The sequence below is a fragment of the Lipophrys pholis genome (genome assembly GCF_963383615.2).
Source record: "Lipophrys pholis genome assembly, chromosome: 10".
Taxonomy (NCBI): Eukaryota; Metazoa; Chordata; class Actinopteri; order Blenniiformes; family Blenniidae; genus Lipophrys; species Lipophrys pholis.
The window spans coordinates 13,595,209-13,856,745 of record NC_137640.1 but is presented as its reverse complement, the minus strand read 5'-3'; the positions used below and the strand labels follow the sequence as shown (position 1 = coordinate 13,856,745).

The following is a 261,537-nucleotide window of genomic DNA, read 5'->3' as shown; positions in this document are numbered from 1 at the left end:
CTAAGTTATAGAGCTCCGTAATGTTAAGTGAATATACAATACAAACCACACCTTTTGCAAATGTGTCTCTAACATATTATCATGAAGATGATTTTTGGTTTTGAAGTTTTATGATGTAACTCAGAGGTTTTAATTTCCATATGAATTATCATGATGAGATGAAGTACTGACAATACATCAGAAAAAAATGTGAATAAATGAGAGTTCAGTGTACATATGGTCCCTCCAACAAGCCTGGATACAAACATGTTTCCTGCTAGTGGGACAGAAACAAATTGAGTATATAAACCTTCAAACATTCAAACTCATTGCGCTTTAAAAACATAAAGGACCTGCTGGTAATTATTCTGTGTATATTTCCTTGATAAAGATGTTGAACAAGTGTCACGTATCAGAAATGTCCATAGCGTTTCATTGCTCCTCACAGCAGAATGATAGGCTCACTTCAAGTTTGTGATTGATATAAATGCTAGCCCAGCATTGCAGGCAGAATATGTGTTTTTTGCAATAAGCAATATAATGACCGAGACAGATATGTTATCTTTGTTCAAGTCTCATTTCTTATCAAGTCTCATGATAAATCATTATATTGACAGAGGATAAATGACATATTCGTCAGTTTTATTTCATTGACATGTATTTGCATTTATGTAAAGTCAAATTCAGAGATGTTTATCCCAAATAACACATATTAAGAATTATTACAACGCGAGGCCATTTGCCTCCCAAAACACTAGCGGAGTAAAGCGTCCTGTTCAAGGGTAAAACCCACAGATGTTATGACGGCAGTGTAGATCAACACAGTAAACTTATTGTGATCCTTCAAATCAGCCAACACATTGAAGAATCTAAATTTAGCAAAACCCAAAGCACCTCTATGGTAACAAAGAATAACTTCTCCCGCCAAAAAACCCCAACCTTCTATGTTGGTGTTTAAGAGGCCAATTTACAGGCCAATATTCCACCGCATTTATTTTCTAAAATCATTGAAAAGATGCTGGTTGTCAGCTATGCCACAAACTCTGCCAAAATTCTTTATTAGATTCTTTTTCAGTCAGTTTGTAGAGCTCATCGTAGCACAGAGGCAGCTCTGGCCAAAGTTACTAATAATCTTCTCGTGGCCTCAGACAAAGGACTGGTCTCTGTTCTTGTCCTGTTAGATCTCAGTGTTGCACTTGATACTATTGATTATAACTTCCTTACTTAAATATATTCCTTTACATCAAGCAAGTGACCATATAGTAAAACATTTTTTTAATGTTTTAAAATATGTACAGTGTTATATTATTTAAGTAAATTTTGACAGTTTACTTGACCACCATTGTCATATATATATATATATATTTTTTTTTTAACCGTGTCAGGATTAAATTACATAGATTACAAATAAATGGCTTTGTTGTGTGACAATGTAATCCCCAAAAAGTTGCCCTGTGCAACTACTACAAAAAAGTTCCCATTGGCAAGTGGTCACTGAGCTTAAAGTGTTAGAGTGTTATCAACAGAGATACAGAGAGACTGGAAGAGTCACAGAAAGGCATGCAAGGGGACGTTCTTTGGCCACATCCAACACTGATGACCGCTTCATTGTGAACAGTGCCCTCTGGTACCCCTAGGTAAATGCCACTCAAGTCCAAGGATAACATATAACGTATAACAGAAGCAAGAGGCACCAGCGTGTAACGTCAGACCATTCGCAGCCACTTACAACAGCATGGTCTGCATGTGAGATGACCTGCAAAGGTACCTGACCACACCACCAGGCACAGTATAGTCTTGCATGGGCCAGGGAGCATTTACACTGGATAGGGATCCTCATGGATGACAATGCCCCAGCTCATCGATGTTGTATCACCAGGGAAAAGCTGCTGGATGCTGGGATGCCTCAAAGGGAGAGGCATGCATATTCTTTCCGGACATTAATACTGTAGGAATTCTCTGGGATCAGCTGAGCAGTCCTGATGAGGGTCATAACTCTGCATCACAGAACCTCAGGAACAGTTGTTCAAGAAGACTGAGAATAAGCATAACATTTGATTCTTAAAGACCAATGAAAAGTTACTGTGCAATTAACATTTTTGGTTGTGGTATACCCACCACTGTTGTTAGCTTTGTTTCAATACATTTTTTTAATGAAATAATTGGAATTGCATTCTTTTTGCATTAACTTTTTACATTTTCCATGAGTTTCATCTGATTGTTGAATATCCCTAACTTGTTTTAGTAGTGTATATAAAACTGAGTGAGGAACAATGACTTGCTGATAATACCAGGGGGGAATGAAAGGGTAGCTACAGGTACTAGATCTTGTTTCTAACAAAGTGCTCAAAAACTTGAAATTTATGATATTAAATGCTAGTTTTGGCTTGATTTATCTTTAGCAGTCTAAATCACATTTTGTTTAGAATGAAGTTGGTGAAAGGCATAGTTCTGCATTTAAATGAATGAACAGTTGAAACTATTTAATAGCAATATATAATTAGTTTTTGTTTTTGACTAGTTGATAGCAGTTGATGAGAGCATCGTGCTAGTTTGTGGTTCAGCAAAGCTGTTTTCCAGCTTTGTTTATCGTTCATGCTGCCGGTTTTCCCACCAGAATACTTTGCGAGACTCTAGATTATAAATGTTGTGTGTTTTCGATGAGCTGCTGTGATTAGGATGGGAAGTCTATGTGACCAAAGCACACGTCTGCACTCAACCAGTTTCTTCTCCGAGTGCATGAATGCATAAGTTTTCTATTGGTATCCACCCACCACCCAGACACCGGATGGATGGATGGATGGATGGATGGATGGATGGATGGATGGATGGATGGATGGATGGATGGATGGAACATTCCAGTAATTAAGTCATTGGGTATTGTCCTTTTATGTGTGTTTTAAAAGCATGGTAGGCGACTTGGGTAAAATTTACAAAATATTTTGATTAACAGATAATACCTTTTAGTTTATTTCATTCACCTCCTGCTGTAGTTATTTTTATATTATTACAGTATTTGTTTACTTTAATATTTCTACTTTGATATAGTTTGTTTAGTGTTGCAGTGACAAGCTCTCATTCCTTAGATCAAGAATATTCCCGTTTGTTCCTTGCATGTGTGAGTTGGATCCAGACAGTCCAGCTCATCCTCCATGTCTATCAGGTGAATTGGTGTCTCAGTTGACTGCAGGAGTGAGGGTGTAGAATTGTTTGTCTCTGTGACTGTGAACATACCATACAGTACCCTGCCTGCCGGCTGCCACCCATACACAGATAGACTCCAGTCTGCTGCAATCCCAAATTGGATAAAATTATGTAGAAGTTGAATTGATCGTGAGGCTGTGAGATATTTTCCACTTGGAAATTAAAATAAATGTATCCTCTTGAAGACACAATTGAACATAGCCAGTTAAAAAGTAAGTGTTACTAGAATAGGCTTTTCACACGAATACATTGTACTTTCACATTTCTATAATAACAGTACTTTCACTTGTTAATAAAGTACAATTTACCAAAACCACATCTGCCCTGGATGCAGAAAAATGTCCCCCAAAAAAATCCTCACATTTCATATTCTCAATGTAATAACCTAAAATAAAACATGAAGAGATGTTATTCCAGCTGCAGCGCTACCTCCCAAAGACACTTCCAAAAGGAGTAACCCATTTCTGTGGCATGTTCTCTTTTTTTCCATATGACTGCACTGAAGCACAATCTCTGCCCTACATATAAAGCAAAAGAAGAACAGCAGAAGTCCTATTGCTTTCTGTGGCAGTAGCTATTCATCTCTTACACTTACTGAATGAATGGTGCCATGTTAGTGAATAGTTGAAAAGTGTAATTCAGTTTCTTCAATATTTTCCACAGCTCAAGTATGTTTTCTTTTACTGCTGCTCAGCCACAGAAAGGCTGCAGAGCAGCCCAGACGACCCATGAAGAATTTATCCAAGGATGGAAGTTATTACTTTCTTCCTTCGAGCAGCAGGGCATAATAAAGAGGATTGAGGAGAAACTTCAACTTAGTGTTATAGATGTAAAGCTTAAAATATATAATCATTAGTTCTTCACAGGATTCAAGACTTCAGTAGAACAAGACGTCCTCATTGTGAGTGAATTCCTGGGCCCTCAGGGTGAAAACATACCTCATGACTCACCTACACAGGACACCACTTGGTCGGTGGTGACACACACACACACACACACACACACACACACACACACACACACACACACACACACACACACACACACACACACACACACACACACACACACACACACACACACACACACACACACCTCTCCTTTGTAACTTTTTGTCTGCACAAGCCTAACGAGCATGTTTCCTGTGTGTCGTTGAGCTCCTGCGCTGCTGCAATGACATCATGACCCACCTTCCTTCATTGCCTTCTTTTCCTGGGCAGTTCACACATGTTTGGATCATTGCCAAGCAATTTGAGTGACTGTGTGTCAAAACATCACTGTTGTTTGCAAGTTAAAAACACCAATATTGATGAGGTAAAATCATGTTCAAATGCACAAAGTAGTCTAGTTTCACTTGAGAGTGCACACCTTTCACTGTTTGGCCATCTGTTAAGTTTAACATCATCAAATCATTTGTGAGCATGCCTGTGTATGTGCACTCTCCCACAGCCTTGATGAATGTCTTGTGATTGGCTTGAATTTGTTAAACTTAAATCAACATGACAAGCTCATCTGGTTTTTGATTCATCCCAATTGTTTCCACCACCTTCACAAATATACTCAACAATAAGCTCATCATGTCAGTGTGCTGGCAAAGAATAGTCTTCTGGCTGCCTGGAGACTAGAAATGAAGCTCAGTTTCAGTTTGTGACATTTAGATATGTGCACAGATTCAGGAATTTAATTACTTACATATGAAGTGGTAAGATCATGGGATATATGTTGCTGCATGCCGCATGTCAAAAGGCCAAAGTTAGATTATCAAAACATTCAGTAATCTGACCTTTTATTTAATACTTCAACCAGACAATAAACTCAAGTTTTTGAATACTTAGACATAAACCTGCTCACTCCGAGCTGAGTATGATATTTGAAAATACCAATCATTAAATGAATTCATGATCAATAACATTGTTGTGCTTTATATCTAAAAGAGATTTTAAATATAACATTTAAATATGTTACCAATAACCCTGAGCTGAACTTATTTTTTTCCTTAAATTGAAAACAGCAGACAAAATAAGCCTGGCTGGCTACAGTGAGTGATGGTGATGACCTAATCCTGACGTGGTGATGACACACCAGCTGCTTTAACGCTGACCCACAGTTCATCTGTTCAGCTCAGTGTTCTGCAAAGACCTTATTAGGACAATCACACTCATGACTCTTTCACTATCTTAATAACTGACAGACAAATGGACATTTCAAGCGGAAGATGTTGGGAGATGAGGCTTCCAATGATCTTTGTATGATCTGCAGGACGGTGAACGCCATCATCACCAATTCACACTTCCTCCTAGTTCCTAATGCCACTCCCTTATTTCCTGTCTCCTCCCATGCTTTAATTCCTGATGCTCTTTTCCAACTTCACCGTCTTCCCTGCTGCCTTCACATTGTGTCTTTCCCATTACTTTGTTTTCCTGCATTGCATGACCGTGTTTTCACCTCCTGTTGAGCACAGAGGTCAGCGAGAATCTCAGTGTAACACATCTGGCCATTGAGTCCAAAAAGAAAAGTGTGTGTGCATGTGTGTGTGTGTGTGTGTGTGTGTGTGTGTGTGTGTGGGTGTGTGTGTGTGTGTGTGTGTGTGTGGGTGTGTGTAAATGGGCGTGACTGACTGAAACAGACTGTGAGAGAGGACGAGGACAACCCAGCCTCTGGCTCCAGACTCAGAGATTGGAAAACCCTCCCACAGGAAGCCAGTGCTACACTCCACATGGCCTTTTAAGGTAAAAAACTCCCCAAAACTGGTCTCACTTGGGAATGAGGCTAAGATACAGACTCATTTAAAGCTGCAAACTCAGAGGAAGAAGGCTGTGCGTGTTCAGAAGGTCTTCATAAAAACTCAACACAAACAAATTCTTAACTTAGTGAAACAGAATTTTTGAAAAATAGAACAATCTTTTTATATTGTCTCTTATTTCAAGACAAGTCAATTAAGCATTAAGGATGGCAGTTTTTATGCAGGATGTTGTGCATAATCAGAGCATCATGACTCGTATCCCTCATTTGCTCTGTATCAGACTGAGCCTTTGACCTGCTGCACATAGCGATGAGAAACATTCCCGCTGGTCGTCTGCTGCTTGAGTCATAATAAACGGGTTGTGGGAAATGAACCCCATACATTTCTGCCACATGGGAAAATGATCCACAAAGAGATTGTCAACAAAAGATGCATAAACTTTGACCATCATGGGAAGTACTCATCTATTGTCAAGAGAATTAAACAAATCCCTATTCACTGTGAGTTAATGTCACCACTTAAGATCCTTCATTGTCCTAAAGATAAAAGATTGGAGAAAAAGCATTCAAGATTTTAGTCTATGCCAAATTTTCAAGAATGAGTGTATCAAATACCAATCTTTGAGCTTAATTGTTAGCTAATTTCAAATGTAATGTAACAGTAAAGGCACTTCCTTTATCTAGCACATTTGAATTTTTTCAGTGGTCACAAAGTCACTTTCCATGGTCACTTTGAGCCACGGATGGTCATTTCTGCCATGCAAAGCCCTCACCAAATACACTCCAAGTACATAATAAGATACGCTTGTGTTGTGTATCTTAGTGAGCCAATAAAAGCTTCATTCAATCAGTGGCAACATAAATGAAAGAGATTTATTTCTATTCACACAGATTCATTTAGAGAGAAAGATCATGTTTCCATGATGTGAAACAGTTAAAAAAAAAAAAAAAAAAAAGGACAGATGACTTTAATGTCACAGTTTAAGAGCTCGCTGACTAATGGTTGCAAATCTGCAGGAAATTTATCTCATCTAGTCTCCGGACCATTCTATTGAAGTGAAGGAGGCATTACTGTGTGTGTGTGTGTGTGCGTGCGTGCGTGCGTGCGTGCGTGCGTGCGTGCGTGCGTGCGTGCGTGCGTGCGTGCGTGCGTGCGTGCGTGCGTGTGTTTGTGTGTGTGTGGCTGCTGCCACATCTTTCTGTTCATTATCTGGCCCAACGTTTTCCCTATTTAACAGTGCATTCAGAGGATATGTAAATAAAGATCTGTGTTTGTTTGTTTTTTAACCACATGTTCACGTTTTATCTCCTCATCACAGTCATTTCTGAGACGAGAGGCTGATAGGGTAAATAAAAGAGAGAGGAATGGAGTGCACAGAAAGCCAATAAGAAAGGGAAGATTACACCTGTTATAATACATCAGTCGTAATGAATTACTGCATAAGTTAAAGCAGGAAGCATTATGAATTTCTCTAACTCCACCTTGTCACTACATGTTAACCAGAATACATTTAATCTCTTAAACAGCTGCATCCTTCTTAAAAAAAAATCAAAAACAAAAAAAGACAGCATTCAGTCTCCTTTCAATACTCTTTGGTCTTACTCTCATTTCTGAGGGCTGTGTGTCTTCCACGTCTAAACACCCCACAATGTTCACCAACCAGCTGCCAACTTTGACTGCTGTTTGGTGCTGGATCGCCGAAAATAGCTGTGTGCTGCTGCTGGAAATGATGTGGATGAGAGTGGTGTGAAGTGGTTGTAAAACCAAAACAATTAGCTATAATGGGCAATAAAACTCTGTCAGAGCTGAGAGCAGCTGCACGGCTGGTTTAAAACAAAATGCTGTGGGTTCTTCACCTAAATGTTACCAATATTAATTTAAAACTACGAATGAATGAATGAATGAATGAATGAATGAATGAATGAATGAATGAATGAATGAATGAATGAATGAATGAATGAATGAATGAATGAAGTTTTATTTTGGTTGTTTACGTTCAACAATTACATGTTCCCTTCAAGAACACAATTCTCACAACCAAAAAAGGGTTTTGGCAGAAGCAATGCTTTTTTTTTTCTCAGGCCTCCCTGTACACCACATAGACTCAACAACAATAAACAAACAAACATTTGCCACTATGCTCACATTCCTCTATAACCATTTTCAAATGCTTTTTTAATGAAGGAAATGTACAGCACTAACTATTCACATCACATCAAATCAAATTCGAGCAGTGTAAATAAACCAATAGGATTCTCAAACTGTTGTATGTGTACCACCACGCAAGCTTCCTCTGGTTGAACTTAAAGGAAAGTCATGAATATATATTTTTTAAATAAAATGTATTTGAAAAATACACAAAAATATAAAAATAGTCCATAACATAACTAAAATGTATATTCAAGAAAAAAAAGTCCTGTATTGATTATAACTCAAATGTAAAGAGAAGAAACTGAAATTATGAAGTGCAACAGGTGTAACAGCTGCAGGCCAGTAGGTCAGGTATTTTCATTTTTAAAAACTTTGCAATAGAAGGCCTGCCACAATGTTTTTGATTGAGTATGGATCCCAACATTCATCTCCAACATATCTATGGATGTGAAATTTCTTAGCAAGCCTGACATCAACTAAAAATAAGGTCGGACAATAGTAAACAACATGAATTTCACTGTCCATGCTTGACAGCTGAAAATGGCTTACATATTTTATTGATTCATGCAATCAAAACAATCAAAACGATTTTTATTGCATTTCACCAGTGATTGGCATAAAAACTGAAAGGAAATACATAGAATATACAACATACATATACATATTACACAAATACAATTATAAGAAGGCTCCATTTATCATACATAAATACAACATTAGAAAATATCTGCCATTTAAATATTAACCCAAATATGCACAGGCAAAGTTGGTCACATTTAAACGTTAAAGATTATCAAGGTGTTGCAGTCAAGAGTCCAGACAGGAAGAATGTATGACATTATTCCAAAGCCATTCTGCTGATAAGCCACTGATAGCTGCTCGCACTGCCCTGTTAGGGAAAGTATTTAGCCACCAGTGCCAAGTCCTCACTGTAACTGCTTGGTTGAGCTCCTGACAAGACAGAGTCCTGGTAGAGTCTGCCACCTCCTGGCTGGTGGGGAGAACTGCACTTATAACCTGCTCGTCACCTGCTGCGTCGCTGATGTTGTCTTTGGGTGACCATTGCTTTTGTTTCCTATAGAGCTGCAGTTTGACTCTGAAACTTCAGTGTCTTTCATGACACTGATGTGGAGAGGAGGAACAAGTTCTTGAGCAGGAACGATCCCAATGTCGACATCGTGCTCCACCTTTTCTTGCTGTCTGTTCTTGATCCCCTGGAGATGTGTTTGTCTAAGCTGTTTGATGAAGAATACATAAAATCTGATGCTGCTGCCTCTGCTCTTCCTCGTCCTCAGGGAACGCACAGTCGATGTCCACATAGCCATAGCAGCATAGACCAGTGAAGATGGTCCTGTAGTGTTAGTTAGGAGAAGCTGGCCTGATGCTGAAGGCTCGGTCATTAGGCAAGGCCAGGAATTCCTCTCTCTCACTGTGCTGGTGTTTCTCTCCCTGCAATGTTTGTGTCTTGTCAGCACTGAGCACAGCGGCCCTTACCACTTTATTGTTTCACGTGACATAGAGATGTGACCAAGCTGGACAAAGGATTTAATATATGTGTGTTGTTTCAATGTGGCAAACTGCAGAATAATGTAGTGTGACGGTGTGGAAGCTGCAAAGCTCAAGTTCAGTAATGTCCTCCGTGATGTCGTTTTTCTTGCAAGCTCTGTAACCCAACACATGTTCATGGTGCTTGATAAATTTGGTTTTGGCCTCTCTGAAATCAATCCCCAAAGTCAAAAACACTCTACAACAATTTGGACAAATATCTGGCTACACTTTTAATCTTTCCAAAAGCTCACTTTCCCCCATTTATTAACTTGCAAAGTCAACTGATTATAGCAACCTTCCTTTCAAATTAGAACAAAAGTCTTACACATACTTGGCATAAATGTTACACATTTATATAAGAACTTCTATGATTGTAACTTTAAAGCACTTTTAGTACGGACTAAACAGGATCCCTTAAAATGGTCAGCCCTCCCCATCTCACTTGTGGCTAGAGTCAACAAAGTCAAGGTTTCTGTTCTTATATCAGATGGCCCCCGTCTTACTAACCAAGTCATGTTCAGACAATTAAACACAAGGAAAGTTTTCAGATTTTGTCACCTCCCTTCTCAGTTATGCAGTCTGACTTCCACTTCCAAATCTTTCTGCAATCAGCGATGTATTTCTCAGTGTTGTACAAGAGCTGACATACTGTCGATGTTTGGCGGTTAAATAAACAGAACATTTCCTCAAGAACAGCTTTGGATATATGAGGGAGAATTTGCACTGGGGGAGATTTGTACACCATGTCCTTCTGTGGTTTCCACACATGGCGTTATATCATATATACTGCTCTTACTACAACTGAGCAACCCACAATGGACAAACTAAAAACAGCTACTTTTATTGAACAATTACATTTATTGTCTGTAATGTTTGGACTATATAGGGTTCTCCTGCAGGCTGGAGTGGACTGGACCCTCTGGTGTGTGTGTGTGTGTGTGTGTGTGTGTGTGTGTGTGTGTGTGTGTGTGTGTGTGTGTGTGTGTGTGTGTGTGTGTGTGTGTGTGTGTGTAGCTGAGAACTTTTGCCTCGCCCACATTATACAACTGGCCTCATTTAAAGACTAATGGAATAGGTCATTTGTCGTCAGCACTTTGAATTAACTATAAATTAACAACTACATTATTTTATTAGGTGTAGATTTTTTAAATGGATCGTGGAGTATCTCCGAATGATTTCTCATCAGTCTGTTAATTGATTTTTCAGCATTATTATGCTGTGATTGCACCAAATAAAAGAGAAACGAGCACCAAAAGATTGAGTGAGTTCAGTTTTGCTGAGGCACACCCTTCCTCCCCCAGTCCTTGGTTGGAAGCATTTCTCCTTCCTATTGTGTCACTTGGTGACCAAGTCAAGTCAGGCTTTTTAAAAAGTGTGAGAGCAGCCCCATCTCCTGAGTGTAAGAAGTATCACAATCTTGAGTCACAAAGAGGCCCTGAACGGTCTCATGACCGTTTCTGATGTAACCTATTTACTATCACAGTGTACATGTATCACAGCGCTGTCAGTCTTCAATCTAAAGGTGTTTTAAGATTCGCAGCAAGCCCTATCTATATGTCCAAAATGTATATATAGCTTTTGATTGTCTCAACATTAGGATGCCTTGATAGGCTGCACTTTTGGTGTTGTTATGACATCAGTTTCTGAGCTGTCAGACTGATTCACTCATTACATCCAGCTGAAGTTAGTTGGAAATCAGACAGTGTTCCCATCATGTCTGTTTTAGGTCAGAGATCATTATATTCTGATATTTGAAATGTAAGTGCTCCACTGCACAATTTTTGGGAGTTATGTATTCACTTAAAAACCATTCACTGAAAAATGCTTTTGAAAGAAACAGATGTAAAGCAAACCTCCAGTCAGTTTCCATTTTAATAATATAATGTTTAAAGTTGATAGATAGCACATTTTATTTACAAATAAGAATTAAAGATGTTTTTTTAATTCTATATATTCATACAATATTAAATCGATGCAATGTGATCTGGGTGACGGTGCTCAGACTGCCACCCCCGTGACCTGGAAACGGATAAGCGGGAGAAAATGGATGGATGGATGGATGGATGGATGGATATTCATACAAATATGAATATATGTTGCAATCAAAATTTGGGATATATTTATTTGTATATGCTCATGTGTGGATATCTATATTCATAAGTGTAAATTAAGTGAATGATTACGTCTATTTCAATATAAAAGTACATTTATTAATATATATTCTGAAGTGTATTAAGTAAATAATTACATATATTTCAATATATATGTCAATATATTAATCTATATATTTCACAAAGTGTATCTTATTACATATATGTAATCAATATAAACGTAAATATATTTTCATATATTTTTCAATATATAAAAAACGACAATTCCTGATGAATCTTTCAATATATTGTAATATATTATTACAATACATAATTCAATATATTTACAACAGATTTTTTTAGATTCATGCTTGTTGTTTTTTTTAGTTAATTATGATTCAGAATCAGGTTCCAATGCCAAGACAGACTCCCTGCTTCAGCATACCTGAATCTAATGATGATGTCATCACCAAGGTTGTGAAAAAAGCCCAATAACGAGCTTCTCATTGCAATCAGGTGTGTTGCAACTGGGAGAGAGCTAAAACATGGAGGACAGGGGCCCTCTGGGACCGAGGTTGGACACCCCTGAATTATAACATGATGCAGGTCCTGTGCAGAACCACCTCATTCATCCAGAACAATTCCAACCCACTCGTGTATGTCAACCGCAAATTGAACCATGATGGTTCCACTGTAGGTGATATAAATTGTTTGCAGTGAAATGATGGTGAAAATCATTGTGAGTTTAAGAAGGGCCGAACTCACTGCACACATACCACAAATACCATCATAACAATTGCACATAGCACAAGGGTAACTGGTTTGATCTTGAGATGTGGTATTATGTAACACCGAGTTCTTAAAAATTACTCTCTCAGGTGCACTTTTTTCATTTTGTGAAAAAAGTGCATCACGTTTATCATGTCAATGATTCTTTAATGAGGAATGTGGTGATGAAACGTCATTGAATACTTGAGTTGAGTTGAATAAGCGCAGGGTAGCTTGTGTGCTTCAGACTGCAACAGTAAATCAAACATTCTGAGTGACACTGACTACTTCATTACCACACATGTCAAGGTTATTGGATGTGGTTTAGTATCATATTGTTCTTACCTCAGAGCCATATCAAATAGCCAATATTTTATCATTGTGTAAATGTAATGAGAATAAAATGTTCCTGTTTGCTGATAAAAGTCCAACTGCTGAAGACCTTGTCTGCCTCTTTGTTTAGGTGAACTTCTGACGCTACGACCTCGGACCTCCAGATGGCAGGCAAAAATATGAATGACAGTCCTGATATTCAGTTTGAAATCTGCACAGATTTTGTATTTTTGGTGGAGTACTGTTTTGAAATTGTACATTGTTTATGCACTGATATTCAATAAACTGATTTCTTTTACTAAGAGGGATCAGGATTTTTATAAAAATTTTATTTTATCATATATATATATATATATATATATTTTTTTACATTGTTGTATGGCTCCCCATAGAATGGTTGGGTCCACCTGGCACAGTAATGCGCTTAGAAGACAAATCATTTGTATAACCTTAAGCATCATGCAGGTCAAATGTCCATAAATGAAAATGATGTAAAATGTATAATAAAAGGACAAGAAAAGGAGGCTCAGTTCACAGATCGACCGTTTGACTGGTGTAAAAGTGTGAACCAGTGACCAGTTGGCTGAAAGTGAGCCACATACTGAAGCAGAATAACAAGGCTTCCCCTATACAGAAATGAGCTGTAAAAAGGTTCTTCAACATGTTATTTTTACTTGCACAATAGGTTGTGAACAGTTAAGGCAGGAGCCTAAATGTATAGTTTGGGTTCAGATGCAGAGTGCATGAGCAGCAATTCATTTCCATAATTGATTGACAGTCTGATAGTCTACACCGCACATGTGTCTATTGCATTTTGTTAGAAGGATTAATAATGGATATTTGTGCTGTGAAGAACCTTTTTTGGGAATTTTGAAGTAAAGAGTCAAAACTTTAGAGAATTCTTTTGTGGATTTCTTTTGATTCTGAGTAAATGATTGTGGATTTAACAAAGAGAGAGAGAGACTGGAGCATCAAGCTGTGGCTTTACACTTTCATTTGGAAACGCACAATTAAACTATAAACCATTCACCTGAACGCCGCCTGAACACAAATTTTAAAATGTCGTGTCTCTTTGTGGAGCAATCTAAAGAATTTTATGGACCGGAATCCACAAGAAGAGATATTTAAACATGCTCCAGTAAGCTGTAGCAGAAAGTGGATATGAAACAAGAGTCCATCTTCTTGTTTTTTGTTGAGAGCTTTCTGCAGGGGGAGGCATTGCATCACAAGTGGACACACGGCTGCAGTAAAGTAGTTTAGTCAGGATGCTGCCCTGTTTGGCAAGTAATAAATTATACAATTAAGTTTTCGAAGCAATTTATTAACTCCCCACCAACCTAATTCTTTCAAGTTGGCATGAATGAAGCTATGCAAAACAAAGAAACAAAGAAACAAAAAGGCCCATTTAAAGCTGAAATGTTCTGACTCTTTCTTCACAGTAGTAACAAAGAAAAAAAAAAATGCTGTTGACTTTCTTGTTCTTGTTGCAGATGAAGATCAAGGAACAAAGAGTAACCAGTATGTGTTGTCAGTATTTGATGATCGACTATGTCTTTGTCGTGTGCTACGACTGATATACTTTTGTTTCAGGTACCACATTTGTTTGCTCAAGTTGTAATTGGTGTACCAGAGGCAGCTGCATCATGTTTTGTGTTGAGAACAAACTACAAACACTGTTTCTCTTCAAAAGGCACAGCAGGATGATTCTCAGCTGTCACGGTACTGGCCCATACATCATATAATGCACAGACATAGATGGATGGAAGCATGCCCATCCGCTCAACACTGATTTATGTCAACGTCTAGGACACAATACACGCATTATGGACTATGACACAGACTGGATATTGTGCGATGCCGAGGAATAAAGACGGGGAAAGCTGTGGCCCTTTGTGAATTGGGTCAAGTTTGTAAAGGGGTTAACACATGGCTATGTCAGCAGAATGGTGTGATTGGATAATTCCCATAGCCTATGAACCCTCACAAAACCAAGGAAACCTGCTAAGACTTGTGGTCGCACTAATTATCCCATGATCTTTTGTCTGGTGCTAAATACCAGACATTTGTAGGGTCAGATTGGATGTCATGAGTAATGTTGGTCTGAATTAGCCTCAAAGGCAACCAGAAACCCCCAAGAAAACATTTCATTCAAGCATAGTTTGAAATCTCATGAGAACCTCACATCCTGCAGCCCAAACGGAGAAGCTAACATGAAAGTAAAGACTCTATGTGAAGGTGTTCCCCAAAGTGAGAGGGTCAAAGCCTGTAGTGTGGAATGAAGAAACATTTATTCTTCAATTTATTTTGCAGACGTACATGACGAAGTCATTCACAAAGTAAGAACTCAGATCCAAGCATGTAGAAAGATCTTTGAAATGACTCATTCTCATTTATATACTTATTGTTAATCAAGTCTTGTGTTTTAGCTCTTTAAATGCACATGATAAAGGTTTGTGATCTGTGAGATGTAAATATGCTGAATTAAAAAAGAAAATCTGAGTGTCAGCGTTAATACAGTTGCCTTTCTTTCTCAAGTCACTGCCTTAGACCGAGAGTATCCTCTCCACCCTTGAGAAGAAAAAAAAACAGTAAAGTGGTGGAACCACAAGGTCTCTTCAGAAGAATAACAAATAAGTTCTTTGTAATTTTACATAATTCAAAATCACAAAATGATGGAAACATTGTTGACTATGAGGCCTATGAGGACACACTCATTGTGACAACCTGAAGGACACAGGATGGTGTCAAACTGTCCTACCTCCAACTGAACTGTAGCAGCTAGTAACTTGCAAGTGTGTGTGTGTGTGTGTGTGTGTGTGTGTGTGTGTGTGTGTGTGTGTGTGTGTGTGTGTGTGTGTGTGTGTGTGTGTGTGTGTGTGTGTGTGTGTGTGTGTGTGTACTTGTGGGTGTGTCTTGGTGTGTGATGTCACGTCATGGATCCGGGTGATTCTTTCCCAGCCAATCAGTGCGAAGCAGGAGATTTTTTTTGGGGGGGGGGCTGTCAGTGAATGATTAAGGGATGGGGGAGGTTAAGCTCTCAACCAGGCTGTAAAACATTGACCTACTGGTGTAAGTTAGTGGTGTAGTATGTTGCATGTCAGTAGTGGCGTCTCAGGCCAAGAACCTGTCTGCAGCCAGTCCAAAATGAAAGAGACTGCTGGATTTAACGCAGAAGAGACATGAGTCTCAGTTAATCACTGTACAGATAGCCAGAAAAGAGGATGATGTTGTGTCACAGTCTTTATGGTGTTTCGGTCATAGAGAGCAGGGGTCAGTGCCCAAATCCTGTAAGTTCTCCTCAGAAGATGCAAGCTGACAAGTTGGAAAACCCAAGAGAAGAATTGAAATGGAATCCTTTTCAAATGTTGCATAATCTAGATGACAAGGTCTGTTGGGTTTATACACCATTTGTAAGTTATAGATAAGAGATCGACTGATTTTGGAAAATGTCTTTTCCTGACAGTAAACTGTTTATTTAGAAGAGAGTTCTAAAATTACAGTACCCAATAGGTCACCAATGTAACTGCAGCGCTTGGATCTGAGCTCCTCTGAGGCATTCCGGTATGTCAAACATTCCCAGAAAATTTAGGTCCAATAGATTCACAAACTTCCGAATGTGTTATCTCTTCACTGGTTCTGTTTTTTGGTAGCAGATCTTCTCAAGGTAACCCCCTTCAGCAGATGCACTGCTGGACATGCTCAAAGCACATGTCAAGTCAGATGTGGATCACATGCACTTAAAGCTATGCACCACAGAAGGTAATTAATTGCATTGTGAACTACCTCAATCTGAGGTTGAAGAAATTAACTGATTACATGAATTTAAAAAAAACAACATCTATGCTCTATTTATCTTGCTTGGAGAGACTTCAGGATGTTTTCTCAAAAATCCATTACATCAAACATTTCTGTGTGGAAAAATATTAACAAACTCTCTGGAGGTCTTCTGCTAAAGTCCTTAATTAAAAGTGGAAAAGACCAGTTCTAACCATCCTGGGAACAAGAAAATAGCAGTTGCAAATCCACTTGTCTGTGTAGTGGACATGCCGAAATATCCTCTCAACCAGTAAACAGTCAGTGAACTAACCAGACTTTGATTATCTGGCTATTTCTGATTTAGTTCCTGGTCAAAACAGTTTTTTGCATGAAAACACAGCATCACTGTTCACCTGAAGTCTCCTGGATTTACTTACTGGAAAAGGAAAACTATTTCAAGGAAATTCTTTTCATGTTTGGTTTGACTCAACATCAGTTCTGGTACCAAGAAGCTATAGTGATTTAGTGCTGTCCAGTAATATGCTCATGTGGAAGCAGCAGTGTGTGTGAAGTTGCTGGGCCCTAATCAGAGTTTGTTTGTGCCATATCTCTGGCTGTATATCTGTAAAATCTGCTGAGGAGTCAGCCGAGAGCAGCAGCATTTGATCGTGGAAGTAGTTTACTTCTTTCATCCGTCTATTTGTCATGAAGCACAGCAGAACCCGCTGATCTCTGAAATATGTACGTCATTGGGACCAAATTTATATCTACTATTTCACACATGAGTAAAAGAGGTAGCTGGGGGTTTTTTTTGTTTGTTTTTTCAGGTTAAAGTTTATGCTTTATATATTTATATAAATCCAGGTCACAGTTCTACTTCATGTGTAATTGTTCCTCTATTATATAAAAGCTTGGTAAACTTTGTTGAGAATTAAACCATAAATACCTTTCACACAGAGTGAGTCACAACAACTCTCAGTTCCTCTTTATTTTTAGAATCACCTCCACACTCTGCACCATGCGGACTTCTGCATCCTGTCATTAACTGCTGTCACTAATCATGTTACTTCTTTTTCTTCTTCCATATGCGGCCTCTGCAGTGGGTCATCTTCTTCCAGTATCCTCTGTCCTTACAGCAGCAATCCTTTACTGCATCCATGAAACTTTTCACTGAGAGCCAAAATATTCAAAACCTGTTATTAGACCGCATGGTGGTTTAGTGGGTAGCACTTGGCTTGGAGGGCTTGTTTTGTGTGAGGTTTGCATGTTCTCCCTGTGTGTGCGTGGCTGCTCCAATTTCTTCTATTATTTACGATTAATTGGTCACTGTAAATTGACCTTAAGTACAAATGTGAGTATGTGTGTGATTGTCTGTCTCTCTGTGTTTGCACCGTGGTTGACCAACATCGATGGAGTATTGATTCTGAAATAATAGTCAGGTACTGCACTTGTTTGCTGACTCCAGGGGGCTCCGTGTTCTCTGAACCAGCTGCTCAGGCTTTTAGCAAGACACCAAAATCGCCCCTGTGTCACTTCTTAAAATAGTTAGGAAACATAATAAAGATCCTGACCTGTACCTGGTTCTGTCATCTCTCAGTGAGTACCTAATTTGTACCCCGTGGAGGGAAACTGCAGCTGTATGTGAAAACCAGATATTGCACTGGTTCACAACCCAAAGACTTCTGGAAGCAACACACTTTAAATTCCTTAAAGGTTTTAATATCCGTTATATGGATTGAAATGGAACATTTTTTATGATTACAATAATGAAGTATGGTGGGACACCACATCATTGGAGCACACTGGGAACACTTACAATGATACAGACACATTTCTTGAATATCCATATACCTTCCTGAAATGTTGTCCATGCAACTAAACTACATCAGTGGAAAACCATTTTGGTACCTGGTCGCATTTTATTATTGTGTGTCCACCACCACCAACAAGATCAATTCTGTAATTTTGAATTAAATGTCTTGAGAAACCTGTCATAGACTGGTGACCTGTCCACCCTGTACCCTGCCCTTGCCCATAGTTAGCTTCTAGCTGCTCCTGTTCCCTGCGACCCTCAACAGGATATAAGTGTTATAGAAGAGATAAAACCTTTTGGCTGCTTAGTCTCTTCTTCTGGGTGAGCAACATCATGTTACTCTGATGTTAATTTCTGCAAATCAAAGTTTGAACATGTAAAATTGGCTGATATTACACTCTCAGATTATGTTCTTATCAATGGACAAATCTCTGACTCTCAGAGCAATTAATTTAACTCCATCCTCAACTCCATGGCTTCCTGCATCTCCTTACATTCTACCAAACAAGTCTGAATATGCCTCCCTGCTGTTTCAGTTTTGAGTTGTGGCTTGAACTGTCTAACTAGTCACATTCCTGTGTAGGAGGCTGGTGAGTAGAGGAGCAACAAGAAAAGGCATGAAAAAGCGAAAAAGGACTGGAACAAAAGAGGCTAAACAAGAAGAACTGTGAGGAGAAAAGAGAAACAATGGAGGTTCAACTCTGCTCTCTGCTACTGGTTCTGATGACTGTTAACTGGATTACAGGTAGGGTGTGTGTGTGTGTGTGTGTGTGTGTGTGTGTGTGTGTGTGTGTGTGTGTGTGTGTGTGTGTGTGTGTGTGTGTGTGTGTGTGTGTGTGTGTGTGTGTGTGTGTGTGTGTCCACACTGTACCCTCTTTAAGTGGTTGTTGTACTGGTGTATGTGTGTCACCTCTCTGGCGGGAGGACTGGTCTCCCCTGGTGTTTCTGGACACGCCTCGGCCTGTTTATTGAGGAATGCCGAACAACAAAAAGAAGCCCTCATAGCACAATACTTGTAGACAACACATTTAAGAATTTATTTGCGATTAATGGAGTGCGTCACTCACTACCAGCATGCACTGGAATGTGGTCGGCTGTCTGAGACTTCCCAAATGTGAGCTAAAGTAAAAGTCAGATTTTACTTGGTGGTGCCAGAAAGACAACACTTTTAAAGCTAGCCTGACTTAAGTTTGGACAAAGATAAAGGGTTTCCTCTCACAAAGAAGCAAAACAAAAAAACAACCCTAGTTTAATTATTTCACTTTTCTGTGAGGCGTTTCATTATTTTCCCATGCGTGTGTGGGTCTCTCCAAGTCTTCTGGCTGTCTCCTCCAATTCAAAGACATACTAATGAGGTAGATTAGCAAACCCTAATGGGTGTCATTTTGTGCTTAGCCGTGTGATTGGTTCCAGCTTCCCATAATTTTAAGTTGGATAAAGAAGGTATAGCACATGAACAGACTGATGAACAGAGAGTTTGGTATGCACCCTTAATTATGTCTTTTAGATTGACTTAAATGACATAATAGGAACCACTGAATGACTCTATTTGCAGTCGTTCTTAACCTGTTTTCTTTGTAGTTCCACAGATAATGACAAGGTAAGTCTGTGGACCATTTCTTAGATCTGATTCACTAAGATATTACAGTGAAGTCAAAAACTTGCCCTTGCCTAGTAGGTGCCTTCAGAGTCAAACCAATGGGCAGTTTCTCAAGACCAGGCCAGATTCTGAAAAGTATATGGTTTTCTTTCACAAGTGCAATGAAGATTAAGAAAGAGCACATAAGTTCACTAATAATATATCCAAACATTTTGATTTCATTTGTAATTTTAAATGGCCATTCTTCAACTTAGCATGTAAGTTTCTTTCACTGGTGATATACACGGACACTAAAAAATTAAAGCTTCTATCCCAACAATAAAAACGTTTATGGGTTAAGTTTCTCAACTGCAGTTATTTATGTATTTGAAAAATGGACTTGAACACAAATGAACAATTCTGCAGGCTCACCACACACACAAAACAATCTAATGAGTAATCACAATATCAGAACGCATATTTTAGACATGATGGACGCACTATCAGAGAATTGAAACTCTTTAAAACTGCTGCCTTCTTCTTTTAACTTTTATGTCTTTCTTTCCATCAGGTGGTGTCAATAGCATCAGTCCACACATTCAATATTATGAGGGTTTATCATACAACAGAGAGGATCTTCACAGGAAGCACTTAAGAGCCAAGAGAGCTACACAACCTCAGGAATATACTCTTCATTTGGATTTTACTGCTTTTCACAGGTGAGTTTATATTCCTCCAAGTCCAAATACAAACTTCCAACCATCCAGTTGGCTAAACAATTTATAAATGTTTGAGCAAACTCTTTATATTGGATTGTAAACTAATACCGCATGCCGTCTCTTATATGACGATAACCCTGATTTGCAAGCTGCTCCCAAAACACTAAAAGTTTGACCACATCTTTAAACTTTGCCTCTGTTTCCTTTAGGAATTTCCACCTGCTTTTGAGACAAAGCACAGAAGCCTTTTCGGAAAAGTTCACAGTGGTCAGTGAAGAGGGGCCCAGATCAGCTGACCTCTCACACATCTACTCAGGAACGCTACAGGGTGGGTATGATTGGAATAGGTGCGCTCACTGTAGAATAGGAAATAAGTCCTGTATACTTGAAACAGATACATGTATGTTTTAAAATATTTTGCAGCAATTGAAGATAAGTGAAAAGAAACGCTTTTCCCTTTTCCATTATTTTCTTTCCTGAAAACATTCCTAAATGATATCAATCATAACAGCAAAAGTGTGAGTTACACTCAACAACAGTAACCCATGTGATGACAGGCACATGGGAGACATTAACAGCACGTTTTTTTGTGTGTGGGGGGGTCTGAGTTAATAATACACAGATTTTCTTCTTACTGAGCTTTGAAGTACATTCACTGAAATCCATAAATTCACAGGGAAATTTATTGCTTTTTCTGTTTCCTTACTACCCATCTTTTCTGCTCCTGATGCATAAATATTACCTCTAATCTTCACATTTATCTCACTCTCTGTGTACCTACTCTAATTCTGTCTCTGCTTATCAGTTATCTCCGTTAGCTCTTTTTTCCCTCTCTCAAACCTTGACATGTTATCTGTCTTGACCCGGTCTTATAGGTGAGAAAGGTTCCGCATGCCATGGGTCTGTGCTGAATGGCCAATTTGAAGGAACCATCTATACAGACAATGGGACTTACCACATAGAGCCATCTTATAGATATTCCAGCAGCCCATCACAATACCACTCTATCATCTACCACGAGGACGACTTGGGTAAGGATACTTTCGCACTATCATAACTCAAAGTTTGGCTGAACATATATTCAGCCTAAAAGTTTTAGAAAAAAAATGAAGACAAATGACACAATAACTCCAGCTGGTGTCTCTGGCCTTTTGCAAATGATGGGAAAGAGCACAAAACATAAATCCTTTCTACATTAGCTCTCCACAGTTTGATCCACAGCCCGCTTGGCAGGCTCAGAGAAGGACAAACAACTGCAGCAAAACACGTTTTCTACTCCACTGTTATTCATCTTGTTTCATACAGTATCTGCAACCTCCAGCTCCGGTTCAGACTAAGTTTACTATAGGGCAAGGAGCATTGTAGTGAGAGTAGAGTTGTAATGTAACCACACTCACGTACTTACTCTGTGGGGCTTGCTGGGGCCCTTTTTTAGCTGGGAACCAGCCAAAAAAAAGATAAACTGTGGGTCGTGTGATCTTTGTAAGAGGAGGGGGTGGTGGGGGTGAGGGTCGTAATGATAAAAAAGCGAATGGAGGGATTCACTCGTACAGTACGGCAGCAAAAAGCGTAAATGGTAAATGAAAAGGGAGATAATTAATGTAGAAGAGGAGCATGGAGAGGCTGTTTTAGGCTCTTAGGGCCTTAGAGACGGTCTCTACAATAACAGATTAAATTGAGTTCTTGGTTGCCTTAAAATTAGGCTTATGATTTTGCCAGATGGTAGTCATCAATGAGCTGTCAAAATGTGCATGTGTACTTTTCTGTGTGTATGATTCCCATGGTTGACTGCACATAATTGAAGTAGTATTTGAATATTTCCAAGAAAGCCCATTCCTGGAAACACATCGAGTGGTGCCAGAACCTCCCTGTGTTTGTCCTTAAGTCTTCTCAGATTGTGTGGCTGCCTTCCTTGCAACTCCTCCCGCCATTTTCTTTCGCCTTTCAAGGTTGAAGCAAAACTGTAGCTCCATTAGATATCACAGCAGCTGATAACATCCTGTTCTTTCATTCATCGGCCAGCATATCAGCAGGAAACTGTGAAAGATTTAGCAGATGATAAGTCAATAAACAATCAATGCTCCCAAGCAAAATGACAAAATGGGACATGAGGGGTGACATAATGCCCCTGTTGTGCATTTTCACTTCCTGCGCTTGTCGTCTGGAGGCAACAAGGGTTATGTGAGGTAGTTTCTGTCCCATGGGATGTTTGATGTCATGACGCCAATTAGACACAGAACACAAGACACAGTGAAGGAAGTCCAATTTGTACAAATACATAGAAATGACCTCAACACACCTGGTCACAATCAAATACTTTTATTTTTTAGATTAAGAGCTTCAGTCCCAATGCTGAATGCCAACACACACCATGATAGCAGAATAAAATGCATATTTCATTAATTAAATCAGACAAGTATGATTGGAAGTCAACATTTTACTCCCTGAAAAATTCCTTCTAACAAATGAGATTTTAGATTTAAAAATGATCACATTAGTGACTTTAAAAAGATTAATGGACCCAAAATAAAAGTGGGTAACCTGTCGCTGCTACATTTCCTATAAGATGCTTTTTGTATCACAGCCTTGTTTTTCCTATTAGTTGGTTTATTATATGTCAGGGACACCGAAACAAATTTGTTCAGCAATTTTCTTTTTACCTTTATATTGCTGACATGTTTGCAAGTTCAACCTGGCCACATGTTGGTGTTCTTCAAGCATATTGTTTCCTTCCACAGTCCAAAGACAGCGCATGTTTCATGTTAGAGGTTATAATTGACTTTAGGAGTGGACGTGTCACTTTCTGTTTGCCCTGGGATGGACTGATTGTCTTCGTTGAGACTTTCATTCATTCATCATAAACCCACTAAGTTGGGCAAAACTGTACAGTAGGTTGGATGGACATTCTCATTGCGATTCATTCTCAATATCTTACCCAGTCTTTCTCTCGTTATTACGGAGTATTTAGTACGTATCTATGCAGTAAACATTAACAGGCTCAATTAATTGAAACTGAACTTGGCTTCGAAAGGTTTTTCAAACTTTTCATTTCTTCTAACCATGATGTGTTTTAGAGTGGGCCACATTGGGTTGTAGTGTTTAGTGCTGTTGCCTTGTGGGTTCGTGTTTGGGCATTATTGCACGGGAGCACGTGTGTGTGTGCGTGCGTGTGTGCATCACATGTTCTCTGCTCGAAGTTCTCATCTTTATGAATGAAGGGTAAATATTAACCTCCTATTTTTGCAAGGTAAATCTGTTGTAATAAATGCTCACACTTTGATGGTAACTTTCAATGTTTAAATACCATGACTTCTTCATTATCAGTATTTGTGTAGTGTGTCACCTTCCCATGGGCTCACCACCTGCAGGAAGGTTCTTAATTGGTGCATTGTGATCTGGGTAACAGTGTTCAGACTGTCACCCCCGTGACCCGGAAACGGATAAGCGGAAGAAAATGAATGAATGAATGAATGTCTACCTTGGATTCATTCGATTTAATACTATAATTTGTCATTTATACTTTCATTTATTCACATTGCTTGGAAGATTTAAGAAATACGACACTGGCTGAACCTTTGGTATTATAGCAATAAAAGTCTAACATTTGATTGTGCTAATGCTCAAGACACATTTTGTTAAATGTCTGGATTCCTGATTGTTTGATCTCTGTTTCTAACCTTACTTTTGGGAAAACCACTGCCCTGCATGCTTTAGTTGTCTGCTCCGGCACATTTGATTCAAATGACTGAGCTGTCGTCAAGCTCTGCAGAGGTCTGGAATAAACTTGCTCATATAAAAAGTGTGTTGAAAAAGACATTTGTATCTAAACTGGTTTTGGGCTGATAGAGGAAAAACAATCAACTATAGATAAATGTGCATTAAAACATTGAAGATCATTTCACAATCTTTATGTTTCCGAAAACTAAGCCAGCCAAAGTATGACACTTTTTGGTAGATACGGTACATTCCTTACTCTCCACAAACACACAAAAACCCGTACCATACCATGCCAGCACATACTGCGCAGTGAAAATGAGGCTTTTGTTCATGTTTCGGATTTTGGAGCTGCTGATAACAGCTGTGTCTTGCTGAGTGGGCAAAAGCGCTTTGAAACGTGAACCTGTCATTGGTGAGAAGATCCCTGAGGCCTCGCCTCCAAAGCTAACAAACTGCTGCACTTAATACAGATACCGTTATCACTAAAGGAGTCCAAAGAGTGAGAAAACATCAAGCACACTGAGCAAGAGACAGAGGCAGGAGTAGAAGGAGAGGACAGAGAAGCCATCACTGATGCTAATGCTAGGCTAAGCTGGCGAATCAATTCAAACAGTGAAAAGAGGCTTCGGTGCAGTCAGGTGAAGCTGATACTTGTGCTCAACAAATTACAGATAACCTGTGAATTACATTGCTCTTTTAGCTGTAAAAATTTGGATAGATAAGGTAGTAGTCCGAAGAGTTTCTGCGCAGCTATCTGTGGCTACCAGGTGAAACAGGAAGTGATGCAGTTACTGCGACGCAATAGTATGTGAGTTTATTAGGAGTAATCTGAAATACGTGAGTCAGAGCAAAGATATTAACTATAGAAATGATATCATTTTATGGAACTGTGTTCCCTTTTGTTAAAAAAAAAAATTAACCACTGGTAGGTCGAAGGTTTAATCTGAGTGCTGAGCATGTGCTCCTGAGTTTACTATTTTAATTGAAAATGAGGTTAAAGTACCATGTTTGTCACGGATGTTATTTTTGGTATGTTTGCTCTTGAAAGAAGCAGCCTTCAGCAGGAAGGAACAGCAGGAAACGTTAGATGACTGAGTCATGAAACACAAAGGTCATGACCTCAGAACAGGAGTGCAATAATCCAATAAGAGTACAAAAATGCCCCGTTTGTTAAATGTCTAAATTAATGTTCACTTACGGTGCAGGATTTTACAATCACTTTGGAAGTGGCTGCAATCACACCAATAAGCTGTCTTTGCCAACAAAAGAACAAAACAACAACCTGTGTTTGATTGCTGTTCCCCACCCTGATGTCTTTCACGTTTGCCTGAGTATGTGATTGTCATCACCTGGTGGTTTTGGTATATGATTGGCTTTCTTTTGTGTTCTGGTTGTTGGTCCGTCTGTGTTTCCGTGTCTCTGCCTGGCTGTTCTCCTGTCCGTCAGTGTCTTTTTCTCTGTGTCTCGGTTTCCTTTTGGATAACATTCCGTTACTCTATTGAACTGCAGAACCTTTGGACTTTTGGATATTTGGTTTCAAAATGTTTGGCAATAAAATTAGTTTCTTCATCAACAATGGCAGTGTGGCACCTCTCCTGAGCCAACCATAGCATTACCAGAGCGGGAGAGAAAGAGAGAGAGAACGGGAAACCGGAGAGGTCTGGATATAATTTTGTTAGTGGGTTGACAGCAGCCTTTTAGGTCTCTACTTCCACCCCAACCCCCACTCATGCCATGTATGGACTAAATTGGGGGTTTGTGATTGGGTGAAGGACTTGGGTAGAATGGTATGATCCAATCATGTGTCCCTGTTCCATTGTAGGCTCATCTCTGACCTGTAGAGCCCGAAATGGTGACAGTGTTTCACACAGACAGACTTTGTATTTTCTCATTGAAGTTATCATGGGTCACCTGTTAGCTGGCAAAACTTTGCCTGATACTGCCGCTCACATGTGAAAGTGATTATTATTTCACATGACTCTACTGTAAGCATAGAACAAAGATATTGTGTCTACATTAATGCAGTTTGGATATTTTGTTTCTGTGTTGTGGTCTTTCTTTTGACCACACTGCTGGTTCTATTGCATAATACACAGAAAATATTTGCTTTTAATGTTTATGTCCTCACATGTTAGATTTACCCCATAGCCATCATATTCATATGGAGATACACCATGTACTTGATAATGAACCTATTATTCTCTGTTTCAAAATGCCATTTTCTTGACCTTGCCGACTTTGCACATATTTTTGAGAAACTTCATTTTTGTAAGTGCAAGGCGATGAGCCAATTAATACAAATGTAATGTTTCCGTCGACTGAAATCCCATCATTGCTGCATCAATCCGAACGCAATCAGTGGAGACCCAGGGGAGTTGCAAATCATAGACAAAGGTTTTTCTTTCTGTTTTTAGTGATTTCAAGCCAGCTGCATTCACAGACTGGCTCAGGACTCCAGACCACAGTACAAGATTTCCAAATGGAGGACCTCTATTTATAAAGTGCTTCAGAACATGAGGGTGTCTCAAAGTAGCCAGTCAATAACTAAAGCACTCATTGTTTTAGATTCAAAAGAAGTATTTTTAAATGTAAATCATGTTTTAAAGATGAGGGGACACCCTTTCCCAAACGTGATAATTGTCATCCAGCCAGATGTTTGTGATCTTCTACACAAATTACCAGTTTCATTCAAGCTTTAAATTGTTGTCCCAGACAATGTTGTATGTACTGTGACTGCATGGCCTTCTCAAGCCAAAAATAACCGTTTGAAATGCCCCACTGACGTTTCTGTGTGAAGGTTGCATATTCTTCCTGTGGCTACTTGGACCATCTGTGATTACATTAGCTGTAACGCACACTCTCCAAACTTGCATGTCACATTAATTGGTGATTCTTGTGTGCACACTGGCCTAAACACGGGCCATAACAGCTATAAAACAAAGCTTTAAGAAAGGAGGAACATAATGTTTTATTAAATGTAACTAAATTAAAAAAAAAATGACCAGTATACATTTTGGTATTGGTCAAAGAGAAAGTAAATGCCACAACTATCACCGATTGCTGGTGTTTTCAAGGAGAAATGCTGGCATTAAGCAACAATGTGTGTGGGACAGACAAGATATATCTGCAGAAAGAAAGGAAACATTGAATTGACTTACTGAAGCAAGGCTCAGACCCCTATTGAGTCTCCAAGTTTGCGACGTCAAAAGGCTTTTCGTTACAAATATTTCCACTTGGTATATTGACCTTATCAACTTCAGATCGTAATGATTCAGTATTTCTGCTTGGGTCATTGCCCCCGGGTTCAGCACATTCATTGCAACATATTTAAATGATCTAATCAGAAATAAAGAATACCGTGGCCCTGGGTCTCATTGCATGTGTGTTTGTGTTTATTTGTCAGCTTTGCTTTCACTATTTCTGGTTTGCGCCCAAAACTTATTCTGACGAGGCTGAACCTGCCTCATTATTGATCTCTGTTCCATTTTTTATTATGACTAGAGAACATGAGCTAAAGGAACACATTCAAGGTCAAAATTGCTCATGACAGTGTTTGCTTGGCCATCTATGCCTGTAAGTGTTTGGCTAAAGGTGAGTCACAAAACAAAGTGGATTCAACATGCTCAATGTCCGCATGTGAACTTAAATGTGTATTTGTTTTTCCTGCAGTTCTGCCACACAGGACTTCTGCCCCCGATGCTTTCTGTGGTGCAGAAATTCTGAATAATCTCACCAAAGGCCTCAACCCCCATCAGGTGGGACAGTCCACACATAACTGAGACACACTCATACCAACTTTGTTGTGCCTCTTCGCCCTCAAATGTTCCTTTAGTGCAAAAAACAAATTTTTGTCAAGTAAGTTCAAACATATTAGTGTCTCTTGGATGATATGTGATCATTTAAATTTACTAAATTTAACCAACATTTCTCCAGAGTAATGTTATGACACTTTCCAACACAGAATCCTGCTGAATGAAGGAGAATAAAGATAATAAAAATAATAAATGTAATAAATATCGATACATATTCATTAAGTATTTAATGATAACGAACAAACGATCCAAGTGTAAATAAACAAAAACTAATATTTCTGGATTTTAAATTCAATTTTGCATGTCTCCATTTATTCATGAATGTCCACATTTGTTTTTGCATTTAATGTTCACATTGCCTACATTTGTCATTACCACAGTTCATTCATTCATTCATTCATTCATTCATTCATTCATTCATTCAATCATTTTCTCCTTCATACTGCTCAGAGTGTACTGCACCTGTCAAAGAAAAACTTCACTCTGCTGTGAACTGTAAACAGCACTGATAAACATCTGCGACCAGTATTCTGCTAATACCCCCCTTGGGCTCGCTGCTAATGACTAACCTTTGACCAAGTGGGTGGTGATCTCAATGTCCATTGTCAACAATGGATGACGAGACATAGGTTTGGATCTATTTTAACAACATACCTGCCGGTGGAGATCATTTCCAACTATTTGAATCTCAAATGATCTGAACAGATGTTTTTCCCAATGGAGAGTTCACATTGTGTTCCCATTGCAATACATCCACCAGTCTTGCTGGCACTCTCATATCAGTACTGCATCAACATTTAGTTACAGACAAGCTGTATTCCCTGTTGAAATGTTCTGATGAAAGACAAAGTCACCTAAGCCCTGGGGAAAAATTTAAGCACATTTGAGCAATCAAAAAGGCCTTATGATTTAGCGCTGCTTTTGTCCTCCCGTCTCATGTTCTGACGTTTCACCCCACAGGAGGCGCCACTGAGCCGGTCCAGGCGAACACTGGATGAGTCAAAGACCAGTTGCCTCGTCCACTTCCATGCTGACCACCTCTACTATAAAAGGTTCAAGTCTGTAGAAGCTGTTGTGGCTCAGGTGAGGACTGTGAAGACAATCTGTCGTTTATATATCATAAGTGTTTACAGTAGGAGTTATAAAGGTAAAAAAAAAGAAAAATTGACACTAAAATAAACATTCTGCTACGTTTTAAACCTCAAGTGCATCTGTTAGTTTTTTGGGTTTTTTGTTTCTTTTGTGGGTGTGGCGTGGGGGGTGGGAGTTTAGAAACAGAAAAATGGGTTCACTTCAGAGACTTGTGATTCATAGAGTGCATTGTTTACCAGACTGTCTCCTTCTGAGATGGAAAATCCAGCTGATTCACCAATTCGTTGCAGAGGTTTCACTGAGTGCATCGTGCTTTGTTTACAAACTTGTTTCAGATTTTGACTGCACGCTGCTACACTATTGCTCACTTTGATGCTCGAGTCAAAGTCTGATAGTAAGCGATAGCAAATGAATTGTGGTGAAGTAAATTAGTCAGATGTTCAACCAGGGGTAACCAGAGTTATTGACCTCTTATAAAATGTCACTGTTATGATAGTTTGAAACGGGTGTAAAATATAACGAGTGTGTGAAAATATCAACAAGTATATTTACAAAATGATCAGAAATGTCTTTGTGGACTGAGTCTGGACAAACTGAGCAGAAAAAAATAATGCTGCATGTGTACATACATCTGTCTCCTTTCATGACAAATCACTGTTGATTACTGTTTGAACCATGTTACATTCATGGATATTCATTGGCATCGGCAGCTAACTGTGCACCTGTAATTATTCCCAAATGCAGTCCTTCATATTTTTCAGGTCCCTCCATATAGCCCTTAATTTTAAAAAGGTTGGTGACCCCTGGATTGAACACTGGAGCTTTATTTTCTGACAAAATTGAAAACTTTCCCAATCTACTGACCACCAGTTGGTACCAGACACATGATTTTGACATTTTTGTTTTTGCCAAGCCCTCTATAGGCTTCAAAACCACGCTATATAACAACTAAATACATTTGTATGAATTATTCGAAACTAGGCGATTTTTTTTGGTTTGATATGTTTATTGGTTTGATGGTTAAGTTTATTGTCAAATATCTTTGTGAGCAATTTCAAGATTTTTGCAGTAAAGTTCATTCTTATTGTGTCAAGGAAAGACTTTGGTCATGTTTGCAGCTCTGTCCTCATAGAGGCCAAAGTCTGACTGAGGGAAATGTGTTTTGCCATATTGCACTTTTATTTCATTCAAATATTGAACAATACTGAAAAGTAAAGAAAAGCCCAATCTGTTGGTGCTATGGAGCTTTATAAAGGGCCAAATATCAGGACTTGTAGAGACACACAAAGCAGTCAAGACACAGGAAAACCACTGCAGACTTCAGTACATAATCACCAACTACAACCAGATTTGGATATTTAGTGAACCCCCGTTGTGCTGTTATTAATGCGCACTGCGAAGTGTGAGGGGGATTATTGTATTAAAGTTATTGAACTTGTGTGACCCTCTTTATTGCGCTCACCTCTGATCCTCGTTGAGGTGAGGCTGAGGAGTTGGATTCAAGGTGATCTGATGCGGGTGCATCTGTTTTGTCTCAAAGTGTCTTTTGACATGCTTTGATTGTTGACTCAGTAAAGACTATTTCCACTGGGGTCAACGGCAGGGTTGGAAGTAATACATTACAAATATATTGACATTTCTGGAATCAAGTGGTTCTGGGTACACATATTTGAAGTACAATTCACACCATATTATCGACTTCAAGATGTGACCTTTAAAAGCTGTGATGATCAAGATATATGATTGTGCACTTCATTACGATATAATTATTTTTCCAATTTCTCCCCTCAATATCCAGAAATCTGTGATTTTTTTTTGGGTGTTCCAAGTTTGATACATACTGAAGAAAGACAGACATCAGGCTCCATCTCAGATATGTTTCTTTTTAGAGTGTTTCCATTTGTGTTTTCCATGTCTGTTTTTTTAAAATTGAATCTATTTCGAGCAGAAGCAAGGTCACTTGAAAATTCGGGCAGTTTGTCCTCATAGCTGTTTCTTTCGTGGCTACTCTGTTATTCTGTCCGGCCCTCCTCGTGCTGTTCGTCCTCTCATCACCTCCTCAGATTCTTTCCACCACAAACATGAACACTTGTTGATGTGATTGGGTGAGTGCCAGAGCTTTGTGCACCGGGTGAGAAAAGTTGTGCTGAGAGAGTCCATGACGCGATCGCTGAATGTCAATACACAGAATGTTGTTGTCAGTCACCGCTGACCTGGTTTTGGTGTCTCCTCTGGTCAAGGTGTCAATATTTACATGGGTGAAAGTTTCTTAGCGGGCTCAACTTTATGCCCGGCTCTGCAGAGTTGGATCTCTGCATGTGACTGCTCTGCACGTGCCCAGCTGAATGGGTGACCAACTGTGTCACCCATACAGAAAAGGCCCTGAGGCTGGCCCCATTTTACAGATTACCAGACGTGGTTCTTTTATACATTTTGTTTGTAATTTAGCCAAAAATGCTTCTATTGTTTTATTCTGTTCAGGGCACCACAGGAGGGACATTTCAAAGAAATATCTAATGCATTGTCAGAAGGATCAGAAACTAAACCAGCTGTGAAATGTTTTCAATTTGTTTTAAAAAAAAAAGTCTATAGCATTCCTATTGTGTATCAGTCAGTTGATGACACTGATGTTTTCTGACATAAACTTGTATTTTTCTCAGATTGCATCCTACGTCCGAGCAGTGAATGACATATACGACAAAGTGGACTTTGATGGAGTCAAGCTGATTAACTTCAAAGTGAAATCTCTGCATGTAAGCAACTGGTGCACTGAAACATAACCCCTATAGGGATAAACCTGAAATATAGATCACCAGTAGCACAGAGCAATATATTATCCTACACTCCAAACATTTATCTGTTATAAAGCAGTACACCATGACCTTCTTAGGTAATTTAATTCAGTGTTTTTCATCATAAGGATTTATGGAGATAAGTTGATAAGTGCATCAGTCACAGTCTAGCCATTAAGAATCAAACAAAGTGGACGAAATGGTCACCATGTGTACGTCAAGTGAGCTTAGTGTGTCTGTCCATCTTTCCCTTCAGGTGGTAACTGAAGAGGATAAAAGCGATCCTCTGCAACCTCTGTACATCGGACCTGAGAAGCTTCTGAGTCTCTACTCTGAGAACAACTGGGGGAACTTCTGCCTGTCCTACCTGCTCACTAACAGGGACTACAGTGGAGTGCTGGGACTGGCCTGGGAGGGCAAGAGTGGTGAGTTAGAATCACTGCATCAGAAATCTCAACGTCATGCAATCACATGTAAAATATCTATAGGCCAGTGGCTCTTACGTCACTATGCCAGAAAGTCAATTACTCAATTATATTTACATCACAGTCACTACGGATAAATGTGTCATTAAGTCAAATAAGAAATGGTTTCAAACAGCAGTGATTCAAGAGGGTCCCTAAAAGCTTAGGAACAGCGGTTGTGTTAATTAGTCCATTAAAGCCAGATAAATAGTTACAATTACAAAAACAGTTTCTACTCACTTGCATATGAAGGCTGAGGTGATTACAACTGATACGCACGCAATGCATCACATGGGGGTATCTTATTTTATTGTTGTTCACTTTCACAGCACAGCATAGCAGCAGTTTGCATGAAGAGAAACAGTCACATACAATCAGCATTCTGACTGTTTCACTTTGACTTCATTTTTTTGTTGCTTGTGCCATCTGAGTTAAATTTTGTGGATTTGAATGGGGTGGAAATGATCTCAACCATGAAGTTTTGAAATATTAAATAAAATGTTGAGACTGTTTCAATATACACTGCATCTCAAAACATGTGAACAAAAAAAACAACTTAATTTCGCCCCCTTAATGAAATTCAGATACTGATGGAGAAACGTAAAGACAGAGCTGTTATTCAGCTGAAGGCACAGAAAGTCTCCGAAGAGCTCAACGTCTCTGACACTGAGTTTGAGTCCTGAGAAGACTAATGTAGTGTAACGGGCTGTCTTTACAGAGAAGAAAAAGTGTGGTCCAGCCTGAACTCAGACTACACACTATCATCTAACTGGGAATCGTCTATCTGAGATGACACCACTCAGAAGCCGCTGTCTTTTCAGCTTTATGTCATCCGTCTGAGATCCCTCCTGAATCAGACAGAAAACAATGATGAAATACCATTTTTTAATTTTACATGCCATCAACCATCCATGCAAACAAAAAGGACAAATCAATGATAGTGAGGTCCAGTGGGAATGAAAAGAGTTGGTCACTGTCATCCTGCATGTCTCAGTGACAGAACTAGACTTCCTAAATATGCTGTCTCCGAAAGATGCTGGCAGGCGTCATCAAACATCCTTATTGATATTCTGAAATGTTAAAATTTAAATTTTTTTGAAATGTTCATTTCACCGTGTTTCAGTCATCTATTTATTTTTTTTTATTTTTTTTACAAATACGAACTTTGTAAATGACGTGGTCATCTTAAAATCGGGGGTTTTCTTATATTCGGACCAATACAGTATTGCATTAAATCTAGCTGAGGTTAGTGTATGTGTTGCACCAGCATATATATTTCCAGAAAATGGCTCTTTAAGTTCTACATGTTTGCACAAGATTAATCAGATTATTTTAAATGTGGTAATTAGAGCTAAAGAGGAAAAAGTAACGCAAGAAAGGTGTGATTAGGCATAGTTGTTTCCCACTGCTTCTCACCCTAATGATATGCTAAGCTAATTACATGCTTCCTAGAGCATGATTGAATGGAGTGACAAGCTTGTTGTTTTTACTGAAAAGAGAATGTCTCTGTGTTTATTCTAATTTTAAATGGAATATAAATGTACAAGCTGTTCCAATGATTAAAAACAATATGACTGTATCGGTGTATTGCTCATTTCTCAGAAGTGAATGGGCCTCATGTGTAACTGATTGAAGATAACATTCTGACTTTAGGCCCGAGGCAAGTGTAAATTAATCCATACTGTTTTGACAGCAGACAAGAATTTGAAGTATTGAATCAAGGGCTGTCTCCAGGATAAACAAAAATATGAAATAGATATAAGTCAGTCTGTGTATGAGCACTGGATGGGGAAATGTTTTCCCGCTCTGCCTCTCTGTGTGAAACTCTGTGTGAGTCTCGGCTTATCTGTTGAAGCGCTGCTCGTCCTCCGGCTCCCAGGACCCCATGGCTGCACATGAAAAAAGAAAATCCCATCAAGGGTCACATTCAACACTCCCTTGCTCACACTTACAGTTTCCAAAGCAGTGTGAAGTATTTGACCCATGACTTGGGTGAAGTGAGAGTCAACCACTGTGTAGAATCAGCTTGAATTGAACTGCATCAAAAATATTATTGAAAACACGACTGATAAAACACACGTGCATTAAGTGAAGTTATTGTCAAAACTGCTGTTGTAGATTGGTAAAATGCATGTCAGATTTATGTGATTTTTTAAAATCATTTTATAGAGCACGGTTACAGGAATTACACAACTCCTGTTTCAAGTATTATTTATGTAAGCCAAGTTAAGCTAAGCTAAGTAAACTCTGCATAAATCCTCAGCGCTGCATAAACTGGTAGGTGGATATGCGTCTTATTTCTTGACCATATTTTAAATTCTGATAACTTTATTTAAATGGAATATCAAAATTTTCAAATGGCAGTTTAAAGGTAAAACATGCAAGTAAACATCCCTCTGCTCTCCTTCTTGGCATCATTGAATGGTTTTGTAGATATTCATAGACTACACAGCCATGAATCTTTTTTATAGCTTCTGCCCAAAATGTTTGCTTCCAAACTATCAGCTTGAATAGCATTAAACAGCAGAACTGCAGCCCAGTCTGCCTATGGATTAATTACTGGAGGAAGTTGGAAACGTATGTGGGAATTGCTGTGGTAGGAGGTTCTCTCCGCTTGTATCTATGACATTGTCTCTCACTCGGTGTTTGATTGGCTAAAGTGAGGGGCGTGAGAGCAGACCACCATAATGACATGTGATCCACACACACACGCGCGCACGCGTGCGCACGCACAAATGTGTTTACATGCCATTTGCAGACACTTCAGTGACTTAGAGTAATTTCATGCAAACTTAATCTAAACTCAACCATAAAAAAATACTTACTTAAACTTAAACAGTATAGCCTCTGAAGGCTTCACCTAAAGATTTTTCACAAAGATGTTGTGTGTGCGTGCATGTGTGCTTGTGTCTCCATGGGACTTTGCATTGATTTACATTCATTTCCTGTACACTTAATGAAATCTTCGGAACCACCGATGTCTAACCCTGACTTTACTCCAAACTTCATTTAACCTCAGTTCTCTTAAAAGAATAATGTCAAGGACAAGGAGTCCCCATTATGTGAGTGTGTAAACAGACATAGTCCTCACAGCAGTTATAAATATAGGTAAACACACACACGCGCGCGTCTTAGCAAGGATCGCATTCCACAGCACAGTTACCATGGTGACATCTCACGTGAGGAACACACACACACTCACATTGTGGATTCATGATGGCAATGACATTGTTGTGACTTCTCAGCATCATGTGACCGCCTCCAGTGAATGAGCAGCTTGGATAATGTTTGACCTCCAGGGGCCGATACACTCTGTATCTTCACAACCTACTTCCAGTAGTTTACAAGCGATCTTGGGTAATGGACGGCCTTTAAGTACACAATCATAAACTCCTACATCCTTATACTTCACTGCAGCTACAAGAGTGCACACACATGTAGGAGCACGCAACCCCCCACTACACTCGCATGTGTCAGTGCAGGATGGGGGTTGGGGCCCGAACATCCTGCTGCACTGAGGCTTTCAAACCAAAAAATTCCCCCTGCTTCTTGTGAGACTGAGTGAGACAGACACTAATGTTATACACAGTATGTCCGGAGTCTTTTGCACTGAGCTTGAGTTTAACACTTGAATAAAACACATGGAAAATGCCAACATTTGAATAACATTAAAAAAACATTTGAAAGGCGAATTTAGAGGAGAGACAGCAAGTGAAAAACACAAATAAAATACAGAAACACAGTAGGAATAGTAGTGCATGGCTGTGGGAAAATGTTGCTTTTGACAGTTACATTTTGCTGTGTAAAAAAAAAAAGCTTGTATTAGGCCATGAAGTAGTTTGCTTCGTTTATTCAAGGAAAGTTATTACTTATAAAACTTCAAATAATTTCTAGTCACCCCTTAAGGCCTTAAGAAAATTGTGCATCTATCCCTTGAGGTAAATGAGAACTTTGTCACCCTCTTCCATGTTTTCTGTGGATGGACTTGCATCTTTTAATTTGTTTTTTAAAGAAAAAGAAAAAGAAATACACACAAGACACATCTTCTAAAGTAACCAATTTCTTGTGATTGTGTACTTGTTTTTCTAATTACATAATGGTTGTGAATGTAAGGTTTTTAAAGAATATGATAAATAACAAAGTTAGAACTCACCAGGTAAAATAAAATCTTTTTAATTTGGGATTAGTAACTTTCCCATATAAACCAAAAAATAAATACAGACATGACAAACTTTTTTTTACATGTTTGATTACTGTATCTTTATTGTTCATGAGAAGTTCCCACCTCACCAAAATCAAACATTAATATTATTATTAATAGTATTAGTAGTAGTAGCAGTTGATGTTGTTGTTATTGTTGTATCACATAATACAGATCCAAAACAAAAAAGAAAGAATTGCTTGAAAAACCATCCCAGACGATTGAGTGTCTTTAGTTTTCAAGAATAAATATATTGTTCAGGTAAAATGGCCATTGAACAGTGAGGACAATGAGAGCAATGAGGGAAAGTTCCCGGATGAGGATACATTACTTTACAGTACTTTTGGTTGACGTCCAGAGTCATGCAGCTGATGTTTTCTGAGAAGTGCGGATGTTGTTATGAGTGATCAGAGTCTGGCCAAGTCTGCTGTTGTTGTTACAAGTGTTGTATGGACACTGAAACTTCGTCCCGTTAGCTGAGGAAAGTTTAGCCTTTTACTATTGTTCAGTCTCAAGGAAACGTGTGAAGCTGTGTTTGCTCATGTGTGCATGCTCCCGTGTAGGTGTGTGTGTGCCATGTAACGTCTGCCTTATTACGCATCAATATATTTGTCTATGACTGTAACTAAGATTAATTAATCAAACATATTGTGAATGCTGACAAAGCTGGTATCCGTCTATTGATGAGTCCATTTGCAGAGGTGTTAGTGATAGCTACAGGTTTGTTTGTTCTCTTTTGGACTTGTGTTTATCCAGTGAGTTAATAGTAAGAGCCTTTCATTGGGGATCCTTTCTGTGGTAAAGACAAGAAGGAGGAGGAGACTGAACCACAGCCTCTCTATGCTCACGCTGCCAGAAACCACAGTGCTGGCCCCCAAAGCAGCACTCTTTCTAGGAAATCTAGCTCCTTGAAAAGCCCACAAGGGGGCCATTTTAGGTCAAAAGCAGGGAATGCTGCAAAAATGCATTCACAGTTTGTGATCTGTATGGATGAGGGAGCGCCGCCTGTCCTGCTGCGTGGCTTTTATCTGCAAAGTAGACAATTAAAGAGGAGAATATATATCCCTGTTTCTTCTTCTTCTTTTTTTTTAGTAAGTGAAAGTTTAAATATCTCAGTGGGTATTTCCATTTGTAGCCACCTAATGGTGTCAAATGCCAGGAGATAGGATAGTCCCAGGTGACTGCATTGTTCCTGCCACTTCCTTCACACGATGGTGCGATGGCCCTGTCTCTGCGCCTCACAGCAGCTTCTTTGTTTCTGCCACAGCAGAGGAAGACTGTTTTTCAGCCTCGAACTGTCCCTCACTGTGGCCGGAGGTCAAATGCACATCTACAATGCAACAAAAACGCTCTGATGGGAAATGCAGAGACTGGCGGCCGGTTCCCACAGACCTCAATCACACCTGTTTCACAAAAACACGCTCAATTTCTGCAACATGACGGGTGGTGTACTAGCTTCACCCACCCCTCCAAACGATCCTTGATATTGTGTAACGGGCGTTACATAAAACTCACGTTTGAGTCCTGAGGCCTCCAACATGAAAAAGCACATGGGCCCAGAAAAAGGCAGGAACCAATCAAGCAACACGATGGAAATACTGAAATGTCCCAGTAATAGAGAGACAAGGCAGAGGTGGCTTCAATACACACAGTAGAAGATGCCCGTTATGGTAAAACATAAATATAAACATATAAATAAATAAAACAGTAAATATCTGAGGAAAAATGTTTTCACAAAAACCTTTCATAAGCTTCCTGAAAATGTGTGTGGTTGTGAGGTGCATTTGTTGAGATAACATTGGATATGATTTTTCAATTTACTTTGAATATTTTGAGTATCACTTACATCCAGTTTTGGACATAATTTCACATGTCTCTGCGCAAAGTTTTGTTAATCACAGTCACAAAATTGTTCAGTTTTTGAAACCCATTGTTCCACCAAGCCCAATGGTAACCCTTCACCAAAAAAAAAGAAAAAAAAGAATCCTTTTTAAAGTTGTGGCTGCAAACCAGGTCAAACTAGCTTGAGTGCTGTTCATGTCGCTGACCAACAGAACTAACTATGTTGGTGGAGAAGGGGGCAAAACCTACTTGAAAGGTAAATATTCACTGACTTTTCAATAGTTTGAAATTAGTTGCCTAGAACAAAAATCTTACAAAAAAAAACCTGGTGTTGTTTAATCTATTTAGGTCAAACTCAGTCATTCGGTTTTGATGACATGTGATTAAAACGACTAAATTACACAACGATTCTGTTAAATGGTCCAACTCACCCATGTGATTTTGTTAAAACTCTAGAAGTTATCTCTTATTTACCCCAGTCTTGCAGGACGGCCATGTCATAGGTGCACAGGTGGACCAATAGGACAGCTTTATGTGCAGCAAGTCATCTGGCTGGTCTGCAGAAAAATGATGTCACACCCGAGCTGTCCATCCATGTGAATGTGCCAGCTGTTTGTAATTGTGGGACTGCCCTTCGGGGACATTATGTAAACCTAAAGAGAAACAACCAGAGGCAAATGGCTCCCAGCCTTTGATGTGAAGCTGTGGGAGTTCAGCAGGTCTGCTGGACTGACCTCTGCTGCACCTCAGAGGGCCTCAGTGGCTGATAACACTTTGGTGACAAAACATTGTTGGGTTAAACTATTTCAAGTACGACAAGGTCACTTATGCAACGTAAACTGGCGAGTCGCTTCGTTTTCATTTGTTCTCTGGCTCTTTTCTAGCCTAAGAAAAATAACGCAATATTTACAATGTCTGTGCTCAACTCAACATGATCTTGATAAGGATGCGACTCCATACGTAACTATCTGTGGTCTATTTTTTAGGAAACTGGGGAGGAATATGTTCAAAGCACACTCCCATCCCTAAAGGCCGTCCCTCCACCCTGAACACAGGCATGATCACAGTTCAGAACTACGGACAGCTTCTGCCTCCTCGACATGTCCAGCTGACCCTGGCACATGAGCTCGGTCACAGCCTCGGATCTCCGGTTGGTCGTCACCCCAGATACTCATGAATCCACTCAGTACGCGCAACATATATCCTCATCATTGGAAATTTAAAACAAATTATATTAGCAACAAAAAGATGACAACACTTCATCCATGCACATATGAAAACATTATATAAAAAATGTTTTATTAGTAGCAGGCTGTTTAGTCATCGGGAGTACAGAGTGATTTAATTTAGTGGATGTTCCAGAATTCTGCTTTGGCCTTTTTTATCATTGGTGATAGTTTGATGTTGCCGGGCAAGAAAGTGTTTGTTGGTGCATTAAGAATTACTTCTGTAAAGTATAACTGAAGAAAGAGGGACAAGTTAGAAGATAATTCTAGGGAAAAAGTTCCAGGTTCTCTCCTCAGCAATGCATTTGTTCATTGACTAACTGCAAAGGTGTTTGAAGATTATGATATTATTTTGGCTTTGGTAAATGGACTGTGTTTATGGAAATCAAATCAGTTCACTTCCTTAAATAATTTATGAAAGAAGTCATTTCAGGAAGCTTTCAAACACTTCTGATAGAAATCAAGATTGAAGTTATGATTAAACCCAGTGGGCTCATTAAAATCATGGTGGGGCAAAACACCAACAAACAGCAGCATTAGCCATTGGGCTGTTTCGTGCCTTTGAACAGGACTTCCCAATCAGGCCATATGATTTGTATTTGATATACCTAAAACCTTAAATTGAGAATGTGTGGTTCAACAAACATTCAGACAAAGTGTTAAAGGTTTTCACAGATAAACCAGCTGGTAGTACTTCAGCCCTCCGTGGTGTCCGCCCTCCACACACCTGAACGTGACTCCTGACTTCAGACTTGTCTGTGCTGGAAAGGTGCAGATATTTCACATTTTTATTGCATTACAGTGTCCAAGCAGACTGATTCTGAAACTCTGTGTTCTGTTATTGTATGACTAATTAAGGCGTGACTGCTCACCGCTGCATACTCAGCACGGAGATTGACCACAGATTATTATCATTATCATTATTAATACCTGTGGCTTGTTTTGTTTTTTTGTTTTTTTTCTTCTTCATGACTAAACGTCAGCTGTGTTTTTCAGGCTGGTGCCTTTCAGATTTAGATTTCACACATTAACAGTAGACATTCACTACTGTTTGCATTGCAGACAGACAAACAGTCCATAAATGATTCACCTATGTGGGCATTAAAGACTTTGGGCTTTATTGACTGCACGTCATATTAGGACTTGGTGCTCAGTCTAACTGGAAAATCTGAAAAGATAAACAGGAACTGGTCTGATGTCACTAACGATGTGTCCTATTTCCAGGTTATTGTCATATGCAGGCCCGTATGGCCTCTTCCACGAACTCAACAGCAGCACACAGCTTGTATTTACAGACACAAACATTTGCTCCTCCTGCAACGTGTGACGACTGCTAACATGTTCAACCTTTCTCCCACCGCACAAAATGCCAGCAATGCTTCTTACTCTTTTCTTCTGCCCTCTGTTATTCACATGTCCACACACCAAAGAGTTCTCTGAGGCATTCATGAACTAATTAGTTCTCCTAAATCAGTCCCTGTAGGCTTTTTTTTATAAATGAAACTACAGTAAAGCTGCCTCCTTTAGTCCAGTGTCCTTGCTCCTAGAAAGTTTATTAACATAGTTTTCAGGTTGGAAGGACTGGCAGAAGCATGTTACGGGTTTTGCTTTCAAGCTTGAAATAAGTTTTGATGTATGATGGAAGAAAGAGGGATGAGTCAGAAGGGAATTCTAGGAATAAGTTGGCTGTGGCTTTTGGGCTGGGTATTTTCCTCAGCAATGCATTTTCACATTGACTTTGATTTGCTGATCAGGTATGAGATAAACTGAACACAATTGATTTTTCATTTGCTCCATGAAGCTAGAACAATGAGTGAACGCTACACTCTAAATAATCATCATCATCATCATCATCATCATCATCATCATCATCATCATCATCATCATCATATTAATCAGTATTTACATACATGATATTTTAATAATATTTAAGGTTTTTGCGTACAATAATAATTTTTCAATTCTCATTTATTTTATATGGATGGTACATGATTTTTTTTTACAATGTTGACCAGTAAGATTACAAATACGTTTGACATTTCACACTGAGTTAAATAGGAAAAAGGGGGGGTTGTTTTATTATTGCACAACGTATATCCCCTGCTTAAAGCTAGTAATAATGATGATGATAATAAGTTTAGTGGTCGAGGGGTTTTTCTGTATGACGTTTACACACAATTTCTCCCAAATTGGCCACGCATTGATGAAGTGGTAGGCACCCTGGCCTCACAGCGAGAAGACCCTGGTTCAAATCCAGCTGGGGCCTTTCTGTGTGGAGTTTGCATGTTCTCTGTGTGTTCATGTTGGTGTCATTTCTTGCGTGTGACAATGAATTATAGCCTGACACCAGTAAACTATAACAGAAATGAGTAACAACTCTTTATCACTGCCAATCCCAGAGCTGCAGACACTGACAGATACGATAAAGACTATTGCATAAAATTAGCACTTATTCTAAAGTGATCACCAGCAGATGGATGAAAACCCACATCAAACGGTGTTCTCTCTGCATGTGTCCATGTTCATTTCAAGTTTCAGTATTTGTCCCTCGGGCCATCAGTGAGTTTGACATCTGAGAAGAATATTTTCCATAAAATTGAGTACGAATATAGCAGCAGGAACCCTCTGTTATGGCTTTGGTTTCTGCACATGTCGAACATGACATTTGCCTTCAGATCAGCAATAAAGGGAGTTTATTCCCTCAGCTGTGATTACACTTGAAGCAAATGGATTCAGCTCGCTTGGATCATTTATTTCCCCCCGCTGGTTCTGTCTGGAGCTCAGGGCGGGTCCATGACTTGATGAAGTGTGTGTGTTTCAGCACGATGAGGGTTCAAACTGCGGAAACCTCGGCTCCAGAGGGGGTAAAGGCAGGTACCTGATGTTTCCTCACGCCACAGACGAGGTGCGCGAAAACAACGACAAATTCTCCCCCTGCAGCATCAAACACATAAGCAAGATCCTGAAGCTGAAGAAGGATGATTGCTTTGTGGGTGAGGGACCAACATCAATGAAGAGTTCCTACAACTCACATCATTCACTGTAAATGAGTGTGTGTGTGTGTGTGTGTGTGTGTGTGTGTGTGTGTGTGTGTGTGTGTGTGTGTGTGTGTGTGTGTGTGTGTGTGTGTGTGTGTGTGTGTGTGTGCAGTCAGTGACGAGCCCATCTGTGGAAACCAGATCGTTGAAGACGGTGAAGAGTGTGACGTCGGTCAGAAGGACACAGACCCGTGCTGCTACAGCGCTCAAGAGCCTGTAGGAGTCCAGTGTCGCCTCAAGTCTGGTAAAGTCTGCAGGTATTGCACACACAAAAATAGATTCACAATCAAAGTCTGCGGAAAAGTAATGCTAAGTTAAAAAGGTATCTTTTAGTTTTGCCGTTCTGTTTATTACTCAAAATTTCAAAACTAATTGAATTATTATAATTGAGTCAACACTTCTTTCATCCTCCTGAATGTATGTGCATGATTTCTTTTCATGTGTCCATCCATCAGTCCAAGCCAGGGCCTGTGCTGTGGTCAGGACTGCGAGTTTAAGCCTGCTGGACAGACATGTGACGAGGAGACAGACTGTCAGAAAAAGAGCATGTGTTCAGGCCAATCCCCCTTCTGTCCCAACCCGGATATGAAGGAAAACCTCACTGTCTGCAGTCAGGGCACACGGGTCTGCCTGAATGGGGTGAGGCATGCACTTCACTCACACATTGGAGTTACTCGAAGTGTGTTTTCTTAAAGGAGTCAAATTGCACTAGTGTGTAGTTATGGCACCAATAAGATCTGAATAGGTCTAATGATGCTGAAATCTTAAAGTAACCAAATGACCACAAACAACCTGAAATGCTTATTTCATAAACACTTTCAATGAGATCTACAAGAAAAAACCATTTCACATTGTTCTGTACTTGAAAAATCAGAGTAAAATCTTCCTACGAGCAACAATTATTGGTTCTGATTTTGCTGCTATCACAAGCAGCAGTTAAAAAAAATGCACTGCCTCTTTCATCGCTAACTGAGCCACCAGAGAAAAGAGAAAACCAGATCTAATCTATTGGAGCATCATATCTAAACATAACAAGACAGATATTAAACAAAGTCTCTTCGTCTCCTTGTTCTTAGTGGAAATATTCCTATAAATAATTTATTTTATAATCTCAACATATTCTGTAACAACACACACCTTTTAATGTGTTTGCATTTCTTCAAGTCAATACCATATTTAGAATATATGAAAAAAAAATCAATTTAGCTCACAGGTTAATCCTGGCACTTTAGATTGACTAACTCTCCACTGGCGGGCACAGCAAGGTTGTCTGTTAATAATAGTTAACAATACAATCCTACCAGGTTTGTTTAGAAGCTGTTCTCCAGCTGACAGGCTTTTTGCATTGGGTTGATAGCAAACAGTGTTTGCTGACCTTCACTGGTTCCATCTTGCTGCACTGATGTAGAAATATTATTTCAGGCTGTGTCATGCAATGGAAATTTGCCGGTAGCTTTCCTGCAACAAAGCACATGTACCACCATACCCATCCCACTCATCAGTGGTGCCAGGGCTTTAAGAAATGTTTTTTAACTCTGATGTTACTCTTCAAGAAGCTTCATCCTGCTGACACTCAGTTTTCCTCTTTTGCATCTTTGATTAGAAATAAATCAATTTCTCGATTTAAATGCTGTGCTTCTTTAAATGCATCTTGTTTAGGTGAGATGAGATGAGATGAGATGAGATGAGATGAGATGAGATGAGATGAGATGAGATGAGATGAGATGAGATAAACCTTTAATATTCCCACAAGTGCAAGAAAGTGAGCAACAATATGACCAGCATAAATAACAAGAGAAAAAAAAAGAAAAAAAAAAAAACACAAGCCAATCAAGTAAGTTATTCACATTGTTTGTAAAACACAGAATCAAAGTTAACATTACCCTATAAATCAGAAAAGTGTATTCAGATCTCTAACGCACTGACCCAGATTAGGTATACTACATCTTCTAGCACTGTTGAAATGCAAGTGCTCAGTTTACTGTCCTACTACATGTCTCTACATTGGGTGGTCACATACCTGGACATCACATCTGAAACATCACTGAGAGTCTTTCTTCATTGGTCTTAATAATACTCAAATTTAGATTTTCTGAATGCAGATTTGGATTTATCATACTAAAAAACACATTTTTCCACCACTTTGAATGGTGGCCATCTTTAAAAATGCCATCCATTTAGTTTTTTTTCAAGTAGATAACGTACTTTTCTGAGAAAGTACATTCTGAAGCTGTTCCAATAGTCTGCTCCACTATAAAAAGTCCTCAGGAGTGTCTCGTCGACTCAAAAAAAGACCTCAGTCTCCTGAGCAGTTGGAGCCTGCTCTGGCCTTTCTTGGAAAGTTCTGACGTGATTGTTTCCCAGCTGGCGTGCACTGAAACACCTCTGGAACATTTCAGACACGTGATGTGAGTTCTGCTTCGGAAACAAATGTCACAACACAACATCATTAAGAAAAATCATGATTGAATCCTTCAGTGGAGTCGCACAAACCATTGTGTGACTGTTTGATCTCAACCACAACACTTGAGCAGGAAAGGATTGGATGTTGCTTCATTGTAGGTTTGAGAAATATTGTCCTCCAGATGCTTTAATCATGCTGACCTATGATGACACAGTCCAGAAACCTAAGTGGAAAAAGCTCAGAGGAGAAGTGGGGAAATTGTGTAATCCCAAATATTTGACTAATGACTAATGAATACTCAGACTCTTGAAAAGGTTTTCAGTTTTCAAAAGAAGTTATTTTTCAAATATATGAAGATCTTTGAACAGCACAAAAAAACAAAACAAAAAACATGTGCAGAGGAGATGAAGTATCCAGGATCCCAACAGTCTCAGGAAATGTTGAGGCATTTGTACAATTTGTAAAACATTCGTTCTGCAAAACACTGATTCCTTCTTTTTATTCTTCTTTAAATAGCCTTATCTGGGTTTACCTCAAATCACTTCCTGATTAAATAAAGATGAAATAAAAAGTTAATGGGGGCCTCCATGAAGTCCATTTAAAAATGCTGCGTACCTTTAAATGTCGCCATTACTTTAGTATCAACAATGAACTGCACTTTTGATTTTGTTTATGGAAGATAAACCTTGATTGAACTGCTTTCATTCAATCTCTACATCTTTACCTTCTGCCAACAAAAGTTGGTGATCGTGTGGTTTACATGTATGTATTTTAGTTTTCGCAAAAACTTTTGACCCGAATTGCATGACATTTTCAGGGATGATTTGTCATCATCCAAGGATCAATTGATTAGATTTTGAGATCGATCAGCTCCTGGAGAGGTAACATATTTCCTCCACGATGAGCCATCCGTCAGGGCTGCAGCAAGGAAGCTGCCGTTAGCCACTGGCTGGCACACTGCTAACTCCACTCCGGCAAGCATCCAGAAACACCGGTGTGAGCACATTGACTCGGGTGGTGGTTTATCTGTGTGCCCCCGCCCTGTGTTTCGCACAGTGATGTTGCTATCTGACTCATAAGGATCAATTAGAGCTAAATGGCCAACATGCTAGCAATGCTAACTCAGTTTCTCAAAGAAATGTGGCGTTGGTGAAGGCATGCGCTCTGCCGAGTGCCCATTCTAGTTCTAACATGTTTTCAGTCTTGTGTTGTTTATATCTCTTCTCAGTTTCTCAATGACTCAACTTCCTAATGAGTGCCTGCTGTTGTGTGTTCAGGTCTGTGCTGAATCTGTGTGTATAAAACATGACATGCAGCAATGTGACTGTCCAGGACACTCCATGAAGGAAAAATGTACCATGTGCTGCCAGCAGCCAGGTAACCACAGGATCCATCTCCTACTGTTTTTTTTTAACCCATGTAGTAGATAAAGATCACTGTACTTTGTCAAATGAAACAGGAAGCAGTTTAACCACTCTTAAAAAGAACTGCTTGAATTATTTGAAAAAATTCCACCTGGGACACAATAATTGCAGGAAGATGAAGAAGACAAGCTCAGCAAGAGTCTATCCATCTGTTATACCGTTTAATCCTGTTCAGGGTCATAGTGCATTGGCGCTTATTCAAACTAAGGCTGGAGAAGGCAGGATACACTGTGAAGAGGACAATCCATCACTGGGCAAACCAAGAAAGATTGACAACCACACACACTGAAATGCACTCCTATGGGCATCTATAAACATGCAAACTCCACACATAAAACCTGGCAGGAGAGCTCACCACTGCACTACCATGCAGTAGAGTGAAAGATTAGAATATCTCATACAATACATGGCTTGTATATAATTGGGTCATAGGTCATTGAAGTATCAGATTGTCACTTATTCCAATGGACTTGACATTTAGAAAATATTTAAGTCATTTACTTTTTATCGTATCGTATCGTATCGTATCGTATCGTATCGTATCGTATCGTATCGTATCGTATCGTGATATATAACATACTTAGAGATTGATAAATATGTTTATTTTTTAAACATCACACATATATGCTATAAATACATGAATCCCATCAGCTCAGCCTGTGTCAATATGTATTGAGTTTTTCAATATTACTGTGTGATGGATGCATCGATACGATACCAGTATCGAGTATTTGGTCCGATACCGCACCTCACACTCGGAAAACAATTCTTGATAAAACTCGGCGAGTACTACGTGACGTCATGCGTCAGCGACATCACCCACAGGGACAAAAGAGGGCACGAGTGATGTCAGCTGTTTGGAGATTCTTGACTATTAAGAATGACAAACATATGGCAGACTGTACAGCAATGATCTGCCAAAATATCAAGAGGTGGTGAAAGTGAGTTGATACAACACCAGCAACTTAATCACCAGTGGCATTTGAACCAGCAGAATTGGCCCGGTGTCGCTGATCAGTTTAACAGCTCAGCACGTAACTACAAGCCGTGGTACATGCTACATTCAGGGCTCCCACAGCAGCGATGCTACATGCTAAACATGATTAAAGTGTGACTGATACACTCATTACCAGTGAGGAGGAACATGTGAGTGGCACACAGCAAGCTCAGTTCCTGGGTCTACAGTATGCAGAAGAAAGTGCGTGTTGATATTATGCACTGTGCTATGCCTACTGTAGGCTTTAAGGCTGTTGTAGTTATGTGTAGCATTGAGACAGAGCTCTGCAAAGGTGGTTCACAGCAATGCATAGCCTTTGTGTATCGTTTGCGTATGGAATATGAATTAAGCTTAATGACATTTAATAGGTACTTACCGTATATCGGTACTCGGTATCAGCAAGTAGCCAAAGATGAGTACTTATACTTGTACTCATCCTTTGAAATAGTGATATCGGTGCATCCCTAATACATAATGTTGAACTCACAACTACCGGTACGTTGAACTGACACAACTATTCCAGGACTCCTTATTCATTTTTATTTTGCAAGGAAATTTATGACATTGGCTATATGATTCAAACTGGTATGGAAAAGTAAAGCAGCTTTGTTTGGCTAGAATACTGTATGTCTAAGACATCGGGAGCAGAAGCACCATTGAACAAGGGTTGGGAAATACTATTGAACACAGTGTGTAGGTCTATTCACATCACTCTTTCTATCTGCTAGATAAGCCTGAGACATGTGCGAGCACCACCTCCTCCGTCCTGAATCATCACTTCAAGAAGAAAGCCTTGCCGCTGATCAGTGGCGCTCCGTGCTCTGGGAATCGGGGATACTGTGACAAATTCCAAGTTTGTCGCCTCTTGGATGCTGACGGTCCAATCGCCAGACTGAAGAACTCTTTTCTCAACTTGGACGACTTTGATGACTTGGGAGAATGGATGAAGGTGATTTTCTTTATTTCCTTAGCGATGTATCAGGTCAATGCAGATGTCCCAACATGAGAAGTGACATGAATGAATCTCACAATCGCACAAAGCTTCTAAAGGACACCTTACTAGCTTTAGCATGTTGTATGTGCTCATGTTTGAGAAAAATATATTGCTGCTTTAATTTATGATAGGTACTTTTTTTTTATCTATTCATATAGATTTTTTTTACAAGATTTCTCACTATTGTAATGTCTCCCGTGTTTCCATCTGTCTCTTGGGCAGATATGAGATAAAGTGTGAGGACAGATGTTTGCTGGAGGTTACACCCTCGGTTCAGCACAGTTGTACGACTTCTCCTGTCAATGTTCAGCTGTCTTTGGGGTGTCGGCTGTAGCTCACTTTGAAGTTTAGTTTGTCATGACAGTGTGGTGAATCAGGAATGTCCATTTAAGGGTAAGACCACCTCCTGGTTTCAGTCGCCCAGTTTACAGGAGATAGAACTGTCCCTTTACTTTATCAGCTAATATGTTGTAAGTATTTAACGTACACATTTTAAAAGAGGAATGACAAAGATCTGATTAATTGTTCAATATGAAACATTATTCCAGTTATACCTTTGGCAAGTAAGAGTGATGCACATTAGAAGCCTAAGAAGAGTATTGATTGAGAATATCTGTTACTAATCCATTCAGAGGCCGAGTGTCCCACTGTCTACCACTCCAACTAGGGGGTGCAGGGGATGAGATCCCATCCATCCATCCATCCATCCATCCATCCATCCATCCATCCATCCATCCATCCATCCATTTTTTTCAAAGTGCATATCTTTTTTTTTTTGTCATGAGCAGCCCTAAATGTCTTCCGTAGTTCAGTGATAGTGTTAACATTTTTGTTTTATTTCTATACAGCTGTACTTACCAAAATTGTGATGTTTTCAATTTAGGCATAATTGCACAATCAATCAATAAATATATTCTCATATTATTAGTACATTTATATTTTGTATTTGCGTTTTGCAGGCTCATTGGTGGGCGATCCTGTTGGTCATCCTGGTGATGTCTGGAGTGATGGGCTGCACTGTTTGCCTCTTTAGCCGTACGCTGGACACCCGAAAATAGGAGTGACGTACAAACTCATTTAGACACTTTTAACTGGGATCCTCGAGTGTCAATCCAATACTGAGGAGGCCCATTTGGCCATGTTTCTTCACCTGTAGAAGAAAAAGAACAGTCTACTCTGATGCATGTGTTGTGGGAAATATTGCTGCCAACAGTTGGAGATCCTTCTCAGAGGGGCAACATGCTGCAGCAGGGCAACTACTGCAAGTTAAAGGCATCCCTCTCTGCAAAGACCAAAAGAAGTGAGCATGTGTGAGTGCTATTTTCAGCATCACTGACCATCCACCTTTCCAGCCCCGGGAGGCAAGTGCAGATTTGTGGTTCCAATGACCTTTGGACTAAATCTTGTTTGGTTATGTTTTCTTTTTGTTTTTGTTCATATTTCAAAAGAATAAAACTATGATATATGTTTGTGTCCACAATTAAACCCAGAAAAACATGTACAGATACTGTATGTAAATGTGAGTTGGAGGTAATTGATGTTTTGTTTAGTTTGTTTCATTCTTCAGTATTTTGAATTCACGCTTTTCTGACTGATTTTGGAAAAATTGCACTTTTGACTCCATTGTTGTGTCATCTCGGCACTTTTTCAATTTTGGGGTATTTCACTTAATTACAAAGAATCAGCAGGTAGAACATCCTGCTGAAAGACATAAAGACTTAAACTCTTCAAGCCATGTTCACTGACATGAGGAAGGGAATGGTCAGGATGGTTGTGTACCTTTCTTCATTTCAGAGATTTGAGCTGTCATTGCATTTGTTATATTGCATCTGTCCACAGTCCTGAGTTGCTGCTCTCACATTCACTAGTCCCTGGAAAAACAGCTCTCAAAATAGAAATAAACAAAGTCGAAGCACAGCAAAGCTGTTAAAGGAATCGGGAGATCTGTTTACCCTTTCATCGGTCTATTTGATGTTTTGTGAAACACAGAAATCAAAACAGAGAATGTGCCTGTTTTTTAACAAAGCACTTTTTTATTTTTTTAGAATATAGAGTAGACTCTAAAAGAAAAAAGTTAAAAAAAAAAAGAATTAAAAATTCTCTATTGCATTTGTCTTGACGGCCACTGTGTTTGCATGTTGTTAAGAGTGGATGTGTCCACCAGTGCTTAGTTCACATATTTCGGCAAATCAGGCATCAGAGGCGGGGTAAGCAGCTTTTCTCAGAGGCAATCCGAGGTGAACCGAGGTGACTGTATGAGACTGTTAAAACTGAGCCTAATACTTTGGGAAAGCGTTCAGGGAATTTCATATTCACGCTCACTCAAGAATAAACTGATTACATTTTTAACTGCCCTCATATTTGTCTTGTTTTATGTGAATCTTGTGAAGACGTCATATTTCCCTGAAGAGAATGTCTTTGTTGTTCAGAAATGAACTGTTTACATTGTGGCAGTCAAAGTGCAAGGCTACTGTAAATGTTCTCTCTCTCGCTCTCTCCTCTCTCTCTCTCTCTCTCTCTCTCTCTGTCACACACACACACTATTACTTAAATATGTAATATGTATGTACTTATTTCACACAAGTGTTGAAGATAATCAGATTTATCAGTTAGTGTGTTTCAACTCTTTTCAAACAATAAACACAGCATACTCACTATTAGTCTGTTGGTTGCTGTCTTCACTTCATATGTTAACGTTGTTGAGAGGATATTAATGGCCCTTGAAACTGAATCGCTCAACAGTGAATAATTATTGTAGATTCTTTTTGACCTTTGTTAAACGGTGCATAAGTGAATCTACAACACCCTTATTTCATTGTTCTCGGGTCACCTTGACACAGGCAAACACACTGGCGTCAAAGCTGCAAGGACGTAATGGAAATAAACATGGCATTCTCAGTAATTTACTCATTCTTTGTTCTTTCGTATCAAAAACAGATGTGTCTCAAGTTTAGATTCAGGTTGAAATCACATTTCACTTTTGATAATAAAGAAAACGTTAAACAAATAGCCTTGACACAGTAACTGAGTGATAAAAGGAACAATTTTGTTTATGCATGCCCTTCTCCTGAAACAATAATAAAACTCGAGAGGACATCTGAGACCACTACTTAGTTTATTAAATAATTTACACATTATAGGGACATATTCAAAAATATGTACAGAGAATTACAGAGGTGCATTTCACAGACTAATTTCTGCTTTAAAAATATATGCATTTCTAACAGTACCTCTCACAATAAATTTTATAATATATATTATAGTATTTACACACATTTACTGTACAAGTAACTTGGTTTAGCAATTTCTTCCTCTATTTTCAGTGCAAAAGTAAAACAGTTCCACTTTTTTAAACTCACAATGATTACAGTACCGATCTCTAGAGAGGCGAGGTTTAGCAATTGCTCAACAAACTGGAAATGTCACAATGAGTAAATGAGCATAAAAGAACATTTTTGTAAAATGTCTTATGCAAAGAAGACATTACATCAAGAAAGACATCATAGCAGAGTAAAAACACTGACATAAGCTGTCTTTTACTTCATACTGAGCATCACATACTCTTCGGAAAATGAACACATTCATTGAATTATGTCTCGCACTTCTCTGAAGTGACAGCAGCAAAGTAACATGTATGTCATTTTGTTTTAGAGGTGTATAATAAATTTTACACAAAAGCACTTTAAAAGACAGCTTCTGCTGGAGCTTCCATTTAACACTTCTTAGAAAAACAGGACTAGCACAAACTGAGGGGAAAAACTGTAAGAAAAGCACAGAGATGAGAAAACTCCAGTTTGCGGTCTAATTCCAGTAAGGCACACTGATACAGGTTCTACAGTCACTTACAGGACTGAGAGCCTCAGTGGTGAATGCCTGCTTCCATTCTGCAGTGCTCAGATTGTGGGGTGAAAGTAATTATATTGTACCATACTGCCTGAAACACCTTTAGAAAAAAATTAAGAAAATCACCTTTGATATTATATCCTTCTCGTAAATAGGATCTGCAGTCTGCAGGACGTTTGTCTTTCACAGTGGTTACTTCAAATATTAAAGCAGGCATTTTAAGAAGCTCAGTACCTCGACAACAAATTTGGCAAATCCAGTCAAGCGCTTAGCAGACAATGACAACAGTGAAGTTAGTCATATTTCATCAAAACAACTTCTTACAAAATATAATACAATATTCACATATATACTTTTTTCAATATTGTACAATCATCAGTGGATAAATAGAACATGGTCAAGGTTTTGTTAATATACAGCTGTATAAAATGTTACAGGGGTTTATCTGTTTGATGTTGGCATGGACAGAAGGGTGTCCAACGGTGTCTTCACTGTCAGTGGTTTTTCAGAGTAACTCTGCAAAAAAGATCAAGTTTAATATCAATGATCAGTTTTAACAGCTTTATCATCATGACAACAGGAAAGTACAGAGAGTAGCTCACCTTTTCCGCGTTCTTCTTGAATGTGTCCTCCATGCATCTTTACATCTAACGAATGTGACCTCCTGTTTTACGGCGTGAGCGTCAGGGTCTTTAATACAGAACACCATCCTGCAGGAACATTGCATTTGTATGAGCATTTCATGTGTGTCCATGGAGTCCACCTGAGGATATTTCACTCTGAAAGCATTCAATGGACGGATCTAAAGCCATGGTGTTGACATTTTGCTGCTTCTCTTTCTTATTCTACTCCCGTGAATACAAATATAATGTTGTTGTTTTTTTTTTTCCTTCGGGCAAGTCATCTGCAGCTTTGTATTTGCTTAAAATAAATTTTCTCTTACTTTTGTTGTGTTTCTCCAGCTCTGATACGGATTTTGTGAACCTCCATATTGGAGCCATCAGAGTTGCCGGACCACCATGAGGAAACCATCTTCAGCATGCTGGATGCAGACCAGCCATTTGTCTCTTCCCACTTAAACTTCAACATCAGCAGGTCGCCAATGTTTTTTTCTGTCACCAGCAGGAATGATTGAGTCTTATTCACCACAATTTTCTCCTTTCTGCCAAACACAAATGCACAGAAGTATTATCGCTCTGCTGAGACTCAGTGAGAATGTTAAGTATGCGTCATAAAATATGACAATGATATAACAACAAATTTAAAGGACCTACTTTTCTGTGTGTGTGTGTGTGTGTGTGTGTGTGTGTGTGTGTGTGTGTGTGTGTGTGCGTGTGTGTGTGTGTGCGCGTGATTACATCACTTATGGTTTGTGTCTCAAGTTGTTTCCTTTGAACTCGTATAACTTAGAATTTGCAAGTCATGGTGCTGTAATTGTGTTTACAAAGGACTTTAAACAGCTCACTCACAGCTTCAGCTCCAGGCTTTCAGCCTCTTCTTTGGTTCCGTACAGTGAAACGGTCAATGACGGCTCCATCTCGGAAATATTCATCTTACTGGAGAAGTGGATCTTCAACTGATAGTGGTAAACTGCAAAAGAGGGCCATAACATACATCATGTAGGAAACAAAAACAGCCTGATCTACTAAAGGTTTGTGCAAAATGAAAACAAGTTACGGGAAGCACTATATTGCTTGCACAACTGTATCAGAGGTGATTTGATCCCAGTAGATTAAAGTAGAACACACCATGTGATTTCTCCATCTGAAACCATTTGCATTCTTTATGTTTGTATCTGTTTCTAACACTTTCGAAAAGGTGCGGCAAACCGATTCAGCCTTCAGCAAAGATGCTGTTGTTATTGTGGTTAGAAGCATTTCCTCAGCTGGCTCTCCACGACTTCTATTTGCTGATTATATTATAAGATACTTGTTGTACCTGTACCTTTAGACTGATCATTTCCCATCTTTGTTTTCTTTTTTTTGAGAAATTCAGATGTATTTGCTGTAACGCTCCTATATGTTTGATAACTTCCTCCACCAACACATGAAACTCCATGATATCACATTTAATTTTGTGCCAGTAGGACTCCATCTGATGATGAACACAAGCAAACAAATACTGAACTGATACCTTTTAAACAAGTAAACAGGGTCCAATGCACACAAAATCCTATTTTGAATACTTCAGTTATCTTGTGATCACCTCCGAAATGTAATCAAAGTGAAAGCGTAATCTATTTTCTTGAGTGTGCAACTTAGGTCCAAGGCGTACTTGCTGGTTAATGTAATTTGTAAAATTAGGCTCCAAGTGATCACATTCCTGCAGCAACCACAACTCCACAGAACTAAAAAAAAGACTTGTTTTTGCATTGTAGTATTGATAAAAGATTGATACTGATGTTACTTTTAGATTATATTCAAATAATGTCAAGAAGGAAAGTGATGATTTCTTAAGAGTAAAGTGCACTGACCTCTGAAAGGCATGGAGGCTCGTGTCTTGGTGTACATCTGAATGTTGCGCGGCCTGCGGATCTTGCTGATGTCGTAGCCCACCGTGTTGCAGCGACTTTTGCGGCAGTTCAGACACATGCCGCGGTCAAACGCCTCGTTGCTGCTACATCTGTAGGCTTTGGCCACATCCTGCTCATTCAGTAGAGAGTCAATGAACAGGTGGATTGATCGCTCGTGTTCGCACTTCACAGCGTCACTGATGGCTGTGGATGAAAACAAGGAAGGATGATTAAATGTGTGCAGCTTAAGGAAAGTGGAAGAGTAAAATATCCATATGAGAGTTTGAAAATGGCCTCTCCTTGGCTGTCCACCCTATGGATGGAGTACTTTATCTGACCTTTCCTCTGCCATGTTTGGAGCCTCCTGTTTATTTTCAGCTCAGTGTGAATGACGTCACGGTGCAGCTGACAGTAACAATGTTCACAGCTGAGATGTATTAATGGAAAACAGCAAGAAGCTAAAAATGTTTTCAAGCTGCAGAACTGCGTACTCAAAATGACGACTTGAAGAAAACAAGAAGCAGATTGCAACTTGTTTGCAACAGATACTTTATCTTTTAGCAGTCTGGCATACTGTTTTAGAGATTCTGAAAGTCTGAGTGCCACTGGTCGTCATAAGCAGACGTCATTTGTTGTAGTTCAGTAATATCGGAGGTAAATTCATAATTTAGGCAGTTGTTAGGTAGTAAAAAACAATCAAACAAGTACACTATTTTGAACTCCACCTCTGTGAGGTTGTGAGATGTGTGACACTTGAAACTATTAGAATTATTTATTTGTTTTTCCTACCAAATATCCCAAAGTTGGCAATCTTCTCCAGAGCCCCTCTCAGATTGCACCCGGGCTGGAAGCCGCCTCCATTTGGGTAAATGTCCACGTGTCCGACAGGCTGCTGGATCCCGATGCTGAAGCCCAAGGAGCCGCGAGTGAAGGTGTGGAGGACGTCCACAAAGCGAGCATCATCAGGGGAGAGGCGCCTGTGTGCATGCTCGCCCTCAAAGTCGGGACCAGCTGGATCCAGACCTTCAGAGAGAAGCGCATCCACATGCTTACTATTACTAATACGACTTTATTATTCTATGAAAGTTTTAGGATGTGGTTACAAAACGTTTTGCTTACCTGTGATTCGTCCAACTTTATTGGCCGCGTGGCTGCCAGCAAACCCTGCCACATGAGCCCCGAGGCTGTAGCCAATCAGGTGGATGTTAGTAAGAGGCATGTTGGTTGTTTCCTTCGAAATGTAAAGAAAAACAGGATTGGTCTCTGTCTGCCTTAAACAGATAAACTAAATACACCATTGCCAATAAGCAATATGCTGGATGTATTCGTTACAGATAGACACATCCATTTAAAAGTGACTGATTGCGTTGGAACTAATGGCTGTCGATTACAGTGGACTGATGCTCTCTAATGTCTCCTAAAGTCAGTAAGTCATCACTGACAAAGTAAACAATTGTTTTAGCCTGCTGCAAGCACACGCTTTAAACCGCTATCTCACTAGGCTGCAACAACTCACAAGTTGAAGACACAAAACTGTGAGAAATTACAAATATTGATAATTTTCTCGAAGCCTCGAAGTCGCACAACACTCGCTCAGGATTCTCACATAGTTGCATCCACCCGTCCACTATACTGATTATATTCTGTTCAGAATAGCTGACTATGTGCGAGGGCAGGGTACCAGCGGGACAGATCGTCAGTCCATCACAGGGCAAACACAGAGAGATGCACTCACACCTATGGGCTGAAGATTATGAATTAACCTCACATGCATGTTTTTGGGATGAAACCTACACATAGGTAGATCATGCAAACTCCACATAGAAAAAGGCCCTTGTTATGAGTTGAGAACCACTGCACCACCCCGCAGTTCTCACAAAGTTCACAGTTTTAAATTAACATTTGTTTTGGTGATCACAGCTGAGAACATTGAGAGTTCTTATAGATGAAATACAGGATCTGTCCCTAGTGCAGCCATCATTTGTAACTTGGAGGTCATAAAATAAGTGCAGAAACTAATGATGAAGACATGACTGACACGCTGAAGACTGACAGCATAATTGAAGGAAATAAATTGAGAAGGCCCTGAGGCTGGTTAGAAACATCATAAATGGCTAAAGCTGTATTTTACAAAACACATGCAAATAATATGACTATATTCAACATTCAACCAGCACCCTTGTGAGGTCCTGCAAGTATGAGCAGGAAAACACCATTAGTCAAATGTAAATTAATATTGCTAAACTCTCAGCTGGACAAGAGACCTTTCAATAACTGATCTCTCACACCATGAATCCAAACTGTCACCGTTGTTTAATGCAGAGGCAATTTGCAGAGGAATTTACAGTTGATTGACTGACCTCCATCCAGTCGATGAAACGAGCGATCTCCTGTCCCACTGCTTTGGTTTTCTGAGCTGCGACCACATAGTGATTCTGAGCCGAGTTGAGCCAGTCCACCACAATGACATTGGCCGTCTGCTCTCTCTGATATAGCGCTGAAACCAGCTTAGGCACCCAGCTTTCAAACATACCACTCAGCTGTGGAAACAACAGTGAACACATTAAGCTTGTGATGAGACAGGACTTTGTCGAACCCAATGTTATTGTAATTTTGTAATTCTAAAGTACTATCTATTCTAAGATAAAGGTCTTTGACCGAATCAGTATTTTTCAGCCCTGGTCTGCATGCTGAAGGTGCTTCTGTCATCAAGCTATTCACATTCAACTGAATGGGTGCACAGTCTATGCCGAATCCCATTGGAAATGAATTCATTTGAAACAGTTGCGCCGCTATAGGCAGATGTCAAGTTCATGAAAAAATTGAGAAACACTTAATTAAAACAAGCTATTGCTTGACAGAAAGTTGATTCCGTGTGTTCGGTGAGACATATTGGCTCCAGGATCCAGTGAAACACTTCCTGTCACAGATGTTTCTTTGGTTCTACCCCAAATGTGAAAAAAGCTTGAGAAGCTTTGTATCTCAGGGACAGGTCACAACAGGCTAAAACATCATTTTCTCACCGTCCACCCATGGATGACTAGGAAGGTTTTTGAAGTGCTGTTGAAGGTGCAGGTTGCCAAAGACTCTGGATTTCCAGGAATGATGTAGCACAAGTCATCATCGGGATGGGATGGCTTGCGGAGGGAGAATTTGGCAACAGTGGCATTGCTGTCATCTTTGCTGTGGTGCAACAGGTCCTTGAGAGGGTCTAAGACGTTACCTAAATAAGGAGAACAACAAATTAGTTACCTGGTTAGGAAGGACATTGTGTTCCTGTGGTTATACTGTGAAAGAGAGGAGGGGCGCTTGTGTTTTGTTTTGTTTTTTTCACATGTGTAAATCCTATCTGACGCTCCGGCTGGGAGGTCTGAGATGCCTGACTAACTAACTGAGTGACTGGATGCAATATGCCCCGGCAGCATGGGGCCCCTTAGTAAATGAGATTTCCACCTTAGAAGAGATCAATGCTTGAGGGGGTTACAGGGGTTCACTTGGTGAGAACTGAGCTTCGAAACCCCTGAGGGTTTTTCCCAGCTTTGTTTGTTCCACCTCACTGACCACTTTGCAGTCATCTGACTCAACCCAGGTTTAGGTTGTGCCGCTTTTCATGGGGGGCGGGGGTCTGGAGGGTCTAGGGGAAATACCAGAGACACAAGGGAGCAACAGTTCCAGGGTGACATTGTAACTATGAATTTATCAAAATCATAATTTCTCAGCATTCTTGCCATGCAATTTACACTTTGGTATTGTTGATCTTTAATATCTAATTTAATTGCCTGCAAAACTCCAAGTTCACCCATCTAATGTCCACAGTTGGCTCCCTAATAATGTAAAACTAATGTGTTGATCTTGTCTGGTCCTGTCAAAAGCAGTGAGTGAGAGTTGGATTTTAGCCAAACAGCACAGAGACAGGTTCACTCATACACACGAGATCTTAAAGCATGTCTTATTCATCAGTCATGTCAAACTCCACAGGCCCTGAACACACATATAAAAACACTTCACTGACAAGACAGTTTCCCCCTCCGGGCTCTACCAGCCCTGCCGTACTCCACAGAGGTCTTCATGTGAGCGTGGAAGTAATAAAAAACAAACAAACAAACAAACAGAAAAATGAGGAAATGAAGCTGGCAACTTACCAAGAACAGAGTCGGTCAGTTCTTCTTCTAAAGACGTCCCATAGCGCACAGCCGCATTCAAAAACGCGGAGCACAGGAGCAAAGTTTGCCACGTTTTCATGTCCTTCACTGCTTATTCCTTTTGTTGGGCCGTATCTCTGGTCAAGTGTGACACGGCAGCTCTGCACCGTGTGTCCCTGTAGCAGCAGCCCTGTCCTGCAGTCCTGGTGCGCTGCCTGCTCTGATATCTGAACCACGTTGAAGCAGCGGCTGCGTCTTAAATAGCGCCTCTGAACTTCTCACCAGCTATTGGCCGCACACCCTCGGGCGGAGAGTGGAAAATGAGATATCAGGTAAACCATTAGTCTGCTTTATGGGGAGAGCTTAATACACTGATGGGCATTACACCGCCTTATTAAACCACAAGATTTATGTTCTCAGATGCAGCCAGTGTGTATTTACACACATGCAGGGACTGTTTTTATTACGTTCCTTTGTGCCATCATGCCATGTGCTGAGTGTGCACTCTCCTCAAACTGGACTGCTAACAAGCAAAATAAAACTAAATGGTATCCAGCTATACATCTGCAGGCCTTTCTGTAATAGTAATCATGACATAATCTCTTTATGGAATTGTTCATGTATATTCCAGGTGACGCATACTGCACACCAAAAGTGTTATCTTATTAAATATAATTGAAACAATGAGTTTGTGATTTCTCTAAAAGGCCAACATGATGTAACTTCCTCAGGTGATTTCTGAGCTGTGTTGAACCAGCTAGTACATTAAAATCCTTGATTATAGTTAATAGTTTCTTCTTTGAAAACAAAGAAGAAACTAGCAGGAAAAACTCCCCCCCAAAAAACAGTGACTTGGAAAAGTAACTTGTGCACCCGTGCATTTTGCATTTTTATTGTGTCTATCATTTAGGATGTGTTAATAATGTGTACATGTTTTGTTGAGGTGGTGTTGTGACACATTAGTTAATATGTCAGCACAGAGGTGGGCACTCCTGGTCACGGAGAGCTGCTGTACAACCTAATTTAAATGTCCTGAGTCAACTTCCCTGGCTTAGTTTGTTGTGGGGGTTTTTGTGGGTTTTTTTTTTTTTACAGAACCTCATGATAACACTTTAAATAAATTCAGATCAAATGGAAGAACACTTGAGTTCTTGTGAGTGTGTTATTCATTTCGTGATGACAATCAGTTACCAGCGTGTCATAGCCAAAAGTGGTAGTGTTACAGTAATATGATACCTTGTGACACAATATTTCCAACATTGCTCCTGAGTTAGGCCATAATATCAGCTGGAAAAAAAATATCAAAGGTACTCTCAACATCATTTGAAACCAAGTGCTTTAGGACTGTAATTGCAATTGCTGAACGCTGGGTTCAGTCTGGTGTCAGTGTTTACCATCAGCCTTTGTGACGCAGGTGAGACACAAGTCATGACAGTCACACTTACAAAGGTCACCAGCAAACTTAGACACTGCTTCTCTGTGCGTATTTCAAGACACAGACAACCAGAAGGACATAAAGTACTTTTTAACATCTCTTCTCGTGGATTTTTGTTGCCACCTGAGAGAACAGATAAGAAAAAGAGACATCATCGGGCAATTTTGTGTACTTTTTTGAAAGTTGCATGTCTGAAGAAGCTGATTTTTTGCAAAATTCACAAGTTCTGCTTCTGAGTTAAAATGAGGCAGTCCAGGCCACCCTAGAGATTATAATGCCGAACTCTCAGTGGTCTTGATTTTATTTCATGACCTAATTTCAAGGCTGAGTAGGGATGTAGTGGTTGTGAGAACATCCTCAAGGCTTGGAGTTTGCACATTCTCTTTGGGTTTTCTGTGGGTACTCCAGTTAACTCCAACAGTCCACAGATGTGACCAGTCTGCCTTCATCCATCGTAATCTGAGATCCGCTCCAGCACACTGCAACCATATGAAGCAATATAAAAGATGGATAGACGATCCTAATTTTACAAAGCAATTAAAAAAATTTAAGAAAACAGCAATATCTAATTGAACATACGATCATCTCCATACAAAGTATTTGCTTTTGGAACATGTGACTATCATTATTATGTAGTTTGGTGTAGCAGAATAACTCTCACATATTTTTCAAAATGACACATTATTGCCTCTAATGATCCCACAAGCTGGAAGGTTTTATTTTGGGTCAATCACAACGAAAACCTTGCTGTGTCGAACTTCGACAGACACATTTTTGGGAACAAAGCCAGCAATGACAAAAGTATGGGAAATTTACTTTTAACATTTATAAAGTTCGTATTATTTTCATCTTGTGCATTATTGAATTTTACAATCCTTACCAAATAGGTTGAGCTGAGTGTTGTATTCATGCTCATGATTCTCCTTTTCCGACCAGACCAGCATTCCTGATTGGGGTTGTTTGGAGTAAAAACAGATGAAATGTTATTTAATCATTTGTTCTTGTCATGATAGACCTGTCAGACTTTCTATTCTTTTACTGCTTAGGCATCAGGGAAAAACTAATGCGTCGCTATTCGAGTGAGCTCTAAAGTAGTTGGCTGGCTTCTAATGAGAATGGCAAGCATACTCAAATATTGCAGCATTTTCTCACGTGGAGGCTGTGATCTATCATCTAGAGACTCTTTTACTCAACAACCAACTTGGTGAAAATGCCAGCTTCGAATTACGTTCTTGTATTGAAGAAAGACTTGGCTGCAAGCTCCTGACTTATTGCCGAAAATTTCAGCGTGCTGATGCCAGGACAAAGTGGGACAGAGGCAACAGAGTTGACAGCTGAAGTGTTACAACATTGTTGCTGTGAAGGTCAATTGACCAACAAAGATGGCCTGATCCCTCTGAGTACAACTCAAGTTTTAAACAACTCTTACTTTCGAAAGAGAGCCTCATAGAACGATTAGACCAAAACTGTTGATTGTGCAGACTTTGGTCATATGACAACCGTCTTAAAGATTGAAATCATCACAGCTCATAAGTGGTACCTGTTGCACAAATTACAGCTTCACTTGGTCCTGACAGGCCGTCTGTGCCACAAGTTCTTTTCTGTCCAGTCAGCCAGTCGTAAAACATCTGAACCTTTCATAAAAGAAAAATAAATGTGCTGCTGTGTCAGCCAGGAAGACTCTGCATCTGTGCATAAGTATTCACATGATTAACTTGTACCTGAACAAATAAAAACCTAAAACAACTACACTTTATCAAGCAGAAAATCTTAGCTACTGTATAATGTGCTGTAACTTCCTGGCTTATGTGTTGCTTCACTGGAAGAGCTGTGGCCCTGACTGTGAGATGAATGTTTTTGCTTTTCATCTAAAACACATGTACACACACACACTGGAGATGTCATTCTCACAGCAAACCAGCTGGCTTCATGAGCTGCTAGTCTTCTATGAACATGTCAACATTTTCCTCGAAAAACTGTGACCAAATTTGTTTTCCTACCATTGCTGCTGCAAACCAGACTCAGTTGTTCTCATCTTTGCAGGGGAATACCTCAGCTCTGATGTAGAGACCCTGATGAAGAGCAAAATGAGTCACCTCCACCATCTGAGGTTAGTTGGATCCAGCAGAGATGGGAACTGGACAAGCAGTGACTCCTTCGTAATGTTTGGACACAACAAGATGCTTCAAAATATTATGGATATGACAATTTTCCCAATCTGATTTCTAAGAATGGCATGTGGTTACCAGCTGCATGTGTTGGGACCCACAGTCACAGAAGTGAGTACATGGAAGTAATCAACGATCCCTTTTTTAGTAGTTATTCCCTTGGATAGTGCGAGAGCTTTAGCCAGACAAAACACTGTCAGGAAATACAATACCAGGAATTTGTTTGGATTCCTGCACGCACAACTCACACAGCTTTCTTGTTTGTTATACCTGTAATGTCAACTCAGGGTCAGGCTGTATGTCGGTGTTGCCACTTGAAGAGGTTTTTGACATCTGTGTCACACCAACAACAACACAAGTCATGAAGGACAGTGTCTACTAGTAGTATACAAAGAAAAATGTATAGTTCTTTCTTCTCCACATTTACAAGTTATTATTCCAGACCAGAGGTGGCTACTCATTACTGATTGTAATGAATGACTCCATATCGGGCTTTCTGCAGAGCTTCATAATGAGACTTTCATGAGATCCAAGTGTGTTGGAACAAGAAGACAATGGCAACAAGCCTGACTCATCGGGAACAACATTATCCAACTCTGATTGACAATAACAACATCACCAACCTCTGACGACTGCTGCAATCCTCGTACAGACATGAAGTTCAGGGGGTACAACTTATTTTGCGTCTAGGTTTGTGCACATTTCTAGCGCAACCATGTGTTCTTTACATATCTAAAAATCATTACAAGCAGTGCTAAAATGCTTATTCTGATTCAGTAAAATGGTGATTAGAGAGTGTATTTTTCCTAAGTTTTACCAAAACCGTTGCCATGTTTAATAATATTAAACCCACTCCCCAAACCCTTCAACTTCCCAAGGGTAAGCACCAAGTTCAACAGTGTTCAGATTTATTTTTCCCAGGGAAAACTGAGGACTTTTCGACCTCCTAGTTGCTTGTGAATGCATCATCACTCCTTAAGGCAACAAAATATCTTATGTATAGGCTATTCTAAATATTCAGTGAAGCACAGAGGTCAAAGAGGAAGCTGCTGAATAAAGTTACATGGTTATTGCATGTCTTCACAGGACCAAAGACAAGTTTTAAGACAGAATCCAATTAACAGAAACAATGACTGACACACTGTTTTGTTTTTTTCAGGAAAATGCTTGTGGAAAGTTTCAATAAGATTTGCTGTGGCAAAAATATATGTTTAAGGTTATGAACCATAAATATATAAAATAAATGCAATTTTGGAAAAATGGGATTGCAACATGATTGTATCCTGTTTCTTGTTTTTTTTTAATTTGTCATCATCCCTACTGTTGCTCAATGCATGGGAGAAATCCCTTTCACAGAAACGGATCCTCGGAATAGAAAAACCAGAGACATGATTTGGCTTAGTATTGTGCAACATGTTTTGAATTTTTCTTTTTGATAAGCTGGCTCAGTGATTACAACCAGCTATAATCCCATTCTCTTAAAACATGTTGTTGTGGGCCACACACTCAGAGCAGTTGTGAGCCATGTGGGAGAGACAAGTCTGGTATGTTTTATCACAATAACAATCCACTTAAAGTGCTTGACTTTAGCTTGTCTGAGGCTGCATTTTTTTTCTTACAGAAAGAAATCAATGTCAGATTTAGCTCAAATGCAACCATTTGTTCTATTTGAGCAGATATAAACTACAACTTAATTTGTCTGGCCCAGGTCTGCAACAGCTGAAACTTTGGAAACAATAATTTGAGCCTTTTTTGCTATTTCTTACTCTGCTCATTAGCTTAAAAAAATTAAATAAAAAAATTACTTTATATGTGTGTAGAAAGAAACTGCAGTGATATTAAATTTTTTTGTGATGCAACTGTATAAAATTATTGTTAGTCTGAGGCTACCGTAAAATATTTGAGGCAGACCGGATCAGATGAAATTAAAGTGTAACTAACCTCAAAACATGACACCTACAACAGGCCAAGTGTGACTTGTTACCAAGTCATAGGGCAGACCTGGGAAGCTCGTGCCATGTGGACCCAATCTCCATTTCTTGTGGCCAAAGAGCCATTATACAAAAATGCACACATTATTAGTTTCATAGTTAATGGGAGTAAGGAGGTATTTTTAACCAGACATGATCCTGATACACCATAATATTTTTGAAAGTATCCAATTTGGAATTGTCAGCACTGTTGCTGAACGGTGAGTGTTGAGCACATGGTTGAGTGAGTATGACTGGTTTTCTGAACAACCCCCCCCCCACACACACACACAAAAAAAGAGCAAAACTGCACATTTCAGAGTGGCCTTTTATTGTGGCCACCCTAAGGCACACCTGTGTAATATTCATGCTGTCTAATCAGCATCTTGATATGACACACCTGTGAGGTGGGATGGATTATCTGGGCAAAGGAGAAGTGCTCACGAACACAGATTTAGACAAATCTGTAAACAATATTTGAGAGAAATAGGCCTTTTGCATACATGGAAAAGGTCGTAGATCTTTGAGTTCAGCTCATGAAAAATGGGAGCAAAAACAAAAGTGTTGCGTTTATATTTTTTTTCAGTATATGTCACTAACATTATGCGTCTCCCTTCAGTAGCCTGTGCGTTCCACTCTGTCTTGTCCCTGTACTTTCCTACACTGTAACTGGAAGTTCGGGATAGGCATTAGGTGTAGATCCTGGACTTCAGTTAAAATGCCAGAGATCCTGCAGGAAATCACGGAGACAAAACAGTCTGCAGTGTAAAAAACAGCTTGTCGTCTGATTTTAAGCTCTTCGGTGCTTTTTGTCTCTGTCCAAATGTTTTCATCCACCACTTAATCTGCAATGGCTATGTTATGTTAATCACTATATAAGTAAAAGGAATTGAACTTACTCGCAGGTCCACACCAATGAAGATTTAATCATGTAAATATCATTTGAAAGCAACTTGAACAGTGAGTAAAATGTATTTTTATCTCTTTATTAAAACCATTCAGGGCTCTTTCATCAAACAGTGCACTGCATTTCAGCTCACAAAAATCAACGCAATGCACTCAACAGCTGGCATGGAGACCAATTTGATCTTTCCTACCAAAGCCTCATGCATAAAAACACAGAAAGCTTCAGATATAAAAATACAGACAACAATGGAAGCCTGTCAAAATATATTACAGCTTCATATACAAATATATAAATGTACAATCAATAAATACAAAACAACTTTCTCTTGAGATGTATTATGGATATCGTGTAGGCCAGTTCATCAATTAAAAGGCTTGGATGTTGTTTTTGTACAGTTTGAGCATGTTGTAATAGTTGACCTTTAGAATGCATACCACTACTGGAGTGCAATCTCATTGACCTTAAGATCTATAAGTCTAAGGGGGACAGAGTTTTTTTTTTAAAGTGACCAGTGACACAATAACCAACACAATCAAAGAACAAGAAATGTTTCAAGAGATCAGATATTAACACATAACTCATAATTAAGAGAATATTGGTGCTGATCAAGGTATTTACAAAGACCACTGTGATTCTCCATTCAGTAGATAGTAAACTATTCTTTGGTCCCTGTAGATTGCTGTCAATTGTAGTGGTTATGAAATATCAAATAAAACAACGATGTGCCTAACAATTATGCCTGTCACAATGAATTACTTTTACATTACCAAGAATCCAAGTTCACGTAGGCATTGAAAAGATACCAACTCAAGGCTTCAAAATATATGAAAGATGTACATATAGGATACAAGAAGCATAAAAAATGATTACAAAGCAACAAAAGCTACTGAATGTCTAAATTTGTCACAATATAAGCACATCATCAAAACAAACCTGTAACATTTTTCAAGCAGCAGAATTCGCAGAGAATCATGAGAAAGCTCATGAAATGACTGATTTTTTTTAGCACTGACAACAAGGTTGTGTTGGTGGCAGGAGAATAAGAAAAGGAGATCTTTTTTTTTTTTTTTCATAAAACAGCATTCATTATGTATCCAGTTGGTTACTCTGACTTTCCCAGTGTTGATGTGCACTGTCCATCTTTGGCTATGTATGTAGAGATGGAAAATGAGCATGTCAGGTGATCAAGTACAACTTCAAGCCTCGTTTTGCCCAAACTGACTTCCCTGTGTTTTGAGTTTGTGCATCCTGAAAAACAAAAGCAAACACTGTCAGGCTGTGCGGATAATAATAGTTGATTAAAAAAAAGAATACACACCGTTTACATGACAATCTATTTGGTAGTGTGGCCATTGCATTAATTTAGAACACAAAACACTTGATTGATTTAATTAAAGCAAAATAACAAATTACATGTCTAATCATGCAGTTACAATAGTGCCTTTATGTTAAAATTACATTAAACCTTTTCTTTAATATACCGTCAATGAGAATGGACATGTCTAATGAATGAATGAAAGAATGAATATGTTACTTTTTCAGGCCATTGGGCATCAGCGGTTTGAGTTTAGTACATTTCTCTATCACATTATTATAATTGTTATTCATAATTAGATGATTAAATCCATTTCAGGGCAAATTTCAAAACGTACAATATGTTTCAGAGTGATTGTGACTTACAGCTTTTCTTTGCGGCTCAAGCTGTCTTCTTTTGACTTCACAAACACTGCGTCTTCTCCTCCTCTGACCAGGTAAGCATACTCTCCTTCCTTTGCACTAAAGATCAATCTAAAATATAAAGAGAAATATATTGTTCATTTCATTGTTTTGAGACTTGTGCTGTCTCACGTAGTACATAAATGTCACCAGGTGGGAGATGATTACAAAGCTCACTTGGACTGAGTCTCCCCCGACTTGATGCGAAGTTTTCTGATGAGGAACTTGCTGCTGCCCCACCAGTCTGACCAGCTGATGATGGTGTCCTTCTCCCAGCGCAGCTTCACAATCATCAGGTCACCGATGTCCACGTCAGTGGTGATGAGGAAGGACAAAGTGGTGTTACCATTCAGGACAGGCCTGCAGGGTTAGAGGAAGGAAAAGGCTTAGCTGCATCAGCATGGACTGGACTGTGGACTCTGCAGGACAGCTGTAAAGACACATCTGGTACATGTGTGACATTTTCAGCACAAGTTTATTTAAAACAGTTATTTCCCCACAGAAAAGCTGGAAGCATGGAATTGATCATGTGTTTCTTTTGTGAATTAAAAGTATCTGTGAGTGTAGTGTCTTGTCTGTAAATAAATGACAGCACTGCTTAACATACGTACAGAACAAAAGCAATGTCCTCTGTCTCTCCGTGGGTGCCATACAGGGAAATTTTCATCGGCTGCTCAGAGAAGCTCAGCTTGTCCTTGCTGAAGAAATGTGCCTTCACTTGGTAGTGGAAAACTGCAGGCGGAGAAGCAAAGTTACTCTCAGTCTTTGTGTTTCACCCATTTCTTGCAGGGCTTGTGGTGCTATTTAAAGTTTGCTTGTTTGTGAATTAAGAAGTGTCTACAAACCTACACAGATTTAAACATACCATTGCATATCCACCATCATTTACAATGTGTCTAATAATAACACTGGGAGCCTGTGCCAAATTGTAATTCTCAAAGAAGACTTTTCCATTGCACGTTGTATGCAGAGGTTTCAAATTACCTTAGCATAACCCCCCCCCGCCCCCACACACACACACACACACACACACACACACACACACCTCGAAAATACCCACAACCTCCCCTTCTCATGTCCTCCGGAGAGCTTAGTACATGTGTGTGCATTAAGTGTGCCCTGTCCATAAAACATGAAACATTAACTTGACAAATATCAGTTCCAGTCCAAAGCAGCTACACTCACACTAAGCACACTAAACAGCAGTAGCTCATATGCTATGGATTACTATAATTAAGATACGTGCATGATTTAACTCAACTCTCAGTAATCCTCACTCAAGCACATAAACCCAATCAGACTTTGTTTTCCTGCAGTTAAATGTATTTCTTGCATTGTTGTTAAAACAGAGCATACAAATTATACTCAATATAAGAAAAAAACAATCATAATAATTGACATATACAACCTGTGCTCTAGGCACATACCCTGCTCCCTTTCATTTACCTTTGTAAGGCATCATTCCACGTGTCTTGAGGTACATTTTTGCACTGCGGGCTGAGCGGACCTTGTTGATGTTGTAGCCAAGCTTATTGCAGCGGTTCTTCCTGCAGCTAAGACAGAGCCCCTTATTAAAGGCTTCTCTGGAGTTGCAGCGGTAGGCCATGCTCTGCTGCTCAGTGTTGAGCAGAGAGTCAATGAACAAGTGAATGGAGCGCTCATGAGAGCATTTAACCAGCTGGTCCATGTCTGCAAAACACAGAGCAAAGAAAGCGTAAAGCCTGTGCACATCTACTCAGACGATGTCACGCTCATCTTGGAATATTACTCCCTCATGTTGACCAGGAGTAATTTTCTCACTTGGCACAGTTCCGCTCATTTAAAACACCTTTAAGTAACTAAGAGAGGGTAAAGCAGCCAAACATCAAGCAGACCTTTAATCTTGGTGGCATAAGGGGACTCTTTAGATGTGTGTGTTATGACTGGAGGCAAACACACTTTAACTGTAGTCCTGAAAGCTTTTCACACAGCCAAAGTGTTTGACACTTTGCAAACTTGTATGAACTTCCTCCCGATGATTTAAAGCACCATTGTTGTGGGAAGAATTTTGTGTTTATGGACCGTAAGAGGTGGAGATGATTGCTGCTTTGATATTCAAGCAATTCACAGTGTTTCTAAATTCAACTCATCTGTGTTCTATTACACTCCACATGAAGAGAATTTCATACCAGTTTTTTGTTTTTTTTCTTTCTGTTGCACTTTTTAAATTATTTGTTCTACTGTGTTGCACCAAAGTCATCAAAACGAATTCCTCGTATTGTTCTAAACTATACTTGGCAATAAACCCGATTCTGACTCTGACTCTGAAAAGATTTTGTGACACTGCAGATTAAAGGCATTAACTGACATAGGTATTATTAATCAAGGTTGTAGCAGACACAGAGAGGGCTCGTGTGACGTACTTTGGAGGCCTTTGATCCCTCCCAATGCAATCCCCATCAATGTGTTCTGAATGTCGCAGCCTGGCTGGAAGGTGCCTCCATTGGGGTAAATGTCGATGTGGCCCACTGGTCTCTGGATGCCGATGCTGCGGTCTGGGGAACCCCTGGTGTTGGTGTGCAGGACGTCCACAAACTGGGCATCATCTCTGGACAGAATGTTTTGGTTGTCTGCATGTTCGAAGGTGGGGCCTGCAGGATCCAGACCTGGAGTGGAGGATTCACATCAAGAGAAGACAAAAAGAAGATCAGGCCTTCAACCTATTTTAAAATGTTGGCTATTAACATGCTTTGGCTACTTTCTTTTTTTTTTCCTTTTTTCTTCTTCCTTTTGGCTTCGTGCAACCTTACAGAATGAGTGAAGCTGAGAACAATGTGAAGTAGTGATTGTGAGCTCTTAATGGGCTGCAGTGCTCAGATCACAATAAACCCACTATTATTCTAAACAGGTCAGGGAGTTTTCAAAGCTGGATAAACTTCATAGTGACAAATAGGGGGATTGTAGCCAATAACTGGCACTGACTGGCCATATGCACACATACAATGCAGGCTTGGAATGTAACAACTAACAGATTATGTTTCACTGGTGAGCTGGGCTGCTCTCATGAGCTGGGCTGGAAAGAAATGTGCGCATACATTACAGTATGGTATGTTTATATGCATTGGTTCTAAGACTAAATATAGGATTTAAAAGTATCTAATGACAGCTGAAAAAAATGACTTATGACTTCACGGTTGTGATAGATGCATTTAAGGACAACATTGCAACTTTATTTGATTTACAGCAAGAGGCTCAAATTGAAGTCAACCAAACAGAGCCGACCTTTAACTGTCTTACAGAAAAGGAAAGATTCTGATGATCTGATGTTTGAGGGATATTTCTAACCTGTGATCCTGCTGATTTTATGGTCAGTGAGGTCGCCGGCAATTCCAGCCACATGTGCTCCAAGACTGTAACCCAGCAGATGAATCCTGTCCCAGGGCAACTGCAGCTCTGCCTGAGAGGGAGGAGAGGGGTGGGATGTGTCACAAACAGTATTACATGCCGTAAATAAATTTAACAGGAATCCTGCAGACTTTGCTGGAGGGCTTAAGAACGATAGCTGCTTCTACCTGGTAAGGCTCAACAGCACTCTGCAGAAATGTTTGATGTAATTTCACGGCTTGCTAATTGTTGCAGGTTTTACATTTGGCAGTCATGTCAACACATGAGAGCACTACCTATGCCAGTCGGCCCTTTCTTTTGCCTTGAAGTCACCGTGTAAGGAGAGGCAGCAGTGGGCTATAGGCACGATCATAAAATTATTTTTATAGGTATTTATAATCATAACCAGCAGGATAACATATTTGAAGCAGCACAGCGGTGTCAGGAACATTACACAATGAGCAACAGTTTTTCTACAACGCTTCAGTTTTGTTGACAGTGTAGGAAAAGGTCCTGGCTTTGAAGAATGGTATCCAAAAGCAGAAGTTCAAATCCACTTGTCCACTAGGCAAGTGTGGAAAATATGACCCGGGGGGCGAAGAATCTCACTGAAAAAACTTACTTGTAACCAGGTAACAAATTTGGCGACATCGCGGCCCACGAGCTTGGTGTACGCTGCGGAGGTCGGGTAGTGCTGGCTGGCACGGGTCAGCCAGTCCACCACAATCACATTGGCACCGGGCACTCTCTCGTACAGAGCAGACACCAGCTTGGGCACCCAGCTCTCAAACATTCCTGTGACCTACAACAGCAGACATATGCACAAAAGCCGTCACACATATGGTCAGGTCAGTTGCATGATGGTGTGATTTACTCTAGCCTTAGACTTCACTGTGTTTCCTGCTGCTGGAAAGCAGCCAACACATCATCAGGTTCACATTTTGCTCCCCGGTTCGCTCTAAATCACATTACAGCCGAAGACACACAGACTGTTGGCACTGCAAACTCCCGCCTTTCAGTCGACATCCTCAAAAGTGTATTTATACTTTAAATTATCTCACAATACTGTACTGGTATCAAGCTGGACTTAGTTATTTGTTGCTTCAACATTGCATTGACAGTGTTTAACTTCTGCATGTGCTGTTTGTTGAACCTACAGACAGACAACTCAAATAGACACCGATCTGATTGATTTTCAACCTGTCTGATTAAACAACAGTGTCGTTTTGAGGTGATTTTCTACACCAATTCATGCTGTATAACCATTGTGTTTCATCTGACTCACCGTCCAGCCATGTATTATGATAAAGGTCTGTGTCTCTGGATTGAATTCACACTCCTGGATGGTTTCTCGCTCTCCAGCCACAATGTAGCACATATCATCTTCTGGGATGTCTGCAGAACGCAGGGAGAACTTGGACACAATATCAGCATAGTCCGTGATCCATTCAGAGGGAGTGGGCAGCGGAGTAGCTGTGGTGTTTACTGTTTCAACACACACACACATACACACACAGAGACACACACACACACAGATACAGACATGCAGGAGACTGTTAGATTGTTGTGACATGACAGTAAGTGATTGTTGTGAAACTGAGCTTTCTATGACAATGTTGTTATAAGCTGCACCCATGCGGCTCACACTGACATGAGTCATACAGCAGAGTGATGCCCTGGGTAGCAGAATAAATATTCTCAATGACTTTAAACTAATGGTGAGCAGGTAGGAGTATAAAGCATGGTCGTGTCGCCCCCTTATGTTTACTCTGAATTTTCACCAGCACAACTTCGCTGACAAGTAAACTCTCAACAGCTTGAATATCTTCAAAGAAATACTTATTTAAAGTTACTAAAAATGGGTTAAATTAAAAACATTTTTAAATCAATATTCTTTGACTCTTTCATTTAGTCAATGTTGTTGTAAAACAACGCAAAAGGATGGGAGAAAAAAAATTATTAAATAAAGGCAAATCCGAACTCTAAGTGACTTGGAGTGTAGAAAGGTATTATGGTGTGTTTTTAACAACACATTGGAAATATCTCTGTGTTTTTATACTAGAACCTGAAGAAAATCAACACACTCTGTGATTATTCAAAGTTATTACCGAATGCTGTATTACAGTGTGACTGTTTTGCTCAGACAAGCTTGTGGGCCAGCTCCTCTTCATGCACACATGGAGCTGAATGGCATGAAATGGGATGCAGACCTGCAGACCTGAACCCCTTTTCACGGGGTTATTCTCGGTCAGCGCGCTCACAGCGCGCATTAATTAACCTGCATCCGCGTGTGTTTACAATGAGCTGCATCACCATATAAAACAAATGAATAAAGACAGAATAAAATAACTCTTCAAATCAATAACATTAAGTCGGTCTTACCAAAAAGAACGGTGCTGTTGGCAGTGGCTTCGGGGTCTGAACAAAAAGTTGCAAAGATTTTTCCCAAAATTATCCAAACAGTGAAAAAATATATGTTTCCCTTTCCCATATTATTGAGGTGTTTTTCTTCTTGATAAGCCCCTGAATAAAAAAAGTTCTTCGGATGATGGTCACTGGTTTATCCACTCCTGTGTTTCACAGCGGCCACAAAGTGGAGAGCAGTTGTGTCTATAGAGTGAAGTTTCTTATGGTCTGTCACAGTTGCCGCTCCAAGTCATCTTTATGGGTGGCTCATTTAAATATCCAAACAGGATTGGCTGGAGGTTCGAGGGCGGAGATTAGACTTTGTCCCGGGTATGAGTTGCCGAGTAAGGGGGGGGGGGGGTCATTCACAAGGTTCCTCATCGGAGCTTCACACATCACCACCAGAGTCATCCATCAACTACTTATCAACAGATTCCCAAGCAATGAAAGGAAAAACTTCCCTTTACCTGAGAAAGACAGAAACAGTGCATTGAAACTATTGCCAGTTTTAGAACAAAGACTATTTCCATCCACAACTTCAAGTTCTTAGAATCATACTACAAGAAAAGAGCCACTCGAGTAAAACACATATGTATTGCCAAAGATAAACTTTAATCAGCTAATGTAATATAAATAGTATTACCTATTGCATGACTATAATCCTGTCGATAAGACTTTTATGCGTAGCCTATATTTTTCCAGTATGCAATTTTACTCATAGTCAAATTACAATTTACACTAGTAAATGTGCAAATTAGTGTAAATTGTGACCCGTCCAGGTCACAATTTACACTCATTGAGATTGTGTGTAAATTGCAATCTGTCCAATTTGTCATCACCCATCTGGGATTAGCTCCAGCAGCCCAACACACTGAAAAATAGGCAATAGTTTGTAGTTAAATAATAACTTATAGTCCAAAGAGTATTTACTGTCTACATAGGACTTTTAACTTAACAGATTTTGACATGATGACCCTTGTTTTTTTTATTTAAAAAAATGTATGACTCAATACCAAAGTTCTGTGAAAAGGTTGAAAAAAACTGTGAAAATGTGTAAGTACAAAGAAAAACTAATCAAATAGACAAATTTAATATAGTGTTATCACAAATATAATGTTACTGCAATTCAAATTCTATAAAGTTATCTTAAACTATCTTTATGTATTTAATGAGAGTCATAAGCAAAATATGAAAACCAACAAAAGTAATTCCAAAAATAAAGCAAATTCTTTCATCCTAATAAATCCATGTCTCAACATATGTCCCATGAAGCTCACGTGTACATATCTTCTTTCTCTGACAACATCTTCTCCCTTCACTGAGCTTACAGCTGACCTGAAAACCCCTCAATAAGATGATGGAGGCATTCAGGGCATCTGCGCATGCAACCACAAAAATACAAAGACTACAAAAGGTCAGGTTCACCCTGGGCAATTCTGCACATAGTGTGCTGTAGTATTTCTGTTGTCAGTGTGAACGTGCCTTCCACAGCACTCAGGCAGCTCATTTAGATCCCCAGAGGGGTGGGAATTAGTGTCCATTTCTAAGAGAAGAGCAGCACGTCACATCTCAACAGAAAACTGTTGAGGATTGAAAGTGACTACAAGATACACGGTAGTACAACAAAGATACCGAAGAGTCCAGAGAGTCACAAAAATGATTGTAACAACAAAGCATGAATGGAGTAGAAACAGGTGTTACGTGAGAATTAAAATAAGAAGAAGAATGCGGAAAATAATAACATGAACTAGAAGGGGGGAAGGTGGGGGGGGGGGGGGGGGGGGGGGCTTTTATATGCTTTTGTCTGTGTACTTGAGTGTGAAAATGTGTCCTTGTACCACAGATACATCAGAGAGGGTATGTGTTAATGAACCCCTTTTTTTATTTGGGTGTACCACGTCTGCGATGGCTTCAGTTTGAAGACAGAGACAAAGCATGATGCCAAGTGATACCGCAGTGTCACGTCCTGTGGCCTCTGATCATGTAAATTAATAGAAAAGAAAATGAGAGGCACACTTCTTCCTTATAACAAGCCACGCTAAATTACAAAAAGATGTTGAGACACAGCGAGCATGTTTAGTGGTGGCGGTTAAACCTTTTTTTGGGCCCTTGAGGGACACAGAGGACGAAACAGCAGAGAAATGAAAGACATGTGGAGGTTACAAGGAGACACGAGAGAAATGTGTTTGTCAGAGTTTTACGATTATTTTTGAGCCAAAACACCTGTGTGAGAATATTTTACACTTCTGATTTCTTTCCAGCATCAGGGCAACAAACACAGGCTGACTTTTCACCCAGATTCTGCTCTAAAGCATTATTGTACAATATGTTCTCTGCTGTCTGAAAAAAATATGTTCCCATCCCACTAGATCACTTCTGGTATGGAAGGGTAAAGCATGGCATTTTCAAAATGTAAACGTGATGTACTTTTCAGGGAATTAAAACCTTCCTAATCGCCCACTCACTAGCTCACCATGATGTTTACGTTATGTTTATAAAATTAAATATGATTTGCTGTTTGGCCTGAGAGTACAGCACAGAGATACCTGAAAAAACAAAAAGGTCCATATAGCCATCTTTTGTACCGCTTTAGGCCGTGTCCTGCAGCCAATCAAAACTAATTAAAGGTGATGGCAGGATGTTTCCTGGACAAGTCACCAGTCCATCACACAGAGAGAAGAACAATCTCACACTCTCACATTCACAGTTTAACTTCACCATTTAATCTCACACGCATGTTTGTTTGGACTGTGGGACAAAACTGGGGTATGCAGAGGAAACACATGCACACACGGGGCGAAAACGCAAAGTCAACACTGAAAGTCCCCAGGCATGATTCAAACCCACAACATATTCACAAGAACATCAGGTATATTTAGAAAATAAAAATCAAGAGGTACAAAAAAAAGCTATTATAAGAAAGTCTCCATTAAGCAGTGATTTCCTTCATAAGAGCTATTTTAAATTCTACATATGAATTATTCTTCTTCCTCTTCTTGAGAAAAGCCTAACACACTTTAAAATAAATAACTCACCTCTATATTCTGGACCCAGAAACCCTTTTCCATTAAAGAAGGTATATTTTACAGCTGAAGAAATCATGCAGGTGCTCAAGCAAGCTCAGAAATTGAAAAGACACTTCTTGTGTGGATCTTTCAGACACTTGATTTTCATATAGACCCGTTGACAACATCATGCCATGAAAGACTTCTGCTCACCGTGCACTAAAATTGTCATCCTCAGTAATCAACTGCTCCATATGTGCTTTCTCTATGTGCAGCCCATGTCTTTTATCACACCAGCTCATTAATGACACAATGGCAATAAAACATTTAGGGAAATGAGAGTCAAGCTACTTTTTTTGGCTGCAATGCAGATCTGACATGTTGCCGTTTTATGTCATTCAAGTTTTTTGGTGCTTCCATTAGTTTGGCTTTGACCAGGGGAGCCGCCGAGGAAATGAGAGATCACTGCAGCGAGAACACAGATTTCCCGCTGGGGAGGAATTCCTTCACTTTCCTGCTGCTGCTTTTTCATGTGATGCTGTGCAAACCTGAAGCCAGCACATTTGTTTCACATTCCCCTGTTTGCATGGCTGTAAGGTTTGGTGAGCTGCGGCCTGTGAACGTGCACCACAGAATTAAGACACACAAACCACTTTATAACCTCGCTGGGCTCTGGAATCCATGGGATGTTTCCAAACTAATTGTAAATGTTTGAATTTGTCGCAAATAGGGGCCATCTGTTCCCTTATCTGCTGTGTCTTTCTTTCATCCTTACATGCAGTATTTACATCTTTGCTGGATTTTAAAGAGCCTGATGGAAACACTCAGGCCTCTGCAGGTGTAGCTACAGGTGTAACTTAAGTCCTGATGATAACAAGTTACTCCCAGAAATGCTCTTCAAAGCTCCTGAAATTGCAACATAAACCTCATAATCATGTGTTTAAACAGCCATTCCTGCACACATACACATCCAGAGCGACTCAGACACACTTAGAAACGAGTCCTCACTCTAAACATTCATCGCGATGACTCACTGAGACTGACGATTCTTCGAGAAAGGGAAAACTGGGAATTAATTTCACATTATGATGATGCAGAAATGGCCTTGGCTGGCAAATTGTGAGGTTGTACCATGTATGTGCATTACTGCATGTGGTTTTGACACGTAACAGTATGTCTCATTCAGGCCACTGAAACAGCAGCAAATGCATTGACTGATGACTGTAGGAAACTAAGATACTTATACAAGTAAAACTGTTGAGTCAGCTTCTTTAAAGTAACTGTTCCTAACAGATGTTTATTTTCTACCTTGCTTCATTTCAATCATTTTAAGTGCGTGACGCACGATATATATTCAGAGACATGATCTATTATGCGTGTTGTGACGATGTTGCAAACACACAAAAGCATTCTTTCCTAATGAAAACTTTAATTTACCCTGAAGAAATTATCCTCTTCCGTTTTTTATGGGGAAAACTAACAGTTTTGGATTTGTTTGCTTCTCAATAGTGCCACTTTTGTCAGGAACATAGTTTTTTAGTGGAATCAGCAGCAGAGTTGAGTATGTGAATTTCACTCATGACAAAATGTCCAAACCTTGTCAGTTAATGGAGTGTGTTTGTCTGATTTGTTGTAAAAATATTGACTGTTCAAAGTAATTAGCGCTCAGCAAAGTACTTAAGTACTCAACAAAACTTTGTGGCCAGCAATGGCTCCCAATTGTCCTGCAGTTTTTGGTCAATTTTGATACGGATGATCTTATATTTTCTCTTCAAACTATCTTTTATTGACATACTTCCCAATTTCACCCTTTTTCTTTCCATTTCATCTTTTGATTACCTTTTACAAATTAGATTACACCCTCTTGCATGTAGTACAGTGTGCATGTAAACAGAATATTTGATCTCTAATTCTCTCAGCTGATGCAAAAACACACTGCTCCAACACCAGTTGTTTTATTTTCAACAATTGCTGCTCATCGCGATGTGTTCTCCTTTATCTGTGTGTTACATTCACTGCCTTCTCAGACCAGACAAAACATGAGGTGCACAAGACCTTGAGCAAACCTCTTCCAACAGTGTTTCTCAGGGGCTCAGTTCTCCCTCTACTTGTGGTTGTGAAAACATGAAAAAAAAAGTCTTGATTAGTTAAGACAGCACTGGATTCTGGCCCGCTCTGAGGTCAATTAGAAGAGTAGGACTCAAAGAAAAGAAAGGCTCCTCAGTGGGAGTCGCCTTTTTTTTTAACAAGTCTCTAAATAAAGACACAATCGGGTTGTAAAAGAGCCACAGAAAGACTCAGGAGGAGACGCGTGAGTGTGAGCAGGCAGTATTTTATTCCTCCACTCAGGGGTGACAAGAAGAGGCTGTGTTAACGCTCGGGCCAGCAGTTTAACGAGGAAAGCAAATTAATGAACGATGCCCACGCGTGTCTCTTCAACAAAACAGCTCAATCCTCGATTTAAAGCATGTGACACTCTGCGGGAGGAAAATGAATCAACAGTTCACATGAACACAATCTTTTTGTCGAAATATACATGTATTGTGCTTGTTTTACCAGATATGCGTGAGACTTTAATAGTTTTTTAAGTGAGCACACAAATAAAATCAGTGCTGGTGTTCAGCCAGTCAACCCCCCCCCCCCCCCCCCCCCTCCCCCCACCCCCATTAAACCTTATGTGTCTGGCAGTGTATAGTATTTGAGAACTGTATAGTGGGGGACAACTGCACGAGAGCCAGAAACATCAGCTCCCTCTTACATCATGCATGACATATATATAAAAACATATATAGATGTGAAACCTTAGTCCAGGACCTGTAAGGACATCGTAGTCGGGCATTAGATGTCACGCAGCGACAGTATGCATGTATGTCCGGCACAAGACGTAAGTTCAGATGAAAGAACGAGAAATCCACAAGAAATGAAGAGAAGTGCTCTCTTCATGCAGTAAATATCATCTAGTTAACAAATACACAGTGGCGATATGCATGTTTGTTGCTCTTACACGCTGCTGAAAGCTTCCCTTGTCTTTTTAACACGGTGTTCTTTATAGAAACGCGTACACTCATCTGTCACAGACGTAAGGAAGTCCACATATGCTGCTCACACTAAAAGCCACAATTTCATGCTTGAAGATTATATAAGGAGTATTGGACATGTGTAGGAGTTTTATCTGTATGTTATGAGAGGAATGCGGCGGTCACAAAGGCTGAATGTGTCTCGAGTCACGCTTGAGCTCAGCCCATTAAAAGCAGACTTGGGAGGCAACGCTTGCAGTCTAGTCTGACTAGAGTTTCTCAACTCAATGATGTCCCTACGGAGGAGAAAGAAAAAGTTTCTTAATGATATGATTTCTGTGTCTGAGCTGAGGTTGCGCTCACATGGGAATGCTGACCTTTGAACTCCATCAGTCCATCCATTTTCTTATTAAGCTTTAACCAAGTCAAGGTCACAGGGCGGGGCTGGAACCAAATCCACCTGACTGAGGCAGGGCAGACCCTGAGCGGGTCGCCAGTCCATCACAGGAAAAAACATAGAGAGGCTCACATTCAAAACTATAATAAATGTATGGATGTTTTTGGACCGCAGAAAGAGAAGGCATATACTCCACATAGAAAGGGCTGTCGGTATCTAATTGAACTGGGAGTGTTTTGGTTAAGAGGCCCACCGTGTGGTCTACCTTTAAACCTAAATCATCAACTAAATGTCATCACTAATAAGTGTTGTTGTGTTAATAAGGTCTGTTCTGGTAGTGAATTGATTAATTATGCGTTTATGTTTGGGTCCACAGTTTGGCTCAAATGTTCCTTTGTTCATGATGCCAGCCGAGCACCGATTTGAAACTGGCACGAGACATGCCTTGCATCAATCCTCTTACGCCACTGTCTTGCAGACTGAAGTCTGCATATTTGCTCAGATGATTGTGAGATATTTGTTCCAATACTGCAGAGGATCTTATTAAGCAGATTTTGATCTGTTGCAGGATTTACTCATACTCACATATTAGAGGTATATTTCTCCTACAACTCCCGGAATAGAAAAGTTAAAAAATTAGGTAAAAAACACATTATGCTCTTTTTATAGATTCTGAAAAATGAATAAAAATATATGTTGTTGAGTTGGAAATAACTTAGCTCACACCTCTACAGGACACTATTCTTATTTGCTAGTGGGTCAAGTTGAAAGTAGCAGCTAGTAGTCATTGTGAATATTATGAATATTCAGTAAATCGATCATCCTGTCTACTGCATTTTCACTTCATGTAAGCACAAGGTTCAGGCGTATTTTCTTTGCTGAAGTGATTCTGATCCTTTTTTCTGAATGTCAAAATAGTTTCACGCGGCAGTCGTTTCATCCATACAAACATTTTCTAAACCACTTCATCCCCACTTATGGTCATGTGGACTAGAGCCAATCCTAGCAGTGGTGGTGAACACCCTGGACAGGTCGCCGCAGGGCAAACACAGAGCGACAGTCACAAACACTCGAGCAAATCAGACACGCAGATTAAAATCGAAGGCATGTTTTGGGAAAAAGGGCCCACGAAAAGGCCCCAAACTTGTGATTTAACCTTGGATATACTTGAACTCCATAATTCAATCTTCTTTCGGTAAAATGATTCAGCTCATTGAGCACAATTTCTCATTTTTCCTGTCAATTTCTCTTTTACATTTTTTCAGAGCTGCATGCTGAAGATCTGCTCACCCCCATTTCCTCCTTGCAGGTGAAGCTGTTGCTCTGAGCTTCACTTCTTTTCAAATAGAGAAAAAAACATTTTGTCTCAGCTTTGATTTCCTTCAGCTGTTGAAGGGAAGCTCCTGGTGGATCCACCTGTAGTGTTCTCAGATCTGGGTTTTTTCAGACCAACACACTGGAAGGCATTACACTTTCACAATGTCGCTGCTTCAGTTCTCCCAGGGCAGTATCTCAGTTCCTCCTGGTGCTTAATTCTTGTCATCAAATCAATGAAACTCTGCAGACGATCTAACAGAAAACCTGCGATATGACACCATATTATACACGCCATGTTGGTCTGTTGCTTGCATGCAGCACAGAAGACTTCCTTTGACACCTATGGTTGTTTCAGGACGATCTGACCGCTCCACATACAGCAGGAAAACCTTGTAATATTCATAACTGAGACAAATCCATCACTTGAGAGCAATGTCTTTATGAAGGCACAGGAACCAGGTATCATAATATGCAGCACATTTACGTCCAGTTTTATGAGACTGCGGACAAGGACGTGTGCTCTTTGGATAAATATGTCCACAAATAAGTAAAGAGTGACAAGAAGAAACATAAAGAAAAAAAACAATAATAATGATTGGCAACAGGCTTCATAAAGTCATCGCCCAAAACTTTCTCCTCTCTCTCTCTCTCTATATATATATATTTATGTCTTCAAGTTGACCTCAGTGTGTCTGTGTGAATGGCTGCCTGTTTACGCACACGTCGCCCCTGTCTGAGGTATCTGCAACGTCTCAAAGGCCTAGCTGATGTTTTCCCTCGTCTCAGCTGGTGAACCCATGTTTACTCAGGATGGCTGCACTGCTCGACATCTGGAGCACTATTTGTAGTTGAGGAGTGGTCTGTCAGGGTGAATGAGGCCAGCCCACATTGCACATCCTGATCTTATCCCCCAACACTCTCTCATCAATGCCCTCATTTTCCACCTCTTTTTCCCTGTTGCCATTCTTTTGTATAAGAAAAATTAAATCTGATCACACCATCAATAATTCCTGTTCCCCCTGAAGCTGCTTCTGGTCTTTTTGTGAGTTTGCAGCTGTACTCGATGTACTTAAGCTTAACGTCAACAGCCATGTACCCTATAGGGGGGAAGCGCTTTCATCCGTGATTACACGACTCCCTCTAGTGGACATACATAAAACACAATAAACTTGCTCACTGTTTCATGGGGATGACTTAGCCAACCATTTAATTACTTTATAGAGATACATTTTTGGAACTCATTTGACTGTAGACAGAATAAAGTGACAAAATAAGCTTTAGTGTGATTGTTGCAGTAGTTACAGACTGACATATAATTAAAATTGAACAAGGACGCTGACATGTGGACAGGTGGAGATGGGGAATTGAGCCCTTTATAGTCTTTTTACCTTTTATGCTTTATCTGTAATCTTATCAGGTTTTGTCTTGCTCTGTGACTAGTATACACAGGCTACTCACAATGTTCCAACAGGTCCATTTAAAACTTGCTTATACATTTTCTATGTTGTGACTGAGTATGTGTGAACGTACACTGGAAGGCTGCAAATTAATTGCTTGTTGTGGGATAAGTTGTTTGAAATGAACCACTGCTGGATTTTGATTGAATAAATTGTTTGAGATGAGGAAATCACCATTTGATACTCCTACATGATTCTTTCAACATAAAATATCACTGTAGCATGAACTGTACAATTTCATCAATTTCAGTCAAAAGCCAAATACCCCTAACTTTTTGTGCGTTGTTTCTATCTAGTATTAACTTAGAACCATCAACAGATCTCCTTAACCCCCAAAAAATCAAATGGTCTAATTTTTATTTCAAAGGAATCAAGTATTGGGTCAAACATCTGGTACTGTGAAACAAGGTATTTTATTCAACACCATCCTTAAAATTAAAACATGAGAAAAATGTGATAATTCAAAGTGAATGTGGGAGTAATGGTTTCAATGATGAGAGAACATTTTGAGGACTTTTACAACAGCTGATCAGCCACCAACCATAATATTAATACAATGAAGTTCAGGGCCATAAAACATTTTATATGCACAGTTAACGCATGTGAATAACCAAGTTGTGACAACTAAGGACTGTTCTATCTGCAAAAAAACAAACATTTGAAGAGAATGAAAATTAAAAAAAACTTCCAAGATGCTTCATACAGAAAGGAGGCTGTCGAAGGTAGGTCCATCATCCCAGGTGTCTAACGCACAACTGAATTAAACACACTTTGACTCTCACACACACACGGGTGTGTTATTGGAACAATGCAGGCAGGCATGATTGATAAATACAGAACATAGGTTCACTACAAAATGGTTGATGTCAATCTGAATGCAAACAGTGGGTAAGAGAAATCAATTGTCTTTAGAAATATGCAAAAACAAGACAGTCCCATTCTTCCAGAAGTGACCACCCAAAACAATCCCACTCATATCTTCATTCAAATAGGCATCAGTAGCGTCGACCAAAAGCTCCACTCTGCAGCCCGCCGCCCTGCATCACCTGGTTCTGTCGATTTAGCGCTCCGGAGAGCGACTGAGAGGTGCCTGTGTTCATGTAGCCTCCACGCCTGGTGACAAACACAAAAAGAGGAACCGTTTTAAAAAGCCCTTTTTGCATAACTGATAAGTTTCAGGGTATATGCAAAATGAGACATCATGATTGACCAGTGAAAGAGTTTCTGCTGAATCCAGCGGTGATGTGGGGTGACTTAGCACGTTTACATAGCATAATTAAATAAACTTGTTTACATTGGTCAGACTAAGGTTTGGTCATCCCATTGTAGACTGATAATTGAAGGAATGAACAGCAACAAAATGAAGAAGGCTGTTTAAAAGAGTCATCACCCGGAAATCACATTTTCCTTGTTAAAACATGTATATTGGTGTTGGACAAGAGTTGAAACTTGCCTGAAAATGTGGAGCTTGAAAGCGGCTGAGTTTTTTCGTTTAGGCGCTTTGTTCTAATTAGAATCGCCCACAAGGAGACACAAAATGGGAGATTTTAATTGTGCCCAGTGTTGTCGTGAACACAGGAGGCTAATATCATAAACCCTATTTCTATATTTTGTTATGTTACAATAGATTTTCCAAAATGGATTGAAATCATTTTCCCCCACAATATTCTACACACAACACCCCATAATGCCAACTGCTCACCCTTGCGATGTTTCTGCAGCTTAATTGGAGTCCATCTGTGGTAAATTCAGTTGATTGGACAGACACACACCTGTCTAAATTAGGTCCCACAGTTGACGATGCATGTCAGCGCACAATCCAAGTATGAAGGCAAAGGAATCATCTGAAGACCTCCGAGAAAGGATTGTCTCGAGGCACAAATCTGGGGAAGGTTACAGAAAAAGTTCTGCTGCTTTGAAGATCACAATGAGCACAATGGCCTCCATCATCCATAAGTGGAAAAGGTTCAGAACCACAAGGACTCTTCTCAAAACTGGTCGGCCATCATGGTCATTCTGTTAAGCCGCGGTGCCACCGCACTTTTTGTGCCGGGGTGGGGCGGGTTGGATTTTCGCTTGGTCTCACTGAAAAAGTTGTGGACGGTACGAAATAAACACTACGATTGAGGTAGCGAGCACTGAGGAACGGGACTGCGAGGAGGAGCGACAACACAGCCGTCTGCTGAATGGTAGTGATGATTGTCACGCTCGATTTGCCGGCACTCACAGGTTGTTTTGTTAACTGGGTTTATTGAAATGTTGGCGTGCGACACAGCATTGCAGTCTTTCGACAAGGTGCAGACGCTCCTCTCAGTAACAGGAGAGGAGATTTAGCGGGCGCTGGATGCTGCTGTTTACAATGAGAAATTGACGCTGTGTCACCGAGAACGAGGCTCAAGGCTACTCAGATGGCCGCGGAGCTGCTGCTGGGTGAAGCCGGCCGGCGCCAGCCGCTTCCGCGACCTTCGCCCGACACGTCCCTGTGTCGTTCACGACCCCGCCTACATCTTAACCGTAATTTCTGCGATGGGACCGTGGCTTTAGAGCTCCAGAGTTCTTCTGGAGAGAGGAGAACCTTCCAGAAGGACAACCATCTGTGCAGCAATCAGGCCTGTATGGTAGAGAGGCCAGACGGAACCCGAACGACTCTGACCACGAGAAACAAAATTCTCTGGTCTGAGACAACGATTGAACTCTTTGGTGTGAAAGCCAGGCGTCACGTTTTGAGGAAACCAGGCCAATACCAATCCTTCAGTGAAGCATGGTGGTGGCAGCATCATGCTGTGGGGATGTCCTGGATAGAAACCTGCTCCAGAGCGCTCTGGACCTCAGACTGGGGTGACGGTTCACACACAACCAAGATATCAAAGGAGGCATCAGGGCGACTCTGTGAATGTCCTTAGTGGCCCAGACTTGAATCTGATTCGATATCTCTGGAGAGATTTGAAAATGGCTGTGCACAGACGCTTCTTATCCAACCTGATGGAGCTTGAGAGGAGCTGGGCGAAAAAACTGCCCAGATAGGTGTGCCAAGCTTGTGGCATCATATTCAAAAAGACTTGAGGCTGTAATTGCAGCTAAAGGTGCATCAACACAGTATTGAGCAAAGGCTGTGAATACTTATTTACATGTGATTTTATTCTATTTTTATCTTTAGTAAATTTGCAAAAATCTCCAACTTTTTTCACATCATTATAGAGTGTTGTGTGTTGAATTTTGAGGAAAAAAATGTCTAATTCATTTTGGAGTAAGGCTGGAACATAAAATGTGGAACAAGTGAAATGCTGTCAATGCTTTCCAAATACACTGTGTAAACGTTGAAACCCATGCAATTTACAAATGACCCAAACATTTCATTTTCATTAATCTCTTGAGGTGGAGTTCTCCGCGGTGTGGATCTTTTTTATTTTAGTTGCCAATTGCTAGCTGCTACCAGTTAGCATTGATTCAGCCTGATTTTTTTTTTTGAGCTAAATTTATATAAAATAGGACAGTTTTAAACTATGGTATTCATTGGTCTAAATATGCACAGTTTAAATTTGTATAAATTTTTTTTATATGTACAAAATGAATATTAGATTGTTTTGCACTTGCACCTGTCCATATGGGATTTCTCAATAAGAACAAAATGTCTTTTATTGCGTGTACTCACCCTCCTGCCATTCCTCCACGCGTCATGTGGCTCTGGCCTGGGATGGCGCCATCTCTACCTGGAATTGGAGAACGAACCATTGGGTCTTTGACCTCTGTATTCTAATCAGTCTATTCAACTTGAGGCAACATCTGTGATTTTTATTATCATTAACATACTTCTCTAACAAGCCCAAAAACAAATTTTAAAAACGTGTAATTTGCATTCAGCATTACAGATTCTCATTAGAAAACTGTAGCTCATATATGCCAACTGCTTCCAATTCTCAAAAGGTAAATACTCCCCCCAGGCTTTAAGCTTCAACTGACTACACATCAAATACAATGGAGGTAGTGACAAACCCCACACCCACACACTACACAAGCATGAATGTGCCTACCTTGCCATGTCCTGTCACCATCCAACTTCCTGCTCGAGTCCCAGTCACGACCACCTTCCCTAAACAGAAACATTGTTTTTACATTGCTTGAGGAAAATCACCAAGGTTCAACAGAACTTGGTGTTAACTGAATCCTACATATACCTTGAATTCATACGCTTATCATAGCCTCCACTCCATGAGTCTCTGTTGTGCCGGTCTGATCGGTCTGAGAAATGCTGCAAGAAGAGAGCCAAAACTATCAGAGCAGCTTATCAGGCAGATGTAAATGAATTAGTGTAGTTTTGTAGGCAGCTGGGCACCACAACCACTCGTCTCAAACACAGATTTAAGTGTGCTTCTGCATCAACGGTGCAGTCTTTTGGAAACAACCTGATATGACATAAGACAAAGATCTCGGTTTCTTACCTGACTATCCCTGTCTCCGGCTATACCACGACCATCCCGTCTGTCTAGCATAATGTCGTCTTGAAAACGGCTTCGGTCTCTGTGATCAAAATCTTGATAGCGATCTTGGCGACCAAAGTCTGAGCGGCCGTAACGATCATCCAAGGACATGCGTTTGTCTTGCCAGTCATCCTTCCTAAAAACAGCAAGAATGAGAAATGTCAGTGATCTGATGTGTAACCAGTACTCTGACATTCTCATTATGTAATTATGTACCTGCTATCCAGGTCATAAGGCCTTTTCATTGGAGGTCGTCTATCCTGTTCATAGCGCAGCTGGTCCTGCTGTCGTCTGAGCTCATCGCGCTCCCTCAGGATCCTTTCCTGCTCACGTCGCCTTTCGTACTCTATGCGAAGCCTTTCACGCTCCAGGAACTGACGCTCCATGCGGTCTGAATCCAGGCGCTCTTTCTCAGCCTGAGAATCAAAACATTTATCGTGAACCATCAATCAACACTTGAGGGGAATCCTCAAAGTATCGTTGGAGTAATAAGATTGAGTGATTCAAAAGGTTTATATTTTAAGATATAGAGACCTAAGAGGGGGAAAAAAGTGAACGAAGGAACACTATATTAAAATTGTATTACCAGACCCCTGTTACAATTTTGTTGATTTAAAAAAAAAATAAATAAATAAAATCATCCATATGCACATCAATATAGGCTAATTTCCAATGTGCAGTATGTGCCGGTGCGGTACATGTTTTCGTGAATTTCCACTGAAAAGTTGCGGATGGTATCGAAAGTACCGTACCCAACCGTCACCATTTTTGGTATGCCATGTATACTGTTGCGTTGTTGACGTTGCATAACTGTCATTAGGTGGCGGTTCAAAACCCTGCCTACATTTTAAACTTGCTCTCTGCGATGGGACCACACAATAGAGTTGGGTTTGGGTACGCTTTGCTGTAGCAGCTTATTTTTCAAAACTGATAGCAGAACATGCATTCAGTTATATAAAAGTAACACTGGCTTGTAAGTAGGGATGCACTGACCACATTTTTTCACTTCCGATCCCCGATTTTGGATATCTGCCAATACCGATACCATTCTGATACCAGAGCTCTGTTTGCTTTAATATTACTATTATCGGTATTGTTGATTTTATATGAGGCCATAATAAACTCCTCTCAAACAGCAAGTATGAAATATACAAATGTGTGCATGTATGGTTCCAAAAGGCAACTTGAGGTTAGTATAAGGACAGAAAAGGAAGCAGTACAAACTATTTTTGTTCAATTTGGACAATGTGAGGGTCTGCGTGACATCATCTCATAATAAACTTGTTATAGCTTTGAAACCTCAGAATTACTTTATGATTCCCTGGAACAATTTTTTTAGCAACGGAGCACAATCAGCATTTTTAACGCAGCACGAACGACTGGGACAATTTCCCCAGAGTTTTGCGCGGAGTACAGGGCAGCTTCACGGAGGTCGGAATCGCCTGCTACTGTGTGGATGGAGCTGCTTTTCATTGTTTTGATGGCGCTGTCAGTGTGGTTCTCCTCGGCGAGCTGACGTTTTAAAACGGTGACGCCTGGCTGCAGAGAGGCCGCCCTTCTGTACAACGGCTTTGCAAACATCCACGATAATGTGTTGCTTTGCGGTGTTTTGAGAGTAAAATACGTCCAAACAGCCATGTTGTCATGAAGAGTTAGATAGCCACAGTGCTACTAAGTGAGCCTCCTTGCTGGCTGCAAAAGGTGGAATGGATTTCCTGACTCATTCCTCTGCGTCTCATTGAGACCTGCCTCCACTCAGGAAATCCTTTCCACATGTTGCAGCCAGAAAAGCAGAGCAGCCGGCAGGGAAACACTTGTGGAGTCATTTCAGCAGGCAGTTAAGCACAGTCGTGGCTCATGGATCGGAAATTGCTGCAGGTTGGAAGGGAAATTTCCGGTTCGTGAATTACGTTAGTATCGGACCCATCTAAGTAAGAAGGATTTAGGTCAGTACCTCCAGCCATCGTCTCTTTCTCATGAGGTGCTTCCTCTCCTCCCGTTCTCTAAAAAGACGGATTCGTTCACGCTCACGGTCTGGACGGTTGTCACGATCGCGGTCTCTGAAACAGAAGTGAAGGATCCCTGATTCGTGAACATCAAAATAAACTGATGGACCCAGAGCATGTGCTTACAAGATAACAGGATCAGGTGTAAACCTTATTTAGCACATAGTAAACCAATTTTACAAAGTACTGAACAAGAAACTGCAAGAACCAAAAGACTATTATCAAAAAGTGAATAAATCTATGAAAGACACAATAGCCATTGATCAAAGAATAGAAAATGCATTTAAATCAAGAAATGAGTTGATGTTATGACTTGTATTGCATTCTTGCTGTTGTGTTAATCTTGTCCTCTGGTTCTCTTACTGCAAAATCTGTCTCCCTTTGTTGTGACGTTTTTTTAGTCCAGAGAAACTGACAGAACAGCAAGGGAATCTTTCTGCCCGTCACTGTTTGCCTTATGCTTACGTGAATCTGCGTCTCTCCACCTCCCTGAGCTCCCGCTCTCGCTGCCGCTGTCTTTCCCGCTCTCTCTGCTCTTTGATCTGGTCAAATGACAGGATGTCTTTTGTCTCCTTACTGGATGATTTGCGGTCGCGGCTCTTGGTGCTCTGAAGAAAACAGTAAATGTCACAAATATTAGTTCAGTCAAAATAAATGTTGGTTATACGTGAAGGAAAAAGCTTCCTAATGTGTGTACATAACATGACAATCCTTGAAACTGAAGTACCTTTTCTACATCAACACGTAACAACTAGTCCACACTTTGTACATGAATGAAAACTATAGTCAACTAATATTACTAGTGAGGAGTTCACTTGTTCATTTAGCTGACTAGTTACACACACACAAAAAAGCAGAGACTTAAAATCACAACAGAATCTGAAGGGGGCTTCTGGAATGCTTCCTTACCCTCTCCTTGCTTTTGGTCTTGACGCTGATAACAGGCTCTCCTTTTGACTTGTCCATTACGACAGTTCTCTCATTTCTCGCTGTTAAACAGAAACAGATAACACATGTAAGTATGTTTGGCTCACTAGTGTTAGTTGACAACACAAGCTGGAAATTACTTACCTTTTCCATCTTTTCCTTCTGCCTCAGATTTGTCATCTTTTCCATCGGACCTACAGAAACATTAACAAAAAAGTAGCATCAAAGATCTGCTTCACAGACATTTAAAGTGGTATTGATATCTGACTTTCTTCTTAAACAAAATTAGTAAGTTTTATTTTTAAATTTATGATAAAGTTAACTTAAATACACAATGAAGTTATAATAAAAATGTGATCTAAAAGTAAAAATATATCCAAAGTATAATGAAGATAATTTGTTTTCATAAATCAAAAGACTTCACCAATTAGCAACACTTTTTTAACAGCCTTACTTGGAGTCACTCGAGTGTCGCCTGTTGCCAGTCTTCTTGGGATCATTCTTCTCGGCTGTCTTCTTCCCTGCAGGCTCATTTTTAGCCTAAAAAATGTAAACAAGTTTAATCACAACTGCTGCTAAGTTTAAAAAGCAATTTAACATTCGTTACCCTGCACAAAAATAGTCAACACCTCTACACAAACCTCTGGATAATATGCAACTTAAAAAATAAAAAATAAATTTGTTACAAGCAAATGAAACACAGTGCAGATCAGAATAACCCCTCACATGTTTTAAAGGTGGGGGGACCTGGAGCTTAATTATTAGAAATACTCTCCACATCTGACAGAGGTGTGAGTTGACTGAAAACCTTTGTAGTGTCAGCTTCTAGTTGATCTTAATGACTACAAAGTATGTTTTGTTTATAGCAGAGGTCTCCAACCCTGGTCCTAGAGAGCCCCTGTCCTGCATGTTTTAGTTCTCCCCCTGCTTCAGCATAGCTGAATCTAATGATGATGATGTCATCACCAAGGTTGTGGAAAAAGCCCAATAACGGGCCCCTCATTGCAATCAGTTGTGTTGCAACTGGGAGAGCTAAAACATGCAGGACAGGGGCTCTCAAAGACCAAGGTAGAGACCTTTGGTTTAGAGAGACATGAACACATCATTAACACATTTATTTGGCTTAATCTTTTTTCACAATTTATGGATTTTCAACTGTAACTATGTCAAGCGTGGTGTTATAAACATAGCGCATAATGACAAAGCAGAAAACAAAGTACAGCTTAAAAAAATGGACATTCCAATAGCCGTCAGTTCATTGTTTGGATAAAGCCACCAAATACTAGAAGGGAATTGAACACCATACAGAAAACTATTTGCCCAACACTCACTCGCTCCACAGAGATCATCCTGCCATGCAGCTCAGTCCTGTGAAGGTGGCTGATGCACTTGGTGGCCTCATCTGTAGATGACATGGTGACGAAGCCATAGCAGCGAGCCCCGGGACTCTTAGCATTGGTCACTACTTTGGCGCCCACAACCTACAAATTTTTTTTAAAGAATTGTTCAATGTGACTTTTGGGGATGAAAATTGAAGGAAAATACAGCTTTTGCCAAAGGGATCATTTCAGTCACTAACCTTTCCATATTTGCTGAAGAGCGTTTTCAGATCAGCTGCTCTCGTAGTGGAAGCAAGGCCACTGACCCACAGGTTTCTGCTTGCTGCAGCACCACCTGCAGCCACAATACACAGGTAATAAAATCATTAAGGTAATGTCTATTGAGAACGATTCTGCAACAGGAGAGACAGCATTTTCATTTACTGACCCTTGTCATCTTTTGACTCAGTCTTGCCTTCTTGTTCGTCAGCGCTAGAAACAAAGAAACACAACCATGAGCGTCCACATCTCTGACAGCTTCTACTTTACCCAATTATACATCGTTTAGAGTGATCCACCCATCACGTACCATGGTGCAGAATATATGAACCTATACCCTCTGAAACCCCAATACATTACCAAAGAATGAACATGTGGAATTGGCGAGTGTAAAGAATGACAAATGACAACAGACAAATGCGCAAAACGTTTTTACCTCCAAAAGAGTATCCAAATTGTGCTAGCACAAAGGAGCCAATGCAACAGAGATAACCATTTTGGTTTCTAGTATACAGAAAGCAACAAACCTCTTTTTCTGATCATCGCCCTCTACAGAAGAGGACTCTTTCAGTGTCGAGGCTGAGTCCGCAGCAGCTTTCTCTTCTGTCTTCTCATCCTCCTCACCCTTCTTAGACCCCATTTCTGAATCAACAGTTTCATGTGCGCCGCCCTGTTCGCTTACACTAACAGCCTGCGAGCTTTTGTTTTCAACGTCCAGAGTCTCTTCGGGGACATTCGGCGCGTCCCCAACCTCTTTGGGGTCAGTCTCCCCAACATCTTTGTCGCCGTCCATATCGCCAGAGGCAGCTTCGGTGGGCACACTGACATCCTCTCCGGTGGTGGCGCCTTGTTCTTCTTCAGGCCTCGTCTCGGGGCTCTGGTGGTGATCTTCTTTAAGCGGCTCAGATAAACAAGACCCGGCTACTTTGTCATTTTCTACGGATTTAACAGGAATAGAATGGCACAGAGTTTAATCACTTCTGAAACACATCAATGGTTAACGAGGAACTGGCAAGGCCTGGATTAGGAACGTCATGACCACTGGCCTGTGCTCAAAGAACTAAGTATTAACACGGTGAAGTAGAGCCCTAATGAGAGACTGGAAGAACACTCAAAGGCTGGAGGGAAATCCAAGCAACTAATTGACCCTATGTCTTATTTCTCAAGCTGAACCACTTCATTCTGTTCACCTGATCCGAAGCAGAGAAAGAGTTCTGAAGAGAGCCACAAGCTCGACAGTGCAGCAGTCGAGGCTCGCTGGAGTCCATCTTCTTTCAGCCTTCGGCTTTTCCAGTGTTCATTTGTAGTGACCAGAATTTCAGCTCAGTCCAGACGTTTCATATCCAGCCGATATCTGACGCAGTTGATATAAAAAGTCGGAATAGTTGCTCAACTTTGAGGGCTCTTGTTTGTCTTGATCTTCTTGTAGCAACCTAAAAACACTGCAATCACCTGCAACAGCTCAAACCTCCCTAAGCTTGGAAAGTAATTGCTGACATTGTGCGTCAAAATGTTAACCACGTATAGCTCAGCAAGTGAGAACAAAGAGTTACAGGACCAATATTGGGAGCTTATTTACAATAAAATATGGTTAACCAGATCTCAACACAAAGACAGCAACTCTCCTTTGAGCTTCCAGTCTCTCTTTCTGGTAGAAACTAAATTAAGTGTTTGCATTTCCAAGCTCAACACTGTAAAAAGAAACACCACTGCCTTTTCATGAAACCATTTTGTACAGTACCTGTTTCTTCTTTCACGTCATCTGCATCCGTCTCCTGAGCCTAAAAAACAAACAAAACAATGCCATTAATATGTTTGCAGTGCTTACTTCAGTCATAGGCTCACGAGTTTTGCTAAAATCATACCATATTGAGTGGTGGATCCATCAAAATGTCGTTTTCGAGCAGCTCCGCTCTGTCCATCTGTTGGAAGTATAGAGATAATTAAAAAGTTACAAGAGAAAACCCAAGGAGAAAGGGAGGCAAGTCTGTCTTTAAGCACCACAGTCCTGCACAGCTTTGACTTGTCTGTGCTTCAACACCCATGATACTTATCAAGTGGCTCGAACAGGCTTCCTGCAGAGCTTCATGATGACACATAAATTCAGGTGTGTTGGAGCAGTATGAGATAGAAAACATGGAGGACTGTGGCCATTCTGGACCAAGTGGTGCCTATCCCTGCTAAAGGTACAAGTTACTGCTCTGACCTCTGGATCTCTTCCTTCATCTTCTGACTCATAGCCTCTGGAGCCTTCTTCGTTCAGTAGTGCGTCTTCATTTCCATAGAAGTTTTCATTTTCATCGCCGTCATCTCCAGGTGGTACTTCGTTGTCATTCTCCGTCTCATCCAGAACATTCATTTCAAGGATGTCCATATCCTGCATGTTCTCATGATCTTCTTGCAGATCGTCCTGATGAGGCAAAGAAGAATTAAGTTTAATGTATTTGAACAGTAAAACAGAAAGATCCCAAAACCTTTGCCGTTGTAGAGCATCGGCATGTAAATATTTATATAAAACATTATAATTATAGTATTTTTTTAAACACACTTACATGTCCATCATGGGAGTCGTCCTCAATATTGTTGTCGTCTGGTTCATCATTTTCTTGCCGGGTATCTGAGGAAAATATGCTTCAGTTTATATCATGTTTCTTTTAGCGTTCAACAAACATGAAACTACAACGAATTGTAACAAATGTGTGAATGCAATTATGCACTTGGCTGCAGCTGATATGCATTATCCTTATGACCTTGTGTGCTTTGTCTGCTCTGATGTCAAAGACGAGGCAAATTGGCTCATATTTAGAGTTGCCAGGACTAAACAAGCTGACCAGTAGGGATGTTTGGGGCAACAGGCTCGGTAACAGTTGAAATAGTGAGGTCAGGCGTATTTGGAGGCTACAATACATGTCTGAGCGTGCATATTAAGACGAGTATGCAGTACTGCTTCCTGCAAACACACACAAACCAGAGGTTTGAAGGGTTTAGTGGCGCGCTGACTTCACCTTTGGCAGCCCGTTTAGGTGTAATGTTTGCCTTTTTGGGGTTCGACTCCGGTGTAACAACAATCTCGTCCGGATTTCCACCCTCTTCTTCAACTGCCTGTTGGCGGATAGCAGGGAGAGAAAAGCTTTAGTGAACATGAAAATAAGGAGAGGATTAGAGTAATGCGGGCGTTGAGTCAGCACGTTTGGCGCAACCATCAGTTAGCATTTAGCACACGCTCCAGGCCAATGGGCCTGGCGAGCTAGCAAGCTTCGAGCTAAAAAAACGGTTTCATCCATGAGGTTAATCCACGAGCACATTAAATCCACACATTTTGGATGCAGGATTGAGTATAAACACAAAACATCCTACTACTGATATTCGGGGCTCAAACAGCACATTTTTGACCTTTTTCAGGCGCTCCAACAACATGCTCTTGACGCCCGTTGTATCCAGGTTTCGTTTCTTCAACTCGGCCTTCAGGTCGATGACTCTCAGCTCCGACAGTTTGCGGACCTCAGCCCCCTCCGGGACCTCCACCTCGGCTGAAGGGTCAGACATCGTTTTTGCCGGAAAAGGAGTCACGCCAATGATTTGAGTCGCTCGTGCAGCACCACGTACGGACGCGGTAGACTTTCGCAGAACTACGGCAAAATGGACGAAAGCGAGAGCCAAGCAGCGGCGTCACAGCGCATGCGCGCTCCGATGGATAGCTTATTCAGCGCAGGACCGAGGCAAGGAGAGAGCCAGAACCAGAGGAGGGGAGGGGCGGTACCAGGACAGGAGAGGGACAGTACCAGAGGAGGGGAGGGGCGGTACCAGGACAGGAGAGGGACAGTACCAGAGGAGGGGAGGGGCAGTACCAGGGCAGAAGAGGGACAGTACCAGGGCAGGGAAGGGACAGTACCAAGGGAGGAGAGGGGCAGTACCCGGGGATGAGAGGGATAGTATTAGGGCAGGGAAAGGACAGTACCAGGGCAGGAGAGGGGCAGCACCAGGGCACAACTGAGGTAGGACCAGGGAAGGACCAGAACCGGTGCAGGAGTAAGGCAGGCCCACACTGTAAACCTGTTTAAGTTGACTGTACTTAAAAAAAATGTGAGGAAACCAGTTGCCAGGGACATGAGCAGGCCGGGGCAGGACCAGGCTGGGAAAGGACCGGGCAGGACCAAGACAATAACAGACTGGAGAAGGCCCGAGGCAGGACCAGGACTGAGGAGGATCCGGCCACGACCAGAGAAGGATTAAGACAGTATAGTTATACTCAATTGAATGGGATTAGAGTCACCAAGCTTTATGAAAAGGAGTGCTTACTCATGGAATTAGAATGGTAACAGAATAAAATAGAATAGAAATACTTTATTAATTCCAGAGGGAAATTCTTGAAAAAAACATCTTTATTTATTAGAGTTGGATGGTTCAGTCTTCATGACAATAAATATTCACATTTATGTGAAGAGGCTCAGATAGTTATTAACAATGACACATCATGCAGAAATATCCATATTGAAAGATACAGCATTATTTTTGCTGCATCTCAATTTATTTAAATGTTTGAAAGTCTGAACACATCTCATAACAAGAACGAATAGAAACATTATTGATCAATGAAAGAGATTACTTGTAAAAATGCTGCCTGCCTTTGCCCATCTTTAGCTGGAGTTGGCTCCAGTGCCCCGTGACTCTAGGCAGGATTAGGCAGTGGATAAGATGGTTACAGGGAAGTAAACACCATCCCACCTAAATCGCCTTTCTGCAAGTCCCTACAACACTGGAAGGCTCTCAGGGTGCTACAGCCCACTGCTCAAAGTAAATGTAACATACTGAGAGGCATAAGAATAATCTCCACCCACCTCACCCATCTTAAATCAACCTAAAACCTGAAAAGTTTCAAATTCTGTTGTTTATATACTCATCATTACTATTTTAGAACATGGCTTACTTGCCAATTCTGTGTTGGTAGGTAAGTCCCCATAAAAATGATTGAACTACACTTGTTCTAACAGATCACCTGTACTGATTTGGACCTGAAATGTATTTGAGCTAGTATAGTCAGCCATCTATTGTTTTAAGCGTTTATTGTTACATACGTTATTTATAAGTGCATCGTGATTGACCAATGTGTTTAGCAGGAGTGGAAATCGTTGGTGTCACTGAATTTGTAGTTTGCACCATTTCCTTGGCCATGGGGCAAGCTTTTGCTGGCAACAAGAGGCCGTGGAGCCTCAAATAAATCTGGACAGTCGGTCTCCTCTGGTACGTTCACACTCCTGGATGAAGTCACAGAGCCCAAGTGGGAAGAAGATGCCCTTCCAGTATGTGTGTAATAAAAAGCCGAATCGACAGAGGCAAACTCCCCAGCAAAGGAGGAGCACTCAGAAACATCAAAGGAGTCAAGGCTGACGGATGAGGAGCCCGAGCTGCTGTGAGAGGGCCTGGGCTCATGGAGGTTGAGTTTGGAGACCAGAGGTTTGCCGACTGTTACAGTTTGTTTTTCTTGTATTTCATCATCCATGTTGGAGTAGGTGTAATGAAGACAGACAGTGAATGTGAGTTCCCTCTGAAGAAAAGAAACAGCACATTGTTGTATTTAGCTCACAGAATAATATGCTGGAGAAGTTTTGACTTGACAACATACAATTAAATTATTTGCACATTTTCTGGTATTTCAGAGGGAGAGGAGTCTGACCTTCAGTCTCTGCAGGCAGCGGACACGTGTGTAAAGACTAAGAACCTCTGGTGAGGGAAGATCTTCTGGGAACAGCAATAAGCTGCCAGCTTCCAGCAAAGTCTCCTGGTTACTCTTCTTCAGATCAACATCTACATCCTGCCAAAGCAACATGGAAGCATAAAAGTTCAATACGCGGATTTGAAAACGTATGTACACTTTGAAATGATAAATGACTCTAGGTCACAGATAGAAAGATAAGACTGGACACACCTCGGGGAAATCAGTGAGCTGAGCTGAGCAAGAAATAATTTCTTCTGGTTTTTCAAGGATCCGAGTGTAAATGACCATGACGTTGGAGAATTCTGCAGCAAACCCCAGCTGAACCCTCACTCCACACTCAAACTGGAGGGAATCACTTGGCGGAAGGACTATAAAGAGAGACATTTGAATGAGGTAACTATTGAGGCAACAATGTTTAAAAAAAAAAAAAAAAACACGATTAGAGGTGTATTTATTGATTTCAGTTATGTCGGTTGAAATAAATTACCATGAGCAACAGCCCATTGCAGGTTTCGTGCCGAATATGAAGCAGAACATTCGGTGGCCTGTATCTGATCTGTGAGGGAACGTCTTTCAGACAAATTACTCCGCAGCTCTAGAGCCTGCCTCCCTCGAGTGAGCACACAACGACCCATATCTGGAAAATACAGACAATTTTATTATAAAATATATAATTCACACATAAACAGTGCAAGTAACCAGTTTTAAATGGTAAATGTCATTCGTATGTAGAAAAATCACAAAGTAACTAACATGCTTGACTTTTAGCTGTTAGTGTATAACTATTCTCTGAGTGTACTTGGTTGTTCATTATCGCAGCCTGACACTCCAATGTCTCCAGTGGATTCAAGGTGAAGACATTTCTTGATTTTACAATATTTGCTGAAGACAGATTCTTAGCAAAACAGCATCAGTTACTTAACATGAGTAATATTTGCAAAACGCTATTAGGTTAAAGCATTTCATTTGAGGATGTATTATATCAAATGCATGAATGCTCAAAAATAATCGTTAACATTGATCAAGTATGAAATATAGGCTGCATGTGCAAAGTGATCAGGCACACATACAGCTATCTGAATTTCATACAGTCCAATAACTGTGCTAGTAAATAAACTGGCTACATGGACAACAGGCACCAGCAAATGTTGGATAGCGTACCTTCAGCAACTCTGTCTAGCATGGCAGTGACCTTTTCATCTTCACAAACTCGTCGTTTGAGAAAGCTTATGAAGATGCCATTGGACACCTCCCTCTCCAGCTGTGCCACCTCATACGCTTCAGCATCAACACATCTGAGCACAAGTCGTTATGCATGAGTGAAAAAGAATTGTAGTCTGAAGTGGCAGGTCTCAAATATGATATATGTGGTTTTAAAAGTAAAAAATACATGTAATTCAAAAGAACATGTATTCCATAAGACATGCATGCATGAATATTGTGATAATAATAGACTTACGTAGCATAGCCAAACACTATGTTTGCTGTAACTTTCAGCAGTCCAGGTTGGACAATGACATCATCATAGGGATTTCTAGAAAACAAAAGATGTAAAAGAGACAGCAGAGACTGCATCAAATTTAATAACATGTTCAAAAATCCACACCTTCTGCGGCACATGTCCAACAAGAAGACGTTGAGTCCGGTCTCTTTCTGCTGCATGCTGGTAAGTATATTCTGAACGCAAAGGCAGTGTTCTGATGTGAAGGAGGCTGGTGCATCGATGGGCATCATGAAACTGTTGCCGTAGTTCTCATAGCCATGGCCAGCAAAATAAAGCAGGCCTGCAGGAAAATGGAAAAATAAATGCCAATGAATTATAATGGTAGAAACAGAGTATATATTAGATAATGTAGCATAATGTAGGGACCTGGAACACAACAACTTGTACAAAAAGAGGAAAACACCAACCATAGACTCCCTTGTCCAGCAGCATTAGGAACTCAGTGACAGCGCTGCGCATTTCTTGCCAATTGAGGTCGAGCAGAGAAACCACCTTAAAGTCTAATTGTCTGAGAAGGTTGGTCAGTTCATGAACGTCTGCCATGGGAGCACATAGCTGCTTGTGGTAGTGATAATTCATGTTCCCAATCAGGAGAGCGACTTTGTCTGTGGCTGTGGACCAGAAGACATGGAATGAAGAGATAGATTTGCATTTATTTACATGTAAATAAAAGCAATTATGGCGCACTGTAGTTTCTAATAAACTAAGCAATGCTTTTTCTGGTTGTACATTTTATCTTTATGTTTTTAAATGACTTTAAACTTTATTTAGCAGATACAATGTGGTAGCATTACTTAAGTAGAACCGACCATAGAAATTCTTGGCTGATGACTTTTGTATCTGTTGAAGTGGATGAGCTTCTCGTCCAGAGGTAATTCTGGGGGCATCCTGTTCGTCTAGCAGCATCAACACGAAAAGATAAAATTAAGAGTCACATCATGGGTGAGATCACCTGACTATGGGTGAAGGCAATGTACAACCTGGACCGCTCACAAGTCCATCAAAAGAAACAGACCCTCACATTAATGCCATCAGGGCAATCAGGATTTACAAATTAAAGTTGAATACATGTTTTGTTGTAGGGATTTTTGGGGGTCAATGGAAACTAGAGTAACCAGAGTATCCCATGCATGCACAGAGAAAACATGTAAACGCCACACAGAACGGTCCCCAAGCGCAGAGCCCAACAGCTGTAACCATTACGTCACTTTGTCGCTCATAGCTCATTTAATTTACCATTAACCTGTCTGTAAAACATAGAAATCACACAAACATCTTACAATTAGCATTTCTATTGAAGAGTTTGAACATTACAAGTCACAATCATTTGCACGCACAACAAACCATGAAAATGACAGAGGAACTATAATATCTCTGTAGTTCCTGTTGAGAAAAAAAAAAAATCACACCTAAACCACGATCAACTTCCACCCAAGTGGCTTCAGTAATGGAACTGGGACCTGCATGCAGATAACAACATAAAATAAACCTTTATTAGTCCAACAAGTGGGAAATTGCAGAATGAAAAACAAATATTCACTGATGCATCTGCTGGGTCAGACTTACTGCTATGTTTTATGGCCTGACCTTCAAGTGATTTACTTCTTCACATTGAAACAGCAGGGTTTCACAGTTTTTATTCATACTTTTACCTTCTAAAATGAAATGCATTAAGTAACGCCAGTGGGCCTCACCGATGCTGATCGCTGCTGTGTTGCTCCAGGCCTCATGATATAAATTGAACACTTTACATCTGTACCGTCCCCTGTGAGCTGTGGTCACACACGGGATCTGCATGATACACAAGATTACAAATGATCAATTACAAACCCTAATGTCTACGTGAAACTGGCCAAAAAAGTTACCATCTGAGGCAATAAAACTAATATGCATGTTTTTTTTCCCTTTCACTAATAAAAAATTTATATTATTTGAAGCAAAAATTAATGTTTTAAGCCATCACACCTTTCATAAATATCATCCAACACACAGATGAAAAATCAACTGCTTTGGCTGAGCAAGATTTGAGGAGCCCAAGCAAATCTCCTACAATTGGAATGACTAGATAGAATCATAGATACAATTGGAAGGAAGTTGAGGTTCATGCACGTATAGACAAGCAGAGTCAAGGATCAATGCACCCAGGATGGTTGCTCCACCACCTGAGCCGCTACAGCCCTCCAATACAAGTACATTCAAGGCCAGGAGTCTCAACCTGTGGCTCTGGAACCACCTGTGGCTCTTTGGGCCCTCTTTGATGGCTCCCTGAAGCTTTCACAAAATTGTATATAAAAAAAAAAAAACTCAAATATATTTTTTTTTAAACTGCAAAAACCACCACAAAAGGTAAAACACAAAAATTGCCAAAACTAGTGAAATGGAACAACTGAAATAGCAAAACAAAAAAACTTGTAATAGGGCTAAAAATGTCAAAAATTGCAAAACTCATTAGAAAAAGGAAAAAGGGGAAATAAGACAAAATGTCTAAAAGACTGAAAATGGATTAAGTAGCTTAGATGACTACAATAACTAGAAAAAAAGAAAAAAAAAAAAAATATATATATATATATATATATATAAAAGAAGAAGCAAAATTGCAAAAACAGTCAAAAAGGCTAAAATCACTAAGTGCTCTAATGGGAAAAAAATATCCATAAAGGCTGAATCCATAAAAAATGTACAAATATTAAAAGAGTGTCATAAGCTAAATATATAATAAAATACCCACCATTTCAAACCTGAGGTGGCATTTTTGTATGAATAGTAAAATCCTCAACTTCTGTGGGTGCACTTACTTTCATTAAGCATGTCTTGTGTTGTGGCAGGACCTCTCCATTGCGGTACCACGCATACTGGGCGGGGGGGTTGGCCTCTGCTTTGCACTCCAGTGAGAGAGTGTCACCTTCAGACACTGCCAGTGACTGAGGCTGGATTGTGATATTCAGACCACTCACTGCACCTGGAAACAGACTGCTGCTGCAGCCTGAGAGGACAAGACATTGCATCACTCCCGACCAGCTGGAGCAAAACAAAAAAGAGAAGACCTGTGTTGGATTTAAATACCTGGACTGGAACTATCAGAGGGGACCAAGCCAACTTGAGCCCATTGAGAGAAGACGCAGTTTTCTCCATTGTTGATTCTACAGATATAGTGACCCCGGTGGACTGGACCTAAAGGATACAAAACCAGTTCTGGCAAACCCCCTGCCTCAGCCAAAATCTATAATAAGAAAATAAGGGTGGTTATCTACAGTTTACATAACAGCTTATAGGAGAAAAGTGTAAATAAACAATAATGAAAAAAAGGTGCTGCACAACTGAGAAATAATATCAGAGTGGAAGACCTACAAGACAATCCAAATTTAACATTTTGATAGTTTGATCTGCACTATCACTTTGTTTCTAAATGCAGTTTTTTGTGAACAAAGAAAATGTTGAATTGACCTCCTCTTTGCCTCTGAACCACTGGTAGCTGAGTCCAGGGGGGCCGGAGGCTCTACAGGTGAGGAACACTTTGCTCCCAGGTGCAGCCCGCTGGGACTGAGGCTGTAATGTCACCTGAATCAGCTCTTCCATGAAAACATGGAACAAAATTCAGGTCAAATTAACATTCATACTTGTAAAAAAGTATTTTCAGAGTATTTTCATGGTGTTATTATTGTATAACCTATTGTATAAGCTATTACCTATACAATGGACACTGAACTATTGATGTCATAGTTGATCTACTACTATTAATTATAGAAAGAACCCATTACCCATATAACTTTACACACTGTTGATAAATGTATCGCAGTCCAGCCTCTTCTTTGTACCTGTGTTGGTGAGTAACTGCACAGCTTCCTTGTGGCCGATCTTTTCGAGGCAGTGGAGCAGGAAGTCCAGGGAGCAGGACCGATCGGCCAGCCAAGCCAGGAGGGTGCGTCCTGGACTGCCTGCAGCACTCAACACCTGCAGGGAGCAGCTGGTCAGGTCCCGTTCACTGCAGGACACATGTGAGCGGATTTATCAGACAGCTCTATCAGAATGGACTTTAAGAGATGACCCTAGAATCATAGTTTATAAGTGTTAGGTGGGCCACGCCACTCCTAGAGGGCACCAGAGAGCTTCAGGGCTGTGCAACAGCATAGAAATCTCTCATGATAAAACCATTATCATTATAAAAATTATCGTTATTAATAATTGGCGAGAGACAAAGCATAGCTAATCCATCCATCCACCTTCTGTGTCATTTTAAGTAATCAATCAAACATCAAGTAATCAAGCATTTGAATTTAGCACTCTTGCCTCATAGTGAGGGGGTCTGAGTTTTAATACTGGACAGGCCTTACTGTGTGACATTCACATGTTCTCCCTGGGTGTGCAAGCATGGTTAAATTGGTTAAATTGCCCTGCGGTTTGTCTCTATGCCTATGTCCTGTGATAGATTGGCGACCTGTCCAGGGTGTACCCGGACCTTATCCAGTAAATAAAGTGATGCCTGAGGGAAAAGTTGATGAGAAATGTCTTGAAATATCACAATAAAATGAATAAAACTACTACTACCAATAATAATAATAAGCATAAAACGATTTAGCTGACATACCAGACATCAAGTGAATACCTGTTGGAAAGTTTGTTATTGTCTGGGTGTTTAATAAAGTTTCATAAACAGCCTCAAACGCGGCATGGTGCGTTCAGGGGTTCTCACCTGCAGCAGAGATTCGGGTCTTCGGACGCGGCTTTGGCGAGCTGCTTCCACCCAAGAGTGGCGTTATCCAACATCTTCGACAGCTTATTCAAGACGCCTTCTCTGAGAAAACCGATGTTCTTTTTCACTCCGTCCATCTTCGTATCCGTAAAATCGAATAAGCATTGACAGGGTCACAAAGCGTAAAGTTTATTCGCGGCTGAAGGGGCAGGAGACACCCCTCCACACCCCCCCTCAAGCACGAAACACCGCGTCGGGTTTTCCCAGCAAGAGTGTGACGCGGAGGAAAGTCCACAAATCCTACTGGAGAGACGAACGTGTCTTATAAGAGCAAAGCTAAAACAAAAAAGGACTTTTACTGAAGTGAACACGTTGCTCATAGATCGACCCAGGTACTCCCACTGACATTCACATGGGCGCTTGTGAAGGAGGCATTTCTGTTAAATTAAAGATGCAGCACTTACCGCAGTGAGCACAGGCCTGGACAATAGGTAACAGAAAAAAAGAGGAACAGGCAACCGCGCCTCTGCCAATGATGAAGTGCGTTTTAAACTTTGTTCCCCGGTTCATTTGCTTCTCGTTTCGGTTCCTCTTCCCAGGGAAATTCGCAGAATGCGGTCAAAGAGGTCGTGATAGATAGATAGATAGATAGATAGATAGATAGATAGATAGATAGATAGATAGATAGATAGATAGATAGATAGATAGATAGATAGATAGATAGATAGATAGAATGTTGTTTGTTGTGGTTAAAAACCAATATAATTTGTCCTTTACAAAAACACCCTAGAAAGTCAAAATAGACGAAATCAGCTTGACTTTTCACAACCACCCTCCTTTCGTCCCTGAATGACAATGGCTGTATATACTGTATATGAAAAAGGGTTACCTTTTGAAATAAAAAAGATAATTTTAAACAAATCACTTCAGGTATATCAAACACAATTCAGATGGTTTTATTATTTCACGCATTGTTTTCAATGTAAAGGCCCTTTTACACACAACAGCACTATGGTACTTTAAACTGAGCTGTGAGCAGCTCTAATAATAGATATATATAGAGAGATAATATAACTTCTACTAACAAGGACTAGGACTGCTTGCAGTGTGACCTCAAAATGCTGCTTTTTAGAGGAACCGAAGAAAAAACGTCCTCATTTTCATGAAGGTGAACTATTTTTTTCATTATTCATATTATTTAGTTTGACGTCGCTCGTAAGAAAGGCTTTAGGGTTAAAAACTCTACAGTGTCTCAGCAGAAGTTGACATGACCTTCCCGTACACACACTAATGCCTAACCCACACATAGTGCTCTCAGCAACACATTAACTTTCTCAGATAACACTCGCCACCACAACAATGAAGGTTAAACATCAAGGAGCCCCCGTGACCCAGCACATGAGTCTTCCCAAAATAACTATTGATGAAGAGTTAGGGAAACACTGTCTAAGGGGCCCGTCGCCAAAAAGCATAACAGCTCAGTAATTTCATGGTTCATGGTTTTTTTTCTTCTCACATCTTCATGGTGTTAACAGCTCGAGACTTCGGCCACGGCCAGCCGAGGAGACTTTATATCTGACTCCATCTCAAGCTGAAATAAATACGTGACACGTGGTTGCCTCCTCTCCTCTTTCTAAATCTGCACAGGCAAAAACGTAGTCATTTTTTGTGTGTTAAAATCTTTGAGCGTGGTTATGTTTCACATTGAAAATAGGATGATAAATATTGTGTTGACACTGGAGTTTCTAAGACGCAAGATGCACTATTTAATTAAAAGATCTTTAGGTTATCTTCACACCACTGATTGCAGAAAAGAGATGATGTAAAAAGAAGTTATATATATATTGAGCATGGCGAGTCACCTCTACATGAAGAGCCATATTTTGAAAATATTAAAATCCTAAGACGTCTTTGAGTAAACCTTACTAATGTTTAACCTTGAGACCCCACTTTTCAAAATAAAAATAACATGGTCACTCTGTTAATAATCATTTTATATATATATATATATTACTTTTTGACTTTATGCTTATAGGGCTGTTTCATTTCATGATTTAAATGTTTTTTAACTGTGTGTGTATGTTGTCAAATTGTGTGACTGTGGTCCCGTTCATTAACCTCACAGACGGTGAGGGGGGGAGAATACCTGGAGAAAATCCATACATGCTTGGGGGATCATGCAAACTCTACACAGAAAGGCCCGGCACAGATTTGAACCCGCAATCTTCTCACTAACCACTGTTCAGCGTCCTGCAGTCAATCTTGACCTAAACTTTTCAAAAGACTTATAAAAATAAAAGCCCAGATTTGGTAATGCAGTTTGCTGCAATTATGAGAAACCCTTTGTTGTTCATCAAATCAATTAAAACTGAGTCACAATCAACACTTTGCAAATGATTCATATTTATTTGCAATAATTATGAGAAGTAATAAACAGTGAAAGTGAGTTTTCAATCATATCAGTTTGTTTTCCTCTCATTACAATTACAAGAGGCATTAAACCTGCTTCTATCATGAGGTGGTGTAATGTGGGTTATTTGGAGTAAAGCACCTCAGACCAAGTTTGGGACAATCAACCACATGATCTTTTCTCAGTTTCACTGACGTTTTGGAAGCCGTTGGGATCATATCATTAAATTCCATAGTCAATGTCAAAAAACGAGTTGCTTGTTTTTGTAACTTAAACAATAAATGCAGTGAAAAACATATTTAGACGTTAAAAAAGGGAACAATTGTGACATTACAACCTGTTGTACCTCTAAGCCATGCTCAACTCAATAGTTATTCCGTAATCTGCTTTTCCAGACATGATGTGAAACAGAAACTACTTTTTCCAAGTGAAACTGAAGTCCCTTGGACTGTTGAAACCCTCTCATGTAATGTGTTTGGAATCTCCTGAGATGTTAAAAATGAGACCCAATGAGGAGATAATCTTCACTCCTGGCTCCAGGGAGCTTTCTTTTATTTACCAATATCCTAAGATGTCCGTGTTTTGCTGAGAGATGATGGGAGGGTTTAACTGACACTATGTTGGAGGAAAACACATTTTAATTCTCTAATCTCACACTTAGGATGGCACCCGCCTCCTGTCCTTTACAAGACCAGTGAGGAGTTTCCTGAAGATTATTCTTACTTTTCACATGTCGCCACAAGAGAGCAAAAATGCCAGTGAACACACGGCATGATTCTTATAATGATAAATGCTATGTGGCAGAGTCATCGAAAAGTGTTATTCCGGAAGTTGACATCAGCTCAGTCCAGAGTGTGAAGCCGTACAGAAAGAAGCACTCTGTCAGGACGGTGAAGGCTTAGAACTTCTTCCCTTTATGTAATCTGTTGTGGCGCCAAATGTTTTCCTTCCTCAGGCGTTTCCAATACTCCCAAGTGTCTGAGTCCAGCTCGTGCAACATTTTGGGCAATCCCAGGTTCAGCTGGAACAACCTGAGCAGGTGATGAAAAAGGGAAAGCAGATTTCTGTCAGTACCGCCAGTACAACTGTACACATTGGGCTCTCTTTTTGATGCTGTAGTCTCGAGCACCGCTCCAACGTGAAGCACCATATTTGAAATGCATTTGCTCTATTTGTGTGGACGGAACCAGAGCGATAATGAACACAGAACAATTACTGGTCTTACCCTATAACATAATCAGTCGCTACTTTATAAGGTACATGTCTACAATCGAATTCGATCTTCAACTATCCACAATTTTGGACCTCAAAAAGAGGTAATAATGTCTGGCGTTATCGGTGTCACTTTTCTTGTGTGACGGCGCATCAGTGTGCATTTTACTGAAAATATTGCTAACAATTTGACAAAACCCTTCAACATACATAGAAGAGGCAGAATATTGAACATCTCCCAATACAATGCAGTCCAACTTGACAACAATTCGCCATACAGCCTAAAGAATTAGCATGTGGGCAAATTAGAAAACTAAGGTATTACAATTGTAAAGGCAGAATTTGTTGGATGGCTGAATCACATAAGATGGAATGGGTGCCCCTTATTAAGTGGCTGGTGATTGTTGATTTTTAATCAACTGTGTTCTTCCTAAAACAAACCAGGCTACAAACGTGTAGTATTGAGGAGGACCCAAATGCAATAATAAAACAAAACTGGTGACTAACTCTCGAAAGAAATGTATTTTCTCACCACTCAGGATATTCCTCGGGAGGCTTTAGCTTGGGGTCGTCGCCTTGCTTAAGGATGTTGACTCCAACTGCATGAGACGTGAGCCTGACAGGATCTTTGCACACCTCTGGCCCTTTTAACTCCTCTTTCATCATACCTTTACCCTTTCCTTTGGACGCTGAAAGTAAGGCACACATTTATTGCGTCAATAATAACAGTGAAATGCAAAATATGGTTAAAATCAAGCACACTTTCCAAAATAATGTGAAATGAATTAGCTGTCTGAAAAAGATAAACAAGTTTGACTCGGAAGAAATGTCTAACAGTGATTTGCAAAACGTGTGTGGTAAGCTTGCCATTTTAATATGCAATCATACGTCTTACTTTTTTTGTAAAGTATTGCAGATTTCAGTGCTGCACCGTCCATAGTTATCATTACATGTCCTTTTTACTTACCAACTTTCTTCGCATATCCGCACGTCTGTCCCCTGTGGACGATGCTCGTCCTGCACAGCAGCGAGGTGGACTTACTACTCACACATTTAGATAACGAAGTGACACGAAATAAACTAAACGCAAACATATTTCACTGTAATGTTTTGGGTTACCTAAATAACCGAGCAGACCATGCTACAGTTTGACTTTCATCGCTCGTGCAGCTTCCGCATCCTGTTTGTGGCTTTGAATGAGAGGGAGACGCTGCTGCCGCTGTGCGGATCGGAGGGCAAACTGCAGAAGGGGCGCAGTTTCAATTGAATCCGCACGGTGGCAGCACTAGGACACGTCTGACAGCTAAAATAACACAGAGAAAAGAACAATTTTCAAACTCCATATAAATAAGCACCACTGTGCCAATTCTTAATGAATTACAAATCTTAAAAATTAGCTTGTAAATGCACCAGAATGCCCCACCTGTCCATAATTATGAGATAAGTTTCTCTATTAACAAATCCGATTTTTGTCTTTTTTCAGAAAACCAATATCTCATAAATTCAGAAAAATAGAGCCACATTTGTTTTTATAATGATTTTTTTCTCTGATAATTATGTCATTAATTGAGAAAACCAGAGTCGCTTTAAATTTTTTCATGTGAACGCAATACGCTTCCATACAAACCAGACGGTGTCGGTAAATGCGCTCGGTGCGCTGGTGTGTCACCGCCGTCCCAGAAGAAGAAGAGACGCAACGCGTAGAGGAAGAAGAAGAAGTGGCGTAAGAAAAATACAGACGAGAGTTTGACGAAAATGTCTGAGTACAGCGGTGTTCAGAAGAGTGCCCTGAAACTGAAAGGTGTTGGGGACATTTCAGCCGGTAAAAAGTAAGTGTAGGAGCCGTAACGCTTGTTTACAGTTTGAATTCAATCGTCTGTCTGCCTTCGCAAGCAAACGAAACGAAGCTAAAGTTAGCTGTTATGCTAACAACACGCTGCTCCTATTGCCTTTTTCTAGTAGTGAGTGAGTGAGATCACTGCTTGATTTGTGGAAATTCGTGATGAGCAGCAACGTTTTGTACAATACGGAGTTAACAGTTATGCTGGCACACGTTAACCAACTAATGAACCAAGTCAAGTCCTTTATTTACACACGCAACAATTAAACTTGTATAATTTGCAGTGGAATGCTTGGAGTACATGTTCTGCACCAAAACAACAGGTTTTATAGGGTGGAAGGGTGGAAATAATAAAAAATAGCACACTACATTGCAGTATTAATAATAAGATAGAAAATTAAGGCACACGAAAGCTAAATAGAGCGGACTACTCTCCTCAGGACCAGGAAGTCCTGCCGGGTGCTGCTGCCCATCCAGGTGACGACACTCCCAGCCAAAGTGTAAAAGTTTCTGATCACCTTAAGAGGGAGTTTAAAGTCCCTCAGAAATCTGAGGTGTTACAGATGGTGTCGAGCTTCATCACCAGGTGTTGATGTGACAGGACCATAACAGGTCCTGTGTCATGTTGACACCCAGGTAGGTTCTTGAAGCTCTCCACTCTCTCCACCTCGGTCAGCTGATCCTGAGTGGGTGGTCTGCCCTCTGCTGCTTCTTGCTGTAATCCACAATCAGCTCCTTGGTCTTGCTGACATTCAGGAGGAGGCTGTTGTCTGCCCCCCCCCCCCCCCCCCCCCTAAAGTTTAGTTTAAACTTTTTAAAAATCTAAATCATACAAATTTAGTATGTTATTGAAGGCATTATACGAACATACACCTTGATCTATACGTTTATACGTATAGATCGTCGACATTTCATGCAACGGAAGTGATTTTTTTTTCTTCTTGACTGTCTTCTTTTTTAGGAAGAAGAAAAAGGATAAAGAGAGCAAGCATCGCATGGAGCAGGTCGTCAGCACTCAAAATGAAGAAGAGGTCCAAACTAAGAAGGCCTATCTTGACAAAAGGACACCAGCTCAAATTGCCTTTGACAAGATGCAAGAGAAGAGGGTGAGTTGTTGCTGCCCAGTGCTTTTTGAGGGTGACAGTAGTTTTCCTACTTTGTTAGTGGGGGGTTCTCCCTGTTGTCACAGAGGTACCATTTGCTATATTGCTTAAAATTCATCAATAATGTGCTACAGAAGTTGATGATGACTATTTCATTTGAGTGGGGTGTTGCGGGATGGAGGATAACTCGCTGCTGATGTTGAACCCCACTGTAATACATCTTGGGTGACACTATCAAACACGATTAACAGTTTTATTGAGATTTGAAGTAGCCATTGTAAGAACAGTTAACATTTAAGATATTAGTTATATTAAATGCAGGTTGTGTTTTGTCACCACCAACACTCCTTCCAGACAGAAACTCTATACTATAGAAGTGTGTTTAGTAGATTATTAACTTGTTCTCAGTTGAACATTGATGTTTGGTCAGAACTGATTAGTTGTGAACAGCCTTGTTTCTTTACTTAAGAGAAAGCTCAGTCCTATTTGCTTTGTGTACAATTTCTAATCCAGTCTTGATTATGTTTCATCACTTTAGCTTGTTATTTATCACACCCTGCTGAGCAATAATTGTTAAAAGACCAAGGGCATTCCATGGAATTCTGAATTGTGCAAAGTAATGAACTGTGGAGCACAAACGATAAACCAACTTAACATGGTGGAGGAATGGTTCTACTGATGAATGGTGTTTGAAAATCTCATAGCCACTGATACGATTTGTTTTGTAATAATTTCCTTGTTTCCCGCAGCAAATGGAACGGATTTTAAACAAAGCATCAAAGACACACAAACTCCGAGTTGAGGTAAATATCATCCAACATGACACTGTTGTTGGCGCAGCACCTGACATCTCACAAACTGCATTCTTTATTATCAGCATGCAAAATATAGATGTACAACTTTATAAACTAAGCATAATGTATTTTGAGCATTTGCTGATTGATAAAGAGAAGCTTAATGTTTCAGTTAACAAATGAATTGATTTTGTCTGTTATCAGGATTTCAATCGTCACCTGGACACCCTGACGGAGCATTACGATATTCCCAAGGTCAGCTGGACCAAATAGAGCAGGAGCAGCCTTTTTCAAATGTGGATTTGTTTTCTCGTTTCGTGTATTTACAATTAAAATGTTATTCAAGCAGCATCCTGTGTTTTGTTTTGGCACATGTTCACAGTAAAGAGTATGTATAAATACACCGTTCTGTCCTGATAATCAGACTCTTGTACATTTGTTTGTTCCCGTGTGTAACACATAGAGAGTAACCAGAATCAGAATACATTTTGCTTTATCACATCATTTATTGAACTGGGGGCACTGCTTAAGCGGCACACACACACACACACACACACACACACACACACACACACACACACACACAAATTGTAGAAGTGTATATTTGATGAATTTGAATGGAACAGTGAAAACATTGAAACTATTTTAATCAAAAAAAAAAAAAAAAAAGACCAAAGCATGTCTGTGAAGCTATATTCTGTATTTCTGCAACAGTTGTAACCACCGATAAACTGACTATATAGCTTTATTGGACAAAATGAAGGTGTGTAACACCAGATATCATGTCAGACGTGTCAGCTAAGAGCTGAACAGCACTAACAAATCACAAACAGTGCAGGCTTGTATATAAAACACTGAATAAAAAGTTGCACCAAACAAGGCTGAAGCTTTGTCATCGTTTTATTTGATGTTCAAAAAATGGTCTTGCCCATACAGTTCAAAGCTTTAATTTAGAAATACACTTTTCTCAAAGTAGAAAAGGCATTGTCTCTGTTCTGTGGTATTTCTTTGGTTGTCAGCGTTCATTTTGGCCCCAGCATCTCACTGGGCTTCACCCACTGGTCAAACTCCTCCTCCGTCAGGTAGCCCAGCTCCACAGCCATGGCCTTCAGCGTGGAGCCTTTCTTGTGAGCCGTCTTGGCGATGGCGGCCGCTTTGTCGTACCCGATGTGAGGATTGAGCGCAGTGACCAGCATGAGCGACTCGCTCATGAGCTTGTTGATCCTCTCGGTGTTGGCCTGGATGCCCACCACGCAGTTGTTGGTGAAGGACATGGACGCGTCGCCGAGCAGCTGCGCCGAGTTTAGCACGTTCTTGATGATCATGGGCTTGAACACGTTGAGCTCAAAGTGTCCGTTGCTGCCTCCGACCGTGACCGCCACGTGGTTTCCCATCACCTGCGCCGCCACCATGGTCATGGCCTCACACTGGGTGGGGTTCACTTTGCCGGGCATGATGCTGCTGCCTGGCTCGTTCTCCGGCAGGATGAGCTCTCCCAGACCAGAGCGTGGTCCCGACCCCAGGAAGCGGATGTCGTTGGCGATCTTCATCATGCTAACAGCCACTGTGTTCAGGGACCCACTCAGCTCCACCAGGGCGTCGTGAGCAGCCAGGGCTTCAAACTTGTTGGGGGCGGTCACAAATGGCAGGCCGGTGAGAGTAGCAACAGTGGAAGCCACTTTCTCAGCAAAACCGATGCGGGTGTTCAGTCCTGTTCCCACCGCCGTGCCTCCTGCCGCCAGCTCATACACTCTGGGCATGGAAGTCTTCACTCTCTCTATGCTGTACTTCACCTGCTGGACGTAACCCCCAAACTCCTGTCCGAGGGAGAGCGGCACAGCATCCTGAGTGTGTGTGCGTCCAATTTTGATGATATCTTTGAACTCTTCAGCTTTGGCAGCCAGAGCGTCGTGCAGGGTCTGCAGGCCGGGCAGCAGGACGTGGTGGACCTCTGTGGCTGCTGCGATGTGCATGGCAGTGGGGAAGGTGTCATTGGAGCTCTGACTCTTGTTGACATGGTCATTTGGGTGAACTGGGTCTTTGGAGCCCAGCTGTCCCCCCAGGATCTCAATGGCTCTGTTGCTGATCACCTCATTGACGTTCATGTTGGTCTGAGTTCCAGATCCAGTCTGCCACACCACCAGAGGGAAATGATCATCCAGTTTCCCAGCTGAGACCTCCTCTGCAGCCTGGACAATGGCATCCGCGATCTTTGGACTGAGGCCGTAGTCTTTGTTTACCTCTGCAGCTGCTTTCTTCAGGATCCCGAAGGCCTTGATGACTTGGATTGGCATTCTCTCACTCGGTCCTCCTATCTTGAAGTTCATGGTGGATCTCACAGTCTGGGCACCGTAGTACTTGTCAGCTGGGACCTTCAGCTCACCGAACGTGTCCCGCTCCACCCTGAAATGCGAGCTGGCCATTCTGGACGTGCAGAGGATGACTTTAGAGTTCACGGTGAGTCTTTGCAAACTCAGGAGGGTGCCGCTCACCCGCTGGACGTGCTTCAGAGACCGAAACATGGCTTCGCAGTAGAGGTGAGTGAGGGGGGAGGTCAATGCAGCCTTCCACATTGCCTCCAGCGATTGGACGAGAAGGAAAGTGATGTGGCGTCAGCCAATCAGAAGGGAGAGGAGGCGGGATTTCCGTGGAAACCGTCGAATCGGGTTAAATCGATCTGTGCGCTTCATCCGGATCAGTGAAGTGTCTCTAAATAACACAACACTGTACTTCCTGTCTGACATCCACCCATAATGCACTCAAAAGAATAAAATCAACCGCTTTACATAACTGCCTACTATTAATAGGAACGCCATAGAAAGGGCATAATCAAACTGCTAAATAAGTACTAATCTCGTCACTTGAAATCACCAATTTGCCCTAAAAGCTTCATATTCAAATTAACAACCATGGCAAAAATACTCGACAGTTTTTTGAGGTACCATGTGTAATGTAAATATGTAGAAATGTATAAGACTAGAAAAAACACTTCCTTCTTCTTCTTCTTCTTGCTCCTCTCCTGTGAATTATTTTTTTAGGTTTGTTTTCTCTTTTATAATTGACAAAGTCACTTAACAAATATTCTGTAACACAATCCTCACAAAGGAAAAAAACAGGTGTTTACAGTGAAGTCAAGTGAAGTGAATCAAATATATATACATATCTATTAGAAAAGGCAGTTCTTGAACAATTATATGAAATGCAGTCTGAAAATGAAACACAATCAACACAGGGAAAAAAAACCTCCAAAGCAATACATAAATCGAGGGCTTTCTTTCTAGATCGTAATATTTGATCAAATTGAATAGGTTTATTGCATTTTTAATCTTAATTTTTAAAGGGCTTGAGTGAAGAAGAGAAACGCCTTCATCATGTACTGTATTTGCATTTGTGTAGTTTAAAATGTTCCGAGGATGAGAATATTGTTGATTAAGAAATCATAATCTTTGTTTACTGACTCAAAAGCATACATATTACCTTTTTGAAAAAAAGGGTTCAAGAAATAGAATATTGGTATGAAGCCTGTCGCGCATCTCTTGTATTATTGTGAAGTCGGACAGTTCGGGCTCACCGGAAGTCCCTCGTGCGCCTTCTCTACCTTCACGCGGCGCTCTCTTCTCGCGGTTAGTGTACTGTTAGCCCGCGAGCTAACCCCCATCGTTTCCAGGTTTCGTGTCGACCTGAAAACATCCCACCCGGGGAGACACGGAAAATACCGCGCATCCGAAGACGTTGTAGGTCCAGGCTGCACGCGGGAGCGGGACAATGCCGCACAACTTCCAACCCGGAGACCTGGTCTTCGCTAAAATGAAGGGATACCCCCACTGGCCGGCCAGGGTAAGTAAGCAAGCGGCAGTCGGAGGGGCGGAGGGGGTTGCTCCTCATGCGACTGACTGCTGCGTGGAGAAGCCTCTCTGTGTGTCTGTGTGCAGCTTAACTACCAACACAGAACCATAACTTCATATGTGGTGTGCGGAGCAGCCGCAGCGCAGGGCCGCACAGTGCAGGGCTGACAGTCTGCTGGAGATGCTGCTGCTGCTGCTGCTTCTGCTGCTGCTGTTTCTGCTGCTGCTGCTATTGGCCTAAAACCCACAGGGAGACGTCCAGCAGCCGAGCTACGTTGTTGTTTTGGAAAAGACGTGAAAGGAAAAAAAAAAAAAAAAAAGTCGACAGTTATTGTTGAATTCCATGATGTGTCTCCCTCAAAATGCGTGCTCACTGCAAGTCGCATGCATGTATTGAAAAAGAGTTTGTCAGTACTCTAGATTGTTTTGGTTTTTAAGATATTTTCTTCCGACATATTTCCCACTCGGATTGAATTGTGGATTATAATGTGACTGTGTCCATTGTGTTTTCTTTACAAATCCTATCTGTTTACAGATTGAAGACGTGGCCGATGGAGCAGTGAAACCGCCTCCTAATAAAATCCCAATTTTCTTCTTTGGAACACACGAAACGTGAGCAAAAAAAGATGAAATTATATTCTAATGCTTACAATGCAATAGTGAAGTGTTCATAATCAAGTGCAGTATTTGTTCTTTAAAAAAAAAAAAAAACAGCAGTGGCTTTTTTTATTCTCCTTGCTAAAAGGATAAATCAGTATTAAGAATCCCCTATTTACAATGCAATAGACACATATGCAAGTATAGAAGATAAAGCATGAATAAAGAACTGTTATTGCTACAAAACGCATATGAAACTAGGCAGCCACCACCTACTTCATATCAAACCACCATCTGAAGCAGATTAACGTACTGAAGCAATTTCTCTCAACTGTGGAACATTTGCTTTTCTGGTTTGGATGGTTAGTGTCCTCGTTTCTAGAGCTACACATCTATGTGTCGTGTCACCGGTCATCCAGTTCGTGTTCTTTTCACTGGAGGTTCACTGTTTTCTTACTGATATGTTGACATATTTGATCAGCGCACGCCGTCTGTTTACAGGCTAGCACCTGTATTGTGGTATAATCCATCACTAGACGGCAAATCCTAAACTTTGAAGTTGGCCCACGCTCAAGATCAATGTAAACATTTTATCTTTGATTGGTTTTAAATAAGATGAAGTCTCACTTTGCTTTGCAGAGCATTCCTTGCAGCAAAGGACCTTTTTGCCTATGAAAAGTACAGAGAACGCTATGGAAAGCCCAACAAAAGAAAGGGATTTAATGAAGGTTTATGGGAGATCCAGAACAATCCACATGCCTCATACAGTGCCCCACCTGTGGTAAGTCACCCTGCTACCTGTGAACATCCTCCTTATAAACACATGATAAACACATTTGCTGTTTCTGCTTTTGACTCGTTTATTCTGGTTTGTTTGTAGCCGGCAAGCTCGTCTGACAGCGAAGGCAACAATGCAGAAGGAGGAGGAGGAGGAGGAGGAGCAGGAGCAGGAGGAGGAGGAGGAGCAGGAGGAGGAGGAGGAGGAGGAAGTGATGAGGATGATGATGAAGAAGATGCCACAGTTGCTCAGAAAGCTGACTCGGGTAGTGAGGTGGACTCGGATTCTGGAAGTGAAGACCAAGAAAGGGGAGGAGGAGTGAAACGAAAGTCGCAGGCTCCCAAGGTAACTGCGGACGATGCTATTGGTTGTGTCGTGAATTTAAGTGACACCGTCAGTTATACAACTTGAGTGATTTAGTTTATAGTTACTATCATTTGTATCTTCAAAAAACAATGTCTGATTAGATAAAATAAGAAGAAAACACTCGTGAATTTTTGCAACTTCCATCTATATGTCTTCGATACCAATTCAGTAAGAAGAGTGTAACTTTGTGTGTTTAACTGAGGTCGTCTGCACAGCCTGAGTTTGTTCATCTCAAGTCAGAAAGACCTGTTACATTTTTCTATTTCCATTTTTCCTCATTCTTTTTTTTTTTTTATTAAATTTTTTTTTAAGCGGCCTCCACCTCCAAAAAAGGCTCGTGGCTCGTCCAGTGATCGAGATGAAGAGAGTGGATCGCCTTCTGAATCAGAAGCCACACCTTCAGATTCTGACTCCGGAAAAAACAGTGACCAGGTAATGGCTCACATATATATGTCTGAGAAGTGTCGACTGATGGGCAGAAGCCCGTTAAACGTGTTAAACATTTATGCGGCTCAACAGGATTTCACTCCAGAGAAGAAATCTGGTGGACGAGGTGGAAAGAAAGCTGGAGGCAGAGGGAAGAAGAAGGTAATGCATGAGCTCTCTCACTCTATCCATTATTGAAGTGTCCTATGAGTCTTTTCCTCTTTCCCTTTCTCTAACTTCATCGTCTTCTCTATGCCTTGTTGCATAAGGCTTCGTCTGCTTCAGAATCCGAGTCTGGTTCAGGCTCCGAGAAGAAAGTGGTGGACAGTGAATCTGAAGACGAGAAGCCTCGGCCCGCTCTGTCTGGTTCAGAATCACAGTCCGGCTCGAAGTCCGGATCAGGATCCGAATCGGATCCACCTCCTAAAAAAGGCCCGAATGCTCGCAAGAAAGGTGCGCCTCCTGTCTTGCTTACTTGATAAGTAAACCGTCACCGCAGATCCCGGTCATCCACATAGATAGTCGTGGAAAAAAAACAACTTTGACTTTTATTGCGACAATTGTAGTACCGAGTTATTTTCCAGCTGAGCGTTTATTTGCTCCATTATACAGAGAAACCGGCACCAAAACCTCGTGCCCGGAAACCCAAGCCTGCACCTGCAAAGCGAGCACCTTCATCGTCCTCCGACAGCGACAGGTGTATTGCTTTTCTTTAAGCATTTATAAGCGGGCTATTTCCACAGAAGACAAATTTTGACACGCGTCTCAGCAAAAGATGTCCAACTGGGTTTTTTTTTTGTGTGTGTTTTTTTTCCAGCGACAGTGAACCCGACCGCATCAGTGAATGGAAGAAGCGCGACGAGGAACGCAGACGAGAGCTGGAAGAACGCCGGAAAAAGGAGGAAGCAGAGGAATTGCGCCGTCTACGGGAGAGAGAGAAGGAGGAGGAGGAGAAAAAGAAAAAGGACAAAGACAAGGCTAAAAAGGGGAGTGACAGTGACAGCAGCAGTAGCTCAGATGAAGGTATCGATGATCACCCATTGAAGAAATCCAAGAAACCCCCTCCACCACCGATACCCGCCCCCTCTGATTCTGACTCTCCGCCGCCAGCTGAGGTAAGTCTCTTCTAAAAAAAAAACAAGACACCTCCAAGGACATTTTGATGTTGTTTCCAGCTGACTCTAGCTACTTCTTACTTGTGAAACGTCTCACCCCTTTTCCAAATACAGGCGAAAAAATCACAAAAGAAGCTAGACAGCCAGAAGAAGGCAAGAGTAAAGAAAGAGAAGGAGAGAAAAGAAAGAAAAGAGAAAGAGCTAAAAGAAAAGAAAGCCAGACGGTCAGAAGAGAAGTCCAGAGCAAGGTGAGCACACAATGAGAAACAGACTTCACTTTTCACGGTAATTAGATTCACTTGATCAAATATCGCAGAAGGATCACGGAGTTGACTTTGTTGCAGGTCAAAGCCTGAAAAGCCCAAACGCAAACCGGAAAGGGTGCCTGAGAAGAAAGTGGAAAAGAAAAAAGGTTTGTTCATGTTTCTTGCGCAGGTCACTCGAGGACCTAGAGGGATGTCAGACTGCAGGCCTCGAGGCCTGCATGGTTTAGATGTCTCCCTCTCCTCAGCGCACCTCAATCTAATGTTGGGTTCATCATGAAGCTTGTTAAAAAAACAAACAAAAAACAATAGCGAACAATCGTGTGTTGCAACGAGGAGAAACCTAAAACATGCAGGACCCCAGCCCCCGGGGACCGGAGTTCAATGATTGATAGACATTGCAATTGTCCAGTCATTCATCTCTTCCAGAGATTTTTACTGAAGTCTATTGTTTCTATCAAAGAGAGAAGTGATTCAGTTTGTATGTGTCTACAGAACCGTCACCAGAAGAAAGGCTACAGAAACTTCATACAGACATAAAGTTTGCACTCAAAGTGGACAACCCAGTAAGTTACACAGCGTCGCTGTTCATTTTCCCACCATTGGTAGGAAACCTCAATCTCCATGTGTTTATGCCTTCTAGGACATTGACCGATGTCTACAAGCACTGGAGGAGCTGGAAGCCGTACCCGTCACCAGCCAGATCCTCCATAAGAATGCTGAAGTGATTGCCACTTTAAAAAAGGTGCGTTTTCATTGGTTGTATGGGGCAGGGTTTAATGTCCATCTCACATTATGACAAGAAAACAATCATTGCTAAAGTGGAGAGGGGTGTATAGTGAATGTTTATCTTCCAACTATTATGTTTAGAAAGTTATGGTAATCAGATTTAGTTCAAATACGGTGAAAGGATACAACGTACGTTCACTTATTAATCCATGCTGGTTTCATTACTTTGTGGGCGAAAATGTAGTTTTAGCTGTTGTGGTCTCCATTTTCCATGTCTGTCATGTGTGCTTGTCATTGACTCTATAGATACGGAGATATAAAGCCAGCGCTGCTGTCATGGAAAAAGCCAGTGAAGTCTACAACAAGTTAAAGCTTCGCTTTGTGGGCAAGGGCGAGGTGGCAGCTAAACCTAAGGAGGAGAACAAGGAACCAGATAATGATGAAAAAGAGACACACGACGCAGGTTAAAAAAAAGAAAAGTTGTTTGTTTTATTTTGCAATCAGTGTTTGATATTAATTAAAATGTATTATCATGCTAGGTTTAGTGTAGGATTGCCTGCACTCCGAAATGAATATGAATATTTATTTTTGTAGATTCCACTCCAGTGAATGGTGAGTCAGAGCAGAAAAAAAATCTGGAGGTGGATGAAAAACCCAAATCACCTAAACAGGAGGAGAACAATGACGACAACACTTCAAGTCCAAACAGGTGAACATTTACCATGCAATCTTTTCAAGTGATTTCAGGTGAAAATACATGTACGATGGAGGATAATCATGACATATTTAGTATATTAATGGTAATTCTAAGGGGGAAAGTGAGGCAAAATTTGTATTTTGACCTTTTCAAGTGAAAGCAAAAAGGCCAGGGTCCAAAGACTTATTCGTGACCCATGTCTACTTTCTCCAGCTTATAACCTTAAGTATTCACCTTACAGCAGGGCGGATGAGGATGAACTATATACTGCAAGTGGAAAGATAATGAAGATTTGAAAGTGTAATTTCTGAGTAAAAGCAACTGCAGTTCCCAAATTGTCCACTGGGGGTCGCGCGGCTCCAGTTAGAGTGGCGGTCTTAACAATACTGAGACCAAGAACTGAGATGCAGGTGGCAATGATGCTTGTTACTGAGGAATCAGTGATGAAGCAGTGGAAGCTGGCTACATTACCCCCAGCAAACCGGCTGTATCATCAAAACTATGCTGTGTTTGTGAAAATGCAACTCCGAAAGGTCATCAAAATCCTCAATGTTGAGAAATGACATGCTATTTCCCACATTAATCTAAAGAGAAACATTGTGACCTGTAGGATTTCAGATTGCACTTTATTCTTGAGAAAATTGCATGTAGTTTAGATGTATTTAAGAAAAAGAAAAAAAGTGAGAAATGTGGAGAATTTAGAAGAGAGAGAATAGAATAGAAAATACTTTATTAATCCTCGGGGGAAATTCTTCATTTCATGATGTCGTTGTAGTTTCTATCCCTAACCCTAACCCGTCATTGTTGTTGACTGTTTTTGCCTTTTAGAGAAAGTTCTGGTAGTCCAGATGAAAACCAGACAAACGCATACGAAGAGGCAGACAACTCCATCTCCGCAGATCTGGAACCACCTGCTGTAGAAAGCTGAAAGACCCTTCCAACCCACTGCAGTGGACCAAGTGCTAAAAGATGGTGGCCTCTGTTTGATGTTATGCAGTGCTCCTGACCCAACTACATCACGATACACACAAACACACCCAGTGATTCCTACAGTATCTGTTACGTCACTCTTCGTGTTTTGGACGTTTTGTACTAAATTGATATCACACCAGAAACCCCTTTTTCTTAAACTGTTGGGTCGTTTTTATTTATCTCAGCAAAACAAGGAAAGCTTCTTAGAGTGATTGTTTGTGGCCTTGTGCAAACTTCTTTCATTTATGAAATGTACTTTTCCTTTTATACAACACTCGGCTCGTCCTGGATCCTCTTTCCTGCTTCTGACTGCCATTTACTTTCTACCACTTGAACTCCGTCTTTTTTCTTTTAATGCCATATGCACAGTTGTGTTCAAAATAATATCAGTCCGCCATGACTTAAAGAATCTATCACTGTTTTTGGTAGAAATGATAACCATAGTAAATCATTTTCATTGTCCCGAGTCTGTTCAATGGAATAATTAATTGAAAGGGGAATGTTCAAAAATGATAGCAGTGTGGGGGAAAAACAGCTGTTAATCAGCGGGCCCTTATTTTTGAGGATGTGGATCATGTATTTCTCTCTGAAAACACAAGAACATTGTGATGATCAGTTGTTCAGAAGATCAGCGTTCTTTCATTAAATCATTGTTTCGAGAGGGGAAAATGTTTTGGCTCAGCTTAAAACATCTCCAATGCTTTAAAATGGAAAGCAAAACCAGAGAAATGCGGAATAACACAGGACACGACCAAATGAATCCCAAAATAGCCAGAATGGCAAAGACGCAGCCAATGATAAACTCCAGGGTTGACAAAGACGGTCTGAAGTTTCCTCTGTGTGCTGTGACAGTGAGGAAACGCCAGTTTGAAACCAACCTGTTGACAAGAACCCCCGCAAAGTCCCTCCAAAAAACTCAAATACCCTGAAGAAGAATTAGCCTAAGAACACCTCGACTGGTCTAATGAGAAGTAGAGAAACATTTTGTCGACTGATGAAGGTAAAATCTGTATTTTTTTAGTCCAAAGGCTGCAGTTTTTCAGACGACCCCCAAACACTCAATTCAAGCCATGGTATACTGAGACGACAATGAAGCATGATCGCGTAAACACGATATGTTTCTCTTACTATGGTGCGACTATTTATTGCGTAACACAAATTTAAAGTTATGGAGTGGCCAGCCCTTGTCCCCGGACCTGAATCTGGTATAAAGCGTGTGGGGTCACATCAAAAAAGCTGTTTCTGAGGCAAAACCAAACAATTGCAGAGGATTGTGGGATGTTAAGTCATCCTGGCTGGAATCACAGACTTCACAGACAGGAAGCAGATGTGAGAAATAGTGATTATACAATTAAGTAGTAGTCTAGTGATTCACAGGAATGCTAAATCCTTAAAATTTTCAGTTTATACAGTAAATATTTGCGTTTGTAAAAAGATGCAGACACTGCTATTTTGTTTGAACAGCCCAATATTACTTTTCTCTGTGAAGTACATAAAGTATACATTCTCTATGTTTTGGTTTAGAATATAATGTGCTGTTTCCCCAATTCATGGAAATAAAAACTATTATAAGGAATTTCAACTTAGCTCACCTTTTTATAGGCAGTATCATTTTGAACACAACTGTATAGTGAACGATCACATTCTTAGCACTTCTGTCCAAAAGTTTGTCTGGGCTTGCCTTGTCGGAGTTTTAACTTGAATGATTCTGGGAAATCTGGGAAACGATTAAGTCGTGCTGTGTTGTTCTTGCTTTGGGGATCATGTGTCGTCCCAACAACATCTTTTGGCTTTATTTTGTGAAGCCCACAAAACATCAAAAAGGCATCTTGTCTGCGTGAGTGGTTGAAGTCCATATTTGTGAGTCTATACTTTTTTTGTTTTTTGTATTTTGTTTTTGATTATCTGGTCTTGATCCAGTTAACTTAATGCCGTTTTCCAGTTGAGGTCCATGTACCTTTTTTTTTTTAAAAAGCCTTGCTTTCCAATAGTTACAATTTTGTCTAAAAGAATAATTGCTGTGGAGTAAAACATTCACACTCTCCTCACTTATTGTCCACTTCCGGTTACCTGCATAATAAATTGAATAACCATCAAGATTGAAAACTGCCCTTAGAAGCTATTGAGATCTCATGTAGCTGCAGCCTATTTGGACATTTTTCTGTCATGACGCATACAACAGGTGTTTTTAGTGCTCTGTAAATTGGTAAAGCATTTTTATCACTTAGTTGAGACTGACTTGAATAAAATTCTTAGCATGATTTTGGTCTTTTTTGTGCAGTTTAATGTGATGCTGTTTTTTTTTTTTTTTCCTTATTTGACAAAATAAAATAATGTGACAATACTGCAGGTGAGTAGAGATGTTTTGATACCTTTTTTCTGGATGAGTTACACAATTCTTCAGTTTCCATCATTGCGCATTGCTCACATAATAATGGCTTTAAATAATAAACACCGAAGGAAACTCAAGGCATGGATTTATCGGTTGAGTCATAAGATATAGAAAATAAACGCTATTGGGAGTACAAATGCATATCAGTGGTAAAGGCATAGCTAGAAAAAATAAAACCCACTAAGGTGCAATAATTTCACATATACATTCACAAAGAAATGAAAACTCACTTTATTATACAGTGTTTTTTGTACAATATATGAATGACTCGGATCCCTTTAAAAAAAACATTGTATTGTTTTAAAGAAACAATAAAACAAACTTTGTTGTGGTCGTTGCAAAGAGAAAACATTGTTGTAGCTGGCAGCGCATAATGAATAAATACAAAAATATGTCCAATAACATTGATTGTGCATCAAGTCTAGTGAAGAGGGTAACTTTGTCTAAGGACCAAGCATGATGTGTGTGTATAAAAGATAATGGTAGGGCTACGAATACACAGCCATTTATAGGCTCGGTGATAAACTTTTGATTCCGTTTTTTTACGGTGGGATAATATGCAAACGCCACATGAGTAAGGCCCTGGACCGGACTCGAACCCGTGACGTTCCTAATGTGAACTCAGAATTCGGACTATTGCTCCACTAACAGAAGACAGGAGTGACACGATGCCTTGTTTGAAAATTCTGAGGCTAATGATGTAATTATTTGGGGGGGTTTGTTTGTTCGCAGTGTCATACAGTGGAGAGCTCCTCCAAACGGGGACTGGACCTTTAATTCCCCTGATTCCTCTTGAGAATAATACTCCAGTCAGCTGACTCCGGACGCCATGTTCGGCAGCCATCTTTGACACTGATCCCGTTGCCAGCGTCTTTGCACGGCACAGGACGCCCCGTCTGGCCTCAGCTTCACCTGCCCGGGCTCGGTAAACGGCGGCGCACCCTGCAGCACACGGTACGCGGGTGGATGAGAGACAGCCTCGCGGGTCGTTCGGCACCCACTGGACACTTCCGAGGAGTTTGGCCCCGCCGGAGCGACGCGGTACAGGTCACGGAGCAGACATGGCTTTGAAGATTGTCAAAGGGAGCATCGATCGGATGTTCGACAAAAACCTCCAGGATTTAGTGCGTGGCATCAGGAATCACAAGGAGGATGAGGTAAAAGTGAGCGTCGGGCGGCCGCCGGGAGCGTTTTGCTCCCTCACACTCCTCACGGTTGGAAAGTCAACGCCGTTAAAGCCGCCGCTCGCGCGGACCAGGCTGGCCACAGCTAACGCTAGCGCTCGCTTCACACATTTTCCAACTAAACTGAACGAAACAGTCGTTAAAATGGTCGCTTACTGCGAACAATACTCCCCGCTGAGTACTCTGTTCACGTTGTCATTTGTATCGGCCGGCTGCCATGGACCTCGAATTAAAAGAAATAAAACGGAACCGGAGAGATTTTAGACTGGGGGCTAGCCTAGCACGGCTAACGTCCAGATAGAGGAAGAGGGTTGTGATGGTTTCTTCTTTTCTGTTTTTCTGCAAAATCTGCTTCTTTTCCCATGAGTCGATTTAACTCACCTGTCTACAGATAAACCCACAAAACTGCACTGCTCTCTGGCTACACACACACACACTCCCCTGTATGCGTTCTACTGAACTAGAAATCACACTCCTCCATCTGCAAATGTGCAAAAAATTAAAAATCACTATTATTGGACCCTTTTTTTTTTTTTTTTGAATCACGGGTATTTTCTTCAATTAGGCCCACAATAACATCGTCTGCATTTTCCAGTATTCGCATCCGAGGACTACTCCCTAATCCCCGCACTCACCACGTACACCCTGCCCGCTCCGCTGGTATGGTTTCTGCCCGCAATGTCCCCCCCTCCTCCCTTCTCCATCCTCCCGCCTCCCGCACAATAATATGAACACACTGCTCACTCGTTTCGCATCGGGTCATGTTTTGTGTCTAAAATACCAATCGCGGGTTATTAGTTGAGGAGCAAACGGGCGGGTGTTTGGCTGGTGTGCGGTGACACCGCCGCGTCTTGTCCGCTGGTGTTTCCACTGTCGTTCGTACCTGAACGTCAAAGTGGCCCGTTTCTCAGCTCGGATACGCGCAATGTTAAAAGCACAGACCACGACTACTGTGGATGTTTTGTGTTAAATGTGTGTCTTTGACCATCTCGGCTCGTGTTGCACATCCTATGACTGGTTTGATGACGTCATCCCTGTCACAGCTCGATGACAGGCTCGTCACAGCTCGAGACGGGAGTGGGAGCGGGCTGGGATGGAGCCTTTCTTGACCACTGTTTGGGCCCAGGGGGGAAAACCACGTTTCCACCAGAATCTTTCTTAAACACAGTGCTATTTAATTTTATTGGTGCTATAAAAATGCAATGTCAGGCGAAACCGGGGCCTGAGTATGAAGAAAGATTTGTGTTGTGGTTTTTTTTTGCTGCGCAGGGCTGCGGTGTTTTGTACACCTGCCTCAAGCTGTAAGCCTACTGTGAAATGTAGAGGGAGCATGTCTAATCTGTGCTGTTGGATTCTCACATTTGCTTTGGAAACGAGGGGCGTAAACCCCAACCTAAAATCAGCTGTACTAATATTTGATCTGTTTTAATTTGTCGCCTACTAGGATACAGTCCTCTGTACTTGAGTTTTCAGAAACACAAAACAAACATTTAGATCAACATTCTTTTTAGGCCGTCAGTGTTTGATCTCCTGATTCAGTCTACGGTCTTAGCAGTTCACCAGTGGTAATTTAACCCGGGTAGTCTAGATAAGGTGGTGGTTGCCCCGTCAACAGTGGATAGTTTGCTGAAATATTAATACTCTGTGTGTGTGTGTGTGTGTGTGTGTGTTGACTTTTTCTCCAGCGCTGTATTTGTTTTGCACATGTGTGCTGAGCCATTACACATTTCATTCATTCCTCTCCCGCCCACGTCTTGGGGACTGCAGGCATGGGAAAAGGATGGCTTCATTTAAAAACAAAAATAGCACCTGATTTAAAATGTTATTTGGTAAAAGTAAAGATGTGGGATTTATTTTTTCTTTTTTTTTTACATCAACCTTAAGATTACTTGCATTTCATGTGTTGCTTGCAAAAAATATGACCAAATTTGGCCACATGTTGATTATTAACTGATTTCGACGGTTTTGAGTGGATCATTCAAGAGTGTGATTGACAATCTGTGTGTCATGTGTGTCTGGTGATTGTGTCTTAAAACCCTACTGTTGGGAGACAGAGTTCCTGTATGAACAGCCAAGCTCAGTCCCACCCCCGTTGCACCTCCCCCTGTCACTGTGCTGTCTCATGACTACACACACATGACCAGCACACTCTTACACTCTACACAGCTATATGTGTTTGTGTAACAAGATCTTTTTTTTTTCCTCACAACTATGGTTGATTGCCTCAAGAGATTTGAATCACGTTCTTATTTGCCGTTGAATGAAAAGTATTTTCCCAATGTTTCAGGGAACCTGTTGGTTTATCACTGTGGTCACAGCAGCAACAGTTTTTGACTCGTTCATTCAGGCATGATGTTCCAGGAAGGCGTCATTCTTTAATATGCTTTGGTGGCTGGACACGGGAAATGACATGACTTTTATACCATTTTGTAAAGCTGCGTGTGTTTTTCAGCTCTCTAGTTGTGGTGATACAAACTGAATACTGCTTTTAGTTTTGGTTAATATTTTTGATTCTTTAAGCACAGACAATTTGTTTTGGACCTAATGGTTTTAATTTAGCAGTATTTGTTGGTCTGCTACTGCCACCAAGCTGTTTTGCTCTTACAATAATGGTTTTACTTCAGTGTAACTAATAACATCTCAAGCAGGGATATTTTAGCAATACATTCTTTTAAGAAGGCTTTCAAAAATTAAAGGTGACAGATTATGTCCTTTTTCCAACAGCCACTATAATGAATGAAACTGTGGTAGCAGAACTACAAACAGTGCAACTCTACTTGTCAGACCCAGAACTGGGACGAGATATACATGGACTGAAAAAATACTATTTACAACATGAAAAGGTTTTTACCAGACATTACAGGCTGAAGCAGAACATTCTGAAGGACAACACAACTAGTTAGAATTAAGCTGAGTAGCAGCAAACGGTGCGCATTATGTAAGAATAATAGTGGATCAAAAATATCTTTAAACTCATACAGACTAATGGAATGATTTGAAATGTCAATTTATTTGTCACAATCAGCAAGTAAGTTATCAAGACGGCTATGGTTACCATATGGTTCACTTGCTGCAGTATTAGGTTTCAATTAACATTGTTGAGTAACTTCACTGAAGAGCAAAATGAATAATCTATATGATAATAATCTGATGCTAATTTGTGGGTATGTATATATGCTTTCAACTTTAGTTCTTAGGAATATTCCCATCCCAAATGAAATAAACCTAAACATCATGTTTTTCCTCTGATGCTGTGAACCTCTGTGATATGACCACACATGTAGGTCCATGCTTCTGAATATAGGTACTCATAAGAGTGGTGGGTGTAGTACAAATTTAACTATTGTGTAACAGTCAGTTTTCTGAATGGCACAAAAACATTTATATTCTCACACAATACTGCTTTTTATATTTTCAAAGTTTAGCAACAAATTAAATATCATATTATAAATGTATAATATGTCAAAAAGTGATTTTTTTTATATATTTTTTTTCCACAATACGTACACATTAAAGCCCAAAATAGGGCAATTGTGGCTGCTGGCTAATGCAGGAAACATTAAGGGAGAATAAGGAAAAGTAGACTTTTGACCATGGCTTATCAGTCGGTTCCATAGTTGCTGGCTTGTCTTAGACATTTAGTTTACATTTCTTTTATAATTCCCAAAAATGTGAAACAGTCTTGGTATTTGTACCAGCAGTTAAGTCATTCATTAATGCATAAAGCAGCCACAAGAATTCTTAAACATGGAACATCTGCTGAAGTGAGCCTGCAGTTCCAACATCTGTCACGTCCCATACTTGGCTTGCTTAGATGCTTTTTGTCCCTGGTGTGTTTGCAGTTCACTCAAACCACACCTGAGTTTGTTTGAAACCAGGCCCAGACTTAGTTACCGCATTCGCATGAAGTCTGGTTCCTAAGATAACATTCGCATGTCTTCAAATAGGAACGTCTTGATCAGATCGGGGATGATTTTTAGTAGTCTTTTTTTTTTTTTTTTTTAATTATTGATTGGCGATTAGCAAATTAAGCCGATCAGCAGATTGAGCCCCAGCTTTTTTATTTTTTATACACAACAGCCACCATCAGCTGTTAACCGTTTGCATGCTGATTAAAACATGCAACTCCTCCACTGAAGCAGCGTTGGCAACACAACACAGTGGCTACAATGTCAGCAGTGTGGAAATATTTCAAAGTGGAAAGCAAAAGCAGTCCAATGGCCATTTGCCACACCTGCAAAAAATGGCATTTCACGAGGTGGAAGAATCAGGGTTTCATTCAATATGACCAATTTGATGCGAAATGGAAAAAGCAAAAACTACTGCATAGTCAAGTTTCACTAATGGCGCTTTCACAGAGGCCATGTTTCTGTCATCTAATTGAGTTTTTGGTTCGAGAGCAGCCTTAAGAGGTGATTTTGCAGTGACTGCAGTCTAACCATCCAGCCTGGCTGTGGTGTGAAGACAGGTCATAGTAGATTGTGGGTCAAATGCCTCATGTTTGAGTTGAAGAGGCTCCCGTTGTATGATGAAAAATGGAGATGATTTTAGAAAGGTACAGCGATCTATAACACAAAAGAATAGTGATGTGTGTGCCATGTTCAATAAATGCTTCATAGAGAGGGATTTTAATCGCTTTAACAATGTTTCATGAAGGCAAAAATTTCCAGACTGAGACATTTCTAGAGGTTGTGGATCCTTGGTATGTCCTGCCGTCTCGAGAGTATATTTCAGACACCAATTAAGTACAACCAAGTTCTGTATGTGACAACATACAAGACCATTTAAAACAAGAATGACCACTAATGGTTTCAATACCGACATCTGGCGCTCCAACGTTTGCCCATGTCACTGCAGAGCCTCTCTGCGCTCTAGATTGATTCTGATTCTGACACTTTTCAGTTAAGTTGTGCAGTGTTGGATACACGCCAGTTCTGAAGGTCTCGCACAGAACAACATGTGAAAAAGGCTGTTCACCAGATGGACAATCATGCAATAAATAAAGACTAAGTTCTTAATGTTTTGATAATTCTTTTCAATGCAACCAAAATGACATTTTTGAATATATCCTTAGATGGCAACAACAGAATTAGCAGGATTCTTATCCTGTTGCTGGTACTCTGTGCCAGTCCACATAATCTAATGTTTTGTTTGTGTCCTCTCTTTTGTCCGCCCTCAGGCCAAGTACATCTCCACGTGCATCGACGAGATCAAGCAGGAACTCAAGCAGGACAACATCGCTGTCAAGGCCAATGCTGTGTGCAAGCTCACCTACGTAAGGACCTACTGCACATGTAGCTTTTCTGAGACAGAAATGAAAACAACTTCCTATTTCAGCGGAGCGCTCTCAAATAAGCATGACTACGTGATTCTACACAGCCAAATGTCCACTAAGCTGCACTTACTGAGATCAGTGTATGAATAATAAAATCACTTGTGTTTGGTACAGCTTTTCATTCAAATCGATTGTTTCATTTGGCCTTTGTGCTCATTTTGAGAGTTGGTATCATTATATCCCACAGTACCAACATTTCCCTCCTCTTTTCACTCACTGTATTTTACTCGTCTGTGTTGCAGCTTCAGATGCTGGGCTACGATGTCAGCTGGGCTGCGTTCAACATTGTGGAAGTTATGAGTTCCTCAAAGTTCACATACAAGGTACTGTTGGATTTTTGTGAATTTAATTGGGAAATATGCTGTGAAGACCTATTCATTTTTATAAAGGCTCAAAACCTTTTGCATAGATATCCTGCCTCTTTTCAGAAAACTCACAAGGATGATGCAGGAAACGTACTGTACAGCAAAGGGCATGTAGTTCAACTGAATTGCATCCCCACAATGATAGTCGTCCGAACATTGTACTTGAGATGGTCACAGCATATTATACTGTGGGGTAAAGGTAAAAGAGTGCAGAGCTTGAGCTCAAAACAATGTTGTAATGCTGTTTTCTCTTGTTTTTCTTCCCACAGAGGATTGGCTACCTGGCAGCCTCGCAGTGCTTCCATGAGAGCACAGACGTAATCATGCTGACAACCAATCAAATTCGAAAGGTCAATGATGTGCTTTTTTTTTTTTTTTTTTTTTTTTTGGTTCACTCTGAAAAGCCAACCCTCAGCCTACCTTTGCTGTTTATTTGACATTTTACTTTAAATTGTTTTTTTTCTTTTAATGTTTGCACATGCAGGATCTCAGCAGCCCTAACCAGTATGACACAGGTGTTGCCCTCACAGGCCTCTCTTGTTTTGTGACCCCTGACCTCGCTCGGGATTTGGCCAATGACATCATGACTCTGGTGAGTCGAAACGTGTTTGCTCACATAGTTCTGATCTCCTGTATTTGCCTGAGAAATTTGCAGTCAAATAAGGTTTTATTGCATTTTCTAAACGTGCCTTTTTCTTTGCTGTTTTTATTAGATGTCCCACACAAAACCTTACATTAGAAAGAAAGCAGTGTTGATCATGTACAAGGTGTTTCTGAAGTATCCAGAGTCCCTGCGGCCTGCCTTTCCCAGGCTCAAAGAGAAACTAGAGGACCCAGACCCAGGTATCCGAAACCATCATGTGTGTTACACAGTAAACCTATACCCATCAATGTACACCATATTCTTATTTTTCTGAAAATCTTGGCTTAGCTACATGCACCTTTTTTTTTCTTTTTCTTTTTTTGTGGTAAATCATAGAAGAGTTGTGACTCCTGGGGACAGACGTTTTCTGTCACCGGAGGCCTATGCATTATTCAACAGGGAAGAATAGGAGATTAAGGGAGGCTCAGTTGTGATACTACCAGGTCTGCCTTTTGCACAGACAAATTATCGCTGAGGACATTTACCTGGCGTTATGGCAGATTGTAACTGTAGTGACACACTTATGTGCTTCATGTCAGTAAGCTATTACTTGTGAGTCAAACATTATGTAAAGCCTCGGTGGCATCACTTATTTTTAAGCGAATTGAGTTAATTACACATACAATACCCATCTAATTTCATAAAACAGTTCTTTAACAATGCACATCTTTTTTCTCATACTTCAGGCGTCCAGTCGGCAGCAGTAAATGTGATTTGTGAACTGGCCCGGAGGAATCCAAAAAACTACTTGTCCCTAGCCCCACTCTTTTTCAAACTGATGACCTCCTCTACTAATAACTGGGTTCTCATTAAGATCATCAAGCTGGTAAGTGAACTGTATAGACAGACCTGCATTTTAGTAGTGGCCAAATTCCTTTCTAAATATTTCTATGTTTCGGTTTTTCTCTTTGGTAGAATTTTTTTCCTGGTGTCATTGGAAAAATTCCGATAGTGTGTTTACTGTAAACAGATGAGCTGTATTTTATATTTCCAGAAGTTGACAAATGAGTGAATCAGTCATGAAGGAAGGATGGTAGTAATTCATCAAGCAGTCTCACAAGACAAGTTGTATTGCACAGAAATGTCTAAACACCTCTCTGCGAGTGGCAAATTCAGTGTTTTTTTGCACTTTTTGATTAAGAAAAAAAAATGCATGCAGGGTGATTTGTATTACACGATGAAGAACTACTCTATATGCAATTTATGAAATATCACTGCCTGTTCTTTATAGTTTGGTGCTCTCACACCTCTGGAGCCACGGCTGGGGAAGAAACTGATTGAACCTCTGACAAACCTGATCCACAGGTGAGACAAAATCTCATGGATGGTGAAAATATTCAGATATAATGAATACATTAACATAGTCCTGCACTTTTTTCATTGTTTGTAACCCTGTCCTCCTCCTCCTCCTCACAGTACCTCTGCCATGTCTCTTCTGTATGAATGTGTCAACACTGTAATTGCAGGTCAGTACTGGTCCTGTGTGAGTAGAATACTATTCCCTCTATGGCTAGTGTGCAATACACTATTATTGGTATATAACTCATAACGTTTTGTGAGTTTAATGGAATTTTTTTATAATGAATTGAGTTTTAAAACTACTGCTTAGCATACTAATGCCTGCAGCTGTGCTTTTGCAGTTATTAAGACAATTCAGTTTATATGCTTCACTCATGACTATTGAATTCTTAAATGTCCGGCATGTTTTCTTTAGTCTTTAGGAATTACGGGGGTTTCCCGCCTCATAGATTCAGCTTTTTATCTCACCGAATATTTTGCTCACATTCAGATCTAATCGCTTTTCTGTCCTGCATTGCAGTGTTGATTTCTTTGTCGTCTGGGATGCCGAACCACAGTGCTAGTATCCAGGTAAGCCTCAAAGGTCCTCTCCCAAATCCTTTCATTTGGTAGATGCAGTTTTTTTTTTGTTTGTTTTTGTTTTTTAACCCTTTCCACTCCAGTTCAACCACAATGCATGCTTTCACCAGTCTCTGTTCAAATATATTTCGAGCATATGACCGGCTGTATCACCTAATTAAGTTTATTTTATTTTGATTTTTGTGTTCTAACACGTTGTGATTGTCATTGGTACATAAACACTTGTTTTGAACTACATGCTTTATTTCCCCTCTTTTTTGGCGAACGTGAGTTTTTAAAGATTGTGTTTCATATGATGTGCTGAAACTGGCGTGGAAAGGTTCACAGTGTTGTTAACGGCTCTGCCCATCTCCTACTCTCTCCCTTTCTCTCCTTTCCCTCCTCTCCCACAGCTCTGTGTGCAGAAACTGCGAATCCTGATAGAAGACTCGGACCAGAACTGTGAGCCCTCTGTCAATGCCTGCAGTGTGTCATTTTCTCATTGTCTGCGTGTTTCTGACTGTGGAACAGTCCTCCCCTTTAGACGATAATAATGTAGAGCCCTGACTCTGGATAACTCGAACACGATTACCTTGTCAGTTTGAATTGAAAAGTGGTGCGCTTGGACTACCATTCCACCATGCTCACCAGTCTCGCACAGGAATTCCACATTTGATGGACAACTTGTGATGGTTTTTAAATTCCTGCTTCAGTCTGAAATTAATTCAGGTTACCTAAGTGCGATGATACTCCTACACATTATTTGAAGCTCAGATTGCTGCATCGAGCCATTCGAGTTATCTGGAGCTTCTCATGTAGATAGTACTGTGTCTTTGTGCAGTAGATTTTAGACCTATGCCATGATAATGGCAAACTGTGAGCTTGTTGTTTAAGGTTATCCTTTAAACAAATTTCGTATTAAACTTGCACTCGGATTTTCAATATAAGTATTTGTAAAAAAAATGTACAGACAGTTATTGAATCACCAAAACGAACCAATTTAAATGACCTTTTTCATGTGTTATTGAGAAGCTTGATTGAAAGGAAAGTTGGTCAACAAACTTGCAGTGTTACGTTTTAGCTATGAGATGTATTGCTGGTTGCTTAAAATTAGACTAAAAATTCAAACACCAGATGCTTTATTCTGGCTAATCATCAGATCAGAGAATGATTGATTAAATATCTGATGTCTTGTGTTTTCTCATGCAGTTATGCTCTTTTTACTGATAATGTCTTTTCTTTCCTCAATATACAAGGGGACTGCTTATGTTACTCTTCACTGTAGTAGCAGAATCGGCAGTTGTTCCGTCGTCTTTGCAGGCAGCTCCGCTGAGACCACACCTCTGGCCTTTTTTGCAGTGTATTCATTGCAGTGATCAGCCTCATCTCACCCCAAGGTCACTACCACACATGTATCGATCCAGGAACCCAAGAGGCCTTAGTGTTTTCCAGATCAGATGATCGACAGTATGCCATGATTCAGCAGATCTCTAAATTAAATAGAAATCTTCTCGGGAGTGGGTTAGATGAGCTGCCAGGGTTAGAACAAAGGATAGCACAAAACAAAGTGACTGTGTCCTGTGTGTGTGTGTGTTTGTGTGTCCTTTCCATTATTTTGTGTTCCTTTCCCTCCTTTTATATTTACATGTGATATAGTATAGATTTTTTCAGTGATACGCATGTTAATGACTTGCATGTAAATTTTCCACTTACAGGCTAAGATTTATCTTAAGAGAGTATACGATTTGTGACATGAAGTGTAGAATAAACTGAGCGCATGTAGTTAGTATCAAGCTTCTGATTGATAAGGTATGTAATTAATTGTCAAAAGATACATGTCTGTTCGGTGTACTAAGGCCCTGCGTGTTTATGCATTTGTATAGTGAAGTACTTGGGCCTGCTGGCCATGTCAAAGATCCTCAAGACCCATCCCAAGTCGGTGCAGTCGCACAAGGACCTCATCCTCCAGTGTTTGGATGACAAGGATGAGTCCATTCGTCTGAGAGCTCTAGACCTGCTCTATGGAATGGTAATCAGCCATAACGTTTACATCACTATGGTCATGTTTGTATTAATGGTCATATGTAAAGTGCTGGTGAACGTTTTGACATTCAGAATTTTTAATACATTTTTCTTTTGGCAAAAAAAAAAATGTTTTGTAACAATACATTTGGCAGTCAGTCACACACCAAAATGAAAAGTACAGTAGTCAAATCAACCTGCCACTGACAGAAAAAAAAAATCCAAATTATCCTTCTGTACTTCTAAGCTAAATTAGAATAAAATGAACTATTCTTTATATACAAAGTAAAGTAAATGGCTGTTAAAATGAAATTGTGCTAGAAACATTATGCACAGCAACACGTGTTTCTGTCAAATTGAATTTGGCTCTCTATTGTGTAACACTACTACTGAATTGATCTCTGCTCTATCCAGGTGTCCAAGAAGAACTTGATGGAGATTGTGAAGAAGCTGATGCTACATGTGGACAAAGCTGAAGGAACCACTTACAGAGATGAACTGCTTACCAAAATTATCGATATCTGCAGCCAGAGCAACTACCAGTACATAACCAACTTCGAATGGTCAGTTTGACATTGCATCAGTATTGAGTGTTTGATTTGAGGGTCTTAAAGTTTTTATATTTTTTATTCAATAGATATCTTGTGTAAGTGTTGTCTTTACATTTCCCTGACAGGTACATTAGTATCCTGGTGGAGCTGACCCGATTAGAGGGTACACGCCATGGTCACCTCATTGCCTCTCAGATGCTGGATGTGGCTATTCGGGTCAAGGCCATCAGGGTCTTTGCTGTTGCCCAGATGGCTACTCTGCTGGACAATGCTCATCTGCTGACAGGCAACATGCAACGAAACGGCATTTGTGAAGTGTTGTATGCGGCAGCCTGGATCTGTGGCGAGTTCTCAGAGTAAGAACATTTTTCGAATTTGAAGCACTTATAAAGCTGTCTTCTGGCATTAAGTTATGGTTTGATTGTCATCACTGTTTGGTAAAAACTACAGATCTATTATGCTTTGTGGCCACCAATTCTCCATGGGAATTTTGTATCGTGTTTTTTCCATGTCCCGTGATGGGTCACATAATGACAAAAAGGTATTTGTTGGGTTTGCTGTTGAAATACTTTACGCATTTTGAAGAACTTTATTAAAGTAATTTAGTGTACTCTACCTCCAGTATTGCGCCATATATCATCAGATTATTTCTATAAGATATTAAGCAATAATTAGAATTTGTGTTTATTTGCTGTGTTTTATATCCTTTTTTTGTGACTGCTACTCCATAGTTCTTTAGTAAGAACAAAATTCTATTTTTGCTCAAAAAGTAAACTCGGATTGTTTTGCTTGATTTTTAAAGTAAGCTGCATAAGTTTCATCTGAGGGCAATACTGTCAGTCCATGAATGTAATTTGAATTTGCTGTTGTGTCAAAAATGCATGTGATCATAATAGTCAAGATTCTTAAACATCACGTTAACGCTCAGTTACTGAGCTCAATGGGAAAAAAATCTGTTTATATCAATTCACAAGCAGACCTAATTCCTCACCAAACAAATCACTTGAAATGATATGAGTAAAGGTTCAATAAGCTGAGCCATGGCTGAAGTTTTTTTTTGATGAATCCTCTGTAAGCCTATTCCTTCTTTACAGTGGGTAATGAACACAAAGATACAGTTTTATTCCCATTCATCCACAGTAGGTATTGCAGACTTGCAGTATAGTTTCAAACGGGTATATGGCAATGGTAAACCTGTATTGTTTTCTCATTTGTACATGGACGAATTGTTTGTTTTGCCTCCCACCTTTGTGTTTTAGTCTTCGCTATATTTGTATGCTGCTATCAGCCTACACTGAATGGAATATTGTACATTTGGAAAAACTTAACTTCAACCAAAGAAATATGTCTTCAGAAGCATCCCTAAATATTGCAATGTATAATGTAGAGATATTGCAACCTGTATCACATGCTGCAATAGATTGACGCTGAACTCCAAATGTACTGCATGTTTGTGAGTAACGAATTGGTAGTAATGGAACTCACTCTGTCTCTCCCAGGCACCTAGAGAACCCGATGCAAACTTTGGAGGCCATGCTACGGCCCAAAGTGGCCACCCTACCCGGACATATCCAGGCCGTGTACGTCCAAAATGCTGCTAAGCTGTTTGCTACTGTGTTGAAGAGCCAGGAGGGAAACACAGACGGCACAGCTGCACAGGAAACCAGTCAGCTGATGATTGACAGGCTACCGCTGTTTGTCCAGAGCGCCAACCTGGAGGTCCAAGAGAGGGTATGGTAGACGAACAGAAAATTAATCGCACACGAGTTACCCTTTCCCCAAAACATTATAGATTTGATTTTCATAATTGTTAAGTTCACATAGCTTTAGCTCTGACATACTAATCAAACAAACTGTGTTCTGATTCCCTTCTGTCCTCAGGCATCTTGCATCCTGCAGTTGGTTAAGTACATCCAGAAATTGCAGCAGAAGGATGTAGATGTCGCGGAAGAAGTCATTGCTCTGTTTGCAGGAGAACTCAACCCAGTCGCTCCAAAGGCACAGAAGAAAGTGCCTGTCCCCGAAGGGTGAGCATGAATCATTGCATGACTTTGTTGCTGTCAAGCTGTCAAGCTGTACAAGTTATTGAGACATTGACTTTTTTTGTTGTGCTATTCCCACCACTGTTGGCATTATCACTGTAGCATTGACTTTGTATGTTTTCCATAAATGTCCCCCTTTTTGTGAGTAGTATATTCAGACTAAAAACATGCATTAATGGTAAAACTTATGTGCATTCTTACTATTTTCTTTCCGTTTAGTCTTGAGCAGTAGAATAAACCATGTTTGTTTGTGTAGCTTGGACCTGGACGCTTGGATCAATGAGCCTCCTTCTGAAAGTGAGTCTGAGGATGAGCAACCCAAGGCTATTTTTGCTAAGGAGGAGCCCAAGCATTCTCGACCCCGCCATACAGAAGTGGACGAAAAAGAACTTGCAAGGGTAGGCAGAACTAGGAACTGGAAAGGAAAAGTGTCTGTTTAGCTCAGTTCAACTTCACAGTTCTTGTACTCTACAGGGGAAAATGTCAAATTGAGTTCAAGATTGAAAAGTATGAACTTTTTTGCTGCGTTGACATCATTTTGTTGACTTTTTGTACAGCTTGTTTTACGAAACATGTCTTTATATGAAAACATTTGTTTTCACCAAATTTCTCTTTCAACATTGACAATGGAAATAGCCGCCATAGTTCCTTAAGAAATGTAAACGCCTGAATTAATTTGGTGTTGCCATCATCTGGATGTTCCAGTTCATCAGACAGCCTCAGCCATTTTAGTGTTCTTCATCGAGAACCTTCCCTTGTGGTGTCCTGTTAGTGCTGTAACTGAAGAAGAGTGTTCTTTATTTAATGATAACTTAAATGTTTGTTTTCCATAATTACAGAGACGAGAAGCCAGAAAGCAGGAGCAAGCCAATAATCCATTCTACATTAAGGCCTCCCCATCCTCTCAGAAGGTGTTTTTACATGTTCCTTTCATTTTCTATTATAATATTTTTATTACTTTCCTGCGTGTATTTTAAACAAAGTGTTTTTACTATGTAGGTGTACCAGGAAACTCCTGGAGTGGAGCACATCCCTGTTGTCCAGATTGACCTTAGTGTGCCTCTCAAAGTCCCAGGTGAAACTTATTATTATCATCACAAAATACAAGGTTCCTCGCTTCCTACAGTGTGACTGGAAAGCCAAATGTTTTAATTTCAAGACATTGCTCCTTTCACATTATCTGCATTCCTGTTTGTGATGTTGTGTTATATATATGTATTTTTTTTAAATCATACCTTGCTGTAATCTTTCGGCCCTCTACAGGTCTGCCTATGTCTGACCAGTATGTCAAGCTTGAGGAGGAGCGTCGGCAGAAAGAGCGAGCGGAAAAGAAAAAGAAGGAGAAGAAGAAGAGGAAAGAAAAGCGCAGTGGACGAGGCAAAAAACATGATTCAGGCCCTGAGAGTGAGGAGGACATCACACCTGCACACATGGTCGACATTGTTACAGAGGAGATGCCAGAGGTAGGTCGAGATTGAATTTTAAGACGGGATCAAAATTAAGTTGAATTATTCCGTGTTGGTTATGTTTAAAATGCAGTGATGATTCTGAACTGATTTGGTTGTGGTTGGATTTTCGTCATGGCATGCTCATGTTGAAAATCCAACGAGGTAGATTGAGAGGAAGAAGTTTGCACACTAGTTTCCGTGATAACAAAACCTAGCAATTGAAGTAAATGAACAAAAAACACATCGTAATTAACCACAAAAATTACGTGCTGACAAATACAGGGATATCATGGCCCATGAGCAAACAATTGCCACAGATAAAGTCAAATATGTTTGACTTTAATGTAAGTATTATGCTACGTTCACCTCATGTAAAAGCATTTTGACTCGCCAACCTCTTCTGTGTTAAAAACAGGTTAATGCCTGACATGTCCCTTTTCCTGAATTGATTGATTATTACTATGATCCTTGGAAAAATAAATCATACTTTTTGTAAAGGAAAAAAAAAAAATTTCACTAAGGATTGTTTAATGATTTCTCATGTCAGATGCAATCTAAATATTTTGTTTATGTTGTGGGGGACCGTTTTAAAGCAACTTGTTGACATGTTTTTGTTTTTTTTTAACTCTCGTTTCAGAATGCCTTACCCAGTGATGATGATGACAAAGACCCCAATGACCCTCACAAAGCCCTGGATATTGACCTGGACAAGTGAGTTCCTGTGATATAGACATTAATAATGTAGTTTATTCAGATGCTCATTGGTTTGACTTTAACAGGTATTAAATGTTTAAAATAGTCAAATCTGTTGTTTCCCCTTCTAAATTCACAAACTACTCACTGTTCATTTGATTTTCCATCAAAGTGTTGAAGGATCTTTAACCTGATGGATTCCTAAATATGATGTTGTTTCTCCCTGATCACATCTTGAGATTTCTGGCCACAACAGCCCAGCCAGTCTGACTAGGCCCTCTCCCTCCTCGTTCTCTTATCGCCTTCTGCTTTTCTGCTTCCTCTTTTCTATGCCTACACACACACCCAACACTGCCTCTTTGTGTGGGCAGTTTGGTGGAATCGGCTGGGCGCAGGTGAGTAGCATCCCAGCCGCAGGACCTGGGCTCTGACTATACCCAAGAATGCCTCTCTGCCTTTCTCTTGGTCTCTAAAAATAGTTGTTTTGCTCGTTTCACTAATATAGCATCCATCCTTTACTCATTGGACCCTGCAGTACTTGCTTTTTACTTCTGCTCATCGCCCCTTACACTTGCACTATTCTCTGACTTATAGCTGTCAACCTTGTAGATTTCTTGCAGTGTCCCCATTCTCTTACGCCGCTTCTGTCTGCTTTATTTACTGAGCTTGACAATATCAGCATCTCTGTTTAAAACAAACTGCTTTGTGGTCTATGTGCCTTAAAACAAAACTTTAATACAACTACTTGGCTCATCGCTAATATGTTTAACCAGATGCTGCTGATGTTCTCAGGGCTTTATTGTTTAACAAATGTTCTCCTGGATTAAGGTCCGAAAAGCATCTTGACACATTGTACCATGCATCAACATTCTTTGAAATATTCAGCATCTGTTTGAAAGAAGATACTTGTTTTCTGAGCTTCGTGGAAAAAGAGGAGCATGTGCCCGTACACCAATGCTAAACTCTAGGTTAATTGTAATAATGTAGAATGAGTACAGAAGTGACAGGAACAGGCAGGAGTCAAACACTGAAAAACTTTTATAATCGGTACTCTGTATACTGCATGTTACTGCTTAAATATGCAAGTGCATGAAAAGGATTATTGGTATGAACAAGAAAACTATCGAAAAATAGGTCATTCCTTTATGAACTTTGAATAAGTCTATCTTCTGGATTATTAACCAAGACTTCTTATGTCCCCAAACTTTCAAGATTCACACAATAAAAATGCTCATAATCTGGTGATAATGACATATAGCATTGTATTTGCAGAGAATGGCCAGCAGGGGGCTCCAAAGCTCTTGTTATATCCAGAGTACAGACTTTGAGAAGACTAAACTTGACAAATCGTATCTGTTCATTGTGGAGGAATTGACTCAGTTCCTGGAAATGCCCAAAGGCTTGAGCTCTTCCAGAATAAAGACTTAATATAGTGCTTTGAATGACTATGTACTGTAACAATGAGGATAGTATACTGTTGCACCCTCCATGCCGTGTTTACCCTTCTCCACAAATAATACTACTACTTAAAGAGCATTGGCATGGTTTTTTGGGGTCAATGCTACATCAAGGACAACCCTACTCATTTCCAGCTTCTAAAATGTAAAAATGTGTCTGTATTTTTATATTTGTTTGTTCAGGCCACTTGCAGACAGCGAGAAGTTGCCTGTCAGGTCACATCGTGCAGCAGAGGCTTTAAAAAGCCCTGTGGAGGATGGAGAGATGGAGAGCGCTGCATCCCAAGAACCCAAGAAGAAGAGTAGCAAAGAAAAGAGGGAGAAGAAGAAAGATAAAGATCGGGATAGAAAGGTAAGCTTCAAATGCTTATTTCATTCACTGGGACTTTTTTTATTTTCATATCCGATACAACCACTCTATGTCCCTCCGCCTGGCTGACGGCACCGCTTCTTTATAATAATCAGTTTGATGGAGCGGTCAAGAGCTGTGATGACTCACGGGCTGTACTGAGTAACCTGATTGACACAGCACTGAACTTATTGTTCTGTTTTTGCAGAAGAGCAAAGAAGAGAAGAAGAAGAAAAAACACAAACGGGAAGATAAAGAGGAGGATCTGCTCGGGGCCCAGGCCGATGAGCCGGTGGTCCAGCCAGAAGAAAACAGTGAGGTGGCAGCACCACCCACTTCCACCAGTGCTGAGGTATGCTTTCAATCCGTTTAATATCCAGCCTCAAAGTTTGTCTAAATAGGTTTATGCCAACCAGTGATTTAAAATGGTCTAATCTAAGATTCATAATCATAAAGGACTTAAGAGTAGTGTTACACGTAGTATGATGTTTTCATTAACTCAACACTTCCATTGCTTCTTCCCAGCCTCCCTTTCAATCAGCCATAGTGAAGTATCAGTTCGCTGGTAGCAGACTGCCTTCTCTGGCCAAATACCTGATTTATTCATGAAATAGACTGGTGTAATTTCTTTATCCTCCTTCATGAATAGTAGTACGATAGTGAACCTGTTTGGCTATCACCCCTCTCACCTCCTCGCACTCCTCTTCCTCCCTTCCTCTTCTAGGTTTCGGACCTGGATTTCTGGCTCTCAAACGCTCCAGTGCCCTCTAACACCCAGGTTGAGTCGCCCCTCCCCCCCCACCCCTCCCCATTCGCCCTCTGTCCTGTCCTCTCATCATCTTCTCACTTCACACATTCTTCCTGCATAACACTGTTTTATTGGGCTACCTCATATTGGTTTTCCCCATCGTTCTGTACCTGTTGCTTCTCAATAAGCACCAGTTAAGTTTTCTTACTTGAGGCCTTTGCACACCAGGCGTGCGATCACTAGAAGGCACAAATGTAAAAGACGTGCAAGTACTTTGCATTGAAACTCCACACACAAGTGTTTGTAGAAATATGAACCAAATACCAAAGGTTTCCAATATATTTGCACCAGGGGATTGTTTAAAAAAAAAAAAAAAGATTAATGTCATGAATGTTGGTCTTATGCTTCTTTGCTTTGATAAGAAAATAAGATTTGAGTTTGATTTTATTTCACAAAGGTGTTTTAAAGAAGATGAGCAGTTATGAATTTGATCAATAAAAGTACTTTGAGCACTATCTTTAGTGGTACAAAAGTACAACAAGAACACTCCCCCTGTGTAAAGGCCTTTGCCACCTACACTTTTTGATCCAACTTTCTCTCTTTCACAGGTCACATAACACAGTACTCTCTCATTCTGAAGTCCCAGTCTATTTTCGAGCATGTGTGTGTAGACACAGTACTTTTGTATTTTTTCCTTTTTTTTGTTATCATTTATTATCAGTGGTTGTTGTTGTTGTCAGTCCTGAGCTGATGTTTGTGTGGAGTTAAGTGCACAGTAGTTTCTAAATGCAGTGAAGTCTGACCAAGAGCTGCTTCCTATTGTTACCGTCACCACTACATCAGCATGTGTTCAATGACAGCTTCCTTGTGCACTGTCACATGGAGGGTCATGCTTATCTTTGCCTCTTTGTGATCTTTCAAGGTCCTAAACAGATTCATTGCTTTTGGCAAAAACATGTCAAAGCAATTCTGAGAATGGCCTTCTAATTACCAGTGTGTTGTCAAATGTATTATTTTTTTTAAAAAGAGTTTCTATACCATTCATTGTTTGCACGCTTGTGCATTTATAGTACTTTGCTGGCAAACCTGTATGCAAGCGTGCAACATTTTAAAACTGCACAATTATTTTTAATCACAAATAATGTTAATTGAAAAAAACCAACAAGTACTCCACAGGCCACCTTAAGCTTTCATTGATCTCGTCACTATTTTAATAGTAAGACACTTGCCAATGGTCGGTTATTAGATGTAAGAGAATCACCCTCTTGATAGATGGAAATGGAAGATGTTAATTTTGGACATAAAGGTTTGTTTTTTTTTAAACCATGCTTCCTATCCTTATGTGCTTTAGTAATTTGTATTCAGGATTCTATCAAGAGTTAGAAGGCTTTTAAATAAGAGTTTACCCCCTCTGACACTCTCTTAAATGTAGGAATATTAACTGAATATCTGATTTTAGAAGTTTTGAACATTGGTTTAGAGGTTTTTTATTTTCGATCAACCAAGCTGTCAGCCTTGCAAAGGCTGACCCAGAAACCTGCCTCTACATGTTTGTGTGAAAGATGTGTTTTTGTATTAGCTGTCACACTGGTATCTCAGAAGTCACGGTAGCACATGTGCCGACTCCCACCAGGCGCGTTCCTATTTTGATTGTAAAGCAACAACTAGTTTAGTTTGCTGGTGAGTACCATTGACCCAGCAATGCCATATGAGCCTGCCATTGTTATCACTGTGTTAGTGTATTAAGCAGGCTTTTGTTGAATTTTTACTGATTTGCTTGTCTCTCTCTCGGTTTAACAAATCAGGTTCACATTTAGGGCGTCACAGTTCTGTCGTTCGCAGCAGATCATGAATGATTCTGATCTCACTAACTTATTGACGTACAAAACTATACTTGCTAATGCATTTACTTGTTGGTGTACTTGTGTCAAACAGGAAGTAGCAACAGTAGCAGCAGAAGCAGCCCCGGTGCCTGAAGTGACCTCTGGCACAGTGCAAGACTCGGATCCCGATGAACCCAAAGACGCAGAAATGGAAGAGACTGTGAGTTAATGATGTTGTGATGATTGCATTAGATTCCAGTTCACAAAGCCCTGGTAGCATGCAGCACATTGGCAGCATTCTTTCTCGCATGTCCGTGTAAATTATGTACCACAAACCTGCCAGTTTCTGAGGAATAGTTCACTACTGTGTTTTGAACTTCCTTCTGGCTATTTAGTTTGAGATAATTGGTTGTTACAATTTGTAACTCCTTGTGTCAATCTTATCTTTTTGATAAGACGTCCTCCAAACACAAGAAGAAGAAGCAGAAAAAGGAGAAGGAAGAGAAGGAGAAAAAAAAGAAGAAGAAGCATCATCATCGTCACCACCACAGCGATGGAGGTGGAGAGGAGTCGGTGCAAAACGGCACTGTTGAGGATGACGAGCCTCTGCCGGTAAGTATTAAACTGCCTCACTCACACTCTCGTCATAGCCTTTACATATTTTCTTCTTGTGCATCGACAAAGGTTCAAAAATACGCTTTTTTGTACAAATTGATGCTGCTGTTTTTAAAATCGTGACGTAAAAATTACATCCCCATTTTGAGTCTCTCCTTACCTGAAAGCCAAACAAAAACAAACGTGTCACATGTAAACCCACTGACCGCTGCTCGCACACTCAACCTTACTTGTTATGCATCAGCTGTGGACAACAAGCTCCTGTTGCCGAGTTACTGAGTTGCAGGATATGCCTGATTTGACCTGAGCTCTTCTCTCGTTTCAGCCCATGTCTAATTACTGCCTGTTGGCGGAGAGCTCTTACATCAAGATGGTGAGTGATGGTGAATGTGGATGTTGCTACAACTTGGTTTATGAGAGTGTTTGTGTACATGTCAGGTTTGGGGCTGATTAAAATTAATGCTGCTGCCGCCATTGCTGCGTTAGTCTGGCCCATCTTGTAGAACTGAACCCTGCTGTGTAGAAAATCTGTTGGAAAATCAAGTGTGAGCGCACGTCTCATAGACTTGATTACAGTTCAACTCAAATCGGAGCACAAACAGATCAAACGGCTTCAATCAGACAAAATACAGCATGAGATGTGTCTTTGCTGAACATCATAACTTTGCGTGGAGAGAAATTATGGTGCTTTTTTTCACTAAATTATACATTTAAAAAAAAAAAAAAAAAAAAGGTTTCTCATTTTCTCTCCCTCTCTTTGAAGATGATGGAAGATGCTGATCAGGTATTGGTTCACGTTCTGTCAGTGGCAGAATTTTATTCAAACTCTCTCCTAGACGTGTTTCTTTCTGCTCCTGTTGCTCTTCAAAAACTTCCCTCTTTGGCAAAGTGTTTGTGTAGCGCAGCAGCGTTGCTTTTCTTTCGGAGAATGATTCTGTATCTTGTGATTATCTCCTTGTGCTCACACTGATTCTTGGAAGCTGTGACATTTGCTTTGTTGTTTGGGGTTAGGAATCACAATTTCTGTGCTCAGTGTTCGGCTCTAAAATAATTGCTGTACTTTTAAGAGGCATGGGAATAAGACCGCTTGTTGTGAACTTTGATTCCTAATGTGTAAATACTGTGCTTTTGTTTAGTTTTTTTTAAAATTATTATTATTTCCTTCCTTAAGGTGTATGACATCCAGGGAAACCTGCAGGATGGCAGCCAGGTGGTGGTGTCTGTAATATTTGAAAACAAGTGTGAGAGCTTCTTAAAATCCATGGAGTTCAATGTCCTGGACTCGCTGAACTCCAAGCTGCAAAGGCCAGAGGGATCAGGCCCACACGATGGCCTCACTGTCCCCTTCCAGCTGCCTCCTGGTAAGTAATTACATCCACAATGCATGGCTGTCTTTTGATGATTGCTTTCTAAATGTACAATGGCAAGAAAAACTATGAACTGTTTGGAATCTCTAAGGTTTCTGCATCAGTTTGCCAAAAAACAGATTTATCTGAGTCTTTCGTATAGAGAACTACAAATTGCTGAATGACACAAACAATTTTATTTTATAAATTAAAACATCCATAACCAGCTCCAGTGATTTCACACATCCGGTGTCTTTAGATGTTACTTTCTAGTTATTTTTTGTTGCACTGAGCATCCTTCCTCATGCCTCTGGTGTTGTGTTGACTTGGCTCTGCTAAGGTGCGTGAGGAGCATAGTGGGCCGACTGATCTCTCTTCTAGGGTTGGTTGTGTGTTAGACTTTGCTCAGCAACTCACATTAAAAATGTTATTGAGCATAATTATAATGCATGTAACTTAAGATTAAAAGCAACCACTTCCAAGAATGGCTCTGAACTGGAAAGGCACAGGGACGGGAGAGCTTCTCCGTGTGTGTGTGTGTGTGTGTGTGTGTGTGTGTGTGTGTGTGTGTGTGTGTGTGTGTGTGTGTGTGTGTGTGTGTGTGTGTGTGTGTGTGTGTGTGTGTGTGTGTGTGTGTGTGTGTGTGTGTGTGTGTGTGTGTGTGTGTGTGTGTGTGTGTGTGTGTGTGTGTGTGTGTGTGTGTGTGTGTGTGTGTGTGTGTGTGTGTGTGTGTGTGTGTGTGTGTGTGTGTGTGTGTGTGTGTGTGTGTGTGTGTGTGTGTGTGTGTGTGTGTGTGTGTGTGTGTGTGTGTGTGTGTGTGTGTGTGTGTGTGTGTGTGTGTGTGTGTGTGTGTGTGTGTGTGTGTGTGTGTGTGTGTGTGTGTGTGTGTGTGTGTGTGTGTGTGTGTGTGTGTGTGTGTGTGTGTGTGTGTGCGCGCGTGCGCGAAGTGTTAGAAAGTTACAGCGATCTTTGACTTGTTAGCAAGATAATGTTTCCTACCTGATGACATTGTAGCTACAACAGCTTGAACTGGGGTCGTGGATCATTTGTGAAATGCTGATGTGTCAGACTGCGACCTGTTTAAAATAATCTATTTAAAGAATAAGTTTCAGGGTGAAAATGGTGTAAATTGTTTTCTGTTGTTTTTTTTTATTACAAAACATTTCCTGATCGATAAGTCAAAGGTGAAGGCAAATAATCATGACGCTCAGAAAAATTGTTTCCCTATTAAAAAGTTTTAGTCGATTGACCCACATTTTATGCAAAGCTGCTTACGTCCTGCTTTGCTGACACACATCAAGCTGCCATATGCTTGATTGCTGAGTTAGAAGCAAGAGAAAGTGGATACTGAGACCTCATAAATCAGTGGGACTTTAGTTTGTCGTACAGAGGTCTGCTATAGCTTTACCATCGTCCACTGTCATGAGCTGCAAGAGGCCGACCTTCTCTTCGCATGAGTACCACAAGTGTCATTATGGAAACAAAACTCCAATCACCTCAAATTGAATATGTGAAACTATAAACATGGTGAAGTGGTTAAAGTCTTGGAGTTCATTGGCCAGCTGAAGAAACTGGTAACTACTGAAACAAAACGGACTCTCTGCAGCTCTAAATTTCTGAGCCACAGTCTCTCTAATGCCAATCCGCCTTGAGGAAACAGGTTTTATCCCTCCAGCATTGTTCTGCAAAATGCTGCAAGTACAGTCTCGCACGTGAGTCCAGAGTTGAAGGACAATAACATACATGCCTGTTTCCAGGATTGTGCAGCGACTTCAAAACGGGAAAAAGGGAAGACGCTGTTCTACTGATTATACCAACCTATAATTTGTTATTGTTTTGTTTCGTTTTCAACCAAACCACGGTTCAACCGATAGTCCTAATAATGCCTCCAATACATTAAAGTTGGCCTCTCGAGCAGGAAATTGAGTCAATGACTTCATTATTGAGCAGAAGCTTGAATTTATGTCCCTGTAGCTTTTTTAGAGTGGAGAACAAATACGTAGGCAGAGTTGCAATAGTGTTTCGTGACGTCCTTCAATGCAAACAGATCTTGACTCGTCTCCCAGAATGTTGTTCCTGAGTACCTACAGGCGACCTGAACATACATTTCTTTCATCATTCCACTGACCAGCCGTCTATCATCTGTGTTTGACTTGACAGTGACGTTATTGTAGGGTTTTTGGGGTTGTTGTTTTTCAAGCTGCTTTTAGTTTTTATCCAAATATTTCAAAAAAAGTCCCCACAAAACCGAGTGCGGCTCCAACTCTCGCGCTCTAAATTTAAAATTTTTTAATTTTTACCCACTGCTGCACGTTTTCAGTGAAGCAGTCATTTGTTTTATACTGCATAATGTCGTTTGACTGTATTCCTTATTAAATTTTTATTTGGTTACTCAATAGTTTTATGTTGAATCTCTTCTTGCATTTGGTGTGTGAATGTGTGCGTGAATGGGTGAATGTAATGAGCTACGTAAAGCAGCAGAGGTCCCTTTGATCCCGACTACACCGGGAAGCAGCGTCATTGCAGGGAGTTGAAGTCTCGTCACTTACTGGTGACCTTCTGTCTTCTCGTGTTCTAGGAGTGTCCAATGAGGCACGATTTGTCTTCACTGTGCAGAGCATCGTCATGCCCCAGAAACTGAAGGGAACTCTTACCTTCATAGTCAAGGTATGTTAAGTCCAGGCTAACGTAAATATTGCTATTTAAAAAAAAAAAAAGTTACCATTTTTAGTACTTAAAAGTAATCGACAAAAAATGTTTTCCATATTTAAAATTTGATTCGCCTTGTTAAACATGGTGCTGTGCTGCTTCACTTTAGAATGAGGACTCCTCCACTCACGAGAAACTGGACTTCAAACTGCACTTTACCTGCACTTCCTACCTAATCACTACTCCGTGTTACAGGTTTGTGATGTCAATATTGCTCACATCATTATCACAGTCATTGAATTGTGATACAGATTATTTAAAAAAGGGAAGAAATATTGAAGTCATGAAGAGTTGTTTTAAAGCTGAATTCATTTGGGGGTTTGTGTTGCTTTTTTTGTTTAGTTCTTTTGTGGTTTTGTGCTGGTTTGCTGAAGGACGATGTTTATCTCTCTGTACTGCCAGTGATGCATTTGCAAAGCTGCTGGAGTCTGGAGACCTGAAATGCAGCTCTGTCCGACTGGAGGGCGTCAACATGCCCTTCCACCATCTACTGGCCAGAATCTGCTTCCACCATCACTTCTCTGGTTCGTGTTCATGAGGATGATAACCTTCATTCTGTAACTTTCCGTATGTCGCCTTGTGGTAATGTTCTGTGGTTTTTGTGTCACTGAGTAGTTGTGGAGAGGATCGACTCCTGTGCCTCAATGTACAGCAGGTCAATCCAGGGTCACCATGTCTGTCTGCTGGTCAAAACTGTAAGTAACCAGGTAACTGGATCTTATGCGAAATCATATGTTCTTACAGTGGCTTTTAATGTCTTGTTTCTTTTTCCAGTCTGGTCAGACGGTGTCCATTGACGCTAAATGTGACGAGCCGACGCTGCTTGGGAATGTGCTGGACGAGATCAAGCAGACCTTCTCTCAGTGCTGATTGTGTCTGAAAGCCCCAGGGTGCCCCTGACCCCTCCAAGCCACCCCCTCCTCTTTCACTGCAACACACCATAATCGTGTTACAAAACACTGCGGCTGGCATTCCCAGTATCGCCCTATTTATTAGTCCTGAGATTCGCAACATTTCTTTCCTTATCTTTTACTACAGTGACTTACACTTTGCTGTTCCTCTGCACTCTGAGCTCTGTGGTTACCCTTTCATATTCCGTGTTTTTCAGTTTCATTGTGCACACGCGCCGTCTTCTCTGCATCGCACTTTGATTTTTACCTGCCAGTTTTCGAAGAGACACTCTGACTCTGTACTGAGCTGCTGTTTCTGGATGCCTGGCATCCTGTGCTCTTTAATGCATACCTTCCTCCCACCCTTCTTCAGTCTGTGACAGTCATGTATTGTAATGTTGACAACTGGACTCTTGCTCTTGATGGTTGAATTGTATTTTTACAGTTTTTGAAGTTTAATGTTTTCTTCCTTGGTTTGGTTTTGTCTCTTTTTTTTTTCTTTTTTCTTTTTTTTCATTCTTTTGTCTGAAGCCTGAGTGCGCCTTTGTCTCACTCCCTTCTTTCCGCTCACTCAACATCACTGTTTGGTTCTTTCGTCTCCGTAGGCCTGAAAAACTATACAACTAACCCTTTGTAGATTAGTTGGAGCTTTAAAAATGGGCGCTCTAACCTGCTCATGCACTGCTGAGCTGGCGCCTGGAAAAGACCAGACACCGAGTGGCTACAGTGACAATGGAGCTGAAATTAAACCAAAGCTACACAGGCATGGGGAACGTTTGGAAAATGTACTTGCCTTTTGGGAAGGCTCAGAGCAGATCTGCTGCTGTTTAATAAACCTTGTGGCAGTACTGGTGATCTGTACCGTAGTTATGCTCTGTGCCTTGGCCCTGTACTGACCTGTTCCAGCCCTTCCCGAGTCTCGCAGAGCCCCACCTCTCCTTCAAGGATATCTGCTCGCTGGTCTGACTGTGTTAAGCTGCAGATTGACGCCAGCAGTACAAGAGGCTTTCAGCACATTATTTTTTTCACAAATCGAGGATAAAATGGAAATATTCAAAAGTAACAGACCGGTGGATTAAAACTTTGGCAGCAAAACCAAAGTGAGATGGAGGATTTTTACCTTTACCTGATTGCAGTTTTATGTCAGGCCAAAGCACCTTTGTTCGCCTCAGCCTCATCTAAAGTCGAGTTTGATTTATTCAGCAGAAGAAGTTCTATTATTGTAATACAGAAGGTTTATTTTTTTAAGCCACTTTGATGCCGAAGGCCCTCAATTGTATCGCCCTTCGGTCAACTTCTGATAAAAAGTGGCGTTGCCGAGGCCTACTTCAAACCAAACTATATAAACACAGTAGCGTAACGATTAACTCCTCTTCATGTTTAGAACCAGCCGGTTCTTGAAGCAGTCATCATTAACTGGCGGAGTGACTTAAGCCTCACTCTGTTGCTTGCAGTTCATGTGAAATGTGACCCATTAGTTTATCATCACAGAAGCTCCTCCCACCCCAGGTTAAGACCGGGTGACAGGCACCCAGAAATATCCCCCATGTTTCTTGCCCCGTCGGATACTGCCTTGCCATTTCTTTGTGCATCTACATGTTATGAGGAACATGAAGGGTCTTTGAAGAAAAAAAATAAATAAATGTTTGGCCTCCTCTTGTAGAGGTACTTGATGTTTTAGCTTTTGTCATTCATGTTTCAAGTAACTGCCCCGTCCAGCACAACTTATCCTTGTAGTAGCAAGCAAAAGACTGACAAGGTAGCTCTGTATACATGCATACTGGTAAGGCCCCGTAACATTAGTCAAATGTTGTAAATAATAATTATAATTATGGTGTCTTTGACCTGAAGTCAGCTCAGTCATTCCAATAAACCCTCAGCCCTAGTAGTAGCCTTAATACAGAGGCGATCAGCTGTTTTTCAGGACTATCAATAGAAAATGATGAAGCGAAATCAAGAAGTAACTCCTCTATAATCATACTGGTCTCATTCTTATCATCCTGTGCACAATATTAGAATAAAGTTTGTATATTGCATGATTAGGAAGGTGCATTTTTCATTTCCCTTTTTGTTTGGACATATTTTCACAAACTAAAACTCGTCATTCCATGTTTCTTTCTCCTTATATATTTTTTTTCTCCCTAAAATTAAGTTTACCTGACCATTCTCTAATTTCGACAGTGTTGTGTTTTTATCTCTTTTACGTTCAGACAATTATAAGTGAGTTCACTGAATGTTTTAAATTATTAAACACAAGAAGGAAGGGGGTTCTGTTCGGTGTCAGGGCCATTGAGGGCGTGGGGCTCAGGATCACAAGTGGAATAGTACAGGTCACCTGAAAGAGTGTACTGAGAGGCAACCCACTGTCTTAAAATATCTGTTGATTTCAGTTGTAGTGAGTTGTTATTTTACCAAGTTTGGCTTGTGATGTTGAAATATACTCTCATATGACAGCTTTCTAAAGGTCCTGTCTTTTTATTTCTCCATGTTCAACTATCAAGATGTACAATGTCATGTTTTAAAGGGGACGACATAAACTATCTACATTCCCTCTACAGAAAGTCCACCTAAATGAAAAAAAAATAAAGGTTGTAAGAATAAGCAAACTTTGGCCTTTGTGTTTTTGTGTCAGTCATTTGATAAACACGGATGGAACTGTCCGAGTGCGTGAGCACATAGTTGTTTTGGTGATGCAGTGTTACTGTACTGTGTGAGCTTCAATACCCAGAAAGCTTTGCCCTGCAGCAAGATTGATCAACTCCCCTTACTGACTGACTGAGTTGAGAAATGTTCAATTGACGAATCTGCAGATTTGGAGCGTGCAGTGTCGTATGTAGCTACATTGCTTGGACCCAAAGGTCGTTGAACCGCTTCCCGTTTATGTTTGACAACAACACAGCAGCCAGAGCAGCGAGCGAGCTTCAGGCTACATTACTACACAACGCGAGCATGTTCAGGCGTGTGAATACCGGCTCTCCACAAGTATCTTTGTATTTAAAATACAAAGATACTTGTGTAAATTTTAGGATTATTGGTTTCTTTTACTCTAAGAATTTAAATTAGTCTGATGGATATCTTGATAGTTCTGAAAGTAAAACCTTCCCTCCAAATGCTGAGATGATCATAGAGAGATTAAAAATGAACCGATCCAAGCAAGTGTTGAGCAGTTTGTAAAAAAAAAAAAAAAAAAGAGAGAAAAAATCGAGAGGCCAGGTGAGGATGTTTTTTTGTAGAGGAGATACACACTACTCGCAGCACTGGACAGGTGCTTTCATATTTCAGTGACGAGAAGGTCACATCAACTTCACCTGTAAAGGTTATGGTGCATTTTAGGTTCATCCTGAAATGTCACTTTTTGTGAGTAGTATTTGACAAAGCATGTTGAAGATGGAGCTTTTGGCAGGAGGAGGAGAGAGAATAGTGGTTCAGAAACGTTTTCCACAACTTTCAGATATGTGATGATGGAGAAATGTTTTTGCTTTGAAATGAAACATTCGAAGAAAATCCGATTTTGGTAAAACTGGGACAAATATAGAAAATAAAAGAAATTGAAAAATAGTGCACTCCATATACTGTCTTAATAATTATGAGAGTAACATCAAAGTAATATTTTCTTGGGTAAATGTTTTTCATATTCAGAAAACATTTAAAAAAAAAAATAGCTCGTATGTTTGCAGATATCTTGATATTTAATAAAGTTTTTTTTTTTAGCGAAATGTCCTTCAAATACTGAAAAGAATTAGAATGATTATTGTGAAATGTTGTAAATCACATTGCGATATGTGTGTAGTAGGGGAAATATGTTTTTGCTTTGAAAAAAAAGACAAAGGAAATGTGATGTGAATATGAAGAAACGAAAATGATGAAATGTAAAATAGAGCAGAGTTTATGGATTGTAAAATAATGTTTCTTAAAAACTATTTTTACAATTCAATGATTTTTTTTTTCAGAAATCAGAGGATGTTCTCCATAAAAACACAACATTCTTCTAAATAATAGATACTTTGTAGAAAATTCTGAAAATTTCACTAGATTTTCTTTGACGGGAGAATTAAAAAGCTATGATAAATAACATGTGTTGTTGAGGAAACGGCTGCTTTTGCTTTCAAATAAAACGGAAACACAAGAAAAATCTGACTTCAGTGATACTAGTATGAGGAAATTACGAATAAACTCTAAGCTGCCTCGAGATGAAAAGTAATTAATATTGTGATGATGATCACCATGTGGTTAATGACACAATCTGTCGTTTTCCATTTAAATCTTATTTAAAAACACGGTTGTATTGTGAAGGAGTGGCCGGATGTGCTGCTCCCACTGAGTGTATCTTGACTGCCGGAGCTCCGGATGGACTTTAAAAGCCGGGGCTCCCCGCGGCCGTCCACAGGAAAGGTGACCGGCTGTGACTGAGCGGAGACGCCCCGACACACGGTACCGTACAGCTGCGTACAGGCGCCTCCACGTTCGGCTTCTGTTTGCCCCCGCGTCTCTCTCTGTCGTACTCCCCTCGGTGTCGCGGCTGTATTTGCGCCAGCCGAGGTGCGACATGGCCCAGCATGTACTCCATGTCGCCAGTTCCCAGAAAGCGCTGATGCTGGAGATGAAGAGCCTCCAGGACGAGCCGCTGGAAGGCTTCAAGATCACTCTGGTGGACGAGTCGGACATGTACAACTGGGAAGTGGCGATATTCGGACCCCCGAACACGTTCTACGTGGGGGGGTACTTTAAGGTGAGTTGGCTAATGTGAGCTAACAGTCGGTCTATTGTTCTTTACTTTAGCCCACGTTGGCGTGTTTTGGGCGATAGAATCGCAGCTCCGAGTTGAGCCGCAGCCCTCAGGTGGTCCGATCAGGAACCTCAGCTGAGGCTCATCGCCCGCCCCGAACGCCGCCCCTTGTCCGATCATCTCAGAATAACGATTAATGCTGCTTTTATTGAACTTTAAATCAACTCCGCCCAGTCTCGGGTTAATCACTTCACTCCTCGCAGTCTCACAGACACCCGGAACTTTCCTTCCAGTCGCTTTGTTTGTGCGTAAATGTACAGATTTACGCAGGCCAGTCGGCACAAGACCAGGCTTGACAAAGTTACTCTTGTTGGTATAAACACCTCCAGAACGTTAGCCCTAACTAATTAAGTAATTCGCTTTGTGTTATCTGCTGCCAAAATGAACTGCTTGCTTATTTTCTCCTCCCTAATTCACTCTAAAGCAGCCAGTCTTCACGAATGGCACCTGCGTCTACAGTTTGACAAGATGAGCTCTGAAGTCAACTTTCATTCTCCAGTTTGTTCTCGTTATAAATATTTATTGATGCAGTAGAATCGACCACTTGGGTATCTTCCTCATCGAGCATATTCATGCTTTCAAGATGAAATTTAATGTTGCAGCTGTTTTGGTGGGACGTTATGTCTCCTTCAGATTATTTGTGCAATTCTCTACAAAAAGAGAGAATTCCACTTCATTTAACCCATCTCAGAATCTCACAATTGGAAAGTGCCACATCTTTATTGTTATGTCACTTTGGACCAGAAACTACTTCTCGGAGTAGAGTTAGATCTCTGGACGTAATAATCAACATTACGGTTTAAACCTGAATACTGTGAAGACCTTCCAAAGATGAAAGATTCCAAGGACTCGTCCTACAAGGAAGCGTCTTTAAGATTGATCCACAGCTGCAGTGTGTGTAGTGATGTGGTATTCAGCTCTGACCTCTTGTCCACTACAACTTACTCATGTCAGAGTACAAACACCCCGAGGAAAAGCAATGGATCTATGTTCCGGTTACCTCTGACCAGTTTACTTGCCATTTCATGGAGCCACCCTGTCGTCTTGTTCTCAGTCTTTTTTAGTAATTTGTCCATCAGAATTTATAAAATTACTGCCCTTAATGATGTGTTGTGGTAATGAGCTGAAACACTCAAAATCTGCAGTGATGCAGGACAATTGGTGCCACAAGTGATAGTTTTAAATTTTAGTTCAAACCTGAGTGAGCATGTGCGTAATCCATGTTAGATGTTTCACAACCCTGAGGAGATTGTTTCAAACTCTCAAGATTATGTGGCTATTTGTCCTGTTGAGCACTTTGAGAAAACACCATGTCTCACATCCCGAACAGTTGTGCCTTAGACTTGACTTTGATTTAGTTATTTTGTTGTTTGTATACAAAGAGAGCGCCCGTGTACAGAGAGCAGGCTCCTGTATCTGACTGTGACGACAGAGTGCATGGTTTACATTGTGATCTTAATATAGTGACATTAGAGCTTCTGAAATCGGTCGAGACAAACTGATGGAAAATAACTTGTTCTGTAAGCTGCCGTATCGACTGGCCTCATTCAGTTATCATTCTCACATTGCCTATGATTATTTATCAGTCTCATGTAAACATTTAATGAAGGCACAAGCACTCATTGTGCAGCATATGCCGGACATTGTTGGACACGATGCCGCTATAATGCCCCCTGCTCCTGTTGCTGTTAATGTTTTAGCTCATGTAGTTGGGCCTCAAAAATGGAGGATTTTCCAAAATGTTGGCACATGTTTCGTCATGTATGTGCAGATTCTGATGGACCTGTGAGTTACTACTAGTTATCATTGTTCCTTCCTGGTTATTGACACTTTCCCAACTGAGTTGGTTCAGACTACTAACAGATTCCACCGAACAAAACTAATCAAATTTACCCTGCTCCATTTCTAGCTGGCTGTTGTCTTTCACGGCTTCTCATGTTAGAATGATCTTTAAAGCCTCGCAGTAATTTGCAGATTCTGCTTTGGAGACGCATCTTCCCTTTGCCCCCAGCTTTTTGCAAGTCAGTGAACATGTAGCGAGGGCCCGGTCCAGCCTCTGTAGGCCGTGTTTGGTGTGTCTGTGTGAGTGCTGTGTAGAGAATTCCTTTGTTGGGCCAGGAATGCCCCGTCTGGCTGTGAAATCCACTGCATGGTTGTGACTCATTGTGTTTTGTGCTGGGTTTCCATCCAACCAGTTTGCCATATTCCCCGTTTTTAACCACGTAACCCGAACAAAAAGCTGACACACACCACTCCTGGGCGTTGATGTGAAACTGGACAGTTACTGACGTCACGTGAAACTTGGCTGAGTCAGGCATACATTTCACTTGGGTGTTGCCCTCAAAGGGTCACACCATGATGAACACGGCGTGGCTGGAGGTGCACAGTGAACCGAGACATATTGAAATGTCATTCAAACAAGATTAGATAACTGTCCTGGATCCGTAGCGCCTGAGAAAACACTGTAAATGAGCCGACCGTTCTCCTCCAGGTTTTATAGTCGTTCCGTTTTGCCAGGACATGTCTTAGTTTTGCTCTACTCTGTCAAGTTTTTCTTCAGGCCCTGTCCTGTGGGAAGGGGTCCGTTTGTCCTACTTCCAGCTATGGCCTTGTAATATGGCTAAAACGGACTGAGCTGGCTCGGCTCAGCAGTGTTACAACAGTAACTAACTTTGTGTTGAGATTATGAGGTTTATAAAAGATGCTTTATTCAGTCACAGCCGTCACAATCAGTGACTGATGTGGCAAATCCTCTCCAGGGTCTATAGTTTACTACGATCAGTCTTGCGCTCGATAGTTAAAATTGAGTGAAAGGGTGACTTTATAATCATTTTTTTTTATCTTCGTTTGTGGAAATGTGAGGCAAGGGAAAGAACAGCGATGGAACTTTTGTTTCTATAAAATAACTCATTTGACAACCATAACGGCCTAATGTAGTCCCTTGCTAAAAGTGGAGTGAGTGGTCGCTGCCCTGAAATGACATTTAGAAGTTTTTTCTGTACTTTATTTTTTTTTTTTTTTTTTAATTTTCTGACAAACATACCACAAGAAAGGTATTCTGTTTTTAATTCCTGACACGTCATACTATTGAGGCACATAATTGGTTGGGCATGGCCAATGTTGGAAAATGTTTGCAATTCTGATTAAAATATTGAAACTTGACTGATTTGGGGCCGTTTTTCCTGCATATTAGAATACAACAGAACTATTCTTCAAACCCCAGTTCAGAACAAGTCACTCCTCTATAATCTAAAAGCAATTATTGTACTTTCCATGGATCAATGGCAGTATGCTTTTCAACAGGCTTTACATTACATGGCATACTGTAGATATGCACATTCCTTCATAACCTTGTCAGATATTTGGACTTAATTATACTTTTGACTCTGTCAAGAATCGACCAAATGCTTCTAAAAATTAAAGCCCAATGGTACCGTATACTTTTTTTTGTTTTTTGTTTTTCTTTTTTTAAAGTCCTCTGATATCTCGCTGTTGGTAAACTGACATAGATTTCTTTGTGACCCTGCTTACGCTTCCACTTTGTTCCTGCTTCAGTGTTGTGCTCCAGAGAGACGGAAGCGTGCACTGTGCACTCTTTTGACTTTGATATGATAAACCAAGTTAAAAATCAATTGTGAGCTCAGACCCGCTGTCACTCAAGAAATCAACAATTTGCACTTTGATCATTGCCAGGGCCAGTTTATTGTTTTGACAATGATAAAGGATCAACAGAGCTGGGTCTCTGGGCCTGCTTTCTTTTCGGCTGTACGTCACATCGTTTGTACGAGTTTCATGTTGGCCTTTCTGTGGCGGGGAGGGAATGATCGACACATCCCACTCTGGCTGTTGACGGCTTGACTGAGCCATGCTCGACGAGCCGCTGGAGTCAGGTTTCCCCCCTCTGGCAGTGTCTGAGAGAAACAAGAGCGGGCTTGGGGGAATTTCGGCTTCCTTGCATTGGTCCCTTTTGAAAGCAGAACCTGCTGTGAGCAGGTGAGGCCCAAAGTAAAAAGGTTTTAGCTGATTCGCTGCCGCCTGGCCATTTAAAAAAAATAAAATAATAATAATAATAAAATTTCCACTCCTGTTTTTGCAAATTTTGAGGCGATGTTGTGATTCCAAAAAATGGCTCTTGATCCAGTTTAGGTGAAAGGAAAATATATTTAGGGCAAGAATATGGTGAAGCACTTCCAATTTTTTTAGGTTAACATTATGTGTTCAGGATGAGTATGATTTCCTCTGGGACATGAATGTTTGATAGTCTATATGCAATGTGTTCTGCACAGGGACCGTGTTCCCATCATTCAAGGTTAGTGTTGGTACTGTGCAGGATAATTGTGTGGGAGGTCTGTAGAGACAGTAAAGATGTGCACAGAGGAGTGCAGAATGATTTGTTCAGCTAAGTGTCTTTGCATTGACCTGGTTTCGTTCACGGTGCTGTAATTTTCCAGGGGGGCGGGTACGTTCTCCACTCCTATTTCCGTTCTCTCGCCAATACTGCTTTTTGGGTCACAATCAAGGAGAACGTGCTGATGAATTCTGTAACTTTGGTATTGTCAGTCTTATTTGGCACTTCTCGGCTGCTCTAATGGCAGAGTAGTGCACCTTTGATTGTAAATGCTGTTTATTCATTGTTCTATGAGGTCATGAGTTATGAATGTCAAGCCATCCAATGCATATGCTTACTGTACTTTCCAAAGTAACAACTGAGTAGGTGTTGCTTCTGTCAAAAAAAGAATAAAGCACAAGTTGCACTGGTCTGTAATGCCCATTTATATTTGCTTGATAAACCTCAGCCAGCTGCTGCTGATCGAGAACCAACTGTGAATTTGTTCCTTCAGCTCTCGCCATCATGCTTCTAGCCCACATTTAACTTTGTATACTTCAGTTTCTCTGCTTTTCTATAGTCACGTTCTGCTTCTCCATTTCCATTTTCAGCTGTGTGTGTACATTGCACTATGTATTTTAAATTCTGTTTAGCCTTATCTTTTTTGCTAAATTGTACCTGCTCTGTTGGTGACATATGGCAGTATTGGAGGTTTTTTCTGCCAGTATAGCAGCATTTTGTTGTTACGGGGCTATGTCGTGGTCACATATGGTACATACTGATATATTTTGATATACAGATCACTTCTTAATACAAGTCACAGGACCAACTAAAATGTGACTTGTAGGCATTTTTTTTCTTTTCTTTTTTTTTTTTTAATGTAAATGTGAACAACAAAATAATTTGTTCTGCATTTGACTGAAGTGGCCCAGTAAATTGACAAATGCTTCTCCATTTTGTTTTATGTATGCCAATTACTGGTACTTCCCAGCTATTTGCAGGGTCTGTCCCAACTATTCAATGTTTAGCTACCATTTAATTCAAAATGAAGTCATACTTTCAATGTACGAGATTCTGATATGTCATATTGGTAATGATATCAGTGTATGTAATTTGCACCTCATTGTATTGTTGTTTCTGCCTTTAACAAACGTACCAACTATTTTCTTTTGCGTTAATGCCCGGCATTAGGTTGACTAAAGTTCCCTTTGCTTGTGTTCTCAGGTGGTGGATGGATAAAATCTTACACCGTTTTGGAAGAAGTGCTTACTGTAGTGGTGTTTCACCCTCCTTCCTCTTTCCCACCCCCTTGCTGACCGCTATTATTGCTCAGAGTGCCGGGTTCAAGCCAAAAGTTTGCACAAGACTGGCTGAGGGGCAGCTAGATTTCTGGCATGTGCCATCAAAACTGTGGACTTCCTTTTTCTTTTCTTTTTTTTTTTTCCATTCTAACCCTGTTCTCAAGATTGTTGTTCAAAACCAACGATCTGCATCAGTTAACACAGTATAACAGAATGTCAGCCACCACATGCTGGTGTGTGTCTTAAAGGCAAAGCCTTCTGGCCGCTACACACTATTTTTGGCCGCCCCAGAGGAAAGATGATGATCATTAGAGAATCCTGACGATGTCTTTGGTAAATTCTTGGTCCTTCATCACACTGAGACCAATGTCAGGGTCGTTGTCATGGTCTTATGACCAAAGACTGCCTGTGTTAAAAGAGCAGCCTGGTAGAGATGTGGCTGCAGTAGCTTTTTTTTTTTTTTGGGGGGGGGGGGGGGGGGGGATTTATCTCCAAATGCATAAATGTCACGAGGACTCCATTCATGCTTCACCAGTTTCTTTTTGGTGGACGGATAGCGCATGCCTATGATTTATTTTTGCACATTCATGTCGAGTCACATACATCTTAGGCTGCAATTCAACTTGTTTTCATCATGCAGTCTGCACTAGGCAAACTTAATGTCGTCCCCAAAAGTATACGACACATGTCGTACAGTGTGGCGAGCTGTGAAATGATAAGATTAGTAAAATTGCACAGTTTGTTGCCAGCCTTGGATTCTGTCGATTTGAATGATTTTTGTTCTGATTGGTGATAGACATTTGAGCTCCACATACCGGTTTACAAGTTCGTCACTATATTATGTTGGGACCCTCCAGAACGAGATGCATTCACTCGTCAACATTCTGCTTTGGACCAAGATTGTCATGTTTCTCTGTCTCCTGCTGCAGAAAAAGCTGTCAAAAGCATGACGGCGGTGTAAAATTGAATGGCTTCAGGGCTGTGTGTCCACGAGCTGATAATGGTCACAAGAAGTTTGTCAGTCAAAGGGAGGTTTGAAGAGGAGGCACCCTAAGCAGAAGGAATGAGAGTGACTTGCTGGACGAAGTGGGAGTCCAGGATCCCCATATTGGGAAGTCTGTGTTGAGAGCTTTAGAAAGTGAGGATAATATGACTATGAACTAAAATGACATGAATAGATCCACACACTGGTTAAATCCCGTCTATCTTGCCCCGCCACACACTCCACTCCGTGTTCCCATGCATCCCGAATACACCGTGGCGAGGACCAGCTGACCGTGCCAAATCAGCAAATGTGATCTAGTGTGTGTGTGTGAGTATATGAGACAAGGGGATCAGCAGGAGGTTTCATGCTGTGAGTGATATGCATGTGTGTAATCTGTACAGTCAGGGTCAGAAGAACACAAGAGCATTCATATTTGTTCTGACCCCCCCCCCCCCCAGCACACACATACACACACACACACACTGCGACCTCCCCCATGGCAAATTTCACAAATAAAGGGAGGGACTTTACGTAGAGGATTTACACAGTGGATTTGGGTGGGGTTTTAGTTGTAAGAAGATATAATGGCAGAGCACGGGTGTGAGTGAGTGGTGGATTGTCTGTCTTTAGTTGCAGTGACAGCTGGAGAGGACAAACGCAATGTCTCTACCCCCCCCCCCCCCCCCCCCCCCCCCCCCCCCCCCCAACTTAACGCCACTAGTGTTCCACTAAGATCCATGCGCTTTGCAGCTGAATGCACTGCAAACGTCAATCTATCCCTTCCTCCAGCTTGTATTGCGTTACACTGTCATTAGCTCTTCCATGGTCCGTCACCTCGGTCGGCGTTGCAGTGAGTTTACATTGCTACTATTTATAGATGAAGCATGATTGATCTTCATTCATCAGCTGTGTGCCAGTGCCGCAAATTCAAATCTTTTTTTTTTTTTGTTTCTTTACGGAAAGCTTTTAGGAAGCGGCCCTCAGTTTTCCTTTCGAGTGCATGTATGGCTCATATTTGAGAATTGAATGGAGTTGAGGCCGTTTTTCATTTTTCTTTTTTTTTTTAAAGGTCTCCCTGCAAGTGCCATTTAAAAACTCCAAAGTGTGCTGAGAAGGATGGACCAAATTAAGATTTCTCTCTAGTTCATGAATTCACTTTGCAATTTGCGTTAAATGGATGTTTCTTTTCTTCAAGGAAAATAATTTTTTAAACAAAGAAATGGTGAAAAAAATATTGAAGTTGCTCAAAGGTTATTTAGAATTATTTAGCCGACACTGATATTTGTAGTCTGTGCCTAAAATGGCTAATTGGCACATGCTGCCTATTTACAAATATCAGTTTTGTTATTTGTATTCACCCATGAGAAATTGTTGTGTAGTTGACTTGGTAGTGAAAATGTATTCCTTACCAGTGGCTTTTCTTTTTCACGGGTGGCTTTGACGTCTTTTTCAAGTGGACAAAATCAAGTACATTGTTGGTGAAGAACCACTGTTTACTCTTGTTCAACCACATTTATGTCCTGTTCTTTTGTTGACAGAGCCTCAACTGATGACTCGAGTGTTTGCATGCAGAGTGTGAATTAATGTAAACAAAGTCGTTCACTTCTATTTAAGGAGTATTTTGTGACGCCTGTGTCATGTATTTACATTCAGAAAATATTTTTCAAATGCGTTGGCCCGGATTCTCACTTTGACGCATTAAGGGCTTCTTGAGTTAAGATTTAATTCACACAGTTTGATTAGTAGAGGCGGTTTTAGGTTGTCGTGTACTTGGACAAGTCATGACAACTTCCAGACAAACCGTTGGACAGACGACGTGCCTGCCTGCCGTGATGCTGAAAATTTGTTTTCTCTTCCTCAGGCTCAGATCAAGTTTCCCCTCGACTACCCCTACTCTCCTCCTACTTTCCGATTCCTCACTAATATGTGGCACCCCAACATCTATGAGGTATTTGTGACTGCAGTAAAGAGAGCCGGCTCTAAATGTGTAACTTCTGGCTACATGTCGAGTTGATGTAATGCCCTTTCAAACGTTTCTGCGTGTGTGTGTGTCACAGAACGGCGACGTGTGCATCTCTATCCTGCACCCACCAGTCGACGATCCACAGAGCGGCGAGCTTCCTTCAGAGAGGTGGAACCCCACGCAGAATGTCAGGTACTTCTCATCATGAAGCAATACTGACGTCCAAACAAATGTCGGTTAAGATTCAGCAAAACGCTCCCGTTTTTCAGTGACACATTTTTTTTCCAGATTTCTTTTGTCTGTTTACGTTCTTTCAATTTCACCCCCAAAAGTATGGAAGTTTACTTTCTTTACCCACTGGACATTTGTTATGGTACGACTACCACCAGCTTGCGTTTTCTACATGCGTTTGAGTATCAATGAGTAGTACATGCACAAGCCGTGAATGGATTCATGCTAATTAGACATTTCAGAAAGGAAATTGGTATTAAACCAGCAGAAATGTGCTAAACTTGTTCACCCGTTTTCTAATGCCCTAGTCCCGCTGTCCGTACCATAAGTCTTGAGACGGTTTCCCGCTGATGATTTGAGATCTGACAGTCAAGATGTTCCTTCTAAACTTGACTTATTCTATTAATACCCACGTTACTCAGGCTCTCCCTTTCTTCGCCTTCCCCTTTTCTTCATCATACACCCACAGAATTGATCAGCTATTTTATGGTTGTTTCCACAATAATGCACCTTTTGCAGCCTCAGAGCTGATTATTAAATAAATAAAGGTTCCACATTTTGGCCCAGGTACTGAGATGAACTGTCAAACAGCTGGTGAGAGATCATGCAGTTATAAAAACAAGACCACTGATTTTTTTTTTTTTTTTTTTCTTCCCTTCTGCTGCTGCGAACCAAATCTGTGCAGTTTAAACGCTTGTGCCCAGAGTTTAAATGACAAGATTGAGCCACATTTGCCCATTGTCTGAAATCTACTGGATTTAATTAAAAACAATGTGTGTTGTGAGCCTCAAGAGGTCACCAGAGAGCTGTGCATCAACAGGGAAAACATGGGATCGCTTGTTTCCAGTGAAGTAATATTGGAGTTGGAGCTCCATCTTTGCCCTGTGAAGGACTGTGCTGATTTTTATTGTATAAAAAGTGCTATATAAATGGTTTGACTTGATCAAATATTAGCAATGGACAAATGTGTTTGTCGGGTTGTTTTGATCCTGATGTCTTTAGTTTTTTTTGACCATGCATTTTACCTTCCCTCCATTCATTTTCCCGTTTCTTGCCTTGATCTTCTCTGCAATGCCATTTTCCTCTTTACTTCCCCTTCCTCTATATAAAGCTAGAATCTCACTCTGCTTTTTTCCGTCTCTCCAAGGACCATCCTGCTCAGTGTCATCTCTCTCCTGAATGAACCCAACACGTATTCCCCGGCCAACGTCGACGCGTCTGTAATGTACCGCAAGTGGAGAGAGAGCAAGGGCAGGGACAAGGAATACATTGAAATCATCAGGTCGGGTTGGAACACTTTTCACCCATGTGGACAAAAATCTCTGTGCAGCCATGTCTGACTCCCTCCCCCCCTCCCCCCCCCCGCCCACTTGTCTCACAGAAAGCAGGTGCAGGCGACCAGAGCTGATGCCGAGCGAGATGGTGTCAAAGTTCCCGTCACTTTGGACGAATACTGCGTTCGCACTCCAGTGCCACTCCCGGACGACGGCTCCAACCTCTTGTACGACGACGACTACTATGACGAGGAAGAGATGGAAGAGGAGGAGGAAGAGGACACAGGAGGCTTAAACTGTGATGACAATGACTCGGGTACTGAGGATTCCTGACCACCACACCACACCACCCACCGCCACTCTCCCTAACCCTGGACCAGCGTCCTTTCTTGGATCAGCTCAGAGCCTTTTAACACCCCGTCTCTGAACCAAGGACCGAATTTTAATTCCTCTCCTAACCACTCGGCACAGGTCTCTTTGTGTCGTGACAAAGCCACAGGTCGTTTCAGATTCAAATTAAATCAAATTGTAACTATTGCAAGCGATGATTCTTGAGGAAAGTTGTTGATATTCTGTGTTTTTTATGAAGCTGTATCTTTTCCACCTCTAAGCTGTGCTCATGGTGAATGCTGGGCTTGCGGTGTTGCATACATGAAAAGTTTCAGCTTTTATGAAGCTGGTAACAATCCCTTGTGCCTTCCCATGCTACCATGTATCCCAGATGTTAACTAGTGGGGACCAACTGCCATCTTTTTTTTTTTGCCTGGCTACTTAAGTGCGTCATTTTAAACTAGGGGTTGCTATCTGGGCTGTCAGTTTCTCCGTCTTCAGTCTTGTTGTCCAGAGTGAAGACTGGAATGCAGACCAGACTCCCACAAATGTTCTCAGCTCACGGCCGTGCAGACCGTCGTCACATGAACACTCGTTACTCGTGGCCTGGATGCACTGGGAGACGGTTTGCTGAGGTCACCGCTGCTGTCAATAAATTCTCATTACTGTAAAAGATATAAATAAAATAAAAAAAACCTATGCAGATTGTGCTTGAGCTTACTTGATACGCAGTGTTTTGAATGTGGTACAGCAAAGAAAGCGTACTTTGATTGCCTCAGGGATTAGTTCTCTGCATTTACTCCATCCTATTCACGCATGCTAGGATCAGTGGGCTGCACCTGATGGGGGTCAGGGGTCTTGCTTCAGGAGCAGCAGTGGGATTGAAGCCTGAGAACTTCTGTACCCACGTCTGCTTTTCTAACCTCGACGCCGCCACTGAGTCTTGCAACAGTTTTTTTTTTTTTTTTAAATTAAAGGATTCCCACTAACGGGAGCACAACTTTCCAGCGTTAGCTCCATTGTTGAGGCGTCTTGACTCACGTGAATCAATGAACCATGTGACCTCGGATGGAGCTCCTGTAGCCGCGCGAGTGATTCAGGACAATGAAACTGGCCTGATGAACATGTAGACCGAAGTCTGCTGTAAGCTGTCGGAGACGGTCTCTAGTCTGCCTCTGCTGCAGATCCAAGACACGCCCAACAGTATTTCCAAGGGTCTAATCGACTTCACTGTGATTGTTTCCATGTGTCCAATCATGGTTTTTAAGATGTGCTGAGAAACGTGTGCAGAAACACAAAATGGGAAAGGTACTTTGACTGGGTATGAAGAGGAGAATGTGGTTCTTCAGGTTTTTGTCTGGTTGTAGGTCTGCTGTTGGTGTTCTCTAAAGTTATTAAAACAAACGTTAGGACTTTGTTCATTTAAATCTGTTGTGACTTGGCTGAGGATTTGTTTTGTGGCACACCTTTGTTATATCCTTTTCAAATTTTGGTGTGAGCCGTAATGCTTTTCTGTCTCGTATATGAGTTATATATTCAAACTGATAAACTTAAACAAAACAATATAGAATCAAGGCCAGACAGCGATCACTGCTTCACTGAGCACATAAATAACAATCTTACTTGTCCATTATTCACCTCATGGCCTGCAAAGGATTCTCCCTTTCAGTTTTGTCTGGGAGATTGGTGGGTGGGTTTTTCTTTGCTGATTTTGTCAATGTAAACGGCCTTTATAATTTTCCCTATCCCTCTATTGTCCAAAATGTTCTGATCATGGATTTTTCAGCAAAATAACAAAACCCAGCAGTTACAAGAAAAAAACCTCAGGAAAAACAAAGACACCAAACAAATCCTTTGCTGGCTGAGTCTCCCTGTCTGGTTTCAAAGGACTGTTTACAATCTACCTTGATATGCACATGTGGATATTTTGATGATCACTTGATTTTTTTTTTCTTAATATTTTTATTTTTTTTCCTTATGGATATTGAATGTATTTAAGATCTGAAATAAAACAGTTTATTAGATGTTGAGTGATTTCTGTCATTTTATCATCCGTTGTGGAAAATCAAAACTCTTATTGGTTTTTGTATTTCCGATGTTCTCTTACAGGCTTAGAAGTGGCATGAGTGATTGAAGCTCGGGGTTTGCTCTGAGAGGTATGACAAAATTCACTTTTACATTCTTTGTAGTTCTTTCTCCGAAGTGCATGATGAGATTTGTACCCAGTACAGAGGAGGCCCCCGAGGCCCCTGAGAGACACTGAAAGATTTTCTGACACCGACTTCTTGTTTGTCCGACAGTCTTGTGGACCTGTGTTCTTCCTCTTTTCTTTTCCCTTCTCTAAGGTGAATAACAAGCTTAGAAGAAACAAAGGTAAGACTTCGCTCTACGTTTTGTGAAATTTGTTAATACAACTTTACCGTGTTTCTCTGAATGACATCTCAAAGACATCTGTAAAAACTAATGAGCAGCAGCAAAAAACAAAAACAACCCAAAACTTGCACATCTCGGTGGTCCTGCTGTTATGGCTGATTGTGTTTCAAGATAAATCAGTGTCTTATCTATATGAAATTGAAGGACTCTTGAAGAGTGGTTTTGTATTTGTTGCCAAGTTAATTGTGGTTGCCCACTTTCAAACCCCAGAACTGCCTTTAATGCATTTCAAATGGTAGAACTTGCTTTTCTGTTTTAATGCAACAGTAGTTTGTATTAGACTGAGTCAGGATGAACTGATTGTCATTTTCAAATTCAGCAAACTTCAGTGAGACACTTTATAATTCACTCATACTGCATTACATGCAATAAAACATGTCCTGTGTTTCTTACCTTTTTGCCTTGTGGAGAAGAAGCATTTGAAAATGCTAACATGAATTAGAAATGTGTCTTTCTTTTATATTATAGATTTTAATTCATCAAGGCAACATAGCTGAGCAATGTATTATAGGTCTGTACTATTTTGTTTGTCCTATAAAAAAACAAACATCCTGCTGTTGTAAAAATCTGTTCTTTGGTTAGAACCATGGAGTTCAGAAGATTACTCTTCTTCTCTCTTAACTCTGACAATTCTTATTATAGGGTAAAATATTGCCCTGTTTCTGCAGTATAATTACAGCCACCACAGCTTAGGATGCTTATTTGCACTAATAAATTCACATTTAATGAGATCGTAAGGAGCTCAAAACGTTTCCCCAAAATCTTTCATGAGTTTATTGTTCTTGTGGTTTGAAACTGACAGAATTATTCTCAGTAGATTTAGTCAAGTACGAGCTTCTGCTATGTTTTCTAATCACTGTTTTTACGATGTTATTCTATTTTCTGCTTGTTGATTTTATAGTTAATCAAATAATTAATGTGAAGATGTAAAGTGTCTTTGAGTTTCCTGAAAGGTTCTCTACAAACACAATGTATTTGTGTCTAGTAGTGGCCCACTATTCAGGTCACTTTCAGCTGTTTATTGGCACTTGAATAATCTTATACAACTGTTAATCAAATAATTGTCTTATTTTTGTGCCACTAGAGGGCAGCAACAGCTCATTACTGGTTATACTCGGTCGTCTTTCAGTCGTCTGTACAGTTCAGAGACGCTTCAAAAATGTTTTTTAGTGTATCTGATGATTATTATTCAGCTGGTTTCATCTGCTCACACCTTTGTCACATCTGCAGTCAGATTCCCAGGTTAATCCGGTCTTTATCAAATGGGAGTACTGTATTTCTGACTCTGAACGTGACAATAATTTGTATGGGTATTTTACCGCCTCATTTTAAAGTGTCAAAATGAGTCATTTCCACTTCACCCATTGGATATGTGATTTTTTAAATGGGGCTGGATAATGAATTTGGCCAAGGCTGCCACATAAGACCAAGACTACTGTGACATTCAAAGCCAGAGATTCTTCTCACATATGCTCAGTGTGGATTCTTTTTAATGAAGTATTAGTACTTTACGTGGTGTTGATGAGCTTCTGTTCCTGCTGCTTTTCCTCGGTCAAGTTCTTTTATTTCTCTACAGGTTTTGTCTGATGGTGGTGATTTAAATAGTGTTGTTATCTTGTTGTTTTGTTTTTTAACACAGCGCAGGTAAACGTGAGACACTGGAAAAATGAAGCTACCTCGTTCAAAAAACAAGAAAAGCTTTTGTTTCACAGACACCAATTTGCATGCTGTCTTTGCCACTTGAACATATAAACCGTTTGTCTATGAAGGGCCACAATAAAAAAATTAAAAATCACCAGATCAACACTATGTATACTGCATAGCATCTTTGAAAGCTCACAGTAATTTCATCACCTTTCTACAGTTGTATTTTTACAAACTTTGCCAGCTCCTAACTAACCCCACCAGCCTCCCCTCCTCACAGGGATAAACATTGTTGCCGCTCAGTCCATCAAAATTAAATCCTGCAGTGACAGAATCAACCTTTTGCCCTCCGTGTTTCCAATCCAACTGCCAGTTCAGTAGACCAGAAAAAGAAAGGCACTCCAATGGTCCAGGCATTTGCTGGAATTGCTTCTTCCTCTGTGGTTTCCTCTGGTGTTTTTATATGAGATTATACCTGTTGTCTGATTCTGCAGCTGATTAACCCGGCTGCTGATTGCAGCCAGACTATACAGCCTGTGGTCACTCCAGCAAGTCATTCAAACTGCCAGACTGAAAGGATTTTCAAGAGTTAATGATGTAAACACTTCTAAATACTATGTGATGATGAATGATAAAACAAAACTGCCACAAAGATTTTCACGTATTCAGTGCTTCATCATTTTCCCCACTATTTTTCTTTTTCTAAGGACTTATTGCCTGAACTTCTCTCATAACCAGCCTGATTAGATACCAAAAATGTCATTGAGATTTGGAGCACGTGTCCTCTACTTTGAAGTGTTGACAGGCATTTATACAGTATTAAATCACACCACAGGTGACTAACAACACCTCAGATCCAGTCCTTCTATACTTTTACTTGAGTGAATATTTGCTGTTGACGAGAAGACGACTGAATCCAAACCCTCCGGGGCCTGCAAACACCTGTGATAGACGAGAGAGATGAAGAAATGTGAGATGAAAGGAGGATGAGTTAATTGATGTGGAGTTGGTCGATGTGACAGTGTATGAGACGTCTCCAAGGCAACAGAGTTTTTTTTGGGGCTGGTGGGAACAAGCTGACAGGGAGGCAGAAAGGCAAACGGCAACAATGAGAGAAAATGGGATAAAAATTAACCTTGGGTGTCAAACCTCTGCGTTTTTTTTTTGGCTTGTTTGACTATAATTGGATTACCACGTACATTTAAAGAGCGAAAGCACACACAGTGCCGACAGAGGGAGCGGATCTGGAGGTACACTGCACCTCCTGCTGAGCTTTTATGCGTCTCCTGCTCAGCTTCTACTTGTCTTTCCAGGAAGGCAATAGGACGTCAGCAGGAAAGAGGTCACGCCATAGCTTACAACCGCTTTCACAGTTTTGTCCGGCAAATTATTCATTTTTTTTTTTATATATATTGTGTCCATCACCTGAGGGCCAGTAGTAGTATTCTTCAACAATGAAAATAAATGCATTTTGTTTACGAAATCGAAGCACCTTTTTATACCACTTTATCCATTTTGAGGGTTGCTAACTAGAGTTTAAGATCAGTTATACTCTGAACAGGTCACTAGTCCATCACAACAGAGACAGACGAACCGTTACCCGTGGTCTTAATGGAGACATGAAGCGCTTCATACTTATGTAACTGAACTGTGGGACAAGACTCGGAGCACAAGGAAAAGAGCTTGCACACACAATGAACAGCGCTACTCCACAGTGAGACGCTGAGAATGACATTTAAAATTTGATATGGAATAATACAAATGATGGTAATAAAAATGCATGTGTATGTGTGAGTTATCTCCGAGGTACACAGAGAACATGCAAACTCCCTACAGAGAGGGCCCTTACCCAGGTATATAAGACGGGCTGTTTCAGGTGATACCATCAACCAATTCACTACTGTGAAGTCCTGATTATGACGTCTACCATACAATACTGAATAAGTAAATTCTGGTTAAATATGTCTATATTTATATATTAGGCTCCTGGATTGGGAATAGCAACAATGATGTTTGGTTCAAATTTAAACTCCATATTTTCGAAATAAATTGCTCGCCATTTTCATCTGTGGGTCACCACTACAGCTAACTGAGCAGAGCTACCACATTTCAAGTAGGAACTGACACATTTAAATAAGACTTTCAACACTTTTCACTTTAATGCCGGTTGAGCCCGGGTTCCTGTTTTTTTTTTTTTTTTTTTTTAGAGAACAGATGACAGTGCGGGGGTTTAAATGTGCCTCTGCAATCTATACGGTGCTGTAAGTGGCTCTTTTCACAGGCTGATCACATCAGGCAATTACATCTTGGAGGACCTCTGAAGCCAAGATGGGTAATTATCTCCTCCTCGCTCTGATGGCTGATATGGTTTATGTGAAATACAGTCCTGATGTGGTCCTCATCACTTCAGGCTGAAATGATCTGGTCACGTGGGAAGACTCTTCTTAAAATCCAAAAGCTCATATACCTCCGTAAACATTCATGGAAAGTTTGCATATAGATGGCTAAATATTGCGTATGCACAAGTGCCTCTGAATGTCAATAATAAAGCTCTATAATAAATTTGATCCTATTATTGTATCCCTGGAGCATAAATTCCCCAACATTCAAGGTACATTTAATTTTTTTTAGCAGCTCCTAATATGGTGTAATTCAAAGGTGTCGCTCAGAAACCTTTCTATTATCTGATGTGTCACACTGGTAGATATTTGTGTTTTTATATTGACTTTGGACACTTGATATCCAAGTCACCTTAAGATATACAGTTACACTTCCCAATCCTAATGTCTGTGCTAATTTTGTCCCTTTGAGCACACAACCAATTTCAGTTTGTGAATTATTCTTAGTGAACAATTTCCACAAATATTTGAAGCACTGCCCGTACGTTTTTGGCGGATTTTGCTGTTTTTGCGGCGCTATCAAAGTAGCCAAACAACTAGTGTGCACACATGGACTGTGTTTCCCTATCTTGGTTTGTGTATGCATACTATTATTTATATATATATGTAAATATCTCAGTCCTGAACTGTCATTCAGGTGAACCTCTGTCAACTGGACTTTTACAAGTACATTCTGCTCTCCCACAATGAGAGGAAATGAATGGATGAATCACTCTTTATTTAGAACACGTAGAAAAAAGGAAACTAAATATTTTTAGGGACAACACACTCTGTTTGACCAGATAGGCCAATCTTGGGGGTGGGAAGAAGAAGAAAAAACATACTCAATCTTACCTCTTTACATCACTGTCATAAAAACATTCTTTTGTCACACAATATTTATTTTCTTAGAATCAACATGCTGACAACTCAAATATCTCCAGTGGCATTTCAGTACAACAGATTTACATCCATCAATCAAACAATACGACCCCATAAGATCCACAAACCCTCACTGTTGTGACTAAACCCTGTACCTTGCCAGAAGCAACTCTTGATATTTTATTAAACTGTATTAAGTTTGATAATTGAATCATCTCTACACATAATTTGTTATTCTTTGCTTTAAACAGTATTTGAATAGTTTTAAACTCAACAAGGTCAATGAATTTTAAAGTTTTCAATTGTAAGAACAGTGGTTTGGTGACGGTTTGGTCTTTTGATTTTAATTTGGCCTCAGTGGAAACCACAATTTGTAAAAGAGATTTTTACCCTTAAAAACACAATGATGTACTTTTTTTTTTACTGTGACCCCTTGTGCTCTCCCGCCACTGAGCAAATGTCCTTTTCATGAGAGGATAAATGTGATTACAAAGAGGGAGCTGGTATTGAGTTGTAGTGACTTGCACATGTAAAAGAAGAAATGAGTGAAATCATGTCAGTGAAATACTTCCCATTGCCTGGCAGATTCACATGATCTCCTCACTGTATGTGCCAAACATTTAGGGTTTTCCTTTTTGCGTTGTCACGTGGTGCTGTCACATTTGTTTTGGCTTTAAGAGAAACTCTGATTTGTTTGTACACGTTTCCAATTAGCTGTGGCATCACACTCCTAAAGAATTCATTGCAGCGACCTTGACACTTATCCTGTTCACTAGAAATGTCAATTCATGACTTGCCAGTGCAGTCAATTGCTTCTGCGTTAAATCAGTGGCATGCCAGTATTGCTCAAGCAGCATGGCCCAACCAGTCAACAGGTTTCCGGCATGTGGCTCAAAACCAGATCTGGAGAGTAAAGAGCTTTTTGTCCTTCAGATCAATGAAATCAGGGGTGCCCATCCAATTTCAGACAAATGTATTTGTTGCCATAGCAAAGTTTCCAGGGAAACCGATCAGATGGTTTAAAACTTACACCCCCCCCCCCCAAAAAAAGATGACGTAAACTAAAAAAAGCCTGCTTACAAATTGACATGCACCGAGCAGCACACAGGCGCATATCACCCGCTCAGTTACATGTGCTTTCTCATGGTGGAAGGATCAGACTTGTGATTTTTCCAGGTACTGAGTGCTGTGTTCAAACCTCAAATTCCACCCTTTAAATGAGGTTTAATCTGGAAAATGTCGCATCTCTTCTTACCTTTCTCTTGAAAGTCTGACTATTAAGAGGCAGCAGTGCAAAAACTTTCTGAGCTCGCCAAAAGGCATACAATTTAATTCTACTCTTGTTAAAAGTCTTAAAATCTGTTTTAAAGATGAAGCTCATCTAGTAGCTATTAATGTCAAAAATAATTACTGTGATTCAGTATCAATTGGGTACTTTAATTAATATTTTACTGACATATGTAATTGTCCTCAAACTTAAGTAAGATAATCTGTAATCTACTTTGCTACTAATAAAATCATGCCACCACCCAGAAACAGAATCGACACACAAGACAATATAAATCAATAGGCTTATTATACAATTTTACAATCTAATAAAATCATACAATATGTTTGAATAAGTTTATTATTTTAACACAAAAACAAATCTGCTTTATATCCACATTTGTTATCCAAATTATATAATCCATTCTAGGCTATACCCCTTTATCCAACACACACTGGCACCTCGAAGCAATTGTTCTGTTGCACCAACTGAGATTCATTTGAACGTCTGCTATTGACGGTGCATTTAAAAGCAATCAGAGAGTAACTGACACTTGCTGACCAAAGAGCTTTCACTTCAGTGTTTTAAGAACTGTGAATTCATTCATAACAAATTGAGCAGTGGTAATAGTTAAACTATATAAATGCTAAGACCCACTTTTTCCACCTGTGGTTGTTTTGAACACAACTGAGGTCAATTCTGATATAAAACACCTGTTGAGCACGGCTGTTGTTGAATGACGGCCGTGCACAGGTCCTCTGTCTCTCACATGTAACCTGTCACTTTCTAACTGGTTCTGCTGGGGAACAAGGAAACACACAGTTTGATCTTATTGGTCGGCTTCACCTTGGTGCGCCTATAAAGGTGCGAGCAGGCGCTCCGAGCGGAGACCGTCTGAGAGCGCAGAGCAGCGCCGCGCAGCGCGCAGGCTTACCGGAGGAAAAAAACAAAAAAATAAAACACCTGTTACCGACGGAGCCAATGCAAAGGAGAGCAAAAGGAGGAAGGTCTCGTTTCCCATATAGATGTAAGTGTCTCGTTTATGAATTTTTTTTTAGGATTTGAACCGTTTATTTCTAGACATTTCAGCGTACATTCTGGAGGTTTTGGAAGATGAGTGGTGCGCAGAGGCTGAAATATCCTCGCACCTGTTGAAGTGAATCATTGAATGCAACTTTCTGTGCTCAGTTTATTGATTTCCAAACGGGATGACGATGATACCTTATTAGAAATTGACTTTAGGCTTCATGCGATATGTTTTTCAAACATTGAGACTGTGTACATAAATATTAAAAATGAGACCGTGAAGAAGGCGATACTTTATTGTTCTAACCTGTATATAACAGCTCAGATAAATGAAGAGAAGAGAGGGCAGCTCAGACAGTAAAATAAAGAATACAACCTATAAAAAAGTCTAATTATTGAAAAGTTGGACTACAAAGAAAGGAAAATGAGACATTTTGTCCGTCTATTTTTAGGTTGATGCTGTATTTACTACACAATAATTACATCATTAAAGTCGCCGTGCTCTCTCGCTCTCGCTCTCAAAAGGACAATTTTAGTCTATGAAAAGTTGAGATTGTTTATCAGCCTGAAATATTTCAGATTGTTGCCTAATGGATTAGTGGTAACTGAGTTTTAACTGTGCAGTGAAAGCCTTTTTCAAGTTGAATTGCATCTTTATGGGAGTCTTTGTTCTCTTGTGTATGCTGTGAATCTCTTTTAAAAGTTGAGGTCGAAATCCTTCAGCTACAACTGCAATGATTTTTTTTTTTTTCCATCTTAATTCAGTAAAAAGCTTCAGTTTAGTCACAGGCAGGGTTCTAGCATTACAGCACAGAGGTGATACTTTTATCTCACGTCTCCCTGTGGAGTGACTCTTCTCTGATCATTTACTTCCCTCCCCACCTTTCTGTGTTATTAATTGCAGAAACACCTGACTGCGTCCACTCCACACATCCCCACTGTCTGGCACCATGTGGGTTCTTGATAAGATCCGTGGTTCAGTGGAGGCTGGCGTGCTGCGACAGGGGGAGAATGGTGACAAGAAAGGTGTCCCCTACAGCAATGTGCTCACCCCAGACAAGATCCCAGATTTTTTCATTCCTCCAAAGCTGGTCAGCTGCCCTGCTGAGCCTGAGGTTCTCAATGTGAAGCCCAAAGAGTGCCTGCAACCGTCCACATCTGAGCAGACCATCGGCAGCGGGAAGAAGATCAGCAGTCCGAGAAGCCCACGTTTGGTAGCCAAGCTCGCAGGAGACACAAAGAATCTACTGAGGGCGGCAAACCGGCACATTATACAAATTGAAAGTGCAGATGATGTTGTGACAGGAGACACCAATGCAGACCCACAGTCACAGACTGCGATGTCACTGCCCTATGTCCCCAAGACTCAGACGTCTTATGGCTTTGCAACATTGAAGGAAAGCCCCCACACCCGCCGCAAAGAGTCGCTGTTTCACTGCGAGCTCACCAGTCCCATCACCTCCCCGAATACACAGAGGAAGTCTACAGGCAAAAGCAGCGAGGCAGGAAACCACTTGAATCCAGCAGATTTCAACACCTCTCACATGAATCCTTACCGATACTTTAGCGGTGGAGAGAGCGACACTTGCTCCTCAGCTGAGTCCTCCCCCTTCAGCTCTCCTCTGCTCTCTCGCTCTGCCTCTCTTCTAAAGATCTTCACGCATGAGACGCAGGCCAAAGTCGTGAAAGTCAAGCGGACCTTTGCCCGCCACAGCTCCCTCTCCACCGATGAGTGCAGCTCAGCTGAGCCCAGCCCCAATGTTCAGCGCCGGCTACACGTCCCGTCCTTGCAAGTCGGCGCTGGAGCTCCTGACCACGGCCTCCATCGGGAGCACACCATCAACCTGCACAAAGGCGGGACCGTGAGGATCAGCGCAAACTACGACTCCAGCACCTCCCGTCTGCTCATCCGCATCTTTGCAGCAGAAAGCCTGTATGACAAACACTTTGACATAAAGAGCATCAACTGCTGTGTGTCGGTCTACCTGAACCCCGGCAAGCTGCAGAAACAGAGGAGCAACATCATCAAGAACAGCCGCAACCCGACCTTCAACGAGGATTTCTTCTTTGACTCGATCAGCTCGATTCAGGTGAAGAACCTCTCGGTGAAGTTCAAGGTTGTGAACAAAGGCACCAGCCTCAAGAGGGACACACTGCTGGGTGAACGAGAGGTGCCTCTGACAAAGCTGCTCTCTGGGATTTAAAGCTGCATGACCCCGAAGTCAAAGGAGGCAAACAACTAATTTCAACAGAAATATCCCACGTTTAAATTGGTTTCTCTACACCCTGTTTATCTCAATCGTCAAAGCCAGTGAAACAATTAAAAAGTGAGAGGAAGATCCCGAATTTTAAATGAGTTAAACCGACTAATTAAAGGAAAAATGCTTCAATCTGCAATTAAAAAAATATAATTGCACAAAGGTCAAATATCCTTTGACTCATGTGGACAAATTTTTACCGGTCCTTCTCCCAAAAGTCTGCTATTTGTTATACTGAGCTGGACTTGGCAACCACAGATGTATACAACAGATGAAAGATTTTCCTTGTTTTGTTTTGGATCCATTGCCCGGCCGGCTTCCTCGGCCAGGTCTAGTTCAAACGTCGGACTACACCTGTGAATCAGCCTGCGTCCATGTGTCCTCGTCTGCACTGCACCCTCAGTGGTTTTGTCTTTGAAAGAAATACACATCAATGCAGGGTGTTATCCTACATCAGCGTCACCATGTGCTGGCCACGGAGATGCTTCTGTGAGTCGATATGCTCTTTGAAGTAGCACTACATCCTGATGCCCAAAGGATGCTTTGATCCCAGTCCCTGTGGCTCCCCTCCTACATGGGAGTGTGACGGACAAACCGAGGAGCGGCAGCATTTGCATGCACAATAAAAAAAAAAAAAATTACAATCATAATAAGACTGATTAAGACAGCAAGATTGAATTTGGTTAAACATGAACTGAAGACTACAGAAATGTCCTGTAAAAAAGGATTTCCGGTTGTAATTTCGTACCCTGGTTCTCTGTGACATTCAATTCTTTAATCCCCAAAATCCACCTTGTTAAACATTGAGCGCGGCCTCTTCTTCATCAATTACTTCCTGACACATAATCAAGTTTGACAGTCAATGGTGTCATGTGAATTTTACCGGCCGAATGTGAATTTTATTGCCTGTACTCTCACAAGCAAACATTGTGTGTGTCATTGCTCCACAGTGCTACTAAATACATATCCATCCTCTCTTTGGCTTGCTGAACACAGACTAGGGTTTACCATTCCATCCATCAGCCATAGGCAGTGCGCTCTGCTCTGGCTCCATCATAGACTCTTCTTTAATATCCATTGATTATCGGTTGCCATTGAGACGTTGCTTGGAACAACAATTTTAATATGTGATTATTTCTGGAAATAGTTTAAATATTCTTGGTTATCTTTCAGATTTGATCAATTGCCGGCAGAAATAACTATCAGGGGAGATTTTCTGTAGTGCATGATGCATTGTCGATTCTAACCTCCAGGTACTTCTTTGGCATTAAAACCGGTTTTGAGTAAATAAATATGGAGAAACTAAGGACATGTTCCCACAGTGGAGATGAGAAAATTCCTTCAAATGTTTGATATACGTATATTTACTTTACTGATGAGATCTCTAGTGGTTTTGACGCAGCTGTTTGGATGTTCCCACTGCAGCATGTCAACATGCTTCATCCAGTGTGAGCACCTTGATTAAATATTGTGCAACTAAGCAACAGGCTTTCCTCACTCCACACCAACCTCCTTACTTACAACCACTTGGTGTTTAGCTTCCGCTGCACAGATGGTGAATAAAGCCGGTTAAATGAGATTTTGACAAGTTATAATTTTGTTCTGCTGTGCAGAAATGCCGATTTTAAATTCCAAGCTTGGTCAGTCACTTATGTCAAATTTTCCTCTCTTTTCTCTGAGGTAGCATCCGTAGGATTTCATCCAAGCAATTAAAGCTGCAGCTTTGAGAAAGTGCTCCAGCTTCTGCTTCCACTTAATTTTTTATTTATCTTTTTTACGCGAGGAAACTAGCATCATTTCGGTCACTTTCTTTACTCTTCAATCAAAGTCAAAACATCAGTTTACATTAACAAAAAAACCTGTCTATTTATGCAAGCAGGCATTTGCCTTAGCCACAATACTGGCAGAAAAACAACTATAGTGTGCATGTTAACGTATTAAATGTAACTTAAGAGGAGATTAGAGCACTGGTGTCGCAGTGAGTAACAGCTGCATGGCATGAACATGTCACTGGTGTTCGCATGAAACCCAAAAGCCTTACAGTGTGTGTGTGTGTGTGTGTGTGTGTGAGAGAGAGCGAGGATCAAGTCGTGTGTGTTTTGATCAGCATGGCTTTGCCTAGAGTTGTGATTTTCTATGTACAACGTGGTATTTTGTAAACTGCTTTTGAATGTTTTGACACGACTCAAAGCGTTTGTTGGATTTGTACTGTATATAACCACATATGTGCTGGTTTTTACATTTGTCTGTGAAATGCAAATTATGCACCAGCAAATAAGAAGTGCTGATAAGTCTCATTCTTTCTCATTGTGCTGTTTCAATGATAAGAAAATGCCCAATGGGGGAGGCAAAAATGTCAAGGAAGAACTGTAAAGAAACAAAACAGTAAAAACACACTCTTAGATGAGCTGCAGGCCTGTCTGCTGTTCGTTTGAGGAAATACAAGAAGTTACATGTTGACTGCAGCCTTGAGAGCTTGGTAGAAGAAAACAACATTGCAAAGAAAAGGAGTCCGACACATCAGAGTGAAGCTGCTTATTGAAGTTTGTCACGTGACTCTTCAAAGCTCCACTTCAGTTCGATGAATTACTCACACCAGGTGTCCGTAGCTCACTTGTAGCACCACTCAGTGTGCTCTCTGTATACCTTATATATAGTGGCACTGTCTGTTGGTCTGTTTTGATGTGAAAATCAGTGATCTGTTCTTAACCCAGCTGCATTCAGTGCCTGTTCATTGTTGTACCTTTTGACCACAGTCTCTAAATTTAACTCAACACCGTTGCAACCAAACTCTCTCAGAGGTTTCCTCTCGCATGACTATATTTTAGTAGTGTCTTTACTAAATTTGAGTGGATTCTTGTTGTGCAGTTCTTTGTCTCCTTGTGCTAGATTGCCGTTTAGCTTCAGGCACAGATGTTCATAATAATGCACAATGTAGATCGTTTGACTGCATCTAAATTGGTTTGAACTAATTACTATGACTGTTTTTATGTGGCGCATCAATTTATAGCTTTCAAATGCAGGCTGAAAAGCAACAGTGTTATCTGACTGCTTCTGTTTGGACAGACAGTGCTGTCCTCAGTCAAACTGTGGCCTCGCTCTGGGTTCGTGTTCTGCACATGGTGGAAAGAACTGCCTGTTAGAGTGAAATAAATATCTCAGTGCACAACAAAAATAGATCTTACCTAAACAATAAACAATTCCACTGAAATATTTGAGAAGAAACCCCTCTTGGTTGATGTTGCGTCTTTGTTGAATTATTTTTTGTGGCGGTTTCACATTTTGATGCAATAAGAAGCCAATTTGGTGAATTGAAACAGCTTATTTACAATTGTTGTTGCCAGCATTACTTTAATGCGACAGCCGTGGTAAAATTCCACTGATAATGTGTCCTGATTAGTGGATTTAAAAACATTGGACACTTTTCTGTCCTCTCTCCACGGACACTTGCTAATCCCGGCCTGCTGCAGCACAGTAGCATCAGTGAAACTGCAACTTCCTTTTAATCACTGTTCAACATGGAAGCGAGTTGTGTGTGTGATGAGTGCAGTGAATTTTAATCTCAAATCTATCAAACTGTTCCTTTATATTGTAATCTGTTTTATTTTACATGTTGGCAGTTCAAATTTCTTTCAAGGCATGAATAATAATCTGTTCCAAAATGTATGACTGTTTAGTCAATAGCAGGAAGAATCGTTCTCACAGTCACTGCACTGGCGAGATGACATGCGGGATCGGTTGTTCTGAATGACAAGTCTTATTTGATTTACGGAGGAATTACCAAAATTAGCTTACCAGAAATAACTTTCCCATTATCTACCCTGCTGTTGTTGTGGAAATCAATGTATATGTTTCTGCACTCAAGAGCTGTTTAATTAGACAGAGGACAGAGATGCTTGATTGATAACATTTAGAATGAGAATAGCAGAAAGGGTCAATACTGGAGAGAGAGAGAGAGAGAGAGAGACTCAGCTGGATCTTGTGCTTTACTGATACTGGTTACATGGTTTAAATATGCTGTACAGATTTTTCTCAGTTTCTCCTGTCTTGACAGGTTTTGCTTCAAAAATGAGGCAACAACGTGCCAGTCCATTACTTGACATTGAACTCCTTTCAAGGTGAATGCTGAAAAAAATAATGAATTAAAAAATGTAGCAAAAACGTAGCTGTTACCGAGTGCAGTCACTGTTGTGTTTTCTGGCCTGTGCAGCTATATACTTTTTATACTGTGATATTACTTTGACCACTGAGAGTCTCTCTGGTTATTATGTTAATATGCGTGTGTGAAGTACTTAAATTAAAGGAATGATTAAAACAACATCATTGATGGGTTGTTGGTAATTTGCATGCACTGGCTCTGGGATACTGTTTTAGCACAGGACAAATCACGAGTAAGTACAAATATGCTTTTTACAGGAAAGATGAAAACGGCAGGATTCCTGGCTTGCCTCTGACTCTGAGGGAAATGGGGGCAGTTCCTCCACTGACGCCACGATTACTTGATTCATCGCTGAGACGTGCTCTTCTAAACAAAGTCTGCCCACTTAAAATCCAATATTTTTTCTGACCTCCTCAAACTTTATATCTTATCTTCCCTAAACAAGCATTAACCAAGACAGGAAACACCTTATTCTGGCCAAGCTGGACATTGCTGTCAGCAATTGGCAGGGTATGAAAATATTTTCTACCAAAACCCATAGTGCATGGTCTCCAAGAGGGTCAGTCTTAAAGCAATTTGTCGTGTAGGATCTGCCCTGAGTTACAAGTTTGTCTCCGCATGCTATTTGAAATAAGATAAAGTAGTAAAACTAAATATTTTACATCTGCAACAACAGAGATTGGACGATAAATATTGAGTTGTGGTCAGGAACCATATGTTTGCACTTTTCTTCCATCCTGTGAAATAGTTGTTTTTTATGGACTATACTCAGTTTAAAGCAGCAACTTTGATGCATTTACTATCACTGCTGTCAATGGGAAGAAAATGAAGGAACCTTGATGGTGTTTGAAAAAATGTGTAGCTTCTTTTTTTGGATGAAAATTAAAGCACCATCTTTCTCTCCAACGGAAAACATCAAAGTGAGCATCTTCAGTGTGGAAAGAAACTACAGAATCACAGAATTAATGACATGGTTTCATTAAACTCGGCTCTATGACTTCCAGGCAGGATTAAACATTTAATAGAGACAACAATGTCAGACAACGATCATGAAGCACTGGGTTGCAACAACTTGTGGCTTTTTGGAGAGACAGAAATTTGAGAGAATATTTGAATTAATGCTTTTTACTATAAATAAAGGTGAAAAAATAAAAGTGAGTAGTTGCAGTGTGTCGCATGGTGCAATGCAAAAGTCTAACAGTTTTGTGAGACATTGGGAATCACTCGCCATGTAAATATAGACTCTCATCAGTCCAGCAATCATTTTGACATGAGATGTCATGCAAAATCAAGTTCATAGTTCTCTTTATTGACTTTTCTGGGAAAAAGGAAGGTGGAGAGCGTCGCAACAGTGCCGTGGTGTACAGGCGAAGGTCAGAATCTTCAATCACATTCAAGGGCTGCAGAGTCTTGACCATACAGAAGAAAGGTCAGAAACAAGGCCACGTTTACACGTGCCCGGGTTTAAAAAAAAAAAACCAACAACAACAAAGACATTTCCCCCTCTAAGTTAAAAAAATTTTTTTTTACATTTACACAGACCGCATATACACCTGGTTCAGTGGTACCATGAGCAGGCCAAACCTGTAGGGGGCAGTGTAGCAAGAAGCCACGATAACCAATCAAAATCCTGGAAAAAAACACCACGCCTACTCTTTTTAGATGCAAACAGAGACACATCCAGATCTCCACTGTGCTTGGAATTTTCAGGAATTATCATTTGTGGTGAGTCGTAACTACTTTTATGTGTAAATGTGAGGCCTCAATGCAGAGAGGTATCACCGTATTTTCAAATACCCGAGTAAGTGTAAATGTGGCTTGAGACTTGGAACACAGGAAGAAAAGAGGAACGACGAGTGAAACAACACAGACAGACTGGCAACCGCTGCAGCCAACAGGTGCAGGCAATAGTACATTCAGGCACAGGTGAAAGATATCAAGATAGGAAGCGGCAATCAGCCACGAGGAGTCAAGGAGCCTGAAATGAGAGAGAGGGTGAGATTTCAAAATAAAACAGGAAACAAACAAAACAGAAAATGTGCACTGTGACGCAGAAGGAGTGCAACAGCAGCGAAATCAGACCACAAGGTGAATGCTTATTTGAAATTTCACACACATGATATTTGATTTGAAGTTTGAAATGGACTTAAGACAGCTGCGGTAATTATCGGGCGGTTTTAGAAATGAAAAATCATGCTAATGCTCAAAATTCAAACAGTTCATACAACTCATACAAGAAGAGTGCAAACCCTTCAAATGTATTTGTTTTTGTTTTTTTCTAAAACTTTTTCTCAAATTGTGGCAGAGGCTTGATACTGACCAGAGTATGAACTAATGTCAGAAGTAAAACCAAACAAAACTAAGAGGAGTGAAGACTGGAATGAAAGAAGACAACAGTACAAAATGAAATGGTGAACAGACTAGATTAAAGACACTAACTCAATACATGGAGTCGGGGTACTTGATGAGACATGGATGTACACAATAAAGGAGACGACACAGCTGAGAATCATGGAGGGTTCAGCAACAAGTCATCTCAAGTGATGAGGAAGTGAGAATGTAAACACACAAGCCATTTCAGCAAACACGCAACACAGCAAACCAGCATTATTATAAAAACCTAGAAAAGACTGCGTCAGCGATTAAAATACAATAAACATCACGTGACCTGACATAGTGACATAGTGACATAGATGAAAAGTGAACATGAGGTCATTACTACATTTTATGACTGACTTTAAGTAGAAATGTGATATTTTAAGCATCCGTTTGTGAAATCATTCAAGTTGAAAATCCAGCCTTGTGACACAAAAATGAACTCGTACATAAAGCATTGAATTACTAGCAATCATATGAAGTGATTGAGTGAACGTCCAGTTCATTCACTGGAGCCACACAAACCACAGCACGACAACGTGCACATATCCACGCAGGGAGCCAGTGTCAAAGTGATCGATGGAGAATCAAAAGCATCAACACTTTTTGTCCCTTCCTCCACCTCCTCATTCAACAATCGGGTTACATAAAACAACTTTCAATGCTACGACTGAACATTTCTTCTTTTGAATATTTAGAAAGCCAAACAAGCGACACACTCACACAAACCTCCCTCCCCCCTCATTCCCTCTGTCTCTAATTCATCACCCACATGCATGCACAACAACAATAAAAAAATACTATTAGGTTTTCTCTCTGCCAGCTGCACTCGAGATGCAGCTGCTGCAAACACTCTCTCTGTGATGGGAAAAGAGTGTTTTCCAATATCCTTCATCTGCCATTGTTCATTTCCATCCTCCGCCGAATGTATCTCACAGCTTGCAAATTGATTTATAATGCTGACTTTTCCTGAGCAGTGGGAGGAGGATGCACAGCTTCGGGTGTGACACGACAGAAGCAATAAGAATCCACGCTCTCGGGGGGGCAAATTTGATTGGGGCAGTTTTCATCCATAGCTTCCTTGACTTGAGGGAGAAAAGGTTTAGGGTTGTTATTGGCTTTGGGATTACTATGGCAACCACAGAGGAGAGTGCTCTCCAAGTAAAGGAATGAGAGAGATAGAGAGAGAGAGAGAGAGAGAGAGAGAGAGAGAGAGAGAGAGAGAGAGAGAGAGAGAGAGAGAGAGAGAGAGAGAGAGAGAGAGAGAGAGAGAGAGAGAGAGAGATTTTTGTGGGTTGATTGTTCAAATTACACTTTGCGTCATGCTGAGTTCAGCATTTTTTACACTGCGGTCCTCAGAATGTTTGCAATGCGAGTGTCCAGCAGTTACAAAAGGAGTGTTGTTGTGATCCAGTGTAGTATGAGCTCCCCCATGCTGGAAATCCAGCGTGAAAGAAAAAGGATGTTGCCATGTTGTTTTTAATTTTGTGATGTAATGTATATGGCAAACTGTAATTGCTCCAATGACTGATAATTGGTCAATGATTGATGTGATTTTGTGGTTGAATACATCCACACCAGCAATTGCAGTCTGGACTTGAGCAAGACTTTTTAATGTAAACGGATATGGGCAATTTGCATGGTGATTCTCAGCTTTGCCTCAACTACTGTAGTCCAGACCAGGAGGCAGACATTCATGAACAGTCACCACAGCAGGAAGTGGTTGAACTGCACCAAAGTGAGAAGTAAACTTTTGGACATAAAATCATTTTAAAAGATGTTTTTAGACAGTTTAGCAATATTTTGGATTATATCATCCTCCTGTGGGGAGAAAATGGCTCTGTGAATGTTTATGGATGGCAGGTGAACAACATATGCAAATACAGTTGTTCAAAGCTTTGACACTGCACAGATGAATCAGCTGAATTCAAAAACTCATTAGACCTGATGTTAGACCTCACTGTAATATTGTGCCCAAGGTCTGGTTGATAATTGTTCAGTTTGTTACACAACATAAAATGACAATACAATTTACTACCCACGACAGCTAAAAACAATATTACAAACTGTTAGACATAAAATGAGCAATGGTCAACACCTTCGATTAGATCATGTGCATCCCGAAATATGTCTGCATATATGTAGAATGAATCTATTTCACAACTTTGCAGGACCATCAAGGATACTAAGTCGCAATCACACATGGCTTTTCTTACCAATGCTAAAACATACAAACAATATTTGCTCCATCCCTTCAACAAATACAATGCATGAGTGAATTTACATGTGCTCCCACATCCTGTCATGACTGTCACTGTGACGTACTCTGGTTATATGCACAGATTATTTTGTTTTCACACAACTCAATATGGAACATGTTAGGAAAATGTTATATAAAATAATAATGTCTGTGGGTAAAAATTACTGGACAGAAAAAGCAAGAATTGGTCTCACCTATTCTGATAATAACCCCTTAATACTGCCTTGTCCACGTATACAGGCAGTATAAGAATCACTGAGTTTTACGTATTTCATGTAACTCCATGAGCACCATAAATACAGTAATTGTCACAACATCTGACCAGCGGCCCAGAGCTATAGTGCTACATTAAAGACCAGCGCTCTCTCTTGTATACAAGCTTTTATGTGGGTAGTTTTATAGACCCGCCGCACTGTGAGCATTTTTTTTCACTTTGCAGCCACAGGTGTGACTAATTACCGTAATAATGGCTGCAGTACACTGCTTTACAAGAACAGAACAAATCTGTCATTACTGTCATTTGTTCCACCGATGCTCTTTCCTGCTCTGAAGGTCAAATTGTCTGTTCACTGTAACAGTCACTAATGTGCTGCTTTCGGAAATTTGTCAAGCTGTTGCATTTTCTGTTGACTGGAAACTGTGCAAAAGTACAAACGTAGGCATACGCTCCCGTGATTCTTAATGCCATGTGTGAGTTCCATAGTAACTTTGTGAACTTGTAATGGCTGTGCACGTGCTTCTACAGCAGACTTGAATGGCAGAATAGATTAATAGAATAGAATGAAATTATTTTATTTGACAATTTTACAAATGTATAACTTATTCAGCTTGAAAGATCATTTCTATATGAACTGCATTGTTACCACAGTTCACAACATTAATGAAATAAACTTCAAAATAAAAGACTTCATAAGATGCACTCAATTCAATGTGGCTCAGTTTAGCATCTGAACCATACATCTTGCCTTTAGAGTTGCCCTAAAAAAATCAACAATATTCTGATAATTTAATTCGACAATACATTCAGGTTCTATTTTGAATCAGTCCTGAGTAGAACTGTGAGACAGTCTGAGCTGTTTCTGATATGGTGGCCTGATTTCTGCCCAATGTGTCAGAAAAAACACAATCGCCACTTATGTTAGCGTTTGCTGTGAATACAGAATACTTGTATTGTGATATGCAGTATAGCATTTTGACTTTACTCATTTCTGAAATACACTGTTTAATCATTTTCTGAACAATAACTTGTCAGCATGAATAGATTTATATTTCATTCTGATAAATTTAGTAGATGTAAAATGGAAAATGACAGAAGAAAATGGAGCTGCAGGTGTGACACGTAACAGCCATGACCCTAACCCAGATTGAAGCCGTTGTTTGAGGAAAAACAGAATAGAAAACGTGAGGACTTTTACTCTGACCTTTACGAGTTATAGTACTTCACGCATGGATACTTTAACTTCACTCACTTGTATGGCACTGGCAATTTAGCTTAGAAGTGATCTTATTCCACCTGCAGGCATCTTTATTCAAATTTTCCTCAGTTAACCTCTGTGAAAATAAAATAGGATCACATCTCATGTTTAGTTTTGAGTAGATTCTAAAATATTTTCACTGTAGCCTTCTACCATATTTCCACTGATCCTAAACAAGCTATGGTGTACTTAATGCTTGAAAACAGATACTGTGGATGTTTCAAAGGTTTGTATTCACCACTGTGGTTAAATAATGGGTTACAGAAGGAGTTTTGACAGTAATGCAATTTAGTGAATTACTCAATATTGCTAATATCACAGTGGGAGTTTCTGGTGCTGCAGTGCTGCTGTCTCTCTCTGCCCTGCAGACGAGTCAGCCACCGGCTTAACTATCATCTGAAGCTGACGTTACGCTGCTGTTGGTACATTTGTGGTTCTTCTCAGCTGTTTTTGTTGCAGTTTCTTCACTGTAGTTATTCTACATCCATGAAGCTGCCATTAGACTGATCCTCACAGTGCTGACAGGTCAGCCAGTCTCACACTAACTCAACAATGATACCTCTTTGTGCCATTCATCAAGGAGTATTTATTCAGCGCAACAAGTATAAGATCAAGCACAACTTTACAAAATAACTTTTTGATAATGAGCAAAGTGTCACTGATGGAGTGAAGAGATGTACCCAGTAACTCTAAACAACTGGAGAAACTGTGTAAATCCTCCAGACACTCGGGTGTTTATCTTGCAGCAGCCCGAGACATTAATGACCAGCGTTCGTTCCTTTGTTGGCTTGGCTTCGTATGACCCTGTCAGCTTCCGCTCTCAGTCACCCAAACCTGTGAGACGGTGGACCTTCTGCCATCTGTGGCCCAACCGCTGTGATCACAGGAGACGCTTTTGGCTCTAAACTTGATTGGGTGAAAACTTCAGTCAACCAACCCTGTCGAACCATGAAAGGGTTACCATAGCAACCCGGGGGACATTTGTCACAGGTGAGGAGGAAATGAAAGTTGTTCTTTTTGTGAACATCGGATCGGTGATGCAGAAAAGTGTTTGGTATCAGCTCAGGCGTGCAGGAATGTGAGGAATTCAGCAAGTGAGCAAATGCAGAAAAAAGATTCTATGAAGAAATTTAAGTGGGATCAGATGTGTAACTATTGATTGAGCTCTTATTCAATCGATCTCCTCAAATGCTTAACCCAACCTAATGTTGCAAGAGTGCTGGAGCCAATCATTGTTGACTACGGGCTTAGACAGGGCACACGTCAAACGTTAAACGCAGAGAGACAGCCGGACGCAGACATGGCACAATTCTAGTCACCAAGTAGCCTCACAGGCACATTTTTGGACTGTGTGAAGAAACCAGAGTGTCAGGAGTAAACCCCAGCACATACAGACAGGACTTTAAGGTCAGACTCAAACTACTGACTTTCTCGTTATGAGGTGACCGTGCTGACCACTATTTCACCAAATTCTTTTCATTATCCAATAATCCACTGATTTTATTCCTAATTAATCATATTGAGCAGTAGAATGTCAGCTCATTATGAAACAAGTGCATCAGAGGTCACCAAAACACGATTTAACAAAAAATATTTGTGTTCATTAATCCGGTGCTCACAGTGGTGAAATAGTTAGCACTCTCACCTCATATTTTCTGGTTTGACTTGTGGTTTGTGTATTTTGCGTGCTCTCTCCGTTTGTGTGTAAGGGTTTTCTTTGAGTGCTGTGGTTTGAATGTTTCAGATATTAAATCCTCAAATAAGATGAAATCATTTACGCACTGTGTGTTGGACTGGTGACTGGGATCCACTCCGGCACCTTGTGACATTAAGTTGGATAAAGTCATACTGAGGATGGGTGGTTTTTATTAACACCTGAGAGGCTTGAACTAATGTGATTTACTTTTTTGTCCTCCCTGACAAAATTTTTTTTTTTTATCTGATTTGTTTTATTTTTTTAATGGAACAACTTGTAGATCAGCATTAGACTGTATTGAATAAACAATCAATTGTTGAATAAGATACCCTCTAGTCATGTGGAGATGGTGTCTTAAGACATATTAGGTTTAATCAGTTGTTCCCGTGAAATATTGACAGAGGAAAGATTAAGGGGTTGGCTGTGGCTTTTCAAAACACAAGAATCAATAGTCTGTGTGCCCCTACTACACTCCCACTGCACTCCACTGCCTTTATTTACCAAAACACTGCTGTAGTGACGACTGTGTGAGAAACCAATTGAGGTATTTATCTTATCTCATTAGTCACTGAGAAATACAGGAATTGCCCACCCTTGTGACGCACATACTGTATACAGTTTTCATATGGAAATACATTTACCAATGCCTCATTTTTCCAAGGAAAAAAAACCCAATAAATGGGATGAAAGGAAATGAAAGCAGTTACAATTACCTGTTATCAACAGCCTGTAAACAAGGTGACACCAGTCTCTCACCATATTAGGACAATATGAAATGCATTGCTGCACTATTTGTTCTCTCGTGAAGCAGTCATCCTGTGACATTCCTCAACATCCTGACATGACGTCCTTATCAACAAGAACACATGACACAATCTCATCTGTGCAAGTCTCTCTCTCACCTTCAGCCTTCTTAGTGCATGCCTGTATTTAATCCTCCATCTCGCCTGGTGACAGCTTCACAGGTAAAAACAGCAACTGTCCGTGATGCTCTGATTGACACTTGGAGTCGTGGCCATGAGCTGTTGGCGTTTCCCGTCAAGCTGAGATGTAAAAGGCTCTTTGTGCACATTTGATTGCACCACAAAAAGAAAAGCCGCCATACTGACCAAACTGCAATCAACATAAATGTTTTTTTATTTTTTTTATTTTTCAATACAACAGAGTCAGCTGGAGGCTAATGACGTCATCCCTTCAGGAAGTCCTCAGTTATTGTATCAGAAATACTTCAGTGTTTTTTCTTTAGATAGATTTGTACACACCTGTCATTGAAGATTACATGCACACCCGTACGAGCCACATCCTGAATGCTCACACAACACCACAACCTTCACATTGCAGGCAAAGCGTGTAGTGAAAAATTCTGTAGGAGTATGATTATGATTCCAAAGATTACTTTTTCAATTTAGGAAATACACCTAATGATTGGTGATGCAGCAATTTATTTTAATCAGATTAAAGATATACAAGACGAATAATGGATGGATTGTGTTAGTTCAGCATTCAAGGCTAAATCTACAAGCATGCCCTTTCTCTCAGTAATATATTTTAGTGTGAGCTTTTGAACTTACGTCACATCAACCCAGAAAAACATACTGAACGTTCTGAACTGAACAGTTGGGAACACATGTACTGTACACAGTTGGCTTTATTGATTTAATATGCAGTATGATGGATAATGAACAAAGAGAGCTAAAAGGGAAAAAAAAGGTTATTGAAGGCTCAGGACTTTGGGGAAGTGAAAGGGAGGGGTGGTGTTCTGAGGTGAACTGTAGTCATGTCCTGAAATACTCCCGATTCCCATTATGGTACTCACATTGATCTGGTAAGAACAGATTTTCAAGCTGTAGGGCAATGGGGAGAAAATGACATGTTCAGCAAGTAGATAATGAGCTCATGTCCATAATGTACAAGTTTAAATATTAGGCATTCCCTGCAGTATTCCAAGGAGGGTTGGTGTTTTACTTTAAAAGACCCCAATGCTTTTTCTAGGTTTTACTCTCCTTCCTGTATAAAGTGTACACAAATCAAGTGTAAATGTGTCTCAGTTGGTTTGAATATTATTAGCAATAGTAGGGTATTGCTATGTGTTAGTTTGGCTAGTATGTACTGTATGTATGTATGTATGTATGTATGTATGTATGTATGTATGTATGTATGTATGTATGTCTATTATTCCCTTATGATGATTGATGATGATGCTTCTTCTTTTTATAAAATAGACAAACAAATCAATAGTATATGATATAACAATCTGAGTATTTAATATTATTTACTTATCATTATTATTGTATTTGTGTCTGTTTTTTCTTCATTTTCCAAATAAAAAAAATACTATAAAACAAATGAGTTCACAAAAAGTCCAGTAATTGTTATTGATTTAGTAATTTTAAAAAGACTATGAGCAACCAGGACTGCCTCATTGTAATGCATCTCTTAACTATTAGGAAATTGGCATTGGAAATAAGAGGTTTCATTTTGACAATACTAGTTTTGTTACTTTTTTTTTTTTTTTTTTACATTTTCTCAGGAATCCAAAATAGTGTAACAATATGGGCCAAGAAGCATATTTTTAAAGAGAAAATTTTTTTTGGTTTTTTCTTCTATTTTCTTTTCTTACCGTATCTACTTCATTGGGATGCAGAAAGTCCACGTCCAACCAAACCCGAAAATATTATTAAAATCTGTGGAAAGATGTGAGAGAACAGTGCACGCACTGACTTAAAAAACAAAACAAAACTCAGTATGAAGAACAGACTACATACTACACCTGAAAACCTACAGAAACTATATTCTGCATCAAATGTTGAAGAAACGTGTCACGTGCAACTTTTGCAGCTGTTGGTAATCAGGTCATCTTTTCCTGCTGAACCTGTCCACGCTGAGACTGAGCTTTAACGCTCACATTTATGTTGATGAGTTATTCACGGCTTAAGCAATCATCCAGAGGAGTTAAGCAGCTGAGAGACTTTATTGCTCTTCCATGAACAAATCTTCATTGGTTTGTTTATGATCCAGTGTGCGCTTTAGGATCTGACTTTTACCAGACAGCTTCAGTTTCCTGCTCAGGAAAAATCGGCAGTAGGTTTCCCACGTGGCAGCGAGCATTGTTTGTTGTCCAGATTAATTAGCCCTGATAAGATGGGGTGAATGAAAAAAAGTGTGTGTGTGTGTGTGTGTGTGTGTGTGTGTGTGTGTGTGTGTGTGTGTGTGTGTGTGTGTGTGTGTGTGTGTCTCCTACAGATCAGACAGCATACCTTGTGGTTGCCATGGTGACTGGCAGGCAGCAGACACCTGTGAATTAACATTAGTGCCGTGGCGCCGGGATCTTAATTAGACACGCAGGGAAGGGGCAGGCCGGCCGAGCAATTTGGTGCGTTATATCCTGACCCTTTATCAACGTGCTGCTTCCATAAAATCAAAGGGAATTAGCTTTCAAATGAACAGGTGTCAGACAGAGACTCTGGAAGAGGGTCACAACGGGGAGGCTGGACCAAATGAGGGTCAGGGATTCTCATTCACACAAACTCTGGTGAGTTTAAACGTAAAAATGTTTATAAAAACATTTGATGGACACAAAAGACAGGTTAGGGCTTGCAAAACTATGGTTCACTGCTGCTTTCCAACAAATAACTTTTTTTTAAATGTGTTTAAAACAAGTCTTTTCATTGCTGGATTAACTGCATATCCATATTTATGTTTCTAGTGAAAACAGATGATGCCCGTGGTGATAGCAGAGCATCTGTGCCTTGCAGAGACCTCAGAGAAGGGTTAAATCTGTTCTCAGCTCACCGGGGGTACATGGTTTTTCAAAGAAATGGTTACACAATACTGGGGAAGAGGGTCCAAAACAATATTGGCACATATATTGACATTGAACATTGCCCTGCATACTTTATTTATAATCTGTTTCGACTGTAGACAAAGGCCACTGCTCTCACCAGACTCACTATTTAGAGAAGCATCCTAAAAACCTTTCCCATTAGTTTGATCATTTTTCTATGTTAAATAACTCAGGAATGTTTCAGAAGAAAACATGCTGTTCCTCATTGTATAATAATAGAAGAGCTGATTTCACAAGATCCAGTGTTAATAGGATATTCTATTCAGGTAATTCAATTAAATTCGATTAAAATTTATTTGATTTGATTCAATTCAATTAAATTTTATCAATATAGTGTCAAATACAACACTGTCATCCCAAGGCACATTTACAGAGAAAACCCAACTATAGTCAGATGAGCAGGAAGAGTTATTGTGAAAAGGAAAAACGTGAAATAGCAGGAAGAAACCTTTGCAGAACTAGACTGTAAACCCAGAGTGAAAAGACTCATATAGATTGTTGTGCATAAATAGTCACAGAGCTACTTTGTCTATGATAACTGGCAGGTATAAATGGAGGAAAACTGGACTGCATTTCTATAATATTAAAGGAAATGTTTCTGTTTTGTAAATTTTGGGTACAAACCATGTTATTCTCACTTAAAGTTTCAGTGGTTTTGGCAAGTATTTGAAGTCGGTAAAAGTAAAAAAAACAAAAAATAATAATACATTGTAATTGCTGTTGATAACCCTCTCCATCGATCCAGGTCTTTTAACAAGTTACATCATAGACAAAGTTCAATGAGTGTATTTCAATGAGTGCCCTATAAAGCATGATTAATGTTTTATTTCTCTGACTTGACTCCTGTGTTAATCTGCCTGATGAAGAAAGGGAACACGAGTGACTAAAACTCTCATTTATTACCATCAAAAGTAAAACATAGTTCAAGCCCCACTGATGAGATATCACCACATGACATTTTGAATAGTTATCATTGTTACTCTTTCTTATTTCCACAAATAACCCATGCCATAAATTGCAGATTTATTAATTTACGACACAATCTTATTGATCTCTCTTTGCAACTTGTCCTTGTCAGTTGTTCGGGGGGAATAATGTGATAGTTGCTTTTCCTCCGTGTCATCCAGCGCCCACGTACAAACACAGTAGGATAGATTTTGAGAGCATTCCCTCAATAAATGATTCAAAACTGTTATTGTCACATTTCAAATGCAAATGATAATGAACTTGCTTGATGTTCATTTCAGTGGGGGACACAGTGGCAACAGATGTGTTCGATGTTTGTGTCCATAGTTCAGTCACAACTCCAACCAAACCACAGCTAAACAATCTAAAAGAAGCCACCAGATATTTATGCAGGAAAACAATTCATCGTTCTGTTCTTTGTTTTCCTTTTCTTATCATTGCCTTATTAATTACTTGTGTGGTAGACGATGTCAGATTGACGCTCCTCCTTCTGTCTGTCACTTCTTTTAATGAGCAAGTAACGGAGCGTTTCTAAACCCCTGCAGAGAAGGTGCTCATGGAAACTCTGGAGGGTGCTTATTATAGAGGGACTATCAGGTTCACAACCTCAGTGTATTAACGTGGTGGAAAATTAAGCAGGAATTACATTTTTAAAAGAAAATGATCCACATTTGCACTTCACTTACATGGTGTCACAGCCAACTAAGAACACAGCTCGGCCTTGTTACTGAATGGAATTACACTTTTGGTTTTGCCTCTCTTACATTTCCAATAAATTAATTTAAAATACACAGTATGTTTAGAAAAATAAAAATAAAAAATAGTTTTGACCTTTGCACTTGCACTTTTATATTTTTCTAATTAAGATTTCTTGCCAAAAAGTGAAAGGAAGAAATCATGGGAGAACAAGGCAGGGAATCCCACTTTCTGCCCAGAGCCCAATGTCACCAACAAATTAAACCTCAACTGCCAATATGATGGCAAATCATTAGTGAGTAACAAGCAGACAGTGCAACTGTTAAACCACCTGAGGGAAGACCCTTTTTTTTAACAGGTCAAAGGCGCAAAGATCTCCTCCAGCCCCCAAGATATCCCTGTACTACCGACACACCCGGTCTCACAGACGGGTGCTAAAATGCTTGCTGAAGGTGGGAAAATGATAAATATTTGACTAAAGGTGTTGGAGCTGGAGCTGGCAGGCAGGAAGAGAGGAGGAAGACCTCAGACACGATTCATAAATATAGTGAAGGGGGACTTAAAGAATGGTTTGTGTAACAGTACAAGAAGGAAGGGATGAAGAGAAATGGAGGAAGACGATCCCCTGTGGCAACCTTTTTAAAGGAGCAGCTGAGAAAAAAATTAGAAGTAGTAGGAGTTGAAGAAGAGTGAATATGTGTATCGACGTGAATTTAGAAAAGACTCTCACACTTGTCTAATGTCTGGTGCAGAGATTAACAGGGTCCAGGTCAGAGATGAAAAATATCAGCTGTTCAACAGTGGCAGGAGTGTTGCTACTAATGTGTGTGTGTCAGCTGATTTAGTCATGTCTATTGTTGTTTAAGGAGAAAAAGTTGAGGAAAACCAAAATTAGAAGCCACTAATCATTATGAAAGACGTCTCATGGATCACATTTTTATCGAGCTGAGCCGCTGAGGAATCTGTGAGATGACCCATGTTGTACTTCAGTTTCTACCTCAGCCTGACTTCATCAGTAATTCAAAATGAGAAAAGCAATCGAAGTTAACCTTTCCTAAATTTGACAAACAAATAATGGGCAGGCATTAGTAATGCTGGCCTCTTCAATGTGTGGCTTGCTCTTAGTCAATAATATTGCCAAATAGTAGTCAAGCGCTCTGTGTCAAAGAAATATCATCCTCTCACTGCATGCAGAGTAAATGTAGTCTGACTTCTGTTGGAGGGACATTCAATCATCAGCCAGACCACAGCCTTTTCCCTTGTTCTACAGCCTGCTGCTGTTCCACAGTAACTGTTGCTTTACACATACACTCTGTGTGTGTGTGTGTGTGTGTGTGTGTGTGTGTGTGTGTGTGTGTGTGTGTGTGTGTGTGTGTGTGTGTGTGTGTGTGTGTGTGTGTGTGTGTGTGTGTGTGTGTGTGTGTGGTTGGGTGCCGCGGCACAGGTAAGTGATGTTTGCAGAATTCACATGACAGTGACTGGAACAACTTCCTGTGGAAAAAGAGTCTGTTTAGAGAGACAACATGACAGACACACAGTGTTTTAAGACTGTTCAAATGAACCTCAATACATCCACCAATAAGGAAACGTTTCTCGGCCGCCACTTAAACACTTCTGGGGTTAAGGAAAAAAAGATAGGAAAGGAGATATTTGAGACAATTTCTCTCTCTATATAATAATAGTGATCTCTAATCTAGTGAACTAGAAACTGGTCCAGGGTGGCCTGAACCAGCTGTAACTGTAAGCTTTATGAATAAATAGAAAAGTTTTAAGCCTAACCTTCAAAGTAGAGTCAGCCTCCCTAACTGAAACTGGGAGGAGCATGATGGCTGAAAGCTCTGCTTCCCCTCCGTCCCACTGATGTTCAGCTGATAGTTACTGATTATGACACAATCATGTTGTTTTCCCCTCTCACACTCACCGACTTATTGCCTGCTATTAGGATCATGGAGGAAAAGCATTTTGTATGTGTGTGTGTGTGTGTGTGTGTGTGTGTGTGTGTGTGTGTGTGTGTGTGTGTGTGTGTGTGTGTGTGTGTGTGTGTGTGTGTGGTCTTGAGCATGCGTATGTGTGTTTTTTTTTTTTTTTATAGTCAGTGAAGCACTTTGTGCTACAACTTTTTGTATGAAAAGTGCTGCAACAATAAAGTTGGATTTGATTTGATTTGATATATTCGTGACTTGTTTTTAATTAATGTTGTCCCAAAACTTTGAAACAAATCCCTTGTATGCTATACATACCTGGTAATAAAAATCTAATTCTGATCAGGGTTTGAACCTTTGTCGTATCCATTAGTGAAACACTTACCTCTCTAGTTCTGTGATGGAACTCTGCTTTGGATAAAAGCATCAGCTAAACAAAGTTATTGGTTTGTTTGTATCCCAGCTTTATGGAAAACAAACAAAAAACACCCCACTATGAATTCTGGTCCTAATACTGCAAGAGATAAATTATTTGGTGACACAAAGCACCTGAACGTTATGAAATATTAATGCTGTTTTTCTTGCACTAATCATCAGTGTTTCCATATTAGCGCATGACCGACCATCAGAGGAGCTGATAAAAAAAAGATGAGTCAACCCAAATGCATGAATGAATGTCGTCATCAGTTTTAATAAAACACAAGTGTGGTCTTTATTTTGAGATCACCAGTGGCCATCAGTGAGACAATGAGCACACAATACTCACTGATTTTCCAGTAGAGATTTGGATTGGTCGGAGACGTTTATGGCAGAAGATCCATCCTGCACTGCGCTGATATTTGCTTGTTCTCTGCAGGCTGAAGGGAGCTAAGAACAGATGACGAGGTGTTGTTGCTCAATGAGGCCCAGCGATGATAATGGCAAACCCAGATGCCGTGAGCATGATTACCACTACAAAGGCTCCCTAATTGACGGAACAATTAGTGAATACATCCTTCAGAAAATCTGTTGCCCTGCCATCATTTTTCAGTGATACATGTGATGTGTGGCGCATTTACGAGAGCGGGCATTAACAGAGATGTCACTCTTGGAAAAAAAACATTGTTTTCACTCGAGAATAAAGAGACGTCATCGTTACTCAGGAGAACAGAAGAGTATTTGGCGGTGTGGGATTGTTTGCATTCGTAGGTCCCACCCAGTGTGACATGAAACCAAAGAGTGAACATACCAGTTCAGACTGTTCAGACATTTCCTGGAAAAGATGGGTCTCCAGCTTCCTCCCCAGTGGCACGCCCTCTGTGAGCTGTCAAAACAGGCATAAGTGTAAATAAACACCCAGATGTGGGTTACTTCCAGATTAAATGATGCGTATCTGGAGCATTCAGAGACCTCAAACCCTGAGAAGAGTTTAAATGAATTCTTGTTATACAGTTTGTTGACAATATATTTTATATATTTAAGTGCAAACATCCGACAAACAACTGCTAACTGAAAGTTTAACAAGAAAATGTAATTATACAGTATTTATCATAATGGGGAGTTTAACTTTTTACACTTTTACACTTTGAAACATGAAAAATTTAATTTGTAGAGAGTAAAATGCTGTATAAGTTTAGTGTGTTCTTTTTACTAAGTGCATGGTGTTATATTTCCCTCAGAGCTTTTTACCGCCTGTGTCTGACATCCTGTTCATCAATAATCTAAAATAAAGAATAACTTAAAAATCACAGTTTTTTTAATGCAAGATCAAGTCACTGATAATTTTCTTTAAATATGGCCCTCATTTCCACTGAGATGCAATTACTAAGATCAGTTTTGGTATCTAAAGGTTAAAGGTCGAGTGGTTTGCACTCTGCCTCACTCTGAACAAATTCCGAGTTCAATTCTAGGTTTGAGGGTCATTCTGTCTGGACTCTGCCTGTTCTTCCTGTGTGTGTGTGTGTGTGTGTGTGTGTGTGTGTGTGTGTGTGTGTGTGTGTGTGTGTGTGTGTGTGTGTGTGTGTGTGTGTGTGTGTGTGTGTGTGTGTGTGTGTGTGTGTGTGTGTGTGTGTGTTTGTGTGTGTGTGTGTGTATTTTATGTAGTTCAGTAGTTCAGTGTTTCCTCTCACAGTCAAAAGCAGGTGTTTAAGGTTATTTGGCAAAATACCATGAAGTGAATATGTGTGAATGTCTTTCTTTCTTTGTGTGTTTACCCTGTAATGGACTGATGATCTGTCCAGAGTGTCCATTGCTGTTACGTACAGGTAGCTGGGATGAGATCCTGTGCCCTGTAACCCTGTTATATAAATAAGTACTAAGTTCTCTCTATGGATGGATGCTTGAATGGATAGATAGTTGGATTAAATTTGCCGTATTGATATTTTAACTTCTATTTATTCTGTGTTCTTTTCTGTTATTGAACAATTACAATAATTTCCCCCTGGGATTGATAAAGTATTTCTATTCTATTCTATTCTATTCTATTCTTAAATGGATGGACATTCCTTGAATTTGACACATGTTTTTTCCTCACAAAATGAACTACCGGTAATTAGATTTCAGTGGCCAAATTGAGGTTCATCTCACCGTAACCTCATATCTGTCCCACTTTGATGTATCACATTTCTTCATTCGTCCAAACAGCCTTGTCTTTAGTGCTCAGGTGGGTAATAATGCACTGTAAACTGTTATTTAGGTTTTACAGAATCACACCACTGCGATGTGACGTTTCTGTTTCATAATACCATAGAATTTATTAGCACACTGTTGTTGTAAAAGAACAGCGCAGAAAAAAACAAGTCTGTGTCAATCTGCTGTCCATAAGTGTTATTTACGTACTCTAGCAACTGATTAATATGGATGCAGGGGCTGAAGCAACACCTCTTCCCAGATGGTACAGTCTAACTACAGTGTGTCTGACGAGAGCACAATGGTTCATGAGTATCGGGAGAAATGGTGTGAAGACTCACAAAAGCAGTTTCTAATAGATGCGTTCAAAGCAAGTACAAACAAATGCTTCACAGTGAATTTTCAACTTAAACTGAATGGACAGAGTTATCACTGAGCCAATCAGGAGCTTTCGCTTCACAGCTTTCCTCACTGGTGACAGGAAACAGCCCCATTATCAGTTCAGCTGTAAACAGCATGTTCCCTACTGCCTCAAAGCTTATTGCAAGGCTGCAAAAAATCTGTGGCTGGCGTGATATCACAGAAGGGTAGCTGCTCGGCTATTAACCCCTGAGCAGCGTTTGTTGTGGGATGCCTGTTGGCAGTGTGACATGAGATTGAATGGGTCAAGAGACTCAACATTCACTATTCTTTTATTTGATCATGCGTGCAATGATGATGAGAATTTGCGATGACTTTTAGCTGCTCCCATAAGACAATGAAATAAAAGAAGAAAAAACACATCTCACTCTGTACTACATGGACAGAGTAAGACTGGATTTTAACAGTATAGCACAAACAAAACTGTGAAAAGTGTGGTTTTGAGGTACTAGAATACAGAATCAAGAGGCGTGGATGCCAACAACTATTGATATATAAAAGGGGAAGTTTTTGAGATTTTATTTCACTGTGGTTTTGAAGTCTTCCTGGCTGTATGGAGTAAAACACTGTACGACCCTGGCCCATTGTGAGTCAAATTTAATGTTTTATGTGTCCCGAGATGTTTGATGCTTTTAAGAGAATTGTTTTCCAAACAAAAATGCAGAATTATACAACATTAAATCTGAATGTCTACATTTGTTTTCTCCTGATCACAAACTGACAGATACTGACCATCAGTGCTGTTTAGAGTGTGGAGAGCTTTTGCTGTCAGATGAGACTCTAGGTGCAATAATCTGTTTCTCAGACTCGACAAGGCGACACCTCAAAAATAAACAATGCAACCATAACAGGCTTTTCTCTGAATCCCCAATAAAGCTTTCAAGGCGTAACTGGATAAGTAAAACTCCTCCAGGAGCATTTGTGTGTGTGTGTGTGTGTGTGTGTGTGTGTGTGTGTGTGTGTGTGTGTGTGTGTGTGTGTGTGTATGTGTGTGTGTGGATGGTCCTCACTCTTTTGGGTTGGTTCCTTGACCGAGACCAAAGCTGAAAAAGGAGATTTTACTCTTTAGCCTTGTTTAAAAATGGTCAGATGCTCTGATGTTTAAACAGCGTGTGATTTACTGGCAGGGGCTGGGAGGGATGTCTCCCCCTCTGGTCAACATATCCCCTTTTAAATAGTTTTACTTCCTGCAAAGATGACACCAATCTCTTCTGCATAGCTGTTAAAGCTAATCCACCACAGACCAAATAAAACACCTGAAATCGTGTATTCTCAAAAGTATTTTTGACGATATTGTTTTTTAATTGCAAATACATGAGAAATGAATGACAAGTTGACGGGTGCATGTTAGAGACTCAGTATCAGGTATTGATTTCATACTATAGCTGTGATTCTTTTATGTTATGTCGTGCTATTTGTTAACCACCCTGTATACCATACATATGACCAATGACATAACTTTCAATTTTGTTTATTTACAGAGAGTTAAATGAAGCCCAACAATACCACATGAGCAAGCATAGGCGAGAGTGAAAAGGAAAATCTCCTTTTTCATGAAATAGCATTATATGAATATATGAGGACTGGACAGTAGAGAAGCTCAGTGCAATGGAAAAGGTCTGCCAGCAGTCTAAACCTATAGCAGTCCGGCTAGAAAATGGTCCGTGGAGATTCGATTCAGTTCTACTTGTAAACTTGAGAAAGTAGGAAATCTACTAACAGTGGCTAACTCTAACCTAACTCGCGCAGATTCCAGTAGGCATAAATCAACCGTAAAAGATAGCCCTTTCACACCACTCGCCCAATAAAATACTTATCCTGATGAGTATCAGCTGCACGTGGTGGCCTCGGTCTTTTTCTGTGCTCAGGCTAAGTGCTTTTTCCTCTACCTGTTCAAACGCTCCCTCACGTTGCAGGGCAACACACATTTAATGTCTGACGTCAGACATAGAAAAGGAAACTTTTTCTCAGATTCCTTTCAAGATGGACAATGGGTGCCTGTCAGGAGTATGAAAGAAAATCTCTCCTCTGTATTCATTGTACTTTCAGTTAGTTGAGACAATTACGATTGCTGCAGTGTGGGTGTTCCCAAAGCACACGTCATGGTAACTTCACAGAAAGTGGACAGACTTTCTTTCGGGTTTTTTTCCGCAGACTGAGCCTGCAACAGATGATAATATTCTCCTGGGCGAATAGAGATTAAGAAGAGCAGCATTTGATTGATTCGTCTTTGCTTTTAAATTTTGAGTGCTCGTGTTCACATGGTTAGAATTACTTCATGTTCAGTTCTCAGTTTTTATTCATTGAATTTAAACTGATTGAGTTCAGATGTTTAGAGTCATTAAAGAGCAAATGGGGTGACTGCAGCTCAGTTGGTAGACCAATGGTTGAATCAAATCTGGTGACTGAACCACCCCGGGTTTAGTACGTGAGCAAATGCAGCTACTTATTTACTTCTTACATCTTACTCAAAATGCAATACGAAACAAAAACTACCTAATATACATAACTAGGTATGGAAGTCATAGAGGGAGACTTAACATGTTAAGTTAACATGTCTGTCTAATTTGATAGAGATAACACATTGATCTAGTTACAACAAATGCAAAAGGGGAACCAGTGCAACTTTGAAAGGAACAACACATAATCTGCCCAAGACATTAGTTCGGAGAAATCTTAAATATTGTAAAAACTACCATTTCTTTCTTTCTTTCTTTTTTTTACATTAGTATTGACAATGAATAATCTTTTCCCATTTGTTTCAAAACGCTGGTCTACATAGTGGGACACTTGATCTGAGTTTATCTGAACACTAATAAGACAAAGTTATGCAACAAAATAAAAATGTCAGTTTTTCTCTGTCTGGTGTCATTGGTATCGTTTCATATATAATTATCTAACTAACTGAACTTCTGGATATGTAAAAACTACATTTTCAAAAGGATGCGACACATCCAACAAACATTTTGTTGTCACTTTTTTTATAACGCTCCAAGTCAATGTAATTTCTCTGTGAGAACAGTTTGTGCTATGCTACAGGTGTGTGCTGCTTGCAAGCCCAAGACTGACTCACATTCATCAAAGAAAACAAAAACATGTCACTCTGCAGCATTCTGCCTTCTTCAGGTTCACCACCTCCAGATAATGTCTGTCAGCCTTTCTGTGGAGTAAGGTGTGGGGCACTTCCATCTCTTTTTGTCTACGTCGTCTTTATTTTTTGTTTTGCGGAGCCAGGAGCTTGTGAACACAGCGAGGAGGTGTGTCTGCTGCTGTGTGTGTTTCTTCTCCTGTCTCCTCCTCCTCCTCCTCACCCTTTGTTCCCTCCTTCACAGGCTGCCAGGCAATTGGTAATCAGAGGTAATATAAGGGAAGGCAGGAGGAAGGCACGAGAGGGAAAGGATAGGAGAATCAACACACACGTCTCAGAAGCAGCAGCAGTTTGAGTTCTCCTTGTTTTCTGTTAAACTTTGTAAAAAGAATCCCTATTTTTTCCCCCTCTGGCCCTAATGGCAGAGTTCTTTTATTAGTTTATTTTAATTTCAGGCGGAGGTCGCCTGCAGTCCTGTTTTTGTCGCCGTTAGACTAATATGTTTCTCTATATTTAATTTGGGGAAAGTGCAGAATGCGATAACCACATAGTGGTTGGCCGTGCGCTTACCTCTCTTTTGTTCTTCTTTTAACCTGGGGCTCCATCTCCTTTTGATTGATACTTTAGGAATTAACTTTTCTTTGTTACTTTTCCCACAAAAGTGCTCAAATAAAGATTTTATTTTCTTCCCAAAAACCTGAAACCTCTTGTGTGGCGTCCTTCATACATTCTGGTCTCATTTCACCGAGACAGATTATTGATGTAATTTTGTGAGGCCGTAACATGTTCTGAGAGGTCTGTATTATCTTTCTGCATGTTGTCAACCTGGCCAAAAATGCCTCTTTGCTTCAGGGAAGCTTGAATCCGCTCATCTGGCCGTCAGTCTGGCTCCTGTCACCACTACTCTCCATAAACTCCAATAACTGACTGTTTGCCGGCTGCTTGATGTGTCCCACCAACTGACAGGTGCCACTTCAACAAGATAATCAATGTTACTTACTGCACCTGTCAGTACCTTTAATGTTCTGGCTGATCAACGTGTACCACATCACATATTGTTAAAAATATGTTTCTTATACTACAGTATCCATCATGGACTGAAAAAAATGTGTCGGCGCCAAGTGATCTGCTTCTCCTATTATTGAGCATTCATTTAGTTTAAAAAAAAAAATAATAATAATGTTCTTGGGAAAGAAATTGTGAGCTGATTATGTACTTCTGTGTGTGTGTTGTTTGAGTAGACTCCGAATTTTTGTCCTTTCTAGGCTCAAAAATCTATTAAATTGATTTGAGTTACTTCATGGAAACGCATTTAAAGATGGCACAGTTTTATCACCAGAACAGATTGAGGCATCCTCCAATCTCATTATTAGTGGTTAATTTACCCGTCTTATCATTTATACCTCAAAGTGTTTGAGGCTGAACCGTCTGAAGTGTCCTAATTGTGTATGAGGAACCGATGGATGGATGATTGTGTGATAAGACATGACAGTAAAAATGTCTCAAGAATAGAATGTGGTATAAGTGTAATTCAGACATTTTATACAGTATCTATTGCATATTGTTTGAGGAAAAACTAACTTGTTGAATACAAATGAAAATGATGCATTTACCTTCTGTTCCACTGAATCCAGTTCACACCAGATACATAAGAAGGACCTGAACCGGGACATTTGTCTGAAAAAATACTGAACTAACCGAGTCAGATCAATGCCATGTAAAGTCCAATAGAAAGAGTGGAATTCTTTCTATCGGAACGCTGAAAAGCTGTTATAGTGAAAGGACTTGTGTCGACATTGGCATTTTTTGGATCGTTTTGGGCGAGTCTGTTAACCAAATCATCATATAGGAGCTGGAAGAAATTCAGCATAGTGTCAAGTTAACAGCTGTGCTGTAGTGTTTGTGTCATTATCAGTTTATTTACATGACGACAGAAAAAGTAATAAATGTGAAGAAAAACAACAATTGTTAACTTTGGCACAGGTAAAGTGTGATATCTCATTTCATCAGTTTAATGCATCCATTTTCATGAGGTTAGGTGCGATGAGATGAGATTTTATTAATCCCACATGGGGAAATTGGGTCATCGCAGCAGCTCCATGTTGAACAATTAGTTAAAGATAGGATAGTGGCACACAAGAGAATAGACTATATATATATATATATATATATATATGCTATAGTGAAATGATTTACAAATTTGTCAGATGGGCAGGAGCTCGAGATGTTGGCAGAGCTGTTTCATATCACCTGGTATAAAATAAATGAAATTATTACCATTAATTGGGAGTGATTCTTATTTTTTGGATTCACAAGATAATTAATTCCATTCTAATAGGAGCAGACAGCCCACGACAAGTCAAGATAGCCAGCTCCACACTGCTTAGTCTATGGTGTCCATTTTTCTTATTTTCAGCTGGAAAATGAGCAGCGTTCTTGCTCTTGAGTATTTTTGTTCACACCGGGCTGAAGGCAGAAGGGCTTATATGTATTGATTGGTCACAGAGCTGTGAGAGGCCAAGATAGGATTTATACCTCCAGCTGCATTCCAGGCTTGAATGTGATGGCGAAGATTGGGATAGTCTCACCTCGCTGTGCCTAATTTCAACTCTTTGATTGCAGTTTCATGTATCATGTTTCATGATTGGACCACATTCTTTTTCATGTTTTGTCCATGGTATTTTCCTGTCTCCTTTGCAATGACGTAGGACACAAATTAATCGGTGCTTCTATTTTGGGTTTTGCATATCTATTACAGGCTTCAGTGGTTATTCTCAGATGGTGTAATTGTCTGCTGCACTTAGTCCGTCACGTGCCCTCATCTTCCCAAGCCGCATGAAATTAAACTGAAGCAGAAAAGGAAGTGCACAGACACAAGGGACAATTGGAAACGTAATTACTCCCTCAACTGCGTGAGAAGGACACAGGTTGGCATGGATGTAGAAAATCAACAAAAACCACGAGCACATGCATTGAAAATTGGCTGCTCAATCTGGGTACACCAAAACAATGCTGTCTTTTCTATTATTATTTTTTTCCATGTGCGTGAAGAACGCCGCAGGAGGTTTTGATAATTTTTCACTATGAAACAATTTATAGTGAAGACTTTCAATTGTACAGCATGTTTGCGGAAGCCTGCTCAATTGTTGTCTTTCTAAGAATTAAACTGGAAGGCTGATATCGTCTCTCTTTGTGCCTTGGTTAATTACATTACAGAGAAAATACATTTCAATGGTGATCATCCATAGACCTTTTTCGAGTAGATAGTTTTTCTAACATTACTTTTTCTTCTCCTGTAAAACATTTGAGAGCTTAACTAATTCTACATAGAATGGAAAACATTACTAATTCAAAAAAAAAAAATGTACCAACTCTTACTTACAAGTACTTGTCGTCTGCTCCAGCAGAAACGCTTCCTAATCAGGCAGTGTGTGTTTGTGTAACTCACATTGATTGCTCCTGGTGGCTTAAAGTCAGATCTGCATCGAGCCCGTCTTTTCTTTAAGGGTTACAGGATTTATTTGAATTTTAATGCAATCAGTGGGCTTTGAGTGTAGCACGGCAGAGAAATTAGGATTTGTAGATTGGTCCGCTCATTGTTGCTTGTTTTGTAAATTCATATAGATTGGGTAAATCCTGTTATACCTGGATTAGGGCTGGTTTCAGAAGAAAATGACCGCCTTCCTTCCTGCGCTCCCAAGAACAATGGTGACACTGACAGTTCAATTTTCTCTTTCATTTAAGCAACAAAAGCTGTACAAAGCATCTAAAAAGACCTTCCCTGAGAAAGGAGACGGCCTCTGGTTTGGCGATGTAACTAAAAACAAGAGGAAGAAAATGTGAAAAGAAAAATGGGCTGCTCACTTCTGCCTTGGCCTGAGGATGATGCAAAAGAAACTTGTTATTTACAATAAAAACAAATCCCTTCTGATCATTGTAATTTTTCTGGATGGTCCTAAAGTGCATGAGGTGGAGATTAAAGAAGAGAGTCAAGCAGCCCAGTGATTTGGAAGTGTACAAATTAAATAATGACCAATGCAGGACTCAAAGAGGAGCCTAGCAACGTCTCATCCGTGCAGTCAGGGAGAATTAAAAATAAAAACTAAAAACTCATAATATCACAGAAACTACAGTAGCTTAATGTGACTGCCTCAATAATTTCATAATACTAACACTGCCAAAAGTATGCGTTACTCGTATACCTATAAGAAAATGATGTTAATGGAGAACCTAAACAGTTCTTGTTGTCTTCAAAAAGCTAAGAACTTTATGAAGGACTTTTACCACACTTGATATACCATGTTTAAGTTTTATCAACTTGACAGACAAAATATCTTATGATGAGTCTATACCTTCTACTGCACTCTCTGGTGTTAAAGCAGAAACTTCCTCTTTTTGCTCTCTCTCCCAGCCTTATCGGCTCACTTGGTCTCTGGGTGCAGATTTAGGAGAGCGGTGAAAGGATTATCTTAAGATTTGGTTTCCTGTTTCTCTGCAGAGCTGACGGCCATGTGATCCTATAAAGAAGGCCGACAAAGGAGTATGGATTTCTGCTGCCACACAGCTTAGTAAATGTTACTTCTACTTTGCCGTTCCACCCGTGCTACACTATAATCCAGAAACTTTTTCAGATGGCTTTGCACGAGGTATAAACCATCTACATTACCTTCCATAAATACAAGTACCATTAAAGATCAGCTTTAAAAGGTTGAAACCATTAAGAAAGGGACATAATGAGATACTATTTGTTTTTATTTGTGTGGGGTTGTTGTTGTTGTTTGGAAACAGCTTCTCGTTTTGGTTCTGTGCAGTCAGACAGCATGTTGAAGCGTCCTAACAGCTGTAATTCAGGCCTAAAAAGTAAGTTGAAAAACACTAAATCACTAAATTGTCTCTCAGGCCTCAAGATAAAGGCCCCCGGCTCAAAAGATCTTCAATCCGTACGTCTGCCTTAACCTCAATTGATTCTCACATTTGCTAAACTGAGAAAATGCCAGAGGGCTGGCATTATATCACAATGAACCTGTGAGCTTCCCCAGACCAGATTAGTATTGAAGACTATTTTAGAAGAGAGCGAGAACTTCACTCTTGATATGATCTCTGCCTTTTAGTTGCTTGACATTTCAGATAATTTCACCAGATTCCCATAATGGTTCAACAAGTCCTCTTTTGACATTGATGTACCAATCCTCGTGCACAATCTGAGTTATTTACGCTCCTTTGCTCCCTGCAGTTCTGACATTTCTGCTTAGTCATGTCTCTCTCTTCAGAGTAATTCTCAAAGCACTTTTGGCATTAAAAATACACAAAAAATATGCTTGTAAATCAACTGAAAAAAGTCTATTCAGTCATCTAGTCTTTCCTGTAACCTGATTGACTGAGATTTCTTTAAATGAAACAACAAAAGAGAATGTAATTCTAGTTACTTTCTCTTTGTATTAAGTAATTCCTTGAGGAAGTAATTACTCATAATTGTGTCTCCTAATTGGGCCAATATTAATATTGTGTGCATCTACATCATTGTAGTGTTTGCAGTGACATATTAAGTATGTGGGGTCCAGTCATTAACACTTTATAGGGTCAATAACCATATCTGGTCACTTCCATGTGTGTCTGGTTTCTTTAAAAGGCGACGCTATATGTTATTAACAAATGCAGAGTTTACATCAAATGTATGAAGGGCACTTGTAACTAATACCATGTAGTAAGTAGGATGAGATAACATGATGAGGGAAGGGAATCAACTCAAATTTAATTGTTGAATATTTCCAGTGTGGCGTTTGACATCCTGTACTGCTGTATAAATGTGTTCAAAACACATTTCTCAGCTTTCTAAATCAACAATTCTTTTGTGAGACCGTTTTTAGTCCATCTCCATTCATGTATGTAGGTTTAACAAACAGAGGGCGGAGAGGCGATCTGACGCGCGATCAGTTCATTTTTGAAGGTTTTCTATACAGCCGCTGACTTGTAGGAGGGAATGTACTTCAAGATTTAATGATTTTATTTATTTTTTTAAAGAAGCTGTGCCAAACCTTCTTGGCAGTTTCATACTGAGATAGTTATTTAGTCTGACCTGGTGGTCTTCCTCTCACTATCAGGGAGAAAGAGCATCCTTCCTGGTTTCATGCTTCCATTTAGGTCATCTTAAATTTTTTGAGTAATATTTCTGTGAATTGGTATTTTAACCCTTGTGACCATGAGGTAAAATACAGCTGATGCCTCCCTGATATTGGAATAGTTGTCAGCCCATGTAGACAGAATGGTGAAATGATTATTTCAGTTTGTAATTTAGGTGTTCAGCACTTAAAACTGAGCCAGTAAAAAAACATTTAAGCCATTATAGAAAAGTAATTTTGTTAACTTATCGAGTGAGTTGTTGAAAATAGTTTTCTTTTCTTGCCCAACGCAAGTTGCATGATGCAATAAACGTGCAATCGGATGGGAGATAATAGACAGGAAATTAATGTTTTGTATTCAAAGCTGATGAAAGCAGATAAGTGGGATAGAAAAAGGATTGAAATTAGTTTAGTAATTATCAGAACACCAAAAATGTAGTTCTTGGGGTTTTCCTGACCTCAAAAGGTTAAAAACAAGAAGTGAACCAGCAAGAAGACGATGGGAAAACTGGCCTGTGTGTCCAAACCTTGTGACGAGCTCCCAAATTCAAAACTGCTGCAGAGGATAAAGATGGTTCTGATAGGGATGTGTTACTGTAGAAAATGTGACACAGCTTGTTGATAATGGAGCTGCAAAAGAAACACAATATTAGGTCATAAAGTTGTAGCTGCACAGTGTCGCTCTTGAGTGGTTACCGAGGGATAATTGATGCTCATGAACGTCTCTCAAGAGAAATGACAGAACTGGTTCGTGTTCCGCTGTGTGGTGGCTTCTGCATGACTGTGTATCATCGAGAGCAGCAGTAATAAATCATTCCACAATATACAGTTAAGAGGCCCAATGATTTCTGCTTTATCGATACCACTGTATTTAAAAAAAGCAGTTCCAGTGCTTGGGTAAATAACGGCTTCTATTACTCGTTTGCCAGACTGATTGAGGTATATTTACTTCAATCAGTGTGTTCCTGTCCTATATAAGGACCGTAACACACATGTATTTACAAAGTCCAGGTTGCTTTTAAAGCAGCAGCAGCAGGTAGATAATGTATTAAATACAAATGCCCTGGATGCATCAATGTTCCTGTTTCCTGTGAAATCCTACCTTCAGGTACATTGAATACCCGGAGGCAATTGATTTTTTTTTTATTAGAATGTAATACTCGCTTCTCTTCAGGCCCTAACTCATCTCTCCACTCTCCCCAATAGCAAGCTTTATCGCTCCGCTTTCTCAACCCTCTTTCATCTCCTCTTCTAATACCTTCTTTAATTTCAACTCTCGTCTGCTCCTGCACACACGCATGCACACACGCAAAAGATAAAACAAAATAGCCTATCAATATTTAGAACTCACAATGTGTACACAGTGTTTACAAAACCTACGTTAATCAACCTGAAACGCTTTCGTAAATTAACAAATAAATAAATAAAGACAATTCTGCAACCCTGCAATTCAAATTCCTCCTGATTCTCATTAGATTTATGCCAGAAAAAGCCTGTCACTTCTCGGGGTGCGTGATACCTGCAGCCTTCAGAGTTTGCATGTTTCAGGAACTCACCTTCTCAGAATGAATTTGATTCTAATGGGACTGCAGGTTCTCACAGATCCTTTCCAGTCGCTGCACAGGGGCTGCCCACCGCTTCTTCAAGATGGTAGAATGCAGAGGACCAATATCACTGTGCAATTCATACATCTGACAGGAAACGCCAATGCAATTTCACTAATTGAAAGTTTGATTATTTGGTTGGTAGAATGGTCGTCTCCAATTTGGAAGGTTCAATTCCCCATCTCTACCTGTCCACATGCCAAAGTGTCCTTGAGCACTGACTGCCTTGCATGGCAGCCGCTTCTATTGGTGTGCGAATGTGTGTGTGAATGTGTGTGTGAATGGGTGATTGTGATTAACGATGAAAATCGCTTTGGGACACCTCAAGCAGTTGAGAAGCGCTATATAATTGAAATCCATTTACTATTTAAACCTTACCCAAGCTGGGACCATGGAAAAAAATGCCTTACCTCATTGGGATCAACAATCGGTCTCCATGATCATTATTAGTCCTGATAAGGTCAATCTTTGTACCTGGAAGCGTCCGAAAGAGGTAACAAGCATGTATGGACACACACAGATCCTTAATTGTATCATGGCTGCGGGGTAACTGTGTTGTGCTGAAATTGCATTGTACTCTCATTCACACAAGTATTGTTGCTATTGTAACACTTTATTAAGCTTATAACAAAACCCAAGCACAACATGATTTACCAGAGGCGAATATTTTTTGTTAGAGATAAACCACAGATCTTTTGTTGAGGGAAATGCAGAATAAAGAGGTCAATTACATCTCTATATACAAATATTGTAAATATTTATATAAATATTACAATCTTGTTTGGAGCATCCACTTATTAGGAGCATACTTTCTTTGACAATAAAATATATGTAACTGCATTGTTAAATTTGAGAATGTTCAAATCACTAATGAATGTTTACTTAAAATCAGAACTTCATCCACATGGATCATGAATTAAAATAACATATCCGAAAATTTTCAATAAAATAGTTTTCACACATCAGATGTGAGGAAGGCTGCAGATGCAGCTGAAACATGACAGCAAGGTAAAAACCGTTTCCTGCATTTACCTGTCGTTAAAAAAAGAGTCCATAACATAGCTGTATCATCGTCCTGAAGGCAGCAGCTCAGACTGTGAGACGAACGCTGCAGATCAGTTTGTGCCCCTCTGAGGCACCAGGAGCTACACAGGTCATACAAGAAGGGCTGCCAACTCTCCTGTATTGAATTTGAGACTGAACACTCCCACACCAGTCATGCTTTCTTTTTTATGTCAAAAATCATGAAACAAACCTTGTGTTGTGTTAGAGTTTTGTAGGGGCTGGGGGCAACAATGTGTTTCCCTCTATATTGTTGTTGTTGTTGTTGTTGTTTTTAAATTCAAACAGAAACAAGATATAGCTGGTAGGTGTGTGGTTCATCATGGAAATTTTAAGATATATAATAAATAAATACATTAAACAGTTATATTTATCATAGGACCATAAATTTATTTTTGAATTAACTTAAATTTTTTTTGTTTTTTTAAATCAAAAATTTACAAATTTGGCCGATTCCTTTTACAAATGTGTTGACTGTGGTGAGGCACATCCTGGCTCTGCCTCACCCTGATTGTGCACGACTTCACAAACTTCTCAATAAGAGCGTGCTGCTGTCACTCGGCAGGTCGTCAATCAGATGTTTCAAACACTTTAATATATGCCTTGCCCTGACTTTCCAGAGATTAACTGATGTTTATGAATGTGTGTATTTAAAACAGTTTCGTGTCTCAGCCATCTCATAATGGCAGTGAAGCGTGAACAGGTAAGGTAGGCAGTTCTTCTACCGCATGGTAGGGGGCGCGGGTGAGCCAAGAGAGCTGCAGAGTAAGGACCTGTGGACGACCGCCTGCTTTCACAATGGAGGATTACTCAAACTATTTTCAAAAACTGGACTTTAAAAAAAGTAAAGATAAAGCATTAATTTGTCAAGAAGAATCCTAAACTTCACAAGGTAAAATCATAATAACATTTTCATTTTAATGAAATGGGCATCAGGTGTGTACTGCGTGTAGATGCTCCCTCTTGCTTTCTCTTGTTTTCATTCACGCTTTTTACTTTAAACCCCCCCCCCCCCCCCCACCACCACCACCATCATTTTCAGTTTCTTTCTTCCCATGTGTTGGTTTTCCTCTTCTCTATCCATTTGTATTTACTAAATGCCATGTTATTGAGAGTTGAGGGTAAATGGAGCACTTTCCCTTTCTTTAACATTCTGATTAGACCTGCTTGTTTACAGGAAACAGCAAATTGCTCTCAGGCCCATTGTAAATAGTTTCGTCTGTGAAGCCCTTCCCTGTGTACATGTTTATTCATCATTTGGCTTGTAAATATTTATATTTCCTTGTATATATTCACATTTACTTGTTTAATATTTTGGTCTTACTTATTTGATGTCTTAATATTCTATTATGCCTTTCTGTGTTGAGTTTGCATGCTCTCCCAGTGTGTGCGTGGGTTTCTTCTGCTCAGCTGTCTTCTCGGCACAATACAGAGATTTAAACATTCTGGGAAGTTAATACCTGCATTGAATGCACCTGTCAAACTGACCCTGTCACAAGTACATGTGCCAAATCTCCTCAGTGATGAAAGGACAGAATTTTAATTTATGAATCTTTAAGAGAAGTCGAGATATTGTATATCATGGTTGTGTATGTCGTCTTTCCTGAAAATGAGCTTGTATTTCCACAACTTATGAACTTCTTTTTTTAATTATTATTATTATTGGTAAAGGTTTGATTAAAGTGGTTTAACATCTGCTTCGACAGGAACTAGTTGTTTGATTAACCTAAGTACTCTGACGATGACCAATAGCAGGTAGACATTCAGCAGATGAGGCAGTGAATTGTATGGTGTGACCTCAGTGGTGGTGTGGATTTCCTCTTATTGAGCCACACTGTTGTTTATTTTATTGTTTTCATTCACACAACACAAGTCTAAATATGATCCTATATTAAAGTTTGGAACCTTTAATTCAATTAGCATCAGGTCTGCAGTCTCAGCTCTCTGCGTTTCACGGCCCCGTGCCCCCCTGGTGTTGTCTTGGCTGCAGACAGCTTCCCTATGCTTCACCGACTGTCTGATAAGAAAGAGAAAGAGTGAAACCGACAAAGACCTGGGAGGGAGGAGCAGAGAAATAAAAAAAGATGAAGGTGAGAAAAAAGAGAGTGAAAAGGATGAATAACAAAGAGAGACTGAAAGTGTTATTTGACAGAACAGAGATAGACAGACGATCTGCGTTGTATTATAAAAGAAGTGGGTGGACAGGTTTTTAAGGTGGGCACAAGTAGGTAGGAGGTGGATGCTGAGGGAAGCCAAAGCTTTATTATGCTCTTACATAGAGGTGTGATATATATATATATCGTCTTTGATTTTATTATAAATGTTTTGACGCTGTGTAATTTATTTTACATTATTGAGTATTTTACCCCATCTCGAAAAGGAAAAACAAAGTCACATAGACAGCAGTGGAGAGGTGCGTGAGGTGCCTCAGAAGCCAATCAGCAGGCAGGATTCAGCAAAACACACGGACCAGTCTCATATGGAAGAAAACTGCAGGAATCTGCGCATATTTTCAGCAATTCCCACCAATCTGTCTTTTTTAGTTTGGGAAAATCCAGCACACGGAGCTGTGTGTGTGTGTGTGTGTGTGTGTGTGTGTGTGTGTGTGTGTGTGTGTGTGTGTGTGTGTGTGTGTGTGTGTGTGTGTGTGTGTGTGTGTGTGTGTGTGTGTGTGTGCACCTGCTGCACAAACGTAGTCCCTGTTAGTTCACCATTTGGTGCTGTATAAAACCGTCCCATAACTCCACATTTAGTGGCGGATGGGTTTCAAATCTGACAACATCTGCAGGTGTGGTTATATTTTCTTTTCTTTTCTTTGCTTTTAAAAAAAAAAAAAAAAAAAGGAAAAAAAAGAAGTTTTATACACCCCCTCTATGCCACGGAGCACAGAAACAAAACGTCCAAGTAACTCAGGCCTTGTTCACATTGCAGGGAAATGCGACCCAATTCGGATTTTTTGCTCACAAGTGACTCATATCCGACCTGTTTTGTGGCTGCGTGAAAGCGCCAATTCCAATTTTTTCACACCAGACCCAGGCCCCGATCATACGTGGTACTAATTCAGATTTGTTTCGACATGTGACTACTTCATCATTGACGTGTGACTGACGTTACGGATAAGCGCCGGAGGAAGCGGCTCCGCCAAAATGTTAAGAGCTGTGCTCTTCTTTTTCCTCATTCTCCTTCTTCTTTCACTCCTCATTTTGTCTTGATTTTGTTAGCTCGTATTGTGGGGTCTCTCACGGGGTGGTGGGGAGGGTGGGTCGGCGGCGGCGACTCTGGACGTCCGCCAGGCCCTTCTGGCGCACATTTTATACACCTTCAAGACTGCCACTGCAAATCTGGATATGCGTAAGAGTGTATGCATGGTTTGCAGAAAATGTCCTTGTCAACAAAGGCACATGTAAATACCGTATTTCACAAAATTTAATCTGAATCACATGTTCCCAATATACATGCACCCCGAGGCTTACACACACACACACACACACACACACACACACACACACACACACACACACACACACACACACACACACACACACACACACACTGTGTCTATTGGGAACTGTACGGTAAGTTAAGTGATATTAATTTTTGACCAACTGGCCACGACCTGTCCAGAACCGGCCCACGACCCGCTTTTGGGCCGCAACCCACCAGTTGAGAATCACTGGTTTAGAGAATGGCAAGAGAGAGGAAGAAGAAACAGACAGCATTTGATGTGTCAGTCTGTCGTAAAAGTGGATCATTTTCAGACTAGGTGTCACAATCGGTATCATAGCCTTCAAAACTTTTCAGGCTCACAAATATGTTGTATATGATGTCTATTCCCAGTGAGATAGAAGACAGGGGAAGATTTGAGAATGGAGGGAAGAGGGAGCCACAGATGCAGCTGAGAGTGAGAGAGAGAAAGAGAGAAAGAGAAGATTTAAGTAAATCTGAAGTATGACTGGGACAATATAAGAGGCATAGTGAGCCAAGAGATATATATATTCCCCATATTGCACACCCCTGCCCTCACAATTTTATTACCAGTTTTATGCGACCCATAACTTCCCTCCTCCTGTGACTATCATCATCACCTTCATCATTGTGTGAATTTGGTGGCTCTGCCATCCTCTGATGAATCTATACTACTTTAAAAGTTCAAATAGTATCACTCTTTGGGGATTCTAAATCAACAATGGGTACATTTCTGCATTGTTATGGCTCTTCTGCTATGGTCCTTTTAAGAAGGATTGGCCCAGAGCTGCTCTTCTCTCCATTACCCGTCTAATTATACTGCAGATGATGGAGGAGAGTAGGAGGAAACCTTGTTATCACTAAAAGCCTAATGTCATTCAGTTTGGAGCAGCAGCTGCTGACTAGGATCAGACCAGGAAACGGTGTTTTCCAAATGCAACTGTTTCACCATCAACTAAGGAGAAAACAGAAATACTTCATCATAAAATATTAACCACAAGAAGGATAACTGTGGCACTAAACATTTGATACCTCACCAAAAGGCCTTAAGTTTTACTATCAAAATTGAGGTAATTTATAGAGAAATAAGGATTTATTGTCTATCAATTGTAACATGCACACAAATACAATCAAATAAATAAATGAAGGATTAACTTCTGTTGAAATAACTGGGGAAAAAAGCTTTTTTTTATTGGTTGTGTAAATGTTTCAGAAGTCTTTCATAAGAGAGAGAGAGAGAGAGAGACAGACAGACAATGAAAGTTTTGTCCTCATTATAAAGTAGAGATTGTGTCCGTCTCCCAGGCTGGAACCTGATAGGTGAAATTGAGGCCTCCCATTCAGCTTTTGGAAAGTATAATACCGAAGGCAGCACACTGAGATTGAAGTAACATTTCCTTTAGTTGGTCAATTGATAGTATTCAAAGCAGGTAATACTATAAAAACAAACAAAATAAAAACATCAGGCCTAAAGGCTACGAGCAGGAGATTGTTGGTGATGAAAACAGTTGCGTGTTCAATTTGATCGCAAAACAAACCAAATCTGAAAAAATAAGCTGTTCTTCCGCTGACAATTTCTAAGCATGAATGAAACGGTTCAACAAACGTGTTGCACGCAGACATATTAAATCTCAACTTGGAGTCTCTGAAGTTATTCAGGTGAAAAGTAGGAATTCTAACCTGAAGAGCAGTGGTCTTTTACAACTTCTGGCCTGTAACCTTTAAGTTGTCCTGTAAGAGTTTAGAGAGTAGCTGAGATCACAATATAATCGTTGATAGACAATCGTTTAGAGATGAAAGTGACATATTGTCCTCATTACCAATATTCAGTTGAACCAAAGGAAACAACCTTTTTATAACAGGTGAGCAGCAAACCTCTCGCCCTTCAGGTTCCATAGTTTCCCAGTTGTTTCTGAAGACACTCAGGTCTTTAACCCAATTTGACCCCTGGTTGTCTCCTCGCCATTTCTGTTTGTAGCTACCTCAACATTACCTCTCCTCACTCTTTTTAATGGTTCAGGCTGTTCACCATTGATTATTTGGGATCAATCTATAGTTTTAATCTGAATGTTTTCCTCTTTTTAATAACAGTTTGATGTTATGAGTAGGAGTTCATATGCTGAATTTTCAGCATCTGAATTTGAATTGTTAGAATAATACGTTTGAAAATTGTCTTTTACAGATGAGTGCCTTTTGACACATGCTTGTTCTTGTCACAGTAAAGCTCAATGATCCAATCACAGCCGGGATATTTGCTTTAATTGGCCTGCAGAGGTTTGTTGCAGTGCTGATACAGCTGGACAGGGAAGACAGGAGCCATCTGATACTTTACCGTGAGGTGAATCCGCTAATTCCTCCACCCCTGACAACATTTAGAGATAAAATGTTTTCTGGACCCTGTGTGATGGCAAGCCATCACACTGATGACTTTTCAACTTGAATTCTCTCTGCCGTCCAGTTTTCATTGTTATCATTGCAGGCGAGTTCACAGCAACAATCCCCAAAACGGTAGATATTCAGAGCAGCGCAAACAAGACCTGAGGTTTCATTACCAGACATTTGTAAAATAAAGAGGACCCGGTGTCATCATTTCTCAGCCAAGGAGACACGCTTCGCTCAGTTAATTAAAACGTGCTATTGTTAGTTTGGCTGGCAGCTCAGAGGCGGTAGGGAAGGATGGACGGTTATCATAATAATGAGATGAACAATGAACTATTTGTTCATTAAGAGATGCATCTCTCATCCGTCCATGCATCTTTTTAGACACACGGGAAACAAGGTGTCTCCAATATCAGGATGCTGGAAAAAAGGTTCTTGTAGTTTATTTTGTTATTCTTCTTACCATCAGAGAACCTTTGCTTTGAGGAGAACATACAAGGAGGCAATTGTGCATCCCCGCAGGTCAGCCTGAGCTGTCTGGAAAATGTTATTACAGTGCTGTTTGGCACAGGTAAGTGCTCCATAATGTCTTGTTGTGAAAGGTCGAGAGTACATTTAAACATCAACCCTCTTTACTACACACGCATTTGAAATCTGTGTTTTCCCCCCAACATTTCTCCTTTCGCCATCTCTATCTTTCACCATTGGGTTCTCAATGGATCTCTACTGGTGATAGAATAGAATAGAATACAATACATACAACAATACATTTTCTCCCGCTTATCCGTTTCCTGGTCGCGGGAGATCACATTGTACCGATTAAGAACCTTTCCTGCAGGTGGTGAGCCCACAGGAAGGTGGCGCCCGGCGTGGGACATGGACCCACTACCTTGAGATTGTGAGTCTCATGCTCTACCAACTGAGCTAGCCCTAGGCCAATACAATACAATAGAATAGAAAGAATATCAGAAGAAATGTCTTGTAACATAAATGCTCACAGAGAAGAACACAGAATAAATAGTGTTGTAGTTAAAATATCAATATGACAGAATAAAGTTGAATATATGCAGGGCTACCAAGTCGGATTGGGGGAAAAAAAAAAAAAAGACATGTTGGATGGAGCGGAGAAAAGCTCACCAACACACCTGAAAGAAAGAATCCAAAGTGACAAAAAGAAGAAGTTGAAACTCGGGAAAGATAATAAGAGCCAATGCTGCAGGCTGCATGCGTCGTGCGCACGCACACTGCCACACCAAGTAGAGCAACGCAACTGCTCTCTGAGGTTAGGTTGGCTCTTTCAGGTTGGCTTCACATTGGAGTTGCTTTGCATCCTCATTTAGAAAACCTACTTCTTCCCTATCTTGCTGATTGTGTCTAATCCAGTGAGACTGAGAGTGAATTGGATCAGTGTTTGAAAACTTGAAATGGGAGGGAATGGTTTCATTTCCTCAAGACAGCGCCTTTAGGTAAATGTGATGCTTTTCTGTTGGTTTATTTGCCTCTCGGTAGACAATTTGTGGTTTTAGTTGCCATGAAGATTCTCAGTAAAGCTTCATATCTTCTCTATTCTCATTGTCTCTCAGCTATTCTAAGACCAGGTCTGCACAAACCCTCACTGACATAATTTTTTTTTAAAAAGTGATTAAATTTGTACCTGCACAGACATGAGTGTCATCAGCAAGGAATAACTTTGAATTTATGTAAAAGTTAAGTCCTGCGACTGTTACACGTTGGGTGGAAGTCTTATTTATGGTTGTTGGTTGCAGTGGACTGGATTAGAGGAAAGATGCGCTTTTGATGACACTGGACCCAAAACCTGCATCCTCAGACTCGTCTTTCAGTATAACTTTAATCATTTTAAAAACAAGTGTCTCAAACTTCTCACTGCTTGCAACCCAATTTTATAAGCGAATGTATGAATAACTGCATCAATAAGGTCCTATGTCACATGGACAACACCATTGTGTGGCAGTCACCGGTGTGTTAATTGTCTAGAGTAGAATAGAATAGAATTAATTTTTCTTGACACAGAATACATATGAATATAGTGGATTTTCAGTATGTGCAGCAGTAAAGTAAAAAAAAAGTCGACTTCACTCTATAAACTTGAGCATATGTCGCTTCAGAGTTGATACAATAATAATGTAGTAGTTAACTTACCTCAGATACAAGCACAGTGTGTTAAAGTACAGTGGTAAAAGCTCAGTTGTTTTTGAGTAACGTGGTGCGCACCTGTCAAAAACAACTGTCCATCAGTGGGATGCAGATGACTAACCAATAGAAAAAGAACTGCCTTGCCCCTTGTGTAAATATATGTACAAATCAGTATATTCATAGTTCACAACCCCTCCTCAGTATAATAACAGGCTCATCCAGCTGCCATACAGGGACGAAAGGTCAAACTCATCACCTTGTACAATCAAACAACCATTAGTGTGCAAAATGTAAATCGGCCTTTCAGCTCTGCATGCATGCTGATGCATTCAGGCTCCAGCCCTTCATTCACAGCCCTTTAATTTGGCCACATATACACAAACACTATTGGGGTTCTGTTACTTCAGAGGTAATTGTACCCTCGTATTCATCTATCTCTGTAATTATATGCTTTGCTGCTGCCCCGCTGTTCGTACAGTTGAGCGGAGGGACCTCTGAATCAGTGAATCAAACATCTTCGTCTCCCCTGGAGAGCAGAATTCATTAATTTATTTTGAAAAGAGGAGTCACTGTCGGTGCCTCTCGTCCTCAATCCAACATGAAATTAACTGGTTTCTTGAATTTGTGATTAGGGGTGAATATGTCTATGACTGTCTGAGTGTGTGTTAGCGCTCAGATGTTCCGAATGTCACATGCCTTTTGCCACATGTCAGAAAAACTCAAAATTCTCCTGTCCACTTTTATTATTATTATTATTATTATTCTTTACTCCTGTCAAAATGTATACGTGTAGGGTTCATGTAGAGTCACACAGTATTTTCTGTGCCATTTTCAATCCCTGGCATGAAGGAGTCCTTGAAAAAGAATGAGAAAAAGTTATCAAGACAGAAATGCTCAGATTTTGTCTGCTTCACTCCCCAAAAGCTAATAAGCACAATTCAGATAGAACCACATATTAATCCTTTTCATTTATTAAGTCTTGTCCCATTGTCACCTAATAATGACAACAATGGTGGACTACATGCTCCAGGTCGAGCTGCAGAAGCTACCGATACCAGCAGGTTTAATAAGGTGCTATGATTATCATTGTATATGATATTTGATCCAAGCTGGGGTTGTGCTGGTTGAAAAACTGCTAATAATAATAATAATAATAATAATAATAATATCAGAGCTTCTATGCTTTTCACTCATATATGATGGACAAAAGGTTGACTGAGGACTAAAAGGGATTCACGTTACCCAGAGCTGCTTTCTGGCCTTTGACTCACCTCTTGAGTAGATATGCATCACACAGTGTGGGTGGTCCGGTATGAATGGAGCTGGGTAATTGTCACTGTGCACATATTTGATAATTTTACTAACCCTTTCACTTCATTGCCGGGGGACGAGCAGTGCGGGGTCTGTGATTACAAGCACAATGGGTTCCCCTCCCGAGTTTCCTGCACCGAAGAACATGCTCATTGTTCTTTGCTGTATCTCTCATCCTCATTCATGAGAGGTAAAAGATGGATTAACGAGGATGAGATGGATTAAAAAGATAGAATAAAAGCATGCATGATGGTCAGAAAAAAAAGATGGAGAAAAATGACTGATGTAAAATCTCGGAGATGAGCAGGTATAGAAAAAGTGAGAGGAAAACCAGTGAGGCAGCACAGGAAGGACAGAGCGTGCCAGAAAGAGAAATGATTGACATAAAATGCTCCCGCCGCGCCGCCTGGGCCCAATTAGAACGCCATTATGGAATCGCTATAATGACGCATCATTTAGTGCGCTGCACTGCGACTCTGACTGGAGAAGTCACACCAGTCCGGAGAGCGCCATTATTCCCACTTCCTCCTCCGGCAGTGGACCCAGACAAAGGACAAGAATAAAGGCTGTGTGTGGGTGCAGGTGATTATTCTGAAGGCTAACATGCAGCTGAGATGAAGGGCCCGCCTCAGGCCCAGAACAATAACAGGTGATAGGAAGCTGATGATTTGTCTTCTGCTGTCTTGCACTGTTGTGTATGTGGGATCAGTCAAACAGTGAGCATACGGCATGTGATTAACAGATTTACAGTCTTTCATTGTAAAGAAAGACTTTGGTCGGTTACAAAGCAAGACATGTAAATACCACTTTCACTTCAAAGAGGTATTAAAGTGATTTTGGTCTTAGTATGATGGGACGAGCCCGTGTGCGCCTCCATTCATCCACCTTCTTTGTTCTTAGATATCAATCTACTGACAATGGTCGAGGACTTCTATACATCCCGGAGGTAACAGAAAATATATTATTCAAAGAACCATAACACCCATGTTTCTGGACTGTGATGAATTGTGATACGTGACTAAAACCCACACGGGCACAGGGAGAAAATGCAAATTCCACACAAAATGTCTTCAGCCTGAAATTGAAAATCGGTCTTGCCAACGACCGTTCGACTCATTCACGATCGTGCAGTGAGCCATAAATGTGTGTGTAGGTGGCCCTTTTGTTCCCTTGTGGGATGTGTCATGTTATGCTGTGTTATGGTTCAGTTATTGTTCAGTGCAAGTCGTGTGAGCATGCACACGTGTTGGTTAACCAGTCTGAGGTTGGATGCTGAACGTCACGGCTCACTGCATGGACAGGCTCGCGTGCTGTTCTGAGCCCGAACCAACGACCACAGCCGGCAAAATCCATAGATGATGACAGCTGGCTGAAGTTAAGTATACTTCCTCTACGGAGATTCCTTGATGTGTAAATAGTTTTTTTCCCACACAGAACCAGGCGAAGGAGTTAAATTCGCTTTCATTGATGCTAACGATAAAATGTCTCTGATGATTCTTCCTCATCCGTCCTTACATCAGATCACAATAATCAAATAGGTCATGGAATATAGTGGTCTATGTCATGAGAATAGAAACGTTCATATTTGAGTGTGATTGACAATATGCATGTTTTATTTCTGTTATATTCGTATTTTTTTTCTTTCTGAATGGAAAACAGTCTTAATGAGATTGTCTCTTGGCTGCTCTGCTCCTGGGTCACCACAGGGAATAGTGATCCACATGTTTGATTTGGCACAAGCTGTCTTTTGATGCAACGCTCAGCGGGAGCAAATATGATGCTCTAACCTCGAGGGCACCATAGAAATTTTTGCAGGAAATTGTGCAATATAAAAGCTCAATGGTTTATTTAATATACTTGCAGTTATGACCTTATTAAAAGAAAACAACCTTGTTGTTTTGTTAAATTTTTGGTTGTTTTTGGGCTATAAAGCCACAATTTGCTAAATAAAATCTTAACTCTGTTCTTTTGTTTGTATTTCTTTCAGACATTATACTTTGATCTTATAATGTCAACTATAAGAATTTTTCTCTTTAGTTTGATGTTTTCTTTCATATCTCATCATGATTTTGCTGCATTGTGTAATAGTGACAGGACTAATACCATCAAACATTACAAGTGGGTAATCAGTCAAGTCCAAACATCAAGTTCACTGAGAGCCACAGTGGGAGTCAATATGATGACGACGCAGCAACAGCAGCTGGAGTTCATAGAATAAGAATAGATTGGCTTTTATTTTACAGTCATGGTAACAAAATCATGTGAACATGAAGAAACAACAAAAGCAGAAGCAAGCCTCAAAATGAGAAGACGTTAAACACTTGAACAGCTGGTTCTCATTAAAAATGAAAGCCCTCCTCTCTGCTTCCACTGTGATCATTGTACATGAAGAAGAAGTGAATCGTTTTTTATAAATCACTGCGCACTGGCACAGAGCAATAATGTGATGCTTAGGATGATAGTTACCTGGGGATTCAAAGTGTGTGGCATTCAGGCTGTGTCTGGCTCCAAGGTGGTGGAAGACACCGGTACAAACATCGGCCGCTGCGCACACACCATCTGTCTCTGAAATCCTCATTACTTCCGTCAGAAAGGAACGGCAGGTCTACTGCAAACTGCCAGCAGCTTCCAGGCAAAATAAGCGAACACACATGCTGTGGCCGGCTTGTGAAAACAACACATTGAGAATTAATAGCTGGCCTCTTATATTGACTTACCCGATATCGGAGCCATATCATTTCACATACCGTGGCTCGAAGCACAGAACTGGCTCAAACGATTTCCTATTGACCGATGAAAAGAAGAAAGTCCATCATAAACGCAGGAATGTGAAGTGCAAAAACAAAAACAAAAAACTTTCTCCAGACCGACAGGGTTGGTGTGTGTGTGTGTGTGTGTGTGTGTGTGTGTGTGTGTGTGTGTGTGTGTGTGTGTGTGTGTGTGTGTGTGTTTTTTTTTTAATGTAAACGCAAACAACTTTGACTGACTGAACGGTGCTTTGCCACTTCAGATATATTCTATTTCTACTGCTTTTTAGGTAAGATACACACAATAAAAAGTAAAAACAACATATTTATGTCTTCAGTCAGTATTGTAAGCAGTATTGTAATTTGTTTCAGCACCATAGTCAACAATGTTTATTGGGAGCTGCGGCACTTATGTGCATTTATTTAGACGTGTTCACTATATTTATAAAGCATCATTGCATATTTAGCTCTCTACCAGATAATTGTGTTTATTCAATAAATGTAAACATTTTCACACTGTAGTCTTACATTTTCACAATTTACCTATTTCAGGAAAACAAAAGGGAAAATTAACAAACTGACACAAATTTTTGCTCTGAAAAATCCTCCCCTTGTAATTTTCAGCTGCAGACTCCATATCTCATCCTGTGCCATGTCTTAATCATGTTACTGACAAAAGTAATGTGGTGGCGAGTATTGCTTTATTTTTATTACATATTACCCACAGCACCTCTGAATACACATAATAGTATGACTGAGCAGCAGCGAGACAGAAAGGTATTTTTCTTTTATCATTAAAGTGTGTAGCTGTAGGTCTTTTGGTTGAATTCATAATTTCAACAGGCACAAAGGTGGTAGCCTCTTGAATAAAACCATGCGATAAAGAAAATAAATGCACTTCCTCTAAAAGAAATCTTCTCTTTCAGCTTGTTGCATTTCGTCTGTAGAGAGAGAAAATGGGGCTACTTTCAATCCAAGAAGATCTCTTAGTGACTCTGAGCATAATTAGATTTTTGGCGAGACATCAGATGAGAGAGAAAAGGACACACAAGTTGTGCATTTACAATAAGCTTCCTTAATATAAAAAAAAAAAGAATAGCCTGAATTAGTCCTGAGGAATCAGCACCAGACAAAACTATCTCCTGCAGACACAAACAGCAGCCTGAATGTTATCAGGAACGACTGGGCCATAAGCATAGGAAACATGAAATGACTGTACTGAGTGCCCTTCAGTTTGGTAAAAGAGGAATTTCTAATCAACTTTAAGCGATGATCATCAGCTGAAAACTCTCTGGATGTACCCTGCTAATTACCAGAAATGAATAAGATGTCATTTATCTATGAAGATGTAAACTGTGTGTGAGTGCAGGATTATGAGTAATTACATTTGTAAAGGTTTGAGAAGAATTAGGTTTGCAAGATAGTGAAAGTAAAATAGTGAAGGGAAAGCAAAACATGGAAATTGTTAGGTATATTTTTTTCTCTTTTTATTTAAATGATCTGTACATGCGGGATTGCTTTATGTTCGCGCGGAGAGGCAGACTCTATGCTTTATTAAAGCTTGAAGTCAACAACTGTTACTCTCCTCTGGATGTAATTGTCCAGGAAAAACAGACAAAATTACTGTGGAGGAGTTCTCTCAGACAGTCTGGGTTATCTATCTTTTCTTCATGGCACTAAATGCCCTAATTACTTCTATCATATTTCAGCAGCCACACAAGGAGAGGTTCACCCTCTCATCTCTTGCTTTGTCCTCAGTGCCACGTGTATGAAGCACATAGAAAAATTACCCTGGAACCCACAGATTAGCACTTTTTTTTTTATCCTGCTGCCACAAACCAACCCACAACCATGTATTTTTCTTCTTTTTTTTTACATCTTTCTGACTTGTATTATCTCTCTGATTATGTTGTCGAGCAGCCATAGAGCAGCTGGACTCCCCTCATGGTAGCACAGTGCACTAATTAATCAACAGAGACTGATTGAAATTAAAATTCTGTGTACTTGAAAGGCTTAAACCACAGTTTACGATTGGGCACACATATAAAATTTACATTAATGAGTTGGTATGTGATCAGCTCCCCATTTGAAAGAAAACAAAACAACCCCATGACAGCAATTTACAAATGATAGCTTAGTGACCGCAACCAGGCACAGCAGATCAAGGAATATATAACAAGCATCTTGCAAAGAATAGATTAAACACCTTTTCTGCTTCAGAATACAAGCAGCTGCAGCTGTGTGTCAGTATAGCAACCTAATTCATGACCAGCAGCTTTATTTTTTTAAATTTCTTTATTGCTACATCATCATCTGTGAACTATCTCCCATTAAACTCCGTACTGGAATTTAAGAATTATACGGAAACATTCTACTCAACCACCAGAGCTGCTGTTATAATAGCAAATACTCTCACTACAGTACTGTCATGTAGTGGGATCACAGATGCCAGATGTCATCAACATGACTCCAACATACCTTAAATTAGTGCACTTATATGATAAACAGTGCTGAATGACCAGGTGCTGCATGGTCGTGTAATGGCTTGCATATTCACCTCACAATGAGAATATCCTCTGGATGATTCTCGTGGTGTGTCTCTGTCTGTCTTTCTGCTTGGGTTTGGTCGCTCATGGACTGGCAACTGTCGAGGGGCTGTTCTGCCTCTCGCCCAACGTTCACTGACCCATGACTGCAACTTTGATAGAACAGCACCTGCACAGGATTAATGGATCTTATGGAACATAAGAAAACTGAAGAGTGAAATTCATGTTGGCTGGATTGTTATTTATTATTCTATTCATTTATAATTATAATTGATTATTGAGTGGAACAGATTAACAATGTCACACACACAGAGAGAGAGAGAGAGAGAGAGAGAGAGAGAGAGAGAGAGAGAGAGAGAGAGAGAGAGAGAGAGAGAGAGAGAGAGAGAGAGAGAGAGAGACAGACAGACAGAAACAGTGCAGCACTTGGCCCAGGTGCTTCACATCTCACTGGATGAGACAATCAGCCACTGAGGAGAGACAGAGGTTATTGGCATACTCACACTAGCAAGGGGTCATCACACAATCTATCGTATAATTAGGTCCACTTCACATTTTTCATTTTGAGAGAACTGAGCAGCAAACTGGAAAAGAAAAAGTCAACTGGAGCCCAAATCCTGGAGCCAATAGACGCTGATAAAATCAGTAGCAAGTGCGCAAAAGTGGACCTGTCGGTGTAGAAATATTAAGGGCTGCTTTTTTTTTTTTTTTTCTCAACCTCTGCCTGAAAACAAGAATCCACTTTTTGAAAAAGAACTTGTTTTCTGTTTTGTGTTGATGGTTGAGCTCGCAAACAGCCTGTGTGCCGTGTGCGGGAGAGGAGAGCCTGAGGCGTGGAAAACACACGGGGTGGAATCAGTGAACCGTCACTTGTCTATTTGAAAAAAAACAAAACAAAGCGTGATGTCGTCTGAAAAAAAATATGAGCTGACAGTTTTGCGATTTTTGAAGTACCGAAGAAATAATAAAAGGCCTGCAGATAAGGCAATGAGAGCGTATAATGACATCTGGCACAGCTCCATCACACACTCGGTGGTGTCGTGGCTACTGGCCATGCTGGGACAATTACTACAACTCTAAGCTTTTAAAGCATTTTACTGACTGAGCTGCTGCTCTCGACCAGAACCAGGACAGACAATGCATCCCCTCGGGGATGGCGATGAGGCCACAGAGACCAAACCTCTCAATTTAAAAGCACCAGGCTGCTAACCTGATGTGGATCTCATATCTTGTACGGTGCTCCTCTCGGCTACAAACGTATGTGTGTGTACTTTTTCATTTGATTTGGTGTCAGTGGTCAGAGAGGGTAATGGGGTAAATCAGATAGCTCACTGGGTGTTTGGATGATGGAAAAAGGGGAACTTTTTGGAACTTTGCATTTAGAGATGGACGAGTTGACGGGGTTTTCTGTCTGCATGTATTTGTGAACTGTGTGCATGTGCAATGTTGTGACTTTGAGTGCCTAGTGCAATGTTTTTATTCCTTTTTGACTTGTGTTGTATTGAATGACTTGTGAATGAATTTGAGACAAAAAAACAAAAGGCTTTTGTGATGCTTTGTGATCGCAGCATGTTTGAGACATTAGATATTTGCTTTATCACTCTAGAGTTTCAGTCCTACATTAAACGCATTAGTCACTTCAGTCGAAAACATTTTTACAATCTGGTGCTATAATAACAATATTAATACTATTCTGAGCTTCCCGTGTTTATTAGGTGGCAAAAAACATTAGAAACAACCTACAGTAAGTTCAGCTCCTACGATTGGATAATTTATATTGATTAAATGTTTTAACAATATTTCACAGAGGTTAACAAAAGAATTACTTTATAGAAGCCCATTTGACTTTAACAAAATGTTAAGATAAAATGTAAGTAAGACAGGTTAAATTCAGATATGAAATCTGTCTTCCTAACTGAGAGGCATGATGCACTTTTTCTTTCTCCACAAGCTCTATCTCATATTGAGAATAAGCATATAATTAAAGAAGAGTGGAAAAAAAAATGAATTCAATCAAAAATTGATTTACCATACAAACAAGCATTTCTCTTTAAATGTAACACTTACGGCACACGGCTCTTTTATGTCAATATTAAAGATGTTTTGGCTATATAAATATTTCTAATATGCACATTATTGAAAACCACTAATTCTGTGCACAGATGAAATATTTCCCACAAATATTGCAAGATTACGTACTTCTGTCCAGCCAAGGCACGGATTGTTTGTAAAATATTATCACCAACAATCACTTTCAGATTTGATTTATTGAGTCCAAAGGCTTCTGAGAGTTATAAATTCTAACATTAATTTCTTCTTCTTCAGTATAATAATTCCAATCTGAACTGTCCACAACATCCCATCCTGCTGGTAATTTCAGTCCCTCCAGTCTGTCTGTACGGCCGAGCTCTGAGTGAGGGGACGTGTTCATACTGTGATGCCATGGGACCGAAGCAGCCGTGGGTACTTAATAACCTGTAAGGGGGAGATTCAGAGACACACACCAAAGTGGAGCCACCACATGAACCTGCTGCAGCGATGCATCTTCATTTTGTTTGGGAACAATTTGTGTTCACATTAATGAGCCAAAGCCCTGCAGCAGTTTCAACAACTAAATAATGCAGTGATGAGCAGACCAGTCCAGCTGTCGTCTTCTTCTTCTTCTTCTTCTTCTTCTTTTTCTTCTTCTTCTTCTTCTTCTTCTGTCAATATTAGCTTTGCCTTTTGTTAAACATCACATCATTCTCATCAGCTGAATTAAACATGATTATGGTGATTACCTTAACAATAGCATCATACAGAGATGCTCTGATGGCATAAATGTGCTGCTGATGAATAGTGAGCAGACGCGATACTTTGGACTTCATCATTAAGTAAAATGCTCTTGTCTACAGCTCTGTCTGACTCTCAGACACTCCTCGTTAGACCAGGTCAAGCTCTTGCAGGATTTATCGACAGACTCTCCCTCCTGTGAGTTGAGCAGTGTGTGAGAAGTGGCACACAGTGAGGCAGAGGCAGGCTACAAAGGGGCCAGCTGCTGCTACAAATAGTGGAGCCCTTTTTGGAAACGGAGTGGTGATTCACGCTGGCAAATCGATTCATTTTCTTGTGCTGATAAGCACTTTTTTTTTTTTTCTTTGTATCCTAATGCTGCAATGCCTTTGAAAAGAACCGCTGATAGAACACATCTCCCTCAACACAGTGAAAAGAAACAGTGAGGACACACAATTATACAATGAGTGGAGAATCTTCCTATATGTTGCGTTTCAATCCACGTCAACATGGCAAACAGCTGCACCGACGTTCAGCACGCAGCAAAAGCCTTATGAACTCCACTTTGCTGCAGGGCTTTGTGTTGGGCTTCATTGTCCTCTACAGGAGTTTACATTATTAGAGCTATTTTTATACACTAATCCTGACAGGTTATTGTTGCGATTTGAGCTTCGCGAGAATCTGTAGCTGTGGAACATGTGTTTGATAAGAGCACAGCAGGGGTACCTCTGCTTTGACGACCGGTGGCAGAAATGGAAAAGCTCTGACCAGCTCTTATCAGTAACAAGCAGTCCATAGCAACAAACCAGGCAGAAAAAAAATGGGTTTTAAAAATCCAGTGCCTAAGCGATTGCTGCACATTTCAGCTCAGCCGCTGCTCAGGAGGCCACCGGTGATGGCACCCAGGGGAGACGAGCATGTGTCTCCTGACCAGTGTGATCAGGAGACACAGAATACGAACGTCACCTGAGATTTACGTAAACAATTCCCTCATTATCAGGAAAGGGTAGCCAGGCCACACTCCCCACCTGTTTCTAAATCCCTTCATTGTCAGCATAGACACTTTTTCGGAGAGACTCGCTACGCAGACTCGACGGAATCGATCATTTTAAATGTCAACCACGCAAAAACCGGAGCTCAATCTGTGGGAGGAGTCAAATCAGTCAGGGGAGCTTCCTCTAAGCAGAAACGTAACTAATCCTTTGTTTCTTTTTGAAGTGAGATAAGAAAACAACATCCGTATTAAAAATGAACTTCAAACATTGTGCCGACAGCACTGCTGCAGACTGAGGAGTGTCATGTGAAACGACAGCGAAGTTTAAACGTCACACTCAGTCTGGTGATGACAGAAATAATAATCCTTCAGGTAACTGACAAAGTAATGCACACTTCCTTAACAAACTACTTGACATACGCAACAAAAATGAACACAGTTTTAAATTCATTTGGCTGCCTACGAAGCAGATGTTGGCCTGTAATAATGCAGTAATGCATGATGAGTAAATAGTCAGAAAAAATGAAGTTTTTATAATTTTCTGTAGTTGTTTTGTAAGCCATAGGCTTTATATAAAGGTAAAGCAATCTGGGTCAAACTAAAACAGCAAATAAAACGTACTGTCTCTGGTACACCTGACAACATGCAAACTCTTGATATGATTGAATTCTAAAAAGTAAAAAGATAGTATTCCCCTTCAACCCGTACCTAACTACTTTCATTTGTTTTTCAGATTCCAAATGTCACCATTTTTGCTTTATTTATGTATGTGAATGCCTGTTCTACTTCATGGCATATGTCTGATGCCGCTGATCAGTGTGCCTTAAGATTCATTACCAAGTCACTACTAGGTCACTCACTGTACTCTGCATGCTGAGGAAGGATGATTGTCTTGCAGGCCCCGCCACTGGTACACCTTCATTTATAAAGCAACTATCAGGTTGTTTCTGTCATACCTCTCCATATACCTCACTTTAAGATTAAATCCAACACACAGTTTGCACTTCTTGGACACCTGATCCGTTCCCATCACCGAGGACTGGGAAGAGAGCATTCATGTCAGCTACTCTGCTCCCTCTGCCTGGAGCGCTCTTCAAAAATCACAACTGCAGGATCTTATCATTATTCATTTTAATACTAGTGTTAGACTTTTTAAATGGAGAATTGTGGAAGGTGTAGATGTTTTACTGTATAGTACCTTCAACATGGTTGTTTTAATGTTTTTTAGTGTGTTCTGCTCTTTCTCTCCCTCCTCAGGATACCTGTTCCCTCCTTCTCTGCTCCATCCTGCCCTCTCCCTCCATTTATACTGCCCCAGTCCTCACTGGACTATTTAATTTGCAGCCATATGCTCTGAACACAGATTAGTGAGGTCATTCTGCTTGTTGTATTGTTATCTAGGATGTTTGTGAAAATGGCATACATTATTTAGGGATAACAGTCACCAACAGTGTATTTCTGTATCAAAGTGAAGTTTTTCCAAAAAGTGCTCCACGGTGCATCTTCTAGTCTCATAAGTGAAAAGCATGTTATATGAAAGTAGGACTGATGCTCATGAAGAACCAGTTTTCCTCAACCCTGAGGAGCTCTATGTTATGCAAGTATGCGTGCGCTGATCCACCCATCGGCTGTCGAAGCTGCACTTATCTCGCCTGAGAACACTGTGCAAGACTGGTCCTCTGTGGTTGTGACACCTTTCTTCAATTTCCTGTAGCCTGCACTTTACAAACAGACAAGCGCGCACTTTTATGAAAATTATCATGGATGTCAATCCTGGGCAAAACCTACGTCACATTCCTAAACTGCTGGTATCAGCGATTGTGCGATTGGAGCCCGTGAAATCGTATTTCTGTGGTGACAAACACATCTCACAAAGTGAGAGGAGCGTTATTCTGCCCACCCCCTGCCAAGGAGACACATGGAAAACACTGAAACAAGTCTGTGCATATGCAAAAGATTTTTAATGTTCACTGGAAAAAAAAAAAAAAAAATAGCCCACTTCCTTCACCGACATAACAGTTTACACAACATAATTTACTGTCACCGTATCAGACCATGTTTCCTAGTGCTGAAAGCTAGTAAACACACTCTGGCCAGTTTATGTGCTGTTGGTCAACAGTATTTTACACACACACACACACACACACACACACACACACACACACACACACACACACACACACACACACACACACACACACACACACACACACACACACACACACACGTTATAAATCCGTGAAAAGTAGTACTCTGTTCTTTACAATAAAAATACACAGCATCAGAGATTTGAAAAAGTATAGCTACCACATCTGAGCGTAAAGTATAGCAGGTGTAAAAATCAAAACATTAAATCATTAAAAAAAAAAAAAAAACAACAACAACCTACAACTGGTAGAACCACCACTGTGAGCTCATTTCAGCTTCACATCCAAATCAGACGTAATGAATTTCAATGTGGCTCTTCCACTCAGTGCACACTTCACACTCAATGACGAGGACTCACACCTCTGATCAATATAATATTTCCACCCTCACCTATCGAGACTGATCTCACACCTGCCACCTCGTGTTAATGTCCTCAACCTTTAGCCAGCTGGGTGCATGAGACTCACACTATCTTTGCCTGAAAATGAGGGACGAACTGAGAAGTTTCTTCTCCAGTGATTCACTTGTGACCTTGTAAAACCATGATCAGAGTGATGGCAGTGATTCTAACAAACACTGTTAATTGTGTGTTGAGTTGTCAGGAGTATTGAACTGAGATAGATAACTGCTCACTTCCAGTTAGAGATGCTTCGAACTGCACTGCTATTTGGCAACTGAAGGTTGGAAAGTACAAAAAGAAAACGGAAACTTTTGACGAGGGTACGTAGTTTTCATTGCCGGGATTCTGTTTTTAATACTGGGGCTTTTCCAACACATCTGTTCATGGTTTACAGAGATTTCTGTGGGTACTTAAAGTAGAGGTAATGCTGGTGGGCTATGAGGGAGTGTTTCTACATGCTTCTAACTGACGTTTTGCCAGTTTGACCAGGTGATGTAAAGTTACAGGAATATAAATGTACAAAAATTTAGATTTTTTTATTATTTCTTTTTTTTAAATGCATGAGATATAGCCTTTAAACGCCAGTGTTGTGTCTAAAATCATGTGCTTCCACACATGGTTTAACATCTTAGTGGGAGTTTCAGGATAAGTGTTAAATGATGTTACTGCCATTAATGTGACATTAAAGAAAATACAAGAAAAGGCTGGCATATATTTTGGATGGTGATCAGGGTGTAAATTGCAGTAAAATCTCAATTGTAAAAGCCATTTTGAGATGTATTTCAGGCTAGTAGAAGTACATGAGTTGAGACACAGCTCATATTTTTTGACGTTTTTTGCACATCTTGTTATGAAAGGAAATAAAACGTTGGACACATTATTTAAGGCATTTGTGTTGGTAACATTTTTTTTAAAAATTGAAACCATGAAAGCACTTGAGGAGTCAGAATTCAGTGACTTCAGTGAACAGAGTCTACAATCAATAATCATTAGACACTGGGTGTCTCCCTTTCACCCGGTGTTGTGCTACCTTATGGTGCACTTATAAATGCAAATTCATCGGTCAAAAACAAAACAAAAATAAGCTAAGAGAAAGGGAAAAGGTGTTTTAAAGGTTAAATTCTTCAATTGCGTCCCTCTTGTTGAACAATCACTATTTCTTTGGTGTTCTTCTCTTTCTGAACAATCTGTTAATTTTTTTCCCCATACATGCAACATGGGAAGCTGCTCAATGGCCTGTTTATCGTAGAAATGGGAAGTCGGGCATTGCGACTTTTCATTTTCGCTGGAGGCAGATGTAAGGATGTGATCACATACATCTGTTATGTCGCAGTGTGGAGGAATCAATAGGTGGCCGTTGCCGAGACTTTCTGCACGTCAAATGATAGAGTGGAGCAGATGTGCTGAATACAGATGATATAAAGGGAATATTGCCGGTGTGAGATAACAATAATCGATAGGGATTGTGACACACCAACAGATACTCTGCATGTGAGAGACAAAGTTGAATCCAGTTGTACTTTTAAACGGTGAGAACATCACAGGTGTCGGATGTCTGATGAAAAAGCTGGCAGTGGTAGACGCATATTGACATCTACAGTCGATGAACTTCAATTTTTTGGAGTTTACATTAGTCATAACAGACTGCAACCTTTTGATTCCCCTGAAACATTTCACATACTGTATGTGTGACAGGAGCCACCCATGGCCCACAACATCTCCAAGTGTAGAGGTCATTACTCTGCTCATGGTGGCATCGCACTTCATAGCATCTCTGCTGCTGCTTTAATTATGAATCAACTCTCCTTCGTCTCAGATTCTTTTTTTTCCGATTAAGACAAGAAAGGAAAAGGCTGAGAGGTCAGAGGAAAAAAAGTAGACAAAAATATTATTAGTTCTTCTCTCTGTGGTCAGAATATTGTGTTCCTCAGTCTCGCTAAATACATTTGGATATTCTACTTGAGGGGAAAAGAGTGAGTGGAGTGAGTCTTCAATAGTGATGGGTCCTCATTAAAACCTGATAGAAGAACAGGAGGAAGCGGAAAAGGTCGGAAGGACTTAACATGACCAGTGGTCTCAAGGTCCAGACCTGAAAAGGAATACATTTTTCATGTCAAAGAAAGAAAATTAAAATCACATTCTGGCCTTTTTTCAGAGTCTTCCCTCATAGTTCAGACATCTTCCTCCTGAATCTCACCACCTGCTAAAAGGTCAGATCACTCCATAGTCCTCCAGAGACTTGATCAGGACCGTGTCCTTGATGTCCTTAAAGACCTTGCGTATGTTGTCGGTATCCGTGGCACAGGTGAAGTGTGGATACAGAGTCTTCCACACTTTCTTCTTGTCGCGGTTGATGGCCTGCTGCTCGTACATCTTTTTGATGAAGTTCATGGCATCATTTGTGTCTTGCCTCTTCCCTGTTGCAGAGTGGAGGTGAGGGTAGAGAGTGAGAAACAAGAAGGCGAGACATGGATTTCATTTGAATAAAATGACTGTCATTAAAAGAAAGTTAAGGTGGAGGTAGGGATGTCCCGATCACACTTTTTGGCCCCCGATAGAATTGAGTATCGGCCGATACCGATACCTTCCCGATCCTATACTTACATTGCTATTGCAAATATACTCAATAGTCTATTTTTGGAGCCACTAAGATGTCTGAAGCTAAAAGCACTATTGGCAGAAGCTTTGTTTAGCTAGAAATTATTATAAAACTGACTTATTGAATCAAAATTCTTCTCTTTCTCTTTAGTTGTTGTTATAAACTGGGGGTACATTCACACGACGAAAAAACAATCTTTTTTCTCCCCAGCCTGCTTCCAAAAGTCTGTCCACATCTCAACACGAGGCTTCAGGGCATGTAGTACACATGCCAGGCCTTTAGGGGTGCTGTGACTCACCAAACACAATAAAAAAGCAGAAGAAGACAGACCACATAGAAATTTAGAAGTAGACTTCTGCACATAAACACATAAACTACTATATATAACTCTAGGTTTATAGGTCTGTGGCCCCGCTCCGCCTGCTTCTAGCTTCTGCAGCTCGACCGGAGCTTGTAGTCCGTGATTGTTGTGGTTATTAGGAGACGTTGTGGACCGCGTTTTTTTTTTTTTTGTTTGTTTGGTTTTTTTTTAGATCGGCGGGGTGATTGGCTGGATTTGCCGATCCCCGATCACTCACAAATCACCAATATTGGCCCCGATCCGATATCTACCGATCGGATCGGGACATCCCTAGGTGGATGGGATAAAAACCTTCAGGATATGCTTATTTACTCGACCGAGCAGCGAGGTAGAGAGTCCCTCAATGATGAGGAATATTTACTAGTCATGGAATGAAAAATAGAGTCGACACTCACGATTTGTGATTATGTTCAGTAATTATTCAGAAAAAAGGAATCTTTTGTATTGTCCTTACAAATGTTTGGTTAGAGAAACCACAGTTGCAGGTGTTCGTTGTAACTTCCTGCTCCACATTATAGGAAATATTACTACACTATTATTAATAATAATCGAGCAAAAAGGGAAAAAATTAACGTTGCCTGGTTGACTCTCTTGTTTGTTAACTAAGAGCATCACAACGGTCTTCTAAAAGGCGGCCTGACAAAATAACAATGGATTTTTTTTTTTGTTTTGTTTTGTTTTGTTTTTTAATCAAAATCCAACTGAACAGTTGATGCTCTGACAGTCTCGACTGCTTTACATGATTGCTCACATCCACCCTCATCAATCACAATAATCACACAACAATAGTGAATGCAGCCATGCAAGGTGCTCAGGCACCGTTGGGAGTAACCGTGTGTTGTCCTCGGACACTTTTGACACGTAAACAGGCTGAGAGGTGGATTCATTCCACCTGGATCTCTTGTTTGCATAAACTCTGCAAACTGAGAGAGTACAACACTGATTCTGAAGAAGCTGCAGCACCAGACGTGTGAAAACAGACAGACAAAAGCCAAAAGAGCTCGTCAGCTGTGTGAAAAGCCTCGCAACCTGAGTGACACCTGAAACCTTCAAGGGTCTGATGCCACTGCTCAAAGAGTTTGTGCTGCAGAAATAAACGAGTGTCATGTTGAAACCAAGCTCATTACACATCTTCCCAACATGAATCACTTGTTTTTTTTTAAGAAACACGTGTGAACAATTTAGGAAATCTTTTAAAAATCAATAAAGAAATTTGTGTGACTTTTTTTTTCTTCTTTCTCATATCTGAGCTAATTCTGAGAATGAGTAGAACAGGAAACTACCAAATTCCTTTTTCTGATCAATATTTTCTTCTTTATCCTTTTCTCAAGGCTTTGTGAGGAATATAGGTTGTAGTAGTTGTATTACATGTAAGATTAAGGTTATAACACATTTGCACACTTGGTGGTAAGAGTGAGTCACTGGGCCTCAAAGTCAGAGCAGCTTGCAGTTGGTTGCTTTCAGCACGCTCTATAGTAAGACTCTACTGCTAAATATAGTCAAACTGGTGTAATGACACGCGACACAAACATAATTCAATAACAATTCGGCTGTGGCTAGGTGGTTCACTAGTTAACTACACTAGATTTCTCTGCAACACTATATTGTGTTCCGCTCCTCCAATAAGGCATTTCAGTGGATGTCTCATCTTTAGTTCCAGCCACAGCTGACGCAGCAGCCGTCCTCAGCTTCCAGCACATTGGATGCCTTTTGGACTGAGTTTAAAGGTGGTAGAGTGGCTGAGACAGCTGGAGGCTGCCAGTGATGTTGGACAGTTTCTTCTGTCTGGTCCATTCTCGAAAAAGAAAAATATCAAAGGAGAGGAAAAACAGTTTTTAATGTTGAATGCTACTTTGACTTATGTAATGTCTGTCAATCTCAACTGTATACACAACTATACGACTCTGTCAGTCTCAATGTGGTTACATGATCAGTCACATTCCCCTGTTCAGATTTCATGTGGGGGCTCACACACCACTGAGAGTAAGTTGGGGTCTTTACTGCAATACAGAGACAGTACGAGAAGGTGGGTCGCACCAACGACCTTGGAATGAAAAGACAATGATGTTATCCTGTTGCAATACGGCAAAAAAAAAAAAAAAGACTATTGAGGAGATCTTTAGATTAAAGGATTCAGTGATGCTGCCTCAAGATAGTCTGAGCTTGTATTAATGGATTTTCCCACGCCAAAGAAAACCAAATAAGACACCTTCAGTTACCTGGAGCAAAGCAGGAAAACTGCATTTAAAAAAAAAAAAAAAAGATTGTGGGGAGGTAACTGCATTTGTTTGTTGGTTACACGGGGTGTGTTCCACAATATTTGGCTTCACTGTCAGATTTTATTGTAATAGTGTAGATCTGAGATCTGAGAGGCACTCTACAACGGTTCTCTGAGGCAATCTGGAGGAAACAAAGCTTACAATCTCCTCTCCTTTTACTATAGTTATAGAGGATTGTGGACCCTTTTTTTGCCCAACTAGTTTGACTCCTTTATTAAGGATGAACACATCTTGATGGGTTTTCATCACGTTGAAGAGCACAGCCGATCTCAGCAAGAGAGAACTGTTGCTTGGGATACAAAATACTTTGATGAATGGACGCAGAATGTCCTTTAACATCAGGAAAACATGCCAAAGTTTGTGAGATGAACAATTTGACCACCGTTTATGTGAATGAAGTGGAGGTGGAGAAAAACAAACCTTATGATGACTTAAGAACTCAGATGAAAGTTCTTATCAGAGAACATGGAATCCTTCTCTCAAACCACTGAATTCATGGCCCAGTTTCTCAAACGGTTTCATTTGCAGAATTTGATGACATTTCTTTGCACAAAATTGCAGGACGTACCAAACCTACTGAGTTAAATTAAATTAAAAAGAAATCTAAATTAGATGCTTCTTTTCTTTTCTTTTTTCCAATTGGCATCATAATGGACAAAAAAGGGCAATACCAGGTTATAGAAACATTCTTTGTGATGACTGTAGGATTCAAACCAGACTGCAAAGGAACCTGGAATTACACTGTCTGTGAGCACAGATCCAGGTATGGTTACATTAAATCTAAATGGATTGCGCTCCTGTGTGCTTAAGCTTTGCAATAAATCTGCATGCTCAAATACCATGGCTTTATTAAGAGTTATAACCAATCCTCGGAGATACCAGAGCCAATTCCTTCAAAAATTCTATCTGATTAATTGATTTAGCTGTGTTTTCCTGAAAGTATTTGCCGCTTTTTATTTGTCAGTATTTGATATAATTCTTACTGATACATGAGGGTACGGTTTAATTTCTGGGTTTTAGACTTGCAATTTGAAGTAGCTATTTATTGGATCTTGCGGGAGGCTCACAAGACGGTCACACTTTGACACATTCATCCAACCACATAGTGAGTGAAAGTCCAATTAACTAAATATTCAGCAGATTAATGAAATGAAGACCTGACGGCAGCAAAAAAAATAGAAAAATAAAAGCTCAGCAAACATTGCTTGTAATGTTTTGGATCATAATAATACTGCTAAAGGAGATTCTGTTTCTCACTGTTCAAAAAGAGACAGTCTGCAGGAGTATTTAGGAGCAACAGGAGGACAGGCTGCACACAGCTGCCTACAGCAATAAGCAGTCGGCGTTGGGCACTGCTCAGAGGAGCCATTTAGTTTATCCTTTTAACATCAAGTGAATTAAATTTGACATATGACTTTCTGAATCCACTTCACCGTTGATGCAATCACTTTGTGATCTCCTGCATGCAAAATGTTGATCCAGTTTTTTTATTCTTTTGTTGTTGTTTTTTTTGTCATGAGGTCTCAACAAATCATATTTTATTGGAAATTGATTGAGGATTTGACTTTTCACAGTGTAATAATGCAATGAAAGAGCCTGACCCTGTGTGCATCATCATTTCCCCCCCGTTAATGCTCACGGTAAAACACAGCAGATACACACACCCTGATTTTCTCTCACTCTCTCTTACACACACACACACGCCCACACACCTGGGGGGTATTTGGGTGGGGGTGTACGGCTTGCGGGAAGCACAATATCTGTCGGTAGTTGCCATGGGTAACAGAGGCAGAGAAAGGTGAGGGTGGAGGAGGTGGGGTGAGACTGTAGGGCAACACTTGTCAGCTCAAAGGCAGCAGACTAATCGTGAAGCTCTGCGAGTATCTGAAGTGATTCATTTGCAACTAAGAAAGACAGAAAGAGAATGAAATGCAATCGAGGGAAACCCTTTCCACATCCACAGAGACACACTACTGCTGATGAAGAAAAAAAAAAAAAAAAAAACTTTAATAATTTTTGTAGCACGGTGTGGCGCGAGAACAACATGCTCAAAGAAAAGCACTAAGATCAAGAACAACATCACAACATATCATCTCAAAGGTTATTATGTCTAACTGTTGCAGTACAGCTCAGTGCTGGTGGTGTAAAGGACCGCTGATCAGGCTTTGCTTTGAATATTATTCTAATCTCTTGCCTGGGTATTTATTTGAGCCAGAAATTGAATATAAACATGGCCATTGTGCCTCCACTTCCTCAGACTGTGGAAAAGAAAAAAAATATCCCAGTCAGCAGCACTACTACTCCACATTGGTGGCATTTCTATTGCATCAAATGACAAAAGCAAATCTTTGTCATTTGATGCAAATCTTGTTTGACAAATAATTAGATGGATGAAAAAGAAAATAAATAAAGGCCAGCAAATACTGTATTTCATGTGCTCTGTTGCTTTTAAGTTTGTCTCTTGTTCCATCCACTAACATGAAGTTGGCAGGATTTATGACCGATATCTTAACTAGCCACCAGGAGGCGATCAACACGTTTTGGATCAAGATCTGATGCTCAATTTAGAGCATTACAAAAGGGAACGGTTTGAAAAATGTCGCCCTTTAATGTTGCTGTCATCCATATTTAAGTGTAAACCCACATGCATGCAAATACATGACCAGGCACTGCTGTGCACACCCTGAGTGGACCATGGTCATGTGTCCAAATGTTAAACCTCACATAGTCCCTTTGGTCACTAATTGCTGATATACATTCATTGGGGGTGAGACATCAAGTGGAAACCAAAAATATTGCCAACCATTTTCCATTAAACAGAACTGTTCATAACTCATAGTGGTAGTTTGATACCAGATTTGCTGTGTAGACAAACAGAAAGGGTTTTCAGTACTTGAAAAAAGTATACTCATAGTCTCTTCACTCCAGCGGACGGTTCCCTGTGAGATCAACATCTCTTACGTCCTTGTGCTCGCAGTGTTTGCTGGACACTTCCTGCACATGCAACCCAGGCATTATTATTTTTTTTTTGTTCTGTTCTTCTGCATGTGACCTCCAGAAAAACGCTCTATTGTCAATGTTGTTAGAGTTTTCTCATCCAAAGTCATGCATGCATGCTTCAAATGGTAAATTAAATAAATTATTTAGAAACCAAATTCGCTTTGTGTGGAGACCGATCATTGCTTTACGCTACTAAAATTCTAAATTCGCTTTAATAAGTCAAGCGCGGATTAATTCAATGGATAATCCCAGATAGCTGATGTAATAACATCTTGTCATCCGACCCTGTAGAATTCAGAGTGAGCTCTTCAACAGTGAGATCTACTTTAAAGGTAGCTGCAAATACTGAAACTATGACAAACTTCCTACATGTCAATACAGGCTATTCTGCTGCTTTGATTCTATTGCCCCAATAACAAAAAGCTCTTTACGGATGACGCTCATCATTAGCAAACCTCCTTAAATGTTTGAGGAAATGTATTTATAGAGCTCTTGTCTGTACTGTGTCCCAGTGATTCATCCAGTGGGTGGGTCAGTTTATTTGTCCTTTTGGTTGCTCTTCCAATGCAGCTGAACTACTCCTTGGATTTTGTTCTATTTCATCACTTCTTCCGAGGGTTTAATTAGCTGAAAACGGGCAGCTCACCTGTGAAGCTCGGAAAGTATTTCTGCAGGTCAGATGTTTGGATCTTGTCAGCCAGGATGTCAGTTTTGTTGAGGAAGAGGATGATGGAGGTTTTGAGGAACCACGGAGAATGAATAGTCGTATAGAACAGAGCCAGACTCTCTTCCATGCGGTTCTGACAAAGAAAGACAGCATAAAATTATTGTATCAGAGGCTGCTGTGCTTTGTGTTTGTGCAAAGCCGAGCTTGGGGGGGGGGGGGGGGGGGGGCCTTGTCTTGAAGACAAGATAATTCTATAGATAAGATTTAAAAAGAGTAATCACTTAAATATTTGAAGGCATTGGAAGGTGCTTTGGATGGCTGAGGATGAGGTAATGGGCCATCTTTGAAAGAGATGGAGGGTGACATTTATGGTGGATCAGGAGCACACAGGGTGTTGTGGAGGTAAATGAATGTGCCGGCAGACCCAAAAGTGGCACAGGGAGATAAACAGCTTAGTGACAGGGCGGGTGGGAGGATGAGGGTGACAGAGGGCTGCAGGGGCTGAGTGGGAGGCAGGAGAAGGGCAAAGTTTCCTTGTACAAGAGTGACACCTGCTGGTGGAGGGATGTCATGACTGAAGAGAATAGAAAATATACAAACGACAGAAGATGGAATGAGAGAAACTACTGTTTCTAGGATGCAAATGATTCTTTGCACTGCTTTGACTCAAATTTAAGGATGCAGTTGATGACGTGGGACATCTGAAGCTGATCATGAAGAATTGTGTTATGTAACGTCCCTTCACTAACTGTCCTGTGTCTTTTCTCTCTTTTGTTCCACCTAGTGAACTTGCAAATGCAGCATTAACAATAAAGGAATATTATACCATGGTTTGCATCATAAAAATCAATGACTTACATGCTGCTCTTCAGAAGACAGAGCTGATATAAAATATGCTCTAAAACTAACTTGGGACATTATCTCTATTGTGTTCAGCCCGTGCATTGATGCGTCTCTTGTCAGTGTTATACCGTCATATTTACAAAATAGCTCTTACAATTTTTTCTCTTTCCTCCAGGGTCTGGTCGTATTCACTGAGTGAGGCCAGGAAAATAAGCGAGGTGACGTTTTCAAAGCAGTGGATCCACTTCCGACGTTCAGACTTCTGACCACCAACGTCCACAATCCTGCCACAGACCACAGGACACAACACTTTAATATAATCATCACTTTTGTTCACCTGAATTTCCTCATTCAAGACTGTCCCAGTGGTCTGTTACCTTTTAAATCAAAAGACCTAGTCATTCCCCTCCTACAAAATCTAATTAGTCTTTTAACTGCAAACATCAGCGAGACAGGACAGCTGCATGTGGTCAGTTGCAGCTGCAGATTGCAGACTTGGACAGTCCTAACGGTTGGTGGCAGTAACTCTTACATAATGTCTAAGCGAGGTGCATTTCACAAAATGTGACTGGAGCTGATCTGAGGGTAACATTAATAACTCTGTCTCAAAAGGCCTAGAAACGGTCTATTTCAAGTTTCAAGTTTGGCCGGTATGACAATACCTTTTGTAATCCATTTTGTGGTGGACAAAAGCATAAAATATAATTCAATGTTTTAATGCATTTTAATCTTTTTGAACCACATAAATAAAATAAAAGAACTCTATAGATGTGGAAGAGTGTATAGGTCTCATATGGTCTAACCCTTCCACTTTGTCATAGTACTACTAACAGATTGTGGAATATTTAGTAGCGAGGAAATTTCACGGCTGGGTTTATTTACACTGGTGGCATCCTATCACTGTGCCGCGCTGGAATTCACTGAGCTCCTGAGAGCGACTCATCGTTTCACAAATGTTTAGAGTAGCAGTGTGCATGTCTAGGTGCATGTGGCCATGGAAGTGATTGGAGCACCTACATTCAATTAATTGGATAGCTGAGCAAATACTTTTGGCAATATATTGTATTTCATTCATTCCTGTGACTGAAAGTTCTAAGGTACAAAACCTAACCACAGCAAGTGAAACCTGCAAACAGGGCCGCACGAGGCTTCCACACAGCTCAGTTGTGACTTGGAGATGTCACACAAGACGTGTCACATTTCTAAAGTGAGACATTTTTCTCCTTTACACCTTTACCGCCAAACCTCATTGTCAATCCTGGGGGACAAAAAGTGCTGCATTCTATACGAAAAACCACAAGTCCGAAAAGGTTGGCACGACAAAAACACACAATATAACGAACGATAAACTAGGAAATCTTTTTTTTTTTTTACATACAGAATTTCCTAGTGAAGTAGCATGGTAATAACAGGATGTATCGAGTGTAAAATCACAGAAAACCTATAAGAGAGTTCACCAATTTATGAAGAATTGAAGGCCGATGATCCATTAAAGGACAGTGATACAGACAAAATAGTTGAGGAGGCCACCAAATGACTAAATACCAACAACTGTGTTCAAAAGACAAGGTTGAAATTCATATATGTGAACACAATTCAAAATTCTGTATCTTTTAAACATTTAAAAAAAACTCTGACCTTCAACAGTTGATAAATAACTTTTTTTCTAAGTTCATAAGCTTTAGAAATTAGAGTTATACATGTGACGTCTGGATCAGCTCTAGTTTGATCAAAAAGCCAAAAGAACACAAACAGCACATAATCTGCATATTTCATTTTCTTAGATTGAGAAATATATACAGGACTTATCGAAATTTGATGGCTTGTGTGTGTGTGTGTAGGGAAAGTATTTTCACAAAGAATGTACCAATGTGACGAGCCTACACCTTCAAAACTACAGCAATTATTCCTGTTAAACCTGAACACAGTTGTTGGAGAAATCTCGTCTGGTTTGGATTCTTCAGTCTCATCATATAAACCCACACAGACTCCATGAAGTTAATGTCAAGCTTCTGTGGGGGCAAACTCTTCACTTACAAGACGTCTTATTTCACACAAAAAGCACTTCATAAACACTGGTTGTGAGTTAGTTTGTTTTTCCCCTCTGCTGCACAATATATTTCAGGCCAATCTGACCCATTATTTTGGTATTACATGATTTATAAGTGGAATTATATGACACCATCCCGACACGTATACATTACTGTGCGATAAATAAGGCAAACAAGCTTCTCTCATTGGTTTGAATTGTTTTTCATTGTCCATTTTCATTTCAAAACCCGGTGTGCTTTGGAGGAGACGTTGTAGTCTTTGCCCGTTCTGCTGTCGTCAGAAGCTCCTCCACAGGTACCAACTAAAACACCCTGCAGGTTCCTCTGCACGGTGACAATCACATGCGTTTGCATCCAAACCGAGATGCAAGCAGACAAAGCAAGAGCAGTGGATAGTGCTGGTATTGGATTTATTCGCGTGAGCGGGCTGTAAATCTGAGAGTTGGTCACCTTAGTGTGATGTTCTGGATGGTGAAGGAGTAGTCATGGATGCCTGTGGTGGGGAATCGAACTCGCAGCACATCCTGCTCGGTGGGGATGTAGTCCTGGGCTGAGATGCGGTCTAGATTACTCAGGTAGCTGAGGGAGAGTAAACGAAGGTTGGAAAAAAGAGAGCAAAACTTTGAATACGTTCTGCCACGGGAGACGTTTCCTAAAACACACCGCATTGTTTTCAGATCAGTCTTCGTTATTGTAGAACAAACTGAGGCGACACAAAAAGTACAATGAATAAGGAATGATGGAAGAAAAACTATAAGGGAGAGAAGTGAGTCCAAATCAATCTGCGTACAGAGCACAGCTTTATGGCCGCTGGATAAAAGCTGTCATTAGCTAATATTGACTGCCTTTCCCTTATCACACACACGCTGCGATGATTGAGCTGCAGGGCAAACACACGAGACGACACTGATAGAAAAGAGAGAAAATAGAGGCAGGATAAGCTCACGCTTTGTTCTGTGACACTTGAGATACCCTGAGGGTCAAACCTCAAGCATTAAATGTGTTCGTCGGCATTAAGAATAGAGAAATGGGGGAAAGTCCGCCCTGAGACTTGTGGTTTCCTGATTGTTTGTGATGGTGATTAGGAGAGAGCTGTCATCGGCTGGTAGAATAAACATGTTGGTGATTTCGGTTGCACACTGAAGAAAAGGCCACTGATGAAACAATACATAATCTAGAGCTCTGAGAGCAATACTGAATAACACGGCTATGGAGAGGATGAGTGTATTGTATCACAAACATGGTGACTTGATAAAACGGGTCTCCGAAACATGATTCCAGGACCAACATCCTGTACACATCATTTTGGGTTCTGCCCCCTGAGCTAGTGCTCTTTCTTATCAATCCATCCATGTTCTATGGTCACTCTGAACAGTCATTTGTTGTTCTTTGTTGCCTGAACAATCCGTCTACTTTGACCGTGTCTACTATTATCTATCATTTTTATCTACATAATTTAACATTTGAAGGAAAGTTCAAAACACACTCCATCAGTTTGGCTTTTAATGAATAGTTATTTCATTTCTTCATTATTTAGTTCTTTATTTTATGTCATCATATCACATATTTCATCTACTTGTTTCTCTTATAACCTTATTTCTCCGGCTTATTTTGTTGGTTTGACCTTGCTCTTGGTCCTTGCTAATAATTCATTTTGTTTATTTATCTCCTTGAAGGTTTTTTTTTTTTTTAATCCGTTATCTTTGTCTAAATAAAAAAAGAAACCACTTCAAATACGCCTTTTAAATTAGATTTAATTATTCTTCTCTCGTACCAATTTCCTTCCTTGTTTTGTCTAATTAACACTTCACTCTTCTGTGAAGAAGACTGAATTATATCAACCTGCATGAAAAGGCCAACATAAACAAAGATCTTTTCTGCCGGAATATGTTGATGTGAATCTCGTCAAACCTTTATTCAGTACTCATCAGAAAAACAAAAGTAGTAATCATTGTAAAATAAATATTTGCAGGACAATATTATGCTCGATGTCTCAGCTCTAGTATGGAACATATCTTTATTAGGAGTTTTATTTTCTCAACTCAAAAACATATCCCCGCTCTTCAGACAGGTTTCGATCCTTAGACTACCATTTCTTAGTAGCGGCGTTTCCGTCCTGAGTGATATCGTTTGATCAGAGACGCAGACGACAGACTTAAGCGAGCCACTACTCACTACTCTGTGGAGTCCAGGAGCTGGTACTCGCAGCGGCGGCTGTAACAGACCCGCATTCCTGAGTCTGCCCAGAGGCGTCTGATGGCATCAACGTATCCACGATCCATATGGGTGACCTGCGCCGTCTCTACTTCCTGCACCCACTTGGCATACATCTGGAAAGCAGCAAGAGATGGTTAATGGGAGGAGGTTTTATAACGTGCTGAAAATTGAAAATTACAAGGTAACCAAACATTCTACAGCTAACAATGGACGGGCAGAGGCCTGTCATGGCCGAGAGCAGTGGCTCCCGACATTTTTTTTCCTTGAGGGACCCACATTTTTTACCGTAGTAAACCTACTCAACCCCGCCCCCACCTCTCTATGTACAATGACCAGCAAAAAGTTAAAGGAGCTTCATAATACACTATATATACAGTTTCTATGTTCTATTCTGTAATGACGAGGAGAAACTATTTGGGTTTACACACTGGCTCAGGGGGTTTGGTGGACTTGCACTGCTCCAGCTTACAGTTTCAAACTTTCATTCGCCAGTTTTTCACAGTAAAAGAGGTATTCAGCTCTAATTCTGTCCATTGCTTCTATGAAGCCATATTCTATGTAACTCTCTTGCGACACTCCTTTTCTTTTATTTTTGGACCGATTCATCTTTCTCTCCAGCTCGAAGTCCAAGTCTCTAACCGCCCCCCATGAGTGTCGGGCCCCCTGCTTTCAGTGCCACTATCGATGGCCCTTGAGCAAGGCTCCTAAGCTCAGGAATGCTCCATGGGTGCCACACAGTGGGCACACGCTGCTCCTTCGCGACGGGATAAATGCAGAGTAATAATCTCACTATACTATCGAGTACAGATGACATATACAGGAGTTCTTCTTTTCTTCTTCCAAGTACTTCTCTGACGTTTGCTTGTTCTCAGCGACTCGGCTTGTGTATCCCACAGTCGTTTGAAGCGTCCAACGTGCTGCGTGAGCATTTCTATGGCAGTGAACGTGATGCTTCTTCTCCAATGTGGGCATAATCTCACAAATCTGGTGAGCACACTGGATGCGACGCCTGCTCACCTGCATCAATATGTATGTTCACAAAGGGCATGTTCATCTGCAACGTGACTGGGAAGTCGGTTCCGCCGATATGCAACATTACCTCATTTTCTGGGTTGGAGTAGGGGATTTTGAGCGTGGCCATGGCTCCCGTCATCGCCTTGACGGCAGTGAAGATGTTCTGGTAGATACATTTCACGAATCCCTTCCTGTCCTCCGGTGAGAAGCCTTGTCCATGGATGATCCTCATCTGTCTCAGGAAGGTGGTTTTTCCACTCTCTCCAGTTCCTACAAGGCGGCAAACGGGAAGTTTTAAAACCATACCTGCCAAAAAAACAAACAACCAACCATCCACCCCCCCCCCCCACCCCCCCCCCCCCCCCCCCCCGTAGGCTTTGTCGTTTCTTTTGATTCATTTTGGAGTTTCCAGAATGTCTCTGGTTTGCCGTCACGGTTCACAACAGACAATCACACCAGGTTGACTTGAAAAAGAAAGATTAAAAGTGCTTTTAAAATGGTAGAACAGTATACAGTATGTGCCACTTATCGAAAAATACCAAATATAACTGATATTTTGATAATCGTGGTAATTTATATTGTGAGTTAAACTGAAAACCTTTTTTTTTTTCCTTCATATATTTGCCATGTACTACTGAACATCCTCACAACTCCTGAGAGTTTACAATGATCCTTAATGTCATGTAATGCCTGAGAATCGTTAAGCAATGTTGAACATCATCAGTATTTGGTACATTATGTCATAACTATGGAAATATATTAAGCAAAAGCAATTGATCCTGTGTCTGACTCCCACATCTTACGATCATGAAATCGCCATGTCATATTTGAGCATCTCCGCCAAATATTAAGAAACTCATTTTCGGAGCCTAAAGTTTAAGCCTGTAGCAAAGCTTTAGCACGGTCTGTAGAGAGTGGTTCGCACTCTGCACGGGAAGAATATCAGCTGTTCAATTCGGAGATATGTGGAGTTTGACCTTTGACCCCCCCCCCCCCACACCACATTAAACAAGTCTTTAGGACTACGTTCTTTCATCTGCATAATGCCTCTAAAATCAGGAATCTAGTTGATTCAGAGTGATGCTGAGAAATTGATCCATGCTTTTGTTACTTTTAGACAAGCTGATTGTAACTTCCTATTATCAGGGGGTCCAAATAACGGTTTAAGAAATCTTCAACTGATTCAAAATGCTGCAGCGAGAGGAACCAACAGGAGAGATCCCATCACTCCAGTATTGGCGTCTCTTCATTGGCTTCCCGTTAAATCCAGAATAGAATTTAAAATTCTTCTTTGAACATATAAAGCTCTTAACAAGCAGGCTCCTTCACATCTTAACAGGCTGTCGCCCCCATATCCACCCAGAAGAACGCTGCGTTCCCAGAGTGCTGGCTCACTGGAGATTCTTGAGTTTTGAAATAGTTGTATAGTTTTCACCTGTCTGGCTCTTTTCATGTGGGAGCAGCTCCGAGTATCAGTCCGTGAGGCTGACACGGCCTTTACTCTGAGACCGGGCTCAAAACGTTCCCATGTGTCAAAGCTTAAAGTTTAAAGGGCTGGTTCAGGCCACCTTAGACCTCCTCCCTTTCTCTCGCTCTACCTCTCTCTTACTCCCTCACTCACGTCTGTTCCCTTCCTGCTGAGGGACGGTTTATCTTCTAAAATGATTAAAGTACTATCTTTTCTTCCCACATGACCAAAAATGTAAGAAATGCCTTTGATAATGAGAACAGTGTTCTGGCAGTACGATTCAGTTGGAGGCAGGAGTCAACAGTCAACATCCAGCATAACGCAATAAAAGCCTTGCAGAGCAAGAGGTTTGTCTAAATGATAGTAAACATCAGGGTATTTCATCATTTAAATTCTGTAAATTCATTCTGTAAACCCTCACTGAATGATTTGTTGATTGAGTAATTAATTTGCAGAGAACATTAGGATGCTAAAGCACCATTTCTGTTTCTCCTGCGGTTAAATGTGGAACAAAACTAAAAGGCCTCAACCACAACTGACCAGAGCACTGCTGAGCCTAAAGACTACTCTGGAAGAGGAAAACGTTCTCTCTGCTGTAGAGGTGCTACGCAATGGCAAAACTAGTATCTTTGTCACAAGAAGAGTAGGTTAAACTGCAGGACGACAGATGGACTGCAGTGTTGGACTATGGGAGAGGACCGGCTGCTCTTTGAATGCTTCCCCTTTGCTCTGCAGGCGGAAACTAAGTCTCTTCACCTCCTCCTTGGGATTTCTCATCACTAGTTTCCAGGCACTGCATTTCCCTGACTCACCTATCTATATGCTGAACATTATGCAGAGAGGGGCTTTATTGACAGCCCTGTTCCCCACACACAAACATCTGTTTATTATCGGTGGTGAAATAGGAAATAAGTCTGGCTGATCTTGTTGTTTACAGGAGATTGGTGTAATTGCAGGGTTTTCCCTCATCCTGACACATCCTGTCTCTTATCTGTTTAGTTCACTAATAAACAAAACAAAAGACATGCCCAATAAATACTCTGGGTTTGCCTGTTGGAACCGGGCTGCATATAGTCATTTGAATTCTGAAATAAACCATGTTGATATTTGGATGAGAGGCAGGCAACTTTGATTCTGAAAAGGCCAAAACAGGTTCGTCCTCGCGACCAAGGAGATATAAGATCTGCACTTTTAAGGAAATGAAGTAACTCTACCTTAAGATATATTTACTACTCGAGTATTAACAAGTGATATCAGGTTAAAATGTGGATCAATGTGGACCTCCATCATCATCATCATCATCATCATCATCATCATCATCATCATCATCATATTGTGAAACATAGCTGTTGTTTATTTTGAGAACGAGATTGTGGAGCACAGCCATGACACATCACAACACTGCAGCAAATCATATAGCAGCTCATAGAACTGGTTAATTCACATTTATTATGTCACACCCTGAAAGTGGAGCCCGGGATATTCTCAACGTGGCACGACAGTGCCAAACCCGACACTGCCCCTTAAAATAGTCTAACAATACTTTAATCTTTCAAGGGTAAAATGTCCTTTTCAACTTTTGAAAAGTCAGAATTTGCTCTTATTCGCTACGTTTCATTTAATTGTTCCGTGAATATTTTGGGGTTCGGGGTTGTCTAAAACTACTAAACAAGTAATTACGGCACTAATTACAATAATCAATGAGTTCAAACTGTTGTTTCAACGCCGCTTCAAAACTACTAAATAAAATTAGCAGCACAGCAAAAATGCATCCACAATAATAATGGAAATAAAGCCGGTCGACACCGCATTCAAATATTATAAACAGAACTATTTCTCTGAATTACTTCAAGAAAAATGTGTGTTCTGTTTAAAATGACTCTGCATGGGAAATATTAAAATATTGAAATATTTAGGACCCAGTTTAAGTTGTTGACGTACATCTCTACTACCTTGTCAATACCTTTCTGTAGGAAATTTGTCGTTACACTCATACAAACTAGCATTCCCAGCGTTTACATTTTGCGAAACATCCACAGGTCTGTTGACGTCTTCGCATCACGGAATGAGTGGTAATGGTCTTGTTTTGGTGTGCAGAACCATCATCCCTGTATCTTTGAGGTATGGGGGGAATGCAGAGCACATGAAAAGAAAAAAAGGACCTCGGAAGAAAAAGCAGGGAAAACCTAACAACGGAATTAGTAATAACAGTCACGTAAAGCACACAATATATCAAATAAAAATCAGTGGGAAACTATTTGGACAGAAGATAATCAAATAATTTAGCTTTAAGAAGGACCAAAGAGGGAAACGGCTTGGATGACTTGTTCCAGAGTTGGGGCCTCCGAACTAGGGTGAGAAGTTGATGCTTGGAGGGGCGACAAAGTGGTTAAAGTAAATCTTCTGGGTTCCTCAGTCGAATATGAATTGAATATTAAACTCGTGATTTCAGTTCTAACTTTAGCACCGAAGCCGTTAACATCCTGTGATGGGAAGCAGCATACATCTATTGAAAGGGAAAGCTGCTTGCAGAGTCTCTCTGGAGTCGGCCTGTAGGTTTCTGGGCTGTGCATCAGCCAGTGTAACCAACCCCGATGTCGTTCATTCTTTGCATATTCACCGGGTGACACATACCTCACATAGTTTAGTAACTTGGCTGCAGGCTACCAAACTGGCCCAGCAGATTTACACTGTTTACAAGGGTGTTGCCAGAATACTGGCATCTTTTTTTTTTTTTTTTCCTTCTTTTTTATTTTTTTTATTTATGTGATCATTTAAAGGCTTTCATGTAATATTTTATGCCCCCCTTGTCACCATAAATGTAGTGTGTGATGAAGCACAGATACTGACCCAGCAGGAGGACTTTCACCTGGCTGCTCTCCTTCTTCTTCTGCTGCTTGAGGATCCTCCGGATCTCTTTGTCCACAGCGACGCTCTTCTTCTCCTCCTCGGACAGGCAGCACACGCAGGTGCGGCAACACCAGCCCCAGCAGTCCGCCATGGCCCCGACCCGCACAAATCACACCTCCGATGAAGGATCTGCTGTGATAGTAACGATGGGAGACGGTGAGCTGGATGTCAGGCTGCCCTGCCGTCATTTGGTGTCCATTACTTCTGACTTCCTATTTGATTCCCCCCCCCCCCCCCCCCTTTCTTTTTTCTTTACGGTGTTCACAGAGGAAAGGGATTTCTGAGCAGCGCCTGCCGCTCACACCGTACAAGTTTGATCGGAAGTTTGATCGTTACCTCCGGGACACAGCGCGGCGGCTCCGGCTCTCATCCAACCGGGGTGTCACGCTTCCTGAAGTCGGGCAGGGACGAGCTCCGGTCGCTCCTCACGGTCCATGTTTGTTTTGATTTATTCCCACCGAGTCACTCCCCACCCCCCCTCCCGCCGCCCCCTCCTCCGCTGTCCACCTGCCGCTAACAGCTACAGAGGCGCGCGCCGGCAGGCGGCCGTCATGAGGTCACACTGGCTCGGAGGGTGGACGCCTGCTTGTCCCGCACCAAACCGCCGTCCACCGCGCCTTCACGCAGGAATGTGCCGCCGCCGTGATCCGCTGGAAACTCTCTCCGGCCGGAATGCGCTGTGGGCGCCGGCGCGGCGGGACAACGGCAAAATACCGCGTGCGCGACGGAAGTTCAGCTTCTCTGCTGACAAAATAAGAGTGCGTTTGTGCTTCACGCGCGCAGGGTCGCTATAAAGGTCAGTGGGATTTATCCACCAATCATCTTCTAGACCAGTGAATCTTACCCTGTCATAACTTTCAGATGTTTCATATTTTTCATTTTAAGTTTTGTACAATTTTTATATTATTTTATTTTCATAATATTTATTTCAGTTATGTTCTAGTTTATTATTTCATACATTTAAAATACTTTGTATCAAAACATATATGACTTGCCCCCATGTACCAATAGAGTAAGCTTGCTTGGCACCATAGTTCGGGAATCACAGTTCTAAATCTGTCACACATTGTAAAATTCTCACACGTTCTCTAAAATGGTCACATATTTTCTTTCTTTTTTTCTTCTTCTTTTTTTTTTTCTTATATATCCTATTTCTGTCTAGATTGTGTTAACTTCAATTAGATTTGTTCAGGATATACGGTCCTGTTCTGTCTGTTTTGTGGGTAAAAAAGAGAAAAATCAATCAATCAAAAAAAGACTAAAGTGAAAAAAAAAAGAAGGGTAAAGCACTGAACTCTTACCTAAACATTTACCTAAATACAGAAAAATGTTATTTGTTCGTGTACTTTTTTCCTTGACACGCCTAACAATTGACTGCCCAATGACATGCAACAAATAGCTTTGTACACAGTATTTATTTATTGAAATAATGTTCTAACTCTCACATTGCCATTGTTCGAGTTATCCAATACCCCTCATTACACTGTGACCAAAGGTACGACCTGTTAAGGAGGTTAATCCGTGAATGTCACGGCAGCAATAGTTTTTTGACAGGTTTGGGTGATTCATTGGTAATACCAAACACTCCTCGGGTGTATTATTCTAACGTAATCATGAGTCTTGAAACTGAGTCAAAGTTTGACATAGTCAGGTATGACAAAGCATTGTTCATGCAGATAAAACCACAGCATGTGATGACAGTATCTTTCAGGTAACACCTCATATTTTTGGTTTAATGAGGATTTGCGCATACTGGAGGCTGAAAATGCTGCCGCTGTCGCTCATCACGCTTTGCACTAAACAAAAGACGTGTTAATATATATTGACCAAAAATACAGAGTTTGATTCAGTCCCATGAAAAGCAAACTGCAAGCAGATGAAGAAACCGTCCTAGAAGAACAAAAAAAAAACATTATACTTTTCGATTGCTCCTAAATAAACTTTCCAGAATTACACTGATCTCTAAAATCAGTATTTTGTTTGCGTTGCTATATTGCAAAGGTGGAAAGAGTACTCAAAAATGCATTACTTAAATTTGAAATAGAGTCAAAGCATCTGACAAACAATTAGGTTTATGAAACAAAACTAATCATTAATCATCTTTAGGAAATCCCTTTTCCCAATTTCTAGGATGTGGTGGTCAGACATATCTGGGCAGTCCAGGGACCGGATGGGGGTCAAGGGTCGTGCACAGGGAGCCACAGTGGTCACCTGTCTGCTGTGGGATACAAACCTGCAAACTCCTGATCCATAGTCCGCTCTCGAGCCTCTAGGCGACCACTGGTTAAAAACACATACACATGGTGGCATTTCGTTTTGTGAACAAATATTTTGCAGGGATTTCTCTGTTAAAAGAGTAAATTCAAAGAAATGTTGATCATATGAATGAAATTACTCCTAAAATACCCCAAAATACTACTTCCGTTACACTATTTTAGTGCGGGTTGAAATGTTGACTCCGGGCTATAATCAACATTAGTTTGAAGTGCTCGTTCCGGAAGTAGATCTCACCTTACAGCCTGTGGTTTGACGGATTCGCACATAAGCGCGTCTCGCAAGCGTGTAAGGTTTCTGCTTGTTTTAGTCACAGTGCGGCTTCTCCTGCCTCATGTTTCAGGTGAGCTCCAGTTAAATCACAGCCTCACACGCCATGCATTATGTTATGAAGGTCAGGAGGCCATAAAAGTTTCACTTTTACACTTCGGTGTGTAAAATCATAAATTAGTGGCTTCGTGGCGGAGTTTGGAAACTTTAGTCTTTCGGGTCTTTAGTCGTTCGTCTCATTCATCATGTTGAATGAATTCGTCGTGATTATGAATAGTCCACACTCTGGCCATATGAAGAATCGTGAAGCAACACACGTGAACGTGACCGAAGCACTGCAGCCCTGGCAAATCCACTCGCCAATATCAAAGTGATTTTTCATATTTCGACAGCTCTTCCGAGGAGAGAGGAAGTGTTCAGTCGGTATTCTGTCACTCCTTCTTCTGAGCTGCGATCTCTGGATGTCATTCTTTTGTCCCGAGCAGCCGAACCGGTTAGTCCAGCCCGCCTTGGTTTCAGATATTGAGATCACCCGAGTCCCGCATTGCCATGGCAACAAGGTGAGTTGAAAGCGCAAAAGCAGGCCTGCATGGTGAGCGGCCTTGTTTGTGTTTCGCCGCACAGTGAGCCGGCAAAACATCCAATACAAAACCAGGAAACATGCAGGGAAATTGAATAATAAATAAAAACAAACAAACAAACAAACCTTTTTTTTTTTTTACTACAGTTTTATAGAATTTGTAAACCTGTAGCTGTTAAAAAAAACAACAAAAAAAAAACGTCTTTTGGTGGTTGTATTGTTGTGTGGCTGATGTTTGAGTAGATGTTCATTCTTAAGTCAATTATTTCTCTCTGTGAGGAAGATACGTTACGTCTCCACTGCCAACCTTGATGTTATGGGTTGAATATTGATGCATTGTTCTGAGTCAGTTGGTAAACAAAGAGGTGCAAAAGGACTGTGCTGTTTAAGCATGGCCGGCTATCATAGTGCAAGATTCTTTTTAATTATTATTTTCAAAAATATACAGTAAATTTTTCAAAGGGAAATCAATGACATACTAAGTCCAATCCAACACTACAAGTTTCAAATACTTTCAGGTTTGAGTTTCATTTCCTTTTTATAATGAAGTAATACCAGAGTGAAAATACCCAGTACTCAAGACTTTTTAACTGCATTTTGTTGCGTATATTTTGAGCCATTCAATCAAGTCTTCCCTCTATAAAACTTCCATTGTGTTTCTTTTATGGTTGTCCATTGTGGCAGCTTGTTTTGCAAAACAAATGTGTTAACAAAGCAGCAATTTCAGAGGTTAAATGTATAAACTCATTGCCTATGAGAATGCAGATCCAAAGGTGTGAGTAATACTTAACTACTCCTCCTAAGTTACCACGCCAAAGGGCAAGTCTATTAAAATGTTTATTGCTATCTTTTCTGAAATAGAGACATTAATTATATATTTTTTTTCTTTACATTTTCTAGTATTTTCATATCTATCCATCTTTAGTACTCAAACATGATGAGAGGCAAAAGGAAACCTATACTAAAGACAAACAGTATAGCCAGGCCAGCACACACATGAACTCACTCTAAAGTAATGCTGTGAGCATGTCTTTGAACCATGGCAGGAAGATTGAGGCGCCCAGAGAAAAACCCAGTCAAGCACAGGGGAAACATGCAAACTCTGACCCAGCTTGTAGTCCCACCTTATCTAACTGGGGCTAAACAGAGCGAGCCACTTCACTAGAATGCAAAAAATATTATGTCTTTGCAATGAGGCTAAAGAGTTAACCACTGACCACTTACCAATAAAAAGTCTGTCTGAAATCCATAGAATCTGGTGAACTCCCATGTCTCAGAAAACATGGTGGTGTTTTGTGTTTCTCTTGTTATTATTTTATTACCTTTAGGAGGTGGTCGCCAAACGTCGTCGTTGTTATGTCGGGTTTGAGTTTTGAGTTTTGTCGTCACGATTTGCCCAAGAAATGTGTTTCAGTGTTAGAGATTGAATTCAAATCAATGTTGAACAAATGAGATTTCGGAAAGCGCGAAACAGCAGATAGCAAAGGAAGTAAATAAAGATGTTAAAAAATTAATGAAACGTAGAAAGAGCAGCGTATAGAGAGTGGGTGTCGACTGACGGTAAGAGTGTCAGACTCATTTTTCATTTACGGGAAGTCAAACATCTGCAGTAATGAATCAAAGCTCTTCCTGTAGTCACACACACACACACACACACACACACACACACACACACACACACACACACACACACACACACACACACACACAGTATAATTAGGTCTGCAGTCCTGCTTTATTGTCTCTGGTTGATACGTTCAGCAGCAGCTGCTCTAACCTGCACGTCGTTGCTCTGCTGCTGTTGTGAAGACAGAAGATGATCAATGATTAATCTGACGACTGTGGCACACTGAGGACAATTTTATCTGCCCAGAGGACAATACACTGGGCAGCTTCTTTTCACGTTAACATCAGTCCCCACAGTTCACAGTAATTCGTTTACAGAAAGTGCTGTTCGGCAAGAACAATGTTTACACGCAGTTCTGAGTGTCACTGTTAATATATATATGTGTGTGTGTGTATTTTAAACTTTTACTGTTATATTGTTGTATATCTAATTGTATTATTACCGTTTTATCATGGTTACTTATATATGTGTATGTATTTCACTGTCCATGTTGATTTGGTTGAAGTTGTTTCCCCAGAATTTATTTACTACATGCCCTCATTTAAATAGTTTATTTTGTCAAACTGTTTCTGTGCCTTCAATCCAAAAAAAATGGCTTTAAACATTTAGAGGTCATTAAATTGACTAAAGTTGCTTCATTAATTATGGTTGTACATATAGTTACCCTTACGATCCCGATAAACATATTTCATTGAAGTGGCTTATTTCAATTTGTAACTGTACTTAAAAAAAATAGATTGATTAATTTAAAAAAGAGTTCGATAATCCAAGAAAAGAAGTGCTACTCACGTTTTTTTTTTTAAATTTCTAACTATTCAAAACACGATTTAAATTTCTCAGCCTCTTTGTTGCACTTACTCTCCATGTCCACAAGGTGTCACTTGGCGATTTGACATCTCAGGTATACAGGATTTTCGAGTCAGATGTATTTTGAAAGTTCCACCTGTCAGCTCCTTGGATATATTTAACTTCTGTTGCCCTCATCTTCACCGTGTTTCTCATCCTTGAGCAGATGTGAATGAGTTATTATCATGGGTATTGCCCCACCACTTTGTGTGGCTATATCTCTTAATAGTAGAGCGTTTTTTCATCTCCACATTCACTTTAAGGGAGATGTCCATTTTAAATAAATAAACAGCAACTTCACTGTAATGGTGAATATATTTACTTGTGTAGTTCAGTGCTTCTTTAAAATACATTATATAAATACATTAAATCAGATAAACGTTTTGTAATATGTTTATTGGACCAGATTATTTGAAGATAAAGGTTTTCATACACTAATCTATTATGATAAACTATTAGAGAATCTATATGCTTCTATATGCAAGAGCAACTGTAAGAATAACTTTGTCCATCTCAGCTCTATTATCAGACATTACACCCTGTGCAATATCATATTAGATATTTCAAATACAATACCATAAAATGTAATATTGATTATATATAATGGGTGCTGTTTTTTTTTTACTTATAATTTATATATTTTCACAACAAAGTAAGACATGAACAGAACAAACAGCAGGTACCAGTCTATGGTGTACAATGTAATAGTTTATAACTTCATTGTTTGTAGTAATGGGTACATTGTTGATGTTATTTGTGGTGGAGGTACTGTTTATTGATAAAGTAATTTCATAGCTATACTCAAATATATTGAAGGCTGCAGGATGGTACTAGCCATCCCACCTCACAGAGATAACCCAGATGTGATTCTGGGTTATGTACAGTTCTTATTGTGCTTGTGTTTACTCCAGGTATACTGGTATTCTCCCAGAGCTTTAAAGTAAGTGGAGACTCAGAACAGGACCCATCACCATCATAGAATGTGTTTCTCTCTCTGTGGCATCCCCGTGTGGACTGATCAATGTATACTCTGCATGTGCTCATTGTCAGCTGGGATTGGCTCCAGCTCCCTATGACCTTAAAGTATCCTGTATTTTTTTCCACTTATACGATGGATGTACAACAAAATGTGTGTATTCCCGTCTCTGCATTTAACCCATCCTTTGGGAGGTGTGGGCAGCGACTGTGCAGCGTCTGGGAAGCAGGTGAGGGTGAAGGGCTTTGCTCACGGACCGTCAGTGGTAATCGGGCAGCTGTGTTTGTGAACAGTTCAACACAATATTGCTTCTTCCAACCTTTTTTTTTTAATATAATTAATTTTTTTTGGAACTTAGTGAAAAAATTATAATTTCTGGCTGGACAATCTGTCAATATTGTTGGGGGGGTTTGTAAAAATCGTATGTGGCATACCATACAAGATACAACCTGGACTGGTCACCAGTTGATCACACACACACACACACACACACACACACACACACACACACACACACACACACACACACACACACACACACACACACACACACACACACACACACACACACACACACACTCAAGCAAGGAGGAGTGGATATAAAAGAGTGATAAAGGGACTTTTGAACTGTGTATCCATAAAAGCTTTAAATGTTATCATATTAAACATACTTTTGTTTATATCGTTTTTTTGTTGTTGTGGTTTTTACAGTGGCCATCCTCATATTCTCTAGAATTTTTTCAATATTTTTTTCAGAGAGACAAACATATTTTGATCAGTCAAGCTATTGATACAAATGCCCTATTTCTTTTAGAGCCAAGTTTACTGGCACCCAATCAAACTTACAAAAGAAATGACAGCTGTTTAGCAGATTATGGATGAGGTCCCACAACTACCATTTGTTGCATATTCAAAAAGACCATCTGTATAGATGAAAACACCAAATATAACAACTGCTGGTCATTTTGAACAACTGTCCAGTTTATATAACACGTGCTTGCATCATATGAGTCATTGTACAAAAGCACATTAAAAACTTTTCGGAACATTATTTGGAGATACTTTATTCTGTCATCCATATCCAAACAAAAGAAAGCTCTTCAAATATTGACAGATAGGTTTCATGTTGACTGAGTGTTTTCTTGTTGTTTGTTTTGTTTTCCTCTTAAAGGCATGTTCAGCAAATTGTGCAATTTAACACGGTCAGAATCCACTGCCAATACCTCATTCACAGAATGCTGGTGATGTTGTCGGGGGTTTTTTTTTGTTGTTTTTTAAACTATTGAACATTAATATTGTCAGTTATGTAAATAACAGTTCTGTATCTTTAAAAATGAAAAGTCCGGTAAAAGTTTTATTTCCGTAGATGGTAAACATGTGCAAACATTAGTCACCATTAGTGAGCAGACGTGCCGCACTGTACAGAAAAAGCAGCTGTACTGGTTTAGCTTCTTTACGCAAGTAAATGCAAAAGTGCAGGCTCTGAGGTATATTCAAATATAAGAATATAGGATAGCATTTGAGGGACATTTCTATCAAGAGGTTTACCATAAAACACCTGAAGTAAATGGATTTAAACAAATGCTTATCCTCAATAAAGCCATGAATGAATCTGCTTTGTCAGCTTTTTTCCCCCCATACTTTCAGTTATGTTTTCTTGTTCTTCTTCATCATCAAAGGGATTTTTTCCCTCTAGGAGTTTTAAAATATGGTTGAATGATAATAATAATAATATTATTATAACTTTATTTGTATGGACCTTTTCTAAACTTGGTTACAAAGTGCTTTACAATAAAATGGTCTGTCATTTCCTGTCTAAGCAGCAGATTATTAAGTGAACGAAATCGAAAGCAATTAGAAATATGAACATCATTGGCAGATTTCACTTTAAAGTCCCCGCCCCCCTGTTCCATGGATGAACAAGGCAATCACCCCAACTATATAATTTATGGATCCTCTCTAAAAAATTATTCATGATAGATATTTCTGTTATTGTCACCTCAAATAAGAAAATGGGAAAAAAATGGTCAAGCAGATATTGAAATCAGAAAAGAGTGGTGATTTAAGTGAGTTTGATGATGGGATGGTTGAACCTTGGATTTACCGAGTAAACGTTTGAAAAGAGGAGTTGTACAGTCAGCAATAGTCTTCTGGATAAATACACCTTGTGTATGCTTTAAATCCGAGGCCGGACTTCTTCAGGATGACAGAGAGCCACAGGAATTCAAATCCTCCTTTGTTACAACTTGAGAAAGAAACCGTCCCTGAATGTCCAACATGTTGCACCTTGGGGCAGATGGATTCACAGCACCTCAAGACCTCCCCGGACACCAACCAACTGAGCTGAGAACAGAAAACTACCATTCACACGGCCACCTGAAAGCCGGACAGCAGAAGACTGGAAAACAACGCCCGACCTGTGAGTCCAAATCTGCTCGGATGAAAATTTGGATTGTAGATATGGATCCATTCTGCATTGGTTTAACACGATGGAAAGCCGGTTCGAGAAAGGTAGGGTTCTTACTGTGGACTTGAGCAGGATCTGTGTCATTTTTCAAACCTGGTTGTGTCTGTCCAGTTACAGCCCAGTGAGGAGTCCTGTGTGTCCAAACACATACAACAACTCATAATGCATTATGCATTGAGTCTTTCGCTATGGTGCCATTTCCATTGCCATCATTTCCTTAACAATCCGTGAATTTATTTGTGTTATCCCGTATTTTAAAAAAAAGTGTTTTAGAAACCACTGCTGTGTTAGAGACATGAGTATTTCAGTCCAGAGTTCAAAAATCGAAAGTCAGACTTTTCTGCTTTGTTTTGTAAATGCAGATCCAAATTTTCTGTGATGGCAAATCTTATAATGCAGTTGTCTCCGAGACACCTCTCAAGGACTTCTCTCAGTGCTGTATAATGTCCACCAAACATCCCCCATCTGTAGCGTTCAAATTATTTGTGCAGTTCAACAAAACTGACTGCTTCGTCCATCTTTGGTAAAAAGAAATCGTATTAGATTTTGCAGGGCAGACAGAAAATTACAGTGATGTGCCCTCAAAAATATTTAATAACATAGTTTTCATTTCAAGCCCAGGTTTAAAGTTTAAAGGTCAAACGCTTCCCTTTTCAACCGAATGAACTCTTTCTTTTGTTACAAATGTAATCTGATATTTCTGTGTACTAACGGCGAACTCACATGTCCATCTGTCACCCACATTGCTTTTATCCCAAGGGTGGTGTCTCTTCTGGCTCCGAGCATATTAGAAATTCTGGTGTAAATATTAATAAATTGTGGGGTGAGTAAGTATATATAGTATTTGTTGGAGATTGTTTGGGAGCGCTGCATGCAGGGTCTTTAATATGATGTTATGTGTATAAAGCATTTTGTTCTCCATTATTTTCTAGTATGAAAAGTTCTATATAAATACATTTTCACTGATTGAACATACACCCTGGACAGTTGGTCAGTCCAAGACCTTTATTTAGTGATTATTAAACCTCAAATGGATGTTTCAGGATTGTGAGAGGAAACCAGATTTTCCTGAGAAAACCCATGCAGGCATGCAAACTGCACACAGAAAGACCCCAAGCAAAGCATTGAACCAAGGATATTCACACTATGAGGGGAGAGGGGTAACCACTACATTAAGAGAAAAAAGAAAACTCTTAGCATGCACTCGATATGCTAGAAATCAGAGTCCAATAATATTTACAATGAAGTCGACACCAGAACAGACACAGATTTCTGTGATTCCCAGTGGCAAGCCAGAGCAAATGTATTAATATAAATTAAAACAGGGGGATAGTGGAAAGGCATAAAGAGGAGAATAAACAAAGTAAAAAATGTATTATTATAAAAGTACTATAATATGTAAACTCTATTTTTTATTGGACAACCTCAGCAAAAAAATAATCATTTAAGGCCTGAGTGTGTCAGCAGGAAGTAACATAGGAACTAAAACCCTCCTCCGGGAACACTCTTCTGGAGGACCTCAGGGGTCTGGAGATTTCATAGTCAGTCTAAGAATCATGTTATTATACTATTTATATATTCATACAAATACCATGTTCTCCAAGTAAATCTGATGATCTCCGGTGCCCTCTCAAAAGAGTAGAGGACATCAAGTTTGGAACCACAGCTGTTTTGAGGACCTGGTCGCAGAATATTTGATTAGATATACTTTGCCAGAAGCATGAATGCTCTCCATAGTAAAGTTAGGAAGCTGTTGCACGCGCTCCACAGTGCAGACTTGCAGAGGCACAAACAGCTCTGTGGGTGTGCTGCTCTTTGACAGCAGATGGGCGTTGCCCGTCCAGTCAGATGTCAGCTGCTCTCTCTGACACGCCTCTCCAAACATGACTCCCTCTCAGGCAAACTTGAGAAGTTAAC

General features: G+C 40.3%; 13 protein-coding genes across 23 annotated transcripts; 6 read left to right on the top strand and 7 right to left on the bottom strand.

Annotated features, from left to right (window-relative positions):
- Window positions 1–18,954: 18,954 nt before the first annotated feature.
- LOC308115335 (disintegrin and metalloproteinase domain-containing protein 10) lies at window positions 18,955–51,345 on the top strand. Its single transcript, XM_080472781.1, has 15 exons — window positions 18,955–19,130; window positions 20,536–20,683; window positions 20,893–21,011; window positions 21,559–21,714; window positions 28,070–28,155; window positions 29,173–29,295; window positions 31,965–32,057; window positions 32,353–32,521; window positions 39,590–39,753; window positions 42,651–42,822; window positions 42,980–43,124; window positions 43,323–43,506; window positions 46,549–46,648; window positions 48,421–48,641; window positions 49,646–51,345. Exons 1-15 carry the CDS (start codon window positions 19,073–19,075, stop codon window positions 49,742–49,744), a joined length of 2,037 nt encoding a protein of 678 aa, XP_080328907.1. The 5' UTR covers window positions 18,955–19,072; the 3' UTR covers window positions 49,745–51,345.
- A 440-nt stretch (window positions 51,346–51,785) lies between these two features.
- lpl2a (lipoprotein lipase 2 a) lies at window positions 51,786–59,382 on the bottom strand. The gene is made up of 10 exons (XM_080474080.1): window positions 59,184–59,382; window positions 58,065–58,264; window positions 57,402–57,581; window positions 56,161–56,272; window positions 55,831–56,064; window positions 55,003–55,245; window positions 53,999–54,119; window positions 53,473–53,691; window positions 53,132–53,239; window positions 51,786–53,045 (listed from the first exon to the last, which is right to left on the bottom strand). Exons 1-10 carry the CDS (start codon window positions 59,281–59,283, stop codon window positions 53,024–53,026), a joined length of 1,539 nt encoding a protein of 512 aa, XP_080330206.1. The 5' UTR covers window positions 59,284–59,382; the 3' UTR covers window positions 51,786–53,023.
- A 7,299-nt stretch (window positions 59,383–66,681) lies between these two features.
- On the bottom strand, window positions 66,682–73,395 carry lpla (lipoprotein lipase a). The gene is made up of 10 exons (XM_080473799.1): window positions 73,125–73,395; window positions 72,028–72,227; window positions 71,365–71,544; window positions 70,704–70,815; window positions 69,782–70,024; window positions 68,826–69,068; window positions 67,991–68,111; window positions 67,557–67,739; window positions 67,344–67,451; window positions 66,682–66,911 (listed from the first exon to the last, which is right to left on the bottom strand). The coding sequence occupies exons 1-10, from the start codon at window positions 73,231–73,233 to the stop codon at window positions 66,860–66,862; spliced, it is 1,551 nt and encodes a 516-aa protein (XP_080329925.1). The 5' UTR covers window positions 73,234–73,395; the 3' UTR covers window positions 66,682–66,859.
- Window positions 73,396–82,682: 9,287 nt separating this feature from the next.
- On the bottom strand, window positions 82,683–95,046 carry safb (scaffold attachment factor B). 4 transcript variants are annotated; one of them, XM_080473672.1, is made up of 22 exons: window positions 94,744–95,046; window positions 94,356–94,452; window positions 93,903–93,967; window positions 93,557–93,760; window positions 93,216–93,272; window positions 93,092–93,131; window positions 91,878–92,286; window positions 91,520–91,563; window positions 91,332–91,426; window positions 91,084–91,233; window positions 90,207–90,292; window positions 89,897–89,946; window positions 89,735–89,814; window positions 89,291–89,433; window positions 88,774–88,879; window positions 87,036–87,235; window positions 86,781–86,955; window positions 86,517–86,590; window positions 86,373–86,431; window positions 85,994–86,051; window positions 83,795–83,847; window positions 82,732–83,454 (listed from the first exon to the last, which is right to left on the bottom strand). In XM_080473672.1, exons 1-22 carry the CDS (start codon window positions 94,894–94,896, stop codon window positions 83,438–83,440), a joined length of 2,415 nt encoding a protein of 804 aa, XP_080329798.1. In that variant the 5' UTR covers window positions 94,897–95,046; the 3' UTR covers window positions 82,732–83,437. The 4 variants fall into 4 exon arrangements, 2 of the variants coding, with proteins under 2 accessions (XP_080329797.1, XP_080329798.1); XR_013935735.1 differs by having other exon boundaries at window positions 82,737–83,454; window positions 86,373–86,426; XM_080473671.1 differs by lacking the exon at window positions 83,795–83,847 and having other exon boundaries at window positions 82,683–83,454.
- A 664-nt stretch (window positions 95,047–95,710) lies between these two features.
- Window positions 95,711–103,782, bottom strand: malt2 (MALT paracaspase 2). Its single transcript, XM_080473137.1, has 16 exons — window positions 103,261–103,782; window positions 102,386–102,552; window positions 102,015–102,139; window positions 101,634–101,790; window positions 101,366–101,553; window positions 100,265–100,361; window positions 99,980–100,030; window positions 99,380–99,466; window positions 98,978–99,181; window positions 98,673–98,850; window positions 98,526–98,600; window positions 98,228–98,361; window positions 97,554–97,703; window positions 97,277–97,434; window positions 97,025–97,162; window positions 95,711–96,895 (listed from the first exon to the last, which is right to left on the bottom strand). The coding sequence occupies exons 1-16, from the start codon at window positions 103,395–103,397 to the stop codon at window positions 96,461–96,463; spliced, it is 2,481 nt and encodes an 826-aa protein (XP_080329263.1). The 5' UTR covers window positions 103,398–103,782; the 3' UTR covers window positions 95,711–96,460.
- A 1,859-nt stretch (window positions 103,783–105,641) lies between these two features.
- Window positions 105,642–108,064, bottom strand: mrpl54 (mitochondrial ribosomal protein L54). The gene is made up of 4 exons (XM_080474086.1): window positions 108,002–108,064; window positions 107,850–107,899; window positions 107,415–107,571; window positions 105,642–106,701 (listed from the first exon to the last, which is right to left on the bottom strand). The coding sequence occupies exons 3-4, from the start codon at window positions 107,546–107,548 to the stop codon at window positions 106,569–106,571; spliced, it is 267 nt and encodes an 88-aa protein (XP_080330212.1). The 5' UTR covers window positions 107,549–107,571; window positions 107,850–107,899; window positions 108,002–108,064; the 3' UTR covers window positions 105,642–106,568.
- Window positions 108,065–108,560: 496 nt separating this feature from the next.
- fam32a (family with sequence similarity 32 member A) lies at window positions 108,561–110,968 on the top strand. The gene is made up of 4 exons (XM_080472683.1): window positions 108,561–108,711; window positions 109,684–109,828; window positions 110,575–110,628; window positions 110,824–110,968. Exons 1-4 carry the CDS (start codon window positions 108,638–108,640, stop codon window positions 110,890–110,892), a joined length of 342 nt encoding a protein of 113 aa, XP_080328809.1. The 5' UTR covers window positions 108,561–108,637; the 3' UTR covers window positions 110,893–110,968.
- A 533-nt stretch (window positions 110,969–111,501) lies between these two features.
- Window positions 111,502–113,187, bottom strand: fh (fumarate hydratase). Its single transcript, XM_080472682.1, has one exon. It carries the CDS (start codon window positions 113,139–113,141, stop codon window positions 111,642–111,644), a length of 1,500 nt encoding a protein of 499 aa, XP_080328808.1. The 5' UTR covers window positions 113,142–113,187; the 3' UTR covers window positions 111,502–111,641.
- A 1,019-nt stretch (window positions 113,188–114,206) lies between these two features.
- Window positions 114,207–122,755, top strand: hdgfl2 (HDGF like 2). Its single transcript, XM_080472681.1, has 16 exons — window positions 114,207–114,456; window positions 115,000–115,076; window positions 115,701–115,842; window positions 115,942–116,184; window positions 116,518–116,637; window positions 116,725–116,793; window positions 116,901–117,084; window positions 117,244–117,328; window positions 117,449–117,746; window positions 117,861–117,994; window positions 118,091–118,158; window positions 118,505–118,575; window positions 118,653–118,754; window positions 119,045–119,201; window positions 119,333–119,447; window positions 120,264–122,755. Exons 1-16 carry the CDS (start codon window positions 114,385–114,387, stop codon window positions 120,361–120,363), a joined length of 2,037 nt encoding a protein of 678 aa, XP_080328807.1. The 5' UTR covers window positions 114,207–114,384; the 3' UTR covers window positions 120,364–122,755.
- Window positions 122,756–123,489: 734 nt separating this feature from the next.
- Window positions 123,490–151,479, top strand: ap3d1 (adaptor related protein complex 3 subunit delta 1). Of its 5 annotated transcripts, XM_080472934.1 has the most exons (35): window positions 123,490–123,956; window positions 129,163–129,258; window positions 129,561–129,641; window positions 129,953–130,033; window positions 130,168–130,275; window positions 130,397–130,526; window positions 131,013–131,152; window positions 131,558–131,631; window positions 131,743–131,792; window positions 132,146–132,195; window positions 132,597–132,645; window positions 134,067–134,212; window positions 134,620–134,768; window positions 134,882–135,112; window positions 136,256–136,487; window positions 136,638–136,783; window positions 137,055–137,196; window positions 137,638–137,709; window positions 137,798–137,873; window positions 138,062–138,261; window positions 138,884–138,957; window positions 139,311–139,334; window positions 140,580–140,748; window positions 140,954–141,097; window positions 141,470–141,523; window positions 143,429–143,536; window positions 143,773–143,928; window positions 144,257–144,304; window positions 144,695–144,715; window positions 145,103–145,292; window positions 147,856–147,944; window positions 148,096–148,181; window positions 148,389–148,510; window positions 148,602–148,681; window positions 148,761–151,479. In XM_080472934.1, exons 1-35 carry the CDS (start codon window positions 123,861–123,863, stop codon window positions 148,854–148,856), a joined length of 3,810 nt encoding a protein of 1,269 aa, XP_080329060.1. In that variant the 5' UTR covers window positions 123,490–123,860; the 3' UTR covers window positions 148,857–151,479. The 5 variants fall into 5 exon arrangements, with proteins under 5 accessions (XP_080329060.1, XP_080329061.1, XP_080329062.1 ...); XM_080472935.1 differs by lacking the exon at window positions 139,311–139,334; XM_080472936.1 differs by lacking the exons at window positions 139,311–139,334; window positions 141,470–141,523.
- Window positions 151,480–153,195: 1,716 nt separating this feature from the next.
- Window positions 153,196–241,691, top strand: cdc34a (cell division cycle 34 homolog a). 4 transcript variants are annotated; one of them, XM_080473594.1, is made up of 8 exons: window positions 153,196–153,605; window positions 162,137–162,223; window positions 162,333–162,430; window positions 163,617–163,751; window positions 163,851–164,059; window positions 166,183–166,229; window positions 166,419–166,446; window positions 241,096–241,691. In XM_080473594.1, the coding sequence occupies exons 1-6, from the start codon at window positions 153,423–153,425 to the stop codon at window positions 166,197–166,199; spliced, it is 729 nt and encodes a 242-aa protein (XP_080329720.1). In that variant the 5' UTR covers window positions 153,196–153,422; the 3' UTR covers window positions 166,200–166,229; window positions 166,419–166,446; window positions 241,096–241,691. The 4 variants fall into 4 exon arrangements, with proteins under 4 accessions (XP_080329720.1, XP_080329718.1, XP_080329717.1 ...); XM_080473592.1 differs by lacking the exon at window positions 241,096–241,691 and adding an exon at window positions 168,645–168,799; XM_080473591.1 differs by lacking the exon at window positions 241,096–241,691 and adding an exon at window positions 168,146–168,799.
- On the top strand, window positions 173,566–176,582 carry LOC308115810 (C2 calcium-dependent domain-containing protein 4C). Its single transcript, XM_080473589.1, has 2 exons — window positions 173,566–173,704; window positions 174,608–176,582. The coding sequence occupies exon 2, from the start codon at window positions 174,654–174,656 to the stop codon at window positions 175,905–175,907; it is 1,254 nt and encodes a 417-aa protein (XP_080329715.1). The 5' UTR covers window positions 173,566–173,704; window positions 174,608–174,653; the 3' UTR covers window positions 175,908–176,582.
- LOC308115811 (guanine nucleotide-binding protein subunit alpha-14-like) lies at window positions 230,567–251,265 on the bottom strand. Its single transcript, XM_080473590.1, has 8 exons — window positions 250,917–251,265; window positions 250,521–250,712; window positions 246,288–246,472; window positions 245,147–245,301; window positions 243,422–243,550; window positions 241,075–241,204; window positions 240,057–240,210; window positions 230,567–233,588 (listed from the first exon to the last, which is right to left on the bottom strand). The coding sequence occupies exons 2-8, from the start codon at window positions 250,669–250,671 to the stop codon at window positions 233,383–233,385; spliced, it is 1,110 nt and encodes a 369-aa protein (XP_080329716.1). The 5' UTR covers window positions 250,672–250,712; window positions 250,917–251,265; the 3' UTR covers window positions 230,567–233,382.
- Between the last annotated feature and the right edge of the window lie 10,272 nt (window positions 251,266–261,537).

Coding starts and splice junctions, on each gene's coding strand:
- LOC308115335 (XM_080472781.1), top strand. CDS start 19,073: ATGGAGGTTCAACTCTGCTCTCTGCTACTGGTTCTGATGACTGTTAAC. Junction 43,125..43,322: donor AAGTCTGGTAAAGTCTGCAG/GTATTGCACACA, acceptor TCCATCCATCAG/TCCAAGCCAGGGCCTGTGCT. Junction 48,642..49,645: donor ACTTGGGAGAATGGATGAAG/GTGATTTTCTTT, acceptor TGCGTTTTGCAG/GCTCATTGGTGGGCGATCCT.
- LOC308115810 (XM_080473589.1), top strand. CDS start 174,654: ATGTGGGTTCTTGATAAGATCCGTGGTTCAGTGGAGGCTGGCGTGCTG.
- ap3d1 (XM_080472934.1), top strand. CDS start 123,861: ATGGCTTTGAAGATTGTCAAAGGGAGCATCGATCGGATGTTCGACAAA. Junction 123,957..129,162: donor GGAATCACAAGGAGGATGAG/GTAAAAGTGAGC, acceptor GTCCGCCCTCAG/GCCAAGTACATCTCCACGTG. Junction 131,793..132,145: donor TGTCAACACTGTAATTGCAG/GTCAGTACTGGT, acceptor CCTGCATTGCAG/TGTTGATTTCTTTGTCGTCT.
- malt2 (XM_080473137.1), bottom strand. CDS start 103,397: ATGGACGGAGTGAAAAAGAACATCGGTTTTCTCAGAGAAGGCGTCTTG. Junction 101,791..102,014: donor GGTTCAGAGGCAAAGAGGAG/GTCAATTCAACA, acceptor TTCTTATTATAG/ATTTTGGCTGAGGCAGGGGG. Junction 100,031..100,264: donor CACAGCAGCGATCAGCATCG/GTGAGGCCCACT, acceptor ATCTGCATGCAG/GTCCCAGTTCCATTACTGAA.
- fam32a (XM_080472683.1), top strand. CDS start 108,638: ATGTCTGAGTACAGCGGTGTTCAGAAGAGTGCCCTGAAACTGAAAGGT. Junction 108,712..109,683: donor GACATTTCAGCCGGTAAAAA/GTAAGTGTAGGA, acceptor CTTCTTTTTTAG/GAAGAAGAAAAAGGATAAAG. Junction 109,829..110,574: donor ACAAGATGCAAGAGAAGAGG/GTGAGTTGTTGC, acceptor TGTTTCCCGCAG/CAAATGGAACGGATTTTAAA.
- lpl2a (XM_080474080.1), bottom strand. CDS start 59,283: ATGAAAACGTGGCAAACTTTGCTCCTGTGCTCCGCGTTTTTGAATGCG. Junction 56,273..57,401: donor GTTTCATCGACTGGATGGAG/GTCAGTCAATCA, acceptor TACATTTCGAAG/GAAACAACCAACATGCCTCT. Junction 53,240..53,472: donor GCTGGAGAAACACAACAAAA/GTAAGAGAAAAT, acceptor ATGTTCCTGCAG/GATGGTGTTCTGTATTAAAG.
- fh (XM_080472682.1), bottom strand. CDS start 113,141: ATGTTTCGGTCTCTGAAGCACGTCCAGCGGGTGAGCGGCACCCTCCTG.
- hdgfl2 (XM_080472681.1), top strand. CDS start 114,385: ATGCCGCACAACTTCCAACCCGGAGACCTGGTCTTCGCTAAAATGAAG. Junction 117,995..118,090: donor GAAGAGAAGTCCAGAGCAAG/GTGAGCACACAA, acceptor ACTTTGTTGCAG/GTCAAAGCCTGAAAAGCCCA. Junction 119,202..119,332: donor AAAAGAGACACACGACGCAG/GTTAAAAAAAAG, acceptor TTATTTTTGTAG/ATTCCACTCCAGTGAATGGT.
- lpla (XM_080473799.1), bottom strand. CDS start 73,233: ATGGGAAAGGGAAACATATATTTTTTCACTGTTTGGATAATTTTGGGA. Junction 72,228..73,124: donor CAACAGCACCGTTCTTTTTG/GTAAGACCGACT, acceptor GTGTTGAAACAG/TAAACACCACAGCTACTCCG. Junction 70,025..70,703: donor TAAAATCAGCAGGATCACAG/GTTAGAAATATC, acceptor CCTCCACTCCAG/GTCTGGATCCTGCAGGCCCC.
- safb (XM_080473671.1), bottom strand. CDS start 94,896: ATGTCTGACCCTTCAGCCGAGGTGGAGGTCCCGGAGGGGGCTGAGGTC. Junction 89,434..89,734: donor AGACCAAAAGCAAGGAGAGG/GTAAGGAAGCAT, acceptor TGTTTTCTTCAG/AGCACCAAGAGCCGCGACCG. Junction 88,880..89,290: donor GTGGAGAGACGCAGATTCAC/GTAAGCATAAGG, acceptor CTTCTGTTTCAG/AGACCGCGATCGTGACAACC.
- LOC308115811 (XM_080473590.1), bottom strand. CDS start 250,671: ATGGCGGACTGCTGGGGCTGGTGTTGCCGCACCTGCGTGTGCTGCCTG. Junction 241,205..243,421: donor ATCCAGAACATCACACTAAG/GTGACCAACTCT, acceptor GGTCTGTGGCAG/GATTGTGGACGTTGGTGGTC. Junction 240,211..241,074: donor TGGAGGAAAGAGAAAAAATT/GTAAGAGCTATT, acceptor TTTCTTTGTCAG/AACCGCATGGAAGAGAGTCT.
- cdc34a (XM_080473594.1), top strand. CDS start 153,423: ATGGCCCAGCATGTACTCCATGTCGCCAGTTCCCAGAAAGCGCTGATG. Junction 162,431..163,616: donor AACCCCACGCAGAATGTCAG/GTACTTCTCATC, acceptor CGTCTCTCCAAG/GACCATCCTGCTCAGTGTCA. Junction 163,752..163,850: donor GAATACATTGAAATCATCAG/GTCGGGTTGGAA, acceptor CTTGTCTCACAG/AAAGCAGGTGCAGGCGACCA.
- mrpl54 (XM_080474086.1), bottom strand. CDS start 107,548: ATGATGAAAGAGGAGTTAAAAGGGCCAGAGGTGTGCAAAGATCCTGTC. Junction 106,702..107,414: donor CCCGAGGAATATCCTGAGTG/GTGAGAAAATAC, acceptor TCACCTGCTCAG/GTTGTTCCAGCTGAACCTGG.